This window comes from Salarias fasciatus, chromosome 5, assembly GCF_902148845.1.
Source record: "Salarias fasciatus chromosome 5, fSalaFa1.1, whole genome shotgun sequence".
In the NCBI taxonomy this organism is placed as follows: Eukaryota; Metazoa; Chordata; class Actinopteri; order Blenniiformes; family Blenniidae; genus Salarias; species Salarias fasciatus.
The window spans coordinates 24,079,616-24,317,787 of NC_043749.1; the positions used below are offsets into that span (position 1 = coordinate 24,079,616).

The 238,172-nt window shown below is 41.5% G+C and overlaps 14 protein-coding genes across 22 annotated transcripts; 8 read left to right on the forward strand and 6 right to left on the reverse strand.

Annotated features, from left to right (window-relative positions):
- Positions 1 to 2,990: 2,990 nt before the first annotated feature.
- On the forward strand, positions 2,991 to 23,949 carry grm2b (glutamate receptor, metabotropic 2b). The gene is made up of 5 exons (XM_030091489.1): positions 2,991 to 3,613; positions 15,372 to 16,209; positions 17,060 to 18,123; positions 21,393 to 21,585; positions 23,876 to 23,949. Exons 1-5 carry the CDS (start codon positions 3,104 to 3,106, stop codon positions 23,947 to 23,949), a joined length of 2,679 nt encoding a protein of 892 aa, XP_029947349.1. The 5' UTR covers positions 2,991 to 3,103.
- Positions 23,950 to 25,635: 1,686 nt separating this feature from the next.
- On the reverse strand, positions 25,636 to 31,202 carry rrp9 (ribosomal RNA processing 9, U3 small nucleolar RNA binding protein). Of its 2 annotated transcripts, none has more exons than XM_030091490.1 (15): positions 31,031 to 31,202; positions 30,820 to 30,905; positions 29,978 to 30,090; positions 29,821 to 29,888; positions 29,697 to 29,738; positions 29,469 to 29,595; positions 29,230 to 29,354; positions 29,037 to 29,129; positions 28,832 to 28,932; positions 28,604 to 28,738; positions 27,705 to 27,767; positions 27,406 to 27,563; positions 27,151 to 27,230; positions 26,844 to 26,917; positions 25,636 to 25,906 (listed from the first exon to the last, which is right to left on the reverse strand). In XM_030091490.1, exons 1-15 carry the CDS (start codon positions 31,112 to 31,114, stop codon positions 25,801 to 25,803), a joined length of 1,455 nt encoding a protein of 484 aa, XP_029947350.1. In that variant the 5' UTR covers positions 31,115 to 31,202; the 3' UTR covers positions 25,636 to 25,800. The 2 variants fall into 2 exon arrangements, with proteins under 2 accessions (XP_029947350.1, XP_029947351.1); XM_030091491.1 differs by having other exon boundaries at positions 25,692 to 25,906; positions 27,418 to 27,563.
- A 152-nt stretch (positions 31,203 to 31,354) lies between these two features.
- LOC115388378 (uncharacterized) lies at positions 31,355 to 35,060 on the forward strand. 2 transcript variants are annotated; one of them, XM_030091492.1, is made up of 6 exons: positions 31,355 to 31,666; positions 32,002 to 32,171; positions 32,284 to 32,440; positions 33,489 to 33,655; positions 33,895 to 34,123; positions 34,317 to 35,060. In XM_030091492.1, exons 1-6 carry the CDS (start codon positions 31,552 to 31,554, stop codon positions 34,502 to 34,504), a joined length of 1,026 nt encoding a protein of 341 aa, XP_029947352.1. In that variant the 5' UTR covers positions 31,355 to 31,551; the 3' UTR covers positions 34,505 to 35,060. The 2 variants fall into 2 exon arrangements, with proteins under 2 accessions (XP_029947352.1, XP_029947353.1); XM_030091493.1 differs by having other exon boundaries at positions 31,651 to 31,666; positions 31,872 to 32,171.
- Positions 35,061 to 36,297: 1,237 nt separating this feature from the next.
- LOC115388866 (probable G-protein coupled receptor) lies at positions 36,298 to 40,505 on the forward strand. The gene is made up of 2 exons (XM_030092167.1): positions 36,298 to 36,413; positions 39,127 to 40,505. The coding sequence occupies exon 2, from the start codon at positions 39,225 to 39,227 to the stop codon at positions 40,503 to 40,505; it is 1,281 nt and encodes a 426-aa protein (XP_029948027.1). The 5' UTR covers positions 36,298 to 36,413; positions 39,127 to 39,224.
- Positions 40,506 to 48,592: 8,087 nt separating this feature from the next.
- Positions 48,593 to 50,684, forward strand: cav4a (caveolin 4a). Its single transcript, XM_030092216.1, has 3 exons — positions 48,593 to 48,904; positions 49,451 to 49,638; positions 50,404 to 50,684. Exons 1-3 carry the CDS (start codon positions 48,677 to 48,679, stop codon positions 50,552 to 50,554), a joined length of 567 nt encoding a protein of 188 aa, XP_029948076.1. The 5' UTR covers positions 48,593 to 48,676; the 3' UTR covers positions 50,555 to 50,684.
- A 3,498-nt stretch (positions 50,685 to 54,182) lies between these two features.
- oxtrb (oxytocin receptor b) lies at positions 54,183 to 59,634 on the reverse strand. The gene is made up of 3 exons (XM_030091557.1): positions 59,563 to 59,634; positions 58,345 to 59,437; positions 54,183 to 54,936 (listed from the first exon to the last, which is right to left on the reverse strand). Exons 2-3 carry the CDS (start codon positions 59,267 to 59,269, stop codon positions 54,704 to 54,706), a joined length of 1,158 nt encoding a protein of 385 aa, XP_029947417.1. The 5' UTR covers positions 59,270 to 59,437; positions 59,563 to 59,634; the 3' UTR covers positions 54,183 to 54,703.
- Positions 59,635 to 86,117: 26,483 nt separating this feature from the next.
- On the reverse strand, positions 86,118 to 120,403 carry LOC115388380 (SLIT-ROBO Rho GTPase-activating protein 3-like). 2 transcript variants are annotated; one of them, XM_030091495.1, is made up of 22 exons: positions 119,971 to 120,403; positions 112,104 to 112,299; positions 106,714 to 106,876; positions 104,933 to 104,995; positions 101,588 to 101,779; positions 101,140 to 101,268; positions 100,804 to 101,025; positions 100,592 to 100,693; positions 98,661 to 98,858; positions 98,488 to 98,572; positions 96,952 to 96,979; positions 95,165 to 95,195; positions 94,764 to 94,824; positions 93,342 to 93,419; positions 92,862 to 92,996; positions 92,646 to 92,751; positions 92,352 to 92,579; positions 90,483 to 90,556; positions 90,196 to 90,376; positions 89,377 to 89,523; positions 88,985 to 89,300; positions 86,118 to 88,273 (listed from the first exon to the last, which is right to left on the reverse strand). In XM_030091495.1, the coding sequence occupies exons 1-22, from the start codon at positions 120,035 to 120,037 to the stop codon at positions 87,809 to 87,811; spliced, it is 3,267 nt and encodes a 1,088-aa protein (XP_029947355.1). In that variant the 5' UTR covers positions 120,038 to 120,403; the 3' UTR covers positions 86,118 to 87,808. The 2 variants fall into 2 exon arrangements, with proteins under 2 accessions (XP_029947355.1, XP_029947354.1); XM_030091494.1 differs by lacking the exon at positions 95,165 to 95,195 and adding an exon at positions 96,129 to 96,231.
- Positions 120,404 to 128,980: 8,577 nt separating this feature from the next.
- ptgis (prostaglandin I2 (prostacyclin) synthase) lies at positions 128,981 to 135,149 on the forward strand. Its single transcript, XM_030091889.1, has 10 exons — positions 128,981 to 129,135; positions 129,472 to 129,595; positions 129,875 to 130,050; positions 130,138 to 130,284; positions 130,405 to 130,517; positions 130,599 to 130,774; positions 132,840 to 133,005; positions 133,316 to 133,497; positions 134,158 to 134,309; positions 134,841 to 135,149. The coding sequence occupies exons 1-10, from the start codon at positions 129,068 to 129,070 to the stop codon at positions 134,998 to 135,000; spliced, it is 1,464 nt and encodes a 487-aa protein (XP_029947749.1). The 5' UTR covers positions 128,981 to 129,067; the 3' UTR covers positions 135,001 to 135,149.
- A 2,863-nt stretch (positions 135,150 to 138,012) lies between these two features.
- kcnb1 (potassium voltage-gated channel, Shab-related subfamily, member 1) lies at positions 138,013 to 174,178 on the forward strand. Of its 2 annotated transcripts, none has more exons than XM_030090827.1 (3): positions 138,013 to 138,084; positions 140,230 to 140,884; positions 171,870 to 174,178. In XM_030090827.1, the coding sequence occupies exons 2-3, from the start codon at positions 140,309 to 140,311 to the stop codon at positions 173,787 to 173,789; spliced, it is 2,496 nt and encodes an 831-aa protein (XP_029946687.1). In that variant the 5' UTR covers positions 138,013 to 138,084; positions 140,230 to 140,308; the 3' UTR covers positions 173,790 to 174,178. The 2 variants fall into 2 exon arrangements, with proteins under 2 accessions (XP_029946687.1, XP_029946685.1); XM_030090825.1 differs by lacking the exon at positions 138,013 to 138,084 and adding an exon at positions 138,350 to 138,364.
- A 7,097-nt stretch (positions 174,179 to 181,275) lies between these two features.
- Positions 181,276 to 185,147, reverse strand: LOC115387926 (somatomedin-B and thrombospondin type-1 domain-containing protein). Its single transcript, XM_030090834.1, has 5 exons — positions 184,916 to 185,147; positions 183,388 to 183,582; positions 182,401 to 182,479; positions 182,080 to 182,262; positions 181,276 to 181,413 (listed from the first exon to the last, which is right to left on the reverse strand). The coding sequence occupies exons 1-5, from the start codon at positions 185,145 to 185,147 to the stop codon at positions 181,296 to 181,298; spliced, it is 807 nt and encodes a 268-aa protein (XP_029946694.1). The 3' UTR covers positions 181,276 to 181,295.
- Positions 185,148 to 188,820: 3,673 nt separating this feature from the next.
- rdh20 (retinol dehydrogenase 20) lies at positions 188,821 to 191,100 on the forward strand. The gene is made up of 5 exons (XM_030090833.1): positions 188,821 to 189,287; positions 189,994 to 190,092; positions 190,305 to 190,450; positions 190,691 to 190,822; positions 190,933 to 191,100. The coding sequence occupies exons 1-5, from the start codon at positions 188,835 to 188,837 to the stop codon at positions 191,051 to 191,053; spliced, it is 951 nt and encodes a 316-aa protein (XP_029946693.1). The 5' UTR covers positions 188,821 to 188,834; the 3' UTR covers positions 191,054 to 191,100.
- A 1,441-nt stretch (positions 191,101 to 192,541) lies between these two features.
- On the reverse strand, positions 192,542 to 201,562 carry stau1 (staufen double-stranded RNA binding protein 1). Of its 5 annotated transcripts, none has more exons than XM_030090829.1 (15): positions 201,372 to 201,562; positions 198,404 to 198,692; positions 198,167 to 198,288; positions 196,701 to 196,857; positions 196,436 to 196,589; positions 196,144 to 196,345; positions 195,927 to 196,022; positions 195,616 to 195,828; positions 195,393 to 195,536; positions 195,129 to 195,275; positions 194,966 to 195,041; positions 194,556 to 194,875; positions 194,351 to 194,473; positions 193,792 to 193,871; positions 192,542 to 193,347 (listed from the first exon to the last, which is right to left on the reverse strand). In XM_030090829.1, exons 2-15 carry the CDS (start codon positions 198,594 to 198,596, stop codon positions 193,260 to 193,262), a joined length of 2,115 nt encoding a protein of 704 aa, XP_029946689.1. In that variant the 5' UTR covers positions 198,597 to 198,692; positions 201,372 to 201,562; the 3' UTR covers positions 192,542 to 193,259. The 5 variants fall into 5 exon arrangements, with proteins under 5 accessions (XP_029946689.1, XP_029946692.1, XP_029946690.1 ...); XM_030090832.1 differs by having other exon boundaries at positions 196,144 to 196,315; positions 196,713 to 196,857; positions 198,404 to 198,696; XM_030090830.1 differs by having other exon boundaries at positions 196,713 to 196,857; positions 198,404 to 198,696.
- Positions 201,563 to 201,658: 96 nt separating this feature from the next.
- pbrm1l (polybromo 1, like) lies at positions 201,659 to 213,550 on the reverse strand. Its single transcript, XM_030091511.1, is given in 31 exon segments — positions 201,659 to 202,038; positions 202,274 to 202,478; positions 202,654 to 202,718; positions 203,068 to 203,229; positions 204,150 to 204,305; positions 204,378 to 204,576; positions 204,681 to 204,888; positions 204,986 to 205,169; positions 205,561 to 205,608; positions 205,611 to 205,717; positions 205,844 to 205,989; positions 206,493 to 206,735; positions 206,831 to 206,988; positions 207,171 to 207,359; positions 207,441 to 207,661; positions 208,040 to 208,679; positions 208,926 to 209,031; positions 209,112 to 209,391; positions 209,466 to 209,551; positions 209,889 to 210,030; positions 210,117 to 210,333; positions 210,420 to 210,511; positions 210,606 to 210,691; positions 210,777 to 210,875; positions 210,970 to 211,038; positions 211,200 to 211,316; positions 211,505 to 211,654; positions 212,180 to 212,327; positions 212,487 to 212,584; positions 213,015 to 213,180; positions 213,455 to 213,550. Coding segments are annotated over 30 exon segments (4,929 nt in total). The 5' UTR covers positions 213,159 to 213,180; positions 213,455 to 213,550; the 3' UTR covers positions 201,659 to 201,874.
- A 3,429-nt stretch (positions 213,551 to 216,979) lies between these two features.
- On the forward strand, positions 216,980 to 236,466 carry camk1a (calcium/calmodulin-dependent protein kinase Ia). Its single transcript, XM_030090877.1, has 12 exons — positions 216,980 to 217,172; positions 218,729 to 218,847; positions 230,053 to 230,184; positions 231,116 to 231,190; positions 231,982 to 232,120; positions 232,224 to 232,350; positions 232,702 to 232,777; positions 232,862 to 232,974; positions 233,054 to 233,132; positions 234,167 to 234,254; positions 234,393 to 234,564; positions 236,220 to 236,466. The coding sequence occupies exons 2-12, from the start codon at positions 218,762 to 218,764 to the stop codon at positions 236,321 to 236,323; spliced, it is 1,191 nt and encodes a 396-aa protein (XP_029946737.1). The 5' UTR covers positions 216,980 to 217,172; positions 218,729 to 218,761; the 3' UTR covers positions 236,324 to 236,466.
- Positions 236,467 to 238,172: the final 1,706 nt, after the last annotated feature.

Genomic DNA, 238,172 nt, shown 5'->3' on the forward strand with positions numbered 1-238,172 from the left:
TGGCTGCTGAGTGTGAGTGTGACAGCCGTTTCATGATAGTTTTTAATGATGTGATCGAGGCCTGATAAAAGCTACTTTAGTACTTTGTAGGGGCCGAGTTTTAGTGCTCGTGTAAGCTGATAGCGTTCCCTCTGTTTAATAAGCATTTCAAATAATTGGGTGGAAATCTAGTTTTGATGGATGATTTTTCATGTCCACTTCAGCCTCTTCAGTATTTTATTTGCAGTTCTCAGAGGTTCAAGAGGCTCTTATGGACCTCCAACCTCACTTTGGCCTCGTTTGCAAAGGACTGCTTAATTGGCTCTTCCTTATTGCACCATTAATTCACATTTTGACCGAGTGTTTGGAACTGGAGAGCCCCCATCTGCTTCAGCAGACACCATAGAAGAGCAATTAGACTCATCGTGCTGAACTCTGGGAGTTACTTTCTCACCTTGCTTCTAATAGTAAAGAAAATATGCTGCAGCGATATCAATAACCCATAGTTCTGCACACGCGGCATATCTGAGCACATTTTCACATTACAACTTCATACATTACCACATGTAATCCTCTCTGAAGGATGAGAGGGTGGCAGATTCATCAATGCAACATAAGGTTTCCCACCCACAGCTTGATGTAATATTTATCCGTGGAGAAACTCGGCATTCATTACACATTCACCTGCTCGCTTTTCCCTGTTCTTTGCCGCGCACGCTGCTCCCGGATGTCACAGGATATACTTGACTGTCCCTGTAAAGGAATGCTCACGTAGATAAATCGTATGGGTGTATTTTCGCGTATCTACAGGAGCTGGTGTTGTGTTTTCTGTAACCGGCCCTCCTCCCGGCGGAGGTTTCGTGCCTCTGTGAGCACAGGAAACGGAGCCAGCTCAGATTGAATGTGTCTGTTAAGAGAAGCGCTAATAATAGAACTGACAATGCATTTGTGTCTACAAGTGACACGTTTTTATGCAATATTGTCACGTCAGTAACAAAGCTGTGTGACAGAAGGGTAAAAGTCAGATGTAAGCTCCCCGCAGTTTCTTAAAGGAGAGGGGAGCGGCAGCACATCAAATAGTCCAAACTACAGCCAAGCTCTGTGGGTTTGCCAGCGTGACTCCTCTAAAATCTCAACATGGATTAAAAGAAATGCTAAATAGGCTCATGGACAGTTTCTGCTGATATTCTGTGCCATTTCTGCTCTCCTCTGACTTTGAAATCATTGTGACTAATACTGCTGATATATTCTATGATAAAAATGTCGATAGGAATTCTGAAAAGGCTGTAAGCCGTGAGTCATTCGAAGGACATGATCACTGTGTGAACCTACTTAAATCAATGTGTTTGTGCTGAACTTGTTTGATGATGTGACCAATCATTTGGTTTGAGAGATACAAGACTGTTTTCTCTCCGACGGCACCGTGATTGAACCTTCCCACCTCCCTCATCGCACGTGATAACGACTCCACATGAGATTCAAACCTGTAACCTCAACATGATAGGAATCTATATTAGCATATGTGTTTCACTGCCCACTTCCCTGCAGTCCAACCCTTATTTTTTTTATTTTTTTTTTTTACCCATCATGTTTCCATGGCAACCCCAGCCATTGAGGAGCACCGCCGTCTATGTGATATCTCAGTTGTAAGCCTGGAAATTATGCTTCACTCGAGAGGTGCCTTAAATATCTATAAATGTTTGATGCGGTCTCTCTGTGGTGCTAGCTCAGAGTTTGTCTTTCAGATAAAACTATAGAAATTGGGTTTAGCACGGAACTGTGAGCCAGGCTGCCGTTTCATTTCACAGAGAAACTCCCAAGATTCAAGGCTCGGTTTCAGCTGCCTGACAGAACAGACTGTTTTAGGCGGTTCGGTAAAACCAATATCCGCCTGTAAGATCTCAACATGTGGAAATAAGTAGAGAACAAGCCAGTTTCCTAAGCCTGAAGAGAAATCTAATTAAGACTAAAGACATAAAAGAAAGTATATGAATGCAAAGCTGAAGATGCAAGAATCTTTACATTGGAGCTGTTATTGAGGCTGGGCAACTTTTGAGGGACCAAAATGTATTTGATTAAAATTTTATCCTCACTACCATCAGGTAAAATCACGATTGATCACTTCAACCATAATGATATATGACAATCATAACCACCAATCTGTGGAAAACATCTAAGTGTGCCTCTGAATGGAGCTTCTCAGGTGAAAATGTATGTGTATGTTTGATAAATTATTGAAAACTGGCCTTCCTTCTTCCATCACCTTTTGATTAGTTTTTGGAAACTGGCCCATGAGGAACCAGTTGCTCCTGTTTGTTTTAAATTTAAAAGCGTTTGTTTGATTTTCTGTCAGCTCATACAAGAAATGGACACGTTTTTCATCACTACCTGAGGGCAACCTCGTGAATGAGCACATTTAACCCCCAAAACTGAGACTCATTCTATATAGTTCAATGACAATGGTTAATTCCATGTGTGTAATTTTAATCAAGATGCATCTATTTTAATAGTTTTTCCTTGAAATAAAACCCAGACATGCAGTAATTAGGAGTAATTTCAATTGAGACCTGGTTCGTCTGTGCTTAAAGTCACCTTTCAGCTATTACTCATGAAATCGATATTTAATATTTCTGGATATTCACTTGTGGGTCACAAAATATGTGGAGGGGGCCAGTTGCCTGTATTCGCCCCTCATGGCACCAATAAAAATTGGTGACACACAGTAAAAATATAAACTAATAGAGGGCACAAGTCGTTTTACAGTTACCCAGCTTTTAATAGACAGAGAAACAGACAGGCGGACAGGATCTCCACTCATAATAAACTGAAGAACTTCAATAAAAAGTACTGAACAAAATCAAAATGCTGAACAAGACCCAAAAAGAGAATGAAAACGAAAAACTATCTGATAAAATCTGATGAGGTGGTGCAATAAAAGCAAAGCTTTGGTGCAGGTCTCATTCATGATTAACTGGCTAAATTACCTTTTTCCTTTCATTCACTCAGGCAATATCAAACATGCTGCACTCTCCGAGAGAATACTTGAAAGTAATCTCCCTCCAGAGCCTGTGAACCTCTGCTCCTCTCCGCTTCAGCCAGCTCAGCCTTGCTACCTGCTCCTGCCATGCTGAGCGCCGTGCTCTGCCTCCAGTCCCAGGCCAATTCCGCCCATTACTGGCCCCTCCATGTGTTCCTGCTGGAGCTGCTGATGCCGGGAGTCCTGCCTAGCATCTCCAGATTGCCCCCCACAGCCAAGCGCGAGATCATCATAGATGGAGACTTGGTGATCGGAGCCCTGTTCCCGGTGCACCATAAAGGTGAGGGGACGGAGGACTGCGGGAAGATCAATGAGGAGAGAGGCATACAGCGGCTTGAGGCCATGCTGTTGGCTCTTGACGAGATTAATGCCAGCGACCGCATTCTGCCCGGACTCCAGCTGGGGGCCCACATCCTGGACACCTGCTCGAAGGACACCTACGCTCTGGAGCAGTCCCTAGACTTTGTCCGAGCGTCTCTCACCAAGGTGCACGATCCCGGCTTCATCTGCCCCGACGGCTCCCGCCCCGTCCAGAACGAGGTCCCTCTGGCCATCTCTGGGGTCATCGGAGGCTCCTACAGCGACGTTTCCATCCAGGTAAGCGTGCCAAATCACGCCTCTCTCTTTATCGGCGTTACGTTTGATTCTCATTTGATCATCATCATCACTGGGTTCTTCAGGAGACTAAATTAACCAGAGCTTGAGAACGTTTTACACGGTGGGATTATCACATTTACTGAGCTAAACCTCAACAATTGTCTGTCTGAGGAGAGGCAAAATACATATTTGAAAACAAAAGTAGCAGAACATATGCATATTCTTTTGAGCAGGAATAGTATTCCAATACTTATTGTGTTTTATTGATTGAGTTCAGCCTTGTTCGTCAGCTTAGTGCTCAGGCATTGTGATAAAATTAGCTGTATAACTCACCATAAAGCCACATTTTGTTCATCATTTGGATTTTCAAGTGCCTTCAATCAGTAAAGGTCAGCAAATATTCCAGTGTCACTGCAAATATCAAGTACTTTGTAAAAATTACTGAAGCACTTTTTTGTTTGCTCCACTTGTGTAAATAGGATGTCTTTCATTTAGTCTACCGGCTCGCATTGTGTTACTTCTAAATGAATAAATCTTCTCACACTGCTCGCTTTCACTCAGTCAGCAGCAGCGTCCCTCACATTTGCTGCATTCCACTTCCAAAAAAATCAAGATAATCACTAAAAACTTCCATGCATTTACCCTTTTTCTGAGCCGGAAGTTTGAGCTTTCAGCACCAGAAAGATTTCGCTTTGGCTGGAGCGAAACTCCACCAGGGACGATTCCGTCTGAAGCACCAACATACGATGTGACATCCATCACTTTGCCAGCGACTTCATTCCTGCCTCATAAATAAAAATTGACCTTTTCGCACACGTATGAAAGGCTGCCAGAGGCGATGCGTCTGAGCATAATTAATGAATTCTGATCGTACTCACTCGCCATCATTACCATGATGCACTGGTGGGACAAAGCGTGTAGAAATAATTAGGTTACACTTTCCATTAAATCCAGATCACAACATCACACTAACATTACATCAACACAAATTTACACAAACGAGGGTTAATTATGTACACCGAGGCATTTATGATATATTTTGTGCGTTCCCATGTGATGCACGGTGCGGTTCGCGCTCACTGATCGTCAGCTGGGTTCCACTCGACAACCGAGGACGAAGAAACTGGTATTAAAGATGGATGGTTTGGCATTTATTTATGACTGTTGGTTTAGCATACTTATTAACCAGTAGGGAATATTCTCTTGCAAGCGCCTCACCTGTTTCATACGAGTTAATTATTGTGGCATACTATCAATGTTTGTCCATGACAAGAACTAAATCAGGAATTTATGTAAAACCAGCTGAGGTTTTTAGGGTTTCGAATGAGCTGAGATGAATTTAAAGATTTCTTGGCTGCAGTTTCATCTTGAATAGGGTAAGATGGTGAGTGCTCGAGCTGATCCCAGGTGAAAAGCAGGGCACATCCTGGACAGGCTGCCAATCCATGACAGAGCTAACATTCACACATACAGGCAGTTCAGAACCAGCAATTAAACTACTCCATATTCAGGACTATATGTCATATTTCTTTTCTTCATTGACTGGCTCTGTGACATATATTAAAAAATGATTTATATATCAAAATAAAGTGGGACATTCCATTCATATGGGACCAGGTGTCACAACATGACAACACAATGCTGCTACAGCTCTAAAGAAAAACCTCCATTACTGCTGCGTTTGACTGACAGTGCAAGCACAGTGTGACCACAAAGAAAAAGCTGCACAGCAGAATTCAAAGCTCAAGATTAAATAATACATACAATAGAAACAATAACAGAGCATCAGAAAGAGGGTCTGGCATGTCTGAGAAACTTGAGAGGGGCTGAAAAAACACACAACGCCTGGACGAACTAATTCACAGATAGGTGTTTGAACTGTGAGGCTCAGGATTATTGACTATGCAGTTATGTCTGGGCATGAAAAAATAAATACGTCTTATACACCAGCTTGACTTATGTATCTTTTTTTGTTCTTTAAGACACATTGTTTTGACAGATGTCATTTATACAGAGGTTCAACCCATAATGTGGAAAATAGTAACATGTTCTATGTCTTATGGGTGGAGAATGAAATACCCAGAGATCCCTAAAACATGGAGAGAACATGCAAACTCCACACAAAAAGGCTGTATGCTGATGTATTTTCAATCATCAACCACAATTTACCTGTGTTTGAATAGACGAGCAGTAAAGTGGTCCGCTCCACTTCTAATGAGCCGCCTGTGCTTTCACGTGGTTTTCCTTATGTTGATCTTGGAGCTCGTTTGGTGGTTTTGCTTGACTGGATCCTCACGGAATGAAAACCTGACTTATTTTCCATGCATAATCCCCTACATTACTGCATATTAAAAAAATCACTGAAAACTCTGATCGCTGAATAAGTTTGAGAAAGAATACTATTGACCCTCAGTTAAAATAATTGCCAGGAGCCTGCAGAGACGAATGCATCATCGCAGCACATTAAAGATGAATGGAGAGTCGAGCAGATAACCAGCCATGCTGTTGTCGTCTAAAGCCTACACACAGGACTTCCTCTCTCAAAACAGAGCGAACAGTGTGGATTTTGTATCCCATATTGTTGATGATGCTCCGACAAGTGAACAGTGTGCCTTTCTCTCTGTGAATGAGGCTTCAGCGACCACACAGTGACAAAGATTTGAAAAGAAGCTCTCTGCTCTTGAGTGTTTTTGTATGAATTTGAATACATACCTCTACTATCACTACACTCAACAGTCTCTTTGTCGGGGCCTTTACTTCCTGGGCCCAGTAATGAATCGAGCCGTGAGAGTGGCCAGGAGCCCATGGTGGGATTTTTTTGAGAGGTCACCGCTTTACACAGTCTCTATTTATCCCTGAGTGGCACTTTGTTAAGATAAAAGGTTATAAAACTGAGTAGGACGAGAGCCAAGGACCATCCTAGGGGAACTTTGAGAGGAGCTGCTTTTCCCATCTGTGGGGTGCATCGTCATTGGCTGGCAGGGATGTGTCCACCTGCATGTGGAGGAGGCTGATGCTGCTGTGAGCGGGCCAAGGACAGGGTGGGAGAGACGGTGGGAGAGCAGCCAGTTTCGCCCCACTCTCCGAGGATTCATACATAATTAGCCCAGGAATATTTAGCAGACTTTCATCATGATCTTACTCATCCCGGTGTGTTTTCTTGTCCTTGCTACATTTTCTCACTGTTTAGGTTGTTGAAAACAGCTTTTATTGCCATCTGGGATGTTGGCCGTCCAGAATCAGCCATGAGTGACTCAACAGCCGGCGCATTTTACACACGCAAATTTAACCTGGAACTATGGAAAAATAAGCAATAGATAAACAAACGATAAACAAACATTTTTAAGCATTCTCACTCATATTCACCAGACAGACAACATTAATATGGGATTTGTCTCGACTATGTTTTAACTTTAACACAATCAAATATTGAAATGTGCTCAGAGGCAAATTCACAAAATAGTCTGAAACATGAACTTTATCCAAGTAACTTTTCACATAAATCCACACAGTGTTGCATCTGTACCACACAAACATAAACAGAAAAATCTAGATTTTTTTTGGCAGCAATCCATTTGCCTTAATAGATAAGCAGGGTTTTGTTTTTTTTCAAATTGAGCATGTAATATTGCAATAACAACTACACTCCTAAAAAATGTAATATCTTACGTTCACAGTCCAAAAGCAGCTCTCAAATCCCTCGGGACCATTAGACAAACTCCGTCCTATCGCTGCTGAAGCTGCTGGGAGGCGCTTAATAAAGCCAGGTTATAACATCTGTCCTGCCACATATTGATGTTTAATATTTTTGGTTTGCTGTGGTTTATTAACTCTGTTGACATGCCGTGCAGCGGAGGCGGAGAGGGCTATGTCTTTATTGTGTTTCCGTCTTCACAGAGAGCATCGAATGGAAAAAAAAACAACCAAAAAACGGGTTTGGTGTTAACTTGAAAAGGGTCTTGTTTATTATGAGATTTTATCACTGAGTCGCCTTCTAACTTTCCCTCCCCGCTCTTCTCTCCTCTCCACTTCTCCGCCTGAAACTGTTATTTTTGAAGGGGAAGTTTTAGCACATTCGGAGAACACAGCTCCGTTCCCTAATTAGCACATCAGTGTGTCATTCAAAGTGAAGGAAAACATTGTAATGAATGCAAGGTTGGTTAGAGTCAGGAGACGCACAGCCAATAATACAGCCGGTCTATTGGTTCCTAGATGCAATTCATCTTGTCTCTTGTCAGTTATTTTTGTGTGTGCTTCTACACATTATCACAAGGATAAATGATCAATCTGTACGCAGAACACAAAAACTTCACAATTTAGTGCTGATGATTGTGCGGCTACATTACAGCTTTTTCAGTTACAGTCACTGGAAAAATAACAAGTTTATTCAGAAGTGCCAGGGGCGAGAAACAATATCGCAGAGCTTTAAGGAGGCGTAAAAGGGCAGCTGTATCCTTGTACTCATGTGCATCTCTGAAGATTGCTCCTGTGGTGAATTCTGTTTTGCTGGTGGGAGGAAACAATACGTGTAAAGTTTAATGTGAAGAACTGTCTGCTCCTAAAATAGTGCTCGCATGCAAATCAGCTCACATTTCCTTTTGCCGGTCCATTACTAACTACGTATATTAGCACTAATTTTAGGTTGAGCTCACAAGCATTTGAGACGCACAGACGCGCAGTGGATGAAGGCATGTCCTTACATTTCAGCGAGGACACACCTGTTAGCGCGATCCTGTGTATTAGGCAGCAGTTGTTCCTCCCTGTCATGTGTCTCGGGAGAGCAGATCACTGTCTGCTGATAACAGTTAGTTGAAGATGAATCATTTATCAGCCACGATGAGAATAGCAAATTGCAAGTACTCACACTATGGTAATTAAGTGATACATTTGGCACTCATATCATTTTAAAACGCAATTTTACAAACAGTTAGAGCCAGTTTACAAAAACCCATCCATACAGATAAAATAAATCAAAATGCTACTGTTGTAATTCAACTGATGCCTTGAGCGGTTGTGGTAAAAAGTACTTTAATTCAAACATTTTTCAATTAACAATACATTTGCTTATAAATTAGCACAATAGGAGAACTGCAGCTGTGCTTCGGAACAAACTCCTAGTGCTTTTTCCATCTCTGCTTTCTTAAAATTAGACCCACAGCAGCCTGATCAAAACTTTGAGAGGCAGAAAAACACCTTCATTCTGTGAAGGACAGATGGGAAGCAGATCCAGCAGATATACTATATTAAAAAGGCACGAGGCTCACTACACTGCTGTGATTTCCCTTCCAAGGATGCAGGTATAAAAAAAAAAAGAGAGAGGGAGGGAGAGAGAGAGAAGGAGAGCACTCAGAGATCGGCTGGCAGACACAAATGCAAATGAGCAAGTGCATGAGAGGTGGAAAGTTGTTCCAATTTCCAATTTGGAGGATTAAGTTTTGCATAGCAAGAGGCAGTTCTCTTCGTACTCAGGAATACTGAACATTTGCTTTAAATTGTGGGAGAGGGGCGCTGGAAAAGCATCCCTGTTGTGAGATGTGTTTGTGTGATGTAGCAGAATCAATTATATCACACCTCCGTGCGGCTGTTAGCGTAGTACGCTTCAGTCTTGATGCTGCGCTTCCTTTGTGAGTGTTTCCATCAAAGTTGAGACTGCTGCATACAAAACAACGTAAACCTGTCACCGCCTTTCACCGTCGTTATGCCACACATTCAGTGCGCTCTGTAGGCTCACATTGTATTTTTTTTTACAAGGTTTTCGATGGATTTTTAAATATCAAACCCTGTGTATATCCCTGGCAACTTGCAGAGAGGAAATTATTTTGGTTTCAGCAGGTTGTTTTTCCATTTTAAAATGATTTTTTTTTTTTTTTTTTTACACACAATTTCATGTCACCAAATTCACATCTGCAGGAACACTAGATTAATCTCAGGATGAAACAAATAAAAATTTACTGACGGACATTTAGAGCCACTGTTTTGTTGTTTGCCTTATTCTATAAAGAAGATTTCAGTTCAGTTCAACCGAATTCAACTTTATTTGTATAGCACCGGTCATTTGTAACCCTTTTCACAGAGGAAAACAACAATAAAAAGCATGATAACAACAAGGGGAAGAAAAAGCTGGTCCACACATTAGTGTGTGTGTGTGCGTATGTTTGTGTGTGTATGTGTGTGTGGGTGTTTGGCTGTACACTGTACAGCCACAGTTTCACTCTTCATGTCATCCACTGTATCTACTGTAGGGCTCGGCTTGACAGGGACCTCGGGGACTCACAGATGGACTTTCCATGTTGAAAAAAATCATGACAGACATATGAGTAAGAGACTGCCCGTGTTCCAGCTGTCTCGCATCTTTCTTCGCTACTTTTGAAATCCCATGATGCCTCTCAAGCACATCAGAGCAAACACATGACTCTTAACACACACACACAGCTGAGAATTTTAATATAAAGCTACATTTTTTTTCTCTGTGCATGCTGCAGCCTCGGCACAGAAAACCTCCGTCCACCATTTATTTGCTTTCTGCTTTGTTCTGTCCTTGAGTTAACGCCACTCACTGCAGGTCTCCTGCTTTGACACATTCTGCAAAATTATTCCTGCACTGTGTGTTGTGACAACTGTAAACATGATTCAGACTATATTTGGTTCATCCGGTATTTTGTGTGTGAAGAACATCTGCTGGAACGGGCTGGAGTAGAAACAGTGGTAAAAGAGAGAGAAAGAGAAAAACACGAACGATACCCTTACAGTTTTTGGCAAAAATACAATTCAATATAGCTAAAAACATATAAGATCATAGATGAGTTCCAAGGAAGAAAAATACGTATATGGCCATTTATAATTCAATACAAATATTATAACACAACTCACAAAATCAAATGCTTATTAATTAATACATTTAGCTCCTAACCAAACTGAACAAGTGCTGTATAATACATATTATTTCAAACTTAATGTGGTTTTATTTCACTAAGAGCTGCGTTATGTACATACTGAAGCCGAGCATGAACTCTTCTTTCTGCTCCATTGCAAAGACGTTGTGGTTTTACAAAAGAAACACAGAAGTGAAGAGCGCTACAGTAACATTATCAAAAAATACTTTCAGTTTTTATCTAATGAATCCAACGTAGAACTGCAGCAACGCATCAGCTGCCTCTTTTACTGCCTTAATCACAACAAAGTCTTTCAAAGACCATTAATCCATCATTTGTCACTTTTCAACACTAACATGCAGATTGCTACACTGCAACTGATTGCTTATATAATTCGTGCATCTTGAAAGCGTTTTCATGAAAGGAAAAAGGTTTTTTGATTGTTTCAAACAGCACGCAGGGCATTGCCACAAAATCTAATCAGACGTAACAAGAGCCTGTGATGTAAATAAGCCTTCATCACATATTATGTAGGAGTCGCTGTGGTCAGAGCTGTGAGCCTCATTTGGGGACAACGCCTGGAATTGAACCATTGAACCGTGTAGAGCCTCTAATTGGGGACTTGTTTATTTATTTTTTAAACCTGCAGTTGTAGTTGAAGGGGTTTCGGTCATAGGCAGAGACGGGTTCAGGCCAGGTAAAGCCTGGATTTCCAGGTTTATCTCGGGGTGAATAAGGATGGTGAGTCAGTGGAAGTGTTGACAAAGCTCCCTGCAAACTGTATCATCCTTCGCAGTTTTGGGACTTAATTATGGAATTAAATGCACCATTTAGGTTTTTCTGAGTTTGACGGACAGCGTGCGCAGTCGTACAGTACGCTCCCGAGCCGGCACTGTGGGCGTTGTCATCTGAGTGAGAGAGCGAGAGGAAAACACCGCACGAGGACGAACAGACGGTTACTGTCACACACTCCAGTGGCGTCCTGAAAGGTGTGCTGTCAGGCTCCTCCACCAATCCGCTGCTGAAGGCCAACTGCCTGTCTGGAAAACTCTGCATGAGGAAACTACCTTATTACCATGCAAGTGTGACTGACTGGCTCAGTGAAGCCGTCGATAGGTTAGATTGCTGTATAAATACTGCATATCTGTATATATGTATCTATATACAGTACATATGCATATATACATATACCAGGCAACATAAATGAAATCAGAAGATCTGATCAGTCTTTGCCATGCATCAACAACACAAATCACATCTCACCGGAGGTAATTTGATGAGACTCCTGCCCTGTATTTCTCCAGAAACAGGGTATAGGTCCACCGCTGAGTGCTTCTCGCTTGTCTAAATGCATCATATTTACATCCATTGCCTCCAGAACTTGCAGTGTGTATGTGTTTTCTGCTGCTTGTTGTCTTTGGGGTGTTTGAACTGCAGGGAGGTTAAGCTGTGCACAGACGAGGAGTAATGCTGGTAATTTCTGAAGTGAAAATATTGCATTAGAATGTGCAGTGTCAAGTAGTCCCATTAGTATGTTTGCGTTCAGTAATGTTTCTTACTCACTTAGTGTATGTATGCATTACCTGAAGTCTGACCGGAATAATGCAAAGGTGACTGTGCCAAGAGAGGCTAACTTGTGAAATCACAGAGAATTATACAGAAAAACTTTAACAAAAACTAAAGAGTTCGTCTGTGACGCCGGAGGCTTAAGAAATGCTAATAACACTATCAACCTGCAGAGATTCAGAAAGTTAAACCATTAAATATAATCCATAAATGTGTCAGCACACTATTTCACTGTGAGCGTTCAGTCATGAAGGCAGTTTTTGATCTTACAGTGTTGTAGTAACCTGCTGTTTCTGAGGATTTAGTCTGACTTCATGTGGCGTTTATCAGTACAGCGGTTTGATTCCAGCTTTTGGATAATTTGCAGGGAACATAATGACATTGTAATTCATTGTTAGGTGTGTTAAAGCTGAGTTCCCATGGCGGCCTGGTGGTTAGAGAGTGACTTCTGACTGGAGGTTTGTGGTGCAAATCTCACTGCTGACAGGTTTGTGGGTCTTCAACCCTCAGTGCCCGGCGTGTTTAATTAAAGTCAACAGTGAATAAGATACACTAAATGCAGAGAAATAATTCATCCAGCTTGACAACGATAGGTGTACTAGGTGTACTATTTGTTGATGGTTTCAGTATTGCAACAGATAGTTTGTGTGTCAATAAATGAATAAATAAATAAATAAATAAACAAGTTTCAGTTCAGTGCAGTGTATTATAATCACTTCCCAGGTCCAGTTTTGTTTGTATACCTTATAAATAAAAGGCTTCTTCAGCTGGCTAACGTTTTGAGGGAGATAGATCATGACTTCTTTCAAGGTGAACACGCTCGCCACTGAAGACGGACTTCAAAGGGCGGGCCAAAGTTCAGAGCAGCGTAGTGAGTGGTTTTAAACTAATAGGGGTGGATCAAGGTGGGGTGAGCGGCGCCACCGAGATGTAACCCGATGCCCAATAGAACCATTAGTGGAAAATGGATGTTTTTCATGCAGAGTGGAGGTGTGATAGTTTGTCTCTCTGTGGGAGCCCGCTGATGGACTGGCACCCGCCTTGACCTTCGCCCTGTCTTAGCTGATTGGCTCTAGTCGCCCCCAGTGACCCAAGTTATAAAAGATGCTAAAGGCTGCATTAATGGATGCTGTGGACACACTGATGGACCTGCAGGCCGAGCAAACTGCTTCAAAGGTGACAAAAATTGCTGAGCAACATTTTGAGGGGGGGCAGCAAAACGTGATATTGACGTATGTAGTACAATGTAAGTCATGTGTAATCCATGATATCACAGAACAGAGCTTGTTTCAGTGCTCTTGGGCTGAAATTACGGCTTATGCTAGAGGAGAGAATGCCACTTTTAATGGGACTTGGTGTGACTGGAGTAGGTCCCAATTACACCCATCCATGCCATTGTTTGGAAAACTTCCAGGCAAGCAAGAAGCCTGAGGGAGCAGGCAGTTACACTGAAGCCCGTGGGTATTCACTAATCACCACCGCATCTCATAAGGAATCCTGCAAAAATGACAAGTTTTTACTGCTGCTCTGTCACAGTTCTCATAATGCCGTATGGGAAAATAATTGCTATTATTTTATATTGTGACTCTGACACAATCATTTCCGGGAGATCTTGACAACACGAATGCAGCGCTGAGTTTTAAGCCAAAGATTATCATCCACCCGCGATGAACTATCAGCATCAGCAGCACTCGCCCCCTCCAGTGAATCAATATATATGTCTCGTTCAGCCGGCATCACGGATTGTGTCAAAAATTTTTCACGGGTCCCAAATGTCTTGACAGAATGGTTTTAAGTGGAGCAACACGCTGATAAAAAAATCCTTATCCCTGTGCCATTGTCGCAGCTGTTATCTGGCGATATTAGTGAGGGGATTTGTGCACGAGCGGCTGGTGATGTGGATCCGTGACAGAGTAAATGGTTTGAGATAGAGGAACATTGAATAGTTGCTCTTGCCATCGCCCGTCTCTGCCACAGAGCTGAAGCAAACAATCAGGCAGTCACAAAACGCTTGAATGGTCCCACCTCTACTCCAGACCAGATGAATATCTACCAGCTTAAAAGCAAAACGCTCTTTAAAAAATAAACGGCTGAAACAGAACATTGCACCACTTTTATAAAAAGGGTATAATTTGGATGTTTTTCACATTTGTAATAGCAATAATTAAAAGGTGATACTAGACCTAAATTTTGTGCAAAACAAAACATAAAAGGTCTTTATAGAAATTTTTGAATGGTCTCGATTGAAGGGTAGGATTTCTGATGAAAACAAATGGATCCTGTTTGACTTTTAAATTTTTGAGCCTCACTTGCAGCCTAACACGTTACGATGATGGTTCCACTTTATTTTAGTCGATCTAGCTGTTACTCCTTTATTCTCTAGTTTAGTTCTGAAGGAGAGTAACTGTGATGAGAGGAGGAAATGTTTTCTTCCCTTGTGGTAAAAGTAGACCGGAGCAGATACTGCATTCGAAGCAAACTGACCAATCCAGTCTGGATCAATTCTTTCTCACCACTGATTTTACTCGTCCTGTCAACTTTTTTTTGCATCAACTGTAGAAAAACTACTTTTCACAAAGTTTGTGATACATAAACATGTAGAAACACTCGATGCATCCATCTGTCTATCTGTCCGTCCGTCCAACATCAAACATGTGCTCTCATGTGGGTATTTATAAGGTTGTGGTGAGTGGTGTTTACCTTTTAGACTCCTCTCATATGTTCTGACTCTGAATTTAATTTCAGGAAATTAAATAATTAAGACTGAAAGGTTTATTTCAAACTCTTGAATGTTTTCTGCACAAACATCTGATTGATTTATTTTAGAGGTCACAAAGCTTTCACAAACACTATCTTTGAAACTGATCAAATGAGAAACGGTGTGTATTGCAACGTTGGTTACTCTGTTTCCACAAGGATCCCAGATATGAAACTACTACAAAAACAAAAACAAAGAACCCTGATATAATTAAGGACATTAAAAATGAGTGAAACTGCACAATTTTAAATTTATTGATGTTTAACTTTGTAGGTTTGAATCTACTCCCGTTACTAACCGTTAATTACTGATACAAAGCAAACTAACCTAATTTCACTGAATATTCTGACACACTTGCATTAGGTACAGTAAATTATGAACAAAATTTCATCAGTGTTTTTTCAGCCTCGAGCCCTTTATGCACGACTCATTATTATCTCCTGTTTCAGAATCAGTGAAAGCCAGCGCTCAATAAAAGGAGTCAAAGAGATGAATCTGTCAATGAGGTGTTTGAAAGCATTTCCTAAAGTTACTTGACCAGATTTCTTTCTTTCTTCCGCAGGTGGCCAATCTCTTGCGTTTGTTCCAGATCCCTCAGATCAGCTACGCCTCCACCAGTGCAAAGCTCAGCGACAAAACCCGCTATGACTACTTTGCCCGCACTGTGCCCCCCGACTTCTACCAGGCCAAGGCCATGGCCGAGATCCTACGCTACTTCAACTGGACCTACGTGTCGACAGTGGCCTCGGAAGGCGACTACGGCGAAACCGGCATCGACGCCTTCCAGCAGGAGGCCCGCTCTCGCCAGATCTGCATCGCCACTTCGGCCAAAGTGAGCCGGTCCATGAACCGCCAGAGCTACGAGAACGTGATCCGCTCCCTGCAGCAGAAGTCTAACGCCAAGGTGGTCATCCTCTTCACCCGCAGCGAGGACGCCCGCGAGCTGCTCGTGGCCGCCGCCCGAATGAACGTCTCCTTCATCTGGGTGGCGAGCGACGGGTGGGGAGCTCAGGAGAGCGTGGTGAGGGGCAGCGAGACGGCAGCCGATGGCGCCTTCACCATCGAGCTGGCCTCGTACCCGATCAGAGAGTTTGAAGACTACTTCACCAAGCTGAACCCGTACACGAACATGAGGAACCCGTGGTTCAAGGAGTTCTGGGAGCACCGCTTCGGCTGCAGCCTTCAGGAGCACGGCTGCAGCGATCACAGTTTGAGGGACGGAACCTTCGAGCAGGAGTCCAAGATCATGTTTGTGGTGAACGCCGTCTACGCCATGGCCTATGCCCTGCACAACATGAGACAGGCCGTGTGCTCCAACACATCCAAAGTATGTGATGCCATGAAACCAGGTAACGGCAAAAGGTTTTACAAGGAGTTCATCTTGAAGACCAAGTTTGAGGGTAAGCGGTGGAAAATTAACAGACAAATGCAAACACACACTGTTCTAATGTTTATCATTATAAAAGTAAATTGTGCTGTTTTTAAAAAGCCAAAAATAAGATTTAAATCACCGTTTATGTTACAATGTAAATCAAATGGAATTTTAAAATCAGCACAGCACAGGATTAAGACTTTATCATTTCTTTTCAGGGAAGAAAGGGGATTTGTAGTTATTCAATTAGCATCGTTAATCCACAAAGTAGCGAGGATGGATGAGCGAGATGGGAACACATCTACAGCATAATATCTCAAGATGACTGGATAAATTAATAATCACATTTAGATGAACTCAAGTGGCTCTAAGCCAGTGTTGATTATATTCAGCTTGTACGTCGTCGGCAGTAATGTGCAATCACATTTACTGCTAGTGAAGCAGAGATTTTTTTTTTTAATGATAATAGAAAGAATCATTGGAGTTTTTTTCTTTTCCAGACTTTCTCCTATGTTGGAACTAATGAATTATTTTCCCACACTGTGTGTACACTGAGCACCTTGTTGTTGAATAAAATGCTGCGTGCTCAGCACTGCTTCCAGTTCATTGGTAAAAGTGTTTTGGGAAAGACGCCGGACCCTAAGCTCATCCAAGCTGAGGTTGAGCACCTTGCATGGCAGCTGTGTGTGTGTGTGTGTGTGTGTGTGTGTGTGTGTGTGTGTGTGTGTGTGTGTATACACTGTAAAACTGCTCTGAGACTGTTGAACCTGCATCAAATTGTCCTAAAACAATTTATCCTACTAGTATGAATGCACATTTTTCAGTTGTTCAGTTGTCCAATTTGAAATGACCATATATTTATCTTTTGGTCCTCACAGCTCCGTTCAAACCTGCAGACACGGAGAGCATGGTGCGCTTCGACTCCTTCGGCGACAGCATCAGTCGCTACAATATCTTCCATTACCACAAAGAGGAGGGGAAGTTTATCTACAAGAAGGTGGGCTACTGGGACCAGAACCTGACCCTGAACACCAGCGTGGTGCCATGGCGAGGTGTCGTCCCACCGACCTCGCAGTGTAGCGACCCCTGCAGGAAGAACGAGATAAAGAGCATGCAGCCCGGCGACGTCTGCTGCTGGATCTGTATCCCCTGCCAGCCCTATCAGTACCTGCAGGACGAGTTCACCTGCGCTGACTGCAGCTTCGGGCAGTGGCCTCTGGCAAACCTGACAGGCTGCTACGATCTTCCTGAAGAGTACATCCGGTGGGAGGACGCCTGGGCGATCGGGCCTGTGACCATCTCCTGCCTGGGTATACTGTGCACCCTGTCTGTGGTGGGTCTGTTCTTCAAGCACAACGAAACCCCCGTGGTGAAGGCAAGCGGGCGTGAGCTCTCCTACATCCTGCTGCTGGGCGTGCTGATGTGCTACAGCATGACCTTCATTTACATCACCAAACCGTCCACCGCCGTGTGCACCCTGCGCCGGCTCGGCCTGGGCACCTCGTTCGCCGTTTGCTACTCCGCTCTGCTGACGAAGACCAACCGCATCGCTCGCATTTTCAGCGGGGTGAAGGATGGAGCGCAGCGGCCGCGCTTCATCAGCCCGGCGTCCCAGGTCGCAATCTGCGGCGCTCTTATCTCCTGCCAGCTGCTGGTGGCCGTTATCTGGCTGCTGGTGGAAGTGCCGGGGGTTCGGAAGGAGGTGAGCCCGGAGAGGAGAGACGTCGTCACCCTCAAGTGCAACAGCAGAGACACCAGCATGCTCATGTCTCTGGCCTACAACTGCATCCTCATCATCCTCTGCACCGTCTACGCTTTCAAGACCAGGAAATGCCCTGAAAACTTCAACGAGGCCAAGTTTATTGGCTTTACCATGTATACCACCTGTATCATCTGGCTTGCCTTCCAGCCCATCTTCTATGTGACTGCCAGTGACTACAGGGTAACTATCCAAAGCTGTTATTTTTATGTTTTTTGTAAGTCAAGCGAGTATCTATAATTCATATTTTCAGGAACCTCTCAAGCCTGCTGCTGTGGTGTAACGTAAACAAAGTCTATAAATGACTGCCCCTTGTGTATTTATCATTCCTAAAGAAGAAGGTGTCACTTTCACATTCCATTTGATCACAATCACTCAGACTCATGAAAGAGCGCGCTCTCTTTTCATGTGGGTTGAAGGATCCTTCAAGACGAGAACAAAGACTCTAGAGAGAGAGATCACGCCTCAATATACTGATAGAAATAATTAATGATAGCCAAACTGATTCAAGGAAACTCAGTGGCAGTAAATGCTTAATGAAACATTTCAGGTTGAAAAGGATGAGTTCTGGATGTTTAGGAACTTTCTTGGCTTGATTTGCCCCAAATAGTGAACTCATATTTGGGTAATTATGCCGAAGTGCTGAAGGCCAGCTGCTTTTGTGGCGTTTTGTGTATCTGCAGCACAACTGTCACATGGGAATCTAGTTTTAAAGTCTTTAGCCTTTATGCAGCACGCTGGTGGCTAAAATTAGCATGCGCCACACAAATGCTAATGAACAAATAGGCTGAATATGCATTCTCCTGTGCTATAATGTCACGACAGGCCAAAAATTACAGTGAACATTTTATTCATGACTGCAACAACGCATTCATGTGTTTCTCCCTGCAGTGTAGAATAATACAATAAAGAAATGTTGGGGATAAAACTGACAGGCCCTGCTGGAGCCTGAGGCAGACCTAAGGCTACTGCCACAGCGTTTTGGTCAAGGTGTGCAACAAGGCCTTTGTTGTGCAAACAGATGGGAGGAGGTCCAGGATCACACAAGCTGAGTATCATGATGAGGCGCTGCAGGCCTCTCATGTCTGTAGTGATCAGACTTCCTGGCATCCAAACCATGAACCCAAACCCACCTCTCCCGGTCCTCTGTCAAACTGTTTAAAGACCGGGTTAACGTAGTGCCGTGCGAGGCTTCGCTCTGGAGAGGCAGCGCGCAGATTCATTCGGAGAGTGAGAGTGTTGGCACCACTGCAGAGACCTTGTTGTTCTCTGGGTCGAGTGTGTGACAGCAATAATGGTGGCTTCAGGGTGAGCTGCCATGATTCAAATTAAAGTTGGACAGTGCAGACTGACTGTGATGAGAGGACAGCCTCGGTGTCCAGTGACAAGAACGGTAGAGATGTTCGGTTTGAAGTGATTCGTGATCATTGTGCTCTCTGATTGAAAAAACCCTAACCCTAACCCTAACATCTTGTGAGATATAATGAAAAATTTGCTGCCAGTGATTTAACTGATCAGTTAAAATGATCACAGAGAAGAATAAGTCTTGATGTTTTCTAATTTCTGATTCTAAAACATGTTCCAGTGCTTGAATTGAAGTATGTAAAAATTACAGTATATTCAAATGGTTTGAATGTATTTGCATTCTTGAGAATTTAGTCATTTATTTCACAACACTGAAATGAAATACAGTTAAAGAATAATAATACTTAGCTTCTCCAAATCATATTCAAACTCAAAAAGCTCATAAGACTTCAGATCTGCTGTCAGATATAATCAAATCTATTCTACAAATATAAGAAAATATTCAGAATCCCAGAGAGTTTCATTTTGGATGAATTGAAACGCTAAGATAAATAGTGGAATAAAAGAAAGAGGAGAAGGAACATTACTTAGCTACTGCAAATCTAATTAAAATGTCAATAACATGATGAAATTTTCTCACATAAGGTATTTGAATTTCTCCCAAAATAGCTAGTAATATGTTTCCTGTGATCTTGAATTTGAGTTCTTATGATGGATAATTACTATGTGCAAAAAGAAATAACTGCTGAATTCATATTCATGGCTGAAAGAGAAAGGCAGCGGCAGATACAGGGGAAAATATAATACTACCCGCGGTGCCCGTGGTGCTTTCTCCAGTTATTTTTGAAGTTAAAATGTGTGAGGACTTTTCATATTTCCGCAGCACTGCTGTTGTGCAGTGTGTTTGGGAGGGATTTCACTTCATGCTGTGGTTCTGCAAATAGAAGTTCCTGGACTGCAGGGGTAACCAGTGGGGTGGGAAGAGATGGAGCTCAGGAAGATGACCCCAGCAGTCAGCTCACATTAGCAGCTGAAATATGACTAACAAGACTCTGACTTTCCAGGACGGCCAGCTGTGCTCGTCTCATAGCCGTCTCTTTGCTCCTCATAGTCATGCACATACAAATGCTCCATTAGAATTGCTAACATACATAATTAAAAACCTCACACACAACCACATCCATAATTGAAAATGTAAATACGCCCGATAATGCAGGAATAATGACTGTATGGAGCGGAGGGGATATAAGAGCTATTTGATTTTGATTTGACAAAACACCCAGGAGCATTTTATAAACAGCACGCAGGCATGTCGCACTCTGTGTTTAATAAGTGAGGTAAAAAGTAATCTATATTTATGCTTATATCAAAACTAAGCTGCATTCATAGGTGCTTGTAATGAAATGATTTTACTCGAACTGGAGTTCAAGCTACACAGTGTCGACCAGAGCAAGTTCACTAACAATTTAAGCTAACATTGAAACCTTTTGATCTGCATTTTTGTAACCAATAATTATCTGTAACAGAAATAATTCCTGCTGATATCTCATCTATTCACTAATTGTGGCTGTCTTCTTTTTCCTTGTTTGTCCAAAGCAGCAGTTCTCCCTGCAGGTGAAAACTGAGTGTTGGGAGTGTTGCCTTTCCCCCGCAGGATTTAAGAAGAAATCTTTTATTAAAAAATAAAATACAATTACTGCAGATCATATTTATGAATTAGTCAGTTGAAAACACACATGATGTTGAATTAAAACTATGAAATTTGCATAAAGATCTACCAGAGTTCAAATGAAAAGAGCAACTCGTCTGTCTATATTTGCAGTTTACTCTGTATTAGAAACAAAGAAAACGCTTGTTTTAGTGACTCCAGGAAGAGAGTGAAATGAACAGATTGGTTAAATGATTTGGGGATAACCACAGGAGGGCAAACTGGGAAATCTACTGAATCAATTAAAGGTTTTTCAGCAACCAGAGCAGGCGATAAAAACAAAAAAAAAAAAGCTGATTTGATCAAAGGTTGTGCCGTGTGTTTATGTGAGGAATGATTGAGCCAGGTGGCCTTTGAACAAACTTCATCAATGCTTTTGAAGACAAAAGGGAGAAAAATCAAATAGAGGCTGATATATATTCATCGTCTCTGTTCGCAGGTGCAGACCACCACCATGTGCATCTCCGTCAGTCTGAGTGGCTCGGTGGTTCTTGGCTGCCTCTTCGCCCCCAAGATCCACATCATCTTATTCCAGCCGCAGAAAAACGTGGCCACCCTGAGAGTCACGGCCAACCGCTTCAGTGCCACAGTGTCCACCTCCGCCTCGGCCCCCAGCTCCAGCTACTCCAAAGGTGCAAACGCACAACACCACCCTGCCCAGTGGTTCTTAAATACCAAATAAATTCTAAACACCTGTGCAAGGACGCGTAGAAAACAGATTTCAGTGAGATTTTTTTTTTCCTCTGAAAATCCAGAATTCATCTCAGCAACCTTTCTTTCCCTGGAAGCAGCAGCTTTCTTCTAAGTAAGGCTGCGATCAGATTTCTGATTCACCAAAACATCAGAGAGAAGCCAGACGCTGATAGAAACGCCAACTTGCACAAACAACTTCAAAGATTTGCTTTGGTTTTTTTTTTTTTGTGAAAGAAAAATCCAATTCCATTCTGGGTTTGTTAGCATTTATCGCAATTTCGACAAACTTAATATGAGCGAATTTGACTTTTTCAGAGGAGACAAAGTGCCGTCTTCACTTTTTTTGTGATCAGAGCGATTCCCTCCAGGTTATCCATCCATCAGTCTGTCTTCTATTCCGCTTAAACCAACTCAGGACCACCGCAGGGTGCCGGAGCCGATCCCGGCTGATAATGAGCGAAGGCAGAGCAAAACCCTGCAAACAGGGAGGGAAACACAATCCAGATCAAAACGGACTTTTACAGTTCAACAGTTTAGACTCAGACACACACCAGAACAGACCAACAATCTGAATTTTAACTGGAGACCTGCTAACTGCACCACAGCTCTCCACACTCTCTTTGTGCTTACGCGTGAAGAAAAGGTCTGTCGCTTTCCTCAACACAGGATTACTGCAGCCTTAAGCGCGCTTTGATACTAATGCAGCTCTTTTTATTTACACTTTAGGAAGTCATCCCATGGGTCAGACTGAAGCCTCTTGTGGGCCAGTTTTCCTCCCGCAGCTGCTTTAGCCCTATGGTGTTTGATGCACGAAGAGCATCCGGCGTGAAAAAAGCCAGATATGAGCGTAACTGGTGATGACATAAAAGGAAGCAGGGGAATAGACACGTCTTCTACCAAGAAGATTAGAGAAGCTTAGCTTAGCACAAATAAATTTAAAATCCAAAACCTTTATTCGTTTAATCCACCTACAGACAAATGGCCACCACCAGCAGTGACTTCAAAAAGTCAATATTTCCAGTCAGTGAACAAAGATAATGCTCAGCAAATCTAGTGAAATGAAACTTTTTCATTTCACAGTTGTTTTTTGTGCAGACTATTTAAATAAGTTATGATGCATTTATTACTAAACATTAACAGTTGACAGATTTAGTCGCCTTTGATCAGAGACATTGTCTCTGTCCAGCTATTTTATGTCCTCATGTTAAACTGAGCTAACCGGTTACTGGACGCTGACAGGGAATAAACAAACTGTGAAATTATGAAATGATAGTCTGTTTCTTTTTTTTTAATACTGTCAGAATTATGGCTCAGCTACAGTAAGAAATGAAACATGCCACATTCAGTTCAGTATTTCCTTCATTGTTAATTATTAAATGAAAGAGTCTAAGAAAAGCAGAGAAGGGAAAAACTTCAAAATTAAATCATATTAAACATGTCTTTCTCCTTGTTTCTGTGGTTTTGCGTCAGCACCCCTGAGCAATTAAGTCTTTTGTTTAATGTTAGATTAGAGAAATTATTATATTCAGGTCTTTAACAAATGGAGTACGTTCACAAATATACAAGATGGCAAATTCATGTGGTGCCGCAGTGTTTGTACATTTTGTTTTTATTATAGGTGATTTTTATGTAGATTTATTTAACACATTGATGTATGTGTTTATCATATTTTCTCTGTGACCTAAATTTAGAACAGTTTATATTTACTGTATCACGTTTATCAGAGAGAAGCAGATCGTCCAGCAACCTAAACCTATAGCAGATTCACTAGAAAATGATTCAGGTTGATCTAAACCAGCCCCAGCTTTATAAAATAAAATATTCCAAGCATGATTTTTAAAGTAGAGACTGAGTTAACCTCCCTAATGGAAACTGGAAGCTTATTAGAATAATCCTTCAGAAATCCTCATCTCCAAGAGCTGAAGGTTTCATTGAAAACTGAAATATTTGCCCTGTAATTTCAGCTGTATTTAAGGTACTATGTCTTCAGTAAGTTTGATCATCAGTGAGTCTCAACTTAGTTTGTGGGCATTTGTTTTCTCTGATCACTAAATCAGCTGTTACATGCGCACGTCTCGTAACACAATGGAAGAAATTTTCTTCAAAGACGCGGCTCCCGGTGCAGACTGTCCGTCTCCTTCATTCCGCTGCCAACTTTTATCTCCGGCTAACAGTTGTGTTTCCTATCAGTGAAAAACTGTTGAACATCACTGCTTCTCCTCCTCTCAGGATCGGCCTCCAACTACGTGCCAGCGGTTTGTAACGGCCGCGAGGTGGTGGACTCCACGACGTCCTCTTTGTGAAGAGAGAGCATCCCGTCCTCCGCCGTCCCTCCATCAGACGGGGCCTCCACGCCATCCAGCATGTTGCGGAGAGATAAGTCAGGCAGGCTAGACCGACTGACTGACCGTGGCAAGGTTAACTAACTGTGAAAGCTAAATGACGTTCCTACAGCGAGCAGTATGTATCAACTGTAAAGCCTTTTTGTATAGATTTAATATGCTGTGATCTCCTCGGTTTACAGGTAGATGTGATTAAATGCACCGTGCCTTGTCCTAAAAAGTCTTGTTGTCAAATGGGTGGTTGTGAAGCAATAGTGTTATACAAAACAAAAGGCTGTTATTATCTTGTCCTTCCAGTGCTGTGAATTTATCCAAATGTTTTAGACATTGACTAAAAAAAAAAAAGAAAAAAAGAAGCTTTCAGATGAAATTATCCTTTCTGTTGAACAAAAGTTGTGACTAATTATAGTGAACGTAATGAAATCTAGGCAACTAGACAATATAAAGGACATGTGTTAATGTAGACTGGTATAACAGTGTGTGCTTTCTTGTAATTTATGTAAATAAAATGTTTTTTTAAATATTAAAACAATAAATGCTATTGTGTTTGTGCCGGTACTTCTTTAATCCTAAGCCTTCATTTAACAGAAAGTGTAATGATCTTGGCATTTGGTTGTTGTTGTTTTTTTATTTTTTATTCTGATGTTTAAATTACAACTTACACTAATAAACAGTTCTATTTGTTTTTCAATACAAGACTACAGCAGACATAAGTTTACACAGTAGTACACAGATAACTGAGTTGTAATTAGCTGAACTTTTTTTTTAACTGCCTTTACAAAGACTTTGCACTTCATTCTGTTTTGTCATTTAATATTTTAGATAATTCTCTTTTTTCTAAGTGTAAGTCTTTTATATACTTCAGATGTAGATATAAACCAGCAGTATAATCAACAAAATCAGCATCCCTGCAGTGATTTCCTCCATAATGTTGTGATGATTCTGCATGTGTGGCGTAAATATCATTACATAATACATAAGATAATAGATGAAGGGCATGAATAATAAACCATAGCAGTGCAAATGCGGCTCAGACTTCAGCTGAAGCCTAGAGGACACCTGCAGGACAGCAGCTGACGGTGCGGCCATAACCAGCAGCTTCCCGGTGCTCCGGCGTTCCTCTGATCAATCACTTTTATAATTGATCACTGGGATTTTCTCAGCTTCCTCCCACAACCTGAAGACATGCTCCTCGGGTTAACTGGTGACATAGAAGCGAAAGTGGTTGAGTTGAGAAGGATGAAACCCTGAGAGACTGATCTGCTCATAAGTTCAAACCCCCTGCTGAACGCCGTTCCTGGGAGCAGTTCTGACCAGAGTCAGATCAAACGAGTCCAGATGGATGTCTGCAAACTCACTTTCCTGGTTCATAGACATGAACTAAAGGGTGAAGACTCAGTAATCGACTACATGTATTAGAATACTTCAGCAATTTAATTTTCACATCAGATGAATCTTCCCGATTCAAGAAGCCGTTAGCGTCAATATATATAATCCAAACTTTCTCCAAGCAAACAGAACAGACACCTGCGACACAACTTTCAGGAAAAATAATATATATTTTTTTTAATAAAGTCCTGCTCTGACCCCTACAGTGCAGGTTTCTTCACACACTCCGCCTGTCCAGACGCTGCCCACCTAACCAACACTGCTCCGACTTCTGCAGTGAAGCGGAAACTTCTAGAAAAACACTCAAAGGAGGAAACTCACAACCTTTGGCTGCACGCACACGAGAAAAAGAAAGAAAACATTCGTGTTTGTTTTGATGCGTTTAATTTACAAAAAACAAAAAAAAACAAGACATTTCACAGTTCACTGCTCTGCCACGTCGACGTTCTCGGGATCCGACGGCTTCCTTTTGAGAGGAATAATGTAGATCCCGTTCTTGGCTTCTTTTAGTCTCCACCAACGCCCCAACCTGTGAACACAAAGGACAGAAGTTTTAAACCCGCAAATGAATGGAAATGGTTCAATTAATGGCTACAGGATGAAATTAATATTCATGATATGAAAGACTGACTAAACCCCAGACAACCACAGTAACGGCATCTAGTCAGACAGTTCGATGTTAAGCGACAGCGTTTTGTTTTCTCATCTGAAATACAATGCCAGTGGAGCACTGTAAGCTGAGCAAACACCGAAATGCATTCACAGCATTGTGTGTTACGGTCACTTAATCAGAGAAATTGTATTGAAGCGTCTCATGTAGCCGCAGTGGCCCGAGGAGAGCGCACAAGTTGTTGGAAATGGTGAGAGACGCTTCAATTCTTCAGGTTCTGCTCAGATTCAGCATCAAAATGTTTTAACTTTACAGAAATAAAATTAAAATGTTTGAGACTTTGGAATGTAAAACTGAAAATTAAAATCTATGCATCCATTTAGTAAACTCAATACACTTTGATTACGAGATCTTCATACAATAAGTAGGTTTTGTTTGACTGAGCAGCTATAATACTCAAAGATCCCTGTTGTAGATGTATTTTGAGATAATCCGGCTTTACGGTGCTCAGATCTACAGCTTCAGTTTAAATCAGACATGATGCATCTGGATCATCAATTTCCCCCCCATGTTGTCTGAAAGGAAGCACAGAAAGCCTCCACCTCCACGCTTTTTCTTTTCAGCTGGCAGAAAAAGTAAATCTGCCAAGTGTGACATTATCTAAGAACGTGTTTCAAGAGTTTCCTTCAGTCGGCTGCTGGATTATTCTTCATCTGATCTCACTTAAAGCTCTAAAATCAAGCCTGGCATGTTTCCGCCTGTGACTGAGGCGCTGAGATGGAATAACACTGCCACCTAGTGGGCGTGTCCCTCAGCTGTAGCAGAGCCAGAGACAGTTTCTATGGAAACCCCTTACCTGTGCTCCTGTCCGACTCCTGCCACCAAGAAATGACCGGAGCTCGAAAACTTCAGACTGTTGATAAAACCGTTCTGAGAGGGAGAGAAAGAAAACACGTTTGTACACACAATCACTGAAAAATCTTCATTTATGACGTGTAGTTGAATAGAAACAGCTTGTGAGGAAAGCAGATTACAAGACGTGGTGAAACAATTAAAACATGAATATAAATGTGCTTCTATCTACTCTGTGACCACAAAGCAAAGACGACTGTCCTGCTAAAACCGCCATGCTGGTTCAGTGGAGTAGCAGGTTGAGCTCTCACCACTGGTACGCTGAACAGACGCTCCAACCCGCGATAACTCTTCCCACACTGCCACACGGTGACCTGCGAATTGTGGGAACCTGCAAAAAACAAACCAGTATTACATAAGCACTACGAACAGGAAAAAAAAAAAGAAGTTTAAACACAGCTGTAATTAAATTCACACTCAACTTTTAATACATTTGCATTCCTGCACAACAAACGAGGGGATCTAACTAATGTGTGTGGAAAAATAAAATCATGGAAGACTCTCACAGCCAGAGGCACCTGAGGCAACGGTATCCGAGTTGTGAAGCGCCGCCACCGAGGCGACCCAGTGAGGCTGCTCCAGTCCGGCGTCGCCATGGCAACCGTGAGCCTGCTTCACTGTGCTGAGAGGCTTCTTCTTGTTGACACTCCAAAGAGACAAAGAGCTGAGGTCAATGGGAACAAAAGGGGGCACAGAGGAGGAACAGAGATTGAATTTTAAGTGCAAAAAGACACCCAGACAAGGAAAAAAAAAAGAACAGTCACGAAGCCGATTACTGATGTAAAGAACAGCAGATCAATTTTACCCATCATCAGCTCCGGTTATCATGTGCTCCTCGTTTATGAGCTGGATGGCGTCGATGGAGCCCCTGAAGGGAACGTGGATATCAAGAGACATGTCAATAGTTTCATGGAACTATACTGAAATTTAGTGTACATGCACAAAAAAATAAAAATACAAGCACAGCTTGTCATCATGCAACTATTCAAACGCACAGAAGGACTTAGATAAAAATAACTCGATTATTAAAGACCTTTAGCAAGTAATGATGACCGTGGATGACGGGGAGAGTCAAGAAATACCAACAGACTAATACTAATACTGCACTAAACTAGATCTTCATGGGGTCTCGGCTTGATTTAAAAAGCCCTCTTCAAGTGACCTTCATCCTCAGTTCAGTGCATGACGGCTACATGGCGTTAGACTGTCATCCCAAACCAGTCCGGTACTTTTTCCCCAACAGTCCCACACTTGACTAGCTTCAGCCCAGTTTCAACAAGCACTGAAAGTTCAACAATTCACACATCAACTTCAGAATCTAAATAATACTATATTTCCATTAAACTAAGTGTTTCATACAACGTAAAAACAAAGACATTTATGGCCACTGTAGGTTCTCCTAACATGCTTGGAGGAAGAGATGAAGCCGGTTGGTTGTAATCTGCAGCTTTATCAATAAGTGAACCATAACCGCTTTTATTCAACTGTTATGAATTATTTTGAACTGCTACTGTATTCATTTCGAAGTAAAATCGAAATAAAAACCAAAGACAGTAGAAGAAGCACACTGAACACGTAGCTTTAAGTTTGACAAAAAGTATGTAAAGGTTCGTTTATGAATCCAACCTTCATCAATAAAACAGCCGACCCGATGCCAATGAGGAGAACACAGAAACATAAAAAACAGATATAAAAGGCGCTCACTCATGTCCATGGAAAACCAGCTGGGACTCCTCGGCTATCTTCCACACCCTCACGGTGCGATCCCGGCCCCCTGCAGTCACGCAGCGCTCACGGCTCAGACTGTCCAGTCCTGTAATGGCATCCTGATGTCCGAAGCTACAGAGATGACGAATAACACATAAATATCAAGCTTCAGAAGCAGAATAAAGCCTGAGAGGTGAGAAACAACATTCTCAATAGTTTACTCACAGAGTTTCCACATAAGCATTCTCATCCACGTTCCACACTTTGACTGAGCGGTCATGGGAAGCACTGTACAGATCGTGAGTTCCCTTCCTGAACGAAAGACCCTGGGGGGAGCGGGTTGATTTGGTGGATTAAACTTGATGCATTTACTGAGCTACTGAATTGGTAATAGCTGTAACAGACAGTCAAAGAAGAAAAGAGGACATACCGACACAGGGCCTTTGTGTCCCGTGAATTTATACAGATGCTTACAAGTTTCAGCCTCCCAAATCATAATCAGTTTGTTCATGTCTCCAGTGGCCTAAAATACAAAGAAATACAATTTAATCTACCAGTTTATCGAGGCCGTTGCTAGTGAGCAACTTTCAATAAACTAGGAATTACTGAAGAACACAACTGACCAGGTATTTTCCATCTGATGATATGGCCATACATAGGATATGGGCTGTGTGCCCAACATGCCGATCCTCCGTCCCCTTCCTCCCACCGTGCACTGTATGCAGTTTCTTGCCACTCTCAACATCCCCTGGAGAAATAAAAGAAAGTGACATGTTTTCTAAGAGGGAGAAAAAGAACTGGAGATTCATTTCCCTGAATGGGACTCAAACACTAGCTTGAGAGAGAATCATTCTGTACTGACATTTGATGATGGAGCAGTCCTTGGCAGCAGAAAAGATGCACTTGTCATCTGGTGAGATGACCAGACAGGTAATGGGAAGTTTGTGTCCTCTCAATACTCTGATCTCTGAAGCATCTGGCTGCATGATCTGCAGGGCAGAAGACATCTCAGTCAGTTCTGCAGCTTGTTATGTTTTTACAGTGATGTTTGACGATCAGCAGGACTGGGGGAAACAAATTGTATACTTACATCTTTGGCAATAAGACGCTGAAGCTTTCCTTTTTGTTCGAGCTGAAGGAAAATTCAAACATAGATATGTCAACATCACAACCAAAATAAATGAAAATATACAAACTCCCTTCAAAAAACTTACCACTTCATCCTGAAGCCTTCCAGCAATCAAATCTGTTTCAAACGCCTCATCATCTGCTTTATCTTCCTCTGATAACAACAAATTCTTTTATTAGCATCATCCAACTTTTACAGCAACACAGTTTCAAAACGTTGTCTGCTGGTTCGAACAAATTTACCTTCATGTTTCAGCTGTTCAAGGTAAAGTTTAGCTAATCTCAGCTTCTTCTCCTGTGGCGTTTCCTCATACTGAATCTCCTCCTTGGACTTTTTCTTCTTGGGTACAGTGGAGCTGAAAAATAAAACAAGTATTTCCATAAACGATAGTAACACGATATGAACATCAGACTGGGGAAGAAGTAAATGAGTAAAAAAAAAAAAGAATAGCTAATGAAATAATATAATTATACTTATATATAACAATAAGAAAAAAGACAATTACTACCAGGTGGTTTATACACTTCATAGATAACTCAATATTAGGCAAGTCAGATTTACATTTCAAGTGCTTCACATACTAAAATAAGGTGAACAAGACTCATAATCTTAAGCGACTAAAAAAGGCATGATAAGGAGAATAAAGTAAATGCTTTATATAAATGACAGAAATAAAACAAGTAAACTATTGTTTAATGGACAGCCTGTTTTACTGGGATAACTTATATAAAGTTCAAACATATCCACTCACTGATTTCACTTATGCATTGACTGAGCAGGTATTGAGGGCTGTGGTCATTCACTGACAGTGATATATGGAGCTGTGTTTCATCTCCAGAATTATGATAGGACATGTTGTAATGTTCCATGATCTGAGAGAGATGCCAAGTAAAATAGACCCAAATGGAGCCTTGAAAACGCCCCGATTCATAATTACTGAATGACACGGAATAGTCCGTATCTTGCAAACTTTGAACCTTCCCCCTTTAGGGCCAGAAACAATTATTGTAAACTTAACTTGTGGAACCGGAAGACATTCAGTGATGAGTTAAAAAAATCTTAGATGACCACATGATGAACACACCTCTCTCCCTCAGAATCGCTGGAAATCTCTTCGTTGTATTTAGAAGATGGTTTCTTTGCTCGTACTTCGACTGAGCCCCCGGCAGCCTGATGGAGAAGATTGCAGAGAGGGTCAAACAGAAGAAAAACGATTCTTTAGCGTGAAAAACTGCCAACAGGTGGGATAAGATGAGTAGCCTTTAGCTCGTCTGCTAACACTTCGGCTTTCTTACCTTCCTTTTCGGCAGCACCGTGTTTTTCCCCTTTTTGGCTGATTTGGGGTTTTCCTTTCCTTTTATAAAGAATGACGAAGACATGGTGAAGTCTTCCAAACACACGTAAAAAAAGCTTTAATCGGGTTAAACTCCTTAACTTTCTCCTGCAGTCAACATTAGACCCACATGTGTCTCCTGCAACCAACCTAGGAAGTTCATGTTGCCTTTCCCCGCACTCTGATTGGCTATTTTCACACATGTCCCGCCTTTTGAGAAATCTGTGCGTTTTGATTGGCTGAAGTCAAACATCACCTGAACAGGAAACTGTACTGATCTGAAATACTTCCCTCGGGGAATACGATTTTGCAGCTTTGTTCCGCACATTATTGCAAAAAAATATGCGTTTTTCTATACAATAAACATATACATGCATGAACCACACGCCGTGGACGACAAAAATAGGAGGGGTATTTCGCTTGAGTTTGAAGTGAAATGTTATCTCATGCTGACGAAAAAATGCCATAATGATATGAGGATCTATGTACTGCACTACTGCAGTAGTACTACTACTTCCTCTACTACGCAGTGTGTACTGTGCAGTCTTTGTCTTCACAGTGTTTACAGTGAGTCGTGAAGGTAAACCCGAGCGCCAAGGTGAGACTCCTCTCGGCTGTCTGACTCTACATTTCACGTGTTTTTCCATGATGGTGTTCTGAGACGCAGTTTGCATCACTGAGTAGCTCCAGCTGGAGGCTATAAGGAGTGGTCTGGGAGGGGGCTGCCGGGGGAGGAGGGCTGCTGTGCGTCTGTCTGTGAGCAACGTGAACTGGGAAAAAAAATAATCAACATTTTGTTTCAGGTGCTCAAGTTTGCCGGAGTCGTACGTGCGTCGAAAAGTGACTGGAAAAGTTTTGACTCCTAAGTTTGAGTGCACCTCTTGCATAGAGGAAGCTGAGCATCACATGTGGACTTCCCCCCTCTCTGTGCAGCTTTCCCACCCTCCATGCCACCGAAGAGAGAGTCCGGAGCGGCTCCAGGGCAGCCGCCGGTCAAGATGATAAAGGTCGGCGCTCATTTGCAGGAGTTTGGCTGCGATCCAATGGAGGAAAAGTACGGGCTGGTTGAGGAGTCCGGCTACTCTCCTCTACCCAGCCAAGAGGTGAGAAGCTGCAGGTGTGAATCTGCACAACTTTATATGAAAACTTAAAAAAAATCTAACCTTGCATGTCAACATTGTCTCCCTCTCCTTTCCCCCCCTTTCATTCTGGCAGCCTGACAGCCTTGATTTTGATGAAGAAAACCTTGGAAGTTCAGGAATCAGAACAGACACCATCAGCCTTCTGATGAAAATCGAGCAACTGCAGGCACAACTCAAATATGAGCGCAGGTGTAGGATTCTGGCAGAGAGGGAGCTGAGGGAACTCAAAGGTGTGTGAAAAGTTGACTCAATTGCTCATCATCCTAAAAACAATTTATTGAAGCACAATCAACACTTTAACTGCTTTTCAAATTATTATAATTATTTTTTATTTTTTTATCATGGGACAACTTTAAATTCGAACGTCATTAAAGAATCGCATTAAAGTTCCCATTTGGGAGAATAAAATAAGGAATCGTATCATATCAGCTATGATAGCGTTTTACTGTTAGAGTCTGATACCATAGAACACTACGGGTGGGTGATCATTGTTGCTGGAGGTATCAGAAGATTGCAGGTTTGATTCTTCATCTCCCTGTGTCCTTGATCCCCAGGTTGTTCCCGATGTGTTGAGCACTTTGCATTGCAGCCGCCTCCATAACATTGTCAAGTGCTTTGAGGACCGCTCATGCAGCGAAAAAGTGCTATATAATCCATTAATCATATGAAAAACTATGACTACAATATAGGAACAAACCATCAATAAATATTTCAACATTGATGGATAAAGCTATGCCCACAATCATGAACCACATACACCATTAAAGTAATACTGGAGCCTTCAAATGGAAAGCAAAGCAGTTGGATTGAATGTAGTGAACAGCAGCTCAGCTTCAAACACAAATCGTGACATCTGTCTCTAGTAGAAGGGACTTAAACATAATATACTCTAATAAGTGAGTGTTCGTTTCTGTTTGAACAGAAACTACATTTGAAGAATCATCCTGTGTGTATTTACAGGCAGATATGATGCAACTTTTTCACACTTCTGACACGTTGTGTAATTTAAATAAATATAATGCAATGCACTATTTAAGACATTTTATACAAATTTAAGACACTAAAAGAGGTAAAGAAAAATTTTGTTGATCTTTGAGGCAGGCTAAATTATCCAAAGGCAAAGTGATTATTTGTAAAAGATTGGATATTTTAGCTGCTCGCAGCCTGCAGGAGAAGTTTTCGTTTGTCATTTGAGGAGAGTTTTTTTTTTTTTAACTGTGGCCTTGAGACTCGACTGTAAACAAATGACGAGACGTTTACTTCACCAACTTTCTGCAGAGATGAACACTCTGATGATGCAGATGAGACACACGGCGCATGAACTGCGAGTCACTCTGGATCACGTCCTCCAAGGAGAAGAAGCATCAGTTGCTCCACCAAACTCAGATGAAAGTGTTTCTTTCTTGGCTGAGGCCGAGTTGGGAGCTGTTCCTAATATACCAGAGGTCAGTATCTGATGTAGGCTTCGTTTCTCCTTAAAAATGTATAAATGTGAGAAGCTTGCTCATCTCATTTCCTTTTTCTTTTTTTAAATCTTTGAAGAACGAGTTTCTGCTAGTGCTCATTTTTAATACATGCATTGTTTTGGGGTGTAGATTGAACAACTGGAAAAGAAACAAACATTTTTTTTTCTTTTGGTGCAGTAAAAATCCAGAAATTTAGAGCTGATATTCTTCACTTTCAGGATGACCTCAACTTCCTGTATCTCGCTGAGAATCTCCGAGTGTCTAAAAAGCTGTACGAGCGTATCGCAGAAATCGCGGACTACAAGAAGTACACTTCGGCGCTGCTGATGATACTTTTCGACAGAGAAACTTTGGCCACGCACTCTCTGCAGGGCCGGAGGAACGCCTTCACAGGAGAGGATTCCCACAAGCCACAACTCCCACCGGAGATCCTAAAAAGTATCATTGGTAAGCCAGGACCGGAGAGACACACACTTTTCAGCTTGTTTCTTCCTATCCTGTCATCGCTGACAGGTTTCTCATAATTATTATTCCCTTTAACATTATTATCTCACATAATTCTGCAGCCATCAAAAAGTCAACGTAACCTAAGTGGAATTGTGGTGTTGACAGGGATTCTACTTGTTTTCTCTTCTTTCAGATCACGTCACTGTCAAGTTCGGTGTGGACAGCAGCCAGATAAAAACAGCAATCCGCACAAAACTGAATAACGAGGACAAATTGTTGAAGAAGAGACTCGGTTTGGGGAAATCTGAACCCAAAAGCTTTTGCCAGGAAGCCGCCCTTCTGCCTGAAAACGGAGCGATGAGGAGTAACTCCCACTTATAGTGTCTCCGTCCTGCCTTCAGCTGTTCGTCTCTGGTAGATTTATGTGACCGGTCTTATTTAATTTGTTCAGCATTGAAAAGTCGTTTGTTAGAAAGGTTTTAACACTCAGTCGAGTTTGTTTTTTTGTCAGTGTTGATAGCAAACGTCTGATTTTGGCTTGAAATGTAATAAAGTGACCAATGTGATTGATTTGAAATGTCCCAATGTGTAGCGATCAGTGATTGGAAAAAAACTGGTGTCTTCTTTTGTTGTTACTGTACTTCAGAATGGCCGTATTGACGATCTCGTGTGTGACGTTAATTTTTGTCAGACATTTATATTTTAGAAGAACTAACGTTTGTGTTAGTAAGTAGGACACTCCAAAATGTCAGACTATAATAACGGTCTTGTTTGTACCTTGTTCATGATAAACTGTGCTTTACAGGAAGTGACACTGTGGTTCTAGATGCGTTTGCACTCTCAAAATATGCTGTAAATGATAACTCTTCCTTCTTCCTCAATGTCTTAAACACATATCTGTCGTCCCTCAATATGTAGGAGCCAATAAACTTTTGAAGCTTGAATTCTTTCAGGTATTCCTTCACCGCATTAAACTACAGCATGGTCTCTCACAATAGTTTTGCCTTCCAGGCAGCCTGCAGAGGTCAGTGTCATTCCCCGTTTCAGCCTTTTCTTCAGGCATTCATACAAATTGAAGGCTTTTGCCACTGGAAAAATATAAAGCTTGGAAGCTTGGACTTTCATGAAGAGAAGTGTGATTGTTTTCATGTACATCATGGAAACCAGTAATCATCTATTTAATTAAATGTTTTTGCCTTCTTAGTTGTGGCAGGTCGACTTCTGCTTTCAGACTGACAAGGATCTTGTTCCCAGCATAAAAGCTGGAAGCAAAGCGTTTTCCTGGTTTTCTTGGTTTGGGTGAGACGAGTTGCAGCCATTTTCTGAATCAATGTACTGTAAGTCTTCAAGAAATGAAAATGAGTCAATATAATGGTCTTTATTAGTAAATCTGTGTTGTTCTAAACCAGATATTTGGCGCTTGTGTCAGGGTGGGTACAAATATTGAGGAGCAGATCAGGAAAATTACATTTTTATACAAAGTGTTAGAGACGAGAGCTGAGCTAAACATCAGTCCACGAGAAATGATAACAGTTAACTTGATGTAGCCAAAAATTACAGAAGCATAACATGTTTGTGTATTTTTGTCTTTCAGGTTGAGAAATCGACCTGATTGTACACTAACCAATACACTCGCTTCACCTTGGAGACTAAATGAAATTCCCCAGAAGGAAAATCAATAATCATTGCAAAGGAGCTGCGGATGAGAATAATGAGGTTTATGTTTCCAGAACAAGAGAGAGAGAAAGACGAATGCACTGAACAAATCCAGTTAATTCTTTAGTGTCCTGATTCTCACAGAGGCTGTGGAGAATAAAGGAACATGTGTCACAACATGCACAGCGGTCAGTGTGTGACAGTCACAGCCACATACGGGCTGAGTGTGGGGGACGTGGTTAATGTCAGTGGGTGATGCAGTCATCTTCTCTTGAAAAATGTGATTTGAACAGCCACCAAACTCTGGCTCCTCCCTGTTTCCATCCTCTCTCTCTCTCTCTCTCTCTCTCTCTCTCTCTGGTACTATCAGTTCTCTCTGGGGTTTCCCTTTCAAACAGACACGTGCATTTGGGAAACCTGCTGTTTCCATCAGGATTTGCAGGACACGTCCTGATGGAGCTTTGAAAGCCGCAGCAGCATTTTGATTCACCTGGAAGCCACACCTGGGTGCTGCCTTTCCTATTCTCTGTAAGGTTCCAGAGATATGACATATCATCATGCTTTGGAAATATTCCACCTCAGAGGAGCATTTCGGAGGACCTTCAGGCAGTTTTCAGTATGTAAGCAGTGCTTGGTAAGTTTTCAAATAAAGTTTTTTTTCTTAAAGCTGAAATCATAAATAATTAAGAAATGTAATTAAAATTATGCATGTGTTAAAGGAAAAGTGAAATAGAAAAGTTTTTTAATTGCTTTTTCTTTCTACAGTCTTGTTCATAGATGTTTGGCACTGGCTTCAAAATGAAAAAAGAAATTGTCAGAAAATTATTGAGTGATTTTGGAGCAAATTGTGCGAAGCATGGATACCTGTTATTTAAGAAAGACAGACATATACATGTAGAAACAAATGTAATACATTTTCCAGAAAAAAGCAAAAGATTTTCCTCTCAGCTGTTGGATTTTTTGAAGCAGTGGGAAAAAAGTGCAAAATGATACACTTAAAATTTGTTAATGAAGTTTTTCATCATGATTCTCTCTTCAAATGTATGGCTACTGGAGTCAGTGGTAGCCTGTTTATTTCTGCTATATTCAGATAGAAAATGACAGATGGATGTCCTTGCTTTCCAGTTATTGCAAATTATTATAAAGAATAATGACTTATTGTCCTGTTTTTTTTTAATTTGTTAAAAACTCTCAATCAAAAAGTTTAGTTTGATTCACACAATTATGATGTGATATAAAACCATTGTTGATTTTTGTGTGTGGACTTATGTCTCCCTGCCAGAGCACCAATAGTGAAGAATTACAAGAGATCCTAAATTATCTGCATGTTTTCCAGTTAACAGAAATCACAGGACCTTTAGTGAACCAAATAGATGTGGCATGACTGGAGGCTGCACATTTTGAACCTGCTCAGCTGTAAAGCATGGGCCTGGAGGGTGTAGCATATGCCTGGGCTGCGACTGGAACAAGAACAAGGGCACCCTTACATAATGTGTATGAGAATGTACATGCAGCAGTCCTTCCTGGGGATAAATCTCAGTGCAAATGTGGCCTGCCAATAGCTGTCCACCAGAGAAGATTAGAGCAGCGGAGAGCATCAGTGGATCGCTGACAGAAAGCGAGCTCATGTATTTAGGACACTGCACCCTCCACAGTCGTACATCTGAGGCCTGATTATGACTATGAGTGATGAGTGATTGATGCATGGTGTAATCAAAGCAGCACAGATGTGGAGAAGCACCGCGCTCGTAGGTATAATAGTATTGGTAGATTTGTCCAGTGATTTGAGGTCAGACCTGCTCTGCTGAGATGTTTCCCCTTTGATGGCACACTGTGGAGCGACACTGAACTCATACTAATCAATGCAGCAGGCTCCCTGCAGCTGGGCTAAAACAAGCACATTCATTATCTTTCATTTCTAAAGGATGGAGATGGATGGAGGAGAGACAGGGCGTCCTCCATGAATTATTCCTATTGATCATGTTTCTCCCTCAGTGAAGAGAGAGTGTCCTCTCCTAAACGTTCCAGCAAACAATCTAAATAGTTATTGATTTGCTTGCATGTGTGTCTTTTCTTGTGTGCTTTGCAGTTTTCTAGTAGATATCCCTGGATGTTTGTATCTATGCATATTAGGTCGGACTTTGCTGGGAGGAATGATCGTTGATGATGCCTAGAAGGTCGGGTCATTGTCAGCATGGTCAATTAAAAACCAGCAGAATATTTTTACCGACCATTGTTGCTCAGTTTAACCTCCATGCTGTGTTGATTTCTAAAAAAGTCTGGCTGATTGAAGGCCTGCTTCACAAACTGAAGATGTACTTTTTAAACAGTTATAAAGGGCTAAAAGTTGTGACGTTTAAGTATTTTTCTTTCTTAATTTCTTGTGAATTCACAAACAGAGTGAAATAAATGAAAGTCAAAACTGACTTTTCTTAACCTGATGTATGTAAATATAAATACAACCTAGTAACGGATTAGTATGGTGGCTGAAATCATACAAACAGTACATCTGGAAACATATAAACAAAACCCAACAATAATCAAAAATTTCCACAATATACAAAACAAAACAACCCCAATCCATAAAAGGGTGAGGAAGGACGCCCAGGCGAGACTTTAAAGTCGGAGATAAAGGAAGCAGAAGGACACATTTCATTGTGGCAATCCTTAATGTGAAAATATCAAATGAAATAGAAGAAGAAACAAACAGCTTCGTCCCAAATATTCATTCATCCACTTGGCTGCTTTATCCAGACTCAGGGAAGGATCAACTTATTGGAACAACACGAGCTGCACGTGGCCCATTTTATCACAGGACTAATACAGAGCAACAGTCACTGGCACACACCTCCACAGATCACCAAAAAACCTACAATCATACCTTAGAGTACCACTGTACAATCACATTTTTCTTTTGATATTAACAGAGCGTTCTTTTTTAACATGCTCCTTCTGGTTAAGAACACACATACAGTGATTATCTAGCAGCAGTCCCTTTATTCTTTGGTTTTATAGCTTGCAACTCGTCTTGTCAACATGTAGCTTTAAGCTGCAGCAAGCTGCTGTTTTGATTCCCTCTGAAGCTCAAACGCAGCAGAAATTGGAAAACCAGAGCAGGAGCTCCAAATTTAGAGCAGGAATTGAACGTATGAGGCACTCGGACTGCAATGGCAAAGATTCCACAAATACAACTTCAAATCACGTTGCTCTGCAGCTGCTGAATGTGTGAAGAAGTGAATCTTTGTTCAGAGATTTTTCATCCTGAAAGGTTAATTCACATTATTCAAGTTACCGAAAAAATGTGCAATGCATGGAAATAAAAACTTTTTTTTTCCTCCTTCTTACAGAACTATAGTGTTTACTCCCATGTCTGAAGGCTCCTCGTCACTGAACCATGGAGGAATGTGGACGACAGATTTGTACTTTGAAACCTTTATTATGAATCATGGAGGAGAGCGGCTCATATCTGACGCCTGAATCCAACCAGAGCACAGCTGCCTGGGCTCCGGCGCCCTCTGCCCCCAGCAGACAGCTGGGCACTGCTCCAAACCCCCAGACGCAGTTCAAGGACGTGACGGGGATGTTTTTCATGGTGACCCTGAATGTCTTGGCGCTCTTGGCCAACACCGCCGTGCTGGTGGTTGTCATCAAAGCCTCCCACCTCAGGAAGTTCACCTTTGTGTGCCACCTGTGCGCGGTGGACCTGCTGTGTGCCATTCTGCTGATGCCTCTCGGCATCGTGTGCAGCTCGCCGTACTTTGCCGATGTGGTGTTCACCGTGCTGGAGTGCCAGGTCTACGTCTTCCTGAACGTGATCCTCATAGCCGCCTCCATCTTCACCATCACGGCCATCAGCGTGGAGCGCTACTACTACATCGTCCACCCCATGCGCTACGAGGTCAAGATGACGCTGAAGCTGACCGCGGCGGTGATGGCGACGGTGTGGGCAGCGGCCGCCGTGCTGGGCCTGTCCACGGTGTTTGGGTGGTCGTCCTACGGCAGCCTGAGCTCCGTCAGTGCCGCTCGCTGCTCCCTGCACTGGAGCCACAGCGACCACAGGCGCATTTTCTCAGTGCTCTTCAGCATCAGCTGCTTCTGCCTGCCGGCCGTGGTGATTTTCGCCGTCTACTGCAACGTGTACAAGGTGGCCCGGGTGGCTGCCCGGCAGCACGGGCCCCTGCCCTCCTGGACGAACAGTCAGCACAAGCACCGCTCTGACTCCATAAACAGCCAGACCACTATTATCACAACTCGCAACGCTCCCCGGAGGATCATGCGCGACCGGCCCTTCGGCGGCGGAAAGGCCGCCCTCACCCTGGTCGTCATCGTCGGCCAGTTTCTGATCTGCTGGCTGCCTTACTTCGCCTTCCACTTCCACTTGATACTGGAAGCAACGCCGCACATCCCCGACGGTCTGGGGGAAGCAGTCACCTGGCTGGCCTACTCCTCCTTCGCCATCAACCCGTTCTTCTACGGGCTTCTCAACCGGCAGATCCGGGAGGAGCTCTGTAAGCTGAGGCGCTGCTACGCGGCGCGGCCGGTGGAGCTGGCCGTGTCCAGCCACGAGGGCTCAGGCCACGAGAACTTCATGCAGTTCCTCCACAGGACCAGCTGCACGCTAGAGACGCGTGCGAGCTTCGCCACGTCCAGCCCCAGGAGCACTCTGGACCAAACCGGGCAGGCTGGCTTCAGGATACCGGGGCAGATCCCAGAGGAGTTCACATAGACAGCTGAGAGGAGCGCTGCATTATTTACAACTATAAACATATATAAAACTGACAAATTACTGTCTTTCAAAGTCTGACATATTTAACATCAAAAGATGCAGATTTTAAACTAAGTGAAAGTTGATGGATTTGATTATTTCAGTTTTTGTGATGACGTAACGGTGAGACTCTTGATTCTTATTATTATTGTACAGTTGCTGTAGACTTTTCAAATGAGGATTGAGAAACAAAAATGTCAGATGATTAACTGAAAAGTTTCAGTCAGGTCAAAATCAGTATCAGTTTTTAGTAAATGCTTTCTCACAAAGCATGTGTTCATTTATTCCTTTTCAATGTTTTGAAATTTTGATCACTGTTTTTTATATAATGTATGAATACAGGGGAAAACCTTTGTAATTGTGAGAAAATCTAAAGTTGTCATCATGTATTTATGTTTCAATATTCCGTGTATATGTTATTTATTGCACAGAAATATGAGAGACGTTCATTTTTTGTTCTAAGATTTGTTATTTCTGAGCAAATAAACATTTGGCTCTTTGATTCAAATGTTTCTGTTCACACATCAAGTATGACTCCTTTGTACATGTATGGTATTCAAACTCTTACTTATTTTGTATTTTCTGTACATGTGAAATGGTCCATTGAACAATATTACTCTTCAGTAAACAAAAAAGTTTATTTTAACCTGTGAATATCTGCTTGAAAGCTCTTTCTGTATTGCTACAGTCATTTATTTTGTTGAGGCGATGCTCAACTTGTCCTCGAACTTCGATCAAAAACAATGAGAATCACTTTACAGATTAGTTCTTTAAATACCTGCAAATTGGAGAAAAGAAGACTTTTTGAGGAGTGTCGTTATATTTCAAAAGGAAGTAAAGGTTGCACACATTAGTTTGCACTAGTTTAATGTGCACACTGCAGATCATCAGATATGAAGTTAAAACACAGTGGTGTTATTTCATGATGAAATGTGTGAAAACGTGAATTCTGAAAACTTTGCATAAGTCACACTTTTCTCAATATCCAGGACCACTTCGATTCACTTCAACATTTTTAATATTGAAGTCACAGGAAAACTTGTGAAATGAGATCATTTACCCGTGAAACTGGTTAAAGAGTGGTTATTTGTTTAAGTTGCTGTGAATGCACAAATGATTTGCACAAAAGAAAAGTTATTTTGTTTTATTAAACTTACCAAAGGACAGTCCACAGCACTGCATTGTTCCAGCATGTTGATGTTTTCCTGTTTGACATTTTATCTGCGGGCGGTCAAGCTTTGACTCTCCAGGTCCTGACCTTCATGTTCTCTGTCAAAGGCCTGTAACTAAAACTGAACCCAGTTAACGGATCATTACATAAGGAGAAAATGCCATGTCATAACAGATGGAGAAATTGTTTTTAATACCTTCTTAATATGCATACACAAATATATTCTCTCTGTTTTCACTCATCCTGTCCTGTTAAAATAAATAAGCAAATAAATAAATAAATAAATGATAGTATATACAGGTTTGTTCCTACTAAAAAAGGTCACCCATGGAGCTGAACTAAAAATCCATCATTCAAGTCTGATAATGTATTTGTGATGCTTTTACTTTGAGGGAATTTGTGGCTCTCCCACGCAGATTAGACTTAAAGGATAACATCGGACAAACATGCAGATAAGTAGTGACAAATGAAAAGAACATGCTGAACTGAATTTGTGCTAAACCTGTAAACACCATCTAGAGATATGAACATAAATCCCTCACTCGCTAAAATGATTACAAAGAGAGTCGCACAAAAATAACCTCTGCTTTGCTGTCTAGTAGCGCTGATGCTTCATTTCACAGAGATGCAGCAAAAACTTCCACACCAGCCGGAGTACGGTGACGACAGGAGGGGGAGGTCACATGCACGCACAGACACATGCATGCAGGTGCACACACACACGCGCACGCACGCGCACCGAAACCCAATTTAAAGACATCTGGATATGTTAAAAGCAAGATAACACTGTTCTGGTTTATGGTCTCTGGCAGTAAACACATTCACACAAGTGCTGCAGAGTATCAGTGCAACTCTGATAACGGCGAAGTGTTGTCCTCAAAGCCGACGCAATAAAAGAGCAATCCGTGATGTACATTAACAGTGGGAAAATACCGCACTGCACTTGGATGAAGGCTTGCTGTGCACAGATAGACACTGTATGAGTGATATCTACCGTAACCAAATACATAAGTAATGTACTGCATTGTGATTAATGTTTAGATCTTAATTGTAAAATAAAAACCAAATTGAGGTTGGATTCATGAATTAGGATTAGATGAAAGGGTAATAAAGAGAACACATGTTGTGAGAGGGTTGAATTTAGGATGATCAGAAACTTTTTTTGCTTGACAGAAAAGAACAGAAAGGAAATTAAAAGAAGAGAAACTGAATGGTAATCTGAACCTATCATGTCGTCAGTGATCGCTTTGTGGAGATATCTGGCTGTGATATATACTTTATATTCCACTCAGCGCTGGTTGCAATACTGTTCTGTAGAAATGTGTCTGGCTGATGCTTTGGATGCTGTGAAAATGAGAAATGTGTGATATTTCCATTGACGTCCATAAAAGAAGACGTCAAACTGTTTCAGGTTTACAAAATTATTGCAATGATTTTATACAGAAGTGATTTGGATTTTTGCTGTCAGGCATTCCGAAGTTTTTCTGTGCAGAATTTGCATGTTCTCACTGTGTCTCCACTCTTCTCCAGTGGTCCGTGGTTGTGAATTATTGTCTCTCTCTGTGTTGGTTGGTTGTATGATCAACAGGGTGAAGAAGACAGATCAACAGATGGGTTGATTTTTAGACTATTCTTATTAGATTTTTTTCCAGCCATAAAGCTTTTTGAAGTGAAAGTTTAGGTGTTAACAAGTTAGGTGTAACAATAATACTAGAAAAAAAACCGACATTTTGTATGTTTGTGTATTGTATATATTCTGAATGTTTTCCATTTCCTTTATCTCCTGATGAGGGGAGAGTGATCTTTACAAAAACACAGTTCAAAGATCTGACTGCTTGTTTCATCATCCCGCTGGCAGAGTGTGTGACTCAGTTCAATGAATATTGGAGGTTGAGCAGTCCTCATAAGTTGCTAATTAAGGTGAAGCACCTCCCACTTCAGTGGCACCTTTCATTAAACCGAGCCGGTCACATCAACCTTCCACCTCCTTTGCAAATCGTATTCATTGTAGATCAAACACGGGCCCACTCTCCGCACAAAATGAGCCGAGTGGGGCTTGTGATTCGGCCATTCCTCAAATTAAATGCACAGAAGAGACTGAATGTTCCTGTTTCGCTGTGCCTTGTGGTGTCTGTTTGCTTTAAGCTTGATGAGCTGCACGGCTGCAGCACAGACAGCGATAATGAGCAGAACACTCCCGGACAATCAAAGGGAGAAGGTGTGATTGATGGTGCTGTCTGAAGGACTGAGCCACATTATTTCATCAAAACCGTTTGCTCTGACAGCAGCGGCGGCAGTTACCCTCAGAGCCGCACGGACACAGAGCTGCAACGTGACGGCCGCTCACTCATCGTCTGGGAGCTCAGGCTGCGTAGCCTCATGTCCATTACGCTAACGTTTCACAAATCAGCAGAAACTCAACGACAGGGGTGATGTGCATGCTTTCACTGTTACAGCTGACAAATATTTTCTTCCCTACAGACAGAATGATAATAACTAAACAAAAAAAGAATCAATCTTAAACAGTACAGGAGGTTTCAGAGCTTGTTCATGCTTTGTGTTCTCAATCAGGTAGAGTCATTTGTCAGACTGTCTTCCAGAAACTGGGGCTCCTTTTGTATATACAGTATTTCCTGGATGGCTTATTAGCTTTCAACCACAACAAATAGGCAGTTGCTGTCAAATAGTTTAGTTCAAATTAAACAAATTCAAATTATTTACCCAGATAATCCTGCTCAGGCAGCAGCAGCAGCAGCAGCAGCAGCACTGCTTTCCTGATAGGAAGTATTCAGTCGGATATAAAACAGAACATTAGCAGCTACACACTAATTATTTAGAGAGCAAATACCACTGGGTATATAATTACTGCCAAATCAGTGTTTATTGCTGCAGTTAGCTAATAAAGTCAAGATATTTAATTTAAACCTTCCTAATTTAGAATATACCAGGACTTGTTTTTCCCTCGAGAAGATGTGAACGCCCTGCTGAAACAGTTCAGATGGCACCACGGCTTCGCTCTGAGCTCTCACACTCAGAGGGGTGCCAATGTGAAAATTCCTCACAAAACATTTGGTTTTCTCTGCAAGCAAATGAATATACAGTGAAATGGGGAATTCTCTGCTGCTGATCTGAAATACGCATCTGCATCATTATCTAAACATGTTAAGTACATCGGACTGACCTATTGTACTGAAAACAGCTGGACTGACAGGTGCAGGGCAGGAACACTGTCTGACAGCCGCCATGCCCCACATAAGCTGCTTCTGAGCTGCGGTCTGAGGAAAAGATAGATTTATTTATAATCATAGCAGAGAAAAACCCCGTACATAGAGGGAACACTGTGAATAAAAGGCATGCAATACAATAAAAAAACTAAAATCATCAATAAAAAGTCAAAGATGAACAATTTGATGTGACTTTCATTATTCAATTGTGTTTTGTTCCTGCAAAACAAAGTGTTGCTTTCATACAGATATCATGTGGACCAACACTCTGTTGGTCCACACAAATAATGCTATCTGTATGGAAAAAGGAAAACATTTAATGTACAGCCACATTTCAAGTGTAATATGAAGTACTACAAACAGGAAATAAATGGGGAACCATATTCAAACAACTATTATTTCACTGTGTTTCAAATGGGAAGTTTGTTGTTGTTTTTTTACACCTTCCATCTCTAGACTTTTTTTTCTTTCCCAAATTAGGCTGAAAAGCAGGACAAAGGCATCAGTCACAGCTACAATGGTCTTTTCTCTTTTCTAAGTTATCTGGCAAATATCGAAAATAAAGTGAGGTCTCATCTCAGGTCAGCTCACCACTGCACTGTAAATAGCTGGGAGTCTTTTCCTGACAATCAAAATGCAAACTCTCCAAAAACACATTTGTCTTGTTTAGGGTTGCAAAGGGGCGGAACATTTCCAGCAAATTTCCGTTAAATTTCCAGAAACTTTCCATGGGAGGTTAAGCTGGGGAATTTTGGAAATATTCAAAATTAGTAACTTTTCATGGGAATTATGGGAATTATTGGGAATTTATGGGAATTAACTGGAAATTGGGGGTAATTTAAACAAACTGTATCATATCCAAACATAAATTTAAATATTTCTTGTCATAAGCAGACATCCATGCAAAATAATACAAAAACATGACATTTCAACATATTTATTTCAGTAGAACTTTAGTTTTTATTCTTGTTTGAACAATTATTTTAAATAACAACCAAAACATGAATGTTGAGTAAATACTCACCCCCTCCCCTCCCCTCCCCTCCCCCACCCAATCTGCAGAAGAAACAGCATCAAATTTGAGGTAGCTACCACCATAATTAGTTATCCTCTTAAACGGTCAATGAAATGAAAAATAGCTCTCATTTTACACCCAACATACCAGCTAGTTAGCTACTGCAACTGTATTAATACATTTTTATTTAATATTTGCAAGTTAACAGTAAATATATTTACCCAATGATATTATCAAAACTTACTTGACTTTATATAGTCCACAGGCTCAAATGTGTGGCTTCAATAGTCTTGTGCTTGGAGCTCAAAAGTGAGGCCTCCAGGCTTCAAGAAACCACCTGTGCATGTGATGGAGGAATGCACAGTGCATGTAGGGGGCGTGGCCTCAATAGCCCTGCAGTAAGCAGTGTGCTGTGTGCATGTGATTGAGGGGTGTACCTGCATTAAATCTGGTTGTTTTAGCCAAGACTATGCTACAATATATTCCCCCCAACTATGTTTAAGTTCCCTGTTAAGGGCCAACCTTCAATTTTGTATATTTCTTATTTATTCCCGTTAATTCCCATATATTCCCGTTAATTCCCATGGAAAGTTTCCAACTTTGAAAATTCCCGAAATTTTGCAACCCTAGTCTTGTTTTAAAGCATACACCCTCAGAGGAAAACTAAATCCACCTGTTTGAGAGGAGGAGGCCTGTTGTGTCAAGTTTGCAAGTACTTCCTGTGTGTGTGTGTGTGTGTGTGTGTGTGTGTGTGTGTGTGTGTGTGTGTGTGTGTGTGTGTGTGTGTGTGTGTGTGTGTGTGTTCTCGTATTTCTATCCTTGTTGGGGCCAAATGTCCCCACAAGGATAGCAAAACGTGGAACGACGTGCCTTGTGGGGACCTTTTTCTGGTCCTAAGTAGGAGAAACAGTGTTTTCTTGACCATGTTGTTGTTACTGAAAAAAGTAAAAGTGCAAAAACATTTCTTTAGGGTTAGGCTTTGTTGTGGTGTGGGTTAGGGTTAGGGTAAGGGTCAGGGTTAGGGGCTAGACATGAATGGGAGTCAATGGAAGGTCCCCACAAGGATAGAAATACGAGACTGTGTGTGTGTGTGTGTGTGTGTGTGTGTGTGTGTGTGTGTGTTTGTGTGTTTGCTGTTTGATGGAGTGGTAATTACTGGAAACGTTTCCTGGTCGTTGATTTGCAATATTTAACAATTAATCAAATGGAAAGCAGAACTCTGATGTTATGACTGGAAATACATTTGGTAAATAATCAAAATACAGTTAAATCCTAAATAGCCAACAGCTTGAAGACAAAAGACATTTTCAGTCTTTAAAGGTATAATAATTTCTTTGCGAAGGTGTTTTCGTTGACGTAAAAGATTATTATTTTGTGAACGTCCTCCCACTGTGTTTGTTTTCCTTGTTCACACATTTATGGTCATTCGTCACAATGAGAACAAATAAAGCCCATCTGGCGAGGTGGTCCATTAACATGCCATTGTCTCCTGCTCTGTCACGGGAAAATCTCCATCATCAACACGTTCTGCCGTCCTGGTCTCCATCCAGCAGGCAGACATGATCATTAACATGGTGACTGTTAATGACCGACTCCCTAAAGAAGGGAGATTTTCTCTGTTTCTCTTATGTCATTTGTTTTTCCTGTATCACAACAACAACAACAACAAAACATGTCATCAGTGTTACCCGGGCACATATGAGTTCCTAGCTTATAAAATTATGATTGAAACTATTAATCGTAACAATAATTTTACAAGTTGTCTGAAAATGTGTTGGGAAATGAGAACTTTTCAGCAGGAAAACCTTGCGTTTTTTATCTCTTTGATAACAGTTTGATTCAGTGGATAAAATGCTAATATATGGGGAAAATAGTTCGAAAGTACGAAGGTTTGCAGAGGTGACAATAATATGCCAAACAGCATGCTACAAAATGCACTTTACAGCAGACAGGGTAGACTGTCACATCATGTATAATGTGACACCATAACCCACGTTCTATAGCTACACGGTCCAAAGTGCAGCTGATAAAAGTGTTTTTTCCACATGTACGAGGAGCTCTATTCTTTTTTACAAGCCAGTGAAAGCTTTTAGTTTTGGAGTAAATATTTGTGGGTTTACCATGACACCACTTCACACAGTGTTCAAGCTCTCCATCATGCGTTGTCAAATGTCATCATTGTTCTTTTTTAATTCAATGTTTCATCTCTTCTGAGGAATTGAAACTTCCATTTGGATGTAGATAATGTCCATGTTTGGCCAGGCGGAGGCAGTGTTGTCTTGTAACTCAGCCTTTTTTCTGCCTCAAAGCCTCCTCACATCAGTAAATGAGAAAAAGAAAATGAATACAAGCTTACAAAACACCCCCATTTGTCGAAATTTGTTTTTACTCTACAACACACACCACAGAGGACGATATGTGTGTGCATGATTATTATATTCTCACCAGGGAGTATCCCTGCATACTAAGCCATCTCCATGCTCTCAGTATTTATATCCTCTCCTATCCTTTATATCCTCCCACAGCACAGGAAAATGATCTTCACTTGAAAGACCATCTGCAAATACCACCCAGGGCTCCGTAACGTTCCCAATATAACCTCAGAGCAGAGCGGTGGCAGCTGGGGGGCTGCAGTCACAGGCTGCTCTCTGAGCTCGCAGTGAACTCCCAATCAGAAACTCCACTGTTCTTTCTGGAATCCTGCTTTTCCCCACATGTTTGAATGGACAGGAAGATGAAGGATGAAGAGTCAGAGGAGGTGGAGATTGACTTGGGAGACTCCAGTGACCCTGAGGAATCTGAAAATGGTGAGGAGCCTCAAACGCTGTGGAGGGCCCCTCCTGCCCTGGAAGACGAAGAAAACATTCACACTTCCACCCTGGTGGAAATCAGTGATACCAAACCTCTGATTAATGCCAGAGACCCCCGAGGTGTCAATGACTGCCTGAAGGTAAAGTAAAACAACATAAATTTCTACTTATTGCACTTAATACAAATAAACCTACAAAGCTGTTGTGAAGAGCAAGGCTGCTGTGTGCCTGGCTGCACTGCCCTCCAGTGGAGATAGGTTTTTTTTTCTCTGAGAGGTAAAATTTGCACTGTCACACTGTGGTTAGGGCTCTTGCCTCAAAACAAAAACCTTCTTGATTTGAGACCGGGCTGGGATTTGTGCATCATGTGTGCTTCCCATAAAGCGTTCTGCTCTCCTCTCGGGCCGTCGACAGGCCTGTGAGGTTAACTGGCGGTGAGCTGCGAATGTGGCTTCATGCTGTGATGGAGCTCTTTGTCCAATGCTGGACTGTTGACCTGTTCAGGGTGAACCTGCCCTCAGCCACAGGCTGCTGTGATTGGCTGCACTGCTGCATGACCCTGAGTTAAATAAAGCAGGCTACAACATGGATGGATGGATGGATGGATGGATGGATGGAAATGTGCGCCATGAACACACAGAACGATGATTTGTTGCATCAGTGTCAGTTTGTGTTTGTGTCCCCAGGTGTCGTTTGAGGATGTGATAGCGGAGCCGGTGTCAGTGCGCAGCGGAGATCGGGTGTGGATCTGGAGCCATGCCCTGTTTGAAGTGTCCAGGGTTTGGATTTACAGGATAGTCACGGTGCTTTTCGCCATTCCCATGTCAGTCATCTCTGGTCTGCTGTTTGCCATCCTCAGCTGCATCCACATCTGGTAGGTTCAGATACTGTGAGCTTGCTCTACGCCTTAAACTAACAACTTTTTCTCAATTTGCTTTAATTCATAGTAACACAAAGACCTTTTTCGGGTTTTGCATTTAGGAACACTCCACAGAATAATGACCACTCTTCACTGTTTTGAATGAAATGTGAAAATACACATTTGTAGAATATTTATACTCACCATACACGTTTTTCTGGAAGTAAACTTTATATCTCAGTTTTCACAACTTGTCTTCTGAACATCATTGTGTCCCTCACAGTCGTGTTATAGATTGCATCCAGAGGCCAAAGACCCCCTGAACACCCCCCTAATCCTCTAAAGATGAGCCAGGTCATGACCTGGGCTTTCTCCTCGCTGATATTAAAGTGTCGCCCACTTAAAATGTGTTTCGTGGCCTTGGAGAGAGTTTCCCTCGGACTGACACCCAGAGCTCAGACGGAAAACAAACCTTTGGCTCATCTGGGATTGAAGGATGTGGGTGCTTACTGGCAGAAAGTATTTACTGGAACACACTGGGAATTTAGGAGCTTTTAGTGTTTACACATCTAAGGAATCGATTCTGAAAAGTTGTATCGTAAAAGCAAGAGCAACTGCAGCAACATTTTCTGTCATTTCCTGCTAAGAAAGTGTGAAAAGGTAAAATAAGTGCAAATTGAGCATGTCTAACACATTCCGTCACATGTTTTCAAGCCTTGTTGTTTTGCTGTAACCTTTTGGATTTCTCTGTAGTAAATGTTGCGTTTCTGCCTCGGACAGGATGGTCAGTCCGTGCATCCAGTGCGCTCTCATCGGCACTCGCTGGCTGCAGAGTCTGTGGAGCATCGTGCTGAGTGTCATCGTGCGTCCTCTGCTCACCAGCGCTGGGAAATGCTGCGGAGGCTTCAGCATTCACCTGGCCAAAGAATAAGACTCAAGCGTGAGAAGCACATCCAGGCTGGACATGTTCACAACATGGACGGATGCACTGGTGTTAATGAGGACTTCACCCATGCAGAACATTCACATTTTGCTCTTCACTGTTTAATTAAAAAAAAAAAGAAGCATGTTAGATTAGATTAAGTCCAGAACATGTGGCTGATCCCTCTTAATAAACACATTGTAATATTTCGAAACAGCAGGTTGGTGCAGCAGAAAGAAGAGAAATGAAGTGAAGCACTTCTGGATTTTACTGTCAGTGTAAAATCCCATTACAGCTGGAAGTTAAGCCCCTCTATTAAAATAGTTAGATGACTTTTGATTGCTATTGTATAATTTGTTCCGGGTATGTTTTTGTATTTTCTTATGTTTTTAAACAGTGTGAATTTTAAGAAGCAGCTCCTGGCAAGGCTCCGTGATTTATTCTATGCACCTTGAATATTGATTAGTAATTCCTAAAAGTTTAATTATAGCACAAAATTTTTTTTAATGACATCTTCTTCTTGGTTGAAAAATACCCATATCTGTGAATGTGCAGATGTGTTTAATTACAAAAACGTTTAATTAACTGGACACAAGAAGTTTTCCTGAATGGATGTCCTCATAATGCGAGCACTGCAGGCTTCACCTTCCCACATTCATTTAAGAGTATGAAGAATTTCTACATGCAGCAGATGAATTTGAAAGTGTTACTTTGGGTTTCTAATCCACATCATGCATGATTTTCAAGACTGAAGGTCAAATATCTTAAAAAAAAAAAAACAACAACATTCAGCAACCTTCCTGGTTATTTAGTGGAGAAATGTACAATAAAGTTTTGGTATAATTTGAATAAAGAACTCCATTTTTTCGAGCATTGCGTTCTTTGTGTGAAATTCAATGTCATTGTTGTGAGAGGGAGCAATACGTAGAATAGGTTCGGAAAATCATTAGGTAATATGGATAAGGACAGTCAGCTACACTGCTCACAAAATGTAAAGGATTTCTGGCTCTTGGGTGAGATTTATGAGCACATGAAAATAGGGTATTAAAGCAACAGCATGCAGTGGTGATTTTATAATCTCAAACAATTTACTGAAACAAAAGCCAACAACAGTGTTGAGTGTATCACAATAAAAGATGTCAGTGTATCAATAACTTTTGGTTTATCAAATACAGCTTGATAATGTCGACTCATAATGCTTACAAGTCGACTTACTGGGGTAGAGAGTTACAAACCTCGACAGATTGACTCAATTGATCAATTGATTGATTGGGATTCAGGTCTGGTGACACTTATGAAGTCCATCCCATCTCCTGAATGTGTATGGAGTTGAGTGCTATTCTTCATTTGGCTCCACAGAGCTCTGCTCACAATAAAACAATCATCAGTGTGGGATGTGGGCAAACGACTTCCACTGTGTGTCTCCATATGGCCGAGTCTGTGAACTCTCTCATAAAGGATTTGAAGACACTTTCATTAAGTATAGCTTTTAGCTGAACATGTCACCAGAGAAATCTGTGATATTTAACTAATATGTATGACTAAAGTATAGTAATCATATTCATTGAGAATGATACGATGCAACAGTCTCTCTCAGTGATGGGTGTAAATAATCTTTTGCTATCTTATTACACTATTGTCTCATTATTATTACAATATTGTCTTTTGATACATTCAAAATGCTTTCATGTTATTGGTTATTATTCCAATATAACTACTACATTTGTTGCCCCACAATCAAGTCAATTCTCAGTCCTCAGCTCAGGTTTCATAATTGTCTTTATTTATTCATTTATTTCTACAATGTTACCTCACAGGACTGTTTTGATAGTATACACACTGTGCAGCCTCAACCAATGCCTTTGCTCACATTCAAACCTTAAAGTCAGAGTACGCCTGTCATTGTTGGGGTGAACTCTCTGTGCACATTACATAAGTTGTGTTATGATGTCTTTGCCTTGCTGACAGTCTGGTTATCACTGACAGCTGCCTGCAGACGTTCCTGGACTGGAATAAGACTGTGGCTCATATCTGTGGATACGCTGTGCCTCCCACAGCTGACAGTCATCCCAGCCCGGAGCTGATGAGGAACCGCACAGACACTGACTGATGGATCCTGTCAACACACACTTTATTATCACAGGAATGCACCGATGGAAACAAGATGAACGACAGAATACAGAAAACTTGATACTCATTGAGTCTTCATTGTAAGTGTGCGCACATCGGTCCTCAAAAACGACTATCACAAAGAAGCATGGTGGAACCAAGGAGAGGAGATCGAGTACATCTTGAACTTCTCTCTTGTTGAGAAGCATAAACTCTCAGTCCTTCAATGAAATTTGGGCCAAGGCTAAAGTATTTTTCCATAAAAACATGAAGATATTGGAGTTTTTTCATTAGAATCTGAATGAGAGTTGCTTTATTGTTGAGCAAATGTGTAATTTCAAATGGAGCTATTGTTCATTTGAGGCTCCATCCGAGCTTCTTTCGTGATTCATTGTGATTTTTTTTTTTTAATATACTTTAATTTGACCTGCACTGGTCTATAAAGCTGCCGCTCAGTTCACTTGCTCTCTCTGCAAGAAGCTATTTTAGTTCTTCCATCCTCAAACCTTTTACAGAGTAACTATTGACAATGGAAAATTCCAGCTCTAAATTGCTGCTGAAGGATATTTTTTTTATACTCCAAGACTTTGAAGTCAGAATGAAGACGCTAGATAACATTTATACAATCAAATCCCTTGAAAAGTGGTGTAAAGCTGGCCAGCATCACCCTATATCACAGGTATTTAATCATTTCTCATTTAAAAAAATCTCCTAAAGATTGTCTGTCTTACACAGCAACACACTACCCCACATCAAGATTTGTTATTTACAAGAAATGTACTCTCAATAGTACTTATGCTTGAGAGGGTTGAAGGATTGAGAGTCTCTTCCTGTAAGCATCCAAAGTCCAGGAAGTCTCTGCGCAGTAAAGAGCCGACTGTCACGCAGCATTAAGTGCCTGTAATTTGACAGCAGCCTCATCTTTTACCAGCTGATGCCAACCCTGATAAGCCTCGTCCAAAATGAGCACTCATAGTAGTCTGAAACCTAATTAGGTTTTTTCAGCAGTTGTGATTATTTCATGAATGCTCATATAATTTAAATGCCCCACAACGTACCAGCATGTATTACTCATGAATTCGTAGACTTTTGGCTAAAAGTCAGTCCTTAAAGTGTCCGGCCGTCCTGCAGAGAGACACATCGTCTCTCACTGGAGCGTATAAACACCTCCTTCACCTCAGATCTGATCTATTCTAATGCCGTCCGACGCCACAGTGCTGTTTGACAGCTGGCGAGGTCATGTAAATTTCGACACATTTTAAAACACACCTCAAAAGTCAACATTGAATATTATTCAAAACTTACGCTGAAAGTCTCCATATGTTGAGAATAAACAGCAATAACACCTAAAATTATACAGCGAAAGCAGTGGAGGAGAATCGTACTAATGCTACGAGGAAAAATCAGTTCTCTGGTTCAGGTCCAATCAAATGAAATTTACACCATTATACTGACATCCAGGCATAATGACATAAAAAACTGTATATTTGAGCAGATAAGTCAGAATTTATAAAAACAGAGATGTAAAGACACATGAAAAGAAGAAGAAGCTATTTAACAACTAAAATTGTGAATACTTCATGGCATGCAACCAATATTTGATCTACAAAACAAGATAAACAAGATTGTTACCTCAAACAGTAAGCGGCATTGATAAGTGAAAATGCATTTACCAGCATCAAAAATTCATGTACATCAGCCTAAATCCCCAAAGTGGATATTATTAAGCTCGCTTACACCATAAACACAATAAAGCTGCTTGACATGAGGCAAAAAAAATTACACTGACACACACATTTTAACCAGGGTAAAAGCAGGTTTTTTTGTTTTTTTTTTTAATATTTACAAATTCTCTAAGTAAAAAGATGAATCTGACGTGTCTGAAATGGCTTCTGAAGCTGTGGCTGCATAACCCTTGTTTGTTTTCATTTGCTGGTTAAATCAAGAAAACAAACAACAAATATCTGACACTGTGCAGATGAGTAAATGTCTGAACATTTGCTGAACAGAGTCCACACGGCCAGCTGTCTGCTGGCTTTCCAAGGCCCCTCAGTGGACTGGTCCTCCCGTACTGGACGTGTGTGTGAGGCTCCTCTGGCTGCCGGTGTCCTTGATGGCCAAGGCGGAGGAGCTGCTCTTCTGGCCGCACCGTTGGTCGCAGCTACAGCAGAAGAAGCACCGCAACAGGTCATGGAACAGGTGACCAGCAAAGAACAAGTAGATCCAGGGGTTACAGCAGCTGTTCAGACTGGCCAGCAGCATGGCGATGATGAAGGCCATGTCTGGGGAAAGGAGAGGAACATCTTCCAATTAGGCTTCAAATGGAAAGCATTTTGGAAAACAAAGTCATTAGTTTAACACGTTTTTTAATCACATTGGACCGCGACCAAGTTAAACAATGGTTGGATCCTAGCCATGCCCCACAGTGAGACTGTCAAGGGATCGATTCCAGGATGGGAGGACCTGCCAGAGTGGAATGTCCATGCTACCCTCTGGATTTCCTCAGACTTTCCTCAACAATCGAAGGTCAGGGTTACTGGTATTTCTGAAACGACTCTGACTGTGTGAGTGGTTGTCCAGTTAAGGATCAATGACCAGCAGGGGTGAATTGTTTGCACTGTTAATTCTTTCTCCTCCAGCAGTTACCCAGCCGGCCGTTGCTCTGTCTCCTGTGCCGTCTGTCCTCAAACCCTTCGCTCAATCCCACCGTCCTCCACCACAATCAACCATAAACTTATCTGCATTAACTTTCCAAACCCAGGCTGTTAGGAGCTTATCTATTTGCACAGTTGGTTAAGACTTGTTTTCATCCATGCATTCACCTTCTAAACTATCTTTTCCAGCCTGGGGTCACAGGGAGCTGGAGCCTTTCCCAGATAAACATGTGGACAGAAGTAGGTCACACTCTGCTCACGCCACCACTCCATCCATTGTTTAATTTGGTAATCTAAACTCCTGCTGTATTGCAGATAAAGTGTTAGACATACTGAAACCATTTATTAGTCAATTTTGGGCTTCCTTTTATCTATCTTTCCTCTTCTTCTTCTTCTTTTTTTTTTCTTGCATAATGGTCCTCGAGTTACTGGTGCTTGAAATGTGTGACCTGAGTTAGCGAAGCCTTTGAGATAGCTGAGAAATCTTTTACAATTGCCTAACAAAGTGGAATAGATTGATGGAAACCACACAAATAGAAGTTTGAGATGCCTGCTAGATTGAGACAAATGGTTTCGACTCTAAGAGTCTGTCCTACATACAAAAACACACCTTATTTTCTCATTCATTCAAATGATTGCATTTCCAATCGTTTGAGACACAGGCCACACTAAGGAGAGCCATAGCTTAAACAGTGGAAATTTGAATATTGCCAAGTTCCTGAAAAAAAAAAAAAAATACTCTGAAGGAGTGTGATAGATTCAGTCCCTGTTGTCTTCTTCTTCTTTTTCCACCACAGAGTTGATCCTCTCTCTTTCCGGGACTCTGATCCCCTGCAGTTTATGGTTTATAGTGATAGTGACGCTCCATAAATTGTCAAATCGATGATCCAAGAACACAATTTAAAGCATTTAACAGATAAATATATATTGTCTGGAATTGCGAGATGATTTGTCATTGGAAGACTTTGTCAAAATGATCATAGTGACGGCACTAAAACACCTCCATTTAGTCTGGGAAAAATGTTATGTTGATTTATTTTCTGTGAAATCCAGAACTTTTCAGAACAAAGGGAGAAAAACAAAGTCAAAAGCCAATTCTGACAGCAAAAGGAGATCTATGATGATACTTTTGTCACGTACGTGACGAACATGCATTATATCAAAAATAAGTTTCAGTACAAAAACTTCAGCAAACACTCCAAGAGCTCACAAAGTCCAGGTCTGCCTCAGCAACTCTTCATCATGTTTTATCATGATCTGAACAAAGTTCAAGCAGTGGAACAGAGACTTCATGGTTTTCTCACTTTAATCAAATGCACAGAGCAACAGGAAACTCCTCGATGGAGCCGAATCCGGAGCGTTATTTCTTCAAAGAGACTGCGTTGAGTTATGAAAAACTGACAGGGAGACAGTGAAATCAGAATTATCGTTACTTTGACACTAGAATTGGAAAAATGCTCCATTTTGAAAAGTTCTGTTTGAAGAGTGAAGAAAGATGATGTGAAAGTTATCTACTGTGTGCTGATTTATAACCAGACTGGAAGTCCACCTTTCATGAGTGTTTGAAATTCTAAAATGTATTGAGCTATTTCAAAATTGTATCAGCGCTGCATTTTTTATCAGTCACAACAAAAGCCACGATTTCTGATGGATTTTAGAAAGAAAATACAACAAATGAAAAATGCGTCTCGCTGCTTTTTTATTCTTATGATGAGGTTGAATTATTTTTTTGAGTATAGTTGCTGTAAAATGTGTAAATTGACAAAGCAATCAATTTCTTTTGTCTTACAAATATTTGCAGTAACCAACTTAATCCGACATAATCTGCCAATCAGTGAAAACAGGTTTGTTTTTCTTGGTTTGAGACTGGTTGACCTTCTGGAGATTCACGCACAGCAAATTTTCCAGTGTTGAATTAACTCTGAAAGTGTTAAGAGTGGTCTCATATATACACTGTTGTAGTGTTAAATGTAAGTGTTAAAATATACACTTTAAAGTGTTCATTCTAAGAATTCACACTGTATAGAGTTAAATAGGAACACTGGTCAACAGAGAGGAATATTAATATATCTCTACAGAGTGTCAGTATTAGAAAATTAACACTGGTCAGTGTTAAGATTTTAACACTACAAAAGTGTATATATGAGACCACTCTAACACTTTCAGAGTTAATTCAACACTGGAAAATTTGCTGTGCACTTTGATAGGATACGTTTCATATCCTGAATGTGAAATAAATATACAAACTCTGCATTAAGTTAGACTTTTGACTTTTTTTGTAAAATGAACACTCAAACTGACTCACTGATTGTGTTTATGTTTCTTAGAATGCGGAGAAATAACATTGTGAATTCACCTATCCAAACAGGGAGTGTATTATCCACATCACAATGCATGACTTCAATATGTTTTTTATCCTACTCTAAATTTGTGGATCAGGTTTGGAGGACTGAGATGATTGCAGTGCTTACATCTGGTCTATTTAAAATCTCTACATGACCAGATTTAAACACTGGTTGATGTTTTCAAGATAGCACAGCTGGGAAGGTTATAGTGTTTTCTATGGTGCTCTTGTTCCATTTTAATGGCAAACAAACATGACATTAAGGCTAAAGTTGAACAAACTGGTCAGTTAAATTTATATTATATAAACCCCAGAGAGAAGGCCTTTGATGTCTGGAGCATTTACTCTCCTCCCAGGGGCTGTGAGGCCTTCCTATGAGCTGATAACCCCTGTAAGTGACACTCCCAGTCTTCTGTGAGGCTGCATTTTAACAGCACTGTGTGTCTTAAGCGATACATTGGTAGCTTATGAATTCTAGGGACAAACCACTAAATTATTTACAGATTTCTTTTTAATTAGAAGTTCATCGAGGGTTTTTCAGGGGATAAATCCGCTACTTATCAATATTTTATGAATGCGTTGCTTTTTTTCATTTAGTGACTTGGCACGTTTTAAAGTCTGGTATATTTATATTAATATTATTCAAACATCTTGCACACTAGTAAAAGAGGAAACAAAGAGAGAAAGTTTACCTTCTCTTGGTGCAGCGGGGTCCCATGCAGACCACATTTGGACGAAGAAAAAAGGAGTCCAGCACACAATATACGCGAGGACGACCACAAATGTCATTTTCACTGTGCGGATCTTGGCTTTGGATATGAGCCGCACGCTGCTCACTCGAGACAGGGGATGAGCGCCTTTGGAGGGCCTCGGAGTGAGAGCCAAGACATGCTCCCTCCTGGTTTTCAAATTGAAATTCTGCCATATCTTAAAGCATATTAAGCCATAGCAGATGCTTAGAATTGCCACTGGAAAAATGTAAATGCTGAGACTCATCCAAGTAATGTAGGCTTTGGCACCCCAGGGGTGCACGAAGTCCCCCCAGCAGTCGTGAACGCCGTTGCCAACATCCCTCAAAGAAAAGATGTACGCTTGGGGAGTGCTGAATATCAAGCTGAGCATCCAGGAGGCGATCACACAGAAGCGGTCTTTTCTCTTGTGCACGGAGCGAAGCGGCTGGCAGATCGCTAAGCACCTGTCAATGGACATCAGCACCAGCATGTACGTGGACGCAAACATGCCCACGACCTGGAGGTATTTCACCAGCCTGCACAGCAAATCAGGTCCGTAGAAACGAAAAGTGATATCCCAGATGAGTTGCGGTAAGACCTGGAAGACTGCAACGACCAGGTCTGCGATGCTCAGGTGCTTCATGAAGTAATACATCCGGGACTGGCTGTGCTTGGTGGTGTGGATAGCCCAGAGGACGCACAGGTTACCGGCCAGAGCGAGGAACAGCACCAGCACCAGGATGGCAACTTCCACTTTGGCCACTTCTTCATTTCGTTTCAGAGGGTTCACCGTGCTGTTTCCCGGTCGGCTGGCGTTTCCGTGACCCGCGTCGCTCCAGGTGACATTAAGAGACCAACTGTCCTGCTCGCGTAAAAACTCCTCCATCGTGCGTAAAGGCGCCGCTCCGGCGCATCCAGCAATCACATCACAAACCTGGACACGGGGCTGCGTTCAGATTGGCTCAGGGACGCTCGCGGCCAGCTCACTTCTCCCAAGTTTATTCTGTCGAATCCTTCGGATTAAATCACAAAAATGACCTTAACCCGGTGTTGCCTGCAGAAAACCACACAATGCAACATTTTTAAAGTATTTCATTGTATTGATCTCCAAACTATTAAAATCACACAAAGAAATTTACTCCTCGCTATATTTATAAAGGCTGTGAGAAAGAAACTCACCTTTTAAACAACAACCCTCTTCACAGTTACTTTGGGGCTCTTGGAGCGACGCAGACCTCATCCCTCGCTGCGTCCAGAGTGATGTGTGATCTGCGGAAGCTCTGTATCCCACCCATGTCAGAATCCCCCTCCCCTCTGCTCATATTCCTCTGAGCAAAGTGCCTGAGTAGAGCTGCAGGTTATCATTCATCTATGAAATGCTGTATCTTCCATTTTGTGGCAAAAAAAAACCCCCACAAAAACACCTTAAACACATTTAATTGTGTCTCCTATCTATGACGCTAGTACATTTTACCCCTTCATGTGAAATGGTCCCAGTTAATTTGATTGTATTGTGTTCCCACTCTAAAAACATCATTATTTTAACCTTAAAATCATATTTTTATATTGCTAGATGTAGATGCTTTTAATCACATCATTATCATGTACACATCATTATCATAAGATGTCAGGCTTAATCTACCAATTGCACTCCACAAATAATGGATCCAACTCCCAAGGACCAACTTCAATGTTCACACAGACGTGAGTGACCTTTTGATTTGACAGATCAAAAGAATGATCCATTCCTTTAGCAGAAGAAGATCAGCAAATTGCTCGAAAGCGCTTCAGATATATATTTTTCAAAAACAGTGATGATGTTATTGGGTTATGATGGTGGTTCTATGAGGGAACTTTATGCAGACAAGCCTCATAATTCACCCACAGGAAGTAAAAAAAAAACCCATGTGTGTTTTTGGCCACTTCCACAATGAAGGACTTTTTTTATTTTGTTTGTTGAGGGGGTGGACATGTGATACAAAAAAAAAAAAAGACTACAGGAGAAAACAAAGCTTTTGTTTTTCATTTACTCCTCTTATCATGCTTTGTGTCATTCTGTGTCTTCAGCGCAATTCATCAACTTCTTCACAGAATCCTGAACCAACACGAGGAACACTATTTTAGCCTCGTTTAGTGCTTTCCAAGTTTTGTTTTTACCCACTCCCCTTTTACAAATATTAACCTTCCCAGGCCCTCCTCATCCATACAAGCAGCTATTATTTCACTCAAACGACGCATTTATTTTCTCTGAATGTTTGAAACAAACAGCAAATTCAATAATAAACAGATTTTTTTTTTTTGTGAAATTAGCTATTTACAGTCCATTCTGTCTTACAATTGTTGTAAAATATGTTTAAATTTAGTGCATTTAGGACATATGTCTTAAAAACCGTCTCTGAGAGAAATAAAATGGCACAGCTTGTCAAAAGCTCAGACAGAACTGTTGGACTCAAATGTGTGGCTCAGAACTTGCAGTTTATTACTAAAATTCTTTACTTTGCACAGAGTTTGTGCAAAAAGCACAAATAACAAAACGAGCTCACTGGGGTCAAAAATACTCACAAGCTTGGAAAGCATGGAAACCTGGACTGAGAAAGAACAGTCTGAGAACAAGACAAACGACAAGAGAGACAAGGACTATTGTTGCATGAGGGAAGGGAGAACAGGTGAAACCAATCAGGAAAGAGGGAAATTCACACAAACAGAAGAAGTGAGAGCATGAAATGGGAAGGGAAAGAAGCAAAAGACTCAACATGAACCTAAACTAAGAAATGAAACACAAAGCATGAAGAGGCAGGATGAGACATAACACAACTTTGAAAGAGATTATGGAAAAAAATTCTGAAACCACAATGTTTGCTTTTTAAGATCAAACTGGACCCACTGTGACACAAAGCAGCTCTTTGGTCACTCCAACAGAAAGACAATGAATGCTTTGACAGGTAGTTTTTTGTTTATAATGAACTTTAATGGATCACTCGGTGATGGAGCTGTTCTTCCTCAGTAGTGACTCCAGGCTGTTCTGGACGGAATCCCCGCTCAACCACCGGCTTTGTCAATTAACTGAATGTGAATCGTGGTGTCTGGTCGGCTCTCTGGCCTTACAGAGATGCGGTTGGGCTCCCGAGGTTGTTTGTGGTTGACTTGCATGCTTTCCTTCTGGGTACGTTGGTTTTCTGCAACAGTTCAAAAACATACATTTGGACATGAATGCGACCTTCAACTGTACAGAGGATTGAATGCGAGTGTTTGTGATTGTCTCGGTCATGGAGCTGATTTTTACTTTGTGCTTTTCCTGTTTTAGATTCCTGATGTAATTCATGTTTTTCTGAGGATAGTTTCTCATTTTAATCCCTTGTGGTTTCATGTACTCTCTGTTCAGAGTGTTTTGCTTCAGCCTTGGGTTCTCCTTGGTGCTGCTCTCCTACAATAATCACCCCGGTAGTGTAGAGGACAGGTGGTTGGACAGCTGCATTTATTAGAAATTTTCATACAGTCAAACGCACAAGGACATTCTCAGCATTAAATCAAGTACATAAGTCTAGTTCCTCAAGTCCTCTTCAATCTGCATTCAGATTTGAGTGTTATTTTATATTTATAATATAATAACAGATGAAAATTTTACTAGATAACTGAATTCATTTAACATGAAGATATGACTACAACAACAATGTCACAGTTAAGGGAAGAAGGTGCAGGACGAGAACCTAGTAAACCAGACACTTCTGGAGAACACAGTAAAACTCATTTTATTGTCCCCGAATAAGTCCCAAAACCAACAATGGGAGGAGTCCAAATCCAAGAAGGCTCTGCCCTGATGCAGCAGAGACACAGGAGGACCGACACTGACTGAACACCACAGACCAGGAGACGAGACGACAGACAGACAGCCCCTCGTGAGGCCGGAGCACTGGGTGACTGCAGTCACACAATCAGGCATCGGTGAACCACATGAGGAGAGGAGAGACAGAGCCTGAAACCAGAGACAAAGTTAGAAACGCCACAAAAACACGCAGGACAAAACATGAACCACGACAAATAACCTCCATCCAAAATAGTGTTTGCTTTCACTGTATTCCCTTAACCTAGATTTACATGTTTTTTTTCTCTTCTTTTTTATCCCCACTATGGCTGTTCCACTTTTTCCTGAATAGAAATGAAATAATTTGCACCTGTCTGGTTTTTGTCAATCACTGCTGTTGAATCTGAATATTTCCTTACAGCCCAGCCATGTTCCGCCACAGTGTCAGTCCTGCCTCAGAGGAACGACACAGCCTTCCCAGTCATCCATGTGAACGTCACATGCTCAGCGTGAAAACGTTTTCTTCCTTTCACTTTCTTTGACACGCTCAGCTGCCCACCTGCAAACGCACTGATGTCTGTCACTTGTTCTGTTAAACAGCCGTCAAGTCTTTTTAAGTGTGTGCCAGATACAGTCGCACTGGGCTTGTTGGGAAGTGAATGAGCAGAACATAAAGAACTGTGTTTTTGATCAATCAGTGCTGAAATGTGGAGAAGTCCCACTGTTCTTTTTTATAGCGTAGAGCCGTAAATGAGCAAGTTTAATGGAGGTGCAAAGCATTTTTGGAAAATTGTAAATCGTGAAGAAAATTCACCTTTAAAAACCATTTTCCTGTTTGAGAAGTCTCAGTCTGTGGCAGATGATCAAGCCGTCATCTCACTGGACTGCAAGACGACTCACAGCCACCTTTTTTGTAAAAAGATGACTTTTCTTTGTGTTCTTAAAGCTTCTCAATACCTCAGTTGACTAAAAACCTGAATAATATATTCTCCATAGTGAATAATTGAGTTTTCCAGTGTGTTGGCGTCCAATCTCCTTTTGACTGTGCACTGATAAAAACATTTGTATCAAAGAAGTTGGGTTCACAGATGGTAACTCATATTCCTTCTTCAGAGAGAGAAAGACAACAGTTCGCTCTTAACACCCACAAAGTATGACGTACAGGACTGCATGAAACATGGAATAGCCACAACAAGTTTACGTGGCCAATAAGATGAAATTATGATGAATGTATTGTCCCAGGCTGCCAGTTGATTTGTTTATGCCTCGGGCCCAGCATGTGCACCAGCTAAAAGACGGAACAACGATTTTATCATTCACAGACAAGGATCTGAAGTCTCCATTGTTGCTACCTGCTACTTACACAACAGCTTATATCAGTCATGATGCAGTGGCGTTCTGCTTTAACTGCTGTATAAACCCTCCATTATGAATGCAATGACACGCTAATGAAAGGCAGGGCCTGAACAGCTATTCAGTCAGGGAGTTAAAACTTAAAAATGTCAGTACTGCCATCTCTGTTTCTGTTTTGCCTGCCGGCTCTTCTTGCGTTTTGGTCCAGCAATCATTGGAAGCATTGTCTGGTCAGTAATTATTGGTGGATGAGAATGACAGATTTCTGTATGGGATATAATGCAGCTAAACACTTGGCAGAGACAGGTGAATAATAATGAAGGCAGACTTCATTTCCATGCATGTATCAGTGTCTATTTAGAGGGTGATGTAAGACCACCATGAGGAATGAGTCTGACTGGCTCCAAAATCAACCCTGCAGCTGAGGACGACAAAGAAAATATACAGCCGCTGTCATTAAACACTGTTTCCATCATGAAGAAGAACAAGGAGTCCTGAAGGTAGAGTGAGATCCCCACGGAGCCGTGACCAGAAAGTCACAGATTACGTCTGAGATAACGTGGAAGAGTTCAAGCCGGCCAACATCTGCTGAAGGCCTGTGATGAGATCGCAAGGAATTATGAAACATTGCTAATGTTTTCTATGCAAATGACTAATCTCAACTAAAAGCAATAAATATTGATTAATCTCGTTTCAGTGGATTGAGTTTTATTTTTGAAAGCCGTCTTAATTTACTGTGTTTTTTAATTAAACATTTCTGTATAGATAACATTTATAATTCTTTTACATGTGTTTGCGATCAAAGGGACTGCAGACAAATGTGTAATAATGAATCAGGCCTTAAAATATGAGTGAGAATAAAAAGTTGATTAGCAGTCTGCTTAATAATAACTGCAATTAGTTGGCGAAATGAAAGCAAAAGAAAAAAACAAACAAACAAACCTCAAAAACAGCCCAATCTAAGAGCACATTAAACACTTATAAATGCATGGGATGTGAACCTCGTGGAGATTTTAAAAGGTTTGATAATTAGGTACTCCATCAGGAATGATAACTCATTTATTAACTGTAAAATATGTACAAATTAGGACAAAAACTCCTCCGGCTTCACTCTGTTGTGATCGCTGCATTATTGACTTGTGAGTGGAAACAGTATTCTTAGATTTATTTGCTCAAAAATGGAAGCACCGGCAACAGAGTTCAGAATAAGAAATACAGTCACGGAGGAACAAATCTGCCCACATTTATTTCATGATGTGTGTCAGAAACAAATCTGTGACCAAATCTGATGAGATTGATTCTGTTTTTTTGTAACTGGAACAAATGGAACAAAATTACAGGATCTACACAGAATTGCTCACCGTGTTCTTGGAAAAGATAGCGTTCATTTATCACAATCTCGCATGATCTGTGTCAACTTTGATCAAATTCAACAGAAAGATTCCAAACTAGCATCAGTTTAAACCATGAGAGCAATCCCAGTCAACAGGGACCATGTGGAGCTTTCCTTTTGCATATTAAATTCTGGAATTTAAGACACAAAACTATTGGGGAATCACTTAATTCATGGAAAAAACATACCTTGAATCAACAAAGTGAACAATTCGTCAGAGCCCAGGTTAAAGCAGAGGAATTCAGTTCTAAAATTCATCTCAATTTTACCTTAGCTTTTAAGCTGAAAAGGGGAAATCTTTCTATTTACTTTCTGTCCATGCGTTTCCAACGGCACATTCCTTTCGTTTGCAGTCAAAATGATCTGATCTTCAACTCTGACACCGCTGCTTTAGTCCAGCTGCTGTCTGCATACATGGTTCCAGATCTAATCTCCACACTCTGCTCTTTAAATGTCACTGTAAAATGGCCGTCCTGCTGTTTTTGTGAACCTTTGTTGTGCAATACTCTTCATTCTCCATCCACCAGCTCATTTTTCACCCTGGCCAGGGAGCCTCTTCAGCATTCAGCCATTCATCACCCTGCTGCACCCCCACGGGCATCAAGACCCCGCAGGGCTGCACTTTTCCTACCTCCGTTTATGTTGTGACTCTTTGGTGCCAATACTTTGTAACCACTAATAATCTGTATCATATCAGGAGACGTCACACTGCCCGTATTACTAAGACAGAATTGTTGTCTGTCCTGCCTGTTGGTGGTCTCGAAGGGTTTTATTGCATCCACGTCTGACCTCTGACCTCAGTGTGAGGTCTCTCTGCCTCTGCCCTCCTCAGTGAGGATCCAGCAGACAGAGATCAGATCACTAAGTTGACTCGAATGTTGAGGATTGTTTTCCTGCGGCAGGATGGTGGGTTTAGAAGAGTCTGGGTCCACAGAGTCGTCCTGTACAGGCTGCATTCACCCGGATGCTTCAGTCAGCAGTGTAATCATCAATAAATGTCAGCGCACTCAAACTGTAACAGAATCAAGACCCGTGTCTGACCGATGGCTCCTGAGGTTTTTTTTCCTCCTCACTTTCCGCTATCCATCACTTTGATAGAGGCTGATTTCTTTTTCATTAATCCTCAGTAGTTTTTTTCCACAACCACTTCAGCGTTTTATTTTTTATTTTTTTGAATGAACTGCTATTGGCCTTTGAGCTCCCTGCACACATCACTGTCTCCCATAAATCCTCTGAGGTTCTGTGAGTGGAGAAAAAAAAAGACACCTACATCCTGATGAGATGATTACTTTTCTTTGTTGTTATCCATGATTGACTGACACAACATGCGAGCTTGCTAGTTATATTTTATGACACTTTTATTTTTACTTGTCTCTCAATATTGTCTCCTTCAAACAAGTCCATCTTTATCTCAAAGCTCCCAATCAATCAGTGCTTATGAAACACTTGGAATAGGAACATTCCCAGAACTGGCAGACCTCTTAATGTTTGTCAGCTCTGTGCATCAGGGCTGTATGCTCAACCCCAAATTAATCGCAGTAACAAGCACTCCTTGGCACAGCTGTAACTGAATGCATTGAAGCACAGAACATCCGGAGCAACACAAAGTGAAACTTGATAAATGTTTATGGTCAGACCAGGTGTGCGGTTTTGATTGTAAATATTTACCTTCCTTTATGCTCGAGCCTGAGAACTTGAGCTGACATTACACTGGATGCAGCATATGATTTTGTTCTTTTCCCATATGGTCGCCATCATGTTATTGTATCCCCATCCGCAGCAGCACAGATACATTATATTAACTCACCAGAATCCAGAATAATACTGTATGATGTGTAACTGGGTACTGCAACATATTGTTAAAACCATCTGGGTGTATACAAAATCCTTGACAGCAAACAGATGAGTGTCGCAAAGGGGGCTCTTCAGAGTGAGAGCCGCCATGTAAACAGACAGAAAGAATCCAGCGTTACGACACCGACCCGCTCTGAGCCCCACTCACGAGCACAAGACATCACGGGTTCGCTGGTGCGTGTCGGTGGCAGTGGTTCTGGTGCGGAGACGTCCTGCTGCGAGCGCGCGCCAACACTCGGCGGCCACGCCACAAAGCGGCGTGTTGGTACAGCTGCGCGCTCAAGCAGGTATAAACCAGCAGTCACTCTCTTCCTTCTAACCTGAAGCATGTGTGTGGCGGTGGAAGGGTCAGCACTCACATGCAGAACGAAGTCGCGTTAGCGTGACTAACACAAGGTTTGTGTGAAGAGCGCCAGCTCAAACAAACACCGTGTCGAAAAGACTGCGTTTCTCACTGATATGTGCCATTTAGGAGCGTTTTAACTCTGAAGGATTATTTGACACATGCTCACTCTTTCTTTCTGCAGCTTGTTTTTCTCATTCGCTCAAGGAAATTAGTACATTGAACAGTAGGGACATTTATATAATTGTGCATTTTAAAGAAAACAGATTCCTTAATCTTAAAGTGTGAAGGTTGTTTTGGAAAATATTGCGGTTTCAAGGTTTTTTTTTTTTTTTTTTGTCAGTACATCAGTCAAAGCAGCATATTAACTCAAAAAAAACCCTTTAATCCTTTAAGACAAGATCGAGAAATGTGTTAAACTTGATAATAATTTTGCTCAAAATGTCTTTTTATTTGCATCTTAAATGAATCTGAATTGTAAACATACATGAAATCTTTGAAAGGACATAACACTTATTTGAAAATTAATAGAAATGAATATATGATTTTAGTCATGTAGGGCAAAAGATATTGCTGGTTTTTCTTGAGGTTCACTCCTGTATAATACATTTCTTTTTGCTTTGTGCATTTTTAGAAACTACGTACCTATTTTTCCTTTATAACAAAGCAATGATGGCTTTAAAAGCCAGGAGTTTGAACAACTACTGCAGCATGTGGGTGTAATTTAGAGCACAAAAGATAAAAGCCTTGTCCCAAGAGTGTTTATTCAAAGGCAGTGTACTGTACATCGCCCCTGGCGCGGGTCTTTGAGCGTAGCATATGGGGCGCTGCATTGGGAACTTCAGCAGCTGGGATCAATTAATGTGAAATCATTGACATGCATTTAAGGAAAGAGTTTGCCTTCAAACTGCTACCTGTTGTGCAATTGTTGCGAACTGAATGGAATTCAATGAAAAAAGTAAACTTTGAAAGCATCAGATGTTGAGATGTTTGGATGATTCACAGAGACTTTCTAAGTTATCATTTCCTGGACTGCCTAACTTTAATAGGAGACACAGCAGCCGGTTTGTTTACTTTAGATAACTCATATTGATATAGTATATCCTCCCCAAAGTACATTAAATTCAAGGTTGTGCCTCGTGAAGGACTCAGAAATTACGCTTTTCTGTAGAAGGATTGGAACAATTGAGCACACAGTAAAAGAAACATCAGTGATGTTGCCCAGAGCTGAATGCTGAATGCTGCGACGAGGCCACAAATAAACCCCGCGCCCGCTGATCTGTGGGAAGTAAAGAAAAGTTCACAAAATGATCCACTCGACCATGACCAACCAAGTCCTCCTGTGGGGAAAAGTCCAGGGTATTACCATGATTGGATCATGTATCCAAATACACCACGTGAAGGTTTTGGAGATGCACATTCAGATCCTGCTGATCCTCCACACACATGGAAGCAACAACGCATGACTTCAACACCTGATAACAGTTTGGAGAGTTTCTATTGTTAGCCCCCACCGTGAGGGAGCACGCTGTGCTCTTCTCCCTTTACAGCAACTCAGAAAACAGAGTATCATTGACTCAAAGCCTGGGTTGAGTTAGTCAGTCGGCCAACTGCTCTCTTCTGCATCAACATGGCGGTGCATCATCGTGCACCAACACTCCCGAGTGTAACATCAACACAGAAACACGGATCTGTGCAAATGCTTTCAGGATTGTAGCACGATTCAACAGTGCTTCCACTGTTCAATGGAAAACTCAAAAGGGCAACGTCGCCTTTCCGTTTGTGGGCAAATGGCAAATATAACGTCAATATTCTTTCTTTTATGTGTTTGTTGTTTGTCACCAGAGGTTTATGGGTAAATGCAGCGCGTTTCCAGTAATAACAAACGAGATTTCTTTTCTGACAAAATAAGCCACTGTGGTTAAATTTGACACTATTAAAGATGTGAGAATAAAATTCTGAGAATTGCAGGTTTGTAAGGTGCAGGTTCAAAGTGGCAATTAGAAAGGTATCCATGCTGATTCTAACTGCTAAGAACAGATGATACAACTCGAAGTACAAGCGGTGAAGCACGTTTTTTTTTTAAGACGAGACAATTGCAGATACTGGAGAAAAATTGGAAAGAAACTCCGAGTGCCGGAGAAAATCAGTCTTCTTTGGACTAATGAAATGATCCCAGATGGTACGGAGCCAGGGCAGGATAAAGGGACGAGTGCTGTACCCTCCTCCATGAAATCTGGGAATGTCTTATTACACAACCCATGCAGGTAATGCGGTGCAGGAAGCATGGCCTTGGGCGAACAATACCAAGAACTGCAACAGAAAGCCTGTAATGTGAGAAATCTCCCAAACCTGAATCAGGCTGAAGTAAAAATGTTTTGTGCTGTCTTTAGGATTTGGAACTGTGGCATCTTTTCATTATTCACTGTTTCATCACCCTGTCCCGATTTTTTTCTCTCTCTCTGTGGATTCACATCTTTCCAAGTTGTGAAATTCAGCTTCAAAGTATGTTGATGTTGTTAACTTAAAGATGAAATTGTCTGTGTAATGAGATGATTCAAGAACTGGCAAGAGAGGAAACCAGTTTTCACAAATTTCATAAGATGGTCCTTTTTTTGTCCGTGTTGAGTAGAACTTGTTCAATTAATGATTGTTTTTTTTTTTTTTTTTTAGATAATTCTACTGCTGTCCATAAACTAAGTAATTGAAACACATTTATGTTCCCTCTTGGTTTAATTCACAGCCGTTATTTTCCCAGTAAAGTCAGATGATGTGTTGTTATTGTTGCACTGGAGACTTTAGAAGAAAAAACAAATTGTGACTGAAACCAATAAGTCATAAGTATAGAGGTTTTGTGCTCACGACACAAAGCAAAGTTGATGGAAAAAGTTAAAATATTTGGTACACAAAATACTGTACATGCAATTTAATTGGCTAAAATAAACAAGCTGGACTCAGAAAAGTGTCCTTGATGTGTCTTATTGACCGTCCAAAAGCAAACTGCTTTGAAGTCTGGGAATGACAGATACTCGTATTAACTTTCAATTTAAACTACCAAACCTACTCTGGCAACCAAAATATCCATATCATTTGTGAAGTTACACCACTAAAGAGTTGTTAAAGTGTTATGAGTAGATAAAATTCGTGGGGGATTTAAAAGCAACGATTAATCTGAAATGCAGGTTTCTGGACTGTGGTTGGAAACCAGAGTAGATAAATGTGGAATCTTCCAGATCTTAACCTATAGCCCTAAATAGTGCTTAAAATATTTACAAAGTATAGAAAACGTAAAGAGAACAGTCTTTCTCTAATTTATCAAGAATAGATGTTTTATTAAAGTATAAATGTAAAGTGTATTTATGGGAGTATTTCAGATGACTGACTGAAAGTGTGCACTCACTCACTTTGATGTGCAGAGACCAAACAATTTAGGACTGAATTCAGTAATTTTAAGACTAGATTCAGGATTGCAGATGAGCCATGCTGATGAAGCACAGAGAAGAATAATCTACACTCAACTCTGTTAATGATCAACTCAAAAGGGGGACATTTTTTTTTATCAACTTGATCAAAAAGGACATGGACTGATGAATTATCTGCCGCAGGAAAACCTCTGCAGTAACATCTGGCTACATTACCAGCGGTGCATGTCCAACTTTCACTAAGAACTGTTTGTGCACCTGTTAAAAAAGATGCTAATGCTGCTTGGCTCCTCATTCAGCTGCTGTTTGTGGACATTTGATATTCTGCAGTCGGAATTACCGTTTTGATTTCAGTCCATTGTCAGGCTCACCCCCACCAGCAACTTCTGTAATAATTATGAAGTATTTTATCTTTGTTGTTGTTTCTTAATGCAATAATTTTATGGGTTTTCTTTGTTAGATGAGCGTAACAAGGTTACACAGCATTGCCACAAATTTGATTTGTTGCCAAGAGATTAACACCGAATAGTAGAAGACCACAATCATTTGATATCCAGAGACTATGCACACCGTCTCATTATTTCCTGTGATGATAGCCCACTGGCTTCTCTCAGAGTTTTGTGAATTCCCATGACAATGTCAGGAAAACATGGTCAGATATGAAAACAGTAGGGGAAAAACAAAATCTAGGGTCCGATCTGTGGTTTGACCCAAAAGAGAAATCAAGTTTAATTTTAGCAAAAACAAAATGGTACAGTACTACAGTACAGTGGAGAGGCCGAACATGGTGAAAGTTTTCTTCAAGCTGTTGAACCACAGAGAAAAATGCATTATCGGACAAAACCGAGGTTTATATTTACTGTAAGTACAAACAACCCCTTCATGTTAAATTTCAACTAATCTTTATTCTACAAAACAGTACAGAGAAAACTCATCTTGTATTGTTTTAACTGATTTTTTTGGTTGCCCTTCATGAAGATGAAGTTTCTTTATACTTTCAGCTGGACGTGACATATTTTTACCTTTGCTTCATCCACACGCCAATCAGGGTTTGGCACAAACAAGTGAGGAGATATTGAGAAGAAATATGAGTATTTATAAGACAATAAACAAAAGTTGAGCCTCACTGCAGGGGTCAATGTTACACATAGTACTGATGAAGATAAAATAAAAAGGCCTCATAACTTCCCACAGACTCATCCGGCCTGAATCTGTTGGTCACGGAGGCTTCAGATTATCTTAGCTGTATTACACATAAAATCTCTTTGTTTGTTTTTTCAGTACTTAATGGATATAGTTTTGAGGCTTCTCTATTTTGGTCTCATGCGTGGATATTCGGAGAGGTTTCACTCAGAATCGGACCATCACAGATATGGACTCGGTGTTTGTTTATTTGACCCAGTCCAGCAGAATGTGAACACTGAAAATACATCCATGTTTTCTGTCACATAATGCGATGACAGCCAATGCAGCACGGTCTGTTAGAAGAAACACTGGAGGAAACTGTTTTCCCCCTGAAACGTTGCCATATTTAGCTTTAACTTGGAGAAAAGCATTTTCTGTGTATGACAACATCACATATTTTCTATAGCTCCAGCACTAAAGCGTTTATCTTGAGTCATTATTATGGCTTACTTTAAATGATAAATATTATATGTTTCACACATATTTTCAGAATGTGAACTAGAAATGAAGTATTTGCATTTTAAAGTAAGTGAAAACAATGTTTTTTCATCAAGCAGGTGCAAATGTGGTTAATAAATCTCACATGCAGATAGTGAACAAACCTGAAACCACAATGTATGGCAGCCCGGCAGCCCAACATAAACATTTGCACAGCGCAGACTGAGACACATGCTGACAGTAATGCGGCGCTTTGATTTAACACAAGAAGATTTTTATCACAATATGAGGTAAAAATAAAATCCACAGGGATCTATGACACCCTCTTGAAGGTTCTGCACTGATTAAATTTTAACGAGAAAATTCAATTTGCAGCTCATATTTTGGGACTAAGTAGTTAATCTTGGATGAAATCTCAGAGGCTGTAACACATGGTTCACATTAACCTGTTCATTCATATCCATTTCTTTGGTGAGGCTGCTATCATCTGTCTCAGGGACCAATAACTTGTCAATAATGTTTGATACAGTGGCGTTCACAGACTTCTGCCTGCATTTCATCAATGCACTCAATGTGCAACACAAATCAAATGATGTGGCCTTGAGAGATGAGGTGAAAACTGTGATACTGTCCAATAGAAACACTCTGATTCAGTCCAGTCCTCTTCATTGTAGCCATGTTCCTCTATCAAGGTCCGCCAGCTTGACTAGTAAAACCACAGCTTCTTATCAGCTGCAGCCAGACCACAGCTAAAAGCTACGCTCAACCGGCTTCATCATGACTTAATTCAAAGTTTCTCTCATCAACCCTTGTTTTAATTTTCTGCCTATAACGTATCAAAACATCAGACTGAAGGAAATGAGAGTTAGTCTCTGGCACTGGGTGTGTTTATAGAACTAAATATAATGGCAGCACCGTCAGCTTGCACAGAGGAAATCACTCTTGTGTTTTGTCATTCCGCTCGATTGAATTAAACGCATATTTTTGAAATCACGTGGCATTTAGTGGGACGTGTCAACGCTACTGAGTGTCATTCATTTGTGACTCACACATCTGGGCTGCTCCATTTGAGCAAATTATTGTGACAAGAATAAAAAAAAAAAAAAAAAGTTTTTAAGGAAGTCGTTTTCAGGCTCCGGAAGTTACAAAGCAACACAGATAGAATGGATAATAAACTCGGCTATCTCATACATGAACATATATTTTAACATTAGCAAAACAAGCATTTTTTTTTTTTAGTGGCATTTCATCACGGAGGATGTTTTCCTTAGATCTGATGCAGCAGATAGTCTGAGCCACTTCGAGACATTCCCACCGCTGGCTTCACAAAAAATGAGTTCAGCAAGTGTTCTGTGAAGGGGAAACATTTTTGAGACGAAGAAAAACATGACTCATACGCTCATATTTGCTCACCGCTGACGGTGTTACCAACGACCTTCTCTTCACATCTCGACAGAGTTGATTTCTTTTTTTATTTCCCCGCCACATTTCATTCAGAACTCTTTGTTTAACAAAGAAAAATCTTTGAACCTGAGCCAAAAACGGATGAAGCTTATATGAATATTTATAGTGAACATATGGCCGTGGCAGACTGGAAGTGGAACTTATTTTAGTCATTAACTCCGGCGTTATCTTAGATAAGCAGAAGTGAATGGAGGCTCAAGGCGAAGCACCTGCGATGTGATCAGTGGAGCTGATGATGCAGATAGAAAGAAGTGCACTGACAGTGCTGGTGATTTTTCATTATTTTGATAAGCCGAAGGGCATTCATAAAAGCCTCTCAGTGGGAAAAAAAAAAGGGTTTGACTGAACTTACACAAACAGTCCAAAAAGGTTTCAACTGCATACACTTTTCCCTCAAGAGTCCAGAAATTTGAGAATCAAAAGACCCACACAATCAGACATTTTTTCCAGATTGTTTCCAGAACAGCATTTTGAAAACAACTTTTGCATTTTTAAATATTTCCTAATTGCTTGCATGCACCAACTTGCTCTGATCTAATGTTGTTTGTCAGATGCAAGAAAAAGCTGACTTTGGTCTACACACCCTCTTCAGTTAGCATGCAATCCTTCAGCTGAAAAGGAAACTGGAGATATTTTTAGTTCTAGAGTGATGCATTTTCGCAGAATCTCTCTTTCCCAGCATAGCAGAAGTCATTACAAAAACTAAACAAGAGATAACCGGCTTTTCCAGTGTAGATCTGCACAAACAGGCTAAAACCGCACCCCAAAACCTTTTCGACAAATCGGAAAAACGCTGCAGACAATCCCAAAAAAAAAAAGAAACAAAATAAAAGATCTGCTGTCATTTAAAGAGATCACAACTCTGTAGAATGTATGTTTTTTTTTTAAATCACATAAAAAAGACAATAAGAGGCATGTATGCAGTGGGTAGCACTGTCTTCACTGCACTGCGTAAAGCCTTGAAATGACACGAGGTATTTTCACCATGCTAATGGTTTGAGGTTTGGCTCAGTGAAGGACTCAGGATGCCAGACATCACCAGTAGCAGAACATCTTATTCTCATCTCTCATCTTATGATCATCTCTATTTCCAACAGAAAAAAACAAAAAACAAAAATTCAAATGTCCAAATAATGTCAAGATAACAGGAGAGAATTACTGAAGCGCTGGGAAGGGAACTGAAGAACTACCTGTACAGAAACACAGAGAAACCAACCACCAGAACACACAGACGATGCTCAGAAATACACCACTGTCACCAGACAATCACACACTCATACTCAGGCACACATTCAGACATGAGGGGAAATCAAGGAACCCAGGGTTAAAATCCCCAAAAGTGAAACGTTTACCATAACAGAGATTTAACCTCAGAGAAACATCGTGCATCATGTGATGTTACTGGAGCTGGAGTGCTCAGTGGTGTCAGGAGCAACCTTACCTCACAGCATAAAGTCGCTGGTTTGAGTCCAGGTTGGGCTTCAGGACCTTTGTGGAGGCTGCATATTCATCCTGTGGGTGTGTATGACTCTTTGTCTAGACTGAGATGGACTGTCGACCTGTCCAGGATGGACCCTGAGTTCGCCTACAGCGGATAAAGAGGTGTAGAGATTGGATGGATTATTGATCCAGACGGCTCAGAGCAACCTGAGGTCTGTTAAATACGCACTGTATATTCTTGAACAAGGTTAGGTTAAAGGTGCAATATTTCATGCCTCAGAGTTGTTTTAAAATATTGTAAAATGTTTGAATTAGATGAGACAAGCTGTGGTGATTCGTATTGTACGGTTGTTCAGCTGTATTATAGTTCAGATACTCATCTTTTTTTTAAATCTCTGGAAAAGAGGATTGGTGTCCTCTGGCTCCGCATTTCTTCATGACCTGTTAAATGGGGTCTAATAAGGTTTTCATTCCCCTTCATGAACATCAAAGCTTGTGGAAAGCCATCTAAATAGCTTTTTCCTCTTCAGCAGGCATTACTGTATGCACATTGAAAAAGTTTGCGGATGCCCTTGAGCTGCCGTAGCGCACGAGACACAAGACGAGATTTGTCAGATTTACTTTCTTCTATTGGAAAAACGGCCATAATTCTTCTCTGAGTAATACTTGAAAGAAACCACTTTAGTTTTTGGCTCAGTTCTTTCCTAAGTTTACTCAAACAGCTTTAAAAAGGCTTGGAAGATCCAAGGATGTAATTTTTCTCTCCAAAACAAGAACATGAAATCCTTTTTTCAGATGCTATCATCACGCTGCTTGACTTGTCCTGGTTTTCTCCAGGTCCTCCTACAACCCAAACATGCCTGTTAAGTTAATTTGTTAAGTTTAAACTGTCTATCTGAGTGTGTCTGGGACAGAAATTTACGAGATAATAATTAATCTAATATAACTTATCATAAGTATCTTTGAGTTTTTACATCTTAGTATGTCGTTAGATGATTAAAGATAATCAGATTTACTGGATTTGTCTTCATCGGAGCGATGTTGTCTGGCCGTCCCTGACTGACCGATGAGGCGTCATTGAGAAATTCTGTTAGTGTCTGTAGCGACTGGTGGTTCGGAGTCCTGGTCAAGCTTGGGGCCTCTTTGTGGATTGAGGCTATTTGTTGACTCTGAGTTGCTCGTAAATGGGAAGGTGAGTGTGAGTGACTCTCTCTCTGTATTTTCCCCATTTCAGACTCCTGGCCTGTCTGGGTGTGCCCTGCTTTTGGCCGTGTTTGGCTGGGATTGGCTTCAGCACCAGTGATACAGAGAGAGAATGGATGGACCTGTCCAGGATGTAGCCTGCTCAAAACAATGCAAAGGGAGAGGTCAGCAATTATTTCCCAATTCCGTTAAATAAAAGATCAAGAGACAAATGTGGTCTTGCTATCATAAGTGGAATCCGTTCAGTGAAGAAGCATCAAGCGCATGTATGGTGTCGGAGTTACAGGACTGTGATGGACTAATGACATGTCCAAGATGTACCCGGCTCCTGCTCATGATCGGCTGGAATTGGCTCCAGTCCCCTGAGTCCCTGAAATGGATGGAGCAGTTTATAAGATAGAAGAAATGGATGGACCTGTCCAAGACATACGCTGTCTTCGCCTTGTGTTGGCGATAATAGGCTCCAGCCCACTGCACCGTCAGAGTGCAGCATGCTGCCGCTGAGGAGCTGCTCACAGCAACATGCTGTTGTCAGATCTTATAAAACAGACATGGTATCATTTTCATCACCTCACCCTCGTAATTTGTGCTAATCAGTAATGCAAATGACATATACCGGTATTCTGGGCTGATATGTGTCACGTGCACATGTAATTAGATTTCCAGGTTGCATCTATATATGTACGCATATGTGTATGGGTGGAGTTGCTACACACCTTATAAGAGCTGACTTGTAACTAAATGAAAGTAAATAAATTCATGATGTGCATTTAATCGTTTTTTTTTTCATTCATAAATAAGAATCTAATAAAAAAAAGTGAAAAGCAGTCCTTTATTTATTTATAATTTTATCCAAGAATCCCTAGGAGAGGACATAAATCCATACCATACTGTTGTACAGTATGAGAACATCGAGAAACGTTGTACACAGTTTCCCCAGGAGACACTTGCAGCCTGATGCCACTGTCCTCCGCGGCCGCTTCGTCTCTGTCGACAGGAAGAGCGGCGGCTAAGCAAACAAACAATCTCCTGCGACACTGTTTCATACGTAACACACTCCTTCTAAAATGTGGGAACGAGATCCTGTACATCTGTATCTTATATTAAACAGAGACAAATGATATCCGTGAAATTGATCCTGGAGAAGCTTTCAGCAGGCCGATGTGGTCACAAGGCTACTCAAGAGATTGAGGAAACGCCACACAGCTCGCTTCTCAGTCTGTGCTGCTCCCGGCCTTTTACCTAATAGATCCATATAGACCGCATCCCTCAAGGACGAAAAGCTGAGTTAAATGATCAACAGATGGAAGTGAGCGAGTTCTCGTGCAGAGAAATAATCCACGTTTCAAGAAGTGTCAAAACATGCTAACAGTGAGAGTATCTGTGTGGCTGAGTGTCCCTGAGCAGGCCGGACAGGAACTCCCCGAAATGACAGTTAACCTTTCTGTCACACTCCAACGAGGATATGTGAAGCCCAGGAACACACACACACACACACACACACACACACACACACACACACACACACACACACACACACACACACACACACACACACACACACACACACAGCATCCTGCAGCCAGAAGCTACATCAAACGGGTCATTCTCCTCCTCAAAGGTAGAGGCTGTGTATGAGTTAAATTGTCTAGAAAAGTGGAATTTCCTCAAAAAATTAATCCTATGTTTCATTTATTTGTATGCAGAAAGGTAGTGAGCTAAAGGAGGCAGAATAGGGGACAAGCAGCTGGGACAAGTAAGATGTCTTCATAACTTGAAATGTGCATTTTCAGGTTTAAGTGATGCTTGATATAAGCTGCATATATATGTGTGTGTGTGTGTGTGTGTGTGTGTGTGTATATATATATATATATATATATATATATATATATATATATATATATATATATATATATATATATATATATATATATATGTATGTATATGATATAAGCAGTTCAATTTAATTGATATTGTGCAATCACAACACAGTCATTTCATAACACTTTTACCAAAAAAGAAGAAAAAGAAGGAAATGAAAAGCCCCACATGAGCAAACATAGCCGAGAATGGTGATAAAAAAAAAAAAAAAAAAAAAAAGACTTCTTAGAGGAAAGTTCTGCAGGACCAAACATGAAGGCAGCGACTGTCTGAAGCACCGGTTTGGATTAGGAGAGAAAAGAGACTGAGAGATCCAAAGAAAAGGTCTGATAAACTAATCCAGGATTAGGACATGAAAAGGCAGACATGTCAGGTACGAACTCGCGCTCTAAAGCAGGTTGATTTCATAATAATTGGAATAAAAAAGAAAGAAACTGCACAAGTGATGTGTCGATGAAGCTGCTCTTTAAGAGTCTCATCCTTCTCCATGACTCTAAATCAAGCTGTGTAGCTTAGGTCGGTTTGCTTTTATGTCTTTTAATGTGACAGCTGTTTGTGGCTGTTTCCAAAACAAAAAGCTCCAGAAATGTGAAAGGCTGCATGATTTCAGCAATTATCCAACTCGGGGTCAGAGGTCACCGGAGTTAATCTCAGCTGACTGGAGGCGAAGGCAGGGCTCACTCAGCAGCCCACTGCGGGCCAAACAGAAACAGTCACAACCATTCACACCAGTTAACCTCAAACTCTTCCCAGCTTTTGCACAGAGAGGACAACATGCAAACACGACAGAAAGGCACTCAAGACTCAACATCCACATCAAGAAAGATAAACCGCGGGTAAAACTGTAAGGCAAAGCTTCTGTTTGTGAAAATTGCCAGAGATGAGCCTCAGTCTAGCTTGTATAATGGTCCATGTGCAGATGGAACCAGGGAAGAGCTCTTTGGATAATGCAGTGCATCTATTTGTTTACAGGGAACAAAATAATGCCCATAGAGGGAAGTACAGTCCATCCACTTTCACACGAGCTCTGGGGCTGCTTTACTGTCTCTGGAGGAGGGTCTGAATGTATCAGCGGGACAAAGAAACCCGAAGATCATAAAGAAATTTCAGGGATAAATGTGTCGGAAAGCAAGAGTTGAACTGAAGGTCTTTCTGTCACGGCACTCATGCAGCTGCAATCAGGAAAGAAAAGAATGGCGTGCCGTGCCGCCCGTGTGATAAAATCTTTGTCTCTAAATGCAAATAAATTCTCAGCTGATAAATGGATTTGAAAAATTAGTTTTGATTTAACTTTGAAGGGAGAATTTTCTCTGAAAACGCAGGCCACAGATAACCTGCATTCTTCCATAAGCGCATTAGCTTCACCTGTGTTAGATCCCGGGACTCACTGAATCGCTCTGATCTGCAGGAGTTTTTCTGGAGCTTTCACGTCGGCCCCCGGTCACCAGTTATTAGCTGTTTTTATCTTCATCCTCCTCTTGGGCCGAACTTCCCGTCTTCTGAGAGTCAATTGATCAAGCGTTGATAACTCCTGACATGCACCGCAGCCCCTTTCCATTCTTGCTGGTCCAATCCAGCAGAGTGAGGAAGCAGATGCAGCAGAGCTGAGGCAGCCTGTCGTGTTCTGCTGAACGGAAACAGACGCCGCTCACACTTCGGGGGCAGAGGCTGCTTGGCATGACTCGTTTCACTCACATTTCATTTCCAGGGTCCTGTTATTATGGGTGTTCTCACACAAAACTGCTGTTTTCAGCCGTAAAGGATGTGGTTTTCTGGCTGCACAGCTGCTCCAATGCTCCTCTTCATTTGATTCAATTAGTTGAATAAGGAAAAGCATTTACAGAGAAATAACGCCGTTTTGCCCTCTTCCCATTGACCTTCGACAAGTAAACGCACAGTGCTTCTTTAACCTTAAGCTGTGCACACTGCTCTCATTGTTCAGAAGACAGTCTGTTATTGCCTAATAAATCCGAACAACAGACCAGAATTTGCTTAAACAAATTATTCCCATCTGGCAAAGACAATTTTGAGTCAAACTGCCATCTAAACACTGATGTCATGGTCAAGAAATAATTGAGGCAAAGCACACAAACTGGAAACAACTGGAAAGGAAATGCTTGAAATAATGTGAAGCTTAATGTGAAAGTGCAAACATGCGAAAGGGAGCAGTGTGAGAAATTTCTTCATATATTTACAAGAACGGTTTTCTGTCACACATCCATCTGGATTATAGTCTCAGGGACTGGGGCTGAGCTCAGCTGACACCAGTTAAAAACAGGGTACACACTCCACTGGGCTCTAATGCTCAACAGGATCATACACTCAGTCACTCTCACACACACATATTAACACCTACAGCAGATTTCTTCACATGTGCAATGTCTTTTTTTTTTTTTTTAAGATTTTTTCTTATAGAGCTATTATCGCAAAATAATGATGAGCCAAACCAGCAGTCTCATCACAATCCTTCACACTTCGATGTGCACACACAGCACTTCGGTCGATGATGTAGCAGCGATATTCTTGACACGTGAAGGTTCAGTCACTCGTCTTCAGCAGCGTTCACTTCATCGTCAGAGTTGTCCCACCACTCCACGTCTGACTGGGCTCAGAACTGATGAGGCCAGCGGTGGGGTGAGGGACTGTACCAGGCTGGTGTAGACGTGTGACAGGAAAATTTACCGTAAAGCAAGTTTTGACTTCTAACTTACTCAGTTACAGGAATTAATATCCAAGTACAGCTGAAGACCAGTTAACAGTGTTGAAACTTGTGTCCTTTTTTTTTCCAAAATCTGCCATGTTGACTCATGTAAACAAAGCAAACAACCCTGAATATTTTGGCAAGACACGATGTGTCCTCGCCACATGTAAACACTGGAAAAAGACTGTGAGAATCTTCACCTTCATTTATAAAATAAACATGTGTGCGTGTTTTTGAAATCACTATCTAGACTACATGTTGACTAAGCTTTAAATCCACCACTACTCTCTGTATTGTGGGAGAAATCTGACAAACCTAGACATGTTTGAATGAGGAAGCTTCTCTCTATGTGGTATGAATGCTTTTGCAATCCACAATAATCAGCTTTTTGTTTGTGAAAACAATTGGAAACCATGTGTCTTTTTCATTCCACTTCACAATTATGTGGCACGTTGCGTTGGTCTATCACATAAATACCCAATAAATAAAATACATTTACATTTTGTGGTTGTAATGAGGCAGAACATTCAAGGAGAAAGAAAAGAACAAAAGTGCAAGAAGAAGAAAGCTTGTTTGTTCAAATTGTCCATTAATACAAACGTGAGAGCAATCATTTGTGGCTTTACTGGAAATGTCTCCATGTGCTCCAACTTAATCCTGCCCGATCACAGAGAGCAGCTATTCTGGGATGCGGTCGTCATGGTTTCCAGGCAACCTGTGTCACAGAAACATTCTGCTTGGTGACATCAAAAGTGGAAAAAAAATTGATGGTGGTCAAACAATATGTAATTTACAGTATCTGAGTCCCTGTGAGACAAGAGTTTGTGGTGTTTCGGTTTGAGTCTGAAGGAGAGTTTCTCTGTGGACTCAGCTCTGGTGCCCCTAGAGGGTGTTTCCAGTACTGCAAGTGACAATTAAGATCTTTCATGTAATCCAGTAATTGGCCGTCATCTCTCTCAGTGCCGTTTGATCGATGAGATGTCCAATGAAGAGTATAAATTAAAATCAGAGGAACTACAGTAACTGCAGGAAGGCAATCTCAGTTCACAGCTTCAGTTTAAAGTAATGTCCATCAGAGAGATTCTAATCCTTGTCTCAGTTCAAATTGCAGTGTTGCACCTTGCATGTGATTAATAAAAACATGGCACAAAAGCAATGATTAAAAGAAGCTACACTAAAGATAAAGCAAAAAGGCATCTCTCTGTAACTCCTCCATTGCCAAATAAATCTACGGGGTTTTCCCAGAAACAAAACACCTCATCTAAAGTCTTCCCTCAGGGATGGAATAAAGTCTATCCTCTCTGACCATATACAGTTACATCTGACTGGCAGATTGATGGGAAACGTCCATTTGCATCAGTGAAGGGGCTTGACATCTCATTCACTGATGAGGTATGACTTTTGCTCACCCATTTGTTCAGCACATGAAGACATCAAATCTGAAGTCCAACTCTCATTCTTCAAAAGACACATTTTCTTCTCCCTGGATGTTCCTCCAGTCCAGGACAGGCCTGAAACAGATGTAATGGCCTGGTGGAGGCGTTGATCTGCAATCAGAACTGCTGGTTCTGTGCCATCTCTGCAGAGGGATGATAAAATATTGAACCCAAATTCTTCCAAAAATATTCCTTCCAAACAAGGGGATTTGTAGTTTTCCACTTTGTTTGGCGCAGAATGCTTCACTCCTCCACAGAGAGAACATCAGTACTGTTCCTATCTCATTTTTCATTGAACACTCATGAATAGTTCATTAAAACTGAGATCAGATTGACACACCACATTCATGCTGATTAACATGGATACCAAAGTCTTTTTTTTTTTCATCTTTCCCTCCACACAACTCCTTCAACTCGCATTCGATGTTTCCTGAGCTGCAACCAGCAGATGTGAAAACCGCCTCCTCGAGGATATTGACAGGAACACTGCCGATGCACAATACTTGATTTACACAGAAACGAATCTATTTCTATTAATAAAACATTTATGCTGCACTAATTAGATCTAAGACCAGAATTTGAAATTAATTCAGTTTATTTCTTGTTTGGTATCAGCACGTTTATAAGAACAAGGTGTGTGTGTGTGTGTGTGTGTGTGTGTGTGTGTGTGTGTGTGTGTGTGTGTGTGTGTGTGTGTGTGTGTGTATGTGTGTGTGTGTTTTCGTGGTTATCAATGCTTTCAGCTCATATGAAAAAATTGTGTTCAGTGCATAAACATTTGCTCCACAGAGGAAACTCAGTGGTCTCAAAAATTCGGGAGGTCTCAGTTGGGAATACTTAAAAACAAGCTCACGCATCAGATAAGAATGATTGTTTATCTATGTTGCAGAAAGTCTCTTCATTTCAATAAACTTGAGTCTTTTTTTTTTTTTTTTTAGTTCTGAACGCATAGTATCAAGTTTGGAGAAATGTCACATTAAATTAGCACGTCTATTTATGGAGCATATTTAAAGTAGCCAATGCCGACCAAAGTGCTTCACAAAGTAGATATTTAAAAATCCAAAATAATAATAATAAAGTAAGCTAAGTTCGTTTGTTTGTGTGAATCAGAAACGTTTCCCTGTCAGACTGAACGTGTTCAGAAAGCACTGATCAAACAGAAACATGGAGCGAATCACATGACACTGAAATGACCTGCCGGTATTTGCACCAGAGGGGGAAAGCTTTGCAAGCTCCACTTGAAACTCAGCTAACATGATTGCACTCCCATAAGAGAGCATGAAATATAGTTGGAGGCAATTATTTGTTATGTATGATATTATTCCATGGCATGCCTTCAGGGACAATCCGAGCTGGGGTTGGCTCTTCTTCTTGAGTTACTTTTCAGTCAGATTCAAATAATCAACAGTAAGGAGACAACAATCAAACTCATGAGTTTTCTCTCTTTTTAGCATTTTTTTTTTTGTTGAAATCTGTTAGTGAAGAACATAATACTGTGACGCTGCATGATGAATACAGATAAGTCCTTTCTAATATAGTTGTTTTGGCAAGAGATCAAGAGATCTTTTTTTTAATATTGTCAAACTAATTCTGGAGTCATACGAAACAACTTTGTTCATCAATTAGAGATTTATCAACATCAAACCTGTAAAAAAGGCAGATTTGATATCCATTTGATATCAAATTTGATAGCCACAAAGAGGTTATAAATGATTCATAGGATTCGTTGTTGCATTGATGTGATGTTATTAGTATGATGGAATTTAAAGAGGAACCTCCTACCTTCGTGCATAAGATCCCATTCTCAGGTACAAGCTGCTACTGCTGCAAGCTGCAACTCTTTTTATGCAACAAGTGCTGAGCCATCTGAGTTGCCTTAGTGCTGTTGCAACATTTAATACAGCAATCAGGCACAAAGTTTTTAACCAAAAAAAATGCTCCAGTGACTATTTTTAAGTAATGTGTGCGACTCAGACTCCCTCTGTGGGGCAGCTTTTCGAGTTCCTGTGTTGCGAGTGCAAACATGAAGAAATTCTAAGTCCGTTTTTTAGAATAAAGCAGAATACACACAGAAATATTATTTCTCGCTATTTGATATCCAGCAAAACCAGAGACAAAAATAGAACTATCCAGAGTAGATATTCCAGAAGAAGGAGATCTTGTGTTATTTGGGCGGCTCTGCAGTGCTGCACACCATCGCGGATCCCTTTGAGGGGCTGTTTTCCTTCCTCTTACGTGTAACTGCAGTTACGTTGTTGTTTGTGCAAGCTTTCAAAGGTAATGCCATGCCAGAAGCAGCAATTAAATTGGAGAAAAAAGTGTAAGGGAACATTATGTTTTAGGTGTTAGCTTTATTACTTTGAAATGAATTGCAGATCACAGCCCAACATGAGGGACCATAGCAAAGGTCATGTTTTTTTTAATAACTCAGATGTGTACTGCTGCACTTTGATCCTCGTGAACAGGGGGTCTCAGAGTTGTATTGCTTGGAAATACTGAGAGGATTGAACACAATCCCCAACCCTGTGTTCGCTTCAGCTCTGGTGGCCTTATAATCATATCACAACATTAATGAAAAGGCCTTTTGAACTGGGAAGCCGCAGTGGGAAAGCTCGGTGTTGCAGTCTACGGGTGGTCCTTTCCCTCTTGGCGGCCATTCAGGCCTCATTCGAGGTCATAATCTGATTATATTCCCACTTTAATCTCAATAAACTAAGCTAAATGAATTAAACTGACACTCAGCGCTGGTCATGGAAGAAGCCAAAGTCAAGCAGAATTACCTTGATCACGATATAAACAAGGATCCATGTGGCTTTCTCTTTTTTGTAGCGCTGAGACAAAAACATAGGGGCTGTATTTTCTTTCTAGTTTCTATCTTTCACAAGAGTGATTATAGTGCCATTGACTCAGTCTGTCTGCAAACAATAATAAGATTTAAAATTTGTTAAGAGAAACATTTCAGCATGACAAGATACTGTGTGTGTCTAATGAATTTAGTTGAATGTGTTGGAAAAAATGCATTGAAATAAAGTGAACAATTATTAATTGTAAAGAATTGATTTTAATTTCCATTCCAAGCTTGGAAACCTATTATTCTTTCCCAGACCTCACACTTTCATTGGCAAGAAAGATAATAACTTGATATTAAAACAATATGTCCTCCATGGCTCTGAGGCGCTGCGGGGGATTTTGCTCCTGATGAGTGGACAATGCCTCCATCCGCAGGGCGTGTGCGGTAATCCAACATGGCAATCAAACTGTTGGAAATATGATCGATAATCAGTGCACACATTATGCCACAGCGGCATGAACTTAATCCAGTAACTCTGAGTGGTGGAAGCAATTTGGAAAACACTATTTCTATTTTTATATTTTTTTGTGACAGACATGGCGTGAAATAAATAAATCAGATAGTACATATTGTCAAATCTATCACTAATACACATTATGGATGTGGTGGCATTTCAAGTTTCATTCGATGTTGGCATTTCTTGACTTTTTAATAAATGGATGACATTTTACACGGAATGCTCCTAAAAGTCAATGTCACCAGGAGATGGCACTGCTTCACCATCATCGTTATTCTATGGATCACGTTCATTTTCAGACCTGCTGAGTGAATCAATAGCACAAGCATAAAGACGGACCATGCTTTATAATAAATCACACACACACAACCACACACACACACACACACACACACACACACACACACACACACACACACACACACACACACACACACACACACACACACACACACACACGCACATCAACATTTCTTTTGCACACACACTAAATAAAGAAACTGGAATTTCCTTGAAGTTCCATCGATTTATTGTTCTGCTAATGTCTGTGCAAGGATAAGAATTACAAAAACCTACACACTAGAGATGATAATATATCCCGTTCCTATCATACAATGTTATTTTTTACAGGCATCCTTTAACAGTATGTATATATTCATTCCAAAGATCCTATTAGACTTTAAAGATATAATGATCATCCTCATGGGACAGACAACAAATATCACCAACAGTAAACAAGTTCAGCTAAACCTGCACACAGTCTGCGGGGTCCGTGTGTGATCCAGACGAGTGTAGACAAGCCTCAATGATACTGATGTTTCATATCATGTTCCGAGTTACAACTTCATCAAAACGAAAACACAGATGTCTACAGATGCAGCACACAGTTCCCTGTAGTGTTTATAAGTGCATTAGTAATTTAACTTGTATGAGAGTGTTTGAGTCGTTTGTTGAGGTAACAACAGCTAATCTTTTTTTCTTTTTTAAGATAAAGAGAGATAGAGAGAGAGAGATGACGTTATTATAAAAGTGTTTTCTTCTGATCATCTTTTTTTTTTTGTACTTGTATTGGTTACAGGGATGGCATGTCGCTAACGGTCACGACCGTCAGTGTTTTCTGTATCACTGTCAGCTGGTCTATTCTGTTATCCGCGGTCCTATTCTGACCTTAATGGACCTCTTGTTTGTGTTTCTTAATATTAGAAGTAGCTTCTCAGAGCTTTTCATAAATCTCCCTCTCACTGACTCAGCGTGAGTTTTGTCGAGGAGGAGAACGACCGTGGGTTTGTGGCAGTCTTGGTCGACCGTGAAGGAAATGTAACAAACCCTCCAGAGAACTTGGCCTGACACAGGCTGTTGGGTAGTAAGATTTCCTCTGCCGCCACAGAAGTAGTACCACAAGCTGGGATGGCAATACTGCTTGGAGCCAAATAACATTTGTGCTATGAACGCCCACCAAGTCTCTGTGCTGCCATGATTACCTCCAAGAATTATTTTTTTAACTCAACATTTCAAAACACTAGATAGTCATTTCATTTAAAACCAACGTGAGAAAAAAAAACCCCTGTAATTTATAGGCTCTGACACAGCTTGACAGTGAATCCAATGCAGGTGTAATTTCCTCGGGGACTGCAGCTCGAAGCAGCTCCGCTCTGCTCTCAGCGCTCAGCCGAGCTGGCCGTCTGCCCGCTGTGTGACGGCGCTGAACAGCCTCCACGAGGAAAACCTCACTCCCACTACAAACGGTGCCCAAGGAGTCAGAGTAACAAGAGACGGCGTCGACCACCAGCACAGACTGGATGTCTACATGATGAAATATTTCCCCCGTAATGGACGAGGAAACTGGATACAAGTATGACGAGCACAGCATCTTTTGAAAGCTAAAGCCATTCGGATGAGATGCTTCTGTGATATATTCCGGCGCATCCTTTTTTCCCAGCATGGCAGTAATATAGAAAATAATTCTCATAGATTTAAATCAATTTTCTGTGCATTTTCTTGCTTACAGTAAGAGCAGGTCAACAGGTGTGTGAGCAGGAATGAGAAGTAGCCGTCCTACACGGTGCGAGATGAGTGGTGAATTCTACAGACCAGGTGTCCAAATTTATTTTGCTGTCAAAAAAGGCGTACGGGCATGATAATAATCGCAGTCAGTCTGTATCCACAGTGTTCTCCAACCACTTGACCTGTGATTCAGCGGAGCTACATGTTACCTTGTTTGTCTGAGGAGGAGGAGGAGGTGGACGGCGACGGGGAAGGAGCTTTGGGGAAGCCCCTGTCAGTGGGAGTGATGCCCGGGCTTCCCAGGCCGGAGGAGCTGGAGCTGCTGGAGCGGTGTGGTCCCTGGCCCTGTCCGATCACGGGCGCCGGCCGGACGGGCCTGACGGGCGGGGGCCGCAGGGGGGCGCTTGGCCTGCGCGCCGACAGAGCGGGCTTAAAGGTGGTCATGGTCTCGGAGGACGAGCTGCTGCTGCTGCGGCGCTGCGCCGCGTCCGGGTCCCGGATCACCATGGTGTGGAGCGGGCTGGCCGACGCCTCCTGGGCTCCGCCGGGGTGCTTGAGGGGCTCCAGGGTGTCGAGGACCACGTCAGGGGCGTGTTTGGCTACATTCTGCCTCTCCAGCTCACGCAGCTCGTGAAGTGCCGTGTTCATCGTTTTCTCAATGTCCTGAGGAATATCAGACGGGATCATTTTGAGATTTATGATGTGAAAAGAGCAAAATATTTAGGCATAACATAGTAATCTTCATCCTTGTAATTTATATTTTTGTGGATAAAAGATGAAGCTCCTCCTGCTGCTGTGACTCTTTTAAACATGTTATCAGGTGTTTTAGAGAATTCTTACTCAGTTCTTGGTAAAGACTCCACCACAATAATCCAACTTGGCAATGTGTTGCACTTTACCCAGGAGACAGTACCACTGTGGAAGTTGTGAAATATACATATGCAACATATACAACCGCAATGGATCGTGTTTTATTACATGTCTTGATCTGATGGTAGAAACAGGAGTTGGTGCCAGCAATACACAGGTTTTAATCACGCTGAATTTTCCCTACATAGAGGCCATAAACTACAAGCTTCATTAAATAATCAATTAAAAATGTGTTGTATTGGAGTTGTTTTTTTAAGTATAATGTATCTACTAGTGAGAAAAACTACACATGCGCTCATGTTTTTCAGTATTGGATAACAAACTATTAAAAAAATTCCAATAATCTATTTTTCCTGTTCTTTGTCTGCAGTTAAAGCTCACTCTCCCCGTCACCCCCACCTCCTGCACTCATAACGGGAAGGGCGGTGACGGAATCAGTGGACCATCGCGAGCATTTTAATTGAAGCTGATTACTTCGGAGTGTACTGGAGTGACAGCACTCACCTCGGCGAGTGCCTCCGCCTCGAGAGCCTTGTGGTCTCCTAAGCTCGCGTGCCGAGTGGTGCTTGGAGACGATCGCTGCGAGTGGCTGTCGACAAGGGCCTTCCTGTCCGGGTGGTTGATGCTGCCAGCGCTGCCGAACGTGGTGAGGCGGCGTTTCTCCGGACTGTCGGCCGGGCCCCGGCTCACGGCTATTTTGTGCGGGCTGCAGGGTCGAGGCATGACTCTAGGGGGGTGATCGGGAGCCCTGGTGGGGCTGAGGTTCTCAGCTCCGTTCCTGTGGCGCGGAACCGCGGCTCCGTCCGATCGCACTCTCACCCTGTGATGAGGCCATGAAATGAATAAGTGATTAACCTAAATTTAAAGGAATCTGTGAACATCTGAACCAAACCCACCGTCCTGCCGCTGCTCCGAAGCGGCTCTCCGGTGTGTGTTCACACGGGGACTGGCGCTCGCTCCTGGATGAGGTTCTTTCGCTGTGGCGAGGCCCGCTGCTCGTTTCACTGTCAGTCCTCTGAATGTTGTCAGTGAAGGCATCGTCCCTGCGACATACACAAGCAGTAATGAGTCTGGCTATACGCCTTATTTTTATGCAAATGTTGCGAACTGGCTTATATGACAAAAGTTAAAGGCTGAAGGCTATTTTTCAAAGGAAGGGAGAGAGTCTTTATGTAAAGGTATAAATTTCTCCTACCTGATGAATTGTGTTTTCTAATTTTTCTACAGTAGTTACTCATTGTGTGACACTTGACTGGTTATCAAGCAAAAGGCTGGAGAGGAAATTAAAAGCTGCATTTGACAAGTGGCCAAAGTGTTTAAGAAACCACTGCTCTACAGAAAATTGTTAGGTGATTTGTTTTGCAATTAACGGAAGGCAGAAATGCACCCAGGAGAGTAGAACACTTCGAACACACTCATCCTAAAAAGCACCGTTTGTTAAGGCTAAGCATTTTGTGTTTTTTTTTTAATGTTTCCTGATGACTGCGAAGCAATTTCCCTGATGGGGCAGTGAAGCTACCACAAGTCCATCCAGCCATCAATCCATCCGGTTTTATACTGCTGCAGGCTGTTGATTCCAGCTGATTGGAGCTGTTTTTGGAGTGTGAGGGGAAAACACCAGCTTTTTTGCTTTTAAAGTGAGAGTCCTAACCACTGCGACAACACACAGCTGAGAACACAACTTAAAATAACAAAAATCATCCATCTCAACTCACATGTCTTGTACCACAATGTACTGATGTGGGATCAGCCCGTCCACTCCGTTGTGCCGGCCCTCCCACCAGTCCTCAGAGGCTCGGAGGTAGAGCAGCAGGGAGGCCCCCTTCTTAAAGGACAGCTCTCTGGGACTTCTGCCCACATAGTCAAATTTGGCAATGGCCTCGATCTGCTCTAACTCTGCAACACAAAGAACATGGAAGAAAATCCAATTTAGAGAGTCTCATTATTTCCCGCAGCTGCTGCTGTAATCTTGACAGACGACTGATTGTGTTCGGTGGCTCACCTTCATCGCTTGTGTTCGGCCCGGTACCATTGTCTATCTCATCAAGAGTCCCCGGCTCGCTGTGAGGACTTTCACTGAATAGGGGGCGAGAAATTTGAAAAAAGAAAAAAAAAAAAAAAATGAGTGGCAGGCAAACTTTTGTTTTCTTTTTTTTAATTAGCAGAACACACTATTTCAGTAATTAAATGAATTACTAAAAGAGATACGGTACTACATTATCTGATTCTCATAGGAATTATTTGGGGGTCTGCTTAGAATATGTTGTAAATTGAGAAATACAAAGAAAAATAGCTTTTGACATGCCCCTGCAAATAAGACACACGTAAGATTTTTATTATTCCGACTGTCATTTCTAATAAAAAGTGCAATTGCAGTGTTTAATTATTCAGACAAATAAATTAGGATGTTTCACATTGTTTTCAAATGACTGTCTATTTATATAAAAATGGCCAAAAAAAAGTAAATCGGATCATCAGACTACCTCCAAGAGAGAAGACAGGACTTATGGAATAAATATGAACGTAATTACAATTAGCAGGAAGTATGACTGAAGTACATTTGAAAAGAAGGCCTGAGGCTTTGGCCAAAGTGATGCTGAGTGAAAAGAGGAAGTCTGAGGCTATGTTCACACTGCAGGCAAAAGTGGAGCGGAACAAGCTTTTAACCCGAATCTCATCACTTTAATAGACGAACGTTCATGTATTGTCGGGAATCAAATTCTAATCCAGTGTTTTTCAACAAACACTCCGTTGCACTCCATTTACACACAAGTGATGAAACTCCACAAGCACACCGAGGTCCTGTGCAGATGAAACAGGAACTGCACCACAGAAGGCCATCATTAAAACCTCTGCTGTTTTTTAGTCTTTTGTTCTTTTTCTTTCATCACTTGGGTTTTAGTTCTGTTGGCTCATATTGCACAACACCTTTAAAAATGCTCCACACACACGGACCTGTGTAACATCTCAGGCTCTATGTTATCAGCTGAACGTGTCACGTGCGATCATCTTTCGGAGTAATGCGATTTACAATATGCAGAGCAGCTGTGACTGAGTGATGTTTCTTTTGTAGATTTTCTAACCATCGGCCCTCACATCTACCTAGAGGGTGGCCTTCTGTAACAGCACAGATCCCCCTGATTGACTGAGTTTGCAATATATTGTGCAACCCTGTTTACTGTGTGCTGCGTGTCATGGCACATCTTATTCTTCTCAGGCGGATCCATTCAGGGCTGTATACTGTTCACAAGGGAGTCTGACGGCAGCTGCATTCAAATTATAAAAACCACACACAGAAAAATAAGAAATCAGAAAGAAAATGGAATTGAGGGTCAACACCTGCAGAGTGAACAGAGCCTCAGCTGTCTGAAACTACCGTCTTACAACAAATAGCAGCTAGTCGGAGACACAGAGATGAGATTGAAATCAAAGGGAAAAAAAATCTAATTCTAAGTCTCAAACTCGAACCAAATTGCTTTTTTTTTTGGATGTGTTTTGCAAACTTTTTTAACTCCAGGTATAATTTAGAGAATGGTAAATATTTAGCATGCGAAAGTCTTGCAGACAATTTTTGGCCATATAAATGACTGAAAGCTTATTTGTCTCTCTGGTCTAATCAAAATGAAGAGCGTGTTTGAAACATCTGCGACAACCATAGGGGGGAAAAAAACTCAACGAATTTCTGAACCAGCCCAAAATTTAAGCAAGAGAATCTTTGCAGGTATTTCAGCATATTTTGGGAACTTCCTCGCAAATTCTTTTTGCACTTTCAGACTGGTGTTTTCAGTAGAACAATCATTTCCAGAATTGCGACAAATCTAGTGGCGTTAACGAGTTAGAGGCTTCGTACAAAGAAACAGATTGTACCTACCAGTACTCCTCTCCTCCAGCCATGCATTTTTCATACACAGGTCCATCCAGCTCCCGCAGGGTGGGGAAGATGGCCTCGTGGTGGATGATAACTGTCTTAATGACCTCGTTAACATGTGCTTGGCAGGCCACAGGATCCTGGTCATCTGGTATGGGCATCAGCGTCGGGCCGAAGCAGATCGCCAGGTTGTAGGGATCCATCATGTTCTCGTCGCTGTACTGGGAAAGACTTGGGAGCACAGAATCAATGAGCGTCAGTGTGGACTCACTGCAGATCTGCCGGGGTGAGACTTACTGGTTTAGAAACGCAAACAGGTATCTCATGACGATGATCACAGGCCGCTGAAGAGTCACAATGATCTGCTGAAGGTGATGAGCTCTTTCTGCACCAGAGTCTACCTCTGTTGAAAAAAAAAAAAAAGAAAAGAAAAGAACAAAAGCAATGGATGCATGGAAGTGCATTAAATAAAAGTCCGATGCATTTAAGATCTTTTCCCGTAATGTGACTCACTGGTTGTGGATATGAGGTCGAGGAAGCGCTCTTTAGGGAACAGCGGGTTTTCCAGCCCTCGGAAGTAGAGCTTAAGAACGCCCGCCACAGAGTTGATGTCATGGTCAGACTGATCGTCCACCAGTGGATCCTCCCCTGCACACCCACAGAGGAAAAAGACCATTTGTTCCACTATTTATTTAACCATCACATCTGCTTTTATCTCACAAGTCTCTGCAATGTTTTTAGGAGTATTTCAAATAGATTTAGTATGATAATCATAGAGACTGGAGTTAAGTCTCCTCATTTACTACTGCTAAAGGATGCTGATCTTATGCATTATGCATTAAATGGTTTACATGTCCATTACACTGATACAAGCGACATGCAGGCTCTTTATTTGCACTTTAGAGTCCAGTGAGAGTTCCTGTGGCTTTTCAGGTGGGCAAAACGCAATTTAGAATCAATCAAGAGAAGATGGCCGGTCGACCTGGGACTAACCTCTTTCAAATGCATTTTTAATATCATTGACTTCGACCTGAGATCCTGGAACTCGAAATATACCTTGCTGTTGAAGACCTGAGGACGAATAAAACCGTTAGTATGAGCTGGAAAGACAGAAAAAAAGTATGAATAGAAATTACAAACGCAGTGTAAACAAAAAACAGCAGATGTGCTTCTTTCGAATGTCACTGCTCATTTACATTTGCAGAACGACACAAGGATGATGGAAAATATCTCCCATATTTATATAAAGCAGTAAATGTCAGTAGGCTTCAAGCACATACTAAACAGAAAACAATCCCACAAATACATAGATTTTAATGCATACATTGTGTCTGTATGCATAAGAACAAGAAATCCTTTGAAATAGCAGTGAAACAGTGAAAATGAATTACAAAAGGAGTTTGGAAGATAAACAAAAATCATTTAGATTTCAATGGATTGAAGAAATCTTATGGAAGTTAAATAGGTAGCTGAATTAAAATCTAATCTAATCTTTGTGAAGATATAAACAGATATTTTTGAGTGATTAATTTGATAGATTGTTTAAACTTCTTCAGTGTGAAGCCACTAAAGTGTCATAGGAATATTATTTATCCGTCCAAATCACAAAAATAAACTCACACAGACACTGAAAGGGCCACTTGATTCATTGATTGGCTGAAAATCTTGGTTTTGATCCTTCAGCAAAATGTGTTACATAAAAACAAATCTTCTCTTCAGGCAAACCATTACGTGTGTAACATTTGGCTCAATTGTGTTGTGAAGTATTTTAATATTTGAACAGCTAATATATTTAGTTCCAACTTTTTGTCAAAACTGAACCATTATCTGTGTTTAGTAAATAGTAGATATAACAGATAATAATGTCATAATGTGTATCACCGATCACTGCACACATCATATGTGACAACATTTTAGGAATCCCGGTGATCGGCAGGTTGGTCTGATCTTAAGTCATGAAGCACTGAGTGTGATTTGACCAGTTCTAACAAGCTACCAGTGACTGGATGTTTTAATTATCACATATGGAAAAGTGGAATATTCATATAAGGACACTGAGCTCCACCAGGATCCAGATGTGGAAGTGAGTACGCTTCCAGTTGAACCGCCACGTGACCAGACATCCAAACATGATTCACATCCGAAGATGCTATTAATAGCAGCATTTTGGGTTACGTCCAGCAAAATAATTTATTCATGTGTGCTGCTTAGATATTTTCGATTAGAGAAAAATGTTTAACATGTAGATTTCAAATTTCACATTTTTTGCATTTATCATTGTACTCCAACTCATTTTGTGATTTGAATCCATCTTAATTAAATAAACTGACAATGAGATTTACAGGGAAAACACATTAAAAATAACGAGCAGCGGAGTATATAGAAAGCCCCCCACTAAGATCAAGTGTAGCCTACCATAAAGGTTGATGTATCGGATGCAGCTCTCAACCACCACTGGGATCGGCTGTCCTGAATCCTACAGACAGAATCAACTTCACATTATTGGAAACACATAAACAGAGAGTAATAGGAATCAAAGAGTCATGCCAGCAAGGTGTTATCTTCAGAAGCTTACAGAGACCACTCAATACATTCATCTCTTATGCTTGAGAGGACAGTGTTAATAACCGAATGCTAAATGAAGTGACATTTCATCTACAGGACAAAGTATGCAGAACAAATCCATGTTAGTGTTTGCACCAACACACAGTGTTACTCTACCGCTACAGTGTGCGCACACGGGACAGAGGCACAGAAGAGTTAGTGGGCAAACTGAACACAGCGTGAGGATCCCGCCCTGCTGTAAGACAGAGTACCTGACTCCTGGCACGGACATTTCTTCTTCCCCTGGGCAGAGAGCAGTGAGGCACGGAGACAGAGGAAAGAGAGGCAACAACAACCACAACAGGTTAGTGAGAGAGGCAGACCTTACAGAGGAACAGAGAGAACCACAGAGAGCCAGGGAGAGAAGGAGGAAGAGGAGAGCCGCCCCCCAGAGCCGCCCCGGTCAGAGCACCGCTGCATTGTGGGGCGTGACGTGTGAGAACATGGAGGGGAAGGCAAGAGGGGCTCCAACCGAGAGATACACACAACATCACCTCCCAATACTTAAGATTAGGCCAATATTCTAAAACCAAATATCGTGGATTAGCAGGATTTTGATGACAAACTCTCCACCAATTGTTTCCATTTGTGAGAAATGACAAATGAACATTAAACTATCAAATATGAAAGTCGACTGAACTCAATTTGATCTAATTAAACAAAATGAGCTTGCAATTGAGGTTGATGCTAAAATAACTTCAGTAAACAATCCTTTCTTTGGTTTCCCGGATTTGTAATGGACTAATAATTTCATCTGCACGACCTGCTTGCTTGCCGCTGTTCGTGGATGTGTCCATGTGTTCATCTGCATCATGAATAATGTGACTGGTATGTGGCCAACTGACACACATAAAGTCAAATGAATTCAGTGTCTGGAGGCCGTGAGGGAGGGTGTGCATGTTAAAGCAAACCGTGCATCGATGCTTATGAAAACAAAACAGAAACATCTTCACAACATGTTTCAGCCGCCTTCGCCTTCATCCCGCCCCCTTCTAAACTCTCACCAGACTGTGAAGACAAGGCATCGAGCAAGAGGGAAAGTCAGTGCATGAATGAAACAACGACTGGGTAAAAGCGTGGTCACAGGGAGAAAAAGAAACCGCCCCCCCCCCCTCAAGGATCGCCAGCGAGACAGCGGAGCTCATGGAGAGACAAGGGGCACAGATGGGCCAATACCTGAATGAAGGCCTCCATATTGCCGTTAAACAGCTTATGGTTAAAAAAGGAGCGAGGTCTACACTTCCGCATTCTCTGGGGTTTAGGGGGAAGAGTGGGGGGCCTGGGGAGATGGTGGGGGTTGTAGGATTGGTACATGGTAAATATGAGTTATAATGCAATAAGCATAACTGCACAACAACAACAACAACAACAACAACAACAACAACAACAACAACAACAACAACAACAACAACAAAAGGATTTCTTTTGTTCACCCCAAGAAACATGTTTTCAGGACCCAATCACAATCAATTACATAACCACTAAACATAAAACCTGAAGCTTAAAAAATCAGAGTTTGATGGTTTGAGTTACTTTCCTGCAAGAGATTACAAAAATATTTTCCAAGAATGGTCATGAAATCTTTGTTCAACAATAAGAAGCAAAATGCAATTTGCACTATTCTGCATCCTGGTTTGCACAGCTAAGCCAAAAGATATGAACAATTCTGACAAAGTTCAGCCAAATATGTTCCTTTTTTCTTAATTTTATCTTGATGAAAGTAATTCACATGTTGTAGTTAGTTACATTTTAGATAAGCTGCCAGCTTGTTGTGGCTACTAGACGATCATGATATTCTCATCAGTCTCACTGGCAGTCCAGTTCTACATTTTTACATATTGGTATGGATTAAAGCTGTTAAGATTTATAATTAGAGGGATGTTGAGACTAAGCTCCTATCCCCATCGTGCCATCTCACTTATGCAACATTCAGGGCCACAGGAAGGATTTTACACATCATTGCCTACTTTGTTCAAGCTTTTGTGACTGAACATCTTACCTTGTTGTTCCATATTCAGCCCTCTCCCCTAAAACGAAAAAAAAAAAAAAAAACAGAGCAAGAGAGAGAGGGACTAAATTAGTGCACGCCAGTTTTACAATCGCATTAGTTAGCGGTATGGTTGAGTGCTGGCTGACTATGCAGGACTGGCAGATGGAAACGGAAAGGGGTGTTATGAGAAAACGGGCATCTATTCAGCCAGGCTGAATGGGGTGAGCGCCATGGCGGCATTTGACTCAACGCCAGGCAGCGGTCATTCAGCGGTCGCCCTAGAAACGGCACAAGAGCCCCCAGAAGGGGATGGCCCGACGGCTCTGTCTCTGCGAAGCGAAAATGTATCCAGGGGAAAGTGGAGAGGCGGGGGGAGGCTGTGTGGGGGGCTCGATTCGTACAGCGCGATGAATTCCTGATATGTGCCCCACATAAACACGCGCACGCGCACGCATCTCGCTGTTCGCAAACACACTAAGGCCGCTCTTTGATCAGTCAGTCAGAAATGTTTGCTCAAGGATCATGTCATGTGTAAAGCAGCTTCCAGCACAATCCTTCTTTATGTCAAACGTGCATAATTCCAACCTTAAAGCAGACGCTCACGGAAGTCTGAAGTAGAAACATTATGACATGCAACGTATATATTTTTTTTTCTGCATGAAAGTAGCATTTGTACATGAAAGATGAGGCAAGAAATGCCCTTTTAAAGAGAATATGACTACTACAATACTACATAACTGCACAATCCTGGTAAAAGTTTGCATTGTGTGTGTGTGTGTGTGTGTGTGTGTGTGTGTGTGTGTGTGTGTGTGTGATAGTGTGTCTGAGATTTCTCTGTAATTGACTGGCAGTGTTTGCAGGGTGGACCCTGCCTTTGCTCAAAGACAGCTGGGATTGGCTCCAGCCTAAGTTGGATAAAGCAGTTTAGAAGTTGGATGAATTCTTGTACATAATTTCCTTCTTTTGACTGACCTGACTAAAAATAACTAAGTGATTTAACTGCATTCCTTGCAGTGTTTCATCTGGCCAGCCACTGTGTGTATGCTCATTTATCAAGATAATCAATCTATCAATTCCTATAATATAATCTATAACAAGTTATAAACATAGCATAATATTTCTAAAAGCACTAGTTTGGTAGCATTCAATAAAGTATAAAACTGAAAAGAATGCAGCATTTACCACATATTTATCTATCTGATCTTGTGAATGTTCTGTAATGTGCTGCTTCAGCCATCACAGGGTCAAACTAGCCGACTGCAGGTGAGTAAGACAGAGTACACCGTGGAAAGGTCGCCAGTAGCACAGACGGTCACACACAGTCACACCAAGAGAAAATGTTAGGCCCCCTTATGATTTTAGAAAGGAAGGAAACTGGAGTACCTGGATAAAACAGACCCATGCAGAAAAAAGTCACACAGAAAAGCTCTAAGCCGCTACAACACAGACACAACCTTTCCCTTAAAGGTGGCTATATCTTTTCTATATTGTCTTGTTAAACCTTCGTCCCTACTAATGCAGCCACTAAAACGTTCCGGGTCTCACCTTCTCCGAGAGTCTGCTTCAGAAGGTCGTGCTTTGCTTGTAATTTCACTATGAGATTGCTGCCATTCAAGTACTCCTTGTATTTCTGCAAATGAAAACATTCAAAGTTTGACATTTTATCGCACGTCAAAACATTTGCACAGTGTTTCTCTCCCATTTGTCAGATAGCTCACAGTGAAGTAGAAGCCTTCGGTCTCGTGCTGATTCGCTCGTCTCTTGGAGATGTTGGCCTTGCTCATGTAGGAGTCAGAAGAGGCAGATTTGACCGACTCTGTGGATTGGCTGTGCTGGAATGCCTCCGAAACATCAAAGTCCTCCACGGTCAGCATGTCCTGAAGGGTTTGCATGGTGGCATCAAGGGTTTTCCTCACCTGGAACACACACACACACACACACACACACACACACACACACGAATGAAACTTGAATGATCTTGCATAATTACAACACCTGTGTTTTATGAAATCCACGTATAGAAAAAGGCAGTTAACTATGATTGGTCGACCTAAAATAACAGAGAATATTTATATCTGGAATGCACATTACCGCTGCGTCTTCTCAGTGTCACAAACAAGATCTGGTGTGAACTCGGCTGCAACAGTCTACTATTATTCTGCTGCAGGCCATTCGCACAGCGGTTTGACTGACACACCATAAACAAGAGAGTAATTAGCTTCCTAGCACGATGCATCGTGACATGGAAGATTAACTATGCTCCTTCCATGCGAGGCGGACAGGAGCCGAGTGTGCATTTCCATATTCATAACAAACAGGCACAGACACAAACACACACCCGGGTGACCTTTGAACAGCTCTGCGTGAGTCACGGCGGCCTTAGTGACTCCCAGCCAACAGGTCAGGGACCGTGACAGGGTGGCCTCCGCGGTGGGCGGGAGACGGAGACGGGAGACGGATCAGCGTTAGATAAAAGATGAATATAAATGCAGGGTGACGGCCCTGAATGCTGGGTGCTTGTTGCTACATGTTACTGCAGCAGAAGTGAGGGAGGTGGCTGCCCATCCCAGTTTGAAATGCAGCACAGCGAGAACATCTTTTAAAACAGCTGGGCTGGTAAGACTAGTAAGGCTGGTATCGGCGCTTCCATGAGTTAGAACTGGTTGTTCTCGTCAGTTCTGACAGAAATGGTTTACCTGCTAAACAGCTGCAGAAGATTTTTTCTCCATGTGCTGCTTAGTATGTTGATCGCATCTAAACAAATAGCTAATTTGATGTCAGTTCCGTAACCTGGAAGACGAGAAATTGTAGTTTTATGGGAAGTCATGTGCTGCAGTATTTATTTTTATTTACAGGTCTCCTTTAAATCTGCACAATAGCGACATGTATTGTTCTATTATGGCAGCAAGGTTTTGGTTAAAGAAAAAATCAACGTCATGAAGAGTCTGGCAGATGGGATGTGATTGTTTTAGGCAGACGCCATAAAAACACCCTGTTCTTTAGGTTTCTTGCAAAACAAAGTGCTATTGATCGTGTAACATCTGGCATGATCGAGAGAGAGTCAGAGGAAGGAAAAAATAAGTGAATAAAAATAAAAAAATAAAAATAAGTGAAAAAATAAATATCAACAAACTGCTCCTGTAATGCGTTGTGATTAAAAGCACAAAAAAATTCAGAAAACTTTATATAAATACTTCAGACTCTCTATCTGCAGTTTTAAATTAGAAGATGTTTGTGAGAACATTGATATTACAAACAATTCTACCTCAAAAAAGGGAATTCACTGTGATCGCTACGCCACAGAAACCTGCTTGGTTAAATAATCTCAATAACCGTGGACCAATAAGACCATCCTGATACATTCAAATGACAAAAACACTTCATGCAAACACCAGATATGTGACTGCAGTAAATGTGCGGTCGAGAAAGTATATTAATATTTTTACACACAGCCTGTCAAAGTGTGTAACTGCCCAGAAGACAAACAACAACCTATTTATTAACGTCCAGGATGACTCAGCTCAGCTCGGCCATCTGCTCGTCTCTTACTAAAGGGGCATCCCTTCGGAATAGCGCGCTTGCTGTGGATTTTCTTTGGCGTGAATTGAACCGCTGACAGAGGCTACTTTTCTAATACACTTCCTCTCACCTCCTCATTTTCTATCTTCAGTGTGGCCAGGCGTGACTGCAGCTGGTGGTACCGCATCAAGAGCTCCGTCTGCACAGGCTGCTGCGCGCTCACCTGACACACCTGGCATTCAGAGAGAGAGGGGCGATTCGATGGGCTGTGACAAATATATTTAGCCCTACGAGATGCACAGAAACCGCTTTTACATCCCCGTCCCCTCTGAAGCCGCTCACCTCATCCCCCATGTGCGGCTGATAGTCGAAACGTGCCGGAGGACAGAAGATCTGGCAGTGTGTGTCCATGAACTTCAGCTTGTCTCCCCTGATGTCCATGGCGTCCACCGCTCCCTCCAGCAGGTCCAGCCCCTCGTGGCGAGAGGTTTCCAGACTGTATTCTGCTGACAGGTAGGTTCTCATGGTGCGTGCCAGGCTTGCATGGTAGCCCAGGTCACAACACTGCAGGGAAACAATTACAAATCAGCCGCTGTGAGAAAAACACCAGAACAAAACCGGAGCGCTCTGTCAACATGTTGATTTCTGGATCTGGCTGACGCAAGTTGAATAACTCACATCTATCATGTCTGAGACATCATGGATGTAGTATTTGGCCACCAGGGCATTGGTAGCTGCCAGATTGAGAAGATAGTCATTCCGGGCCTTTGTGCATTTCAGCTTGTTTTCAGAGTACTTGGCTTGTCTCTGAGGAGAAGCAAGAAGAAAGAAGACGAGTTTCATCAAAGCTGAGCAGGGAATGGCTTCCTAATGTGCTGAAAGAATGCTTTACTGCATTAAACTGATTTTATCTTACGTAATATGTCAATATGCTGCATGTATCAAGTACTGGTCACAGAGTAGAGACTGGCTTATTGTAATTACATTTCTAAACTTCCTTTCTACACACAGAGATTGACAAAATCCAAGAATCTGATTACAAATGCATTTGCAGATCATTTGTTGAGTGTAGACATATTGCCTATAATGCACATTTCCTCATGTGGGCATGTCATGTCTTGCAGACCTTCTCCTTCATTTTCTCCATCTTCTTCACAGAGCTTCGTCTCTGCGGTCGTTCATCATGACCGTATCGCAGCAGGCTACTGCTAATGTCATTAGCCTTGCCGATGTGCTTCTCTTCCTGCTTCTCCGCCTCCTTCAGCTTGCTCTCAGCACTGAGACTCTCAGTGTGGTACATGTGGTACGTCTTCATCACCTGGGAGAAAGCAAATCAAACGTAAAGATCCAGCTCAGTGACGGTGACGGGGCATCTCGGACTCCATTTACACCGTCTGAAGGAAACATTGTGTAATTCAACAGTGAACAAAGTCTGATGCATGAATCAAATGGGTTGCCCTGGTCTCAGTTAACTGCAATTATAAATAAATAACATAGTAGCATTATTTGGGTGTAAGGCAACCAAAATGTAGCCGCTATTTCTTTCTGTCATTATTTTATTGACAAATAGATAATGAAATCTCTGCGCCTTGTTGGAAACACTTGTCAAGATCACAGGTGCATTTTCACACATTTGTATCAGCAGAATGTAACCAGATTATGATTTACATCGTGTTAAGAGCATAGAACAAACAACAAAACAAGTTGGCACTGACTTAAACATTTATCACAGCTCAATTAACATGAAAAAAAACCCCATCAGGTATGTTTTCTGGGATATATAAAGTAATAATGTAAATGTTAGTAATGACAGTTTTGTGACTAGAGAAAGTCTCCAATAAATAATCAGAAAAGTTGATTTGTCTTCAGTTCAAAATATGGCATTCCTTCAACCTTATGGTAGAGAAGCGTGATGTTGAAGTCACCATCAATGTATTAATATGTTTTCTATCTTTTACCTGCAATAGTTTGATGATGGGGAAAAATGATTTGAAATCTAAATCCTGTTCAATCTAATTTGATCATATTTCAGTTAAATTCATACAATTACAACCAAGTCAGTTTCAGGTCATGTAGTTGTGAGTCCTGCTGTGTCGGATGAATAACTCGCTCTGTGTTTGACAAGAGGTTCAGTGTTGAGTTTAACAACATTTTGGAATCAATTCTTGTTCTTTCAACCAGGAGGCGCTTTCAGTAATAAAATCCGACGTTTTCCACATAAATAATGAAAAAAAGGAGAGGAGTTAGTTCTGTCGATGTATCGCGCTGCTGCTGAGTGAAACTTGCAGGTTAATGGTTACATAAGCACATGATCAAGACAGGACAAGTTACTAATGAACCCATTTTGCCTCAGAGTATTTTTCTCCTCATCATTTGGGAGTGAAGAGAAAGCATTGTATCTATGGGAGTGTCAGGTTTCCACTCAGCCTTATTCACTGAAAGGAAAGTATTGTGCCAGGTGTGTCTAAGGTTGTTTTCACTGCTGCAAAATAACATAAAATAGCAGCAACAACAACAACAAAATACTATGTTAAAAAAAAAAAAAAAAACTCCTTTTCGAACTCTCAAGTCTCCTTTATGTTGAAAAAGGACCCTTGAGCAAACATTTGAATCTACAATACAAATACACACAACATCTTCTTCTCCATCACTGAGTCTCAAGTTCCGGTTTCCTAGCAACCCTGACCGAGGTGGACGTCTAAAGGACAGTGGGATCGATCAGCAGGGGAGGAAGAAGGCTACAAAGCGACAGCGAGCAGCTTTCTCTGCAACAAAATACTTGCTTTCTGCAAAAGTCAGCAACCGACCGAGACGAGCAGCCGCGTGAAACAGTATTCAACAGATTGGTTGGGAAAATAACCGAGTTAGACGCAGGTTTTGTTTAAGCTCGATAACTTTATCAGCGTCAAAGTTGAAGTGACTCCTGCTCTCGCTTGTGCTGTGTGGGAGCTGCAGACAGGCATTTAATAATGCATGAATCAGGGAAAGGAAAAATCAATATCAGGAGAGCAGTAATGTTATGCGTGCCGGATTATGTTTCTTGAGAGAATATTTGTTCGGTGGTTTATGTCCAACCAGTTTTTCTGCACAGTTTGTGACTTTCTGAATATTCACTGGTGTCTTCTGGAATGCAGCGATCGTGTCTGATAACTGATTATTTATTAGTTTTCTGGTGTCGCTATCGTATCTTTGATAGAAGTCAAACTCTATCTCTGTAAATTTATAAAAATGATGTGTATAGACTGTGCTACTAATCTTCTCCACTGCAGGTTTATCAAAACAAAGCCTTTAATAATTTTCCAAGTCAAGTAATTTTCCAAATCTACAAGTCTGATGGAGACTGGCGCATGTTGGTTCAACAACATTTTGAGGTCAGACTCAATTATTGCAGGATCGTGAAAAATGAGTCTTAACTAGGGGACCTAATCTTGCCCAATGGCTTTAATTATCTTTGATTGATCACCTGAAGTAACAACTCAATAATGACTATGATTAAATGTGCAGCAAGAAGCCAAAGGTGGAGTTTTTCAATCTGCATAAAATAACATTCAAGAGTGATGGATTTTTTTTAAAAGTTATTCCAAGTATGTTGAAATGAAGATTATGTAAAACAAAATGTGGGTGTGACTCAGCTTACACAGCCCAAACTGAATGAAAATGGAGTTCTAGAAATTTATATAAAAAAATTCCAACATGGAGGATGAACATTGTGACAAGGTTTATACACGGCTTGCTTTACAAAAAAAAAATATTTCTGTTCTTTCAACAATTTGTTTTAGTGGGGTAAGAATTTCTACATTTGACTCTCGTGATCCTCGTCTGAAGCTGTTCAATGACAGTAACAGCTCACGATATCACTCTGCAAAAAGTCCCAGAATAAATCTGTCTCCCTGATGTGTTTGTTAGTCTGTGTCCCACATTCGGCAGACGGTATCGCTGCATCACTTCATCCTGTTTGGCCAAATGAAGACGCAGCATCACTGAACACAGATGTTTTCCGTCTGCAGCAGCATTCAGACCGGATCTGAGTGCTTAATGCCTCACATGCAGCAAATACTAGACACCAGAGCAGCCGATACCACAATTCTGATTACAGTTACAATGGACTGAAAATGTTGCAGAGGCTCATGGGAGCTGTGTGCTCCTCTGCAGCAACGGCTGCTGAGTGTGCCTGAAGCACAGCTTGAGGCAAGAACGCTCTCTCCTTCAAATGAGGTAAAGATTCACAGCGGGAGGGATCATGTAAATTTCCTCTCACGACCTCGGGAGAATGAAGGAGTGACCTGCTGAAAAGCTGCGCTGCTGATAAGGCATATCTGCAGCATGCAGTGTCAGGCCAGCTGCTTCACAGGTGAGGAACTCAGGTGTGGAAAAGACACGGGCGATGCGGGGAAAGACTCAAACAGGCAGCACTGCACAGACCACAGAGATGGGTAAGATAGGACGTGTGTTTTGCGTGTGTGTGACTCACTGTGTAAAGTTCATTAGTGACTTTCACCAACTCTTCATGCATCTGCACTCCAATGTCTTTACTCTGCAAAAGAGATGGGGGGGGGGAAAGGAAATGGTTAAACACATGTAGAGGACAAATGAGGACAGGTATCCAAACATCTAAGACAAGGAACTGGGTTATTCATAAAAACTGCTTTCTCACTTATAAAAAAACTTGAAAGCTGCGAGCCAGTTTTATTTTCGCATGTCAGCCAGCATTGAAATGCTGTCATTACTCTCCACCAGAAAAGATCTAATACAATGCCCAGAGTGCACATGAAGACAGAAATAGAACAGTGCAGTAGCTGCAGAATATTTACCAGGGAGCCGAGTCACAGTTTCAGCTCAGTTACAGAGGATGAGAGCTTATGATGAATTGGACATGTCCCACAATAGGACTTATAGCCCAGGAGGAGGGACGGTGCCAGTGGAGAGTGACTGGAAAGCCTATTGAGGGGATGTGGAGCGACGCTTCCCCCAATCAATCCTGTTTTTCTGTCACTTCTCCGGAACCACTTGTCAAAAAAGCAACCTTGCGTTTTCACATCTGTCATGAATTACGCTTTAGCACATTCAGTACTTCTAAACTTTGTCTTAACGAACGCCAGAGTCGACTCATTCCTTTCCCCGCATGTGTAATTAATTAATGGAGCGCCTGCACTGCAGCTGAACCGGCAGGCTTAACAGGATTATTATTTTGGAGAACTTTATCACGAATTGGGCAAACCTTGCACAAACAAATATTTTCCGGAGGCAGTTATTAGCCCTTCATTTGTTGGTCGGGAGCCATCCCGTCCTCATTACGGCTCTCATCGAGACAGTGAGTAGACCTCCGGAGGGTATAAATTACCGTCGATTCCTCATACTGAACGGGATGCCCAGAGCCGGCTGGTTCACGGGCGGCCTGCCACTCTCCTTACCGTTCATGTGTATCCGTTAGGTAACACAACAGCACAGCTAAGAACAACAGCTTGAGATAAAACATAATTCGATGATGAGACCTAATTATTATGAAGTTCTGGTGTAACACAGTTAGTGAGAGAGCGAAGTGATGTTAGTAAAGAAGAGAGTTGAGCTGAGCAAACAATTTGACTCTGAGCCTGCTGAAATGAACATTTAATAAATGGAAGTTGTTAGATAATTGTAATAGGTGGATCTGATGTATTAACATGCATTTCAGGACTATGATTAATGAAAAAAGAGGCTGGTGGAAAAGTTTTCCTCTTCTGTGACAACACCTCCACTTTCTATACTGTTTTTTTAATCAAATTCACAGATACAAAAGAATGAAATGCAGTCAGATTCTTAACATATACATACAAAAAGACATCGCAGTATTAGGGATAAATGTTAGTGCGTTAATCAGAGCTCTCCTATTCAGATAACTGTCGTTGTCTAATACACTCCAATACATCTCATAATTCTTCTTCCATAATCACTTGAACAATCTGATAAGTCCAGAAATATGAAAGATAATGATCAGATTTTTTAATCTCCACATAAACAGGACCAATGAAATGATACATCTAATCAATATGGTCTCAGGTGAAGCAGAAAATGACAGATTTTGTTGGGGGACTGCAGTGCATTACGCTGTATGTGTGAATATATAGGTCCTGGTTCTGCAAATGGCAGTCGTCTCACATCACGTCCTCGGCTGCGAGCCTCGGTCGTGCGCGCGGAGCAGATGAGCTCTGTGACCGTGTGCGTTAGCAGCGGTCAGCGATACTTTGCCCTCATCCATTTGATTTGAATTCTGACCTTTTTGAACAGTCTGATGACATCCTCGCCCACGTGCGCCAGGCGCACAATGACGTTGTTGTTGTAGATGTCGCTGAGAGTGGCGTGGTCTCTGCTTTCCCGTCTGGTCTGGTCCAGGACCAAATACCAGCAGTTCACGGTGGACAGGAGATTCTGGTCTTTTCTGCAACGGAAAGAAAACCAGACGATTCAATTCAGTCAGCGATTTAATGATTCGGATCAAGGCGGAGGGATTTATATTGGATTCCCCAACTCGAATGGAAAAAATACATGCATTTGCTGCAACATAAATTCACACACACGTTTTCTGACACACACGTAGAGAGCGTTCCAGCTGCCTCTCAGCTCAGGAGACCATGTGAGTTCAGTTATCCTCACAGCAAAGAGTTTGTTTCTCTTGTTGTTGTTTTGTCTTTAGAGAGCAGTTCAACCTTTTACTACTCAGTACTGTATTGACAATAGTTTTGTACATCAACCAATCAGTTAGCATCACCCTGAACCCCCAACTGGAAACCACACAGACTTTTCTATTGTTCTTGGAAGAGCAAAGTCCAAATATAAAAAGATATAAGGCACATGTAAGATCATCTTCACAATCTAACCCTTTTTGTGATGTTTGAATGTGAAACAGAGTTCCTGGATGTAACAAATGCACAATCATGACAACCACAGCAACGCTGAAAAGTTCCTAAGGTTTGCTCTGGTTTTGAGTATTGAGCCGTTTTTACTGCAGCTTGACCTATAAAGCACTACGGAGTGATCACTCCACTCTAGGTTTGAGTAAGAGCAGTTTATAAAAGCGCAGGTCTGAGGACAATGAGGCTGTAAAAGTGTCTGGTGTGTATTTACTCGGGTGACGTATTGTCAGTGGGGCATTTAATGTTGTGTTTTACGTTCTGCGATAAATCATGAAAATCTAGTACAGACCCACAGATGTTATTTCGAGCGTCCGGCCACAAACTCATTCAAACAACTGAATGCAAATTATTTCAGGTTTTGGGACTTATTCCTGTAGAACTGGAATGTAAGTGCATATAAACACAGCTTATTATTAGCTTATATGAAACAATTAACTAAATTAAAGATCTATTAAATTGTAATACTGTGTGAGAGAGTGAGAAGTAAGATTCTGATGAATGAGCTGAACACTGCATGTCCTTGTTGATGGGAAAATGACATTCAAGAGGCATTTCAGACCTAGATAGTCATCTCTGCTGATTTGCAACCACAGAACTTTTCATCTCATCACACAAGCAGGAGCTGAGTAATTGGCTGTACAATGAGAACGCTATCATTTTATACCTACGCCACTTTAACTGGCTGTGACTTCCAAATGGCTCATTCAACATCTCCCTATCTTAAACCCCAAACAGCCGATTTGAAAAACTGCAGCTAATAAAGTGGGGAGTTCAGTAAAATAATTAAAATCCTTTAGAAGCATGTCTGGACTACTTATCGTCTATATAATCAGAATCAATTAATGATTCCACAGCACTTTATTGTCTTCTTGTTGCACTGTGTGTGATTTAAAAACCAATCTGCAGGTTTCCAACAAGACATACAAGATAAAAGAAGAGCTATTTTTGAGTTGAATCTTAGTTTGGAAGATTGGACTTGAAGATTGTACTTGAGTGCACTTCACTCAAGTCCAAAAAGAAAGAGAGAGCTGAAATTCACTTCAAAAAGAAAATGAAAGCAGAAAAACTTCTCTCGGAGGATGGACCTGATCAAAGTTTTGTGGCAGTCGGCACAAAACAGGTTACAGAGTTCTCAGCGAATCTGTTTGTGTAGAAGAAGAACAAAGTAAGAGTGTGGCGCAGCATACATCCTGTTTTCTTACAAAACATCCAAAAATCAATCAAATAAAATGAACGTGTGTGTCTCCTTCCTATATTGTTTAAGTTCCTACTGTTCAGCCAACACAACCCTGACACCAGTCGACACATGGACTCTACTAGACTTCTAATCTATCACACTTCTAAAGGTGTACTGTGGTATATGGCAGCAAGATTTTATCGGCACATCCATTAAGCATGTGTGAGCTGTGAGGCGGGGGCTGCATGGACCGTACTGTCTGTCCAGCACATCCCACAGATGCTCATTTGGATTGAGATCCGAGTCAACCGGCAGAAGTCAACATCTTAAAATGGTTGTGGTGTTCTTCCAATCGTTCCTGAACAATCTTTGCTTTTGACAGGGAGCAGAGTGCCGCTACAACAGGCCACTTCCATCAGGGAAGATCATTCCTATGAAGGAGTGTCCCTGGCTCGGTCGGATATGTGTCAAAGTGTCACGTACATGGATGGAAGGATGCAAGGGTTTCCAGCAAAACACTGTCAGTAGGCTCAAGTTGCTTCCCCTGTCACGTGCCCATTAGTGGTACACTTGCTGTGAGTGTGGACTCAGGTCTGCAGCCCCATATGCAAAAAACTGTACTGCACTCTGTACGGTGATTTTGTTTTTTTTTTCTTTAAATCAGAATGAGCATTAATCACCACAGCAATCTGAGCTGCAGCAGCTCGTCTCTTGGATGAGACCACGGGGCCGGTGCACTGAGACTCGGCTGCCTATGAGCCGGTCATCGCTTATGCATTTTTAATAGACACTGACCACACTGCAGAGCAGGAATTCCCCACAAACGCTGCAGTTTTGGGAACCTTCTGACATAATCCTAGATCCATATCTGGTCGCTGATTTATCTGTTCTTCGAACACATTAAGTCTGAGGACAGAAAGTGAACTTGCTGCTCAGGCAGCACGATATCAGGCCAACATGTGATGTTGAAATGTGTTCCATTAGATTTACTGTGAACATAGATGATATTATGTTCTCTGTGTTTCAAGCTGGGTTTTTTTGGGGGGTTTACTTCTGAATAACAGTGCCTTCATGATTACCTTTCATTTTTAACAGTTGTGAATGCACTATTGTTGCTTTTTTCCCTCCATTATTTTCACACAGTTACCACCAGCAATGTTTCAGTGAAAAAAAATCAGCCTCTTGATTTTATTGTCTTTGGTTGCATTTCTTGTATCTTTGTGTCTATGACTTCTAAACTGTGTCCACCAGGTATATGTAAAAGAATAATAACAAAAAGATATAAGTATAAAAGATAATAACAGTTTCTGAAAAAAAAAATCAAACAATTGTTATTAATTACAATTTTCTTTAGTATTTGAAATTCTGTCATTTTCAATTTATACGGCATGATTTTATCACAATTCAGTATATTCTGTATGTTGATATCGCGATAACATACTGCACAGCCCCACTTGCTTCCTATCATGTCTCGCTGATAGTTCCCATGGTAAAAAGATGACAAGCTTTATTCACTTCATCTGTCAGTGGTCTTGATGTTATTCCTTAAAGGGTGTATATAAAAGTTTAAACGTTAGATTCAGTTCTTCTGTTTTTGTGTGTGTGTGATGGAAAAGCAGCAGAAAGCTGGAACTTTTCAGATTGAGTTGTTTGAAGACGGGTTCTTGTGTGATGCTAAAGGTAATCCAGAGTGCCGGGTCTCAGCATCTTCTTTTTCCTTTTCCTTTCATCCTGTAACTCTTTGAAAAAAAAAAAAAAGAGAGAGAGAGAGCACGAACAAGCTATCACCATCGACCCGTCTTTCAAGCAGAGCAGGTGTTTGATCCCGGACACGGGATGCCGACAAGCTGACTGGAAAACTTTGGCTGCTTGCTGCTCCTGAATAAGAATGAGACAGTAGTGTTTATAAGACAGAGGAGCCGACGCCGAGCTGCTCGCACAGGATGACAGAAGGAGGTTTTGTGCTTGACAGCCAACAAAAAGTACAACAATCCCTCTCTCACAACAAGGACTCGGCGTCTGCAAAAATGCAACTCTCAGCTAAACTCTCGTTCACTCACGATTCAGGCATATTCTTCACGGACTGACTGCACAACCTGTTCAACATCAGCCATCTTCACAAACGTAACCGAACAGGTTTCAAACTGCGACGACAGGAGGCTCTGATAAATGTTCTCTGACAGCTATTTCATTAAACGCCACACAAGAAATTCAAATCTGAAAAGACCAGCGATAAGAAAAAAAAAGAGGGCACTGAGGTTTCAGTGCTAAAAAAATCTAAATGTAAGTGAAATAGTGCAGAGCTCATCCTGAAACTGCAGCAGAGGAGCCAAACAGTCATATTAATGATGAAGACTTCGTCAGTCCAGTTCAGTCTATGCGAGTATGGCCATAGCGTCTGACAGACAGATATAATGACGTCCATTTAATGTGACGGGGGGAGAATCTGGGACAGTGGGGTGAAGGGAAAAGTCATGCAATGTGAGAGTTTTTTTTTTTTTTTCGCCGGGTCTTCCTTTGAGGGAATGCTCCATTTATCAATGTCCCAGTGACAGGAGCTCTCTGACATGATTAAACTTTATATCCAATTGGTTGGAGGGACTGAAAGAGAGAAGGGAAGACCTCTCCTGAATAAACCAACGTGTTTGTTCCGCCTGACTGACACAGCCAGGTCACATGAATGAGTGTACTACTATGAATTTTTGCCTGTACTACTGCCCAATACCATCGTGGTGCATATACATTTGAGCGATTGCATTCTATCGGTGTATTTTTTTTCTTTTAATTCCTCAATTTAGCTTTGATCTAGTTTTAGTTGTGTCATTTTCCTGAATTCTATTTTCATGTAAATTGGCTGAAGATTTTACTGTTCCAGTCTCACGGCTTCAGTCATCTGTAACCTGTTAATACACAAATCCGCCGTTTGAAAAGCAAATACGCATCCATCAAATAATGAATTCAAGTCGCTCCTCATATTTAGTAAGCTCAATCAACCTCACGGACATGAGCAGCGCACGCAATTAACCCACAATGCGAACGCCACAATGTGCTGCGGGCCGATGTGGACATACACCGAGGCGGCAGTCTCCCAACATGCTGCTGGGCCTGTTTGCTTCCTGAACACTGATCACCCACACACAGACAGCCAGGACAAATGAAGCCAGTCCGAGCAAAACAGCTCCTACTGTTTGTTTCTTCAGGTTGCGAAATGAAACTCCTGATTTATTTTCTGTCTGGCGGAGAAGATGTGGGTATCTGGGGTGCAGTTTGGTGAGAAGTTGTTTGAGATTGTAAATGAAATGACAGCCGCGGAGAAAAGACAGGGGGTGGATAAAGAGTCTGACCTAGTTGGGAGAAACACAGTCGCCTGAGGCCACAAGCTTCCTTGGCCCCGGCTTCATTTCAGGTCATTTCGTCTGCTTTCATCCTTCTTCTCCTTTCTGCCGTTGATCCTTTCTCTGTGTCTGTTTTCATGTGTGAGTGCGCTCTCAGTGATCAGTAAGAAATATGTAGCTGTTATTTACCTGTCTGGCACATTTATACCACACCGCCAAGCAGACTTTATCGGGACTCACTTGAAGTGCTGGTGCTCTCTGGAGGTGCGGATCTTGGAGGAGTAGCGCTCAGCCAGCTTATCCAGACCTCTGGAATACTCCAGCTGGAGCTCGGCCTTCCGCCGGAAGAACTCCTGCAGGTCCTGCAGCAGCTGCAGCCGGGACTCAGACTGCTGCTCCAGACACCGAAACTGCTCCACCAGCTGGTTCCGGATCTCTGCAAATCAAAAAGAAAGACTTATCTTCAGAAAAAAAAAAAAAAAAAAAAAAAAAAAAAAAAGGTGTCTGTGGTGGTGGGCTTTCAAGCTGCGCCTCACTTCTTCTTCTTGCCAACTGTGGTGCAGGTCAGCATCGTCTTTGTATTGAGCAAAGCGTGTAATCACAATTACATGTGGACACGGTCAGGCCAGAACACGCACTAATAAAAGCACAAAGTCATCATAATTGGATAAAACTGGATGTCAAAGTGCATTTCTCTGCTCTGTGTGTGTGTGTGTGTGTGTGTGTGTGTGTGTGTGTGTGTGTGTGTGTGTGTGGGAAGGGGGGGGAGTGCCTAAATGCTGGGGTAGCACACGTGCATATGAGATGCATGTCTGATGATTGCAGCAGACAGCACGGAAAATATAAAATAGGTCAGCTTCTCAAAATGCATTGTGCTGAGCGAGCCTTCAGAGAAGTTTGTCTTGAAAAAACAAACTGCAAGCATTCTTTCGATTACGAGATTACTCTGGCCTCTGCAAATGACGGCTGGAAAAAATGTTTTGCTCCTCTTTATATTGGGAGAAAGAGAAGAAATTATATTTCAGGTAAAATTTTGAAAGAGTAGTTGATTTAGAGACCTGCGTGTAGTGAATTGGCAGCGTCTTTAGGCCTAATTATTTACCTACTCATAAAGTTAGAGTAGAGTTTTATGGTGTTGTTTTCGTTGTTGCTGTTGCCCATACCTTGAAAATCCAAAATTCCTAAAGACTGATTTTTGTAAAAGTACCAAAAGACCACAGCTGTGTTGATGTTAAACACTTCTGGAGTCTGTGCTAATAAAAACATCCTACATAGTAATAACATCACATTTACAACCTCCCATTAACACTGAAAAGGGACACAAATCACATTCTATGCCATCCATATACTGTTTATTGCGATGCAGCCGTAAATCCACAGGCTAAGAGGCTGCTGAATGCCGAGCACATATCATGTCCGAGCCCCGCGCTGACTGAAATACAGCCCGAATATCCTGGTACAGCCAGAGCACGGCGACACAAGCAGAAACATTCCTGACCAGTTTTTAAGGTAATTAAGATTATGGTAAATTTAATAAGATGCATGAGTAAAATATTCCCAGGAGGATTTGTTATGGAAAAAAATAAAATCCATGTTGTTTTTTAAGTATATACAGTTTGTTCACCATGGTTTACAGATACAATCTGTCAACAGTAAATATTCATTTTTCATATATTTTGTGCAAAGAAACAAGTACATACTAATTATATTCATATTTACTGTTATTACTTACAAAAAAACAGTTAAATATGTATAATCAATAACTTGAATCTTAATCATAGACTGCATTTTGAATGTGTTTTTCTTCAGAAAGATTTTGGCGTGTGTTTTCATAAGCTCGCTCTCACAGCGTGGATTTGGTGTGAATATCATTTTTGCTCGCTGTAGGGTCGCGAGCCTTCACTGCAGCATCCTGCTGCCACGAGCTGCTCAGTCCTGCTTCTCAGTCGATGTCTTCACATGCTCTCTCTTTCTGTCACTCTGAATTCTTACTGATGGAGAGATCAGATTGTCTCGCTCACATGAACACTTAACAAACTGATCGTATTAATGTGCATGTTTGTATTCATTCAGTCATTCATTTCGCTTGATCCTGTTAAGAGTCGCGGGGGTGCTGGAGCCAATCCCAGCTACTGAAGCGCCACTGGTCGAAATAAGGAACGGACAAGAATCCAAACGTCCAACAGCAGAAAGCGACCTGCAGTACCATTTATAATTTCAGTCATAATTTCAACTGGATAGGATCAATCTAACCAGAATGCTGCATCACACAATTTCAATCAGATCAGCATTTAATCTGATTACTTATGATCCGTGTAACCACAGTTTCTGTTATGTCTGCTGAAAAAGGCACAACCCCAGTGAACAAATTCGAAACTGAAGCTGCTCCCATCAGAAAATTGTCTTCTTTGTAAGAAGCAACTGAGCAACTTTGCGATGGCTGAAGTTTCCACGATGACAGAGTATGACAACCATGCATGTGGTTGCTTTGTACTGAAAGGAACTCTGTGAGGATTTATCAATGGAAAAGATTGCCCATTAGAAGAAATGCCCTTTTGTTCACCTCTAAATGCTGTTTCTTCATCTCCAATGAAGGATTTCAGAAACGCCTCCCACAGTATCTGGGACTGAGAGTGTGAGTGAAAACATGAATGAGCCCGTGAGACAAAGGCAGAGTAAATATGTAGTCCCTTGCTATCTGTCGATGTACCCCTCGTGGTCCCCACAGTTGCCCAGTTGCCTGGTTACATGCCTCTGGAGGCATTTCAATGAGAGCAGGCCAGTTCCCTGTTCTGACAGTCGCAGCAGTCAGTCTGTTTAGCATAATGCCCAAGGACAAGGGCAACTTACTCTCTGCTTCAAAAATACGCAATCGACAGCCTGTGATGAACAATGAGGCAGCGATCTACCTTAAAATAGGGCGGATTGTGATCCACCCTGTTTGAATTGGTGACCAGTGAATCATCGACCTCTGTGAATTGAATAACTTTAATTATACAGTGACTCTCTCTAAAAAAAAATTATAAAAAAAAACAACAGCCATCAGACAACGTAATGAGAAGCTCTGAATTGAATTCGCTCCATAAATTTATAAAGGCAACTTCAAATAGGCTCATAGTGTGTTTGCATTCACTCTCCTGTGAGGAAGTTATTTTTAGATCTTAAACTGTTACTAGGGACTGTGCAATACTGCACTACATTCGATGAATGATTCAAGCCGCTGCAGAGTAATGCAGAATTGCAAAGAAGCTGGCGTGAGGAGTGCAAGTCAATTACTGCATATACCAAGAAAAAGACTCAAAAGCCAAATGCGATCTTTGACTTTTCGACCTCTTTATTGACGACATAAGAGCGGTGAAAAACTGACTCACGCGCTGAGTGGCTGAGAACAGTGAGCAGCCAAAATGAAGAAAATGCTCCACACGCAAAAGCTTGTGGAAATTCACTAATTAAATTTTAGACATCTCTAATGTTATTTTTCTCCCAATTTATATTATTAAGAACCTGTGATTTAATCAGCATTTTCAGCATGAATTAAAGGTTTCCATAGAGATGGGGTTAACATGGAAGCAGAGCAAAGAATATATCAGAGAGAAAATATACATTCATTACCATTCAAACATAATAATATGGCAAGAAAACACAGCGCAATCCTCAGCTAAATAAAACAACTCCAGCAGTTTACCACCACGCATACTGTTCGCTCGTGCATGTTTATCGTCTGGAGAAAATGACTCGCCTGCTGTTCGGCGTGACTGAAAACCCCCAGTTACCTTCAGGTCACAGAGGGTTTTCCAGGCCAAGTAGAAACACCACATGTCTGTGGCGGCTCCACTTTCTGACGGACGACTTAATGAACGGCTGGGCGGACGGGGGATAAATATTGGTCACTGTCGTAGCCTCGCAGCTTTGCCAGTTACACTCCTGCGTCGCTGCAGCACGAATCTCACACAGCGAGGAGTCGCTGTCACCACAGTAACCTGCTCAAGCTAGCCCGGCGCAGCCACTGCAATGGCCAGCAGCAGCCTCGGAGGCTGTGTCTGCACGTTAGCTATGCGTGGCTAGTCACATGGGGGCTAACCCAGACTGACACGTTGACATAATTTGTTACAAATCAAGGCTGTGTTCTGTGAACACTTGTCTTCTGAATGCAGTAATGGCTATGGTATGCCTTTGTAGTCTTTTTGCTTGAGTTCACATTTTTCCCTCTCTCATTTCATATAAATATTCCTAACAGGGAAAGGCATCAGTACTTGGGCATCCCAAAACTCCCGAGCGGTTTTCTCTTAAAAAACAATGCAACACTGAACTGTGCGCACACATCTGACCGCAGAGCAACTGACGGTGTGTCACACGTTACAAAGACACAGGAAATAAAGATATTGCTTCACTGTTGAAATGCAGCCCTGACATTTCACGACAGTATCAGTCGAAGCATTCTTTCATTACGCTGAAAACCCACAGTGGGGTGTGTCTGCATGCTCTCCATGGACTGCATATCTGCAGTGAATGGAGTGGCGGTAGGAGTGTCTCTGGTGAGATGCTGCTTGACGGGACAGTCTGTGCGACAACAAATAACTACATTGTCCACATGAAGGCATGGCGAACAGCACACACATTCCGTAAAGCCCTTCATTCCCTGGTGAATGGCATTTCATGTTAAGGAACTGTAACGCGCCTATTACAGCAATTTCTACGTAAGGTTCCAAACATATCAAATTGCATTAAAGAAAATGTGGCTCAGGGCAAGAAGTACAGTGTGACGCATGATAAGGGGCATCCCCTCATTTAGTTTTGTTTTGGTTTCAGATCAGCAGAGAGCACAGAGACACCTCGGGCTGGTCAGCTGCACACTTGAGAAGGAAAAACATTAGTTAATCCGAAGAGGGTTTAGGTCAAACAAAACAGAAACACTTCATAAATCATCAGTAAATTATCATGTACAGGTCCTTTGTTCCACTCGCTCAGTCGTAGCAACATTAGAAGACTGGCAGAATGTCAATGAGACCTCATCACTGTTTTCTGGAATGTGGCATGTTGAAAAATACCAAAGTGCAGCAGGCCTGATTGAACTGCTGTACAGTCAGCAAGTCAGCATTATTGGAGACCAGTGTCAGTGTCAGAATAAAGCCGCCATAGCTTCAAACCTTTCTAAACCCAGTTTGCAAATGAGCTTAAGATGTCAGCTTAAGAGATTTTCTTGAAACTGAGATGAGAAATGAAACTGTGATGGCTCTCTCACGGATGTGCAAACCACAAAACAAGCTCGCAAAAGACAACGAAGGAGTCAAACAGGTCAACAAAGAGAGTGACAATCAGAATTTAGCAACACCTCATGCAGCAAAACACTATAAATGCTTGTCATTCCAAACACATAACAAGCTCTTAACTGAATGGGCACGCAACAGCAGCAACGCCTGAGAAGCAAAACATAAAAATCATGGAACATATCAGACACACATCATACATACATCAAGAACTGATTATAATGTGATATGAAGCTTTGAATATTGAAAAGTCTTTAAGCAGCTGTGGGTATGTGGTTATATGAGACACTTTCTTGACAAAAAGAGACGTTGACTTCGACCAACAATATCTGACCAGTCCATTTGAGAGTTGCGATGAGTATTTAAGGTACATGTGAAGACAACTAGCTCCAAACATACTGTGTTACTAAAAATAGACAAGGTCAGAGTTCTCTTGACCTTCAGTCCACTCAGGGAAAGTGAACACGTACGCCGACACAGAGGGAATTCCTCAAAGTAATAAAGAGACACTGCATAAAGAGATGTGCATTGTATCTACAGTTGTTTGTAATTCACAAAACTATGAAGGGGTAAAAATAACCAGTCTGAAAACTTGAGGAAAACAGATGGCTGTCGAGGTTATCTGTTTCCATCTGCTTGCAGTCTGGTGCTGAGCAAAGTTAAGCTATCTGCTGGCAATCGCTCGCTGCATGGATCTGATAGTGGCACTGATCTTATTAGGGCCGTAATGTCAACAAAACTCAAGAAACTGTAGATCAGAAGACGGTGCTACTTAAGTTGTAACTTAAATAGAACATTTGGACAATTAAGATAAGATTAAATATAAACTCAAACAGCAGCACTTGCTTGCGCTAATGAATCTTAACAGAATGTGGACATTATTGACAAACACCTACAACTGGCATAGTGCTAAAATATGGACATCATCAGTTTCCACGGGTTGGAAGCTGTGGCCGTGTGGCACTGCTGAGAGGTTTTTTTAAGAGACTGTGAAGGAACATATTCAGTATGTGGATAACTTGGCTTAGCCTGCTTCTACTGGAGCATCACGCTTGATTATAGCCTTCAGTAACTACAGTCCATTAAAGTAAGTTCAAATCAAAAATTTTTCCTCAAAGATTTCCTCATGTCAAACCGCTGAATGAGCGCCAGACTGACAGAAGAGATTTGTCAACATGGCTTCCACCATTAAGTGCATTAAGTGTCTCATCTATAGCCTCATATTTCAACACGTGCAATCTCCATTTCCACTCGACTTGACCTGAGTTATGTTAGACTGAAGCCAATCATCATCTTAAACAATGAACAATCTTAAAAACCTTTCATTCATCAGTATATCATTACGCTGAGCAATAAAATCCCCAAAAATTATGCATCAATCAAAGAAAAACTTCAAACACTGAAAAATAAAAAAAACTTTAGTTAGATAATCTTTTCACCGAGTCTGTATCAACCCACACAGTGGAGAGGCGACAAACGAAACTGTTACGTTGTGACACTGTCCCAAGCCGTCGCTGAGAAGAAAGCCCACCCATCTCCACCGTGGACTGTCTGTTCCAATACAGCATCAGTGTTCCTGATTCTCTCCCCGCTCTCTGGGTGGTTTATCCAGTCACATATTTAGCGGCAGACAGTGAAATCCTTTCATGGTTCATAATTCATACAGACAGCATACATTATTGATGGACTTTCTGAACTGTTGGCTATGTGACCTTCTCAAGCATTCAGTCTTTTTTTCCTATTGCACTTTGTCCTGGAGTGTTGGGAAAATACTCATTACAACACATGCTGTCCAGAAAATGACATCAGGAATCAACATGTTTAAGTTTCACCTTTGATTTTTCATGACATTATCAGTGAAAACGCCTTCAGGTGTGTGTCAGAGCTGGGGAGTGACAGTATTTTAGTGAAGGGGGGGGCATAATGATCCTGAGTGGGCCCAAAGGGACCAGTGACATGAGAGCAAAATAACTCATAAATAAATAAATAAATATTGACAAGGTCAAATGTTTCAATTGTTTTTCTGAAGCAAATATGATCGAAGCATCTGATTAAATATTTTACTCAAACCATGAACATGTGTAAGTAAATGAAGTGCAATTCCAAGATGATGTTTTTTTTTTTATTTTGATGCCTCTTGGTGAAAAACAGAGGGAAATGTGACCAATCTAAGCTTTGAAGTTTCTTACATCCAAAATTATAATAATAATTGTGCTTTATTGTTATTCAAGGTCTTTGATAATGATTCTTTTACTAATATCTGAGTTTGTGGTGTTATGTCTACTACTGTTCCTAAAACGGTGTGATCCTCCCTGAATGGATCAGAAACAACAGTTATTCATGTTGAAATAAATCAAATGAATGTCTTTGAAATGATACTTTTTACAAGGTCAAGCCTGGGCCGGATTGCACCCTCTGGTCATGCGTTTTTGGCCCACATGCCACATGTTTGACACCCCTGCGTTCAGGGTACCTGTTGGAAAAGGATATGTACTCAGAAAATAATCCCAGAAATACAACGTGCACGTTGGAACAATGCGTGGAGCCCCAGCAGCTGACATGGCCACACATGCAGGGCTCAGAGGAACCGGTTCCACCAAGTTACATCCTCGTTACTGCATCTCTAAATTTACGCACCAACCTCATCCCAACAGGAGAGATGGAATTCGGGGAAAATGCCATGAGTCATTTCAGAAGGAAAAAAAAACAAAAAAAAAACAGATGAAATGAACTAAAGAAAATGTGTCCCAGCCCACCACCATATAAAGCTTTTGGTAAAGTTACGCAATAGTGGCTCCACACAGTGAATAACAATAAGATCGGGCCTGCACGTTACCAACCTTTCACTTGGGTCTCATATTCGGCGATAATCTCTTTGTCCTTCTTGACTTTCGCCTGAGATGACATTTTGGGGGAACGGACTGTGCAATCCTCCGGCGACGATCGGCCACAACGCAGAAACACCCGGTCCGCAGTCCTCTCCGGATAGTTGAGCAACAATCAGATGCGAATCATCGCCCGCCTGACACAAGTTGGCAGATTAAAAACGCAGCGTCGGGGTTCGTGCGCGCGCCTCGCCGTCGCTGCGCTGCTGCGTCGATCTAAAAGTGCATAATGCTCTCCGTGAGCGGCCACTCCTCTACAGCAACACTCCTCAGCGCAAACGATCCCTGCTTGATGCACATTTCACACAGCCTCGGGTAATCTGTGCAGGGAGCAGCTATGGCAGCCCCAGTGATAATAGCGCTGAGCTCCTTTTGCACAGTTCAGTCTGCCCCTCTCTCTCTCTCTCTCTCTCTCTCTCTCTCTCTCTCTCTCTCTCTCTCTCTCTCTCTCTCTCTCTCTCTCTCTCTCTCTCTCTCTCTCTCTCTCTCTCTCTCTCTCTCTCTCTCTCTCTCTCTCTCTCCCTCTCTCTCTCTCACCCTGCAAGTTCTACCCTGCCGCAGAAAAGGCTGAATGGATGTGAAAGTCAATGCGAGACTCCTCCCCCACCACCCTCCCTGTTCTCTCCCCCACTTTTTCTTTTCACGCATGATTTAAGATTCTTCTGTGTGAAGTGAAATGAAAACCCCGGCCAATAACAGATATGTTGTCTAGCAGCTCAAGGAACACACGAGCAGTTTGTGAGTAATTGGAGTTTTGATTGCTCTGTTCCAAGAACATTAAAAAACTGAAGCTTGAAAGCACAGCACAGGAGTTGGGTGGTAATGAGTATTGATTGTAGTGTGGTATCAAGATACTGCCATCACTATACAATCAGTCTGTTTGGACAGAGAAATACGCACAATTCTGTTGTGAATAATCGCAAACAAAGATCATCCTTTGCAGTTTGCTCCGTCTGTGTCCACAATTCATAATTGGGAGTGGGGAAATGAGAAACAGACCTCACACACACCGACACACAGGAGAAAACTGACATACACAGGGATAACATGTAAATTCATCTGAAACAGGTCAAACTAGGGGCATTTTCGCTGAGCACTATCCCAACATGGAGGCATTTAAATAATTTCATATCTTACAATAAACTGAAATTTTTAGACATGTGACAGATGTAATAATGAATAACACTGATGATGTCTTTATCCTGACACATGTTAGTTTTATTACAAGTGAACCTTGTGTCATCGAAGCTGACGGGACAGACGCGGGGAAAAATGGGATTGAGCGAGTTTGACACGAGCCAAACAGTGATCCCTGCACCAGGGCATCTGCAGACAAACAAGGCGCTAATGGGCAGGGAGGAATTTCTACAGCAACACATTTGTTACTTTCGCAAAAACATTGAACATGTTTACATTCTGGATCGTGATAGGTCCATGGGTGTTCTATCTATAGATACAGAATATAGGTAAGATCATCAATACCTTTTGAAATTTTGATCAATTTTCATTGAGTGAAGGATGCAAATCCTAGAATTTCATCAGGTTTTAAATTTCAGGAATGGTTTGTATGTTCTCCTTAAACCAGTCAGATTTTCTGAGGGTAGCCTGCACCCTAAAAAATGAATGGTAAAAAACAACCCAAATTGGCTTAGTTTTTTACCCAACACTTAATCAATATTGGACCAGCCCAACCATAGTTATTTTTACCCAACAAAATGGGTTGGTCTTTTTAACCCAACAGATGGGTTCACAGATTTAATCCAATCATTGGGTCAAATCAGTTTTAGTGCGGGTTGATTCTACCATATGACTGGGTTGAATATTGTGCTCATTTTTAACCCAACTGTTGCATCAAATTAATTTCAGCCCTGGGTCAATTTTACCATATATATTGGTTGAATGTGCCCAAACTCTGGGTCAAATTAACTACAATTCTGTGTTAATGCAACTAAACACATTGGTTAAGTCTTCCAAAAATTTTGATTCATAGATAAAAATAATACAACCAACAGATCCCCCTTCTCAGCCTCACTGGTCATGTCCAGTGGAAGGGACAGGCTCTTACAGTTGGTACCAGCTTAGCCAGGAGTTTCCAGAAGGTGCCACAACCTGAGGACCAACTACCTTCAGGGCTCCACTCTGGATTTTTCTGTAGCCTTTGTCACTCCCATGACAACCACAAGGTAATGGTGCCATTTGACCCATAGCTGGGGGGTTGCTACATACAGACAGGGGGAGACAGGAGTCGAACCAACAACCTCCCGATTGTAAGACGACTGCGCTCCCCACTAAACCACAGCCGTCCCAAGAGCTAGTAATGCAAACGTTATACATAGTGTAGCTAGCGAGCTACACACATTAGCTAGCTATTTGGTTAACGCTAACTACATGGAGGGCGCTCGCTCAAGCATATTTTTCTGTGGCTGACATTACATGATGACATGCTGATTTACATTGTATATCTAATTCACATGACGTGACGCCGCACAGTCGTGTGAATTAGATATTTAATGTAAGCACAAACCTGTACTGCATCAGAGAGCCAGAGGACCTCTTCTGTTCTTCTGTGTTGCAGAGAGAGAAGACGGAAGTGACACACAGACCTGTTGACAACCCAACAGTGGTCAAAACAACCCATGTGCTGAGTTGAAAAATCTGTGTTGGGTCTGATGGACTCGAACCCAACACAAGAGTTGCAATAAATAACTCCATGTATCATAATAGCCCAAATTGGGTATACTGATTTCATAACCCAGCGATTGGGTTAACAAAATGACCCAACATTTTTTAGTGTGTGGTTTAGGTGTGTTTAGAGAAATTGGACTCTCAATGACTGGTGTGAAAGTGTGTGTGATCGTCTGCTGAGATCTTGAGATGCATGAAGCCATAGAAGATCGGGCTCTCAGGAAAAGTTTGTGTTTCCACCATGACAGTTTGTGAAATGACAATGTAGTTGACAGATATGCAAAGCTGACGCAGCAACAGGATGGAGTGGACGGCATTTCGATACATTTGGAAGTGATAACAGGTCGTTGGACAGAAGAAGTGGGAAGCAGCAACAGCCTGATACAAAACAGAATTTCCAGGTTTCATCATGTGTTCGTGTGCTTGCTGGGTTCATGAAAAGGGTTTGTGTAGTCACTGGCAACCTTGACAAAATAACCTATCTGTGAAAAGAAGCACTGAGCCTGGCAAAACAGAGAACACAACTCTTTTTCAATCTCTGGGTGAGAAAAAAATTTGTATAATTTTGTGTCCTTGCATCATAAAGTTGGCGCACAGCAGTGAGGAGCGGACAGCCCACAGCCATTGAATCAACAATGAATTCTGCATTATATCAGAGAATGGAGTGAGAGAGTTACTGACTCCTGCTGTTAAAACTGATTTTAATTCTATTCGGAAATTGTGGGATTTCACAGGATGTGAATAGAAACATCTTACAGCTGGAAAAATGTTGTATGGAAGACTGATGAAAAAAAGAGCGTAATGTAACAGACTGGACGACACTGTGTGAGACTGCAGCAAGTTATTTGAGATACGTTTCTGAGGCTCCATTGTTCCCGCATTTCTTAAAGAGATATATTGTTGATATTTGGCCAAATGAATTATAAAAACAGCCTTTGCCTGAAGATACTGGTAAAAATATTTAATTGTGCAAAATATGACAATAATTACCTTTCATTTCAGTAATCACATATTGAACATAAACATCATAATATATAACTGAACTTAATTCAATTCAGTTTTATATGGTCAGTCCATCCTTTGTTTCATTCATTTATCACACTATATCCATTAATCTGTTCATCTACCCATCCATCCATCCATCCATCCATCCATCATTCATTCATTCATTCATTCATTCATTCATTCATTCATTCATTCATTCATTCTATACCCATTGAAAAAGCCTTTAATCACAGACCTAACATGGAGCGACACAAATAAAGCAACTCACCTTCACACAAATAAAATTCACTTCTTCACAATACAAGTACAAGGATATGTAAACTCAGAAAGGCCAAGACTCTGGGTCAAACCAGACTCTGTAGGGCAACAGTGAGAACCAATGGATCACCACTTCACGCATGCAAACATGTCATGAAGTTCTTTTTTTTGAAGAGACTGATAACGGTGGGAAACATACCCTCAAAACAATGCTTGCGCTTTTCAATTCAGTAAAACTGCTTCATTCTGTTCCGGATGTGAGCATGACAGTTTGACATAATTCTAACTTTGTTTTTAATTGGATGAAACTGAAGTGTTACCTACAGTAGAACTGAAAGCCCACTCTGTGCTGCTGATGGAGCGTTATCTCTGAGAAAGCACTGCTGTCCCATCTGTGCATGCACCATTGCAACACAGTTTGCTGACAACTGAGTGTCAAGCAACTTCCTGTCTCTTCTGATGTTCAGCTGCATGCTACAACTTTGATCTTGCCATCTCAAAAATGTACTTTTTGTATCCTAGAGTTGTAAACTGATGCATAGGACTGGAATAATCGTTGTGAAAAGCATTTCAAGCCTTATCAAAAGATCCCTGTTTGCTTTCGCACCAAAATCTAAAGGAAATCTGTGTGCAACTGTGGGCCTGTGACAACTGTTATAGCTGGGAGGAAGCCCAGGAGAAGTGCTCAGCTCTCACTTTACAATCTATAATTCAACTTTCTAATTTCCAGAGCAAATGTTGCTCATCAATTCTTGGCCACAAAGAGCGGCTGATAAAAGTCGTGGTGGATTTGTAAGTAATGTGAAAAAGCTGTGTCTAACTCGGCCATGGAAACTTTACCACCATCCACTTAAAAGGCCTTTACAGGAGGAGTAATAATCACACGGTCCAACAGGGGAAGATTCGGCTTCTTCAGAACGCTATCAAAGATGTCTTGCTGTGTAAATATAAGAATTACAGTTATTCAGGGTAATGTGTGTCATTGTCATCCAGCCATGTTGAAATTCAGTCATAGATGAAGAACTTTGTATTTTTGTGGCATAGAAAGGAAACTGCAGACATAACAGAGATCAGCTCACAGTGTTTGTTTCATATATGCTTTTGGCCTCTGAGTATTATGTCTGACAAAAAAAAAAAAAAAAGAGACGAGATTCGAATCAACTCTCCAGCCATTAAATGCCGCTGTAACAGCTGGCACAAGCAAAGTGTGTTGCATTGTATGTGAGGTTTGTTTATACCCTTATTTAAAGCTATTTGCTTTCCCATGCACCACACCCACTTTTTTATGAAACAGGCTGTTCATGGTCATTAACATAATAACAGCTTTATTTCTGAGAGTCTCTGTTGGCAGGGACTGCCGGTTCTTTTCCTTCCCTTGCAGATATTTAGAGATTAAGACTATATTAACCTGACTCAGACTTGAAATGGGAAGTTGTAGACAGTGAAATCAGCCCTTCTTTTTTACAAGTAAAACATTAAATTTAACATGTATAAACCTGTGTTCACTTCATTGTACAACGTGACCACAACTCTGCACTACCAGCATTAAAAGACAAAATTATGAACAGCAATATAAATAAATATATATATAACCAAAATATAGACAAAAAGGGCAAGTATAGATCACAGCTGTTGAGCATAAATATTAAATATAAATATTACACTTGACCAGTGATATGTGACAATAAAGCTGTTTTTGAGTCTGTTGGTTTTGTCTAAGTGTCCTGTAATGTCTACCTGAGGGGAGGGGGGAGAGCAGAGAGTATCCTGGGTGTGAGGGGTCTCTGGTGATCCCCCTGGCTTTCCTTTGAAGTCTGACTGTGTAAACATCTCTGAAAGGGGGTGGTGCGGTCCTAATGGCCGGCTCTGCTGCTCTCACCACCCACTGCAGGTCCTTCCTGTCCTCTGCAGTACAGCAGCTGAGCCGCTGCAGCAGGAGGTCAGACTCTCGATGGTGGAACGACAAGAGCTTGTGAGCAGCTTTTGGGGGAGACGAGCCTGACACGGCCTCATGAGGATGTACAGTCTCTGTTTGGTCCTCCCCACCTGGTGGGAGATGTGAGTGGACCATGAGGTCTGCAGAGATTTGGATCTCAAGGAACCTGAGGCTCTCCACCCTCTCGAGCTTCTCTCCTTCAATGTAGAGGATGGAGTGCTCTGTTCGCTTTGATCTCCTGAAGTCCATGATCAGCTCTTTGGTTGTGGTGACACCATCGTCACAGATGCTGGACCCCCTCCCGGGAGGCTGATTTATGTTGTCTGATCAGTCCTATGATGGTGGCGTCTGCAAACCTGACGATGGCGTTGCTGTGATAAACAGAAGAGCAATTGTGTGTGAACAAGGAGTAGAGGAGGATCCGAAATTGACCACAGTTTTATGGAAAAATAGTTTTTGTGGTCAATCATTAATCATTAATATCCTTTCAAACACATCTTAGAATAAACAAAAGACTCCATGAGTACATGCACATTATTTGATTACATTTACCATAAGTTATTGTTTCATGTTCTGCTGAATCCTGCTTATCAAATGGAAGAGATGAAGCTAAAGACAATCCTGCTTCATTTTAAGTTTTATAACAAGTTATTTCCCAAAAAATTATACAGTCTCTCGATTGTATTTTGGAAAGATATTTGGTCTTTTATTGAGCTATATATTGCACCTAAACTTTCACCATCATAAGATGATACATTGTTTTGATGTTTTCTTCATCCATTTTTGATTAACATGAACAGTTCAGTGACTGCATAAGACAGCATTGCACTTTTGCTCTGAAAAGTACTCAGTGTAATGGGTTTTTAAAAAGCAAAAAAAAATTTGCTTCATGTCTTAAAGATAGCAAATTAATATTTAAAACAATAAAACATGTCTTAAAAATGTTTTACTGTAAGAAAAAAATTATCTCCTGGATAAACAAAGTATTTTCTATTCTATTCTATTCTATTCTATTCTATTCTATTCTATTCTATTCTATTCCAAAATATGTGCATTTTGATTTACATATACGCTTACATTTTCATGACAACTTTGTGTTGTTGATTTTTGTTTAGATGTTGGCTCTGTTTTATTACAAATGATAATATTTATTGGTTGATGATAATCCACAAGTGGTGTGTTCCACGGCTCTCAGGTGTGTGTGTTTCATTCTGCTGTACTGGGGTCAAGATGTCAGGTAGGAACTTTGATTTGATCGTGTATCTACCCGGTTCCGTTTGAGAGGTGCACGCTGAATGCTAGCTGAGTGCAAGCTGGCTGCTTGACTTTAATCCCCTGAAAACACTGAAAGTACTTTGTAAATGTCTCTTTTAGTCATGTTCAACGAGGTTCTACCTTCGTTTTTTGTTTGATTTTTAGTTTTATCCGGATTTTCTTCCAGGGCTGAGTTGTTTAAAAACACTGTGTCACCATGCGAATTAATTTTAAAGTTAATTACAGTTTCATGTTATTTTCCAGATTATGAATATGATAAAATGGCATGCCAAAAAGCGTGAGTTTATGGTGAAATGTCGAATCGCTTTTTTTTTTTTTTTGTCCTCAGTATGGAGAAGTTAAATCCAGCTGAAAGGAGTGAAGTCGTTGTAGTCAAAGCAAAGAGCTCGACTGCCCTCTTCCGGCAAACTGAACACACTAAATGATAGACAGCAGACATGAAAGACCACTTCAAGGCTAACAACAAAGTTTATTCTACATTTCGAACCTACCTGTTTTTAATTGAATGGTCCCATTTTTGGCCCAGTTAACTGCTACTTTTAAGAGTCTTTTCTGAGTACAACTTTCATTAAATATGTAGATGATGCAGTCAGTGTCTTCTTTGGAGATGAGCATCACCTGATGGGAGAGTTTATGTCAGGAGGACTTCATCCTGTTCAACACCACACAACTGAGAGCTCAGGCACAACTGAGCAGGTGAGTCCAAATATTTCTCGACATCAGTAACAAAACCTCCTCAACAGTAATTATATTTTTCTTAGAGAAAATGTCAATTGATTTTATCCTGTAAGGTGATGGCATTCCTTTATATTTGAATGACGTGTTCTTCTCTGCGTTATCCTTTGCAAGATCACAGGGCTCTGGAGCCAATCCCAGCTGACCATGACTGAGGGCAGGATACATCCTGGACACTTTACCAGTCTGTCACAGAGGTAACCACAAACACATTCACATTCACACCCTCTTGCAATTTTAGGGTCAGCAGTTAACAACACATGCATGTTTTCGTATTGAGAGAGGAAACCAGAGTACCCAAAATAAATCCACGCACGCAGGGGGAGAACATGCAAGCTCCATTCAGAAAAACCCAGCCTATATGTCAGCTCCTTTAGCTTGTAATTGTACTCATTCTTAAACTTCCAAATATAGTACATCGATTTATTTTAAGAGGTAAATGGGAGCTGGATTATCCCCTTGAAGAAATGAAAACACTTCACCTTTCCACAGGGACAATCAAGCTCCCATAAACCAAACTCTATGTCATTTCGAAATCAGAAGAATTAATCACTGGTTTCTGTCTGGATCACCATCAGCCGCTGATGCATACTTGTAGCCTGCTGTCATTTTCTGTAAATTGTACTGACTTAGGCTGAAAATAGACATTTCACAATGTCAAAAGGAAATTGAATGTTGTCATAGAACCACTTCACACTGTTGAACCCTGGGAATTTGCTGGCGTGACACCCGGGTGAAATATGTGCTGCTTGACATCAGTAGTGGCAAACATGCGTGGCTTTCCCTCAGTGATGTCACAGCTATAACATTTTCAGGCATGCCGTTCTGCCATGCAGTGTCTGAAGAACAAAAGTTTCTGTCAGTTGTGACATACACCAGTAGGAACAAGTCGATTGTATTTGGAAGTACAGTCACATCATTCACAAAAGCCGTACTTCTCTCTGTGTGGCTCGCGGAGGATATGGTGGCTTTTGCGGTGTCTGACACCATTTGTTGAAATAGTTGTTGTGCAACACTTTCTGTCGCCAGCCACTCCTTTCCACGCCCCCAAACAAGTGGTAGCTGAAACCAAGCCAGGCTCAAAGCTATAAGAGAGTTGCCAACTGCAATGGGCTAAATTATCAACGAGCCAGTTCAAGTATCAGACTTTACAGAAACATGTTGTGGATAACACTTTCGCTTCTTATTGGATTGCTTATACTTGTTCTCTTCTATGCTCGCAGAAGGTAAGACTTTTCATTTCTATTGCAATTTTTTATTCATATAAAGTTTAATCAGATGCAAATTTAATAAGGGGTGTGAGTCTGAAACCTGAAAACACCCACAGGGGTATTATTTTCAAATGTAGGAAAATCTCAGTTATATTTGATCTTGATGTACCACTTCATTTACTACAGATTTAAGCAAAAACAAATTACACAAGCTAAACTTGCTCTTGTAATTCATACTGTCACCCATGAGCTGCACAGCTCTTTAATTTCATGTTAACGGAAAACCTGTCTGGTGAGAACCGTGAGCGTACTTCAGATAAGCAAACCATCAAGTTTCCATGTACTTGGCAGACAGAAAAATGAGCCTCCTCTGGACAAAGGTTTCCTGCCCTGGTTGGGACATGCGCTGGAGTTTGGAAAAGATGCTGCAAAGTTTTTGAGACGCATGAAAGAAAAACATGGAGACATCTTCACCGTGAGTTCTGATAATGATCATAATCATTTGGATACCAGGTGAACAAGGAACTACCACATAATACCCCAGATATGCCTCATGTCTTATCTCTGGTATATTTGCATTTAGGGTGTTTTCCATGACTGCAGAGCAGGAAAGAGACAATATTTGCCTTTCACAGATTTCAATAATATAATGTACAGGAAAATCATTCATGGGATTTTAGTGAAATATTAATTCATAAAAGCTACATACAAAATCCAGTTGAAAACACTGACTTTCTTAATGATCTTCTTGCAGGTGCGTGTGGCGGGGAAGTATGTGACGGTGCTGTTAGACCCAAACTCCTTCGACAGTGTGGTGAATGACACAGTCTGTTTGGACTTCTCTCGCATCAGAAATCAGCTCATAAAAACGGTCTTTGGTCTGCAGCTGCCAGGCACCAGTCCTACGTCAGAGCGAAAATGGATGGAGAGGTAATGAATGCATCTTTCAAACACGCGCATGGACCTCCAAATGATATGTTGCGAATCTCAGTGTCATCTTTAATTTGCAATCCTCAGGCATTTCCAAGGTCTCAATCTCTTCAAACTCAGCGCGTCAATGAATGTTCATCTTCAGAATCTGCTGCTAAGTAACAACACTAACAGCAGCTTGTCAGAGTGGAGACAAGATGGACTGTTTGACCTGTGTTACAGCCTTCTTTTCAGGTAACATCGAGCTTTCCAAGCCTGAAGTGAAAGGCCGTCAATCAAGATAAATTACATGAGTTTGTCTATTGTTTACTCTTATAAGATGAACAAGAAATTCAGTGTCACTGTCCTTTTCAGAGCTGGATACCTCACGTTATTTGACAGTAGAGATGATCCGGCTGCAGTTTACAGAGAATTCCGCAAGTTTGATGAACTTCTCTCTAAACTTGCTCGCAACTTACTCAAGCAGGGTAAGCTGACCCAAGCCAACAGCTTATTGATACTTATTCAGAGTTGAAAACAGTGTTGCAAATGTGTGTATGCCCTAACAGAGGAAAGAAAAACGGCAAGGTCATGTCAGGAGCGTCTGTGGGAGCTGTTATCCCCCGGCTGGCTCAGCGAGGAGTTAGATTCTTGGCAGCAGAGCTACTATCGCTTTCTGCAGGAGGAGAGGATAGATGCAGAAATGCAGAACAGAGCACTTCTTTTGCAGCTGTGGACCACACAGGTGAGAACTGTTTGATCGTCTTACGGTGTGGGTTTCTCTTACACACACACACACACACACACACACACACGCACGCACACACACGTCGAACAATAGTACCCATACAAGATATAAACTCTCCACACCCAGGCAGAATGCTGGAATTCCTCTCTGTGGTGTGCAACCTGCCAGCTATGCAAAGGTGAGAGAGTCAGTGAATGCCTCACAGCCATGAGTTACTCAGAGCTGCTTGCCTCAACCTGCAACTCGAGGAGAATTTTTTGCCACTTTTTATGAAGTGAATCAGTTCCAGTATCACCTTACCTCACTTTGACGTCTAGTAATTGTTCTTGTAAACAGTCTGTGGGTGTTAGTCAGCTGAAGTTACTTCCTCTTCTCCATGCACACTGTGTAATTTTGGTAACTAGGAATTCTGCTATGAGTCGCTTTTTTTCTGGCAGCACCTCCCATTCCACTTCACACTGAAAACAGCCCATGAACTATTGATCACACATTATTCTTACTGGTTCCAGCTGGCTACAGTGTAAAATATTTTCTTTATTCACTCCTGTGGGAAATGTACAATCTTTACTTGTCAGTTCAGACAGGTCCAGGCTACAGTGTGTGTGTTGTTGCTGAGTGTCACCAGGTGAGGGCAGTAGAGAACTACCTGTGCTTTTTGTAATTGCAGTTCTTCCATAGCTTTAGTTTAAAGATGGTTCACTCCTCAACACTGGTTTGCAGCATTCAGGCAGGGAGAAGCATTGGACCACCCGCTGCTCCTCTTCCAGCAGCTTGTTAAGGGAGGATCGCCAGTCTTCCAGCATGTTTCCTCGTTTGTGTTATTATGTCTGCGGGGATATGGGAGCACATAGTCTCAGTACTGAATGGAAAGTAGAGCACCACTGCAGAGAATAAAGGGATTAGATGAGAAACTAGTCCGAGGTTCTGCAGTGAATGTGGCTTGTACTTGTGTTTCTCATAGATTTGCGTATTTTACAAGAAAGTGCCATGTCTGAACGTCATCACGAGTCCTTGTTGAGCTTGGAGGTTGCACTTCTCTGTTAGTCATCAAGCAATCAATGCTACTGAGTGAAACGTACAGACTGAAATTCATCCATCCATCCATCCATCCATCGAACTTCTGTGCTGCTTTGTCCTAGTCGTGGTAGCAGAACACAGGAGTAAATTACCAGGGAGGGAGGATCCACCCTGGACAGGTCACCACTCATCACAGGGCAAATACACAGAAGCAGACATCCATACAGACTCAATTAATCATTTCATTATTTATTATTTACCTTGAGAGGTGATTTGACATTAACATACACACACAAACCACAAACCGTGCAATTGCGGAATGATTTGATCTCCGCCCTGAGCCAGAACGGCTCCGGTTTACAGTCTGCAGACAGGCTGAAATAATAGCACCGTGGGCTTTTTTTGTGCTGCTTTTTAATTGGAGTAAAATTAAATAGAAGTAAATTACCTAATAGCAAGCATGTATTTAGAGCACAGAAAAGCAAGGTTGAACTGTTGATTTTTTCTTTTTAAATTCACCTCTCTCAGCAAACCGTTTTCTTTAAGAATCCCCAGCCTGCTGCTGCTGCTGCTGCTGCTGCTTCTGGGCAAGCTGGACTCAAATCATTACCTGAGGCATTAGATCTGGGGATGTGAGGATCTAAGATGGCAGAAAGACAGTATGATGCGCATTTAGTTGCTCTTGGTCATTTACCCTGGCTGTCACTGGAGAGGTGACCTGAGAGGTAAAGAGAACAGCTCCCTTTAACCCACAGCAATTACTGTCTGACAGGCTCAGGTGCCTCTCGCAGCGAGGCTGACAGCAGTGTGGACAGAGCAGCTGTAGATTCACCTCCTCTTCTTTAATATCACTCATTTTCAGACAGCAGCAGCCCAGATATGATATTATGTGCAATGTCCCAAAGGTAAATACATGATCAGAAGTATCCTATGTATTCTATCTACATGAACAAAATGTACTCTAATCTGCAGCTTTTCATCCCTTGAGCTTTTAAAAAGACTTATGTGTGCATGTGCGTGTTATGCTGGATGTTTTTCTTTCCAGTGCAATGCTGGACCTGCTGCCTTTTGGCTCCTCGGCTACCTACTCACTCACCCTGAGGCCATGAAAGCAGTTAAGTCAGAGATCAGAGGCCTTTCCACTCTCCAGGATACTCCCCTGCAGCATCCCTCCATCAGCCTGCTGGAAGCACACTGCACGCCTGTGCTGGGTAAGCAACAGCTGCTCCTCCACTTTGCTGTTATTCACTCGAGCACTTCCGCCTTGGGATTTAGTCCTTCACGTGAGATCAAAACAAAAGGCAATTCAACTTGGTGGAAATGAGAGCAGTGTTCTGATACTGACAATCAGTGCTTGACCTTTGAAACAATTGGATAAGGGATCTTTTTTCCCCCCCCCCATATATTGATATTGGTGCTAATGTGTGTACTGCTCCATATTCCACCCGAGGTCACTGCTGATTTAACTCACGATGACACCACTCTGACATCCTCCACTCTGCTGTCCTTTCCATTCTGCAGACAGCGTGCTGAGTGAGACCCTACGGCTCACCGCTGCGGTGATGATCAGTCGAGAAGTGGTGCAGGACAAGATCCTGCACATGGCCGACGGGCAGGAGTACCTCCTCAGACGAGGGGACAGAGTATGTCTGTTCCCCCTCCTCAGCCCTCAGATGGACCCACAGATACACCAAGAGCCACAGGTTAGCGTGTAGACCAGCACAGCCAGTGCAGCTCTTCATTGAGTTTTTTTTTTTTTTCTTTCACACATTTAATGTTTGGTGAGATAAAGAGGGTATTTCATCTCCTAAGTAGCTTAACAAGCCAGTGACTTTCAGAGTCATGACCCCTGAGGATAATCACATTGGTGATTGTAGCCTTCAGTTTTTGACCTGCTTAGTCCCACAACCATGTGGCAACTGCGAAATGTGTTTTCTCTCGCACAAAAGGTGTGAAGCAATCAATAACGTGATCATATTGACCATTCTGACAGTAATAATGGCAATAGCATTATAACTTTCCAACAATATAAACACTGAAAAAGGCCAACATTATTTCAATATTGGAAGACAGGCTGGTTGTACAAGGTGTTCTTAAGCAGCCAGGACTAAGCAGTATGATTTGAATCACTGACAGGATGCATTTTCTAGGATAAGCTGGTGAATTCCCACAAAATTAAATGGCCAAAGAGGAATTTTGAGAAACTGCAACTATTTTTCACTGTCTATTCTTTTCATTTGTCTTCAGTGCTTTACAGTAGCAGGAATTTAAACAACGAGAGACGTGTGAGGGGACATACGATTACACATCCCTGCCTGATAATATAGCGCTCACACTTAACTTAATTTGTGTCTTTTTGCCAGATTTTCAAGTATAATCGCTTCCTAAATGAAGATATGACAGTGAAGGATCATTTCTACAAGAATGGAAAAAGACTGAAGTACTACACCATGCCTTGGGGCGCGGGGAAAAACAGCTGCGTTGGGAAGGAGTTTGCTGTTGCAGCCATTAAACAGTGAGTATGAAGCACACTTGTTTCTGTTTTTTTTTATTTATTTGAATGTCTTTAATATGATGAGCCTCGAGTTTAAAATTGATGCCTTGCCTTTCCATTCATGATGAAAGAGTTTCCTGCAATTTTATCTCAATTACCAGATCAGACCAGCAAAATACATTTTCGCTTAATATTCTCCCTTTTATCATTTCAGTCCTGCTTTCATGTTCTCTATCATCATTAACAAGATGTAATATAGTAATCGCTTGTGCTGAACTGCATGAAAGAGAATAAGGGTAATAGAGGACAGTCAGTTGTGGGAGCTTATGTGTGTCAGGCATCGCATCCAGTTAGAAAGGTTAAAGTTTAGTTGATATAATCCACATCTCACGGAAAGAGCAAGCTAGTTGAGGCTAATATGCACACACAGTGAATTTGTACTTATTTAGTCTCATTTTGTGGTTTTTGATTATTTATATGCATGTAATTGTGTGGATGTACTTGTAGTGGTATTATCAGATGAAAAGGTTGTTTTACTTTTTGTGTGTTTAGATTCGTGTTCTTGCTCCTGACCCATCTTGACCTGGAGTTGTGTGACCCCGAGGCTAAAGTGCCCCCGGTCAACTCCAGTCGCTATGGCTTCGGGATACTTCAGCCTGACGGAGATCTTCAAGTCCGATACAGGTTGAGGAGGACGCGGCATGAAATGTGACTCCATAAATCGCCACGAAAAAAATCAAGAGGCCTTTCTGATAGATTAACTGTAGCACTATTTATTCTCTGTGATATTTAATCATTTTATCAATAAACCAGATTGACTTTGTTGTTTAAAATATGTATATATTTTCAATAAATATTTGCATATTTGCTGCTTTGCTTTACTTTACTGTGAATAAAAACACATCTTGTAGCAAAAAAAGTTTTTATCATGGAAGACAAGATTTATTTTTGAAGAAATATAGACTGAACAAGTCATATTTGTGTGATAAATCAATTACCTCCACTGCGAATCAATTAGAGTGAGGTAATTTTATGTCTTGAAACAAGTCTGAAGGAACCTTTACAAATACACTGATATAATGACAACTTTCTGTAGCTCCAACTCACTGAGCTCCTCTGCCCTCAGCTCCTCTGCTCTGTGATATTCGGCACCCAGATGTTTGCAGCACATCCTTCATGTCCTGGAAGTTGTGAGGTGGAGTTCAAATGACGACTTGCATTTCCTTTCTTTGGTCTTGATCAATAGACACCAACCACTGTGGAGTTTTCCATAGCGTACTTGTCCTATAAAAGGATTACATCTATTTCTTGTCCTTCGTGAAACACCATAAAACCTGAGAATTATTGCAAAAACATGTCTCTTCTAAACTGCTGGACACAAAATTGTATTTCATTGTAAAGTCTGTTCTTGTGTGTGCACTGGATGTTTTCAGTCTCCACTTCATTCTTCAGAAAATCGAATCAGACCAGCAGTGGCGTTCAGATTATTTGTAATGTCACAAATCGTGCTTGTAAGTGTCGCCCTTTAAAATGAGATTTTCATTGAGCACAGACAGACTTTCTCCTCTTTGGCAGATTCAAGTGAAAACAGCCTTCCATACTTAAATAATTCTGCAGAGTGAAGCTCAGTCATTCAAATGTAAGAATGTGAGCAAAAACACATTTGTGAGAGGCGTGGGCCTTGAAAGATTAAAGCTGTGGTGACCCCTCCGCACAAAGAGCAAGTTGGGGCCTTTTTGGGAAACCAGTGGACTTTACATCAGTCAAACAGTGGAAATAGATTCGATTTAGAACCAACAATTTTAGCAAAGTTACCAATAACAGTAACAGAGCATTTTAATGCTGCAGAATCCTACTGACAGAGATCATTCTTTTGCAAAATGATGAACCTATTGAACTCCATGGAAGAGTAGTGGTTAGCAGTCTCACCTGACGGAAATATTAGACCTGGTTTGAGTCCAGTTGAGGGCTTTGTATTTGGAGTTTACATGTTCTCCCTGTGTATGCATGCTCTCCAGTTTTGTCCCACAGACCAAAAAACATGCACGTGAAGTTCCTGAGTCTCTCTAAATGCTGCGCTGTGAATGTGACTGTTTGATTTAATCTCATTTGTGCTGCGATGACCCATTGACCTGTGTCTCCTGCCTTCACCCACAGTCATCTAGAAGCAACTTCAGGCCTCCGTGATGTCGAATTAGACGAAGCTGTATACAAGATGCATCTTTGAAGTCTATTTTTGTTTTTTCAAGCTACTTGAAGAAGTGACACTTCACAAAAGAAGAGGGTTTTCTATCTAGCTGAGCGATTCAACGAACTTGCAAAAGTAGAAATAAAAGTTCCACTCAAGTACCACACACTTAACTAAAACACTTTAATGAAACTGAATTGCAAGCAAAGGTTCATGAGAAGGCTTGCTGATTGGAGAAGGACTCATGGGGCCAGACACCTGCAGTTTAAGTTACAGGAGCTTGCTTTATTAGAGGCAAAGGGGAAAGAGGAGGTGGGGCAAACAGCCAGCAAAATCCTGACATTCAATCAAAAATCCAAACACAAAGAAAAGCCTGGAAGGCTGAAACAGACAAATCAGAAAACAGGGCACACGAGAAGAGCCAAATATATAGCAAAGCCATCAGGTGAAGACAATCACACACTCAGGGACAGGTGCAACACATCAGGGAGGAGAATCATGAACCTCAGAGTCAGGGTCACAAAATAACACCAGAAACTAAACAAAAATCATGAAAACTCTGCTTAAGAATTCCTCAAGTTAAAAAAGCACAACATGTTCTTCTGAAATACAACTCAAAGCATTAATATCTGTTGCATTTCACTGCATTGCCAATTACAGTCAATCAGTTTACTTGAATGAAGCAGAACAAAATGTAACATAATTTAGCCAACTGAAAAAGAAAGAAAATGCCAAGCAGTATCTCCCCCTCTTTACAGAATGAAGCTTTAGGGTTTGATTATTTATGTAGACTTGTACTTTCAAAAATAGAACACAAACTTACTTTGTGTTGCTTGAGAAAGTTTTCACACTGTGTAAAAAGTGCTTGAAATCTTGGTTCAGGGTCAATAAACTGTCTGGCATATGGAAATCAAATTACTATGAACATTTCAAAGATAAATCAATCATTTAGATCCACGTTGCACTGTGAAATCTAAGTATTTGCAATTTAATTAAGTTATGAAGAAAAGAAAAGGCGAAAAAGAATCTTTTCTTTTTTGCACTTTTGATGATTAATGGGGGACTAATGTGGGTAATAAGAATTTCCTTTGGTGCTGAGACAGGTGTGTGTATTGTTGAAGCTGAATGAGATGAACTGAAGTACATGGTGCAAATTGCAGTTTTGTATGCATAAAAATTTCATACTTGACAAAATTAAAACTGGCAAATGTAAAACCCACAAATGCAACTTAACTACAGTAATTAGATTTTTTTGAAATTATTTGGAGTTTCAAAGTTATTTTATTAACTCTTTTTTTTAACTGAACAATAGTCTAACCTGATGGCCATGTAAATGTGTTATTGAGACTCATTGATGTCGTCGCACTCAGATCACATGGTGGGATATCTATCAGGCGTACATGAATCTGTCCATTCGTGCCTTTCTCTCCCTTTGCAGTCCGATCTGCAGCCTCTACTGTACACACAGTGCGCTTTCAGAGATGCGTGCATGCGTCGGGACGCGGAGCCGAAACAGTTAAACAGATGTGGAGGAGAGAGCTCGGAGCTGCCATGGATCCACCTTCACAGAGATGCTGCGCCTCCTCGCACAGCTGACCGGGAACACAGGTAGTCTGTCCGCTCGGGCTGTCGGCGTAGACTTGTTGATCCGCGCAGAGCTGCGACATGCGGGGCAGGAACCCGGAGATCGTGCCGGAGATCGTCTGTGCCATGTCGGAGACAGAGGAGGGGGAAATGGATTGGGTTAGACCCTGGTGGTAATAGTAAACCAATAACGGCGCCTCCTTGATTTTTTTTTTTTCCTGCCTCATTTGTGTTTGCGGATTGATCGTCCACGGAGCTCTGCGTGCTGGTCTGATTCCGTGCAGGATGGCAACAACTCACCACGGTATTTCTTCAAGCTCTTTTCTATCTCAAATACAACTTATCAATTGCGATAGCTCATTGCATTCAAGCTGCACCAATATGGAGCATGCAGCCTTGGAAAAAAAAACCATGCTTAATGATGGAGGATTTGCATTCATCACGTTTCACTTGTAGGTGATAAACCATCGCAGCTTATTGCCGTTCCCATTGTGGATGCGCAGAGCGGCTCGGTGTGAGCACAGGAGGGAGTGATTATTTGTTTTGCGGTTTGTTTATTGCTGGATCAAACAGGAGGGTGGAGACTTCTTTAAATTGCCATTCATTTTTCCTGTTTTCCCGCAGTCTGTTACAGCATGTCCACACGCCGTCATAACAATGTCGCACCCCCTCCTGGGGTAAAAAAAAAAAAGAAAAAAAATGCATTCTGTGTGGATTTCATTTTGCACTGGGAAAACACTGTAATTCGTGCTGACTTGTCCTCGGGCCTGATCGTTGTTGTGAAGTATTAGAAACTTTGTGTGGCAGTGATTAATGGTCACATCTGCAGGCCCGAGGTGCTGCTGGGCTTCCACGCGCCCACCACGGGGACATAAACACAGCAAAGTGAGGCGTGCTCCGCGTGCACGCTCGTAAATGCTTCATAAAACGTTGAGCTGTTTGTGGGGAGGAGATGCAGAGCCCATCTGGGCTATATTTCCGTGTCAGCCAGCCCGCTCGCAGCGCTTCCTGGTGTTTCAGCACCACCGGGCTGGACAGCGCTCACTTCGGACCGCACTGTGTCCTGCGGCCCCCCCGCAGCACTGCACAGACGAGCACGGATCGGCCAAAGATAGAAGAGATACTGCAAACAAACAAATCAGTTCGATCAACAGACCTTCGTTCTTTCACATGTGCTGCCATTTGAGACGTGCATTTCTCTGTATGAACAAACTGAGGAAATGGAACTTGAAGTTGGTGAACTTATGTTCAGTTAGAATTGGTTTCCAAATATAAAACAAGGAAAGGATTTGTCACTATTTGCCAATCATCCTGAATATTTTCACTGTTTACCCCATGAATGGAAATGCATGACTCTACCCACAGGCTGTAGGCATGAGTCATCCCAAGAACCCTTTCCAAGGGTGTGTGTATTGTTGGATTAGGAAACAAATAAAAATGTATGTAGACAATGATATTGTATACTTCATTATAAGTAAATTAATGTTCTTTTTTTACATTTTTATCCAAAATATTACTGTCCGGAAGCCAATCAAATAATCATCTCTGTTGTTTTGATCCTGTGCTGGATGTCAGTCTGAATGAGCAGTCTTTGTAAATTGTGAGGAACATTATTTAATCCAGTCCCTTTCAGTCCCTGGTTTAGATTAGGGTAATACAACAATAAGCCAGGCTCCTTTTTATTATTTGCCACCCATGTTATCATGGGTGAGTCATCCTAGTGACCTGTATCTGTTTCACTAAGGATAAGCTTGCTGTTGATTCAGAAAAGAGGAAGAAAAAAGTAAAAGAGTCATGCTAATATTAACAAGGATAATCAATAGTATCACAAATTATACCTAAAAGCCACAAATTTCTACCTTCCTGGCTTGAGCAATTCAACCAGCTGAAAGTTAAAAAGGTTTGAAGTAGGAGAAACCTTCAACATTTCATGGGGTACGAGGAAAAATCAAGCATAAGTTGATGTGACAGAAATAGTTTAGTCTCCTAAATCATCTTGTGAGCTGACAGATTTCTCTGAGGCACCCTGTGGGGCCTTAACCTGCTGCTCCGGGGCCAAAGCCACAGGCCTTTGATGTTTCATAAAAGTCTGATAATTCATTATGCTCTGAAATTTGGATTGATTCCTGTAGTACTAACGGTTTCTTTTCACATTCCTGATTTCTTTAGACACCATTATGAATGAAAAGAAGACTGACTCTAACCCGTAACCCTGGCTGTTTACATACTCCCTCAACCTAAAGTCATCATGGAGAAGTCCCTGGCAGAGCTCAACAAAGCGGGCTCCCGCTCGACGTCGTCACTGCCGCCTGAACCAGTGGACATCATTCGAAGCAAGTCATGTTTCCGCAGAGTCAGGCTGAATGTCGGGGGTCTCCCACATGAAGTCTTGTGGCGAACGTTAGACAGGCTGCCGCGGACACGTTTGGGGAAGTTGAGAGATTGCAACTCCCATGAATCTCTGATGGAAGTGTGCGATGACTACAATCTGGAGGAGAACGAGTACTTTTTCGATCGACATCCGGGGGCGTTCACCTCAATTCTGAACTTTTATCGCACGGGTAAACTTCACATGATGGAGGAAATGTGCGCCCTGTCATTCAGTCAAGAGCTCGACTACTGGGGCATCGACGAGATCTACCTGGAGTCGTGTTGTCAGGCGAGGTACCACCAGAAGAAGGAGCAAATGAACGAGGAGCTCAAAAGGGAGGCGGACAACTTAAAAGACAGAGAGGGAGAGGAATTCGACAACACCTGCTGTGCTGAAAAACGGAAGAAACTGTGGGACCTTCTGGAAAAGCCCAGCTCATCTGTGGCAGCAAAGGTAAAAAAAAAAAAAAAAAAGCACACGATTATGAGTGTGAGTTGAGCGTGTGGTTGATTGGAGTGTGTTGTTGATAAAAAAAAAAGCACATTTAAATTTTTTAAATTAATACTGATCCTTGTCAGTCAAATGGTCTCATTTTGATTTGATGATAACTTAATGATCTGTTCCTGATCTGGTCACTTAAAGATCCCGTTTGGTGAAAAGAAAGCTATTAATATGTTAGCAAAAGTTTCAAAGGCATGCACACAACCTATATTTACCAACTGTGTATCAATGAACTGGATGTGCTGGAGAGAAAACACCAAAAAATTAATTCTGTCACGAAGCTGGCAGGCTACAGAGCTACTGGCTTTTAGCCTACTTTTCCACCATACTCTGCCAGCAAGTCATTATGATGTTAATATTTAAGAACTTTAAAGACCAACATAAAACACTGACATCATTTAAAAAAAACAAAAAACACTGAAAATCTTTTTTTATATCCGAAGGTCTTTTTTTTTTTTTAAACAAAAGAAACTGGAAACTGGAAAAGTCTAAAGTGTGGGACACAAAAGAAAGAATTTCACTACCATTTTTAATCAAGTTCAGTTTGTTTTGAAGTTAGTTAAAAATGTGAAGAAGCCCTCACCAACTGCCGTTGTACTGAACATCTATTGATGTTAAAACTGTCCATTTAAAAATAGAAACAGTGGTTGAGCACTGTAAGCTGTACAGCTGCTCACATAACATAATCTGATGCTCAACTCCTCTAAAAGAAAGAAAAAAAACCCCGAAACCTATTACTGTACTTCAAAATGTGTGAATCATTCAGTTTTAACTGGAGTAAAAAAAAAAAAAAAATCATTGCTGCAGAAAACATGGCTTCCACAGAAATGATTTATCAGGCTTTATTCGTATTTGAAGCAAGAAAAAGTGCAAGTTTGTTTATAATTGATGATGTGATTCCAGTAACATTTTAAAAGCAGAATTCTTAATGCTCAACAACGGATTTTTACCTTTTTTTTTCTTTTAATGCGACTTGAATGCAGCTTAAACACAACATGAGCCAGACCCATGCATGCACTGCAGGGGACTCTCGGTCTTATTTGATGTCATTTTCACTTGTGCAGATTATCAGAATCTGAATGCGATGGGGCACTGTTGAGAGTCAACAAGGTGGAGCTAACGTCTGTTTCATGTTGAGAATGAAGCAGCAAAAGTTGAGATTGGTTGGGATCCATCAGGAGAACTCAAAGGACTGATTGATCGTAGGTTTCAGGGTGTTGAGTTTGCAGTTTTTCACTCGTTGTTATTGTTCTAAAATTGAAACAGAAACAGAGGAGTGAAAATTAAAGCAAATGCCTGTAGATAAAATTGTCGGTGTGGGACGTGTGTGCTATTATCGGCTGCTGTTGTTATTCAGGACAGAAGAAAAAAACGTCTTTATAGTCAGATGGGCATGGTTACAGTGTAATCGGTTGTTCTAATTCAGTGCAGTAACCCAGCTTTCAAACAATACAGGAGGCCACATTATCTCTCTTTCTATTTTTTAAAGTACCCCCATTACCAAGTGTGAAGCTGAGGCTCGTTGTGCTCTCATTAGCATATCATTACTTTTGAAAAATATTGCTCATTGTAATTTCTAGTAAAAAGGGACATCCCACACACAAGGAGACCTTCAAACACATGTAAGTACATTGATTTACATGCACATGAACTTATTCTGACCATATGTACGGATAAAACAACATCCATTAGTCTTCTTATTGAGGTAATTTCTTCGTCTTCTGCATTTTCGTGCTTGTGAAAACCTCCAACGTCACTTTCAGCAAATTAGGTTTGAGATATTTTGCGAGAGGCTGGGCTACTGAATTACATTTTCATGCACATAAAGAAGAAATCAGCAGTGATTTGGGTTCGTTTGAATGATTCAGAATAACATGTCGACGATGGCATGTTTTTGTTTGACATGTTTGGCTGTAGAGGTGTTAACTAACGGGAAAGAGGAAGCCTGGTGACAGAATATTAAGTTGAGCTCATTATGGCAGGGTTATTTATTTTAGCACCTGCTAGAATTTAAAGCCCATGTGGTTACGTGTTATTATTCTGCACTGTTTGGTTGAATGAGCACAAAGCTCTGTATTTTATTTGTAGCGGCAATGTGTTGAATAATTGCATGCTTCACTCCGGTGCACATTATTCCCTTATCTGAAGGCAACATCTGGTCTGTTCACCCTTTACTTGTTGCGAAAGACATGTTTGGCCCTCAGCAGGCCTTTCAGACGGCCGCAATTGTGATTGCAGCCTGGGAGACCACCGCAGCAGCCTTTGATCACACTCTTCCAGGTCGGATCGGACGGATCAAAGACGGCCGCCGCCTCTTTTCCAGCACTGTCTTAAGAACAGCGTCTTGTTTTGGCTTATTGCTCTCATTGTATGGGAAATGGAAATGAAACTATTAGCAATTTGTGCCGGCTGATGCTTCGCAGTGCGGATTCATAGGAACTGTCAGCACTAAGCCACAAACGGACTGAGAGAAGTGCTGCGAGTCCCTCAGCGAAGATGTCTTCTTCATGAGAATCAAAGAGATGCAAAAATCGATGTTTATTGTGTTAGAGCTGAGAAAGCGCTGTAGCTTACAAAGGAGATGACCACTCAAAGCTGACCATATGTTGCTCTCTGCATTATCACACCATGATGTATGTATTAGTATCAGCGTTTTGAAGAGCTCAACCAAGACTGGCTCTTCACAGTGTTTTGGAAATAGATGATATTTCTCTTTCGAGTATTTCAGTCCCTCTCATTAACGGTGGTTAGCTGTGCAGTTGAATCACATTCATCTCTTGGTTTGGTATCGTGAAAGCACTAAACCGGAGCACAGTGTGCCAGACAAAAAGAGCAACCTCAACATAGCTAGAAGCAGAGTTGATCAATTCCTAATTAGCTTAAAAGGGCAATACGAAACCACAGACCGAGCTACTAAAAGCACTGATAGCGGCTGATGTATTGTCTTAGGTATTTTTTTAATAGGCTGGAACAAACCGTGGGCTTGTCGAGCAGCCCGGCCTCAACCACAGACTGGCCTAGCGTTAGCTCGTCAGCGGTGCTCTCCGATCGAGGGTCAGAGAGGGAAATGTATGTGTAACAGCCTATAAACAGGTGGTGAATGGTAGCATTGAGCACAATACAAATGGTTACCAAGCAACAAAAGTATAATTTTATCATCGTTGAAGGAGTGGGTATTGAACATTTGAGTAGGTCTGTTTGTGTTTCTCTCCCTCTCGGTGTGTGTGAGTGTGTGGTTGTACTTCCCTTAGTAACTATATTTTAATGTCTTTACAAAGCAGCACAGGACGGTGAGTAGCAGCTGCAGTATTTGTAAATATGTGCAGGAATAAAAAGCAAGCCTGGCCGCCTGTGTTCTTCCTGCCCTGCTGTCCTTCCTGTCTTTCTTTCCCCTCTTTGGCTCATATCTCTACTTCCTTCCTCCCGTCTTCGGGCTCCTCCGCTATACCTCTGACTAAATGTCAGGGAAATGTCACATTAATTATTCTCCAGGAGACTCTGGGCCCAATTTGAAGCTTCCCCTCTCTGTGTTTACATTCTTTGTGAGCCACATCATTGTCTGTCTCTTGCGCAAATCAGATTTAAGCCACCATAAAATAAGATTGTGTCTGACCGCCGGCGAAGCAGAGGCTAACAGCCGGATTGGCACCAAGAAGAATCTTTTCCACCTGCAGAAGAATTGATGCAATTTAGATGGTTTCTCTCACTAATAACATCAAAAGTAATACTTGTCACAAGAGTAGAACACTTCAAAATGTATTTATCTTTATTTACATGTTAAGTTTGATCTTTAGTGGGGAAATATGATTATTTTTCAGTCGGGGTACAGTCTCAACAGATATATCAGGCACCTTGTCCAAATCAGATTATTGCTGTGCTTTCTTCCTGCAGGCATCCAAAAATGGAGAAGTGTATTTATCTATTCTGTTCCCAGGTGTTGTACATCAGATATCAGGCAAACGACTGCAGTTGTACTCTTCTCATGTCACCCTACAAAGACATGGATTTAGTTTGGCCGTATTCCTGCTCATAAATCTGTCTGCTCTGATGATGACAGTGCAAGTCAGATCATCTCCAGATACAGAAAGTAATAAAAAAAAATTAGGCCAGATTATATGAGCAGGATCCAGCTGTTTACATTCATATACACAATATTGTGTGTAAAATGAGCTGTCTGACCATTTTATCCAACTCAAGGTTAGTCCATGATGGGACAAACGGAGAAACACACAGTCAGTCACGTTCACGCTACAATCAGCAGGTAACCTGAAATCAGTGCATGCACAAGAAGAACATGCAAACTCCACACAGAGAAAGGCCACCTTGGAGTCTTGCAATGAGGAAACAGTAGCTAACCATTAGCCAATGTGCAGCCCGCCAGTTATGTTTATGATATTAAAGAATTAAAATGCCGGTCATAGTTTTCTGCTTGAATAAGACAAAAACCACGCTTTTAGTTCAAACAGTAAGGTAACTGAATTTTTATTTTAACAATAGAATAGCAGTTGCTGTTCCCCCAGCTTTCGCTCCAGTTATGTACAGTACAATACAGTACAATAAATAGGAAATAATTCCGTTCAGAATAGCTCCATTGATGTGTGTGAACTGGTAATTGTAACTAACAATGTAAAGTGTTTTGCAACTGCTGCAGCTAGAGACAGCTGCAGAATAGATCCTGTGATACTGTAGGTGAAATGTTTTATAAATTGCAACCTGAATTTGCATAAACTGCTCTGCACAGGTATCGGTCCTATAGGGCATTCCTACGGTCCCCGTCTATTTTTAGTCTGTGGAAGGTTGGATGGCCTCATTCGGGAAGGACACACAGGTTGAGCCTGGCCTTTGTATCCATTTTGAAAGCCATGAATAGTTTCTTTTTTCAATTCATACACCAGCAGAGCATTAAGATAAGCCCTGTCAAAACTGCTGATAACCTTTTTCGAACAGCTGGACCAAGGCGACAGGTGACAGCTTCAGGTTTTTATGAAAGTTCCTAGAGAAATTCTGTAATGCTGCCAGAAATAAAAAAGATGTCCACTTCAATCCTTTAGGGAGCAAATGCACCATCTATGGCAAATTACTGGAACTTCTGAGGGTCGACATGATGCTGAAAGATAACTAAATACATACATGAATGCAGAGTGGGATTCACAGTGGTGGGATGAGGGGAGCTACCATCTGGTCAATGTTTCCCCATCTGTGGAAATTCATTCCTCATAGGAGGAAAAGGCAGATCAGCCAATCAGACAAAGCACATCAAATGAATGCGTTTTTTGCATCGTGGATGAAAATCACACTATTAACTGTGAGAGCTTACTCGCTAAGTAGCAATGTTTGGCAAATAATGGTTTGATGAAAGGTTTTCTGTTAATGGTTGTTGGAATCCAGAATCTCAGAAGGAGGGTTTGTCTTTACATACAAGTTACACTCATGATATTTAACAGCTTATTTGATCATTTCACATTCTCTTCATCATACTGAGATCACATTCAGTATTTGGAAAATATGGATTTTAAGACGGAGAAATGTTTAAATTTCACTTATTCCATTTGGAGAATAAATTCTAGAGAGTTACTGGGAAACGAGGGATCAATACCGAGCCTATCCATGGACCTTGTAGGTTGTTACTTTCAGAGTTAAGATAACAAGAAAAGATTTGCTATTATTTATTAAAATTTCTTTCACCATTTATTTGACTGCAATAAAATCTTGAAGTGCAGGGGTAAAGTAGCATAAAGCCAAAACAAACAAAAGTAAGGACCTTTCTGATGGTGAACAAACACTCTGAGCTTTACAGCCTGTTCCACTGACACGCTGTTCTGTAAATACTGGCTGCTCCTCAGGATCCATGTTTGGATGATTGTTGTTTTAGTGGGAGTGGCCCAACAGTTCCAGGCCTTCCTCTCTACTCTGGGCGTTAAACGTGTGTATATTTCACTGCAGCTCCTCCACCCAGTGTTTCCCCAGCTAATAAATGGTGTCTGTCCCCCGATTTCCTAAAGTTTGATGCTAATGAATCATTTCCACTGCGAGCCGGGCTGCCTGTCATAAACAATTAAGGCAACCGGCGGAGACCTCGGGGTTATTTTTGATTCAAATTAGCATTTTAAAGATGAAGTGAGGAATATTTGCCCTCACGTGTTAGCCAGCATTAAACGGTGGCCCCTGAAGTTTATTTGCACTCTGCATGTTAAAGTGGAAGCAAATTAGAGGGTTAAAAAATTTAAGCAGAATTACTGTGTTTGGCTCCTGAGAAATGCTCACAGGGTTAAAAACAAATCTGGTTGATCTTTGAATTTTTTTTTTTTTTTTGCAATGCGTTACAAATGCAAATTCATGCTCCTTGACCATTCCCATTCTGGCAGCTACATATTATCCTCCATCCATCTATGTTTGATGCGGCTTTCTCCAATTCAGGGTTACGTTCGGTTAAAATCTGAATTGAAATTGCAAACTACTACACCAGCGCGCAGCGAAACCCACTCACCTTTTTTTTTAGTAATTTGAAGTTCATGTTATTTTATAAACAAAACAGCATTTGTACATTACTTTTCCTATTTATGTTTTTAATAGATAAAGACATAAATAAATAGTGATTCTGGTCAAAAATCCTGGAGGAGAAGCGAATATTCAATATGTGCACTATATCGCCATCAATAACAGGAAAATGTCAGCAGGGTTTTCGTTTTTCTGGGATAAAGAAACAGCATATTGAAGCAGTGTTTAAAAGATGCTGCGGATCTCTGAGGTCCTCACAACAGTTGCAGGGCCCAGATGAATGTTTTAAACCTTTTGTGAGATGTGTTGTTATCCAACTCAGTGGAGACGCTGCGAGTGCGTCTGCTTCAAAGTTTCCGCTGGCTGATTGTGAGCAGAATATTTTCAGGGCGTGGGGATGAAGCCGCTGCAGGCTGTACCTTTAAGCTCGGTTTGTTTCAGAGAGCAGGGCGAATGAGAGGAGAGCATATCGAGTTTCTCGCGTACCTCTCCGGCAGGAAGCCGCTCAGTGACCGGGCAATACTCAACTCGTCAATTGTGTTTGAAAAAGGGAATAAGAGGAAATAACGTCTCAGGGTTTCTCAGGTTATTTGTCCATGTTGTCTGAGTTTGTGTGCTGTGGAGATGTGACCTGGGATCCTGTGTGTCCCGCGTCCTGGTTGCTCTCTCGTCTGTCCGTCAGCAGCAGCACCTCGGAGCGTCTCCTCGATGGTCTCATCCACACGCAGATAAACTCAAACCTCAAGCGTTACTTGGTTCACGTGTGAATTGCGGTCATAGAGTTTGACATCTCAACTTAATGACGGTAAAGTGCTGAGATGATCTCCCTGAATGCTTCCTTGTCAGTCTTATGGTGAGCGAACCCTCACAAAGACACACACCTATGTTTGCACAGCGCACAAGCTTTAATGCAGTGAAACCTTACCCCTGGAGTTCACAATAGACTTCATGATGGACTTCTATGTAAAAATAACTCAGTGTCTCCACTTACGAGACGCTTTACAGGCCTGTTCTGCAGCCACTCACCATCAGGAGCCTTCTCAGACAGACTGAAAGCCTCAGGAGATTTAGACTGACATTCACAGCAAAACTTTACAGTTTGATAGAATTAATAGTGTTTCTTAACTTCCTACTGTATGTGTCAAACGATGGCAGTGATATTACTCACATACCCTCAGAAACTGATTTTAAATTCTTAAGAAATATGAGCAGCTGTTTATAGAGCCATGACAATTCACCGTTTTAACAAAGACTTGCAAAACCATCTTATTATTGTACCTTGGTGAAGAGCCACAGCACTGATTATCTTTCCAGTGTGTCCAAGAAAGTTTTGATCCAGCAAGTGAGCCAACATTTAGCCAGATGGATGATTTCTGAATCTGCTGAATATTTACAGAGTTGATCTTTTAATACAGGGATGGCTTCCTTTCGTATCCAGTGCCCTCGGCGCCAAAGTGATCTGCAGATCACAGCCAACAAAATTTGGACACTCAAGGAAATTCAGCCCAGAAACCCAGGATTAATATCAGTCTCCTCACATATGGAGATGATTTCATCAACTTTGTGAAGCAGCATGTAAAACAAAACAAAACAACAACTAAAAACACTCCAGCCAAGCTGTTCTGGGTAAAATACAAACACATTTGTTGAAACATAAGCAAGTGTTTAACTCAGAACTGAGGTTTCGGGTTTTCTTTGGGGAGATGCATTGTGGTTAGATAAGCTGTCAAATTTACATTAACATATATTCAGTCTCTTAAACCAATAGCTATTGCTAGTTGGAAGTTTTTCCAAAAAAAAAACTGAAAAAAACCCGCACATTTAATTCTTGATTTATTGATTTATTGTTTTTTCCTGTGATTAATACAGTTGTCTCACACAGAGGGATGGGCTGTTACATTGAGGGTGTTAAACAACATGATCTGTTCAATCAGGGATGTAGGTCAATGGACCAGAGGTCGGCAGCATCATGAAGAGCTTGCTTGAGCAAAAATGTCACGTTGCACATAAACAATCGTGACCTCTGTGACCCTCGTTGACCCGGCTGAATGAAGTCATCCACATACAAGCGTCTTCATGTGGAAGATGCAGAGCTGGTAATTATAAATGACATTATGAAATCCTCATATAGGGGACGGACTGCTCAGTAGGAAATTAGGCGATAATTGCACCCAGTCAAATGTGACAGAGACGTGTTCAGCAGGGTGAGATGTAGGCTACACAATGCAGTCACATGGACGCTTCTGTCCATCATTGTGTCTTTTTTTTTTTTTCCTGCGAATTGACTGAAGAAAATGTGGCAGACACAAAAACCCTAAACTAAAGAAGGTGTTTGAGCTGTCATAGCAGAAAGGAGAGGAAAAGAAAAGTGGGTGAGAGCCTGACGCAGCTGACAGTTTAGTCTGAGTTGCTTTTATAATCACGGGAGCTAATTAACTGTATGGATTAGTTTTCTGATGGAGGATAAAAGAAAGTACAGGGTTTGTTTCCTATTATCTTCACAGAAGTTGCCTCAAGTTATTCTGAGCTCCAGTGATTTAACGAGATGTAAAAGGGTCAACACTGTCAAGGATCCAAGCTGCAATAAACTCATCTTTGCACAATTAACATAAAACTGTCATGAGTTTGATGTGATACGTTTGCCCTTTATTTAGATGCACTGTTATAAAACTGGAAGAGAAAAATAAAAGTTCAAAGAGCAAAGCATACATAAAGATATTTACTTTTGTCAGGATCCTGTAATCATTAGTACATTTTCAGAGATCCGTGTTCAGGCTGTTGACATGTTTTGATCTCATTACAAGGAGCTGAGGTTAACAATGCTGAGGGTCCCTGACAGGAGAGACACAGAGAGAAAGGCACGCATCGCAGGGAAATTCACTCTGTAGGAAACCAGGCTCAAACGCATGTCTTTGGACTGTAGGAGGACTAAACAGGGTCACAAGCACACCCAGAGAAAACATGCAAACTGCACAGAAAGCCCCCATAGAGGCAGATAGCATCACAGAGATTACAGTCAAACACGTCCAAGTACATTTTGTATATTAATGTCTTCAAATATTTTTTTCGTGCATTCAAAGTCAAAGAACAACCGTCAGGTGAGCTTTATGAGGTTTGAAAATAGATTAAAAATGACAACAACAAAAAAAGATAACTGATCATGTGATGTTGGGGACCTGGAGAATGAGCAAAATGTATTCAGTTTAATTTTTTATTACTTTAATTTTTTAAACTATTTTTGTTTTCCACTTAGACAAACTCCTTTTGAGTCTCCTCAGGTGCTGGATGCTGGTGTCCTTTTTATGACACTGACAATGAAAAAGCTGAAAAAAATCTTTTTGTATTTACTACTACAAGTGAGTCCTTTAATTTTGTCTTTAATTCAAAAACTGCATATTGATTAGTTCAGTTTTAATGCTATATTGTATTTACAGTTTTAAATGTGGATCTTAGTGAGATTGTCAGAAAAGAAAAACACTGTATTGAGAGAAATGTGTTGGTCGATAGAAGAATAACTGAAGAAGTCACTACTTTGAACTCTACATACAGTGAAGAATTGCAGCCTTTTTAAACGGGAAAACAATGAGTCAAGTACAGATGCACACCACAGCTTGAGAAGCCCTCACTGAGTTGTTACTGTCACAGTCACCAGTGTGCTGGGTAGAAGTTTGGTGTGAAGAACTGATGTGATTCTCTCCTTTGTCTGCGTCTTCGTGCGACACAAACAGGTGGCTTCATGTCGACAAGGAGTTACGTATTCGACCCGACGTTGACTGTAGCGGAGACGGTCCCCGTAGCCAGGCCTCTTTTAGACTGCGTGTTCACTGCAAAATTAATACTAATTCAAATGCACATAAACAAACAAGTACGTGAGTAGAAGTGATTATATAACCATCCTGGCAAAGGCGATTGGCATTTGATGTGTGAAGAATATGTGATAAGATCGTTGGCCATATGACCGAGGATTGAAAGATTAAACCACAGTGAAAATTATTAACATTTTCTTGACTCATCATACTATGAAATGTGTGATCGGTTAACGATGAGCAGAAGTTTTCGGACCGACTTTGGGAATGTGAAGGAGCCATTTTAATGTTGCACTGCATATTTTATGTTCATTCACTGTTAATGCGCAGGGTTCTCGTGCTGTGAAGGTTGAGCCGTGTTTGTGAGTATTTCATAAGTCACGTCATGCATTTTGTAGTGGATACATCAGGATTTGCGGGGTCCTCGCAGCTTTTTTGGCCCACACTGCACCACAGCTTGGGGATTTCAGTGAAGGAAGTTCGTCCGTTTTGCTCTATTTACTAATGTAGGGTTTATTTTAGTGGACATGTTGTGCTTGTACTGAAAGTTATTAAGTGTAATAAATTATGAAATAGTGGTCATCATAGCAATTCCTGGGACTAATGCAAGCTTAATGACACACTTAAACAGATATGTCACAGATTTAAAGGATGCAGAACCTGCATGGTGGTGCAGTGATTCACACTCTTGCCTCACAGAGAGAAAATCCCTGGTTTGAGTCCAGCTGGCCAGGTTTTAAACACGTATCACTGAGTTCTGTCCTAAAGTTGAAAAATACATATTTGAGCACATTGTGCATTGTTTCCACTGGACAAGCTCTTCTTTTTTCTTACTTACTTGCATAATATAACAGCTGTGATAAAGCTGATAAACTGTATATTCTCTGTTGTCTGAGGTTACCCTTTTATAAATTTGACAAAGATAACCCATTGGCACATGCAGTGGTGATTGGTCGAGCTTCCTAAAGCACAGCTCACCATATATAAGAAACTCATACTGTAACATCTCTAGTCCATTTAAGATGTGTGGGAGAGGTTTCCAGTTTCCACATCATAAGAATCAGACCTGGCAATTACCGAAGTTATGGCTCTTTAGTGTTGTGCAGGAAAAGGCACATCTCCAGGTACTGCTTGGAAAAATACAATCAGAGAGAAAGGATTAACTTTAACTCCAAAAGCTTCAGAAAATGTATCAAATATAGATGTCCAATGGTTAAGAAGTTCTGGCCATTCCCAGATTGCATGACTGAGGGACCTTCTCCCTTCCTTACATCTCCTGCCTCGGGGCTCGGCCCCTGCAACAAGCTCTTTTGTTCATTCGGTTTGAAGTTGCGATGCTGCGTGAGCGCTGAGAGAGAAACAGAGCTATATCACTGTCCCTGAGAGGAGCGAGAGCCTGAGGGGTAAAGACTGCGAGGGGGAGAACAACAACAAAGAACAAGAGAGATGGAGAGATGTAGAGAAGTTGAGACTGTAACAATGAAATAGAAAATTACTGTACAAAAAGTAGAGTGAATTTTCGCCTCTGAAATGAAAAAGCAGTGTTGTGACTCAGAGGAAAAATAGATTCTGATGCTTGAAAAGAGTTGAACATGAGTCTTCATTTTGCCCATGAGGAGAAAACACACAGCAGAGTCTGTATTCTCAACACAGCCCTGCATATTTCTGTTTCTTACACATATGGGAGTCAGAACACGTCACTGGATCATGTCTGCAGGGCCTCACGTGGCAGCAGGAACAATCTCTTTTAATGCTTTTCTTATGCAACATTATGAGCAAATCCTTGTTTAATCGTTAAGACGCCGTGAGTTAGACTGAGCCAACATTTCCACCTCACAAAACCTATGGATGCGTTCACAAAAAAAACATCTTCAGATCACAGATAGAAGATTATCGGTGCTATTATTTGCAATTAAAACACTAAAGCTCTGTAAAGCTCCTAATATTAGCTGTGTGCCTCAATGATTAAATTGAGCTCTGGTCGGTTGACGTTTTAAAGGGGAATGTGTCATATTTCTATTTTTGACTACTTTGATGAGTTATTAAAAAAATAATTGCAAAGAATCTCATTAACTTGAATTTTTGCAATAAGGATTGATAAATACCTTTTGGGTGCCTTCAGACTGATGCAATATAATAAATACCTCTCATCTGAGGGACCAGATCTATAAAATCTATTACTATCAAAAAATAAAAAAATGAAAATTTGACAGACATCATGAAACAAACGTGATGCACCATACACTATTCTTGTAAAGAAACTCAATAAGCACATCTTGCTCCATGCATGTTTATGCTTGTTTGTTACGAAAAAAGTTGAGTGTTTCATGTTTCTTTCTGGAAATCTTTCACTGAGGTGAATAGCATGTTTTATTAAACAGATGGTACTTTCACTTTTACAGTTGGGGTGAAGTAGAGGTTGAATAAAGTGCTGTCTCACTCACTCACTCCAAGATCTAAAAAAGTTTCCTGTATGTCTGCGAGTGAGCGTCAGTTTCTTCCAAATCAGTGCGATCTCTCGCAGACTGTCTGTCACCGCTGCTGAATCATACATGTCTACATGATGAGGTGCACTGTAAAACACACGTGATGTATAATTCATTCATGTAAGCCTGGGAACTTCTCTCCAGGAGTCCATAGCACTAACCACTGTGCGAATATGAGGCCTCAACCATATACTGTGTTCCAAACAAATTAAAGCTTTTGGTCTCATTTTAAAGAAAAAATCAAAGTGTGTCTTCATAATCTCCATAATGACAGTCTCTGTTTTTCACTGAAATGTGACATGTGAATTGAAACTAGTTTTGCAATATGGAAACAGAAAAACAAAAAAACTCATGTTTAAAGCATGCGGTGCATCCTCCATAACGTGCTTTCATTCTCTTTTAATAAGCTGGTTTTACAGTGGATACAAGAACAGAAGTCACATCACCTGAATATAACACATTTCCCAAACAGCAGACTTAAGCTTTTTCAAATGAGTTAGATTAAATAATGCACCGCAGCAACTGGGTGGACTGCCATGTGTATGTTATCTTATCAATCTGCTGTGGCACCTGAGTTCTATGTCAATATCCATTTCCTCCCCTGCTATCTGTCCAGTGAAGTAGAAAGCGATTACTCAGTTGGCCTTCATGGACGGTATTTATCGTCTGTGACTGCCAAATGTGTACTCTAAGCTCTTTTGCTTGGCGCGCATTTGGTTCAGCTCTGTAACAGTGGATCGGTGTCAATGAACTGCTGTGGAGTTACTTAGATTCACCTTACTGATGGAGTCACGTCAAGTAGGAGCAACATTACATCGGTGTTACAGGAGGGCTTTTCAGATGGGCACTGCAGCAGGAGTCCGTGACAGCAGTACGGGATTACCAGCTATTGTTTTGTAAAGGTACAGACCTCCTCATGGCCAAGACTGCACTGGAAATACTGTATGTTGCAAGAACGCAGCTTGGTATGCACCTTCAGTAGCCTGACGTAGCCTGCAGGCATTACGCCATCAAAAATATCTGCAATACATTGCATCAGGGTATTTTTTTTTGTGTGTTTGTTTTCATTTACAGTTTCATATCCATGTTGATAAACGGAGAGAAGTGACAGGTCAGTGTGATTTAGGTTCTTCTAACACGTCTCTGCGGTGTGTGACGGCCATGGTCCTACAAAGAGGCCTGTCTTCGTCACCTTGACACACATTCCCTCATGCAGTTCGCAGCATTTACACACGTGTACAGGGAAGAAGAGGCTGTAAATCAGAAGTCCTGAAGCCACTCCACTTGTTGTAGCAGCATTGCTGCTTTTTACTGTGGTGGATTTTTTTTTTCTTTTTTTTTTTTTTTTGCTGTGCAGGCTGTGTGAAAGAGTGAATGAATGTCTTTGAAGAAAGTGTGAAGGCCAGAGGCAGAGATTGAATCCACGAAGGTGAAGGAGAGACATTCATCAAGCCAGTGGCTGATTGTGAGCGTGCGGAGAGAGCACTTGACTACTGGTGCGAGAAGCCTCTCACGGTGATGAGCACTTTCCGCGACACTTCGGACGACTTTCAGATTTCGTCATGTAAACACAAACACACACACACACACACACACACACACACACACACACACACACACACATATCAATACAATACGTTTTTTTTTTAGAAATGTATTTTACCTAATCAGAAATTACTTGCACCTTGTCTGCATTCAGATTGACTGTTTGCTTAGCTCTCACCACAAACAGTGATTATTTAGTCACATCAGCTGTAAGGTTGTGCCGTCGACCTGTCGAAAGCAGAGCTGAAGTGAAAGTAGCTTTTGAAGGGTTTGGACTCGATGTCTGTTTCATTTCAAATCAGATGTTAAAAAAAAAAAAAAAAAGCCATGTTGGCTCAGACGTAAGATATAGCTGCAATTATCAGTGTTTCTGAGTTGAATTTACTTTTTGAACTGCAGCTACACATTGATTCACTCTGGAAATACAATCAGTGGAAATGGGATATTTCCACTGAAAAGCTTAAAGTAATCTTAGTTCATTTCAACAAATGAGATCATCCTGTTATCACGATTAACAGCTTAGCATGTTAGGATTATTTGTATTGAGAAGCACCAGTCACACCTGGTCCTGGTACTCCAAGGGCATGATTTGCATGGACAGATGACCATAATGCATTGCTACTCTGGGCGACATTCAACAAAAAAAAATACCAAGTCCAGGAGAATATGGACCTGGAGTCATGACACTTTAGGCTGCAGTTGTTGTTGTCCATCTACTCGTGCATAGAAGGGTTATTTACTATGACTGTGCTGGAAAATACATTTTTCTGTTTCCATGAGGAAAGATTCCATCTTGGGAGCAGTTTTCAGAAAGTTGTGCTTTCAGCTGCTTTGACCAAAGCACAATGAGAATTTTCTATTTTCACTTGAAAATGTTGTCCTTTAAACAGGGAATCAGTTTAATTTCAGTTCATGACATAAATTCAAATCTTCACCTTTTTTTCTACAAAGATTTTAAAAACGTTCCAATTCGATCTGATTTGCAAATCAAATTCCAGAAGGTTTGGGAGGGTGAACGAATTTGAATAAAAACAGGAAGTAGGCATGAAGCCAACTAAAGAAAATATTTCACTGGCTTATTTTTTTACTAACACCGCTTTTCCAGCATATTGTTGCCTCTTTCCCAACATCTTTTTTTACTGTCAATTTTAAAAATGAGCTAAACATTATTACATTTTGCTTTCATTCAAATTGAAAGTTTAGTTTTTAACTTCAACACCTTTTCAGAATTCCGGCATTATTACAGAAGTCTGTTCTGACAGTAGCATTCAGCACATTAGAGGTTCATCTTCGTTGTTGGGGTGCTTTCTGATCAGTAAACCCAAACTGAATGGCCGAGATTTAGTTTTCAACTATTACCACCCGCCTAACTGGCTAGCTCGTGACAGCTGCCTGAAGCCTCAGTGACATTCTGATTTGAGCAACAGTAAAACAGAAACAGAAGCCCTGAGAGGCCTGCTTTCATCTGCCTCTTGTAAGAAATCTCTGACCCAGCGCCTTACAACAGAATATTGAGTGGTACAGTCGAAGGCATATGTGCTGTGTGAAAAGGGACAGCTTGACATGCCTGGCAACAGTCGCCAAGGGAAGGTGGGGTTTAACAAACAGTCATTTATCTTTATGCAGGTTCATTTACATCACTGCCACATGCACACATACACACGCACACACAGATTAGCTGAAGGAACCGCAGTGTCTGAGTATTTTGGATTTATAATGTGTGTTCTTTTGGACGTCACTGATTAATTTTTAAGAGCAACAAAAGGCTGTTTTAATTCACAGAGGGGCGTGTGCTCAAACACAGCCATTTAGTTATCAAAACTCACAGTATTGGCAGGCGAATTCTGAGTGTAAGTCTCAAGGGGATTAACAGTACTGAATGGCCGCTGATTTGAGCTCTCGCAAACTGTGAAATACAAACGGCGAAGCTGTTCATGAGGTTCAGTGGGCATGTGTTTGACTGCAGGATTAAGAGTAATCTCGTGTTGTGTTGCTCTGGCTCTGGCTCTGGCTCTGTGAGCAGAATGCATTACATTCACATCTTTCAGCCCAGGTTGTACAACTCCCGCCTCTCCCCCTCTCTGCTTTTGTGCGGTCTTGGTCCATTCTTCTTTTTTATTTCCCTTTCACTGCCATTACGAAAATGTTTAAAAGTTCACTGTCACCATCGCTATGGTAACTGTCACTTTGGTGAGACTCGCAGCTGCTTTCCGCTCAGGCGTCATTGTTGATCGACTGTGTGTACATGTGTATGTGTTATATGTGTGTCTTTCTCTGTCTGCTTCTGGCTTTCCTTACACTTCGGATCAATGCTTCTCTCACATTTACTTTCCCCTCTGCAGAGTAAACCACCATGTTTTATGATTTTTTTTTTTTTTTTGTCATAAATAAATGATGATGAACTGCAGGGCTGCATGATCTGCATTTTATTCTTAGACAGTATAGTAGCAGCATCCCTCTGCAAAGTCACAGCCTTGGCCTTTCATCTTCCTCCAGTCGTTATAAATGCTTTACACAAGTTTGACTTCCTGAAGAAAATATCCGCCTTTAGTGCACCAGACCAGACCCCCTATACTGTTTCTATTTATATAATCACCATGGACCAGTCGGAGTTTAAATATAGATGCTGAGTCTGGATTCTCTTCTTCATCTGAAATGCATGAATAATTGAGAGGCAGAGGAGATGAGGTGGGATTCATTCAGGAGATGGATGGTGCAAGCATAGACTCCCTACCTACAGCGGGGGTTTACTGAATGAGGCTGTGCTGCAGTATGTGGATGCAAACCTGATATGAGGTGGGAGAAAAGAGGAAAATCCCCAAAACAACTTCTCTCAGATTTCTGCCAGTCCTCAAAGTGCCCAGTGTTGCATTAAGAATTAAATATGTTGATTGCATTGAAAAGCATATGGCAGATGTTTCAAGGGGAAATTGAATATAGAGTCTTTCTTCAAACTAATACATTATTATGCAAGTTAGTTAAGATTAGAACTTGATTACTTATGGATAAGTCTTTTTTGCTGCTCTTTGCATCTTGCACTGTAGTGCTGAATGGAATATTGCAATATTAGTGTAAATTGAAAATGAGAAGTCACTTGTAAAAGTAACTATTGTGCTGCTTTTATTTACCTCTCACAGTTACAATGTCTTCAGAAATGTACATAGTTGTATTATGATAATGTTTCCGTGACACATTAGCTGAGGTGTCAGCTCTTTGAGCAAGGAAAGCTCTCTGTGATTAAAGAAACAGATGTAAAAACTAACAGCAGAAAGGTGAAGTGTGCAGAGAGGTTAGGTCAGGTTATTTTAATGTGAGCTAATATAGTTTGCATGAAGCTGCAGGACAGAGTTAATGTTACCTAATGTCGGACATGTTCATGTTGCCTCTTGTTGTTATGAAGAGGACAGAGTTAGCTTAGGACTGATGAGGCACTGCTCTCCACATATAAAGGAGGTTAAATAGTAACCGTTAAGTCAACACTGACTAATCCTAAAGCATGTTAGCAGGGCATAGGTAGAGACAGCACTCCTTCAGCTCTACAACTGTACAACAGCAAAAGAAATCTGCAACGAGCTCATTGATACAACAGTAATCTGAACGGTGATGGTGATTTCTTAACAATGATGAGAAATAAGTGTGTTACTGCAAGTTACTGCAAGTGTGTTGCATCACCGAATCTGAAGCAAAATCAAAGAGGGTAACTTAGTTGAATGGAACATAAATCAGTGGTCCCAAAGGCACAAAAATCCTTACAAACACATCAATTATTTGTATAATTGGCTCTTAATCGGTGCATGTTTATTTATAGCATCCCATCAATAAGATTTGTAGAAGAAGGCTTGTGGTCATAATGGCACAGAGACAAGGTCATGTTCATGATCGTAGAGCCACTGCCAGCATCTAACAAGAAAAAAATACAAGATCCAAGTGCTTCACTCTGGCAACATGGAGGAGGTTAAGATAAATGAGGCAGTGCTGTTCAAAGTTAAGAAAGGATGTAGCACAGGGAGACTACAGTTGAGCCACTGCTCGTGTGTGTGTGTGTGTGTGTGTGTGTGTGTGTGTGTGTGTGTGTGTGTGTGTGTGTGTGTGTGTGTGTGTGTGTGTGTGTGCGCGCGCGCGCGCGCGCGTGCGTGTGTGCGTGCGTGCGTGCGTGTGTTTCAAGCTATCATGCAGGGGAAATGTGGAAGACACAGTCTCCTCCCGTCTCCATGGAAACCCCATCTCTTTCACAGGCAGAGAGCGGCAGAGCCGCTCTACATTCAGAGTCAGGGGTGTGAATTATTCCACATTATTCAACACTCACATTATTACTTGTATACTACTGACCATTGACAGCAGCAATTTGAAGAAAATGAAGATCAGTCGTCCGGTTACGTGGTGGATGGTGATCTAGACATGTGATGGAAGTACACCCGGCTACACATGGCGCACACCACATCTGCAGATAAAGACGGTGTCCAGTTGACTCATTCATGAAGTACAATTTCCCTTGAAAATATAATCATGGCAGTTGTGTGCGTGTGTATGTGCATGTGCATGCGAGTGTATTGTTCACAGCTGTTGAAATCCAAAGTCAATTATTTAAGACATTGTCTAATTAATACATGCTAATTACAGGCTTTTAATTTGAGGGGGATAATGTGTCCCCAAATATAGCTTGCAATGATTGCACCTGTTACACTTGAGGTTTCTACCATATACCAAATGTTGTTTATCTCTTCCTATTCCATTTTTGTAGATAATTTCTTCTACTCTACAAGGACTACGGCATGCTGGGAAAGAAAAGCTGCCTGTAATGTAGTGAGACACAAAGGAATGAAAAAAAAAAATCTAGAGACAGAATGGAGACTGAAGCATTACAGATGGTTCAAAGCATGGTGAGTTTTAAAAAAGGTACAAATCAGTGAGAAAAGGAAGGAGAGAGTGAGAGAGAGAGAGAGAGAGAGAGAGAGAGCTAGAGAGAGAGAGAGAGAGAGAGAGAGGGAGGGAGAGCGAGAGAGAGAGAGACTTGCTTTTCACCAGCAGGTCCACGTAGCCACCTCCTGTCGAGCTTCAAGAGGGTTGTCATGGTGACAGTGGCTGGCAGTCGTGGCTGGGAGTGTTGCATGGTATCCCTGTGGCCTCCCATGTGGCTCAGGGGATGATGGGAAAGCAAGCCAGTTGTCAAGGGATCGTAGAGATCAAGCAAGACCTGAATTTACTCAACTGAATAAAAGAAAAATGAATACACCTTTACCAAAACATTCTCAGTCCCTGACTATTTTAGGTGTCCAGAGGAAGTTTAACAGTAGTGCATGTCTGTATGATGCAGGTCTAATGTGTTTCCCTGAGCGAGTGGCTGCAGTGTTAACAGACAATGGAACTGGGACTCACAGGAACTGGAGCATCCTCTGTTACAGCGCAGCAGTGTTGCTCCTGTTGCTGCTAATGAGTGAGGTGCCAGCCGGAGCGCTGGGAGTTCCTGAAGTGTCACTTGGGATGCCACCAGACTTAATGCAGTGTGAGAGTACTAACCTGAGCTGCACCTAGCTAAAGGTGGCTCGGCCAAATGGAAGCACGACATCAGTTTGAACTGGCTGCCCCTGATGCCGTTTGATCAGGGGAGTCAAACGTTAGGCCTGTTGGTCAGAAACGGGCTGCATGAGGCTCCAATTCAGACCGCCAAGCACTGATATTTCTTCTATAGATTTGTCAAGACTAGGGGATAAAACATAGGCTTGACACTCAAACTGAGACACGGGTGAAGTTATGAAAATGCTATGAAAGTTATCAAACTAGCATTAGGTTTTTTTATTGTACATTTTACTGTATTTTGCACAAGAAGATAGCATTTAAAGTGTCTTGGCAATAAGGAAAAACCTTAAAATTTAAAATTAAAGGTTACTATGGCACTATTTTACCGGCCCGGCCCAGTCAAGATGAAGTCGGGCTGTATCTGGACCCTGAACTACAATGAGTTTGATGCCCCAGACAGTCATACAAGAAGTAGTCTTTTTTCTGGCAGATGAAACATCTGGACTCTAGGTTTGTTTGTAGCATCACTTTAACCTTGCATGCAGTGTGTGGAGTGCATGGTTTCTAGGGGTGTCTTCAGATATTCGACGATTCGATGATCCATTCGAAGGGGCCTGATTCGAAGGCCAATCATACAGTTGAAGCGTTGCAAAATGTGGTTATTAAACGAGGACCATTCCATTACAGCTGTATAGGGGTGCTGAATGACTGATTTTACATAGAATTGCTTGTTTTTTCCAAATAAATATGTTATAAATCATGTATATGATATACATGTTAGCCAATCAAATATACTGTGGAAAAATTTACTTAACTTGTACTTTTTTTCAATATTCTATCTATTTAGTGTTTGTGAAAGAACCACCATGGTGAGTGGCACAATCCGATTTTGCGCAGAGCACCGTCACAGAGCAGCATCTCGGTGGTGATTTGGCTTAACTTTAAAAGGCTCACAATGTCGGGAAAAAACTTCAGAACAAGTCAAAGATGATCCAAAAATAGTCAAATGCAAGTTGTGTCAGCAGCTCCTTTCATATCACTCCACAACAACTAACATGGCTTAAACCTTAAATGGTAAGTAGCCAGATAATTGGGCTTATTAAAGATGTTTCTGTCACTCACTTCTCAATTTTAATGCTGACTTTTATTTTGTTTAATTGTAATATTTCAGGTTATTATATTACTTTTTTATTTATCTTAAAGGCTTATTCTATTTAATTTAGTGTTTGTTTTTGCATGGATATTGCGTCGCAAAACGGACCCGACAAGGACACAGTTAAACCTATTTCATTTAATTTGAGCAGATAATGTGAGAAATTGTTTAGCCAAAAAATTTGATCTTATCTGCAGAGCTTATAGATATAAATAAATTACATGCTTTAGCCACTTTGAATATGTTGGCGTATTTATCTTAATGTATCGACAGAATCAGTTCACCTATTTCATAAATCCAATTGGCCTGCAGTTGCAATGAATTTTACCTGTGATCAGATATTAGCTTCTTTCAGCATTAAAATTGTGTTCAGTTAAATCTTTATCGGATGGTCAAAGAAATACTTTGAGGGCCTCCTCAATCCCGTCGCCACATCTACCATGGAGGAAGCAGAGACTGAGGTCTCAGAGGTGGACTCATCCATTACCAAAGCCAAAGTCACCAAGGTGGTTGGTGAGCTCCTTGGTGGCAAGGCACCGGGGATGGATAAGATTTTCCCTGAGTACCTTAATCTTAACTCTGGATGTACAGGGACTGTCTTGGTTGACACACCTCTGGAACATCGCATGGCGGTTGGGAACAGTGCTTCTGGATTGGCAGACCGGGGTGGTGGGTCCCCTTTTGAAAAGGGAGACTGGAGGGTCTGCTCCAAATATAGGGGGATCACACTCCTCAATTTCACCAGGAAAGTCTATTCCAAGGCACTGGAGAGAAGGAGTTGATCAGTCGAACCTCAGATCCAGGAGGAACAATGTGGTTTTCATCCTGGTCATGGAACACTAGACCCTCCATAGGGTGCTTAAGGGTTCATGGGAGTTTGCCCAAGCAGTCCACATGTGTTTTGAGGATTTGGAGAAGGCATTCATCCACGACCCTCATGGAATCTTGAGCGGGGTGCTTCAGGAGTATGGAGTCCGGGGCCCCTTTTTGAGTGTCATCCGTTCTCTGTATAAACTAATTAGGAGTCTGGTTCGCATTGCTGGCAGTAAGTCAGACCTGCTCCCGACCAGTGTTGGACTATGGCAGGGCTGCCCTTTGTCGACGGTTCTGTTCATAATTTTTATGAGCAGAATTTCTAGGTGTAGCCAGGGGCTAAAGGCGGTCCGGTTCGGAGAGCATAGGATTTCATCTTTGCTTTTTGAAAATGTTGTTGTCTTGTTGGCTTCATTAAACCTGGACCTACAGCATGCACTGGGGTGGTTTACAGCCGTGTGTGAGCGATGGGGATGACGATCAGTATCTACAAATCCCAGGCCATGGTCCTTAATCGGAAGAAGATGATCTGCCGTCTCCAGGTCAGCAGAGAAACTCTGGCCCAAGTAGAGGAGTTCAAGTATATTGGGGTCTTGTTCACAAGTAGGGGAAGGATGGAGCATGAGATTGATGCAGCATCTGTAGTGATGCGGTTGTTGTATCAGTCTATCGTGGTGAAAAGGAACTGAGCCGAAAGGCAAAGCTGTCAATTTACCAATCAATCTCCGTTCCTACCCTCGCCTATGGTCACGAGGAAAGGATAAAATCCAGAATACAAGTGACTGAAAAGAGCTTCCGTCGTAGGGTGGCTGAGCGCTCCCTTAGGGATAGGGTGAGGAGGTCAGTCACCAGGGAGGAGCTCGGAGTAGAGCCGCTACTCCTCCACATCGAGAGGAGCCAGCTGAGGTGGCTCGGGCATCTGTTAAGGAAACCCCCTGGATGCCTCCCTGGGGAGGTGTTCCGGGCATGTCCCACTAGGAGGAGACCCCGGGGAAGACCCAGGACATGCTGGAGGGGCTATGTCTCTTGGCTGGCCTGGGAACACCCCAGGATATTCCCGGACGAGCTGGAGGACGTGTCTGGGGACAGGACAGTCTGGGCATCCCTACTTAGACTGCTACCCCCACAACCCGGTCCTGGATAAGCAGTTGGCAATGGATGGATGGATGAATGTTTAATCATGCTTTTAAGATCGATTCAGTATTATCATAGACTGATTTAATACTACCAAAGGTTAGCAATAAGATGGTCAATGAAATTCACATTTAACACCAAAAGAGGCAAACATTTTGCGCCATTGATATTTTATAGCAGAATTTTATGGTTATTGCCTTTGTGATCTTCACATGTTGGCACAATAGTCAAAACATGCTGCACTGCAACAAGATCCAGGGCTTTCATCAGCTGTGTTTTCTATTTTTTACTAGCTTACGCTTCCTTGATGGCTCACATGCACACCAACACAGACACAAACACACAAGTGATTTATTGGTTATGATCTGATTTTCTGATATTACTCATTTTACTCAAGTCTGTGTGCATATGTAAAAGGTTTGAAGTTCAAGGTCTTGTCCTTGTAAAATGAGCACTGCGTTTTACAGATAAATGGACCCGGCCCTGACAAAACCAATGTAGCAAAAAGAAAATTAATCACAGCTGCTGGGACACAGCCAACACAAAACCAGGTCATTGCATGAGGATGAGACCCAGTGTTGAAGCAAATGTGCTGAGCAAAATCACGTTAAGATTTTCAGAGATAATTGTAGAAATAACAAATGTATTGCTTTCTGAGTCCTGGAGTGTACATGCCTCTGGGAAGCTCTTTCAGTGCACGCATGGCCAAAGTTTCCCAGTGCAAAATAATGTCATATCTCAAGGCTCATTCTCATTCCCACACATGCTGGATTTTTTCAACATATCCTTCACATCAGTAATATCCAGGACATCTTCTCAAACAGATTAATGAGGAATGGTGTCACCATGTCACCTAAAGACGGGGGTACTCTGCAAAGACTATATTGCATATGCTGAGATGACAAATGACGATGTGCCATGTGAGACAAAAACCAGTGTGATCTGGCTTTGTTTGGTGTCACAGTGGGATTTCCTGTCAATCTGCACTTGCTCTTGTTCTCTGTCTCCTGCACACATGTTGTCTTTTCCTCTCCTCCAGATATAAATATCTCCCTCCCTTTATTCTTGCTTTCCTTTATTAGACCACCAAGAAGCGCTCACTTCTACTTGCTGTCATTTTTTTCATGCTCATCTAATCAAGTTGCAATAATAGAGTATTCATCTTACAGAAACTACAGAACATAAAGGATATAATCCTGGGTGTGGCCACTATTAACATCTGTTTTGTTATGCATGGCCTCTGGGTCCACTGGGAGTCTATAAATAGTCTTTAATTCTGTTGAAGCTGTTAGAATCATGTCTGGAGCTCCATACAACCTTTTCTTAGACATGTGTTTGTTTGTGGCTTCCTTTCATGTGCACCGAACGGTTTATCTCAGATTTGGAGTTCAATGGTTTTATGAAATTAGCAACCCGTGACATTAAACAGCCCAGCAAAGAAAGAGATAAAGACAAGCTGAGCAGGGTGAAAGAGTGCGCGCAGTGTGTGGAAGCAGTGGGGGCAAGGGAGACGCAGACCTCTGGGAAATGTGAAGGGTTTCCTACTAGAACTTAACCTCATAATGACAATGCAACACAGAAGCAGCAGTGCACCTTCATTAGTGACCTTTTTATAGCTTCCCAATCCTATTACCTCTGCCCTTTTATGAACTGCTCCTCTATAGCTACAATCTCCAATGGGTTCAAGTTTGAGATGGATTAGCTTTGTGCTTCTGCTTTTTGTGGCTTTCTATTGCATCAAGTGCTCAATGGAGAAATTTCATATTTTATTAATAAAGCTTTTAAAAAGTCCCTACTTTAGCAGTAATACACTATTAACTGACTACTATGATGACTTCAGTTGCTTGATTATAATTACTGAAGCTTTGGAGCGTTTGCCAGAGTTGTAGTAATGACTGTATAAATCACACACTAACTCAGTCCTCTTTTGAATAATGACTGAAAGATGTTTTACTGTATTGTAAACAACAGCCTGTTTCGATTATGAATGTAATGAGCATTTGCTTACCTCTGTAGGATCTTCTTGCTGCTTTCTGTGTAACTGTAGTTCATCCAGAGCTGCCAGCTCACATTCATTAAATATGAGACTCCAAACCCATGCCATCAGACCGCACGTTTCTTGAGCATTCGGTTTAAAATGAGCAGTTTCTGTATTTTGATTTGGCATGAACCTTATAATGTTGCTAAAATTGTAGTCTGTGGAAGCCAATAAGAGGCTTATAATTTTATATATCTGTTAGTTTGTTCCTGTTACATTTTTTCTTCAAATGCTGTTTTAATGTAAATGTTTGATGCAATATTAGTTCAACCCTGCATTTCAAAATTTTTTCAGCCAAAACTAGATTTATTAAGAACATGGCAAGGAAGAAAGCATGCGAGGAAATACTCATCTGTTGCTTTCATTCTGGCATCCCTTCATCTCTCCTCTAACACAAACTGGTATGAATGCCATAAATCAATTTTTACCTACCGGTAGATTCTTTTGGCAATAGATTTAATTGGAATGATAAAGTAGTGTTATGTACTGTTATGTGGTGATGATATATGTGGCCTGTGGACATGTGTGCGTACACGTACGTGTGTGTGTGTGTGTATGTGTGTGTGTGTGTGTGTGTGTGTGTGTGTGTGTGTGTGTGTGTGTGTGTGTGTGTGTGTGTGTGTGTGTGTGTGTGTGTGTGCGTGTGTGTGTGTGTGTGTGCGTGCGTATGATCGGGAGTCATTATTGCAAATTTAGACAAATGTTAACAGCCCTGACTCATCTCTGGTGTGTTACTGTTTTTATCCACTGTCATTAAATCATGAATGTGTTTCTTGTAAGACTGCATTCAGGGCACAGAGCAGCTTCCTCCCCATGCAGGGTTTAACTTCACTGAACTTATTGAGTGAATCAAACTGACCCATAATGCCGGTTTTGCTGATGTGTGGAAACAACTATAAAATAATACAGCTGCCTGCACATTTTCAATATCAACGAATAACAACAAAAGACAGAAGTGACAGAAAAAGTTCCTTCTTCTTTTGAAGCAGTAGCTTCTTTCACAACAATGGTAGTACAAAGATAGATCAGGAAATATAAGCAGTACATATTTTTATTCTCTTTATACCAATGTTTATTTCTTTTAAAGCATCATAATTTCCCCCGCCACCACCTCAGCCCGTCACTCCGGTCCTGCCCTTGTCAGCACCTCTCTGCTCTTCAAGTGTTTGATTCGAATAGATTCCCTTCAGGGCAGGGGGAGAGGAGCACAGAGGCAAGAAAATAAACAGATAGGGTCATTATTCATGTCTGCCCTGACGCTATGGCAACAGCGTCCTCCTGCTCTGATTGGTCATCGATAAGGTTTCCATTTTAACCATCACTTTCACTCTTGAGAGCCCAAATTATTAGAACACTGTCAAAGCTTTCACTGTCACTCACTTCCTAACAGCTGCGCTATCATGGCTTTCCTGTAAGTGTGCCATAATTTCCTGTGGGCGATTTGTAGGTGAGCTTCGGATCAGGTGCTCTCCACTGGTCTGAGGCCTGTGTGTTTCCACCAGTCCGACCAATTGAACTCTGAGATTTTCATTTAGTAATATGAGTGCATGGCAGGGGGATTTTCAGTTCTACTGAATCTTTAACTCAGTCACATACAACAGTACTAAATGGATGTTTTTAAAAAGTCTTATCCCAAAACTACATGCTCTGCTGCACACGTTTTTAAAGAAAATATTTCGACTGCTTCATTTCATCATATAACATCTCAACCTTTTCCGTGTGGGCTATTGCCAAAACAAGCTCGGTGTTCTAGCTACAACCTCCTACTCATCCTCTAAGTTATGCTGTTTGGAGATGGAGTCATTTGGGGTTAATATACCAAGCGAAAACTAAAGTTCATGAAGTGATCCTGTTCTTGGTCCACTAAAGGAAGAGCTGATCTCCTGCTGCATTGCATTTATCATAAAAGCCCCTATAAAGGTTAATCTTGCATGGATTACAGATACAGTTGCACCAAATTTGAAACTTGTCTCATCAGTAATCAGAGTATGACATATTCTGTGAAGAAGAGATATGTTATTGAAGCATCATCCCTTTTGAGGCGGGATGTTAATGCACATGTTAATATGTGATAAAAGTACACTATATCCCTGTTGGTGTGTGCTCACCTGTGGCACAGTGTCATTTAACTCAGGAAGTCTTTTCATACATTTCGGGAATAAACTCATGAGATGCCTGCTGGATTAATGTTCTCAATGCCTTAATGTTACAATGCATCTAAAAAGAAAGCAGGGAAACAAAATGTCATGTAGATGTATAGATACTGTCTAATGTGAAATGCATTTTACCAGAGTACCGTAATTGCATAGACTTTTTTTAAATGAGGATTTACATTTATCCATACACAATTCATCAGAACTTAAAGGTGCTGTAGGCAGGATTCAGCATCTCAATTTGATCCATCTAAGATGGTGATTTGAAACCCAGCACAGCCAATCCTGTCCTGTTTTCTCTGACATCACGCCCTTACGCAAGTTAAGCCCCTCCCACAAGAATGTGCGATGAACGTCCCTCGACCAATCACGGTTGGAGCCTCAGGGCTCTTCTGATTGGTCAAAGATACCTGGAGCTCTCGAGATTCCTTTTCAACTCAGAACAGAGACAGATGGAAATGCTGCGCCCTCGCGGTAGTGCAATTATGCTACACTCCTAAAGGATTATCAATGGATACTCTAACATTTAATCCAAAGAAAACACAGAAAAATTAGCATTGACTAGCAAAATCCTGCCTACAGCACCTTTAATAAATAGGTGAGTGTGAAATGAAACTTTCATGGCTCCTTGTCCAAATTCTCCTGGGACTTGGTAGTTTTAGAGTTGAGACTCACCTGCAATAGCAATCCAGCTTTGTCAGCTGAACAATGTCCCTATACTTACCATTGTTGAAGTTCACAGCATTTCTACACCCATGTGTGGGCGATTTCATAACAAAAAAAACAGCGCCCACTAGCAGCCTGGGTGCTAGCTACATCGGTTTTTAGCGTGTGTACCATTTCTGCATAAACAGAATTCATTTTCTAAATGTTGCAGTGTAAACATGAAACTTTTCAGAAACGGCAATGCAGAAACGAAGCGTTTTCATTAAAATGTCATGTAAATGGATGCTTAACAACATCAAACTAAACTTGCAGACTGAATAGCTTGTTTTCTTGTGTGAGGATGGTAAGCTGTTTCTTCCTTTGGCCTTAAAGAAATGCTCTGAAGATTTTGGACCCACGCCCTATCCCTATCATTTTTATAGTGAGACAAGATCATACATACCTTTATTGTCTCTCTGCGTCCAGTGGCTGGCTCCCAGCTGTTAGCATCGTAGTTAGCTTAGCTCAATAGCTGGAGGTGAAGAGGAGACAGAGTCGGACTGACGAAAGTGGACAAAATACTCCTCACAGTGGTCCGGAGGATGGCGTATTAGCACGTGAAGTAAGTCCGAGTGGTTATTAAAAAAAATTTAAAAGACGTGTTTTCTTTTTAACACGTTTAAATAACATTTTGATACACACAGATCTGCACAGGCATAGTGCTCCGCGGAAGGATATACCGGCGCACAACGGCTGAGTCTATGGCTTCTAATGCTGTGCTCCGGTATATCCTTCCGCGGAGCACTGCGCATGCGCAGGTCTGTGTGTATCAAAACGTTATTTTAACGGATTGAAAAGATAACACGTCTTTTAAATTTTTTTTATAACCATTCGGATTTACTTCACGTGCTAATACGCCATCCCCCGGACCACTGTGAGGAGTATTTTGTCCACTTTAGTCAGTCCGACTCTGTCTCCTCTTCACCTCCAGCTCTTGAGCTAAGCTAACTACGACTCTAATAGCTGGGATCCAGCCACTGGAAGCAAAGAGACAATAAAGGTATGTATGATCTTGTCTCACTATAAAAATGATAGGGATAGGGCATGGGTCCAAACTTTTCGGAGTATTCTTTTAAAGGGATACTTCAACATTTTTGCAAATTGGCCCATTTAGTGCAATTCCTTAGTCATTTCGAACAGCATACTTACTTTATTGGTGAGGGCGAGCTATTGTTTATTCAGAGGTGAGTCGGGGAAGGTTTTCGGGATGGACACAATGGAAGTGAATGGTGTTTTTGGTTCCCCTCGTCAAACTCATCAAATACAAAATCCAACAACCCCCAAACACTTTGGTGGACACGTTATAATCTGCACATTCACTACGCTGTGGAATATTAATGCAAAATTACCAGATTGAGTTGTTTATGCGAAGATTGCTAAGACGGAACTACTTACTAAATATGACGTCTGGGCGTAGTGATTTCAAAAGATAAAGTAGTTCCCAGTATTTGCTTTAGTGTCGTAACGCTACAATATTATTTATCGGTGTTCCACAGCGTAGTGAATGTGCGCATTATAACGTGTCCACTAAACTGTTTTGGGGTTGTAGGATTGTGTATTTGATGAGTTTGACGAGGGGAACCAAAAATACCATCCACTTCCATTGTGTCTGTCCCGAAAACCTTCCCCGACTCACCTCTGAATAAACAATAGCACGCCCTCACAAAAAAAGTAAGTATGATATTGGAAATGACTAAGGAATTGCGCTAAATGGGCCAATTTGCCAAAATGTTGAAGTATCCCTTTAATGCAGTTGGGCATGTCATCAAAGTTTCATGCAAAAGAACAATTCAGCAATTTGTTAATATTTTTTTTTCTGTACTGGGGTAGATAAATAAACTTAGTTGCAATGCAACATTCTCTCAGGCATTTTTTTTTTTTTACTGTAGAGAAGTTACTTATTCAGATCAAACAACTTGTAACTGCAAACTTCAAAGCGAATGCGTGGTTAGATATTTTTTTGTTTGTTTACACAATGAGTGCTGGTGTGGGGGGGAGCTGTCACAGGGTGCTAAAAAGGAGTGGAGTCTGCTACCACACACGCTTGTTAGCATGATTGCCAGAGTGTGGGTTTATCTGAATGTGTGTGTGTATGTGTGTGTGCTGAGACTTACCACTTTGTACTGAGTAATGGGAAACAACAGTATCATCAAGTGCAAAGGATTCTGGAGAAGTCTGCTTTGATGTGACTTCTGTATGTACCACTATGTCACAGTGGTATCGAGTGAGAGGAAGTGATACATTTCTTTATTTCTCAATCTTTTGAGGACACTCAATAGTGAAAACAGTACAAGATGAGCGAAAGATAATGTTTTACTCTAATGCTATAATTACATGAGGAAGAGGCTTTTGATTGCTGATTGGTCGCATATGTGATGCTTTTTATTCTTAGTTACACCGCAGAGTCCACTCAAGTACATTCAGTCATGTGGACAAGCTAGATAAGTGAGTCATGAATAAATAAGTGACCCAAGTCAATATAATCCATTAGTTCTTTTCCAATCACACATTCAATCAGGCATTTATTAAAGGCTTATTCGGACAGTTGGATTGTTGGCGTCCACTTACTGTCAGCACCTTAAATGCTGCAACCTGTACCTATACTTGAGCACCTGTGATTTATTTTGTGCAGCTTTTAAATACCCAACAAACTGAGATTTTAATGGGCAAGTGACGATATTAAGTCAATCCTGAATTTCTTCCTTTTTTTTTACTTGACACTGAAAACTTCAAATGATGCAGTATATTGAGATGAATATATCTTGCAAAAAAACCCAAGTCATATAAAAAAAATGAGTTCTCGTCATAACAAAGCAATATTGTGACTTCACATTTATTTTTGCAGTCATCTACTGTACTAATAAAACCCGTGCAATTGCATGTATAGTATATCCAAAACGTTCTGACAAATAGTAACCAATATAAAATATCCTATTTCCAATTGTATTCATGAGATTGGATGTTAATTTTTCTTATTTGTTGATTTTAATATTTCACAATGTACACAAGTTAAATAAGCTTTCATATTTACAGTATTGTATTTTATTATGAAATCTTTACTCAAATTATTGTATATACTTGTCTTTCAGATCTTGGCCATCATTTCTATCCTCTTCATCGTCCTGTCTACCATCGCCCTGTCCCTGAACACCCTGCCTGAGCTGCAGGGCACGGATGAGTTTGGCCAATCAACAGACAACCCGAAACTGGCCCATGTGGAGGCTGTGTGCATCGCCTGGTTTACCATGGAGTACCTGCTTCGGTTCCTCTCCTCGCCCAACAAATGGAAGTTCTTCAAGGGTCCTCTAAACGTCATTGACCTGTTGGCTATTCTACCCTACTACGTCACCATATTTCTGACAGAGTCCAACAAAAGTGTGTTGCAATTTCAGAACGTCCGGCGTGTTGTTCAGATTTTTAGGATCATGCGTATCCTTCGTATCCTGAAGCTGGCTCGTCACTCCACAGGTCTTCAGTCTCTGGGCTTCACACTTAGAAGGAGTTACAATGAGCTGGGCTTACTCATCCTTTTCCTGGCAATGGGCATCATGATCTTTTCAAGTTTGGTATTTTTTGCTGAGAAGGATGAGGAGGATACAAAATTTAAAAGCATTCCAGCTTCTTTCTGGTGGGCTACTATTACAATGACTACAGTAGGTTATGGGGATATCTACCCTAAAACTCTCTTGGGAAAAATTGTGGGAGGATTATGCTGCATAGCTGGAGTGCTTGTGATTGCCCTACCTATTCCCATCATTGTAAATAACTTTTCTGAATTCTACAAGGAGCAGAAGAGGCAAGAAAAAGCACTTAAAAGAAGGGAGGCCCTGGAGAGGGCGAAAAGAAATGGTAGCATCGTTTCAATGAACCTGAAAGAGGCGTTTGCTCGCAGTTCAGAACTAATGGATGTTGTGGTGGAGAAAAGTGAGAGGCCACATGACAATCACCTCTCTCCAAGCCGTTGGAAATGGACTCCCAAGAGGGCCACCTCTGAGACAAGCTCCAACCGCTCTTTCAATGCACAGGAGTTAGGCTCTCCCAGCAAGGCTCGAGACACCAGTCCCCAGAGGTTAAATGTTCAGAAGCTAGAGGAGATGTACAACCAGATGGCAAAGACACAGTCACAGCCAAACCTCAATGCTAAAGACAAGAACTCAAGAGTGGGTAAACAAAGGGACGAAATTGAACTGGGAGCCATCCAAGATCACGGGCCACCTGTGCTAGGAACCAGAGAGGGAGTCGGGGACATGAAAAGCTTATCGAGCATTGACAGCTACATCAGCTGTGCGACAGACTTCCAGGAGAATCCCCGTTTCCTCCACAGCCCGGGGATGGACCTTGGTCTTCAGGAAAGCAACCGCTTTTCATTCAGTACAGCTTTGTCCCATCAACCTGCTGTAAAAACAGGTCAGCAAACCACAGGAGACCGTGACCCTGTGTTCACTCCTGTGTCTGTCACAAAGTCCTCATGTCCAGAGAACACAAGGAAATTCTTTTTCTCTGGAAATTCCTCAAAAAGCCTTATCCCCAAAGGAGGCAGCCGCAGCGATGCAGATTCAGGACCATCCCCACTTTCGGACAGCTCAGTGGTGTCAGACCACTCTCTGTTAAGCCCTGAGCTCTCTGTCTACACTACTGCCAGTAGCCGAACCCCGCCAAAATCTCCAGAAGGGATCGCCCTCGCCCCGACAGTCTTCACCTTCCACGACTCCTCCATCAGCAAATACATAGACGCTGATACAGATGATGACGAGCATCTCCGTGACATCTCTGACACCAGTCCCTCAGAGCGTCTGCTGGCTGGTGGAAGCCCAAAGCGCAGCATCAATATAAATTACCAGCGGGGCTCCAACCATTTAGAAGCAGCCCAGAAAATGCTGGGACAGAACTGTCTGTTCCCCCTGGAAGGGATTCGTGGGATAGCTCACGAGAATCACATAGGACCTGAGGTGGCACGTAGACCAAAGGTTGAAAGGGGGCGTCAAAATACTTTGGATAAAAGCCTCTGAGGCGCGAGTGAAACAGAAATAAACAGGAAGCTGGAGACAGAGTGTTTGTGACAGAGACACTGAACAGGCCAAAACACTCTAGAAGCGAAGCCAGAGACAAACAAAAACGGTCTCACGGAAACATTTCACAAAACACCTGAGCTTGCCACTGGGTAATAAGCTCCAGGGGAACATGTGTGGAGAATACTCTGGGAGAAAAACATTTCTAAATTGGAGAATGTCACTGCCCCTTCTTCAGCTCATTCCTATTAGTGGTATTCCATATCCACACAGCGAAAGAGCACTCCCAAGCAGGCAATGGGTCTGTTCAGAGAAGCAGAGCTGCCACAGAAAATCAGCCGAGGTGATAACTGATGTAACCCAACACAAAATGATGGCTTTTAACTGCAGGGGGGTGGGGGTGGGGTCTATCTCGGTATTCTCCAGGGGGAGTAAGTCCCTGCAGTCCACATTCCCATTACTGAGTCCCACTTCATTTTGTAGTCTTGGAGATACAGGAAAGGACCTAGAAGCCTATAAGCTACTTACTCGTGCCCTCCATTCCCAAACCTGGCCTTAGTCATTTACATTTGTAGGAGTGTGCATGTCTGCATATGTGTGTGGGAGAGTGTGAACACTAATGAGTGATCCAATGGTAGTTCATGTTAACACACTCTTAAGATTGTCGAACTTGATTTATTTTTATATAGATAAGAGAAAGTTCCTAATAGAAATAAGTGATTTGCAAGTCTGCTATGTCAAAATTATATGTTGAGAGTAATCCCGTGTGAGGTTCAATGTCCTGGCACAAAGGCTGCAGTTCGGAGGCTCCAGCTCATCTTTCATGAACAGTATTTTGCTTTCCCTGATGGTTTTTATGAGAGAGCATGACACTTTCAAATCTCTGCCAGTGGATGGTGTCTCGGCATCTCTGTATAACTATCAAAATGATGATGGTGGTGGACCAAGAGTTTTTGACAACAAAATAACCAGAGATGATCATGACTGCAACGTAAAAGGCACATACATGAAGCATGCATGCACTCAACCAATCAACATATGAAAAAACATGAGTTGCTTGTCATTCATATCTAAAGAAATGATTAAATATTTAAAATCCTGAAATATTTTTATGTTTACAGCTTACTTACATAGAGTTAAGATTTCAAATATTCAGCATGCATTTGTCTTCATCTGACCACCGTATAAAGCAGCTCAGTAAGCTGCTTGGAATAAAGAAAAACGCATGGGAAACACTTTAAAACAAAAACTGAACAACAGTTTCGTTAAACTTTAGTGAAAAGTCACATTATAGATTTTTTCATAAAAAAACATCATTAAAGTTTTTTAAACCACTATCTTTCATCAGAGACCTATCATTATTTAGATTTACAGAGTGCTTATGACAATTAGCTCAGCTGAAAGCAGATTAGGGAATAGATGTGCAATTGGTGATTGGAGACTGACTAAATATCAAACATGTTTATTGACTGAGAAAATATGTTGATGTGCACAGTCCAAATGAATAAGGCAGTGATTACCAGCCAATCAGGGAAGAGAAAGTTATTTCATGGTATTGCCATGAAAGGTTGATTTTTATTTTAACAAACATAATTATCAATTATTTATAACAAATTATCGCATATCTAATAGAAAATATTTTATTCATCAAACAATAATTTGCAAATGATAAAATATTTTGTATCGGGTTATTTATCTGTTAATTTTCCTTTTTAAATGAAAGCTATAAAATGGTATCAGTGCATATATGAGAAAATCCTTCTGTACTTGCTCCTGAGATCATTCTAATAATATACATGAGCAAGTAGCTTAACTTTACTTTTAATCAGAACCAAACGCAGGAACTGATACAATTCAATTCACACAACACGCACACACTTGCAAAAGATACACGCAGGTGTGGAAAACAATCTTCCAGAAACAGATATATTTAGTTTCCATGGTGACAGCCATCATCCTCAAAGGCTGGAGCAGCTAAGCAGTGATTTGTTAATTGGGGTGGTGAGGTTTTGCTTGCATCTAACATATGCTCACACATATCCTCCAACGCACACACACATACACAAACAGTCAGGCATCCACTGCAGTCACATGTCAGTGGAGCCATTCCTCACCATGCATATTCATGTGTACTGTCTTAATGCTACGTTGTGATGTACATTATGTTTATCTTTTGTAGCGTCCTTTACATACTATCAATCAAGAGCTCCCTGACTGAAATCTGGCAACCGCGATGCATCTTTTATAATCTGTTTCCACTGCCACAACACGGAGAGAGAAACTACAGCTCGTCACCCCTAAAACAACAAATTCCTCTTATGTTTGCATAACCCTTCAGATCATACAGTCACCTTCAAAGGTGGAAGAACAAGGCCAATTAATGTGGTTTTGTAGTGTTAGTGTTGGGATTTGTGTTTGAGATCAAAAGAGAAATATGTTGAGCAGTTAGATTTTCACAACCAGTTGTGTTAAACAGGGAACACAAAGCAATTTGTGCAAGGCATCGGTTCCCAATTTACAAATACCCACAAGTACCTCTGGTCGTCTACTCCTGTTTTTAACCTTGGGACTCCAATGTGAAGACTTATCTAAACAGATGAAAAGGCCAAAATGTGGAGGAAAAACAAATCTGCTCATGACTTAAAGCATCAGCTTCAGGTAGTGTGGCCACAGGTTGATCAATGATTTACATTAACGGTGGCAAAAGAACCAATTTAGACTTTCAGAGACTGGCAGGTTTATTATGTAAAATATACTCAACTCTGATGACTTAATCAGACAGAAAAAAGAAGAATAGATGATTTAAGCAACAGTGTTGTGTCATGGTTTTTTTTTAACAACTCCTATTATTTTTGACAAACATGTTAAGTGGCCCAGTGACTCAGTAACAGTTACTGGAGTTTCAATAGTTGTTGACCTGCAAAGCTGCTTTCTTAATTATGTACAGGTCTGTCACTATTTCACAAAGCTGTTTACTTAAAGAATAGCACCTTGTTAATCCTGAGTAACTCAGTACTTATGGCTGCGAAATAAAATGTACTGCTGTAAATAATATTAATATTATTCTATATCCAGAGGCGTACATCAGTGGTCTGGCATCTTCCTACAACCAATTCTAATGAGTGAACCAGTTGTGTTTATCCACACAGCATTAGGACGGTCCCACCCGACCCTGATAGAAGACATGCTTTTTATTTCCAGTAACTGGTGCCACTTTCCAAGGAGCTAACTGGTGACTGGAACTAATGAATGGTTTTCAGTAGTTTTTACAAAACTGTCAATCAGCCAAGTCAAGCACCAGACTTAAAGCTCAGCATCGTTTCTTCTCTGCAAGAGGAGACTGAAGGGAGAAACTTCCCTCAACCAATAATATAAGAGACTGAGAGCATGAGAAAAAGGGTGTTTTCAGTGAACTTAATGCAGCTTCCATAAGCTGGGATTTACTGAAATGTTTATTCCAACTTACTTCTTACTTACTCTTTAATTATTTTTGCTTCACTGGCTTATGCTGATTCTGTTTTTTTTTTTAGTTCTTTTACCACATCTTCATCTGAATATGGTTAAAAATGTTACCTCTCTTTCCATGTTTACCTTTTGATCACAAACCAACGTCAGCAGAAACAATACACTGGCCTTGCTCTCCCTGTACCTTTGAACACAACTAGAGATCGTCCCAGAAGCTAGAAATGTCCTTCATTATGATCACAATCTTCAAAAATTAGGGCAAAACCAAATTTACTTTTACTTTCTTCCACATGACTCATGACATGAGATGAGTTGTGGTATAAGGAAGGCTGCTCTCTGCAGTGTTGACGCTTTGAAATCCAATTTCCAGTGTGGTGGGAACAATATTTTTGTAATGTCCTCAGAAATTGTAAGAACTGGTGTGTCATCTGTCATCACAGCTTTTTCACAAGTTAAGAAAATGAGCAAAGAAAAAGAATCTTAGTGCCAACAAAATATATTCTATAAAAAAATGAATAAATAACAGGTAAACTGGAACATCGGTGCAACCGATTTTCAATTAGAAACACGCTGGTCAAAGATGCCGGTTAAAAGCAGTCACAACACGATCGGGAATGCAGTTCCGGGGCAAATCGGATTCAAAAGTCAGCAGAAGGTGATTGACGTGTCTGTGTGTGTGTGTGTGTGTGTGTGTGTGTGTGCGTGTGTGTGTGTTGTGGTTAAGAACCCAATCACAAACCCTGATTTCATTTCCCGTTTTAATCACAGAGTTGGACCATTTCATATTGCTCTCCCATAGTGAGAGGAGCTGAGGTGTGAAAGGAATAGCAATGACTGTGAGAAGCAGAGGGAGCCGTGTGTGTGTGTGTGTTTGTGTGTGTGTGTGTGTGTGTGTGTGTGTGTGTGTGTGATTGTTGTGGAGCCAGGGCATTAGAGCAGTGCGGCTGCTGCTTAATGGAAGAGAATGAACTGTTTTCGATACCAATGTAAGCATATTGAGAGGAAATCCTTCTTTTCTTCTTTCAATAATCTGTCTGCAGGTCTGACATGCAGCAGTAATACAGACTGCAGTATCAACAGAAATCCCAAATTAAATGAGGATTCAGGATCACCGTAAGGAGATACTGAAGTTTATGAATTTCACTAAGCACACTTCACATATTTACTTAAACAGCTATTCTTTGTCAACTCCTAAACCCAATAAAGAGTATCTTATTTTTTGTACATCCCAGAGAAAATATTAATAGTCTAGTTTCCTTTAAAGAAATCTCATACTTATACCTTACAGTCCTAGTTTCTAAGGTGTGTATGTTAATAAGTAATCAACTAAAGTGCTGAACAAAGAGATTTTCAAAAATTGTTGCCCCAAAGAAAACATCCCAAAGTGATTCAAATTAATATTCAACCAGATTTTACTACTTTGCCCAGTTAATACATGGAGGTTTTTGATCCTGATGATGATCATGGGACATGATTTAAACTCACTGCCCTCATATGAGATTCAGAGGCAGCAGATGCTACCTTCTTTATGATTGTGGACAGACAGCAAGTTCATTTCAACATATGCATTACTTGGCATGTTTACCATTTTGTTGGTGTTGTTTTGTCCCCCAGAACATCATTTTAGATTATTTTCTGAACGATATCAGCATCAGTAAGAGCAATGAGTTCACGAGTCCCTGTGTGAATGTTGGCTTCAGATTTGACTTAGTCTGGTGTCGATCTTATGATGTTTGCGTCAGTCAAGAAGAAACAAGCGTCTTCTCTTCAGACCTAATTATAGAGTTTAAACACAAACAGCTAAAAGTTGTATTTCATTTATCAGCACTGAGATGAAGGGCATTCAGCTTCTGCTTCATCATTTCTTTTGGTTTTTAGTTGGGGTTTTTTTTGTATTGTAGTCAGGGACCGTTTTTCTCTGAAATCTCTCTCAACAATGATGACAATCAATATTTAATGAATAGGCAGCAAGCAAGCGCTCTCGTGAAGAACTGACAATTATTTTTTGGCAAATATTAAACAAACGCACCCACACAGGCACACACACAGGCACACACGGAGACAAAAGGAGGGACACACACGCACACATACACAGATATTTCAAAAAATTTGAGTTGATTCTATTACGCTTTCAAAAACGTTTCAGCAAAAATGAGGTTTGATTTGATATTTAAGACTGAGATACTGTGACACAACACCATCATGATATAAAAAAAAAGTCTTGTTTTTACAAGGGATCTTTTCTCTTTTTGTTTGAGTCTCTTCTCTGCATCACTTTCACAAGAGCCGTTTAACAATACTTTACTCCAATGAGAGCGCCAACCTTTTTATTGCACCAAGGTCCCTCATGTCAAAAGAAAATGATGCACCGAAAAGAACTAAAACCATGATTCTTTACAAAGAAAAAAACACCACCAACTGATTGTTTTAATCCATATTTATTGATTTAAAACTGAGAATGAAAAGCACATATTTTGCTTTCATAACGGCTCCCGGTGGTTTCATAAATCTCCTAACTGTACAGACATTTCATTTAGTTGAGCCCTGAAACAGAATTTGGTTGTTGTGCTAGCTGCTAAATTTAAGTCTGAAGAGGTTTGAGTCTTTAATTCACTTTTTTTTTTTTTTTTAGCCCCGCTGGAACCTTTTCAAGGTTTTCAAAACCCAGTGAGAAGTTTTTGCTTAAGCGAGTAGCTCTATTCTACACACACTGAATCTGTAACACTGTATTACAGGGTTGGGGTCGATTCAGGATGCCTTCTTGGAGTGAAACACACATCGTACGTGACACTAAAGAAATAACCAGTATTACACAGCATGAGACATATTTAAATCCAAAACATAAACTATATTTTTTCTACAGTTCAAGCTCTCAGTGGAATTGACCCCAACCTTGCCTAAGCCATCAGTCTTTGTAAAGTACACTGTTTCCAGGGAATTGAAAAAAAAAAAAAAAGATATTTGAATGACATTAGCCAGCTCTTATACAATGTTGTTTGTAGGTCTCGAGGCTGTCTGTTTTGTAAAAAACAAAAAAGAAAAACCTTTTTACCTGTTGACTTTCTATGCTGTCGTTTCTGTATCAATGTTCTGTTGTTCGATGCATGTTGTAACTTTGGCGTTGTGACTGGTCGTGATTCACACAGAGCCAGTACTTGTCATGTAAAAAAAACAAAAAAAAAAAAAAACAAAAAAACAACAACAGTGTCTCAATGTCCCAAGATATTTCTATTTCTTAAGAAAAGCAACCTTTCCCTTGAATGACTCAAAATAAAATAAATAAGATCACTTTACATTTTGATTAGGATTTGGTGACTTTCATTTCACTTGTAATTTGCATGTTTTGGATGACAAAAAGAAACGCATCAGTGAAGTTATTTGTGGCGAAGGCCGTACGTTTTTTAAACAGGAATTTTAATTGCTGCATGTTTTGTCGCCGATCTCAGAATAACTTGGGTGAGTTTGCAATTGCTAAGGAACTCTGCAGGAATATGTTGCATTCACATAAGAGAACTTTTGTTTTTTAAATAATTGAGATTCAAATTCAAAAGCAGTTTTGAGATTTTACAGTATTTTTTACAAAACGTGTATTACTTTTTCCTGTCTTTCTTCTTTTCTTTTCTTCATAGAATCGATTGCGGTGCACAAATGATTGATCTACTAGTTGTGCAAAGATCCACTGATCACGTTGCACATTCTAGCAATACAAAAAATAATCATCAATCTATGACGTAGGTTCATATTTGCACTGTCTATTGATCTTGAGCATTTTGTTTATTTTCCATAGATGGAATATCCATGTAAGGCGGCACGTTGAAACATTAGAAAGATTGGAAACATGTTTCAAAACGTCTTCCACCTCCAGCATGTGGTGTAACTCTACGATGATCCCTGGAAGCTTGATCCATTATTTGCGCAGCGCAATCGGTAGAAGGAGCCCATCACCCAAAAGGGCCTGGCAGATATGCGCTATGCAGATTCACATCTCTGCACTCTCTGAACGGTGGGGAATTTGTGCTTGACGGAGAAGGGAGGAGGAGGTCAGATGAAGAGGAAGCTGAGTGCTGTTGGGCAGGAACAAGCTTCCAGCCTCCCCACGCGTCTCCACACACCCCTGCACCGAGGGTTTCCCACAGCCTGCCACTGGAGGGACTGTCTTCTGCTGAAGGGGAGGAAGGGAGGGAGAGGGAGAGGGAGAGGGCGAGAGTGTTCACAACTCTTCAATTCAAAGCCGCGAGCAATATTGCCATCTAGTGGCTGGTACACACTGTGACTAATCAGATCTCTGAGTGGGTTTGGATGTTTGGGTCAGAAGCTTTGAATGGGAAGAAAACAGACACATATTCCAGCTAACAGAGGGGTAAAGGTGGGCTACATCCTGAACTTATCACCAGTCAATTATAATTCTAACAGAGACACATACTACGACCTCATACCTACAGACAGGCCAGTTACTCATTGATCTAACAAAGATATTAGACCACGCAATTTAATAAATAAAAGTGATAGTTGTTTGGGGATGGGGGCTGGATGTGGCTTATCAATTGCACTCATCTGTTCCATAATATTGAACATATCACACAATACAGTTATACAGCAGGGAGGAAAATTGAGGAGACTACTGTTGGAAACAGAAGGATTTTACAACTCTGGTCTAGTTTTCTGTTGTAGTTTGAAATTCTTTTTTTTTTTTTTTTTTTACAAGGGGGTAGAAATAATTATGTGACTGGTTATAGAACATGTCTCCAATTGTTGCCGTAGTTGAAGGCATTTTGATCCAGCAGGTTCCAAAGTGAGCTGTTATTTTTTGGTGCTGTTCATATACCCGCCTGCGCCGTCCTCCTCTCCGTCTCCGGCACAGTGTTTCTGTCCAGCAGAGAGAGCAGGCGGCTGGCACTCCACACACACACGGTGGCCCTCCTTCAGGTCCTGCATCCACAGTGTGTGTGGGCCCTCACTCTGCTGGCATCCTTTAGTCAAAGAGGTCAGCTGAAACTGGACGCAGTACCTGTTTCACACAAACACACACACACACACACACACACACACTCTGGCTTTCACACGCAAAATAAATAACTGAGCTCAAATATTCAGTCACCGGACGTTTAGCATGAGAGGTGAAAAAGCAGAGACGTTTTTGCATTACCCTATAATGTCAGTGCTGTCAGGAATGTCTCTTTTCTTCCTGGCGTTGCCATAGCCACCCGTGGTAATAAGCGCTGGGACTGCAGAGCGAGCATTCATAAGAACATCACATGGAACCACATGTTGCAGTGCTGCGCCTCAGACTGCTCTAATGTGCCGACAGGATGTTGGTGTCAATTTTAAATTGAAAAAATAAAGCTGCTCCCTTTGAGCTAATATGTTATTTCATTTAATTGACATTTTATGAAAATGCACGCTGACAGCTGGCTGAACGCAGAAGCACTGCGGCAGCCTCTCTTTCATCACATACAGTGTGTCTGCCAGTGATTTCTTTCTCGGCCCTACAGGTCAAACCTGTAGGGCTGAGCCTTCAGTAAACATCGTATACCACAACACAGCGAGAATACATCTGCTGCTTCACAGACAATCAGAGTCCCATCGAGCTCTCTGATAAATAGACAAGCCACCCTGTCAACACAACTGAATGTTTGAACACAAACGTGTTTCTTTCACCAGTTTCTTGATACTCAAACAGCGATATTCACTGATCCTTTGATATAGAAATAAACAATCTTATAGTTTATTTATGAAAATACAGAACATTTTGATCTGGATGTGTTAAGAACTGTTTGAAAATGTTTTCCGGTCAAGCATTCAGCTGTAGATATTTAATCCAGCTTGACTGTCCTCGGTGTAAATCATTTCACAGCTAAGAGGTTGTGTCAGGATGAAGAAAAATAATGCTTTTATTATAACGTTAGAGGCAGCTTGGTCTCACAATACTGTAAAAATTAGTTCTTAATTTTAGGCCTCCTGTTAAAACTTAAAAAAAATTAAAAATTAGCTCCTCAGATGAAGGATATATTCTAAATGAGTGCAAATAACAACTGACATTGAATATACAGCCTGTTTATGTCTTAAAAAAAACTGGAAATGTACTGTATATCATGATTACATTTCTGAAAACATCAGTGTGAATGTTTCTCACCCAGTGAGTTCTGACAGTGGCCTTGCTGCTGGGACCAGTACTCTGCACAGCCAGCGTGCTCCTCCAGCGTGGGGCAGGGTTCCCCTGCGTTCAGGGGTTCCTGCAGGATGACCCTGCTCCTCTTGCGGACCGTGGCCTTGCAGGGCTCGGCGCATCCAGACCAGGCTGTCCACTCGCTCACCTCACAGTTCACGGCTGAGGCGCAGATCACAGAGAGCACACACAGCTGAAGAAAGCCACGAACCAGTCTGTACCAGTTTAAATATGTCTTCATATGTGTCTTTTCAGATACCAGAAAAGCTTTAAAGACGCACAAAATGTTGCTCGAAACAAAAACGTCATCTCATCTGACATCCCAGAGAGGCTTCTTTAAATCTGTGTATGTATAGTTTACCTGACTTATTTCAGTAGAAATCACGTCTACACGACCAGTGTTATTTATCTAGAAAGTAGAGGGGCCCTTTTACAAGTTACTAAACACTAATTATTTGGAAGCTGAATTAATGCAATACTCCCACCATAGAACAGTTATATCAACGTGCACTGTGACACATTATTTAAGCTGTGTTTCGCCCAGTAAGCTGGGAGCAGATGCTATATAACAATATAAGAGAAACTTTATATCTGTCTCATTAACCTTTGACAGAAACACATTTATGAACGAGAAATAACTCAGAGGCAGCAACAAAACAGCTGAGATGGACCAATCAGCACGCAGACAGCAACAGTCAAGGTAAGCTTGTACTTTTCCAAGGCTGCCATTTATGACAGGTGCTTTGCATTCGGGTTTATGTTCAGGTTACTTTCAATCTTGCTGTCAGCAGGAAAGACTGAGCTTCAGATATTCGAGATACTCCTCCTGTAAACATGACTTAAACTGTTAAAACAACAGCTTTGGCCGCTGCTACAGATAAAAAGCTGACCCAGTGAGCACTGCAGAGGAAGACAGCAGCTCTGCTGCAGCATCATGGTCACGGTGACATTAACCATGGCTGCTGTGGGACATTGAGAGACAGGACCAGAGATTAGGAGTCAGGGTTTGGACATGCACAGGAGGTCTACTTAGGATTGCATAGAATACAAATATAAGTGAGCTGGCTGAGAGCTGACAGCAAGGTACCGGGTCTGAGTAGAACTGCACCTCACGCTGTCATTTTGTTAGTCTTCCTCACTTTATTTACATAGTCGCAACCCTCTGAATAACATCTGCTGTCTTTGCATGGCACCTGGTGCTGGGGACGTGCAACAGTCAGAGTTCATGACTCCACATGAATTCATCTAATATCAGAGCAGTTTGACCTTTCCAACAGTATGGTGTTTAAAGAAACTTGAAGACCAAATATAATACTGAAGCCAAAATATTCCATTCAGTGGCCATGCTGATTACAGTTATAGCACTACTGACAGTGTCAGACTTTTAACTTTGAACTTATCTGTCAAGCACACCACTAATGAACTGCTAAAAGAGCTTTGAACATAAAACAGAATTGTGCTTTTCTTCTAACACTGCATTAAAAACGAGGCCTACCTGGACATGCAGTCTCATAGTCGTGGCAGCAGTCCATGGTGGAGACGCAGGCCTGGTCACAGTAGCAGGTGCCATATGAGCGGTCTGATCTCCATCCTTCACTGCTGCAGTCTGGGTCTCGTCCGGCGCAGCACAGACCATTCTCCAGGCAGCCCGACCAGCAGGGACTGACGAGGGTCAAAAACAGTCCCAGAGAGACGACTCTGACAGAGCTGCTCCACTGAACTGGCATCGTGACAAGACACTCCAGCAGACTGAAGGAGTTCAAGGCCCTTTGCTAGATCCACACCCCTTTCTCTGCTTTAATGGCTGAAGAAGTGTTTTTATGTCCTGTCTTATAGAAATCCTCAGTTTTAGAATGAACTTCAGTCATCTCTGACCAGCTTGATGTCAGCAGCGCGCTGGTCAGCAGGAGCTGAAACATGTGTGCTGAGTTGGAAGTTATTCCTTTTCAACTTTGTCTCTTAAAGGACCAGTTCACTCAACATGAATGAGCAACTTTAGCCCTTAAAACTAACAACTAAGATTATACCAGATGATTTTTGTACTTTACAGTCATTAAACCAGAATTCACACAATGACCTGAATCAAAGGAATCCTCTAAATATTTGTTTTTCTTATGTATCATATTTAAACTGTTATATCAGTAAATGTTTGGTACCTTGTGTTCAAGCATAATTCTTCTAATATTGCACTAAAAAATTTTGAGTATTTATTTTTTGTATTTGTTTGTTATTGGGAATAAACCTGCACTTGTATAGTTATTAAATACAATCCTCTATGTGGTATAGCTCTTTTTCGAAATGTACATGTGGGTCAGAAAGGAAATAAGGAAGAAAACCTCACTGATATACTGTTGCACAAACATTAACATTCTCTGCAAGTCTGTTTTGTGCAAAATGGATAGAACGTGAACATACAGTCCTCCTCCTCTCTGTTTATACAGAAGCCAGCTTCCCTGCTCCATGCGTGCCCCAACATGTGAAAAGAGCGGATTATTAAAACTCCTATGGCCGAGGTTATTCATGCAAAAAGAACAACAGAGGACAGTGAAGGCCTCCTCTCGTACTCCGATTCCCACTGTCATGTGTGCATGTAGGGCGAAAACAGGGGAGAAAGTGTGACTGAGAGAATGGTTATACCATGCTGATCACCACCAAGCCTGAAATGGTCCCAATATGTGGGGGACACAAAGTGGGGTTCATGCTGTGTGTTTGGATCCTGTCTTCCTGTGTGTCCTTCTAGAAACGTGTAGTTTGCAGAGGAGTGACTTCACCCATTTACTGCTCCACTAAACAGGCAGACGGCTCAGACTGAATGCAGTTTGCACTTCCTGTCAAACCTGACTAATGAATATTTAATGTGGGTTTTCATTCAGAAAGTATTTTGTGTCACTAAGTGTATCTCCAAACAAAAACAAAACAAAGACGATCCATTTGGAGGTGTCAGTAGGTTTGGTGTAGGTTTGGATTATGGATTGTGCTTTGAAGGCATTCTCCTAATTCCTGCTCTCCGAAAAGCACTTCAGGCAACATTTGTAGTTTTTAATGTGCTGCATAAATAAAATGACTCAGCGTGCCTAAAAGCAATAGTGCAGTACCCGAGTGAACCCTGGAGAAGGATTTTCTTTGCTGTTTTTTCATTCTGGTTCAGCCGATCATTAAAATATTACTTTGTGATGCTCGTCCACAAGAAACGAAGTGAGAGAAATCTACTGTCCTCATTTCCTACTCGAGTCTTCAGCTCAAAAAGCCAGTATGAGGCTTTAGCCGTCTTGCATAAGTGTCTGCCCTTTAAAAGGGATGTGAAATTTTCTCCATTTTCTCTGTTGTGCTGCACTGGAATTAAAGAGCTAAAATAAATTGCACAAAATATAATTAAACTCTCAACAGGCAGAGGCAGGCCAATGGTGAGTGATTTCCTACAGTAGGAATACAAACAACTCAAAACAGAATCTATTCTTTCCAGGAAATGTCAGCCAAGAGAAGCAGCTGGCATAAAATCAAACACAGCCCCACACTGGATGCACATTACTTGACCTACAAGTGAGTAATCAGGTATTACCAGCAGATTTCAGGCTCTCCCTTTGCTGCGATCTTTGCTGCTGTGGTGCTACAGACTTAAAGCGGAGCAGGATTCTTGGCAGTCTCCAAAGCAGCCTCCTCCATACAGCATTGGCCCACTTCTCTAAATATGTTCTGTGTATCAGCAAGAAGCCATGATTGGGACATTAAGTTCACATCAATCTTCACATGTCGACTTCTGCAACACCATTGTCACGTGTGATGATGAAACCACTAAATTAAGACTGACATGGAACAATAATATCAATAATATAGAAACAATATTCAGAATTTGAATTTATAGAGCTCTGACCCTGCACAGTGAGAGCATTGTTTGAGGATACAGAGCACAGAGATCCAGATGACTTTATGTCCGCTTCTCAGCTTCTCCAGGACAATAAATATCTACTGTGAAACTGAGTTCTTCCTAACTTCAAAGACATTACCACTGAACGATGTCTTCCAGTCACGTTTGATGTGTTGATGTTGCCTTGTGCAAAAGTCAAGTGTCTTTGAAGAAGATACTGAGCACAAAGTTCATCCCAATGCAGCTCAATCACTTGACTTGGCATCCGTCGCCTGAGCTATGTGAATGTGTGACTTTGACTTGGGAAAAAAACAAAACAAAAAAAAAAACCCTCCTATTAGTTATGTCTCAACAATGTTAGCAGAATTGCCTACACTCACCTAATAGGACAAAAAGAAAAGTGCCATGAGATGCAGGAAATGCATGTAATGAAAGTGGCCAAATGACTATTGATTATTGGCAGATTAAAAGAAAAAGAAAAAAAAAAACAATGCAACATTTACTGCCATGGCGTGCTTAAAGTGGCTCACATGCCAACACAGTGAACAAGGTTTGCAGTGTTCAGCAATACAAAACAAGAAACGTGACGTGGAACAAGCAGCCTTCATAGCACCTAAGTAAGAGTCCAAAGATTTATAGTTCACATACATAATCTCCTTATGTTCTCGTTCAAAATGATTTGCTCTGCTCCACTCAGGGGCTGTTGAACTGGGACAAAACAAAATGTTATTCTCGAACCTATCGAGTCACTGGTCATCGAGCTACACCAAATTTAAGTTCTATGATGCAGTCACAGAGTGGCTGCTGCTCTGGACTCAAACATTTGTTCAAATTCTTCAGGTTGGTTAAGAGCTGCGCACATTAAAATCCAAACAGTGTCGCGACCAATATTATACTTGTAGAGTGAAATGAAACATACGCTGTAAAGTGTGTTTAAATCATCCCCATTCTAGGACTGACATTTCCAGCTATAGCTTTGAATGACATATTGGTAGTCCACCACAGGGCTGACACAAAAAGACAGACCAGTGAAATCAGTCACATCCACCTCATGTGCAATATAAGACACTAAATAGTAGGACATGCACACTTCTGACATGGAGAGGTACAATTATCATGTTGTGCTGAATGTAATGCATCAGCATGTTGTTGCATGGTGGATGTGGATTCATGACCTCCCATCCATGAGTCTAAACTGACTGTAACCTTGTCCTACTAATGTCCTTGAACTTCAGGAGACTTTAACTCTGTAATGCCGTCTGACACGTGCTATTTTCCTGAGTAATGGTGAAAATGCATACATTCACAGCTTGCAACAAAAGTGGGTTTATCGGGAGCTTAAGCTATTTCCACTAATCCAGGAGAGGAGTATATAAATAAACTGAGGATGGAGGCTGTTGGTCACAGGAGGAGGGAAACACCAGCTTGGCTGTCTGCTTCTTGGTTAGACTTTAGAAAACGGGCAACAGAGGTGAAGTCTGACCCACTCTACACCAGTCAGACAGAATATTAACTGACAGGATAAGGCATCAGAAGAAAATAGGGCAAAATGATTTTCTTTATGGACCTCCAGATGATGCTGCTGGATGTAATTTATTTCATCCTGCGTAATTCTGTGCGGATCGTCATGCGCCCACGCACCAAGCCCATCGACGGTGAGCTGGTGCTGATCACCGGGTCGGGCGGAGGCCTGGGCCGTCTCTTTGCTCAGGAATTCACCAAGCAGGGGGCCGAGGTGGTGCTGTGGGACATCAACAGCACCTCCAACGAGCAGACAGCCAAGCTGGTGCGGGAGATGGGGGGTAAGGCCCACACCTACACCGTCGACGTGACCAACCGGGAGGAGGTGTACCGGCACGCTGAGCTGGTGAGGAAGGACCTGGGCCGGGACGTCACCATGCTGATTAACAACGCCGGAGTGGTGGCCGGGCAGCGCATGTTGGACTGTCCCGACGAGATGATGGAGAGGACCATGAAGGTCAACTGCCATGCCCTCTTCTGGGTGAGCGCTTTTTAGTGACATGTGTAGAGGTCAGTTCAACTGTCAGACCTCAAATAAAAAAAGATCAAACATTCTAAAGATCGACTCTACAGTAAAAATTAAATTATGTGTCACTTTGACACTGAATCAAGTAGCCTGAGGGATTTTCTCCTATGAATGATGTACAATGAACTTCTGAAATCGATAAACATCAGGGCTTCACCTGGGTTTGTGAGTAAATAAAGCCAGTTGTTGCATGATGCTCATAAATATTTGATCAGATATGACGAGCAATATAAGCGTTTATATTTCAATGTTGAAATCCAATATAATGTTTGGCAGCAGGTCACAAACTGAGTTGTAAATACGACTCATGTTTTGGGTTGAAGGACATCGTTCTTGGGTGCCTCAGTTTCACTGACTGGAATTTAGAGAGTTTAAATTTAAGCTTGTGTATTTCACAATGTTTAATCTTCTCATCATTAAGCAATGCACAGTGTGTGATTGTACACAGGCTGTGTGACATGTATTCGAATGCATTGTGTTAAGAGCATGATCCTACTCACATTATGGGGGAAACTTGCATCAATCCGCTTAAAGTGGAGCTGCTTGTGCAACATAAGCCTCACCTCCAGAGCTGAACAGTATCTAAGCCATGAGCATTGTTTCTTCATCATGACTTGCTGCTGTATAATCGTATGTGTTTGTACATATTTGTGCTCTGCAGACAGTGAAAGCCTTCCTCCCTCAAATGAAAGCTCAGAATCACGGACACATCGTGACCATCGCCAGCGTCCTCGGCCTCTTCAGCACAGCTTGTGTGGAGGTGAACCAGAGCTTGGAAAACATCACAAAAAAAAACCCAGATTTGACAGCCTCATTACTGTAGTTTTACACTCTTCTTAGCACAAGTCAGCACAGTATGCTGAAATTCAAATGCATGTGACACAATTTGCAGTCTAAGCAGGTTTGGAAAAAACAAATGTATTTTCCTCAACCTGTCAATGCAAATTGGAAAAGCTCTTTTCCCTGTGGCAGGATTATTGCGCCAGCAAGTTTGCTGCAGTGGGTTTCCACGAGTCTCTGGCTCACGAGCTGCTGGCTGAGGAGATCGAAGGAGTGAAGACTACGCTTGTTTGCCCCTACATTGTGGACACAGGCATGTTCGAAGGCTGCAAGATACGGTCTGTCAAATTATATGCTTACACCATTTTTGTATACATATTGTGCTTTACTCTTTCCTCAAAAGTGTGATAGTTGCTATATTTACGTAACTTTTTTTTTAGCAAGCCATACATTCAAACGCATAACTACTAAAGTTAAATTAAATAAATCTGTAGCATTATCATGTTGACCAAAGCAGCACATTTTCACTGTGAGCATGAATGAACCTGCAGACTGTAAATCTTCTGTGTTCCTGTTAGGGAGGAAGTGGAGCTGATCCTCCCACCTTTAGAGCCTCAGTACTGTGTGGAGCAGGCGATGAACGCCATCTTGATAGATCAGCCATTAGTGTGCATCCCCCGCCTCACCTACCTGCCCGTCATCTCCAGAGCGTAAGCATCACATCACCGCCGGCCTCACACTAACCAGATTTCACACAGGTCTGTTCACGTCCTTCAAGTAATTTCATTGTGTAACAAGCTCATGTTCTGTTACTTTTCAGGTTGTTGCCATGGGAATCGAATGTGGTCACGTATCGCTTCATGGGTTCCGACAAGTGCATGTACCCTTTCATTGATACCATGCAGAAACAAGCCAAGAATAGCAGCATCATGGTTGCATAATCTTACTCTGACACTCTACTCAGCCTTAACACTCAACACAATCAAACAACATTAAAAAAAAAAAAGGGTTAATTATACATGAAGTGAGATTTTTAAGAAATTTGCTTCAGTCATATGGAGACTGGAAGGGACTTTAGATTTGAGACTGTTCATTCAGAAGCCTGAACTGGATGACGACTCAGCCAAGTCGCCATCAGTATCCTTAACAAACAAAAAAAAAAAAACAAACAAAAAAAGAACCCTTCTGCCTTGTTCAGTTTAAATCTAAAGTCCCTTTAAAGTGTTTTCACCTCAAAGCTGTGAAATGACCAGTGACTCATCATCACGCTATGGGAAGGTGTCTTTAAAATATTATGTCCCCGAATGTATTGCTGTAATGTATGTACATAAAATAAAACCACTGAAACCTGATTGCTGTTGTCCTCCGCTGGTCTCTTTCTGACTCCAGACCGCCGTGTGGGGCTGTGGACTGAGGGCTCGTTCAGCATCGGATCAAATTGCATTTCAGTTCCACACACTGATTCCTGAAAATAACACTTCGGTGGCAAATTCTTGAGCATCAACATGTCGCTGCACTCTGCAGATTAGACACGTCTCATTGCACATGTATAGTGTTCCCAACAAAATGGGAGAGGGGGCCAAAAAGTGTTGCTAATCCCGAACGACAGCAACAATGCAGTCAGAAGTAAACAGGGGCCAATCATTTTCATGAAGGGAGCACGCATGACTAATGATGAAGGATGTCCTGCAGCACAATGGTGGGAATGCAAATGTCTCCAGCCGTACTTGATGTCCCGTGAAGAGATCATGTTTGTGCTCTCAAGTGAGAATAAACACAACAGATTTGCAACAGATAAACACAGCAAATATGACAGTACTCACACTTTGTTTGCTTTTAATCAATGATGAATTTCTCATTATGTTAACCAAAACTGGCACGTTGGCCTTTTCACTTCACTGACACCAAGAGCAGAACGCTCACCCTCAGGGGTCTTCAGCTTTGTCTGCTCTAAAGTTTTGAAAATGTGATTACAATTAAAGAAAAGAATTTCTAGAAGCGAGAGTAGGCTTGGGAAACTTGCTTCTTTTGTCAATCCCGGGATCAGATAGGGTGTTTACAGCCGTTCTTAGAGGATTTTGGGTGGTCGGGGGGGGGTACAGGGAAAACAGGCTGGATCGGACTGGTGTAGAGAGTAGCCAGGTATCAGCACAGTACCAACAGATATGAAGTGAATGTTCAGTTCACTGAAAGGAGAAGACTGTCATCACACAGTAAACCCCACAAATTTATATACCTTAAAGTTTCTTTTAAGAATTAAGAGCGCCCAAAACTCAACAAAGGCACATTTCAGACATTTTACACTTCAACAGTTGCATATTCTTTGGCAAAACCTAAACTTTTGTGTTCTCATGAGTAATTTGATCTACATCATTGAGTACTATCGACGGAAAACATAAAGAAGAGAAGAAATGAGAGGTCGTCATTTTGTGCACGTAAGCACTGAAGTTTAATTACCATGGGGAGCGGAGAGAACGGGGAGATTGACATGAGGGAGGGAAAAGGATTATCGGGGAAACTGATGCAACAGGGAAGGAAACATCCCTGCCGCAAACAGCAGAGACAACGTCACATTACATCACACGCTACATTTAGTCACAAATTCTTCCCGGCCCTACATGGTAATGTCGATAACACTTCACTTGTGGTTGTTGATATAAAGCACTCTAGGAAAATCAACAGAGGTTCGCCAGCTGCACCCTAGACAAAGATGAGACCCTTCTTTCATGAGATACCTCAGCGGGAGGGTAAAACATAACACACTTAAAAGCAAGTTAACAGGTCTCACAAAGAGGAATCAAGTTCTACGCAAAACAAAATACAGTTCACAGTTAATTGCTTCAATTTCACTCTTTTTGTTTCTTCTTCCCACAAAGTAAACCAGCGACTCATTGACTAGGATGCAGCTACACTGTCTACAAAGCAACAGAAAATAAATAATGTGGACAATTAAACAACATCAAGGAGAAGAAACTTTTTTTTTTTTTTCCTATCAATCTTGTTTAACTGTGAACATTCTTGTAACAATGAAGATGAGCAGTGACAGAGCATACAGCGCCCGGAGCTTCCTGTAGCCTTCTAAATGGGACTAAGAACACAGTGTCTGAGTTTTCTCTAGTGCTTTTACAGACAACCAAACCTGATCATCTACACAGTGCCATCCAGGGTCTGTGCCAGTGTGCTTGAGTTAGCCTGTTTCAGGTGCAAGTCGCCTTCCATTTCCTGCTTGCTACACCTGTGAAAAAAGCATCACATTTAGTGTCATTGTTGAGTCAATCAAACCCAGAATACTCCGTGAAGAATTCACGAGAAGAACTGTTTAATCAATATGAATCAGTTTACCGCAAAGCTTATAAAAACAAAGCATTTTATTGTTTAGATAACTCAACTGAGCATTTTGGACAGACGTCTGCAGTGAACAGACCAATAATTCCTGTAAAACACAATAAATTAGAGATTTAAGTTGGTATGAGAACTAATGGTGCTGCTGGAGAGCGCGCACCCTTAAAAAAAAGCAGATATTCAGGAGTGACTTTGGCCTCAGCTGGTGTCGCTCTGACCTGCGAGCTTCAGCCAAGGTGCCACAATAATCTATTTAAACTCCACACCCTTGAAAATCAACACTGCCTGTCTGGTGTAAGACCGACTGGGAGACGCGGATAAACAGGCTGCAGCTCACCCGGAGACTGGTCCATTTCCTGTCCTTTCATTTGACTGCTGGTCCAACTCTGAGAGCAACTTCAATATGTTCAGTGCAGCCTGCAGGGATAAAGACCGTCAGGAAATATTTTCACTCAGCTGGGAATTGATCTATAAAAGTATTACAGACAAGACAACAAAGGAGTGAGTGTCTCTGACATTCCATTTCAGGAGCAGCTGTGCTGGAAGTCTGAGTGATGTGTTATCAACAGAAACCGTGATTCTCAGACGGCTACACAGAAAATGTATTATACACTCACTTAGAATACAGTAGAATACAGTTGCTTCTCTAGGACTGAACACTGGGTTAAAATAAAATATAGCATCGCCTGAGTTGACTTCCCCTTTTCACTCCTGAACTACACATTCGATGTAATTAAAGCCAGTCTTGAGGATTTTCCGTGTTGTTCTGTGTGAAATATCTCCTCACATATCTCATGTAGCTCATACATAATTCAAGGTAAACCTGATGAGAATATAGAGCTGTCAAAGAAGGACTGCACCTGAGGAACATGTTTCACACGTTTGTGCCGACTCACCATATCGTGGCAGGATTCCACATCTTTCCCGATCCCATGACTGATGAGGGGTGGCTGGGACGAGCAGTTGATCAGCGACACAAACTCATTCTTATTGTTTTTGGGAAAGTCCTTGTATTCAACCTGCAAGCAAATGAAACACTTGACTTTCTGATGCGCGGCCGCTGCTGGGCTTTTCGAAGATGAAGAAGATGCGGTTTGTTACCTGCAGGCCCTGCACGGATGCCAGATAGCCGAGCTGTTCCGAGGGCCTGGTGAGGGGTCCGTGGGGACGCTGATTCAAGGTGTTTTTGTTTTTTAGGATAGTCTCAGCAGTCACTGACGTCCCTGCATAAAGCAGCTCGTTGGCAATCATGGCAGTGATTGTTGCCTTGCCCGGGTTGGGAATAGCCCGACTGTAGTCCTTGGCCTGGGGTCCTTGGCAGACCCCGACTGCTTGAGCCACCTCAGGCACCATGGGCAGGATACCAGCAGGCAGCTGCTGGTGGCTCAGGTAAGGCAGACGGAAGTCCTCCTCCTTGGAACCTTTTCAGCAGACCACAGAGGACATGAAACTTCAAGTACCATGAGTTTATTTCACCTGAGCTGTTAGTAAATATGTTCACTGAAATTTACCCAGTGCCACCTCCTCTACAGAGCCGGGTTCAAAGAAGGTCACTTTGCGCCCATCACCAGGTTTTTTCACAGGTGGCTAGCAATTTGAAAACAGTGACGAAAGTCATGTTTATTATTGGCAAACAGACAAATACAGACACTTAATCTGAAGTTATTCAGATACCTTTTCGTCGGTTTTGAGTGCCGGTTTGGGGGGCTGTGGTTGAGGCACTTTATATCCCAAAATTTCCAGCATTTTCTCTGCAGCATTCCTTTTCGCCACCTTCTTACTGGGTCCCATTCCCTCGGCAGATTGGCCACACACGGTCACCTGAAGCAGAGCCAACAGATGGGAGAACTCAACGAGATGCGGAATTAAGAAGCAAAGATGTGAAGCAAACAGAGGCAGATGTTGCTGGGGGTTCGCTGCCAGCTGCGGCTGTCTCACCTGCATGACGAACTCCCTGCGCCGTGGCAGACCTCTCTCCGTCACCATGCTGTACTCCGGCTCCTTCTCCTTCTTGGCCTGCTGGATCTGAGCCAGGCGGCTGATGGGATTCATCCCCTGTCCATACTCAGGGCTGGTCTGCAGCTGTTAGCACAGTAACTGAACTATTACCTCATGAGAACCTTTCAGGTTAATGATTTTAACTGCGATTTATAAACATTACCTTGATAATGGATTTGGTTTTCTTTTTGATGCGTGGCACTGTCTTTTCCACACTGGGTATGTGGGGTAGCCTCTTCAACTCTCCCAGCACCGCTGCTGCCGCTAGTTTCTTGGCAATCTTTTTACTTTTCCCCTCGCCTTCTCCTGTGAACTCCCCGACTGTAACTCGCACTACGAAGCTCTTCATGTGTGGAGGACCTTCTTCCTTCAAAACCTGGAAAACAACATTGGTAAGTTGTGGCGAGAAGGAACATTTCCTGACTGATTTCTTTCTCAAGAGACTGCGGACAAGGAATAATAATCTCTTCAAACCTCAAAGTTGACCGGTAAGTTGCGTTTCAATGCAATTTCAAACACTTGACTGATTTCTGATTTGTTCAGGTTCTCCTCCTCGGGCTCTCCGTTCATCTGTTGAATGAAGAAAACAGTTAGAAAGAGGAAAACAGGAAGACGTTAAACCTCCAACACATGCACATGAAAAAAAGCTGTCCAGCCGTGTTTCATGCTAAGTGGGCAATTCTTTTCTCACCACTGGCAACTGTTGCAGTATTGGCTCTTTCTGCAGTACTTTTAAGGCCTTGGCAGCAGCGTCATGTTTGGCCATCTGCCGCGTGCGTCCCTTCCCAATAAACTGCTGGCCTCCGATGGAAAGCTCCATGTGGTATATCATTGGTCCCACTGGAGGAAACGGGTAGTAGTACCTGGACACAATAAATGAACACATTTCCCTCCTAGACAAGGAAAAAATAAATAAAAAATTCCATTCGATGGAAATAAGGACGATGGGCTCATTTTCAAAAATCCAAGTAACGTGGACTCACTGTTGCATAGAGCGCTGGTAAGGCCCCGGAGCTCGGACATTGTAGTTGAAGTTTGGCGGTCTCATCCCCGGGTACGGGTCAATGGGTTTATACATGGGCTTTTTACCGAGCTTCATACACAGTGCATTCAACTCCATAGTGTGTGTCATGCCATCTGCAGGAGGAAAAACCCAACATGAAGGTCAACTGGATCCAGTCAAGCCCTCGACGAAGACTCAACAAGAATGCGGTAGAGACGACAGTGGAGCCAGTGGGGGCAGCCCACCTGCAGTCTTGCCTGTGTTGCGGGGGGTCCTGATGGTGGGTTTGGGAAGCGTGGTCTCAGCGAGGGCGGATGCAGCAGCGGAGTGCTGGGCTTTCTTGATACTGGTCCCCTCGGCCTCCCAGTGCTGATCTCCCAGCGTGAGCCTCACTGAGAAAATCTGAAATGAAATGTCCACGATTAGAGTGACTGTGGGACAGAGCAGGAAGACAGGCTGAGCGAAACGAGCTGAGACTTTTCTTTAATCTGTATCTCACAGGGCTGCCACTAACGGAGACACAGAAAAATGCAACTTTTGTAAAAAAATAAAATAAAAATAAAAATCACTTGGAATTGGAAATAACCTGAACTGGTACTTTGTGTATATTACATAAGTTTTGCAAAAATTCTGCCCAAAATCTTGGTGGACTTTATGTCACAATTAACCTGGAATTAACACACATCCTGCACAACAACGGACAAATAAAAAAAATACGGATTTTTCTTATTTGTCATAATTTGATTGAACAAAGTTATTGGTTGAGACTTTTCCTCTTGCAAACATATACACTGTAAAAGGTAAACCACACTGCAGTGCAGGTATGCAACATTAGCAACAACTGTGCTAAACATATTCAAAAATATTAAATTGAGAAGGCCCTGCATGAGAAAACTGAGAAAAAGAGAAAACTTGGAATGAGCATGATTGGCAGATAAAAAAATATTAACCTTCCACCCCTGGCTTTCAGAAGCTGAAATACTAGTTGATTAAACCATTTTGTGTTTTTTCGTGTATAAAACTGTCTTATAGTTTTTGGGGCTACAAGGAAAGTTGGAGAGATGTACACTTCCTAAACCAGCATAATAACACAGTGGCATGTCTGCCTCTGTCTGTAAAACCGGAGCTATAGGCGTCCCACTGCAGCAATGCTCAGCATTTATTTATTAACCTGCACAGAACGACAGCTGCTAGCAGCGTTAGCTGCTCTCTTTGAAACTTTGAGTTCTCACACTGCTCAGGAGGAGAAAGTAATGCTGCTCGTCAGAACAATTACCCCACAAGATCTGCTTCCACTTAACTTTGTTGAGAGCGAAGTTAAGTGAAGACTCTGACCCTGAATAAATGGTGCCGAGACCTGCAGATTACTGCACTGCACAAACGGAGCCTTGCATTTCAGATGAATTAAAATCCAATATGCTTGTTGAAATTGGTGGTTAAAGGCTTCAAAGAGCTCTGAATAGACAATATTTTCAAGGACGTTTGATGTACTTGACTATAACCTGCGCAACATTTTGAGTGTTTCTCTTTTTCAGATGAGTCAACTAGTCACATTAGTTATTTTAAATACGTTAACATAAAAATTAGTTGCAGGGAACAAGCACAGTAAAGACCTCTGAACATTTTAAGATATTTTATAAAGTTCTTCCTGAACTCTGTTGGGAATTTGTTTGAGGCCAGTGAGACGGTGAACGGGGGGCTCTGCACTCACCTTTGAGTGAGCAGGTCCTTGCTCACAAAGCAGCTTATACTCAGGTTGGATCTTGTTGAAACGGGCTAACTCATTCACCAAACACATGGGGGTCTTCTCTTTAGGGTTTGCCATGTTAGATACTGTGAAACGAAGGGAAACGTGACTCACAGCAACTCACCGACAGACACAGTCAGAAATTGATGAATTCAACATGTGCGGGCTTTCTGACCACACAAGAAAACCCCTGAAGCTGACCTGTGGTGGTACTGTAGGGAGTGGCTGAGCCCGCAGGGAGAGCGGAGCTCCTGTTGGGCTGGCTGGCGCTCTCCGACTGTAGGGTGCCTGAAGCAGAGGGGATGCTGTAGCCAGGCTGTGGCTGCCCCAGCTGCAGCGGGGCAGGAGCAGCAGGCATGGGGCTAGCTGGACACTGAAACTGGAGCTGAGACATCCTCGTTGCTCTGGTTTTGTTAACAGCAGGCTGAGGCCGAGATAAGGAATTTACGTATGGGAGGGACTGTTGATTGAGGAGGTCTGGATGTAAGCTCTACCTGGGGGGAAAAAAAAAAGATGCAAACATTTAGCAATTCATCCATCGTTATTATCGTCACTGGAAAATACAATGGAGACCATATCTGTTAAATGTCCATCACCGATATTCAGTCAGTTTAATTACCAACTGACCTAACCAGCATGCATCTGGGCTGTGGAAGAAAAGCAACATGAACCAGTCAGAGAGGCCACAGCTGGCCAGACTGTTCACACAGTCGTCATCCACAGTGCAGACCACTCAGCCTGCTCAGCCTTCACAGTGACGACTGAAGCAGTAACATCAATGGACTAATTCAACACGCTGTTGCAACTAATCGATCTCTATGTAAAAAGAACCTTTCATGCAGAATTGCTTTACGAGATTTAAAAAGAGCTCCTCTCCACAGTTATTGCAATGTACACACACCCACACATAAACACAGTTGGGCACACGATGCAGTGGCTGAGCTCGAAAATGTTCCATCACTGGATAATCTGCACCAGGAGACGTCGGAGCGCCTGGCGACAGCGACACAACCCGAGGAACCACTCCAGGGACCGCCCCAACACGAGCATTCAGAGGAATCCACAACACTCCCACAGAGGCCCGCCTTCTGGTCTTTGTCAAATTCTTTTTTGTTATATTCTTGAAATGAGAAATCAAATTTCTCTGATATTTTTTAGGTGTGGAATACGACTGAGCAAACCATCAAAACACAGATTCTTGCCTTGTTGTGATGGACTTGAGGATAATGCATAGCATCTCTCTCTCTGAGCCTGAGTTAAAACTTAACTTGAGTTAAAACTAAAAATTTGATCCAGGGTGAGCTGTAAGACATTTTCTGCATTAAAAATAGCATCAATAGGTCTTAAATTATTAGCAGGCAAGGAAACGTACAGCTGTTGCTGTATTTGTAACTGTTGGAAACAATCTGTCATTTTCCTGACATACAGTGCAAATGCACATCTAACAGGAGGTGATAATACTAAAGAAAGGTCTTTCTACATGATACAAGTTGTGAGGTGTATTATGAATGCTCATATTGATGTTTCTGTTCAGCTCTGTTTTCGATGCTTCACTTTCTCGGTTACAGATTCTTCCTGTGTGCAGTGATTGTGCAAAAGGTTTCACCAGAGGCGCCGCCTCTTGCAGCTTTTAGTTTCACCGTCACACGCTGGATTTGTAGCAGGCTGCATTTATTTCACAGCTCTGCCCAGCAAAAAAGATAACTTCGATTGATCAATACCTTTTACCATTTTTCTTTTTTAAAAGACCGTAGACAACATTTTGGTCAAACAATGTAATACGGCTGACTTACTGATATTGTGTCTGAGTGCAGGTGAATAGCTCTGTATTAAAGAGAGGGCTGCACATAACATAGCAGATTTTGTAATCACTGTATCAACATGCATATCAGAAAAGATTCACTGACTGCGATACATTGTTTCCATGCACTGTGCATTCATGCCCTGCAAATTCAAAACACGGTTGTGTTGTTCATTCTGGCATAAACACCACCCCCAAGCAGATCCCACAAGCCTTGAATAGGGATGATCTCAGGAATGCTGACAAGTCGTTCCATCCTCTCAACTCCCAAATTCTGGAGGTGGGCTCTGATAATCCCCTGATGCAATGGAGAGTGTACAGGGTTCAGCGTCCGACCGTAGAGATATGGGATTGCCAGCAAAATGCAATCTTGATATCATTCTGCATTAAAAGGTGATAGTGACCTGACGCCTCATCTCGCAGAATTTTGTGAGCATATTTGTAAAAACTCACACTGACAAACTTAAAAAGTCAGGTTTTTTTTTGTGTGTGCATTTTTTATTTTCCCATTTCCTCTGTCATTTCCAGGACCACAGCGAGGCCTCCTATTGGCCTGTTTTGGCTTGTGGTCCTTGTGTTTGAAACCTCAGATTTGGAACATTTATAAACATTGTTTCCTTACTGTGAATGTGAATTCTGTGGAGCAGAAGTCTGGCGTGCAACAGTAAAACAGTGGGTAGTTAGAATGACAGTGAAAGCTGCTGAAGACTTTGGAGTGATAGAAAGTTAACCTTACAGACAAAAGTGGAAATACAACAAGTTACCTGAATTTACTGATTGTGTCTTGGATGTGAGGGATCCACCAGTGTGGGTGGGGTCACAGCTCATTTAACTTATATTGAAAACCATCACAACTGTTAGTATTTGTGCAGGTGTTTAAATGTTACCTTCACGTTACCTCAGGCTTCTGCACAGAATTAAGAAGGAGGCTACGCAGCTAGCAGGTCCAGACCTGCCCGCCTGTATAAGGATCGGCACAATAACGTCCAGGACATTCACATATTTGGATATTTTATCATGTCTGGCCAAGTTTGAACTGCAGATAGAGAACATTTCTTCAAACCAGGCTGTTATTAAAATAAAAAGAGGCCGGCGGCCGGCCGGAGGAGCGAGCTTTCCCACCCGAAGGACCACGCTAAGCTAACTACTAGCTTCCAAGCTACACCGGCAAAGATGGAGCAGAGGTGGATGTTTGCATCAGTAAAACCTGTAGCAGCTGCATGACGAGGAGGAAGGACACACAGTTCAGGTTAATGTTTCTGAGACTTGCACAGAAAGCGCATCGGGTGGGTGTCCCTGGTTCATTCCCAGCCGGTGAAACCGCTAGCTAGCTAGCTGGCTAACCAGACAGCACAAAGTAAACCTCACCTCGTCGCTCCTTCTCTGGAGATTTTTAGTTATTCCATGACACACGCTGACTTGGTGTCTTTGCTTTTTAGTTGACGGCACGTTTCAGGAGTCTGTGAATGTGATTTTAATGTCAAAATGCGGGCGGTGAGGAGGTGGACATTGGGAAGACAGGGCAAACACTAAAGAGAATGGCACTCTCCCACTGCCAGACCAGGAAGTGACATCTCCACTCAGGAAGCACTTCCAACACAGCCCTCCACAGTAAATCCACCGAGACATACAAAAACAAATACACATCACTGAAGCCGTCTTTTCAAGGGATTCCGTTTATTTCGGTGCCACAGGTTTTACAGAGCTATTCATCCAAATGGTGTAAAAAGAAAAAAAAACACACACACACACGACTATTTGCTAATAAATAGAAAATCGATCACTATAAAATATTGCTTCTATTATTATTATTATTATTCCTAGACTCAGTAACTTGAGGGGAAGGTTAGCATCTGAGAGGAGCATGGTGGTTACAGGTTGTAACCCTGACAGATGTTCAGAGAGTCTCTCAGCATCAGGTCTCGCAGACGCCACAGTGCGTCCGCCATGGTGCTGTGGGCTCCTTTGCTCTTCAGCCAGTGAGCCGGCAGCCGACTCTCCTGCTCTTTGGTCAGGTGGGCGTCTCGTCTTTGAGCTGTGATGGAAACAGACGGTTCTCCATTAACAGTCAGTCCAGAAGTGATCAATTATGCCACTGTCAGAAGAATTTCTGCTCTTATCAACATATGAAAATGTACAAAAGCTGAACATGATTTTAAAACAACAGTGGGCAGGGAACTGCATGTATTTATTAGTTACTGCTAAAAACAGAGAATCACAAACATACAACCCATCCACCCCTGCATGTAAAAACAAGCACTTCACAGCACCTCTGAGGGTTTGGTCCCACTTGCTGACGGTGTTGGAATCAGAGTTCAGGCCTTCGATGTACTTGAGGTAGGCCTCTGAGTGCAGCACCCTCTGGGTCTTTGGTGGTGGAGCCACAAACATTGGAGTGGTGGGCTGTAAATGTGAGGGCTGGCCCTGTCCTGGATATGGTGGGGGAGCGTGCTGTCCTGGGCTGAACATCCCAGGCTACAAAACAGATAACACAGCAATGCAATGCAAAACAAAGATATTACAGGTTTGGTTCTGTTAGTCACAGGAAAAAAAACAGATTACCACACAAAATTTTAATTCATTTGATGGATGATACAGGAAAAAAAAAAAAACCTTTTTCAAAATACTTATTTTCTGGATTGGGACTCACCTGTTGCATATAATTTCCAGGTGCAGGACTTCCTGCCATGCCATTCATAGGACCACCCATCATACCTGTTGAATATCAGTATTTAGCCTCCTGTGCATTCAGTAACAATCCCAACCTGAACTCATGCTGGTTTTATTCACGTTTGAAACCACAATGAAATTTTAGTTGGTGACTACCAGTTGGATGTTAGTTGTCTGGTATCAGTTGTTGCATGCATTATGTGTGTGAATGTGTGAGTGTCAGTGTGATATGCGAGTAGACTGTGAAAGAGGACAGTTTGTTGGAGACCAGGGAGCTCGGTGTGCTCAGAGAGAGATCAGGCTGTGCAGCCTGTGTGAACCAGGTAAACCCCTCCAGCAGGAGAGACACGACTGGGTGTGACTGAGCAGGTGTGGCTCGGACAGTGGCCCTTACCCTGATGAGGCATGCCAGGGTACCCGGGCATGCCTTGGTGGAGATGGTGAGGAGGCAGGTGAGGACCCCCTACAGGGTGAGGTGGCATTGTGGCCACGCTCAGCAAGCCCTCATGGGGGCCCTGCATGGGCATGTAAGGTGGGCCGTAAGTTCCCATCATGCCTTCGGGAAGAGGGCAAGGAGAGGACAACATATCCATGCATAAGTGACATGCAGATGACTCTAACACAACATGCACTACAACAGAACATGGGGCCCCTTTCACACACGCACTTTAAAGTCAGAAACGTGAAGGCAGTTTGGTGTGTTTGACTTGGTAAGTTTCAGTCAGGACGTAAACGATTTAAGAGTGATTTTAATCAATATAAATCCTTTTAGCGAATTTGGCATGTTTTCTAGTATGCTTTCATATATTAGAACATTGCTTGTGGCCTCTCCTCCTAAATTACCTACACACCCAATCTGACCCAAGTCAGGTGGAAAATATCAAAACATTTTGTATTTCAGGTAGTTTCAGTCATTGTGATGGTGGCTTGAATATCTGCTTCTCTGATCAGCTTGTTCTTAAGTAGCAATAATGAATTCGCAATATATATTTCAGCCCTACTGCTTAGCATTCTTCTTTTTTTAATATGCTGTTTAGCCTCACACAAGGTTTTTACTTACTCTTGTGCACTGAGTAGATTCATCTTGAAAGTTAAAATTTTAGTCTCAAAAAGAAAAATCTAAACTAGAGTTGTTTAAAGTTCATTGTGTGAAAGGGGAAAGTCATACAAATGGGTTTGAGAATGTTAGCAAAACAAGCATGTCAGTTGATGAAATAAAAAAAAAAAAGGTTTCATGGTTAAAAATCTCATGCAGTCAATGTCATGCAATGTCATAAAAAAGGCAACAAAACTAACTTAAAAACAACATTGAAAATATAAAACAGCAGCAAAGAAGAACAAAAATAATCTTGCTTTGAGGATGCGACATGTTTTTAAAATGGTGAGAAAATTAGAAGATTACGGGTTTTAACAGTCCAGCCTCATTTCCCTGCTGCCATGTTGTCAAACACTCGTGCTGTCTCTGAGAGGGGTTACCTGACACAGGTGTCATGGTCTGGTTTATCATTCCCATAGTGCTAGGCGAAGGCACCACTCCCATCAGCGCCCCTACAGGGGTACCTGCTCTTGGGGACGCTTGCTTCTGCGGCGGTCTCTCGCGTTCTTGCTGTTCCACTATTTTGGCTGCACGTTCTGAAACGGAGAGAAATGTTGTGCAGTTTCATTTGACTCACACACAGTTTAATTTTCATTTTGCTTCCTTACCTTCATAATCTGCTTTCTTGGACGCTTCCAGGTTCCTCCACTCAGTGCCGACCAGTCGACTCAGCTCACCGAAGGAAAAGTCGGGGTGTCGAGCCTTGATGACGGCTCGCATTTCACTGCTGAACAGGATGTAGCCACTCATGTTGATCTTCCTCTTGGCCCCTTCTTTCTTTGATAATCCCTTCACCTTAGGAGTTGCCTTCAGGTGGAAAAAAAAGTGTGTGGTAGGTGAGAAGAATTAGTTCTGAGAAGCGTCTGAAGCTACAGGATGTATGACCGGAGTATGTGGAGCTGAATGGATACCTGTGAAGGTGTGTATGTCATACTGTCCATGTCACTTGAAAGAGGAGTTTGCATCTGAGGCAAGGATGGCGTCTCTGGAGCATCGTCGTCATCCTCCATGTCCTCCATATCCTCATCTCCATCCTCTAAATCTGCAAGTTTAAGCTCCAGCTCGTCGATCTTCTTGTCCAAAAGGGGCGACGCTTCCTTCTGTGGCACGAACAGTTTTCTGCATGAAAAAATAGAAACAAGGAAATAAAAACTTAGAAAAGTAAAGTTACGGTTTAGTGGGCAATCGGAAGAAAAGTCCAACTCATGGAACCGACCTGAAATAGTAGACCTCATCTTCCACCACTTTGGAGGAGTAGGAGAAGCGTTTGAGACCCTTGAACTTTTTCATCTGTTTCTCAGAGTCGATGTAGCGGCTCTCGCACAGCAGGACATCCTCTTCTGGAAACTCAGTAGGTCTGCACGACAGGTAGTCCTTAAAGGAAGAGACCATGCATTTTCCTGGAGAGCAGGCAGGCAGAATAAGATCCATTAGTAGATGTTTCTTCTAAATTCATTTAAATTTTTGATAAAGAGTGAGCTAGGTTTGGAAATGCATTTTAGTTTCAGATAGTCTTACAGGGTTTTTTTTTGTTCCCCCACGTCAGTCTATTTCACTGCACAGTTGCTAAGCAACCTGCAGCTTCCTGGAAGTTACAGGTCTCACTTAGGAGAAATACATGTATGAATAACACACACTTAACCTCATTTAAAACGGTGATTATAATAATTACTTTTTTTTTTTTTTATAATCTTCCCACTGAAGGTAATTTTATTCCCATTTTCTTTGAATGCGTCAGAAAATTCTACTTGCGTCATGTGATTAGCACACAGGAGCTCTGGGAAGCCGTACCTATGACGCAAGTCATGGGCAATGTCTCCTCCAGATGGCTCAGAAAACTTCTCTCTTGTAGAACATCTTTGTGGGCTCGTGCTCAGTTTCCTCCGGGTGAATGAAGATTGGCCCAAAGAAGAAAGTAGCTCCATTCTGCACCCACAACTTCTCTATTCTGCAGCCCAAACACAAAGGAGCATGTTAGCAGTGGTCATCAGGCCGATACAAAACAATTATCACATCTACAGGATGTGTTATTAGGAGCTCAATCGAGGTTTTTGGTAGGATATGTTTCACCAACCTGGCAACCCGGGGTTTTGACAGTCCATGTGACTGAATGTAAACACTGTCTCCCACTTTAAACCACACGTTGTTGTATCGCAACTGTTCGAAGTACTGGCGGCCAGGCTCAGCTCCACTCATCTCCAAGGGGACGTCCTCTCGCTCCTAATTGAAGGCGTAAACAGAAAAGGGGCTCAGGTGTTTATACTGTCACTAACAAACTTTTATACATGGAATTAAAGTCCCCTCTGCCCCCGGGCTCCCTGTTCAGACCTGCAGGCTACCGGTCTGAGCTAATTAATCCCCTGTAGTCAAAGCTATCCAACAAAAACTTGGGATTTTATTTATTTTTATTTTTTTTTATGGAGACCTCTGCAATTCTGATTTGCCTTTTCCAGTGAATCACACCATCTCCCACTCATTTTCTCTTTAAAATAAATAAATCAAAAGGGTCCTGCTTTTACAGGCCCTTTGAGAAAAACACTGAGACTGAGAAAGACTGAGTCCTATTTAATAAAATTAATAGGCTCACAGAAATCCACGTGTAGCCAAAATTAACTGTTGGATCTAATTTCAAGGTTAATCTCACACTAACAAACAATGCCTTGTTTAACTGACAGAGAATGCCACAACAGCTGTCTGTACGAGGTTGAGTGGCGTTTTCTCACCTTTTCTACAAAACTGCCACTGTCTGGATAGGACGTCATCATTTTTTCCTGGTCAGGGTTGACAAACATGGAAGCGACACGGACGACAGGCAGAGGAACCTCCCGGGAAACTAATTTCACAGTGCTTTCAGGCATGGCCCAGATCTTGATCTTCTTGAAGGTCTTGCTGCGGGCATTGTAGCGGGACTCGCACACAAAGACATCCTCAGAACTGTAGCCTTCAGGCCGCATTTTGAAATAATCCTAAAAACGCCAGAAGAGACGAAATAGTTTGCTTGAGGCAGGTTAAGACACAAATTGCTCCAGATGTGGTTTGCTTTAATTGAAATTGATCATACCTTCACAAACAGGACTACACATTTGCCCAGAACTTTACTGATGCGGACTTTGTTGTAGTAGTCGCTCTTGAAGACCTCTTTCTCGAGAAACTTGCGTGTGGCCAAGTGAAAAGTTTCACTCGGTCTGTAGAACCAGCAGCCATACAGCCACTTCTCACCTGTGAATGCAAAGACAAGCTAATCATCACAAATTCATATCTTAGAAAAAGCTACATACAAATCAGAAGAGTTTTTTCATGTCTACTGTTGATTGAGTATTGATTAAGTGCTGTGGTGCCTCGATTGTTGACTTGTAATTAGAATAATGACAAAAAAGCCACAAGCATGGAGGGATGGTTACCTGCTTCATCCTCCCACAGCTGCTCGATACACACAATGTGGGGGCTCAAGTTTGGTTCTGACGGCTCCACATACACAAAGTCTCCCACGTGGTAGGTGCTGTTCTCGAAACTGAAGTCCTGACTGTACACGCGATCCGACTTGGACTCTGACTTCCACGCCTCTCCGGGCAGATTCTTGCCTTTCTCACCTTTAAATGAGAAATTCATAACTTGGAGTCAACATATTTAATAATCGTCTCGTCTGTGCATCATGGAAAAAGTTGACCTACTTTTGTGTTCTTCCTCCTCTTCATCCTTCTTTTCCCTGTCCTCCTCGATCTCTTTAGGAATTTTCTCCCTCTTTTCTTGATCGATGTCACTGTGCAGGTGTTTTCCTGTGTAGTTGAGTGCAGTGGACAGCAGGATCTCTCCATTCTTGCACAGCTCATCCCTTATCTTGATGAAGAACTGTTGGAGCTCCACTGAGTCCTCAAATATCTCCGAGTCCGTCCTGCATGCAAAACAAGACGATGCCCATATTTCAGCTGACTTCTGTACATTTCAGGATGAGTTAAATAGTGACCTCAAAGTCCCATCGAAGGCTGACCTGCTTGCTACAACATGAATAACAGAAAACTAATGAATTTCATCAAAGCCCCAAAGATGTTTTTGTTTCAATGTGAAATTAATGAAGAGAAGGAACTACAAACTTCACAACCTCACAAGTCAGTGTTTTAAGGGGAAAGGATTCAGTTGTTGATATGTGTTTTTTTCATTTCCTATGTATTGCAAAAGCTCAGAAGCTTATCCATTAACAACTCATGTTTGAGATTTGTTTTTGCTCTGAACAGACATGAGTCACATTGAAACTTTGTATAATTAGCCTCACCTGTGTAGCCTTCGAGCTTTCTCTAAAACTTCAAACACGTGTTCCTGGAAGACGTCCAGCCGCCTGTAGCGCCCACGTTCCACATTCATCCGGATAACGTCGAAGTTTAGCGGCGGTTTTTCAGGAGCGGCTGGATCTACAGCCGGAATTTCAGCCAGTGAGTCACTGTAGCATCGTCCCTCTTCATCCTGGTGGCCCATCATGGAAACAAAAAGGTTCCTGATGAGCTCTCGCACCAGAGCATACACAGCAGGAGGTCCGGAGTCTTCCCCTCCTTCTTGCTGCTTGCGCGTCTCCAGCAGCACTCGGTGCAACACCAGAGCGTCGCGGTAGATCAGAGACTCGGGCTCATTGTAAATGCAGGCATTGTTGAACATGAGAGTGAAGTCTTCCATCAGGGCGTCTACATCTTGGTAGCGACTGGCGGCCATGTGGCTCCGCAGCCGCTCCATGTCAATGGGCCTCTTGATTGTAGCATAGTAGTCTGGCAACTCGGCCCGGGAGGGGAGACGAAGGAAGATCGTACTCAGGCGACGACCTCGGCGGTCAGTGAAGTTTCGCACAGCGTCGTAGAGCTCATTCAACCGCTGCTGAAGAGGAGTGAGGTATTTTGACTTCTTTGGAGAAACACCACTCTTTCCTGCAAGTAATAAGGAAAAATAGCAAAACATTGTGCAAAAATACAATATTGTTTTGTTTTATGAGAATTCTAATCACATTTTATGAATATATTCTTTTCTTTTGAGCTAGTTATATTTTCATTGAGTGCACTGTCAGTACCAACACACACACACACACAAAAAAAAACCCTACTTTTCTTGTTGTCCTCTGAAACAGCGTTATGAAATCTGGCCAGGAAAATCAGAATTTAGAAGATGCCACTCACTGAGTTTCAGTTTGGGAGATCCAACGTCCTCCTCCTCGGGTGGAGGTCCTAATTCCTTCCGCTTGTCTTTCAGGATCTTCTCCAAAATGTCAGCATCATTATACACCTGTGTGATTCAAAATCCATGTGTCAGAATAACTCAGACCGATGCAAATGTTTCATCCTTAATGGAGTCTGACTGCCCACCTGAGATCCCTCCTCGTTGTAATGCCTGGCGTTGCGGAACATTAACCTCATGTCCTCCATCAGGGCTTCCTCTGTGGCGTACCGTTCGTTGCGGATGTTGTGCTCGATGGTTTTCAGGTCCATCGGTTCAAGAATTACATTATAGTAGTCTGGGTAGTCTTTCTTGGAGGGTTTGACCATGAAAAGTTCACAGAGCCGTCGATTGGTGTTAGCCTCCCTGGCGTCAGTCACAGCGGCGTAGAGCGATTTCATTCGGTTCTTTTTCACGTTCTTCTTATGGCTGGGGAAAAAAAAAAAGCTTTGTTAGCTAATCAAATAATTGTCACATCAAAATTAACTAAGAAATAGTAATACCTTTTCCTCTTGATGATGCCTGTGTCAGATGACAGAATGCTGTCTCCATCTTCATCATCTCTCCTGAGCAGCTCCCTCTTTATTGTCTAACAGACAAACACAAAACATGCTTTATCGTCCATCATCCACAGCAATTCAGCGATTTCACTGTCGGGGAGGACAGCAGTTAATCCCAGCTGACTATGAGGCAGACAGTCTCTCACACACACTCCTGTGGGCAGGTGAGGGTCACAACTTAAACTCATATTCATGTTTTCTGACAGCATGAAGAAACCCTGACATCATGCGTGGGAAGAACATGCAAACTCTGATGAAAAAATAAAAAGCCCCACCCCTGGACTTGAACTGGAGTATATGCTCACTGTGAGAACAGTGTGTGATCCACTTAACACAAATGAACAGAATAATAATCTCAGTCACTACCTGCTGAATCTGCTGAAGTCGGAAGGCCCGTTTGTAAATGCTTGAATTAGGCATGTTGTAGCGCTTTGCATTTTCAAACATGAGGGTGAGGTCAGTGTCCATCTGTTCCACGCTTTCATACTCGCCATTCTTCATCTTTGTCCTTAAAGATAGAAACAAAGCATTTTAACACTCTTTGTATGACCGTCATTTGTGAAGGAAAAAAGTGCAAGAATTCCTGCTCCTTGCCTGATCTGCTGGAGACAGATGGGCTGTTTTATTTGCTGATAATAGTCGGGGTATTCTCTGCGGGATGGCAGGTTCTGGAAGGGTTCAGAGAAGACCTGGCCCTGGTTATTCCTGGCCCCCCTGACGGCTTCGTACAGTCGGAAGATGGGGTTGCTCATCTCCATACTCGAACTCTGACTCTCAGCCTCTGATTCTCCCTCATCATAGCACACAGAACCTACAAGCACAAACAATGTAAACATTTGCTTTCTGTGACACAAACACAAGGTAAATTGATCTGTAAAATCAATGACTCAAACTCACCAGAAAGCACAGGGTCATCCTCACTCTCTGAGCCATACTGAAGAGATACGCTGACACCAGAAAGTCGATCCCCCTGACCAGACCTGCGATTCCTGAATGGAAACAGAAAAGTCACAAACACATATATACCAAACCTACGAATGTGGTTCAACACAGACACAAATAAAATAATCCGTTGTTTATTACCTGATGCGAAGACTAGATTTAGTGGGTTCTGCATGTTCAAGTTCAGTTTTACGTTGGATGAAGACTTTTTTAATAGTGTTAGCATCCTAGGAAATACACACACAAAAAAGAGATCATTACTTGGGATGTGATGCATATAAAAGAAAAAGAAGGAGAAAGAAAAACATTTACCTTAAAAACCTGAGATCCTGGTTCATTGTACGTTTTGGCATTTTTGGCCATCAGATCGATATCCTTAGCCATGGCAGAGACAGACTTATAGAATCCAATCTTTAACAAAACAACAAACAAATCAGTATTTTTTTTTAAAAATAAGTACACTAAAATAATAAGAATTGGTGAAATAGTGGGTTGATGTGATTACTTGGATCCTTTGTGCTATCGTTCTCAGATCAATTGGCTCCTTAATAATGGCATAGTAGTCTGGGTAATGCTAAAACAGACAAAAAGAATAGAAGAGTTCTAAAAAACTGAAAAAAGAAGTGGTCTTTAGACAACAAGAAAACAAATCTGAATTCATGTAAAGATCAAATACGAATGCAAAGTGCTCATGATATTATTAAAGCACAAGGATTTAAAAAATAAAGGACTCACCACTTTAGAAGGAAGTTTCTGGAAGAGTTCGCTGACCAGACGTCCTGCAGAATCTGTGTGTGACACTACGGCCTCCAGGAGTTGCTCTAACATCTCCTTCAAACTGCCTGCTGAAGGCTAATGAGATATGAATATATTAGTATGGAATGCTGTTCATTAATAACTGGAGTAGATCTGTGCGTAACAATGAAGAAATTCTATGTAACAGATTTCACTCAGGTGCAGAAACGAATGAAGATTTAAAAAAAAAAAAAACAACAGAAAAATAATCATTCAATAACAAAGGTTTAAAGACCAGAATTTACCTCATCTTCAGTTGACATTCCTGTGTTATCCATCATATCATCACCATCTTCATCTTCTTCATCTCCATCTCCAGGCTGTACAAACTCACTCCTGGTTTGCAAATAGACCTCCCACAGTTTGCATGCAGCTTGATATTCTTCACTGTCACTCTAAATTTCAGACAATAAAATAAAGAATCACATAGTATTATTTGGCAACATAACAAATAAACCTCTTTAGGTGTTGAGTCAACGGATTATGATTTAACTCATTTGTTGAGCTACAGGAAAGCTCACCTACAACTCTTTGGTCAATCAACAAATCTGTTGGACAAATCTGTGTGATTGAGAAGAGGTAATAATGTCCAATAATTGTGTAACAAGTAATTTAACTCTTCATAACACACTAGACATTTTATGTGTGTTAAAAAAAAAGATCGTATTATAGGCTCTGGGAAGGCTGGTCATCACTTTATACTCTTTTCAAACATTTATAAATGAAAAAAATAATTGAATAGATGAGGAAAGCAATCAACCAATCAATGAACAGTCAATCAAAAACTACAGACAAACTTTGTATTTCACACTTTTTGTTCTTCAAATGTTCATAAAAGTCAGGAAAAACATGCATATTTTAGTCACATACACAAGAAAAGATAAAAAATGCATGAGGCTTTGTTTTCCTACCCTACGTACCTTATAGAATGATCTGGCATTGTTGAACATAAGACGAAAATCTGCAGTGAGCTGCTCCACATCATTATAATCTTCTGACTTCAGCTTGTACTGAATTTTTGTCATATCTATTGGCTGAGATATCATTTCATAATAATCAGGTTGATTCCTACAAAACATGGAGAAATTACAGCATATATTACAAACATTCATCAGTGCCTTAGCAAATGTGTGTGTGTGTGTGTATATATATATATATATATATATATATATATATATATATACATTTCCTGATTTGATGTTAAAAGTAGATGGGTTACTAGAATACCTCCTCTTTGGTACCCTGAGGAAAATGTCACAAATTTGCCTGCCATGATCATCCTTGTAGTCCCTGACAGCATTGAAGAGCTCATGGCATACAGCAATCTGGAAGATAAAAAGGGATAAAAATCAGCAATTGGACTTTTACATAGCGTTCAACCATGACACAAATTCCTGAGAAAAAAGTACAAATAGAAGTGTGACAACATTTAGTCCTTAGATAGAATATGCTGAAAAACCTCAACCCACAGCTTTATGGATATGGTATTTGTGGTATTTGTGGTATTTGTGGATATGGTACGTTAAAGTTCATGGAACGCAATTTACACATTACAAAGCATATATTTCACCATTTCTACATGCGCATATTTCATCTACAGTTACGTTGACAACAAAGAAGTTTATGATTCTGAAAGAAGCTTGAAGAACTTTATGAGTCAACGAATGCGGTCAATGGTGTAATGAAGGGTTGAGATCGTTATCACACATGCCATGCATGGTTTTTGTAAAATACACACAAAAGATTTTTTATTACCGTATCCACGGGGGGAACATTGGAAATCCTCCTCCTTTTCCTACCACTTCCAGGAGTAGAGGAGGAGGCATCGTCCAGGTCTCCCCCTCCGCTGACGCTGCTGGATGGAGAAGTAGCTCGTCTTCTCTTGGAGCTCGCTGACATCTTTCACAACAGGCTAGCCTGCTGGGGGAAAAAGTGAAAAAAACACTTTAAAGTTTCTGTAGATAATGTTTAAATTGTGCAAATGAACATCAATTGTTCACATCCCGTTAATAACAGAGGTTTGGTGTAACTTGGAATGAGACAGAATGTATGAAACAAAGCGCTCAGACAGCGGCAGTTAGCATGCTAACTTAGCCGCTTCACTCACAACACAAACGGTCAAATGTTAATACAGATACAAAAGCAAGGCGCGAACTACGAGAAACAGCGTAGAGATCGTGAAAAAACATCTTATTCAAACCTCCAAAGAGTTTCTCTTAAATCCCTGAGCAGAAATAAGCGGAGTCTTGTTGAGGAGCTAATGTTGTTTGAAAACTCTTAACCGGAAGTTGTGGCGTTTTGCATTGTCTTGAGGAGGAAGGGGGAAAGCGCCCGTAAATAAAGGTGCTGCCCTCTACAGGTCAATGGGGGCACTGCACGAGGAGGCATAAGGTGGCCTGTTTGCAGATTGAAGCTTTATTTTGATATTCTGCTTTTTTCAGATTGGCGCTTGCAGATTTTCTCCCACTTTTGCTCTAACCCAAAATTTTTGTCTTTTTTTTTTGGCTTTTGTCCTCTATGGTTGGATATCAAAACAATTATTTTTATTGCTTCCCTTGCTTGCTTTTTAAAAGTATGGGCGCCAACTGAATGTGTATACCGTAGTAACAAGTGGAGACCTGTCCAGAAAGTGCAAAAGTAGCCTTGAAAATATCATGAAGCTGAGATTTTTCATCCAGCTTTGCACCACTGATCAACATGATGAAGGCTACAGAATTGGCATTCGGAAGCATAATGAAGAGATCACCAAACATTTGTCATATCCTGTCAAGAGTCATCAACTGTGTAAATCTTTGCAAAGCCTTTGAGCTAGCCTTGTGTGGCCACGATGACAGTGAGCGCTCTGAAGGACCTGGCATATTCTGTGGCTGGTGTACTTTGTTGTCTCCCAGGATGCTGTCTTAAAAGAGCATCTTGAAAACTCCATTGTGTTTAAGGGGACATAGAAGAAAACGCTAACTGATCTTCTGGATTATATGTTGTCTGCTATTAGAGAGCATATTATCAATACAGCCTGAAAGAGTAGTTATTTTAACCATCCAGGCTGATGAGACAATTGACATTGCCACACAGTCCCAACTTGTGCTTGTCCTGCACCATGCTGAAGAAGAAAACATTGTGAAAGAAGTTTTTTTTTTTTTTGAGTTCATTACCCTGCAGTCAGGGACAGCCAAGTCTATTACTTACTTTTTCCTCATCTTGGAGGATGTTCTAGCTTCTTTTCCAGGTCAGTCAAGCAAGCAGCTGTTCTGGACAGAGTTGTGCTCAACAGACTGCCGCATTGAACCAGCACACAGCATCCTGCAGCAACATGCCATCTCAACTGGTTTGAGTTTAGCTTGACCCTCAGTTATTTTTCAACAGGACAATAACTTCCATACCAAACACACCTCCAGGCTGTTTAAGGGCTTTGACCAAGAAAAGGAATGAGTACTGTGCCAGATGACCTGGACCCCACATTCACCTGACCTTAACCTAAACGAGATGGTTTGGGATGAGATGGAAGGAGAATGTAGGTAAAAGGGCCAACAAGTGCTGAGCATCTCTGGGACCTCCTTCAAAACTGTTGGCAAACCACTTCAGGTTACTAACTCATGACGCTGATGCAGAGAATTCGAAGAGTGTGCAAACAAAGCAGTACGAGTACTCGTATTAAAAGTTGTTTCATGCTTTTTTTGTTTACGAAATAAGTCCCTGTCTTCATAGCCTTGATGCCTTCAGTGTAAATCTACAATTTAAAAGAACGTTGAATGGTGAGGTATGTCCAAACTTAGAGGGATAGTTTGAAGATATACTAAGAATTCTTTGAATCCTCTTTAAGCCTTTTAATAATCAGTCTTTCACATGTATCTGCACACACAAGGTCAGCTCTGAAACGCAATGCCAAAATGACTGACCGTGATACCTTATTTGTGCAAGGTAGAGGAAGTTTCACCCAAGGAACAGCTGTGCTGCCATTACTTATCCTAACGGTATCTGAACTGATTCATGCATTGAAACTGTTGTTAATAAATAGCTCACATTTGGCGGTGAATATTTATACACAGTTGGTTAGCCTCAAGTTCATGCTGAGTTCCAGAGTCAGAAAAACAAATATTTACATTGAAAGTTAAGTGGAAAAGATGTGTTTAACATCAGAGTCTCTATGGTTATCATGAACGACTATGTAAATTTCACAACAAACCAGCACCATGAGAACATTTTCCTAAGTTTTTCTCTTTTTTTTTTTTTCTGTTTTGGTCGGGGGTTTGCAAAAACCCAAAAGCTGCATTGAAAGTAAATTAAAACAGGACTTTGCAGACACCGTTTGTTTCTCCATGCCAGAATTATTTCTAATCGCTGGAGCATGCACCTCCGCACTCATATCTGATCACGCGGTGCTAAATGTGTCTGTTTATTGTGATAAATTTATGGCTGGTGTCTGAGTGGGGATTTTGGAAAGAGAATAGGAGGGTGTGATGGTTTGAGGAATGAAGAGGACAATGAGCAACAGTTGTGTTTACAACGTGATGAAAAACAGCCGTACTTCTTCCGACATTGACCATATGGTGCAGTATTTTTCCTATGGACATGGGAACAGGAACAGTTTTCAAAATTGTGAGTGAATCGCTGTTTGTTGTGTTTAATAACTAATTTTGTTATTGTGACAATGCATCTTGGAAATAAACCTTGTACTGAAAGGACTGAAATGCACAACAGTTCAATCTGCTATTGACTCGGTATCAATGACCGATGAGTCAGTCACTGACCTGTCTGTTCTTAGGGTGATCTTTTTCCTCTTAAGTTTTCAACAGTAAAATATAAATTGGAAACACGAGTGCATAATAATTATAAAACATATTTCCAGAAGTGAGCTTTAAGTGTAAAAGTGCAAAACAAAAATAATGAAAGCACCATATAACAAGTGTAACAGTTACAAAAGCTGCATACATTAACCCATTTCATTTTTTTTTTAATCAAATAAGTTGTAATTTTAATAATAGTATTTGGTAAAACTGTAAATTTTATGGAAAACACACAATGAGAAAACCCCATATAACAACATGATCTTTACTTCATTAGCTTCACATTACAGACAAAACAACAACATGGTTTGATTTGATTTACTTTGGTTTGGAAGGATTTTGCCATCAGAGTATGACTTGGATTATGGATAGCCTATATATCCCGTGCATGTATGTGTGTGATCTCATTCTCTGTAATCTCAGTAAAGTGTAATGGTTGCATGCTGTGTCTTTTGTGAAATATGCTTTCAGAAGGACAATTCATGAAATGCCTGCTGATCTGCTGATGGGTTGGAGGTCTGGACTCCTACTTCAGTCATTTTCAAACACCAGGACTGACTTGTAATGGTGTACATGATGTAACTTGTGGGACTATGTGGAGCTGGAAGGAGCGAACAGGGTGTGGCTTTTATATTAAAAACAGACCTTCAACTTCTTGACAGTGAAGGCAACCAAAAACACAAACCCTTCTCCACTCAGGCGCATGTTTTCAAAGAGAGACTTTTACCGCATGCGGGCTGGTTGAGCCTTGTCAAATCTGCTGTTTGATCAATTATTTACAGAAATACGTTATTCATTTCCCCCCGTAAACCCCTAAAAACGGTATGCGCGCACCAGCTTTATCCTTCAAGATCTCCCGGAAAATAGCGAGCAGATGTCCCAAAGAGGAGGGGGAGAAAGAAAAGAAAAGAGACGCTGTAACAGGCGGTGACTCGACCATCATAAGGTGAATGGCAGATCACGTTGTTTGGAGAACAGTGAGTGATTTTATGGTGCACTACGTCCACAGACGTCTGCTTTTCTTGACGTCAGGAGAAGTGTGTGCGGACCCAGCGCTGCGCACAGGCACGGCAACCACATCGCTCCCAGAGGGAAGGAGAGCACATCACAGCCACACGTCGCCGTTTAGGTATGTTCTCCCTCCTTTTTTTTTAAGCTATATATTCACACACATGCACCAATCAATCACATAGTTTTATCCTGACTTGTGCGCGTCGGCGCGCCTTCATGGCGCAGCCTCACGCTTTAACCTAAAGATGCTGCTGCTGCTGCTGCTGCTTCGTTTGACTGCCGTACCCTTGAGCGCTGCAGTATGGTTTGCACACCCACACTGCCTATTCTTTCCATAGCCTGCACTTGCATGATCACCACGACGATTGCAGTCTTCTTAGTAAAAAAAAAAAAAAAAACATGAATCGTTTTAATCTCCATTCAAACTCGGCGCTTTCTCGTCATTCACGCCCTGCAGGGCTGATGCAGAGCAAACATTTCTCAATGAAATGCACTTCCCACCTGACAACAGCTTCTTAATATTTGTACTTTGTCCTTCATGTTTTGTTCTTCAGCTGAGCCTGATTGTTTGAATGTGGAGTTGTTAAATATAGCCCAGGTCCCCCAGCTGGTATCTGCCTCCACTGACCATGCGTTTGTTTTTGCGACGGTGTATGTTCTCTGTCTTGCAACAGTCTGTGCTGCACTACTGTTTGCCCTACTTTAAAAGCTGTTATTGGTCACAATTTATTGTTGCAAGCCAGCTGTCACCAAACAGTAGTTGTGTTTTTCATTTTTTTTTTTTAATCACTCGATCCAATTGTAATTCGCAATCTGTCTGCAGATCTGCTTTCTCATCTCTTTGGGCTGCTTTAATATTTGTTTCTCTTTTATATCCTGTTTGACCATGCAAAGGAAAAATAACTAAAGTCCAGAAACTGATCATAGTGCTGCATTAGTACTGCTTCTTACCGGAATTGTCAACTTCAAACTTTATTTCCATGAATTCAGTATTATACCTTTTTATTTAGAACTCACTGTGTTTCCAAAATACACATTAATACAACAGCAGTTAGAAAAATCAACATTTTTAATGAGGGGGTGCACCAGCCAGCTAAACTCTTACCATGTGCCTGAAATGCCACATGAGGTCCCCTTTTATATTCTTTCCTTTATTGGTTTCAGAGGTGAAGGAAACATAGAAATTTTTAATCTGCAATCACTTGTGAGTACCCTGTAATTACTATATTACTAAAGGGGAGTGTTTGGGACGTAGTGGAGCAATTTGCAGGTCTTATATCATATTCCAGTTTGACTCATTTATCATTTTAGAAGGAATTATGACATAAAAACAGGATTTTAATTGTAAATTGCAATGATAAAATAAGCTTTTTGACAAAACTACAAGAAAAACCAATATGGTAGTTGCAGACTTCTATTATAATCTGAATTGAAAACGTGTAGCTGGCTCATGTGAGTAAGAGTCATGTTTTATATGGCAGTGGGGTTTATTTCCCACTTCCCCACTTTGACAACATTTAGGAAAAATCTTTGACCACAGTTCAGATTGGTAGTACTACCATTCATTTCATTGTATTTGATCCTCTTGAGCAAATATGCATCTGTTTGGTTGTGTATGTGGTCCGTGGAAACTTAATTGTGCGTGCCCTGAGTGTGCTCTTTTGACCTCCACAGCTGTAGTGTGGCGAATCCAACCAGCGTTGTAGGATGCCTCTTGGAGAGGATGGAAACGGATGGAAAAAGAAGACATCGGACATCAAAGAACATTATGACTTCAAAGAGGTGCTGGGAACGTAAGTACTACTGTTGTGTACTTTGCTTTTGTTGTCAGAAGAAACTAAAACAGCAAAGTGAGCAGATGCACCAATTCCATCCCCAGACCTGTTGTGACTCATTTGAATGGCCCCATTTAACTTACCGGCGTAGAGAGCAAGCGTTTTAGAAACTGTATAATATTAGTGTATTTCTGTCAACGAGACTGGTGGGAAAGAAACATAAAGCAGCAAAAAACATGTACTACAGACAACACACACACAGACTAATATTCAGCTTGAAGAAGCAATGTGTTAAACAGACGTCTGCACGGCAAGCAGCAGAACACACACACATCTTCAATCAGCTGATGAAACTGAGAAATGAAGTTTTCATCTTATCCATCATTGATGTCAGTGCTGTCAAATTTGAGCGTGGACTCCAGAGAGGTTGACTCAGACTTGTCTTGCTGACTCAACTCAAAGATTTTCACAAATGACACACACACACACACACACACACACACACACACAGTGCTATTTGATTTTATGGTCACAATTGCTGACATAAACGGAGACTGCTACTGATCCTGAACTCAAATGAATCCCTTGTTAACTTTTAACCGTCTGTGGATCGCTCCTTAAATTAGATGATGATTCAAGATTGTTTTAATTGTTATAAGATAAAAGTAAACCCATGTATTTCTCCACAATAGTGTATTAGAAAGTCTAAAACTGAAGATTTACAAAAGGTCATGATTTGTCGATATGTCTGTTGGAGTTGAATTTATCATGGTTGAACGCTTTAACAATGTTGTCACACAAAAAAAACAAAAATATCCTTACTATTTGATGTACTGGGTGTGAATAAAATACCGTAAATAGCATGGGTTTATGTCGAAAGTGAACACGATTAGATTTGTGCCAGAATTGGACTTTGATGCACATTTCCAAGTTAAAAACATCAACGAGGAGCTCTGACTGGGAGTGGGATATGCTTGGCAGGACACAGCAGTCTGTTGTTCTGTCAAGTTGAGCAGTACTGACATGAACTTGAATAACTTTCATAATTTCTGTCAATTCTACAGAAGCAACATTGAAGTCAGTATTTAATAATAATAATAATAATAATAATAATGAATTTTATTTATCATGCACTTTACATTTGTAAAACAAATCTCAAAGTGCTACAATGGAATTTAAAACAACAGTGACGATTAAAAGTAACAGATACAGGCTAAATCAGTAAAAACACTCATACTTACACTCATAAAATGCAACAGAGAACAGTAAAATCATTCAAAAGCTTTCAAAAACAAAAACGTTTTCAGGCGAGATTTAAATGAGTCCACCGACTGTGGTGCCCTCAGGTGGACAGGTAGGGCATTCCACAGTCGGGGTGCTGCAGCCTGAAAAGCCCTGTCCCCCATGGAACACAGTTTGGTTTTGGGGACCTTCAGCAAATTGATGTTGGCGGAGCGGAGGCGTCTGGTCGGGTCATGTGGGGAGAGAAGTTCTTTAAGGTACACTGGTGCACTACCATAGACACACTGATGGGTCAGGAGGCAGATTTTGTATTCCAGCCTGAACCTAACCGGGAGACAGTGAAGGTTATGGAGAATGGGAGTGACATGGTGTCTTTTTGGCACCACCAGTATTTACCATAACTTTCACATTATGATGTGAGCTGTGGTTCAGCTGGCCAAGCATTCACTCAACAACGTGCTCCTGCGCCGTGAAAATGACTAAAAGTGGAAGATATTCTGATCATATGATTTAGGACTGGGAAAACATGACTTTGTTGCACCTTTTACTTTTGTTGGCTGAAGGCTCAAAAGTCTTACACCCAGAGTGGCAGGTAGGTTGATGGACAGGTGTTTTTTGGTCTCTTACATGTTGAATGTGTGAAATGGTCTGTGACTTAAAGTTGATCCTCGTTTTTCTGGATACAATAGGACAACACATGTCACTTTATTAAAAAAAAATGAACTGATGCAATTCAGATGAAATGGACATAAAGTGGATTGACACTTTGCAAAGCTTAAGTTCATTTGCTGGGAGTTTTATTTATAATTTATCATTCTTGGAGCACCAATAACAGACGTTAGCTGATTGGAAATGTAATACTAATGCTTGCAGTGTCAACATGGCTGATGCTTGATGACATTAGTACTTGAAATAGGCGATATTTAGGGGAAGTGTGCTGGCTTACTTATTGCTTGTTCTGGTCCATATTTGTGACTTCCACTGTGATCCTGTTGCAGTTTCTCTTCCTAATGGTGAAAGCTATGAAAGACACTTGGAATTTTTGCATTTTCCTCACAACTTTCAGATGACCTCTCTTGAGCTACACAGTGGTGCAGTGGTTAGTACTGTCACCCAACAGTGAAAATGCTATTCTAGGCATTTCTGTGTTGCATTTTCATGCTCTACCTTTGCACACATGGGATTTGTCCTGTTGTCATATTCCCTTTAAAATCCTAAAGGCATGTATTTGAGTTTAGTTTCAATAAAGCAATACAGAGGATGACCTCTGTGTTTATCATCCCCTCATGTGTCAGCGGGAACTGGCTACACCTCTGATCAAGTGATTAATGACACAGGGGATATAAAAGACTGAAATTAACTGGGGGAATCATGAAATGAAAATATCTGGCAGGAACTGTTGGCTGCAACTTGTCTGTGAAGGCTGGAGTTCAATCCGCCCATGGAAAATCTGGTGGCAAATTATGTTTGCTGCTCCCCTTAAATTGACCCAGATTGCTTGCTGTTATAATTGTAAAGTCTAAAATCTTATAAACAGCATTTATTGAGTCTTCATTTTTTTCACAATTGGCTAGATTAATCTCCAGCCAGCAGGATCAAGGTCCCATGCAGATGGCTGGGCTCATGCAGACTCGTGACTGCAGAGTTGAAATGAGCCCAGATGGTCAGGGGGGCACCTCTCCACCCCTAAACTGAATACAAGTGACTTCACACAACCTCACCTGTGAGGACATGAGTGTGCCATATGTAGCATGCTTGTTTTCCTTTTCTTGGAGTCACACCTGCTAACCCTGAGAGGCAGCATGGGACCAGAAATTAATGAATGTACTACTCAGAAAATAAAAAAGAAAGAGATAGCAGTGGGTAGATGGGACTGTCATGCTGTGTCAGTATTTGCAGGAAGATGTTCCTGTTAGAGATGTTACTGAGCTTCTTGATGTATTTAATGCATACTGCAGTGATACCTGTTTATGTGAGAAGTCATGACGGCTGAGTGCTTTAAAATATTGCTGTAATTGCACGAAGACTTGAACAGGAATCTAAAACAAGTGATTCCAATTCAAAATATGATATTAAAGCTTATATAACAAGGACTGAATTGCCAGATTAATATGTTCTTGTACTTCAGAAAAAAAGAGAAGAAAAAGCTGTCATAATAATATTTCCCTCCTGTCACTGTAGCTGGACCTGGCATAGGGCAGAATTAATGTGTTGACGGAAAGCTCCTTATGCTCAGAGAAAAAGATTACAGAGGAGCTTTATCCAGGAATTCATTGAGTAAAGTTAATTGATTTATGTTGGAATATTTTATTCCGATCTGGCTAATCCTCACCGGCCTACCTCTGTTAGAGGTCCACTTGAGGACATACTGTCCTCAGACGTATGATGGAAATAAAATTCCTCCACTTTAGAGTTTCTCTGTTGCTTTAACGAGTAGTTTTTCCTTATAAGCTTATTTATAACATCAATGAGCTTCAATATTCAAGTTGTGATTGCAATCCTTAGTGCCGAGATTTAAATGAAAAAATGTGATGCAGTGTTACCCAAAGTGGCATATACACATTTTTATGCCATTAACATGATAGTGTTTCAGGATGCAGTTCAGAGAATGATGATCAGGGTTGTATTGTAGTGGCTAACACTCCCGCCTCACCATCTGTCAAATCAGGTTTGATTCCTGGCTTGGCGGCCTTTCTCTGTGGAGTTTGTGCTTCCTGAGTGAGCTTTAGATTACTCCCACAGTCCAAAAGTTGGTTTATTATGTGATGTCTCTAAATTCCCTGTGTGTGAGAAGGTCTGTCGGGCCTTTGATGGACCGCTGGTGCAGCAGGTTGCACATCTTGTGCCTCCTAAGCTGGATAAAGTGAGTTTGAAATATGGATGCAGGATCATTATTTTTCTTTCAAGATGCTTAGATACAGTGGCTGATAGCTCCACACACAAAAATGTTTCATTTTCGTAATTTTAATGCATGGGTTCATGCAATGACAATAAAATGCATAAAAAGGCAATAAATCAAATTCACGTGGAAGACAATGAAAGTAGAATGATGGTACAATCAACAGAAAGAAACTCTCAGATGTTCGAAGCTTTAAGCACAAGTTTAGCTTCATGTCTCAGGGTAATAGATAAAATCAGCTGCTCAAAGGGAACAATCAGGAAATCTTAAGAAAACACATTTTGCCTTCCTGTTATGTTCTTTATTCACGACCTTGTTGAAGTTTAGATTAAAACTGGTTTATGGCTTAAAGAGTTACAGATGGCAGCAGGTAATTTGTCTGATTGCACATACAAAGACCAAAAGTCCCCATATCAGCACTCTCTACAGATCACTGATTGACTTCTTTTATTGATTAGATCAATGCAGATAATAAATGGCTCAGTTTTGAGTTATCATCTCTGTGGTTTTGATGTTTACATGTTGATGTTTTTAACAGAGCAGATGTTGTTGTCTGTAATCACTATGAACTGGTTATAAATGAGATACAACTTAAAATTTTCTATAATACAAAAAGCTTCAAAGAAAGAAAGAAAGAAATCCACACATCTCCAGAGAAATGTGTTCACTAAAACTGATTTAAAGGTGAGCAGCCTTACAGCGCTTTGTGACTCCTTTTCCATGTGAAGCTCAAACCAACATTCACTAAAAAGTCCAGAATAAACTGATTTTATTTGGTTTTGTCTCATGTAGTAAGAGTGTAAGAGGTTAAAACTTTGCCTGGTTTTACAGTTTGACTGATCTGCAGGGTAAGGTGTGCCAAGACTTTAGCTCCCACAAGTTTTCAGTCTTCACCCAGAGAGATTTTGTTCAAGGCTGAAGGGAAAAGGGAGCGGAGCGGCTCAGCCATCCCTGCAGTTGTTATGGATTATTGCAGCCATCAGTGTAATTACTGGAAGTGCTGGCTCTGTAACGTCTCAGTCTTTCCCGGGCGTTGACATCATGGATGTCTTTCTCTCTTACACTTGATTAAATGTCCAATGAAATTACTCAGCGTAATGTGTTTATGTATGAAATAAGATACTGTAGCTTGAGTAGTGATGCTGTGGATGAAGATTGCTTCATTTTATGAGCCTTGCAGACAGAAATATCCCCACAAGGTGCCAGGTTGTCTGACAGGAATAAAGTGCAGTTAACTAAATAATTTCAGACCACAATAAAGCAGAAGGAGCAGTCTCTCTTAAAGCAGGTTAGATCATAAGTGCTGATCTTGGTTTCTCATTCAGGAAGCCATATGCCATGTGAAAATTAAAGCACGAGTTTGCAATTGGCTCATTTGAGGTTGTGGCTGTGGTTAAAATTTGAAAATTCAAGAATAGAAAAGAAATTGCGGTTTTGCTTTCAAAACTATGAAGCATCTGTGAATTGATCCTTAGCTGGATAATGAATGGTTTAATAGTGAGGAAAAAGCAGTGATCTGGAGAAGGGGTCAGTTTCAGGAGCTCCTCGTGAATCCCGGATGAAGGAGAGGAGTGTAAACATTGTGACTGTGCAGCTCTGAACACTGCTGGAAAGCACTTGTGCTGCTTGTTTGTAGAGAGGGCCAGAGGAGCTGATAGGTTCGACCTACACATGACTTTAGTGGAGTGGATGGAGGCCACGCAGTTGTAAAACTGTGCGCGAGCCGCTCAGTCCCAGGCTTTGTTGATACGAATGTATGAAGTTATTTTTGCTGTGTAAAAAATTGATTTTTTTGAAAGGGATTATACCATATGTGTGCACTTATCCACTCTTCTCTTTTTCTGTGTCTCTTTCTCTCAAGCCCACTCACACAAAATGGATTACGCTAAAAAGGGAAAGCTTTTTTTTGGGGCTTGGGGGCACATTTGGCTTAAAAGGAGTGTTCGTATCTGGTGAGATCGATGAACTGATGGATGCTTGAAGATGTGTGCAACAGGTTCACTGAGCCCACCTCTTTCTGACTGATAGTACCGTGTCTTAAACAGAAGTCTCAGAGTAATGCCGTACTTGCCATTTCAGCAAACATCCATCAATCTGAGTGAAGGCATTTGCTCCCACTCTCAATACATGGGCATGACAACGACAAACATTTATTGTGTTTTTTAATCATTATTTCGATTATCAAAGAAGCAGGAAAGGGAACAGACAACAGAGAAGAAAAATGACTGAAAAAATTTTGCTCTGCAGAGAACTGGCAGAATCACAAGGCTTAGAAAGTAGGAAATAAACGGTGCAGCCATCAAGATGAGAGAAATGATCTGGGACTTAAGCACATTAAAAGAATCTCTTGTCTCCCATGAATGCTCGAGATCAGAAAATTGACATATTAGCATTGACACGTTTCCGCATTGGCTACTGGTAAAATTAGGGCTTTTGGGATTGATTAAAAAGGTTAGCTTATCCAGTAGGATTTATTTCAATGTTATTTTATTCAGTCTAATAAAAATCAGTAATGGAGGGCACTAAATATTTTTTCATGCACAAAACTTCAGCACATAGAAACGGCCTTGGACGAGGCACTTTACTTTTACATAGGAAAACCAAGACGAAGAGAAATTGAATTAAATTGAGCAGAATCCAACAGCCGCCCTGTACAGAACTAATTCGTGTCTAGACGTGGGATCCTTCATGTTTTGAGGGAAAGCTTTAGAGAAGTTAATCAACACATTAAATATCTGCTTGACTTACAGATGGTCATCTGGAATGTGTGTTTACATCATGTTGAGAAATCACAACGATAAACTGTCAAGTGAAGCCTCGAAGATGGACAGCAATAGCACTCTGATGATAGTGAAAGCAGTGATAGCGATATGAGAATGTGTGAATCAATATTTGCCCATAGACAGCTGGGATTGCAGTGTCCTCAACTATTTGTGTGTGAGTGTGCATGCATGTGTGTGTGAGTGAGAGAGAGAGAGAGAGAGAGAGAGAGAGAGAGAGAGAGAGAGAGAGAGAGAGAGAGAGAGAGAGAGAGAGACAGACAGACAGACAGACAGACAGAGACAGACTGATGCTGTAGTGGCACTGATGGCTTTGGAGCAGATAGCATCACTTTGCAAACAGATTATCTATCTATCTATCTATCTATCTATCTATCTATCTATTCATGTGCATATGGCCACAAACCCAGCCAAGCTGGCAGATGCATCGCCCAAGAGTTTCGAGACAAATGACTCATGTGCAACTTCTTTAATTTCTTAACAGTAAGTCGATATGTGTGCCAAGATTATTCGCTGCCATACATTTCTGTGGTCTGCACCTCACGGCTGATGGAATAGAAAAAGTCAGTGAGCTCGGTCAACAGCAAATATCTGTTTTAAATCATTTTTCTCACTTCTGTCAGTACGCTCACATTAGTGCTTTTACAGAATCTCATTAGTTCACAGTAGCAGCTACAGTAGTATCCTCTGTTGCTCTGTGTTCCTCTCCCAAACCCTCTGAGAGCCCACCCCTGCTAGGTCTCCAAGGAGAAATGAGCAACTGGATGGTTAATTACAGTGTGTCTCATGGCAACAGTAGAAGTGCGTGTGCGCGCGCATGTGTGTGTGTATGTCTGTGTGTGTGTGCATCTGTTCCCATAAGGATCTTTTTCTAGCGCTCATTCATTCTCAGTCGCTCTGTCACTCACAGGTTTTTAGAGACATTGAATATATTTCTTTTGTAACAAACCAGATAAGCCTGATAGTGGATTCGAGTGGGAGAATGTACAGCTATGCTAACAAGGCAAACCAGAGTTTAACGATCCACACAGCATCTAATTGGCGCTAACATCACTGAAAACAAATACTTGAATGTCACCTACCGAAATAAAGTGCAGCAGAGACTTGTAGGGTTGTTTGTTCGATTTAATAAGTATGCAGAACTTTCATCGCTTTGTAAAAACCTTCCAAAGTTACACACCGCTCAGAAGTGAAGTGAGGAGCTCCGACTATGTGAAAGACCGTGGATGGAAATCATCCTGACAATACACTTATCAAATAAACTAGTCCAGTTCTGATTAGGTAATTTCACTCTTTTGTCCTGTGAATAAACAAATTGATCAGCTGAAAATGGTCAGAAACACATTATCAGTAAGACATTCTTTTGGTTGCAAGTTGCTAACGTGTTCAGTTTGTGCTGTATCATGTCAAAGACTTTCTCAGATCTCTTTCTTCTTTTAGTAGAGATCTCAGTGTATATTCTGAAAGCGTCATTCCACCTCATGCTGCAGCCATTGAGTTTAAGTTAATTTAAGTGTCAGCGTTGTCTAATAGCATTTTTGTAACTCCTCTGATCAAAATCTAAAATGCAGTATAAGCATGGATGGGCACTCTACATAACCCTTAAGCTGGTGAATGCATTGTGCAAAACATTTGCATTTAGCTGTCACCAAAGCAACATGAATTCAAGAGTCGAGTAGTTTCTCCATCAGCAGAGTATCACAAGCTTGAACCTTTCTGTGATTTACAACATCCTGCGGTGTGTATAGTTGAGTAAGACTTGTAACCACACCTGCATCTGATGTGTTGCTGTCTGAGATCATTGTTTCAAATATACTTGCTTTATCCAAATTATTCGCGAAGGCTTGGAATCTATCCCAGAATACATTGGGACAAGAGGAGGTAAAGGAGGAGCAGATCCTACACAGATCGCAAGTTGATCATTGGGAAATAATAATGCTTTCAGCATTAACAAGCCGGGCAAGCACAGGACTCAGACAGGAAAGTAAATTAATGATAAATGCAGACATGTCTATAGGCTTATGCAGATTAAGAGAGGTTAAACTGCTATCACCTTATCACCAGAAAACATTGCAGTATTATGTAACATAATGTTTACCTTTACTATGAAGCCCTGGAAACACCACTTTTTGAACATGAACCTAGAAGTTACAGTCGAGAATGCTGGGAGTCTTCACTGTGGACAAAAGTGTGGAAATGATTGACAGACCAAGCACTAAAGCCTTGTTGCCTGCCTGAGTAGAAATAAAATGCAACGTGCCTGCATTAAGGGCCGCACAGCTGTTGCTTGATGATGGTTGATAAAGCCTCAGTGAAGACTTGTCTTGATCGGCGACAGATGCTGCCTACAGTAGGAATATTATTCTAATTTCCTCCATAAAGTCACATGTTAATCATTAAATGAAGGGTCCTCTGTGTCCGTCTTGCTCACTCAAATGTCTTTATTTTAACTGTCAAATAAGACTAAACAGAGTTTAACTGCTTGATAATTGAAATTTAGCACTCCTGACCCTCTGGTGAAATCCTGGCTGTGAAAGCTGCACACTTAAGCACATTAAAATGCTTTCACGGGTCGATGCAAATTGGAGCTTTATGTGATTTTTGCTCTCCGTTTATTTTAAGGAGATTCTGAAAAAAAAAAAAAAAGAAAGAAACTGGAGATGCTTTGAGAAAAGGTTCTCCTCTCATTCCTCATCCTCAGCCCATACACTGATGCAAACATTTCTGCTGCGCTGGTTCGTTGAGCACAAGATGGCCACGGTACAAAGCCATCTCAAGGATTACCACGGATTCTCACGCAGGGTGGATGGAAAAAAAAAACTACATGAAGAGGAGGTATACTGAGTGACAGCAGGTCACATGATGACTCCACAGCTCTGTAATTAACAGCTAATAATCAGTACCAGCCGAATAGGAATGGAGTGAAAGGTGTGCTCACTTACGAGACTGTACCGTCCGTATCGTGTTTCATGCTGCAGACTTGAAGTCATTTCCTATTCCAGTCCCCACAGTCTGGTGGTCTGTTGAAGTTATGTAAAGCCTGAACGTTGACTGTTCATTGTGCTTTGAGCGACAATGCCGTTTCACACACACATGGAAAAAATCCCTATGCCTGCTAACAATGTTGGTGCATTCGGGCCTCCTCCTGAGCTCCCTCCCACGCTCCTGTGGGGAGACTGTGTAAATACACACTATTCTCCCTCTCATCATCACCAGACCATAATCCATAATGCAGTCTGGTCTCCCTCAGATACAGCCACACTACATTTACTCTATCTATTATTAAATGGATTAAAAATAGTTTCTTTTTAAAGCAGCTGCCATTTCAATAAATGTCTCTTTGTGACTCTTTTCTTCACCTCCTGAGCTTTTCCTCAGCCCTCCAAAACCTCTCAGTAATGTCACTATTTTGAATTATTCATCCAAACACCACTCACATACGCAGGCACATGCACCTATGCTGCGCAAACACAAACCCAGAGGGGTGAACACACAATTTTACAAAATCTGCTCTATTTAGGAATTTTCTCTTCCCAACTCAGTCATTTAGATGCATTCATGTCAGATTGGAAGCAGGCCAGATGTGTAAGTTTGCACTTGTAATTTAAAGAGTTACTACCTTTATTAATATTTATTTATTTGTTTATTTATTTATTTATTTATTTATTTATTCATTTATCAGTCATCTTTCATATTGTAAAAGGCAACACTAATGATTTAGAAAAAATATTTACATTTTTGCAAACTTTGACACACGCACATGAACACACACACGCACTGACACCTAAATCAACAAAACAAACATGAATACCAATGTAAACCTCAGTCGGTTGATTAAAACGTCAATAAAAGGTGAGGAATCAACTAAATGTAGATTAGTAAGCGCCACTTTAATGTACTGATATGTATTCATAAATCATATCCACACATTGAATTGTATATTACTATGCAATATGTATGTATAGTTAGAAGTAGTATGTACTGAAGTTATCATTTTTTTAATGGATAGAAAATGTATAAGGAAGATAAACTATAGTAAGCATAAAATAGAAATATAGGAATAACATAACCATATAGAATTAAATGAATAAGCTCTATAAAACAACAAAAAAGTATAATTACAAATTACAGCCCCTCTCAGTTAATTAGCATTCACATCAGAAAACAATCTCAGTGTTTGTTATTGTTTTGTAACAGTTTTAAGCCATCTTGGCCTGAAGGGTCCGACTCATGTTCTGTGTGTGTGTGTGTGTGTGTGTGTGTGTGTGTGTGTGTGTGTGTGTGTGTGTGTGTGCATTTCAGGGGTGCCTTCTCTGAGGTGGTCCTAGCAGAGGAGAAGAGGACCCAGAGGCTGGTGGCCATCAAGTGCATCCCCAAGAAAGCCTTGGAAGGCAAAGAGAACAACATTGAAAATGAGATCGCAGTACTACACAGGTGAGGCTGCTGAAGGTGCACAGGCGTGCAGCGTGTGTGCGCGTCTGTGTGTGTGTGTGTGTGTGTGTGCCCTGCAGTCCCAGCAATGCCTCTTCCAGGAGTGCATGTTACAGATGTGGAATATATGCAAGGGGTCAATTGAATGGGTGACTAAATGCATGGTGTCAGTAGAAACAGTAGGATTGTGCACCGGAAATGTCAGGAGTAAAAAAATAGACCTATTTTTAGTGTCCCTGTTGCCAGGGCAACAGCACACAGAGGCGGAGATGGTGTGGAGTTCCCCGCAGCAGTGTACTGAAAGAAAGAGAAAGAGACATAGAGGGTGGAGATGTGGAGAGAGGGGGGTAGGGTAGGACAGAGGGAGATGATATGGAGGAATGGGGTGGAGTGGACTTAATATTTAAAGTCACAATTTCATAAATGAGAGAGTCAAGAGAGCAAAGGACGTCAAGAGTTTAAAAAAATAATCTGAAGAGGGAGAGAGGGATTGTCTCACTCTGCTGAGAGTCACATTAGCCCTTCTCAGCTGCTGTTGTGTTAGTGATGGTTCATATGCTCTCAACTTGACTCGAGAGCCAAGAGAGAGACGCTCGAGCGTCTGTCGGCTGGTTCATCACAACAAACCAACCAAATCAATTCAACTGCGAGCGAGACCGGTGTTTGTTTCTGTCATTCTGTCGTTTCCAGCTGCGCACATCTGTCATTGGTATGAAGCGCTCGTCAATCTGCACAGTTTGAATAGCATAAATATATCTCTCTTTAGTCTTTATTTACAGATGTGCTTATCATAGAAAAGAAAGAAGAGGGCTTTCTAAATGTGAATTATGCAGCAAGTATGCCATCTGGTGACCAATTAACACTCGTCCTTGGTTGGGTCTTCACTTTAAAAATGCCTCAGATTTCTGCTGACGTGGGTTTGTTTCTCCCTCAGAATCCAGCATCCCAACATTGTTTCACTGGAGGACATCTTTGAAAGTACATCCCACCTATATCTTGTCATGCAACTGTGAGTTATCCTTCCTCTTTGATCTCACACAAGGGGTGGTTACGTAAAAGAAGGCGTTTGTTTCCCACGCATTTTGCCTTTGAAATCGCTCCGAAACACGTGATCTGATTTTGTGTGATTGGCAGGAAAACAAGTCAGCATAATTTTTTCCAACAGAAACATCAGACGAGATCTGATTCAAACTTATAAGTTTGAATGTGTAAATAAACTCTTCAGCCACATTGTTAAATATGTATGTAATCTAATGTGGTGCCATATGACCGGATTTAATGTTTGTCTTTCCATGACATGTGTTGTGCAGTTCTCCTGCAAGCACAATAGTGTCCTGATATGAGAGAAGCACATAAAGACAGTTATGTGCTGTTAGTTTCAACACCTTCCATACTTTGATTGAAATGAAAGTTCACCTTCTCAAATTGTTCTTGCTGCTGCAGTGTCTCTGGACCTTCCAGGGAATGATGCTTTAAAAACTACTGTCCTAAAGCTTTACATCTGTCAAGTTTTCCCACTGCGTTTTTAAATAGATCACTTCAAGTGCAATGCAAACCCTTGGTAGCATCCAAAATGGTTTGTGGGTTTCAGAAATATTCAGCTTTGTACATGTTGTTGTAGTTTTGTAAAACCCACAATATCTGCTCGTTAACTTGACAAATAGCAAATATGCCAAAAAGCAATTGCTTAGTTTACAAAGTACCTTGTTGCAGCCTCAAATCAATATACTCTTTCCACTACTATCCTTTGTGCAGCTGTATGAAGAGCCATTTGTTTTTAAAGTGTTTTCTAACCATCAGGGTGTCTGGAGGTGAGCTGTTCGACAGGATTGTGGAAAAAGGTTTCTATACAGAGAGAGATGCCAGCCAGCTCATCCACCAGATTCTGGATGCAGTCAAATATCTCCACGATATGGGGATCGTCCACAGAGACCTGAAGGTATCTGAATTCAGTGAGCTCCATCTGGCTCGGCGTCAGCCCGGGCTCATTTCTCCTCCATTTTCTAATCCTTCTCTTTGATCCTCCCTCTTTGTCTTTGCAGCCAGAGAATTTGCTTTACTACAGCATGGATGAAGACTCCAAGATTATGATCAGCGACTTTGGACTGTCAAAGATTGAGGGAGCAGGCAGTGTCATGTCCACAGCCTGCGGCACTCCTGGATATGTGGGTATGGCCTTTATTTCTCTGGTCAGACAGAATCTCCTGGCCTCCCCCTCCTCCTCCTCCTCCCCCTCCTCCTCCCCCTCCTCCTCCTCCTCCTCCTCCCCCCCTCTCTTTCATGTGAGCTCAGTACTTGCTGTTTCCGTTGATGTCCCCTCTTTATTCACTGCGTTGTGAGAGCCTCTTTCATCCTCTACTGAGTCAATTGCAAGTGTTTTAGAAGTGCTCTCTACCTGTTTAACATGACCTGCCAGATCACATGGTATTACTCGAAGGTCAAGATTACTTGAATACACCCTCACTGCTGCTCTCGCTTGTATATTTGCAACTTTGTGAGTGTGTGCTCTGTGTTTCACAGCTCCCGAGGTGCTCGCTCAGAAGCCATACAGCAAAGCCGTGGATTGCTGGTCCATAGGAGTTATTTCTTATATCCTGTAAGTTGGAGTTGCTTCACCTCAGAGAAATGTGAAAAGTAATAATTTCCTAGCATCTGAGCAGCTCTAATATCACTCCCTCAGATTATGTGGATATCCTCCGTTTTACGATGAAAACGATGCAAAGTTATTCGAGCAGATTCTTAAAGCAGAATATGAATTCGACTCTCCTTACTGGGATGACATCTCAGATTCAGGTACTCTAAACAACAAAACCATTGCAACAACAACCGGTGTCTTAAGAGATTGATATAACTACTTATATTTTCTTGACAGCCAAAGATTTTATCTGTCATCTGATGGAGAAAGACTCTCTGAAGAGATACACTTGTGAGCTGGCCCTCCAGCACCCATGGTAAGAACAAAACATGCTTTATAGAGCTCTACAACTACACTTTGTCTGCAAAACTGAAATATATTTATTTCACTGGCACCACTTTCTCTTTGGATAATGGCTTTCTTGACCAACATTTAGCAGCTGTGAGATGCCAAGAGAAGTCTTTTTTTGTTTTTGATAAACCACCTCAACATTGAAGTAACAGTTGGGTGATTTTCCATCTACTAGTTAGATTAAGCTCACGTCGTTATGTAAACTATGATGCATCAGTAAACTGCTTCATGATTGCCACGAAAGCTTGTCAACAAGTCATTGTGTGCAGTAAAAGCCATTTTATCTCTAAATCACCTGACTTATTGTGTCTTGATAAATGACCACACCTACAACAGCAATTGAAACACCAGCGACAAGTACCGGTAATCACAATACTAACAATCAAATACACAAAATACTGGACAAAGTCAAGATGCCAGCAGGGTGTTTTGAATATTAAAGGTTAACTGGATATTTTTATTACTTCTATAGTAGTTCAAGATAAAACTGTCAGCCGTTAACTAGAGCTAGCCTTTGGGCATCAATTTAATCTTCTCTTCGCTGTTGACCTCTGTGTAGATCATTTTCTGCAAATGTCGCACAGATGTTTCTTCAACCAATTGAATCAGGCCACAGGACTCGGTCATATGTGGCATTAGCCCGTCATGAGGGTGTGTCATCCTGGGCCAAAGTGTCCCGGATGTGGCTTGTTGGCATTAAATTGCATTAAGGTGTGAGAACATGCCTCACTGATGTTAGTATCTGTGCGTAAAATCATATTCACGCTACTTATTTTAACAAACCTTCAAAAATTAGGAGTCATAGAAAAAAGCATCCAGTTGCACTGAAATAAAAATGCCTGGTTTTTCACTCAGAAAGTAGCAGATTAAGCTATCAATGAAACAGCTTTGACTATTGAACTAAAGCGAGTTAAGCAATCTATCCAGTTAATCACAGAGCCAATTCCCACACGGGAGGCTCTCATGCAAGTAACCTTCGTAACGCTTGGTGACTTGCAGGATCTGTGGCGACACGGCTCTGGACAAGAACATTCATGAATCTGTGAGCGCACAAATGAAGAAGAACTTTGCCAAAAGTAAATGGAAGGTCAGTGAAAGCACAGTGCATCCTGCTGATGGGGCAGTATGAAGACTCTCGGGACATAAAGCTCATTCCGCATGCAATCAGTTTCCCAGGTTCTCACTGTCTTTCTGCCTCTGCTCTCCTCTCCACCTCGCTGTGCAGCAAGCGTTTAACGCCACAGCAGTGGTGCGCCACATGAGGAAACTGCAGCTGGGCACCAGTCTCGAGGGACCCAGTCAGATTACTCCCACCAGTCCTTGCCATGGACATCTGCTCCCAGAGGAAGAGGAGGAAGAGGAGGATGATGACTTGGGGAATGGGGAGGAGGAGAGCTGTAAGTTAGCCCTTTACAGGGAGGACATGTCAAACGCATCTCCCTTCACTGCACCAGTCTGATGGTGGCTGAGGACTTAAAGGTTAACTGTTGCTGCTGCAGTGATTACCAGTGCCTCAACTTATCTCAAAACCCGGAGCTCACAATTCTTCCAAAACTTATACTATGCTTGCATATTCTAACATCATAGATTTTGGAGCCTTTTAAATGCATTGAAGACCCTGTCAGTCTGTGAAGTGATGCTATCAGTCTTGGGGCCTGTAGTATTCAGAATTTTTCACTTTTTCCAACAGAGTCACAAGATTGCATTCTTTCAACGTGTTTTTAACAACGATCTAATGAAGTGTGAATCACAGCTCAGTCGCCAGCGAGGGGAGCTGTACTGCTACAATATACTGAGTGCATGTGTTAAACCTGATTCAGTACACACACTGAAAATAGGATGCATTTGCCTTTTTTTGGTGCAAAAATTAAAACTCAGTTAATCAGACTGATGCTAGTAACCTGTGTTGTTGGTTGGTCTCTCTCTGGCCTGCATGTTTTTCATGGCTCTCTGTGCCTGCACACCTGATTCAGATGGCTTGTTAACTGGGTTCTGCAAACCTTGGTAACTCACTGTTGTTTTAGCCAAGTGCATTTGAGTAAGAAAAATAATAAACACGCAGGATAATGGCTCTCTGGGGTCAGGGTTGGAGAAAGCTGCTGCACAGTTTCACTTTGGTTGAACACAGAATATCTGTGTTTAATTTTTGACAAAGTTGGAGTGAATCTATCAGTCAAGCTTTTTTCATATAACAATTTTCAAATAGGATTAAACATGAAACGAAAACAATACAGAACAGGTGAGGATGTGACTGGAGCTGTGGACTGCACCATCAGTGTCACAGAAAGAAATAAGATCAGGTTCAGATCTGGATACGGTTAAACCTGAGTGCTTTCCGCTGCCCCTGCATGTAGTCTGGCCTCCTCCCTCAGTTCAATCTGGTATATATTAAGTTAAGTAGGGACTCTAAATTGGCAGTAGGTGTAATTGTCTGTGAGTGATTGTGTGTCTCTCAGTGCTGTGATGGGCTGGTGTTTCCATGATGCACTCTGCTTTGTTCCCATCGTTAGCTGAGAATGGCGTCAGCCCCTACGATTGGTTAATTTCAGAGTGTGAATTGATAGATGGAAGGTGTAGCAACAATGACTGATAATGCTAATTTGGAAAAAAGTATTGAAATAGCTCTGAAAAGACAAAACAAACACAATGAAAAATGTGATCATTTGACTTAAAATCAGTAAGAGGTCTTCAAAACAGCCAGGACTTCATCAAAAAGATAGAAATGTATGTTTGTGATAACAAGATAAAACTGTTGCTACAATTAAAGACAATATTTCATGTGAAGTTTAAAAAAAATTAGGCTTCATTTTTTATACTTTTAATGTGTCAGTGGTGTAGTGGTGAGCTCTCCTGCCTCACAGCAAGATTGTTTGCAGTTCGAGTCCAGGCTTGTGGCTCTTTCTGAGCAGAGTTTGTTATCTCAGTGTGTTGTTTGTTCGTCTACTCACACAGTTCAAAAAAATGTATTTAGACTGAAAATTAGAGTGTGTGTTCTTATGTGTGTTTGGAGCTTTCCTTGAACTCGATACCTTCCCTGTTCTGTAAAATCCAGTGTCTCACTACGAGGGCGGCCGTCGAGGAAGCAACGAGGGCAGCACGGACCGGGACAGCCTGAGAAGCTGCACCTACTGCTGCAGGCCGGCCAGTCGCATCTGAGAACAGCTCTGCTGTCACAAGGACATTTTGTCCCTGGAGCGCCCAGAGCCCGTTCGCCCAGTCTGGCCAGGAATGCAGAGTAGATATCAGGCAGTGTCCACCAGAGCACATCCACAGCCTGCAGGTCACTGTTGTAGTGTGGACATACACCATGGTCCAGAAAAAAACAAAAAAAAAACACATAAAAACATGGTTAAAGATACACAAGTTTTAATTTTGTTGCAGAGTGGCATGCAAGGCTGCTTCAATAGATGCAGTTCTTTTATTCTCTTCTTTTTTTCTGTTTTGTTGTGTAATTAATGTCACGTGAATCTCCCACCAATGGAACATGCAGCTGGTCTTTTTGCAGTGTGGCCACAGGAAGTGGTTCTGGACAGTACCTTCAGTAAAGATGTAAGCTTCAGGAGTTTTACTCGGAGCTGAGGGAGTAGCCAAAAGGAAGTCTCCTCCACTGCGTTTGCTCTCACATTGATCTGTCACATCTACCTCTGACCGTGTATCTGCATCCACCCGCATGTGCTATGTTACTGTCTCCAAAAATCTGTCCAGACGGGACAAAAAAGAAAAGGGAAACGCTGTTTTTTCCTCAGAAAGTCATTTAAAAAAATTCACCTGAGCTAAAAGCTGTTGCATGTTTTAAAACTCTTAACCCCTTGATTAAGTGTAAATTTGAAAATAAATTAAATAAGTTAGATATAGGCGATCATTTTCACTGCCGATGTCGATGGCCTGTGCATTTCAGTTTGATCACCCTTCAATCTCAAAGTGAGGGAGGGTTGCCTTCCCTGGGGGCAACTGACCTCACCCAGTAAAACATGCATTTTTGCAAATGAATTTGTTGAAAGTGTAAATTTAAAGTAAGCTTTAATGCAAAACCACAAATGCAAATGTATATTTAAAGACCACATTACAAATTGAGGCCTCCAACTAGCCAAACTAACTCAATATTGATAGTAATGAGTCCCAAAGCGCTTGACATAAAATAGGGAAAAAAATAAGTATTAACAGAGGACAAGATATAAAAAAGACTAAATGTTTCAAAAAGTAATCTTCCCACATTTTGAGAATCCCTGCTTTTACTTTGATATTATTATTTTTTTAAGTGTTTCTGTCCTTAGTAATTCACTTGTAAACCTTGAAAGTCTTTTTGAAAATCAGATATTTGGAAGTGGAAGGTGAATCAGGGGTTTTTAGACTCTATTCTGGCTCAGACTGGGTTTGTGAAGGGTGATACTGACCTGAAACGTCTGCATGCTTCTGTTGGGAAAAACATTGAAATGTATGAATATCAAAAAGGAGACTCTTTTGTTTGTTTGTTTTATGGCTGTTCTGTTACCTGAGGCTCAAACTGAGATCCCCGCACATCTGTATGTAGATCACAGGAGTCCGCTCTCTTCCTGTTGAGACAGAAGTTCATTCACATCACGCCCGTCCTCCCTGTTCTGTTTCTGATGAGTGTCAGCTGTCGGTTTGCGGCTCAGGCCCGGCTCGCTCTGAGTCGGAGGGATCTCAGTCTGGGCGCTCCGCCTGCTCTGTGCTGTGCACCTCTAGTGGAAGAAGTTTTGGTCTACTGTTTGCATGACCTGGTTAAATATGTTTACATGAATGATGATCAATTAGTATAAACTCACATGATTATTACTCTGTTGTATTGAAAAAAAAATGTAATACTGTAATTTTGAGATATATAATGTGAAGTGAGTAACACCAGAAGTAATGTTCTTGACAAAGTACAACACAGCACAGTGAAATTATCATTTGCATTGACTGCAATGGTCAAGTCTTTACCTGGAGTGACATTTCTCCTGTACTATGTTTATTTACAACTCTGAGCATTTTTATCCTCATC

What these genes read in the sequence shown, in the direction of transcription:
- LOC115388378 (XM_030091492.1), top strand. Translation starts at nt 31,552, where the DNA reads ATGTACTGCACTACTGCAGTAGTACTACTACTTCCTCTACTACGCAGT. An exon ending in AGGTAAACCCGAGCGCCAAG is followed by an intron (nt 31,667 to 32,001) that starts GTGAGACTCCTC and finishes CTCTCTGTGCAG; the next exon opens with CTTTCCCACCCTCCATGCCA. An exon ending in CTGTTCCTAATATACCAGAG is followed by an intron (nt 33,656 to 33,894) that starts GTCAGTATCTGA and finishes CTTCACTTTCAG; the next exon opens with GATGACCTCAACTTCCTGTA.
- LOC115387926 (XM_030090834.1), bottom strand. Translation starts at nt 185,147, where the DNA reads ATGCCAGTTCAGTGGAGCAGCTCTGTCAGAGTCGTCTCTCTGGGACTG. An exon ending in CTATGAGACTGCATGTCCAG is followed by an intron (nt 183,583 to 184,915) that starts GTAGGCCTCGTT and finishes TCTGCGCCTCAG; the next exon opens with CCGTGAACTGTGAGGTGAGC. An exon ending in GAGGAGGACGGCGCAGGCGG is followed by an intron (nt 181,414 to 182,079) that starts GTATATGAACAG and finishes CCCCTTCAGCAG; the next exon opens with AAGACAGTCCCTCCAGTGGC.
- oxtrb (XM_030091557.1), bottom strand. Translation starts at nt 59,269, where the DNA reads ATGGAGGAGTTTTTACGCGAGCAGGACAGTTGGTCTCTTAATGTCACC. An exon ending in CCCCGCTGCACCAAGAGAAG is followed by an intron (nt 54,937 to 58,344) that starts GTAAACTTTCTC and finishes TCCTTTCCCCAG; the next exon opens with ACATGGCCTTCATCATCGCC.
- stau1 (XM_030090829.1), bottom strand. Translation starts at nt 198,596, where the DNA reads ATGTCTCAGCTCCAGTTTCAGTGTCCAGCTAGCCCCATGCCTGCTGCT. An exon ending in TACTGCAACAGTTGCCAGTG is followed by an intron (nt 196,023 to 196,143) that starts GTGAGAAAAGAA and finishes TTCATTCAACAG; the next exon opens with ATGAACGGAGAGCCCGAGGA. An exon ending in TGTAGAGGAGGTGGCACTGG is followed by an intron (nt 194,876 to 194,965) that starts GTAAATTTCAGT and finishes TCTGCTGAAAAG; the next exon opens with GTTCCAAGGAGGAGGACTTC.
- rdh20 (XM_030090833.1), top strand. Translation starts at nt 188,835, where the DNA reads ATGATTTTCTTTATGGACCTCCAGATGATGCTGCTGGATGTAATTTAT. An exon ending in ACTGCCATGCCCTCTTCTGG is followed by an intron (nt 189,288 to 189,993) that starts GTGAGCGCTTTT and finishes TGTGCTCTGCAG; the next exon opens with ACAGTGAAAGCCTTCCTCCC. An exon ending in TTCGAAGGCTGCAAGATACG is followed by an intron (nt 190,451 to 190,690) that starts GTCTGTCAAATT and finishes TGTTCCTGTTAG; the next exon opens with GGAGGAAGTGGAGCTGATCC.
- cav4a (XM_030092216.1), top strand. Translation starts at nt 48,677, where the DNA reads ATGGACAGGAAGATGAAGGATGAAGAGTCAGAGGAGGTGGAGATTGAC. An exon ending in GTGTCAATGACTGCCTGAAG is followed by an intron (nt 48,905 to 49,450) that starts GTAAAGTAAAAC and finishes TTGTGTCCCCAG; the next exon opens with GTGTCGTTTGAGGATGTGAT. An exon ending in CTCAGCTGCATCCACATCTG is followed by an intron (nt 49,639 to 50,403) that starts GTAGGTTCAGAT and finishes TGCCTCGGACAG; the next exon opens with GATGGTCAGTCCGTGCATCC.
- ptgis (XM_030091889.1), top strand. Translation starts at nt 129,068, where the DNA reads ATGTTGTGGATAACACTTTCGCTTCTTATTGGATTGCTTATACTTGTT. An exon ending in TGTTACAGCCTTCTTTTCAG is followed by an intron (nt 130,285 to 130,404) that starts GTAACATCGAGC and finishes TGTCCTTTTCAG; the next exon opens with AGCTGGATACCTCACGTTAT. An exon ending in ACACTGCACGCCTGTGCTGG is followed by an intron (nt 133,006 to 133,315) that starts GTAAGCAACAGC and finishes TCCATTCTGCAG; the next exon opens with ACAGCGTGCTGAGTGAGACC.
- kcnb1 (XM_030090827.1), top strand. Translation starts at nt 140,309, where the DNA reads ATGGAGAAGTCCCTGGCAGAGCTCAACAAAGCGGGCTCCCGCTCGACG. An exon ending in GCTCATCTGTGGCAGCAAAG is followed by an intron (nt 140,885 to 171,869) that starts GTAAAAAAAAAA and finishes CTTGTCTTTCAG; the next exon opens with ATCTTGGCCATCATTTCTAT.
- rrp9 (XM_030091490.1), bottom strand. Translation starts at nt 31,114, where the DNA reads ATGTCTTCGTCATTCTTTATAAAAGGAAAGGAAAACCCCAAATCAGCC. An exon ending in GACACAAAGGCCCTGTGTCG is followed by an intron (nt 28,933 to 29,036) that starts GTATGTCCTCTT and finishes CGCTCCCCCCAG; the next exon opens with GGTCTTTCGTTCAGGAAGGG. An exon ending in GGAGTCGGACAGGAGCACAG is followed by an intron (nt 25,907 to 26,843) that starts GTAAGGGGTTTC and finishes TTGTGTTCACAG; the next exon opens with GTTGGGGCGTTGGTGGAGAC.
- camk1a (XM_030090877.1), top strand. Translation starts at nt 218,762, where the DNA reads ATGCCTCTTGGAGAGGATGGAAACGGATGGAAAAAGAAGACATCGGAC. An exon ending in CTATATCTTGTCATGCAACT is followed by an intron (nt 231,191 to 231,981) that starts GTGAGTTATCCT and finishes TCTAACCATCAG; the next exon opens with GGTGTCTGGAGGTGAGCTGT. An exon ending in TTGCCAAAAGTAAATGGAAG is followed by an intron (nt 234,255 to 234,392) that starts GTCAGTGAAAGC and finishes CTCGCTGTGCAG; the next exon opens with CAAGCGTTTAACGCCACAGC.
- LOC115388380 (XM_030091494.1), bottom strand. Translation starts at nt 120,037, where the DNA reads ATGTCATCTCAGGCGAAAGTCAAGAAGGACAAAGAGATTATCGCCGAA. An exon ending in ATGTCTCAGACATGATAGAT is followed by an intron (nt 101,026 to 101,139) that starts GTGAGTTATTCA and finishes GTTTCCCTGCAG; the next exon opens with TGTTGTGACCTGGGCTACCA. An exon ending in CCGAAGGCTTCTACTTCACT is followed by an intron (nt 98,573 to 98,660) that starts GTGAGCTATCTG and finishes TTTCATTTGCAG; the next exon opens with AAATACAAGGAGTACTTGAA.
- grm2b (XM_030091489.1), top strand. Translation starts at nt 3,104, where the DNA reads ATGCTGAGCGCCGTGCTCTGCCTCCAGTCCCAGGCCAATTCCGCCCAT. An exon ending in ACAGCGACGTTTCCATCCAG is followed by an intron (nt 3,614 to 15,371) that starts GTAAGCGTGCCA and finishes TTTCTTCCGCAG; the next exon opens with GTGGCCAATCTCTTGCGTTT. An exon ending in CTTGAAGACCAAGTTTGAGG is followed by an intron (nt 16,210 to 17,059) that starts GTAAGCGGTGGA and finishes TGGTCCTCACAG; the next exon opens with CTCCGTTCAAACCTGCAGAC.
- LOC115388866 (XM_030092167.1), top strand. Translation starts at nt 39,225, where the DNA reads ATGGAGGAGAGCGGCTCATATCTGACGCCTGAATCCAACCAGAGCACA.